At 44.8% G+C, this 258,673-nt stretch overlaps 1 protein-coding gene across 1 annotated transcript; it reads left to right on the top strand.

Moving 5' to 3' along the window:
* Positions 1-91,171: 91,171 nt before the first annotated feature.
* LOC122923801 (semaphorin-6B-like) lies at positions 91,172-251,997 on the top strand (the record flags this gene model as incomplete). Its single annotated transcript, XM_044274647.1, has 4 exons — positions 91,172-91,303; positions 189,069-189,218; positions 251,578-251,766; positions 251,860-251,997. Coding segments are annotated over 4 exons (609 nt in total), but the record flags the coding sequence as incomplete, so codon positions are not given.
* Between the last annotated feature and the right edge of the window lie 6,676 nt (positions 251,998-258,673).

The raw sequence follows: 258,673 nt of genomic DNA, 5'->3' as shown, positions 1-258,673 counted from the left end.
TTTTTGTTCTGGGTTGAAATACAATTCCCAATTTAGCAATTTCATAATTTAGTGGTTTCTGCTATATCAGAGCTATTTGAAATCTATCCCTAAAAGGGATATTATTCAAGGTGCACATAGGGTCATTCAGAATAACTTCACACACACGCTACTGTGCATTTCCAAGTCTAATTCTGTAGTAAATCCATACCGGTCACCCAGCGCCTAAATACTAGGCCTCAAATTTATATCCCGCTAAATCTCTCGTTACCGCTGTACTGTTGTGGCTGGGAAAGTTATTTAGTGTCCGTCAAAGCACATTTTTTGTTCTGGGTTGAAATACAATTCCCAATTTAGCAATTTCATAATTTAGTGGTTTCTGCTATATCAGAGCTATTTGAAATCTATCCCTAAAAGGGTATATATATTCAAGGTGCACATAGGGTCATTCAGAATAACTTCACACACACGCTACTGTGCATTTCCAAGTCTAATTCTGTAGTAAATCCATACCGGTCACCCAGCGCCTAAATACTAGGCCTCAAATTTATATCCCGCTAAATCTCTCGTTACCGCTGTACTGTTGTGGCTGGGAAAGTTATTTAGTGTCCGTCAAAGCACATTTTTTGTTCTGGGTTGAAATACAATTCCCAATTTAGCAATTTCATAATTTAGTGGTTTCTGCTATATCAGAGCTATTTGAAATCTATCCCTAAAAGGGTATATAATATTCAAGGTGCACATAGGGTCATTCAGAATAACTTCACACACACGCTACTGTGCATTTCCAAGTCTAATTCTGTAAATCCATACCGGTCACCCAGCGCCTAAATACTAGGCCTCAAATTTATATCCCGCTAAATCTCTCGTTACCGCTGTACTGTTGTGGTGGGAAAGTTATTTAGTGTCCGTCAAAGCACATTTTTTGTTCTGGGTTGAAATACAATTCCCAATTTAGCAATTTCATAATTTAGTGGTTTCTGCTATATCAGAGCTATTTGAAATCTATCCCTAAAAGGGTATAATATTCAAGGTGCACATAGGGTCATTCAGAATAACTTCACACACACGCTACTGTGCATTTCCAAGTCTAATTCTGTTAGTAAATCCATACCGGTCACCCAGCGCCTAAATACTAGGCCTCAAATTTATATCCCGCTAAATCTCTCGTTACCGCTGTCCTGTTGTGGATGGGAAGTTATTAGTGTCCGTCAAAGCACATTTTTTGTTCTGGGTTGAAATACAATTCCCAATTTAGCAATTTCATAATTTAGTGGTTTCTGCTATATCAGAGCTATTTGAAATCTATCCCTAAAAGGGTATATAATATTCAAGGTGCACATAGGGTCATTCAGAATAACTTCACACACACGCTACTCTGTGCATTTCCAAGTCTAATTCTGTTAGTAAATCCATACCGGTCACCCAGCGCCTAAATACTAGGCCTCAAATTTATATCCCGCTAAATCTCTCGTTACCGCTGTACTGTTGTGGCTGGGAAAGTTATTTAGTGTCCGTCAAAGCACATTTTTGTTCTGGGTTGAAATACAATTCCCAATTTAGCAATTTCATAATTTAGTGGTTTCTGCTATATCAGAAGCTATTTGAAATCTATCCCTAAAAGGGATATAATATTCAAGGTGCACATAGGGTCATTCAGAATAACTTCACACCACACGCTTCTGTGCATTTCCAAGTCTAATTCTGTCACTAAATCCATACCGGTCACCCAGCGCCTAAATCCTAGGCCTCAAATTTAAATCCCTCTAAATCTCTCGTTACCCACCGCTGTACTGTTGTGGCTGGGAAAGTTATTTAGTGTCCGTCAAAGCACATTTTTTGTTCCTGGGTTGAAATACAATTCCCAATTTAGCAATTTCATAATTTAGTGGTTTCTGCTATATCAGAGCTATTTGAAATCTATCCCTAAAAGGGTATATAATATTCAAGGTGCACATAGGGTCATTCAGAATAACTTCACACACACGCTACTGTGCATTTCCAAGTCTAATTCTGTTAGTAAATCCATACCGGTCACCCAGCGCCTAAATACTAGGCCTCAAATTTATATCCCGCTAAATCTCTCGTTACCGCTGTCCTGTTGTGGATGAGAAAGTTATTTAGTGTCCGTCAAAGCACATTTTTGTTCTGGGTTGAAATACAAATTCCCAATTTAGCAATTTCATAATTTAGTGGTTTCTGCTATATCAGAGCTATTTGAAATCTATCCCTAAAAAGGGTATATAATATTCAAGGTGCACATAGGGTCATTCAGAATAACTCACACACACGCTACTGTGCATTTCCAAGTCTAATTCTGTAGTAAATCCATACCGGTCACCCAGCGCCTAAATACTAGGCCTCAAATTTATATCCCGCTAAATCTCTCGTTACCGCTGTACTGTTGTGGCTGGGAAAGTTATTTAGTGTCCGTCAAAGCACATTTTTTGTTCTGGGTTGAATACAATTCCCAATTTAGCAATTTCATAATTTAGTGGTTTCTGCTATATCAGAGCTATTTGAAATCTATCCCTAAAAGGGTATATAATATTCAAGGTGCACATAGGGTCATTCAGAATAACTTCACACACACGCTACTGTGGCATTTCCAAGTCTAATTCTGTCACTAAATCCATACCGGTCACCCAGCGCCTAAATACTAGGCCTCAAATTTATATCCCGCTAAATCTCTCGTTACCCGCTGTACTGTTGTGGCTGAGAAGTTATTTAGTGTCCGTCAAAGCACATTTTTTGTTCTGGGTTGAAATACAATTCCCAATTTAGCAATTTCATAATTTAGTGGTTTCTGCTATATCAGAGCTATTTGAAATCTATCCCTAAAAGGGTATATAATATTCAAGGTGCACATAGGGTCATTCAGAATAACTTCACACACACGCTACTGTGCATTTCCAAGTCTAATTCTGTTAGTAAATCCATACCGGTCACCCAGCGCCTAAATACTAGGCCTCAAATTTATATCCCGCTAAATCTCTCGTTTACCGCTGTCCTGTTGTGGCTGGGAAAGTTATTTAGTGTCCGTCAAAGCACATTTTTTGTTCTGGGTGAAATACAATTCCCAATTTAGCAATTTCATAATTTAGTGGTTTCTGCTATATCAGAGCTATTTGAAATCTATCCCTAAAAGGGTATATAATATTCAAGGTGCACATAGGGTCATTCAGAATAACTTCACACACACGCTACTGTGCATTTCCAAGTCTAATTCTGTTAGTAAATCCTACCGGTCACCCAGCGCCTAAATACTAGGCCTCAAATTTATATCCCGCTAAATCTCTCGTTACCGCTGTCCTGTTGTGGATGGGAAAGTTATTTAGTGTCCGTTCAAAGCACATTTTTTGTTCTGGGTTGAAATACAATTCCCAATTAGCAATTTCATAATTTAGTGGTTCTGCTATATCAGAGCTATTTGAAATCTATCCCTAAAAGGGTATATAATATCAAGGTGCACTAGGGTCATTCAGAATAACTTCACAACACACGCTACTGTGCATTTCCAAGTCTAATTCTGTTAGTAAATCCATACCGGTCACCCAGCGCCTAAATACTAGGCCTCAAATTTATATCCCGCTAAATCTCTCGTTACCGCTGTCCTGTTGTGGATGGGAAAGTTATTTAGTGTCCGTCAAAGCACATTTTTTTGTTCATGGGTTGAAATACAATTCCCAATTTAGCAATTTCATAATTAGTGGTTTCTGCTATATCAGAGCTATTTGAAATCTATCCCTAAAAGGGTATATAATATTCAAGGTGCACATAGGGTCATTCAGAATAACTTCACACACACGCTACTGTGCATTTCCAAGTCTAATTCTGTTAGTAAATCCATACCGGTCACCAGCGGCCCTAAATACTAGGCCTCAAATTTATATCCCGCTAAATCTCTCGTTACCGCTGTCCTGTTGTGGATGGGAAAGTTATTTAGTGTCCGTCAAAGCACATTTTTTGTTCTGGGTTTGAAATACAATTCCCAATTTAGCAATTTCATAATTTAGTGGTTTCTGCTATATCAGAGCTATTTGAAATCTATCCCTAAAAGGGTATATAATATTCAAGGTGCACATAGGGTCATTCAGAATAACTTCACACACACGCTACTGTGCATTTCCAAGTCTAATTCTGTTAGTAAATCCATACCGGTCACCCAGCGCCTAAATACTAGGCCTCAAATTTATATCCCGCTAAATCTCTCGTTACCGCTGTCCTGTGTGGATGGGAAAAGTTATTTAGTGTCCGTCAAAGCACATTTTTTGTTCTGGGTTGAAATACAATTCCCAATTTAGCAATTTCATAATTAGTGGTTTCTGCTATATCAGAGCTATTTGAAATCTATCCCTAAAAGGGTATATATATTCAAGGTGCACATAGGGTCATTCAGAATAACTTCACACACACGCTACTGTGCATTTCCAAGTCTAATTCTGTTAGCTAAATCCATACCGGTCACCCAGCGCCTAAATACTAGGCCTCAAATTATATCCCGCTAAATCTCTCGTTACCGCTGTACTGTTGTGGCTGGGAAAGTTATTTAGTGTCCGTCAAAGCACATTTTTTGTTCTGGGTTGAAATACAATTCCCAATTTAGCAATTTCATAATTTAGTGGTTTCTGCTATATCAGAGCTATTTGAAATCTATCCCTAAAGGGTATAATATTCAAGGTGCACATAGGGTCATTCAGAATAACTTCACACACACGCTACTGTGCATTTCCAAGTCTAATTCTGTTAGTAAATCCATACGGTCACCCCAGCGCCTAAATACTAGGCCTCAAATTTATATCCCGCTAAATCTCTCGTTACCGCTGTACTGTTGTGGCTGGGAAAGTTATTTAGTGTCCGTCAAAGCACATTTTTGTTCTGGGTTGAAATACAATTCCCAATTTAGCAATTTCATAATTTAGTGGTTTCTGCTATATCAGAGCTATTTGAAATCTATCCCTAAAAGGGTAATATAATATTCAAGGTGCACATAGGGTCATTCAGAATAACTTCACACACACGCTACTGTGCATTTCCAAGTCTAATTCTGTTCACTAAATCCATACCGGTCACCCAGCGCCTAAATACTAGGCCTCAAATTTATATCCCGCTAAATCTCTCGTTACCGCTGTACTGTTGTGGCTGGGAAAGTTATTTAGTGTCCGTCAAAGCACATTTTTTGTTCTGGGTTGAAATACAATTCCCAATTTAGCAATTTCATAATTTAGTGGTTTCTGCTATATCAGAGCTATTTGAAATCTATCCCTAAAAGGGTATATAATATTCAAGGTGCACATAGGGTCATTCAGAATAACTTCACACACACGCTACTGTGCATTTCCAAGTCTAATTCTGTTAGTAAATCCATACCGGTCACCCAGCGCCTAAATACTAGGCCTCAAATTTATATCCCGCTAAATCTCTCGTTACCGCTGTACTGTTGTGGCTGGGAAAGTTATTTAGTGTCCGTCAAAGCACATTTTTTGTTCTGGGTTGAAATACAATTCCCAATTTAGCAATTTCATAATTTAGTGGTTTCTGCTATATCAGAGCTATTTGAAATCTATCCCTAAAAGGGTATATAATATTCAAGGTGCACATAGGGTCATTCAGAATAACTTCACACACACGCTACTGTGCATTTCCAAGTCTAATTCTGTTAGTAAATCCATACCGGTCACCCAGCGCCTAAATACTAGGCCTCAAATTTATATCCCGCTAAATCTCTCGTTACCGCTGTACTGTTGTGGCTGGGAAAGTTATTTAGTGTCCGTCAAAGCACATTTTTTGTTCTGGGTTGAAATACAATTCCCAATTTAGCAATTTCATAATTTAGTGGTTTCTGCTATATCAGAAGCTATTTGAAATCTATCCCTAAAAGGGTATATAATATTCAAGGTGCACATAGGGTCATTCAGAATAACTTCACACACACGCTACTGTGCATTTCCAAGTCTAATTCTGTTAGTAAATCCATACCGGTCACCCAGCGCCTAAATACTAGGCCTCAAATTTATATCCCGCTAAATCTCTCGTTACCGCTGTCCTGTTGTGGCTGGGAAAGTTATTTAGTGTCCGTCAAAGCACATTTTTTGTTCTGGGTTGAAATACAATCCCAATTTAGCAATTTCATAATTAGTGGTTTCTGCTATATCAGAAGCTATTTGAAATCTATCCCTAAAAGGGTATATAATATTCAAGGTGCACATAGGGTCATTCAGAATAACTTCACACACACGCTACTGTGCATTTCCAAGTCTAATTCTGTCACTAAATCCATACCGGTCACCCAGCGCCTAAATACTAGGCCTCAAATTTATATCCCGCTAAATCTCTCGTTACCGCTGTCCTGTTGTGGCTGGGAAAGTTATTTAGTGTCCGTCAAAGCACATTTTTTGTTCTGGGTTGAAATACAATTCCCAATTTAGCAATTTCATAATTTAGTGGTTTCTGCTATATCAGAGCTATTTGAAATCTATCCCTAAAAGGGTATATAATATTCAAGGTGCACATAGGGTCATTCAGAATAACTTCACACACACGCTACTGTGCATTTCCAAGTCTAATTCTGTTCAGCTAAATCCATACCGGTCACCCAGCGCCTAAATACTAGGCCTCAAATTTATATCCCGCTAAATCTCTCGTTACCGCTGTACTGTTGTGGCTGGGAAAGTTATTTAGTGTCCGTCAAAGCACATTTTTTGTTCTGGGTTGAAATACAATTCCCAATTTAGCAATTTCATAATTTAGTGGTTTCTGCTATATCAGAGCTATTTGAAATCTATCCCTAAAAGGGTATATAATATTCAAGGTGCACATAGGGTCATTCAGAATAACTTCACACACACGCTACTGTGCATTTCCAAGTCTAATTCTGTTAGTAAATCCATACCGGTCACCCAGCGCCTAAATACTAGGCCTCAAATTTATATCCCGCTAAATCTCTCGTTACCGCTGTACTGTTGTGGATGGGAAAGTTATTTAGTGTCCGTCAAAGCACATTTTTTGTTCTGGGTTGAAATACAATTCCCAATTTAGCAATTTCATAATTTAGTGGTTTCTGCTATATCAGAGCTATTTGAAATCTATCCCTAAAAGGGTATATAATATTCAAGGTGCACATAGGGTCATTCAGAATAACTTCACACACACGCTACTGTGCATTTCCAAGTCTAATTCTGTTAGTAAATCCATACCGGTCACCCAGCGCCTAAATACTAGGCCTCAAATTTATATCCCGCTAAATCTCTCGTTACCGCTGTCCTGTTGTGGATGGGAAAGTTATTTAGTGTCCGTCAAAGCACATTTTTTGTTCTGGGTTGAAATACAATTCCCAATTTAACAATTTCATAATTTAGTGGTTTCTGCTATATCAGAGCTATTTGAAATCTATCCCTAAAAGGGTATATAATATTCAAGGTGCACATAGGGTCATTCAGAATAACTTCACACACACGCTACTGTGCATTTCCAAGTCTAATTCTGTTAGTAAATCCATACCGGTCACCCAGCGCCTAAATACTAGGCCTCAAATTTATATCCCGCTAAATCTCTCGTTACCGCTGTCCTGTTGTGGATGGGAAAGTTATTTAGTGTCCGTCAAAGCACATTTTTTGTTCTGGGTTGAAATACAATTCCCAATTTAGCAATTTCATAATTTAGTGGTTTCTGCTATATCAGAGCTATTTGAAATCTATCCCTAAAAGGGTAATATAATATTCAAGGTGCACATAGGGTCATTCAGAATAACTTCACACACACGCTACTGTGCATTTCCAAGTCTAATTCTGTTCACTAAATCCATACCGGTCACCCAGCGCCTAAATACTAGGCCTCAAATTTATATCCCGCTAAATCTCTCGTTACCGCTGTACTGTTGTGGCTGGGAAAGTTATTTAGTGTCCGTCAAAGCACATTTTTTGTTCTGGGTTGAAATACAATTCCCAATTTAGCAATTTCATAATTTAGTGGTTTCTGCTATATCAGAGCTATTTGAAATCTATCCCTAAAAGGGTATATAATATTCAAGGTGCACATAGGGTCATTCAGAATAACTTCACACACACGCTACTGTGCATTTCCAAGTCTAATTCTGTTAGTAAATCCATACCGGTCACCCAGCGCCTAAATACTAGGCCTCAAATTTATATCCCGCTAAATCTCTCGTTACCGCTGTACTGTTGTGGCTGGGAAAGTTATTTAGTGTCCGTCAAAGCACATTTTTTGTTCTGGGTTGAAATACAATTCCCAATTTAGCAATTTCATAATTTAGTGGTTTCTGCTATATCAGAGCTATTTGAAATCTATCCCTAAAAGGGTATATAATATTCAAGGTGCACATAGGGTCATTCAGAATAACTTCACACACACGCTACTGTGCATTTCCAAGTCTAATTCTGTTAGTAAATCCATACCGGTCACCCAGCGCCTAAATACTAGGCCTCAATTTATATCCCGCTAAATCTCTCGTTACCGCTGTCCTGTTGTGGATGAGGAAAGTTATTTAGTGTCCGTCAAAGCACATTTTTTGTTCTGGGTTGAAATACAATTCCCAATTTAGCAATTTCATAATTTAGTGGTTTCTGCTATATCAGAGCTATTTGAAATCTATCCCTAAAAGGGTATATAATATTCAAGGTGCACATAGGGTCATTCAGAATAACTTCACACACACGCTACTGTGCATTTCCAAGTCTAATTCTGTCACTAAATCCATACCGGTCACCCAGCGCCTAAATACTAGGCCTCAAATTTATATCCCGCTAAATCTCTCGTTACCGCTGTACTGTTGTGGCTGGGAAAGTTATTTAGTGTCCGTCAAAGCACATTTTTTGTTCTGGGTTGAAATACAATTCCCAATTTAGCAATTTCATAATTTAGTGGTTTCTGCTATATCAGAGCTATTTGAAATCTATCCCTAAAAGGGTATATAATATTCAAGGTGCACATAGGGTCATTCAGAATAACTTCACACACACGCTACTGTGCATTTCCAAGTCTAATTCTGTTAGTAAATCCATACCGGTCACCCAGCGCCTAAATACTAGGCCTCAAATTTATATCCCGCTAAATCTCTCGTTACCGCTGTACTGTTGTGGCTGGGAAAGTTATTTAGTGTCCGTCAAAGCACATTTTTTGTTCTGGGTTGAAATACAATTCCCAATTTAGCAATTTCATAATTTAGTGGTTTCTGCTATATCAGAGCTATTTGAAATCTATCCCTAAAAGGGTATATAATATTCAAGGTGCACATAGGGTCATTCAGAATAACTTCACACACACGCTACTGTGCATTTCCAAGTCTAATTCTGTTAGTAAATCCATACCGGTCACCCAGCGCCTAAATACTAGGCCTCAAATTTATATCCCGCTAAATCTCTCGTTACCGCTGTCCTGTTGTGGCTGGGAAAGTTATTTAGTGTCCGTCAAAGCACATTTTTTGTTCTGGGTTGAAATACAATTCCCAATTTAGCAATTTCATAATTTAGTGGTTTCTGCTATATCAGAGCTATTTGAAATCTATCCCTAAAAGGGTATATAATATTCAAGGTGCACATAGGGTCATTCAGAATAACTTCACACACACGCTACTGTGCATTTCCAAGTCTAATTCTGTTAGTAAATCCATACCGGTCACCCAGCGCCTAAATACTAGGCCTCAAATTTATATCCCGCTAAATCTCTCGTTACCGCTGTACTGTTGTGGCTGGGAAAGTTATTTAGTGTCCGTCAAAGCACATTTTTTGTTCTGGGTTGAAATACAATTCCCAATTTAGCAATTTCATAATTTAGTGGTTTCTGCTATATCAGAGCTATTTGAAATCTATCCCTAAAAGGGTATATAATATTCAAGGTGCACATAGGGTCATTCAGAATAACTTCACACACACGCTACTGTGCATTTCCAAGTCTAATTCTGTTAGTAAATCCATACCGGTCACCCAGCGCCTAAATACTAGGCCTCAAATTTATATCCCGCTAAATCTCTCGTTACTGCTGTACTGTTGTGGCTGGGAAAGTTATTTAGTGTCCGTCAAAGCACATTTTTTGTTCTGGGTTGAAATACAATTCCCAATTTAGCAATTTCATAATTTAGTGGTTTCTGCTATATCAGAGCTATTTGAAATCTATCCCTAAAAGGGAATATAATATTCAAGGTGCACATAGGGTCATTCAGAATAACTTCACACACACGCTACTGTGCATTTCCAAGTCTAATTCTGTTAGTAAATCCATACCGGTCACCCAGCGCCTAAATACTAGGCCTCAAATTTATATCCCGCTAAATCTCTCGTTACCGCTGTACTGTTGTGGCTGGGAAAGTTATTTAGTGTCCGTCAAAGCACATTTTTTGTTCTGGGTTGAAATACAATTCCCAATTTAGCAATTTCATAATTTAGTGGTTTCTGCTATATCAGAGCTATTTGAAATCTATCCCTAAAAGGGTATATAATATTCAAGGTGCACATAGGGTCATTCAGAATAACTTCACACACACGCTACTGTGCATTTCCAAGTCTAATTCTGTTAGTAAATCCATACCGGTCACCCAGCGCCTAAATACTAGGCCTCAAATTTATATCCCGCTAAATCTCTCGTTACCGCTGTCCTGTTGTGGATGGGAAAGTTATTTAGTGTCCGTCAAAGCACATTTTTTGTTCTGGGTTGAAATACAATTCCCAATTTAGCAATTTCATAATTTAGTGGTTTCTGCTATATCAGAAGCTATTTGAAATCTATCCCTAAAAGGGTATATAATATTCAAGGTGCACATAGGGTCATTCAGAATAACTTCACACACACGCTACTGTGCATTTCCAAGTCTAATTCTGTTAGTAAATCCATACCGGTCACCCAGCGCCTAAATACTAGGCCTCAAATTTATATCCCGCTAAATCTCTCGTTACCGCTGTACTGTTGTGGCTGGGAAAGTTATTTAGTGTCCGTCAAAGCACATTTTTTGTTCTGGGTTGAAATACAATTCCCAATTTAGCAATTTCATAATTTAGTGGTTTCTGCTATATCAGAGCTATTTGAAATCTATCCCTAAAAGGGTATATAATATTCAAGGTGCACATAGGGTCATTCAGAATAACTTCACACACACGCTACTGTGCATTTCCAAGTCTAATTCTGTTAGTAAATCCATACCGGTCACCCAGCGCCTAAATACTAGGCCTCAAATTTATATCCCGCTAAATCTCTCGTTACCGCTGTACTGTTGTGGCTGGGAAAGTTATTTAGTGTCCGTCAAAGCACATTTTTTGTTCTGGGTTGAAATACAATTCCCAATTTAGCAATTTCATAATTTAGTGGTTTCTGCTATATCAGAGCTATTTGAAATCTATCCCTAAAAGGGTAATATAATATTCAAGGTGCACATAGGGTCATTCAGAATAACTTCACACACACGCTACTGTGCATTTCCAAGTCTAATTCTGTCACTAAATCCATACCGGTCACCCAGCGCCTAAATACTAGGCCTCAAATTTATATCCCGCTAAATCTCTCGTTACCGCTGTACTGTTGTGGCTGGGAAAGTTATTTAGTGTCCGTCAAAGCACATTTTTTGTTCTGGGTTGAAATACAATTCCCAATTTAGCAATTTCATAATTTAGTGGTTTCTGCTATATCAGAGCTATTTGAAATCTATCCCTAAAAGGGTATATAATATTCAAGGTGCACATAGGGTCATTCAGAATAACTTCACACACACGCTACTGTGCATTTCCAAGTCTAATTCTGTTAGTAAATCCATACCGGTCACCCAGTGCCTAAATACTAGGCCTCAAATTTATATCCCGCTAAATCTCTCGTTACCGCTGTCCTGTTGTGGATGAGAAAGTTATTTAGTGTCCGTCAAAGCACATTTTTTGTTCTGGGTTGAAATACAAATCCCAATTTAGCAATTTCATAATTTAGTGGTTTCTGCTATATCAGAGCTATTTGAAATCTATCCCTAAAAGGGAATATAATATTCAAGGTGCACATAGGGTCATTCAGAATAACTTCACACACACGCTACTGTGCATTTCCAAGTCTAATTCTGTCACTAAATCCATACCGGTCACCCAGCGCCTAAATACTAGGCCTCAAATTTATATCCCGCTAAATCTCTCGTTACCGCTGTACTGTTGTGGCTGGGAAAGTTATTTAGTGTCCGTCAAAGCACATTTTTTGTTCTGGGTTGAAATACAATTCCCAATTTAGCAATTTCATAATTTAGTGGTTTCTGCTATATCAGAGCTATTTGAAATCTATCCCTAAAAGGGTATATGATATTCAAGGTGCACATAGGGTCATTCAGAATAACTTCACACACACGCTACTGTGCATTTCCAAGTCTAATTCTGTTAGTAAATCCATACCGGTCACCCAGTGCCTAAATACTAGGCCTCAAATTTATATCCCGCTAAATCTCTCGTTACCGCTGTCCTGTTGTGGATGAGAAAGTTATTTAGTGTCCGTCAAAGCACATTTTTTGTTCTGGGTTGAAATACAAATCCCAATTTAGCAATTTCATAATTTAGTGGTTTCTGCTATATCAGAACTATTTGAAATCTATCCCTAAAAGGGTATATAATATTCAAGGTGCACATAGGGTCATTCAGAATAACTTCACACACACGCTACTGTGCATTTCCAAGTCTAATTCTGTCACTAAATCCATACCGGTCACCCAGCGCCTAAATACTAGGCCTCAAATTTATATCCCGCTAAATCTCTTGTTACCGCTGTCCTGTTGTGGCTGGGAAAGTTATTTAGTGTCCATCAAAGCACATTTTTTGTTCTGGGTTGAAATACAATTCCCAATTTAGCAATTTCATAATTTAGTGGTTTCTGCTATATCAGAGCTATTTGAAATCTATCCCTAAAAGGGTATATAATATTCAAGGTGCACATAGGGTCATTCAGAATAACTTCACACACACGCTACTGTGCATTTCCAAGTCTAATTCTGTTAGTAAATCCATACCGGTCACCCAGCGCCTAAATACTAGGCCTCAAATTTATATCCCGCTAAATCTCTCGTTACCGCTGTCCTGTTGTGGATGGGAAAGTTATTTAGTGTCCGTCAAAGCACATTTTTTGTTCTGGGTTGAAATACAATTCCCAATTTAGCAATTTCATAATTTAGTGGTTTCTGCTATATCAGAGCTATTTGAAATCTATCCCTAAAAGGGTATATAATATTCAAGGTGCACATAGGGTCATTCAGAATAACTTCACACACACGCTACTGTGCATTTCCAAGTCTAATTCTGTTAGTAAATCCATACCGGTCACCCAGCGCCTAAATACTAGGCCTCAAATTTATATCCCGCTAAATCTCTCGTTACCGCTGTCCTGTTGTGGATGGGAAAGTTATTTAGTGTCCGTCAAAGCACATTTTTTGTTCAGGGTTGAAATACAATTCCCAATTTAGCAATTTCATAATTTAGTGGTTTCTGCTATATCAGAGCTATTTGAAATCTATCCCTAAAAGGTTATATAATATTCAAGGTGCACATAGGGTCATTCAGAATAACTTCACACACACGCTACTGTGCATTTCCAAGTCTAATTCTGTTAGTAAATCCATACCGGTCACCCAGCGCCTAAATACTAGGCCTCAAATTTATATCCCGCTAAATCTCTCGTTACCGCTGTCCTGTTGTGGATGGGAAAGTTATTTAGTGTCCGTCAAAGCACATTTTTTGTTCAGGGTTGAAATACAATTCCCAATTTAGCAATTTCATAATTTAGTGGTTTCTGCTATATCAGAGCTATTTGAAATCTATCCCTAAAAGGGTATATAATATTCAAGGTGCACATAGGGTCATTCAGAATAACTTCACACACACGCTACTGTGCATTTCCAAGTCTAATTCTGTTAGTAAATCCATACCGGTCACCCAGCGCCTAAATACTAGGCCTCAAATTTATATCCCGCTAAATCTCTCGTTACCGCTGTCCTGTTGTGGATGGGAAAGTTATTTAGTGTCCGTCAAAGCACATTTTTTGTTCTGGGTTGAAATACAATTCCCAATTTAGCAATTTCATAATTTAGTGGTTTCTGCTATATCAGAGCTATTTGAAATCTATCCCTAAAAGGGTATATAATATTCAAGGTGCACATAGGGTCATTCAGAATAACTTCACACACACGCTACTGTGCATTTCCAAGTCTAATTCTGTTAGTAAATCCATACCGGTCACCCAGCGCCTAAATACTAGGCCTCAAATTTATATCCCGCTAAATCTCTCGTTACCGCTGTCCTGTTGTGGATGGGAAAGTTATTTAGTGTCCGTCAAAGCACATTTTTTGTTCTGGGTTGAAATACAATTCCCAATTTAGCAATTTCATAATTTAGTGGTTTCTGCTATATCAGAGCTATTTGAAATCTATCCCTAAAAGGGAATATAATATTCAAGGTGCACATAGGGTCATTCAGAATAACTTCACACACACGCTACTGTGCATTTCCAAGTCTAATTCTGTTAGTAAATCCATACCGGTCACCCAGCGCCTAAATACTAGGCCTCAAATTTATATCACGCTAAATCTCTCGTTACCGCTGTCCTGTTGTGGATGGGAAAGTTATTTAGTGTCCGTCAAAGCACATTTTTTGTTCTGGGTTGAAATACAATTCCCAATTTAGCAATTTCATAATTTAGTGGTTTCTGCTATATCAGAGCTATTTGAAATCTATCCCTAAAAGGGTATATAATATTCAAGGTGCACATAGGGTCATTCAGAATAACTTCACACACACGCTACTGTGCATTTCCAAGTCTAATTCTGTTAGTAAATCCATACCGGTCACCCGCGCCTAAATACTAGGCCTCAAATTTATATCCCGCTAAATCTCTCGTTACCGCTGTCCTGTTGTGGATGGGAAAGTTATTTAGTGTCCGTCAAAGCACATTTTTTGTTCTGGGTTGAAATACAATTCCCAATTTAGCAATTTCATAATTTAGTGGTTTCTGCTATATCAGAGCTATTTGAAATCTATCCCTAAAAGGGTATATAATATTCAAGGTGCACATAGGGTCATTCAGAATAACTTCACACACACGCTACTGTGCATTTCCAAGTCTAATTCTGTTAGTAAATCCATACCGGTCACCCAGCGCCTAAATACTAGGCCTCAAATTTATATCCCGCTGAATTTGAATACAATACATTGGGCCAAATAATATTTTTGTTGTTGTGGTGAACCATAACAATGAGGAAAACATCTAGTAAGGGACGTGGACGTGGACTTGGTCGTGGTGGTGTTAGTGGACCCTCTGGTGCTGGGAGAGGACGTGGCCGTTCTGCCACATCCACACGTCCTAGTGTACCAACTACCTCAGGTCCCAGTAGCCGCCAGAATTTACAGCGATATATGGTGGGGCCCAATGCCGTTCTAAGGATGGTAAGGCCTGAGCAGGTACAGGCATTAGTCAATTGGGTGGCCGACAGTGGATCCAGCACGTTCACATTATCTCCCACCCAGTCTTCTGCAGAAAGCGCACAGATGGCGCCTGAAAACCAACCCCATCAGTCTGTCACATCACCCCCATGCATACCAGGGAAACTGTCTCAGCCTCAAGTTATGCAGCAGTCTCTTATGCTGTTTGAAGACTCCGCTGGCAGGGTTTCCCAAGGGCATCCACCTAGCCCTTCCCCAGCGGTGAAAGACATAGAATGCACTGACGCACAACCACTTATGTTTCCTGATGATGAGGACATGGGAATACCACCTCAGCATGTCTCTGATGATGACGAAACACAGGTGCCAACTGCTGCGTCTTTCTGCAGTGTGCAGACTGAACAGGAGGTCAGGGATCAAGACTGGGTGGAAGACGATGCAGGGGACGATGAGGTCCTAGACCCCACATGGAATGAAGGTCGTGCCACTGACTTTCACTGTTCGGAGGAAGAGGCAGTGGTGAGACCGAGCCAACAGCGTAGCAAAAGAGGGAGCAGTGGGCAAAAGCAGAACACCCGCCGCCAAGAGACTCCGCCTGCTACTGACCGCCGCCATCTGGGACCGAGCACCCCAAAGGCAGCTTCAAGGAGTTCCCTGGCATGGCACTTCTTCAAACAATGTGCTGACGACAAGACCCGAGTGGTTTGCACGCTGTGCCATCAGAGCCTGAAGCGAGGCATTAACGTTCTGAAACTGAGCACAACCTGCATGACCAGGCACCTGCATGCAAAGCATGAACTGCAGTGGATTAAACACCTTAAAACCAAGGAAGTCACTCAGGCTCCCCCTGCTACCTCTTCTGCTGCTGCCGCCTCGGCCTCTTCCTCCGCCTCTGGAGGAACGTTGGCACCTTCCGCCCAGCAAACAGGGGATGTACCACCAACACCACCACCACCACCTCCGTCACAAAGCGTCTCAACCATGTCACGCGGCAGCGTTCAGCTCTCCATCTCACAAACATTTGAGAGAAAGCGTAAATTCCCACCTAGCCACCCTCGATTCATTGCCCTGAATGCCAGCATTTCTAAACTACTGGCCTATGAAATGCTGTCATTTAGGCTGGTGGACACAGACAGCTTCAAACAGCTCATGTCGCTTGCTGTCCCACAGTATGTTGTTCCCAGCCGCCACTACTTCTCCAAGAGAGCCGTGCCTTCCCTGCACAACCAAGTATCCGATAAAATCAAGTGTGCACTGCGCAACGCCATCTGTAGCAAGGTCCACCTAACCACAGATACGTGGACCAGTAAGCACGGCCAGGGACGCTATATCTCCCTAACTGCACACTGGGTAAATGTAGTGGCAGCTGGGCCCCAGGCGGAGAGCTGTTTGGCGCACGTCCTTCCGCCGCCAAGGATCACAGGGCAACATTCTTTGCCTCCTGTTGCCACCTCCTCCTTCTCGGCTTCCTCCTCCTCTTCTTCCACCTGCTCATCCAGTCAGCCACACACCTTCACCACCAACTTCAGCACAGCCCGGGGTAAACGTCAGCAGGCCATTCTGAAACTCATATGTTTGGGGGACAGGCCCCACACCGCACAGGAGTTGTGGCGGGGTATAGAACAACAGACCGACGAGTGGTTGCTGCCGGTGAGCCTCAAGCCCGGTCTGGTGGTGTGTGATAATGGGCGAAATCTCGTTGCAGCTCTGGGACTAGCCAATTTGACGCACATCCCTTGCTTGGCGCATGTGCTGAATTTGGTGGTGCAGAGGATCATATGCGACGTGCCCACCAGGTGGAACTCCACCTTGCACATGCTGGACAGACTGTGCGAGCAGCAGCAGGCCATAGTGGAGTTTCAGCTGCAGCACGCACGGGTCAGTCGCACTACAGAACAGCACCACTTCACCACCAATGACTGGGCCTCCATGCGAGACCTGTGTGCCCTGTTGCGCTGTTTCGAGTACTCCACCAACATGGCCAGTGGCGATGACGCCGTTATCAGCGTTACAATACCACTTCTATGTCTCCTTGAGAAAACACTTAGGGCGATGATGGAAGAGGAGGTGGCCCAGGAGGAGGAGGAGGAGGAGGAGGAAGAGGGGTCATTTTTAGCACTTTCAGACCAGTCTCTTCGAAGTGACTCAGAGGGAGGTTTTTGGCAGGCCAGGTACAAATGTGGCCAGCCAGGGCCCACTACTGGAGGACGAGGAGGACGAGGATGAGGAGGAGGTGGAGGAGGATGAGGATGAAGCATGGTCACAGCGGGGTGGCACCCAACGCAGCTCGGGTCCATCACTGGTGCGTGGCTGGGGGAAAGGCAGGACGATGACGATACGCCTCCCACAGAGGACAGCTTGTCCTTACCCCTGGGCAGCCTGGCACACATGAGCGACTACATGCTGCAGTGCCTGCGCAACGACAGCAGAGTTGCCCACATTTTAACGTGTGCGGACTACTGGGTTGCCACCCTGCTGGATCCACGCTACAAAGACAATGTGCCCACCTTACTTCCTGCACTGGAGCGTGATAGGAAGATGCGCGAGTACAAGCGCACGTTGGTAGACGCGCTACTGAGAGCATTCCCAAATGTCACAAGGGAACAAGTGGAAGCCCAAGGCCAAGGCAGAGGAGGAGCAAGAGGTCGCCAAGGCAGCTGTGTCACGGCCAGCTCCTCTGAGGGCAGGGTTAGCATGGCAGAGATGTGGAAAACTTTTGTCAACACGCCACAGCTAACTGCACCACCACCTGATACGCAACGTGTTAGCAGGAGGCAACATTTCACTAACATGGTGGAACAGTACGTGTGCACACCCCTCCACGTACTGACTGATGGTTCGGCCCCATTCAACTTCTGGGTCTCTAAATTGTCCACGTGGCCAGAGCTAGCCTTTTATGCCTTGGAGGTGCTGGCCTGCCCGGCGGCCAGCGTTTTGTCTGAACGTGTATTCAGCACAGCAGGGGGCGTCATTACAGACAAACGCAGCCGCCTGTCTACAGCCAATGTGGACAAGCTGACGTTCATAAAAATGAACATGGCATGGATCCCACAGGACCTGTCCGTCCCTTGTCCAGATTAGACATTAACTACCTCCCCTTAACCATATATTATTGGACTCCAGGGCACTTCCTCATTCAATCCTATTTTTATTTTCATTTTACCATTATATTGCGAGGCTACCCAAAGTTGAATGAACCTCTCCTCTGTCTGGGTGCCAGGGCCTAAATATATGCCAATGGACTGTTCCAATGTTGGGTGACGTGAAGCCTGATTCTCTGCTATGACATGCAGACTAATTCTCTGCTGGCATGAAGCCAGATCCTCTGTTACGGGACCTCTCTCCTCTGCCTGGGTGCTGGGCCTAAATATCTGACAATGGACTGTTGCAGTGGTGGCTGACATGAAGCCTGATTTTCTGCTATGACATGCAGACTGATTCTCTGCTGACATGAAGCCAGATTGTCTGTTACGGGACCTCTCTCCTCTGCCTGGGTGCTGGGCCTAAATATCTGACAATGGACTGTTGCATTGGTGGCTGACGTGAAGCCTGATTCTCTGCTATGACATGCAGACTAATTCTCTGCTGACATGAAGCCAGATTGTCTGTTACGGGACCTCTCTCCTCTGCCTGGGTGCTGGGCCTAAATTTATGAAAATGGACTGTTGCAGTGGTGGGTGACGTGAAGCCTGATTCTCTGCTATGACATGAAGACTGATTCTCTGCTGACATGAAGCCAGATTGTCTGTTACGGGACCTCTCTCCTCTGCCTGGGTGCTGGGCCTAAATTTATGAAAATGGACTGTTGCAGTGGTGGGTGACGTGAAGCCTGATTCTCTGCTATGATATGAAGACTGATTCTCTGCTGACATGAAGCCAGATCCTCTGTTACGGGACCTCTCTCCTCTGCCTGGGTGCTGGGCCTAAATATCTGACAATGGACTGTTGCATTGGTGGCTGACGTGAAGCCTGATTCTCTGCTATGACATGCAGACTAATTCTCTGCTGACATGAAGCCAGATTGTCTGTTACGGGACCTCTCTCCTCTGCCTGGGTGCTGGGCCTAAATATATGCCAATGGACTGTTGCAGTGGTGGCTGACGTGAAGCCTCATTCTCTGCTATGACATGCAGACTAATTCTCTGCTGACATGAAGCCAGATCCTCTGTTACGGGACCTCTCTCCTCTGCCTGGGTGCTGGGCCTAAATATATGCCAATGGACTGTTGCAGTGGTGGCTGACGTGAAGCCTCATTCTCTGCTATGACATGCAGACTGATTCTCTGCTGACATGAAGCCAGATTGTCTGTTACGGGACCTCTCTCCTCTGCCTGGGTGCTGGGCCTAAATTTATGACAATGGACTGTTGCAGTGGTGGGTGACGTAAAGCCTGATTCTCTGCTATGACATGCAGACTGATTCTCTGCTGACATGAAGCCAGATCCTCTGTTACGGGACCTCTCTCCTCTGCCTGGGTGCTGGGCCTAAATTTATGAAAATGCACTCTTACAGTGGTGGGTGACGTGAAGCCTGATTCTCTGCTATGACATGAAGACTGATTCTCTGCTGACATGAAGCCAGATTGTCTGTTACGGGACCTCTCTCCTCTGCCTGGGTGCTGGGCCTAAATATATGCCAATGGACTGTTGCAGTGGTGGCTGACGTGAAGCCTCATTCTCTGCTATGACATGCAGACTAATTCTCTGCTGACATGAAGCCAGATCCTCTGTTACGGGACCTCTCTCCTCTGCCTGTGTGCTGGGCCTAAATATATGCCAATGGACTGTTGCACTGGTGGCTGACGTGAAGCCTGATTCTCTGCTATGATATGAAGACTGATTCTCTGCTGACATGAAGCCAGATTGTCTGTTACGGGACCTCTCTCCTCTGCCTGGGTGCTGGGCCTAAATTTATGAAAATGGACTGTTGCATTGGTGGGTGACGGGAAGCCAGATTCTCTGCTATGATATGAAGACTGATTCTCTGCTGACATGAAGCCAGATCCTCTGTTACGGGACCTCTCTCCTCTGCCTGGGTGCTGGGCCTAAATATCTGACAATGGACTGTTGCATTGGTGGCTGACGTGAAGCCTGATTCTCTGCTATGACATGCAGACTAATTCTCTGCTGACATGAAGCCAGATTGTCTGTTACGGGACCTCTCTCCTCTGCCTGGGTGCTGGGCCTAAATATATGCCAATGGACTGTTGCAGTGGTGGCTGACGTGAAGCCTCATTCTCTGCTATGACATGCAGACTAATTCTCTGCTGACATGAAGCCAGATCCTCTGTTACGGGACCTCTCTCCTCTGCCTGGGTGCTGGGCCTAAATATATGCCAATGGACTGTTGCAGTGGTGGCTGACGTGAAGCCTCATTCTCTGCTATGACATGCAGACTGATTCTCTGCTGACATGAAGCCAGATTGTCTGTTACGGGACCTCTCTCCTCTGCCTGGGTGCTGGGCCTAAATTTATGACAATGGACTGTTGCAGTGGTGGGTGACGTAAAGCCTGATTCTCTGCTATGACATGCAGACTGATTCTCTGCTGACATGAAGCCAGATCCTCTGTTACGGGACCTCTCTCCTCTGCCTGGGTGCTGGGCCTAAATTTATGAAAATGGACTCTTACAGTGGTGGGTGACGTGAAGCCTGATTCTCTGCTATGACATGAAGACTGATTCTCTGCTGACATGAAGCCAGATTGTCTGTTACGGGACCTCTCTCCTCTGCCTGGGTGCTGGGCCTAAATATATGCCAATGGACTGTTGCAGTGGTGGCTGACGTGAAGCCTCATTCTCTGCTATGACATGCAGACTAATTCTCTGCTGACATGAAGCCAGATCCTCTGTTACGGGACCTCTCTCCTCTGCCTGTGTGCTGGGCCTAAATATATGCCAATGGACTGTTGCACTGGTGGCTGACGTGAAGCCTGATTCTCTGCTATGATATGAAGACTGATTCTCTGCTGACATGAAGCCAGATTGTCTGTTACGGGACCTCTCTCCTCTGCCTGGGTGCTGGGCCTAAATTTATGAAAATGGACTGTTGCATTGGTGGGTGACGGGAAGCCAGATTCTCTGCTATGGGACCTCTCTCTAATTGATTTTGGTTAATTTTTATTTATTTAATTTTTATTTTTATTCATTTCCCTATTCACATTTGTTTGCAGGGGATTTACCTACATGTTGCTGCCTTTTGCAGCCCTCTAGCCCTTTCCTGGGCTGTTTTACAGCCGTTTTAGTGCCGAAAAGTTCGGGTCCCCATTGACTTCAATGGGGTTCGGGTTCGGGACGAAGTTCGGATCGGGTTCGGATCCCGAACCCGAACATTTCCGGGAAGTTCGGCCGAACTTCTCGAACCCGAACATCCAGGTGTTCGCTCAACTCTACTCACTAGTGCTCTGTAGAGCGGCATGAGCACCTCCCTCTTTCTACTGGTAATGCCTCTCCCTATACACCCAAGCATTCTGCTAGCATTTCCTGCTGCTCTATGACATTGTCTGCCTACCTTTTAAGTCTACTGAAATAATGGCACCTAAATCCCTTTCCTCAACAACTAAAGCCTAATTCGGCCAATAACCTCACTTGTCCCGGATGATAAAATTTAACTTTTAATAAAGTGTTTAAGAAATACTTAAATAACAGTCAGCTAAAGAGGATTAAAACTATCTGATGCCTAGTCTGTAGTGAGCTTGATGTGCTATAGTTGCTATGACCAATGGGGGTGTACTCCACAAGTCACACACTTGCTACCTATATAGCACCCAGTGCTTAACCTCTTCAGGACACATGACGTACCGATACAGCATGTGGTCCTGGTACTTAAGGACACATGACGTACTGGTACGTCATGTATAGTTCCGATCACCTCCGCCCGGCGGGCGGTGAGTGGAACCCGGTGCCTGCTCAAATAATTGAGCAGGCACCTTGGCTAAATGCGCCGGGGGGTCCTGTGACCCCCCCCCCACCCATGTCGGCGATCGCAGCAAACCGCAGGTCAGTTCAGACCTGCGGTTTGCTGCGGTTTCAGGAGTTTCTGATCCCCGCAGTCTGTGACCGCGGGGATCAGAAACTTCAAATAACCTTTATTTTAATGTTTCACCCCCCCTGCTGCCCTCTTTGTTATCTGCCGGCGGGCGCAGCGGGGACGGGGTGCGGGGAGTGTGGCAGGGAGGGCGGTGCGGGCAGTGCTTGGAGGGGTGGGCAGGCATGCAATCATCCGCCCGCCCCCTCTATCAGGATAGCCGAGCTGTTTGCAGAGTGTCAGCACATTGTGCTGGCACAGATGCCATGCGTTTAACCCCTTCTATGCCGCGGTCCATAGGGACCGCGGTATGGAAAAGGTTAAGAGGGAGGAGCTCCAAGAACCAAGTGGTTCTGGGTAAAAAAAAAAAGTAAAAAATAAGTTAATATAAAAAAACACATTTATCACTGATTAAAAATGAAAGAAAAGAAAAAATTCCCTACATGATATCACCGCGTCCGTAATGACCTGATCTATAAAACGGTCATGTTACTTTACCCACACGGTGAACGCCATAAAAAATAAAAATAAAAAACTTTGATGAAATTCAAATTTTGCCTACCTTACTTCCCAAAAAAGGTAAAAAAAAGTGACAAAAAAAGTCGTACAAAAATAGGACCAATCAAACCATCACCTCATCCTGCAAAAAATTAGACCCTACCTAAGATAATCGCCCAAAAAATGAAAAAACTATGGAGACACTAAAACATGATTTATTTATTTTTATTTTAAAAATGAAATAATTGTGTAAAACTTACATAAATAAAAAAAAAGTATACATATTAGGTATCACCCCTCAGGTGAATACCGTAAAAAAAAATGCTGTGAAAAAAGCAACTTTTTGTCACCTTACATCACAAAAAGTGTAATAACAAGCGATCAAAAAGTCATACGCACCCCAAAATAGTGCCAATCAAACCGTCATCTCATCCCGCAAAAATCTCATCCCGCAAAAATCATACCCTACCCAAGATATTTGCCCAAAAACTGAAAAAAATATGGCTCTCAGACTATGGAGACAATAAAACATGATTTTTTTCAGTTTTAAAAATGAAATCATTGTACATACTTAAAATTGTATACATATTAGGTATCGCCGCGTCCGTGACAACCTGCTGTATAAAAATATTACATGATCTAAGCTGTCAAATGAATGTTGGGGAAAAAAAACGGTGCCAAAACAGCTATTTCTTGTTACCTTGCCTCACAAAAAGTATAATGTACCCTAAACTAGTACCAACAATACTGCCACCCTATCCCATAGTTTCTAAAATGGGGTAACTTTTGGCGAGTTTCTACTCTAGGGGTGCATCAGGGGGGCTTCAAATGGGACATGGTGTCACAAAACCGGTCCAGCAAAATCTGCATTCCAAAACCGTATGGCATTCCTTTCCTTCTGCACCCTGCCGTGTGCCCGTACAGCAGTTTACGACCACATATGGGGTGTTTATGTAAACTACAGAATGAGAGCCATAAATATTAAGTTTTGTTTGGCTGTTAACCCTTGCTTTGTAACTGGAAAAAAATGATTAAAATGGAAAATATGCCAAAAAAGTGAAATTTTGAAATTGTATCTCTATTTTCCATTAAATCTTGTGGAACACCTAACAAAGTTTGTAGTATCAGTTTTAAATACCTTGAGGGGTGTAGTTTCTACTCTAGGGGTGCATCGGGGGCTTCAAATGGAACATGGTGTCAAAAAAATAAAACAGTCCAGCAAAATCTGCCTTCCAAAAACCATACCGCACACCTTTCCCTCTATGCCCTACTGTGTGCCCGTACAGAAGTTTACGGTCACATATGGGGTGTTTCTGCAAACTAGAGATTCGGGGAAATAAATATAGCATTTTGTTTGGCTGTTAACCCTTGCTTTGTTACTGGAAAAAATATATTTTATTTTTTTATAAATAAAAATGTTTTTTTTTTTTTTACTTCATTTTACCAGTGTCATGAAGTACAATATGTGACAAAAAACAATCTCATAATGGCCTGGATAAGTCCAATTGTTTTAAAGTTATCACCACTTAAAGTGACACTGGTCAGATTTGCAAAAAATGGCCTGGTCCTTAAGGTGAAAAAAGGCTGTGTCCTTAAGGGGTTAAACAACCTATGTATGTTAGTATTCACTTGTGGAACTGTACTGACGCTAGACTGCACTTTTCACTTGGGACAGGCAGGTTTCAGAAGCTAAAAAACACTAATCTCTGTCCCCCAACATGTTTCGCCAGCTAATTTGGCTTCATCAGGGGTTCCGGACAGCATTGAATAGAGACGCTGCTGCTGGACTTTATAAAGGGTATCTCCACCTTAACCACCTGTTAGAGAGCCAATGGGTATGCAGGGCGGAACAGGGTGGTAACAACAATTAGCAATCTGCCAATTGGGAGTCCAAACAACACTATGACATCCACCAACATCATCTAGGTGGGTGTATTATGGGTGTGCTAGTATGCAACCCTTAGGCCTCTTTCACACGACAGTATGTCCATTTCAGTGTTTTGCGGTCCGTTTTTCACGGATCCGTTGTTCCGTTTTTTGCTTCCGTTGTGGTTCCGTTTCCGTTCCGTTGTTCCGTTCCGTTTTTCCGTATGGCAAATACAGTATACAGTAATTTCATATAAAAAATTGGGCTGGGCATAACTTTTTCAATAGATGGTTCCGCAAAAAACGGAACGGATACGGAAGACATACGGATGCATTTCCGTATGCATTCCGTTTTTTTGCGGACCCATAGACTTTAATGGAGCCACGGAACGTGATTTGCGGCCAAATATAGGACATGTTCTATCTTTAAACGGAACGGAAAAACGGAAATACGGAAACGGAATGCACACGGAGTACATTCCGTTTTTTTTGCGGAACCATTGAAATGAATGGTTCCGTATACGGACCGTATACGGACCGCAAAAAACGGCCCGCAAAACGGAAAAAAAAAACGGTCGTGTGAAAGAGGCCTTAGGCTGAGTTCACACGAGCGTGACAGATTTGGTCCGGATGCGTTCAGGGTGCGTTCAGTTAAACTCGCACCATTTTGCAAGCAAGTTCAGTCAGTTTTGGCTGCAATTGCGTTTAGTTGTTCAGTTTTTTCCGCGCGGGTGCAATGCGTTTTGATGCGTTTTTCACGCGCGTGATAAAAAACTGAAAGTTTACAAACAACATCTCCTAGCAACCATCAGTGAAAAACGCATTGCATCCGCACTTGCTTGCAGATGCAATGCGTTATTAACGCAGCCCCATTCACGTCTATGGAGCCAGGGCTGCGTGAAAAACGCAGAATATAGAACATGCTGCGATTTTAAAGCATTGCAGAAGTGATGCATGAAAAAAAATGCTCATGTGCACAGCCCCATTGAAATGAATGGGTCAGGATTCAGTGCAGGTGCAATGCGTTCACCTACTGCATTGCACCCGCGCGGAAATCTCGCCCGTGTGAACGCAGCCTTATACGGCTAAACTTACCTATTCCACAAGTCAAAATGTACACATGCGGCTGCGCAGGATCTTTAAGTTGCCATTGAAGTGGAAATTCACAGTGCGCCTGCGTGAGCACTCAGTGAGGAAGCCTGGCTGCGACCGGACTTACCTATTACAAGCGCCGATCTATTGGCTGCACAGGGACTTGGAAATATTTACGCGTTGCTGATCTAAATTCGCCTGCATGCGCACTCAGTCTGAAAATGCACTATTTCATACCAGTGCGGCCACCATATCGAATGGTCAAGCGCTGTCATTTGTTGATGCCACACTGCTTATAATGAAAAAATAAAATAAAAACCTTCATTTAATTTTTTATTTTATTTTTCCTTCCCCTTTCCATTTTTCCTCTCTATTCACTTTTCTTTTCTTTTTTTTTTTCCTTCCCTCTTTTCCTCTCCTTCCCCTCTACCCTTATATCACCATCAGCATATTGCTGGTGTAATCCTTTGTACTAGATATCAATTGCCAATACCTCCTTAGGTTTAATATCTTTAATGCATGTGGTATAGGAGTGATGGATTACTAAGGTGTCCCCAGACTATCCATATCTAGGATAAAAATATTTTTTTATTGCAATCATATAGCATAGGGTTCCCAACATTGAGAACCTAGTAGCAGCGTCTCATTTACTGCTCACAAATCACCATAATAGAGTTTCTGTCTACATAGAAGACTAAAATGTGCAGAAAAGTTATTCTAGAAAAGAGGAAAATGTAAAGCCTTAATTTAGGCCTTTTGGGCTGAGACTATCCAGGCAGTAAATCCACCTAGACTCCTCTTGCAGGAGAATCCTATCCAGATTCGTTCTACGTGCACCTAACGTCTTTTTACAAAGGCCCCAAAATTTCAAACAGCCAGGATTGTCCCCATGAAACGTTCTGACATGCCGGGCTACGGTAGTATCGGATTTGGTGTTGATACTACTTATATGTTGGCAAATACGTTGTCTGAGTTCTTGGGACGTCTTGCCAACATACAGTTTTGAACATGGACATTGAGCCACATACAGTGGGATGCGAAAGTTTGGGCAACCTTGTTAATCGTCATAATTTTCCTGTATAAATCGTTGGTTGTTACGATAAAACATGTCAGTTAAATAAATTATATAGGAGACACACACAGTGATATTTGAGAAGTGAAATAAAGTTTATTGGATTTACAGAAAGTGTGCTATAATTGTTTAAACAACATTAGGCAGGTGCATAGATTTGGGCACTGTTGTCATTTTATTGATTCCAAAACCTTTAGAACTAGTTATTGGAACCCAAATTGGCTTGGTAAGCTCATTGACCCCTGACCTACATACACAGGTGAATCCAATTATGAGAAAGATCATTTAAGGGGGTCAATTGTAAGTTTCCTTCCTCTTTTAATTTTCTCTGAAGAGTAGCAACATGGGGGTCTCAAAACAACTCTCAAATGACCTGAAGACAAAGATTGTTCACCATCATGGTTTAGGGGAAGGATACAGAAAGTTGTCTCAGAGATTTCAGCAGTCTGTTTCCACAGTTATGAACATATTGAGGAAATGGAAGACCACAGGCTCAGTTCAAGTTAATGTTCGAAGTGGCAGACCAAGAAAAATCTCGGATAGACAGAAGCGACGAATGGTGAGAACAGTCAGAGTCAACCCACAGACCAGCACCAAAGACCTACATCATCTTGCTGCAGATGGAGTCACTGTGCATCGTTCAACCATTCGGCGCACTTTACAGAAGGAGATGCTGTATGCGAGAATGATGCAGAGGTAGCCTTTTCTCCGCCCACAGCACAAAAAGTGCCTCTTGAGGTGGGATAAAGCACATTTGGACAGGCCAGCTTAATTTTGGAATAAGGTGCTGTGGACTGATGAAACTAAAATTGAGTTATTTGGCCATAACACGGGGCGTTATGCATGGAGGAAAAAGAACACAGCATTCCAAGAAAAACACCTGCTACCTACAGTAAAATATGGTGGTGGTTCCATCATGCTGTGGGGCTGTGTGGCCAGTGCAGGGACTAGGAATCTTGTCAAAGTGGAGGGACGCATGGATTCCACTCAGTATCAGCAGATTCTGGAGACCAATGTCCAGGAATCACTGACAAAGCTGAAGCTGCGCCGGGGCTGGATCTTTCAACAAGACAACGACCCTAAACACTGCTCAAAATCCACTAAGGCATTTATGCAGAGGAACAAGTACAACGTTCTGGAATGGCCATCTCAGTCCCCAGACCTGAATATAATTGAAAATCTGTGGTGTGACTTAAAGAGAGCTGTCCATGCTCGGAAGCCATCAAACCTGAATGAACTAAGGATGTTTTGTAAAGAGGATTGGTCCAAAATACCTTCAACCAGAATCCAGACTCTCATTGGAACCTACAGGAAGCGTTTAGAGGCTGTAATTTCTGCAAAAGGAGGATCTACTAAATATTGATTTCATTTATTTTCTGTGGTGCCCAAATGTATGCACCTGCCTAATTTTGTTTAAACAATTATAGCACACTTTCTGTAAATCCAATAAACTTCATTTCACTTCTCAAATAACTGACATTTTTTATCGTAACAACCAACGATTTATACAGGAAAATCATGACGATTAACAGGGTTGCCCAAACTTTCGCATCCCACTGTAAATTATCCCCATTGTTTGGCAGTTAATAAATTGCCTGAACTCATATTTTTTTCCCCATCCACAGGGTTAGTAAAATCTTTGATCTTTTTAATATAAGGGCAGAAGCTACATCTACCACATGGATTTACTACCCACTGTGTTAGTTCTAAGCCACGTTATTTTTGGGGGGGTCTTTACTGTAAAAACTCTGGACTAAATGGTCCTTGAGATTTTTACCCCTACGGTAGGTGACACTAGGTCTATTTAATATCACCTCTCTCAAATCATTGTCTGTCTGGAGTATTTGCCAATGTTTTGTAATATTTGAAAAACTCTATGATGTTGTATATCAAAGGTACCAATGCATCTGATGGTGGCAGAAGTGTCACTTTTCTCTCTTGTACTCAGAAGATCAGAACGCTGCGTACTCTTTGCTCTGTGAAACGCTTTGTGTAGGGTCTTCTTAGGATATCCTCTTTGGTGGAACCTTTCAAACAATGTGTTACACTCCCAAAGGAACATAGGGTCATCTGAGCAATTGCGACACGCCCTTATATATTGCCCAGTGGGTATTCCCCTTCTGAGGGGCAAAGGGTGATGACTCTGCCAATGTAACAGATTGTATGAGGATGTGGGTTTGTGATAGACTTCTGTATTGATGCGTAGAGATGTCGCGAACATAAAATTTTCAGTTCGCAAGCAGCGAACGCGAATTTCTGCAAATGTTCGCGAACGAGCGAACTGGGCGAACCGCCATTGACTTCAATAGGCAGGCGAATTTTAAACCCCACATGGACTCTTTCTAGCCACAGTAGTAATGGAAAAGTTGTTTCAAGGGGACTAACACCTGGATTGTGGCATGCCGGAGGGGGATCCATGGCAAAACTCCCAAGGAAAATTACATAGTTGACGCAGAGTTGGATTTTAATCCATAAAGGGCATAAATCACCTAACAATCCAAATTTTTTTTTTGAACAACGTGGTTTAAAACATCCAGTGTGTGTATACGACCAGGTATGATGTTGTATCGATCAGGTACTGTAAGGGTTACGCCCGCTTCACAGACATTGACAGACCAAACTCCCCTTTTAATGCACCGCAAACAACCGCAAACAGTCCATTTGCCCAACAGCAAACTTCCCATTTGCACAAGGTTGGATACCAAGCTAGACATTTCCCGTTGATGTCATTGAAGGTTTCTTCCTCCACCCAGCCACGTACAAAACCAAGGGTCCCCGAAAGGTGAATTGAATTGATTTTTCAAATGGGGAGATGGTTAAAAAACCGCTGGCTCCCTCCCCTTTGTTTGAATCCACGCTACGGTCACTGCGTCTGCGCCGTGCAATTTACTGTCACACCCGATATGAGTGGTATTTTCTGTAGTACTATTCTCATCAGTTTAATCCCTGTTACGCGACATCCCCAATCTGGGGTCCATTTATTAAATTGATTTTTCGAACGGGGAGATGGTTAAAAAAACGCTGGCTCCCTCCCCTTTGTTTGAAACCACGCCACTGTCACTGCGTCTGCGCCGTGCAATTTACTGTCACACCCGATATGAGTGGTATTTTCTGTAGTACTATTCTCATCAGTTTAATTCCTGTTATGTCCCCTATCTGGGGACGTGTGTCGAATTGATTAATCATTGTCGAATTAACGACATCCTGAAATAATTTTGTTCTGAGCTCTGTACTTGCTTTGTATTGGAATTAATGGGGATTTTTTAAATTGTCTGCATTATTTCGAATAAAAAAATCATAATAAAGTCTCTTAATAGTTTATTTTATGTATTAAAAACCCATACAACTTAAAAAAAAATGAAAAATAATGTTTTTCTATGAAAAATTATCCAGCCGATCGCTTTTAGTCTGATCATAATGAAGCAACGGCCTTATCTGGGGTGTGGCAACATTGCCAACACACTCATAGAGGTGATGATCGCTTCACCACAACAAGGTACCGATCACGGGGAATCGACACATGTATGTGCCTTTTTTTGTTTTTGTTTTTGCAGCCACAGTGCAGCACTAGAGGCCAGAAAAATTAGGCATGTACACAGGTATTGTAGCAGCGGCCGGAAAAATTTATGTTTTCCAGGCAGAAAGGTGACTAAAACATTGCGGCTTGAACCCTAGTTGGTGGCGGAGAATTCACAAAAGTCATCCGGTATGCAGACATTAAATACAGCAGCGTGGGGACCATTTTGAGGCCAAGGCATGTCATCAGGCCTTTTGTTAGTCAAACGTATACCCCACTGTCAGTCCCTTCGGGATCCATGCCTCATTCATCTTAATGAAGGTGAGGTAATCAACACTTTTTTGACTGAAGCGACTTCTCTTCTCAGTGACAATACCTCCTGCTGCACTGAAGGTCCTTTCTGAAAGGACACTTAAAGCGGGGCAGGCCAGAAGTTCTATCGCAAATTGGGATAGCTCAGGCCACAGGTCAAGCCTGCACACCCAGTAGTCAAGGGGTTCATTGCTCCTCAGAGTGTCAATATCTGCAGTTAAGGCGAGGTAGTCTGCTACCTGTCGGTCGAGTCATTCTCTAAGGCTGGATCCCGAAGGGCTGTGGCGATGTGTAGGACTGAAAAAGCTCTGCATGTCCTCCATCAACAACACATCTGTAAAGCGTCCCGTCCTTGCCGCCATGGTCATGGTAGGAGGAGGATTACTTTCTCCTCTTCCCCTGTTAAATTCCCGTTGTGCTGTGACATCCCCTTATAAGCTGTGTAAAGCATATTTTTTAGTTCGGTTTTAAACTCCTGCATCCTTTCTAACTTCTGGTAATTTGGTAACATTTCTGCCACTTTCTGCTTATACCGGGGGTCTAGTAGCGTGGCAACCCAGTACAGGTCGTTCTCCTTCATCCTTTTTATACGAGGGTCCCTCAACAGACATGACAGCATGAAAGACCCCATTTGCACAAGGTTGGATGCCGAGCTACTCATTTCCCGTTCCTCCTCCTCACTGATGTCATTGATGGTCTGTTCTTCCCCCCAGCCACATACAACACTGTCCCAGATAGGTGACAACAACGAGCACCCTGGGATGCCTGCTGTGGTTGGTCTTCCTCCTCCTCAAAGCCACATTCCTCCTCTGACTCCTCTTCCTCATACTCCTCTTGCAGCGTTGCTGCAGGTCCGGCAAGCGATGATGACAAGGCTGTTTCTGGTGGTGATGGTGACCACAACTCTTCCTCTCCCTCTTCACACTCATCTACAGCCTGATCCAGCACTCTTCGCAGGGCACTCTCCAGGAAGAAAACAAATGGGATGAGGTCGCTGATGGTGCCTACGGTGCGACTGACTAGGTTTGTCACCTCCTCAAAAGGATGCATGAGCCTACAGGCATTGCGCATGAGCGTCCAGTAATGTGGCAAAAAAATTCCCAGCTCCACAGAGGCTGTCCTAGCACCCCGGTCATACAAATACTCCTTGACAGCTTTTTCTTGTTGGAGCAGGTGGTCGAACATTAGGAATGTTGAATTCCAACGTGTCGGACTGTCGCAAATCAAGCGCCTCACTGGCATGTTGTTTCGGAGCTGAATGTCTGAAAAGTGCGCCATGGCCATGTAGGAACGCCAGAAATGGCCACACACCTTGGCCTGCTTGAGGACGTCCTGTAAGTCTGGGTACTTAGACACAAAGTGTTGTACGATGAGATTCAACACATGTGCAATGCACGGCACATGTGACAACTTGCCCAAATTCAATGCCGCCAACAAATTGCTTCCATTGTCACACACCACTTTGCCGATCTCCAGTTGGTACGGGGTCAGCCACTGATCCACCTGTGCGTTCAGGACGGACAGGAGTGCAGGTCCGTCGTGGCTTTCTGCTTTCAGGCAAGTCAACCCCAAGACAGCGTGACACTGTCGTATCCGGGATGTGGAATAGCCCCTGGGGAGCTGGGGGGATTCCGTTTATGTGCAGCCAGACGCCGCAGCAGAAGAGGACTCAGCCGAGGAGGTTATGAAAGAGGATGGAGTAGGAGGAGTAGAGGAGGTGGCAGTAGGCCTGCCTGCAAGTCGTGGCGGTGTCACCAACTCCTCTGCAGAGCCTTGCATAACATGCTTGGCAGCCGTCATCAGGTTGACCCAATGCGCAGTGTAGGTGATATACCTGCCCTGTCCGTGCTTTGCAGACCAGGTATCAGTGGTCAGATGTACCCTTGCCCCAACACTGTATGCCAGAGATGCCATGACTTCCTTTTCAATCACTGAGTAGAGGTTTGGGATTGCCTTATTTGAAAAAAAAATTCGTCCGGGTACCTTCCACTGTGGTGTCCCAATAGCGACAAATTCTTTGAAGGCCTCAGACTCCACCAGCTGGTATGGTAAAAGCTGGCGGGCTAAGAGTTCCGTCAAGCCAGCTGTCAGACGCCGGGCAAGGGGGTGACTCTGTGACATTGGCTTCTTACACTCAAACATTTCCTTTACAGACACCTGACTGTGGGCAGATGAGATGGAACTGCTGAAGGTGAGAGGCAAAGTGGTGGGTGGTTGAGAGGGGGCAAGGAGGACAGCAGTGGTTGACGTGGCTGAAGATGCTGGACCAGGAGGAGGATGGTGGCTTTGAGCTTGTGTGCTGCTTCTACTCGTCATCATGTGTTGATCCCATAGGCGTTTGTGATGTGCGATCATGTGCCTTCGCAAAGCAGTTGTACCTAGGTGGGTGTTGTATTTCCCACAGGTTGCAAATGGCATCGCTGTTGTCAGAGGCAGACACAAACAAAAAATGCCACACTGCTGAGCTTTGCAATGATGGCATTCTGGTAGTGGCAACAGCATGCGTTGATTGGCGTGCTGTCTGGCTGACCCCGGGTGCCGATACATGCTGTCTGACTGTGCCACTAGCTCCTTGCGACGACCCCCCCCCTGCTTCCAACTTGTCTCCTCCTTCTCTCTGTCTCCCCTTCTGAACTTTCCCCCTCTTCTTCTTCTCTTCGAGCAGGCACCCACGTGGCACCCACGGACACATCGTCATCATCAACCACTTCACTTGTATCTGACACCTCAGCAAAGGAAGCAGCAGTGGGTACAACATCATCATCATCATCACACTGTACGTCTGCATCACTAATTTCATCCAACTGATGTGTAAATAACTCCTCTGAGGGATGAAGTGAAGTGGCTGTGGTGGCTGTGGTGGTAGTGGTGGTGGTGCCGGCGGGCGGGAGAGTGGTGACAAAAGCTGAGCTGGAGGAGGATGGTGCGTCAAGGTTCTTAGCGGAAGCTGTTGAAGATTGGGTGTCCTGTGTAAGCCGGTCAACTATTTTCTCTGAATTTTTTGGGTTCTGGGCACGTGTACACTGGGCATTATTCCAGGGCCAGTGGAAATCACAGCACCACGACCATGACGGCCCCTGCGGGGTGGCCTGCCTCTGCCTGACAATTTATTTTTAGATAAGTGGTTTATGCGTGCAAGGTACTGTGCCACCCTATATAAGTTGTGGGCAGTGGGCACAATACAGTCTGTGTGGGCCTGACACACACGGGCTTGCAATTTGCAAATGTGATTATATCAAAGAAAATGTTTTAATATAATTTTTTTATCTGCAAGGTATTTGCGTGAATGACACCCTGTAACGGTATAAGTGGAGGCCTAGCCACTAGCCAGTGGGCACAATACAGTATGTGTGGGCCTGACACACACGGGCTTGCAAATGTGATTATGTCACAGAAAAATATTAAATAGAATTTTTTTTTATCTGCGAGGTATTTTCTGTCGCACCCTGTATGAATGGTGTGCATGTGCTGTCTGTGACTGAGCCTGCAACCTCTCACACACGGGCAGCCAGGCAACTGCAATATATATATATATATATATATATATATATTTATTTAAAAAAGACACACTGATGTACCAGCCCTGAAAAGGGCATTTTGGGGTGCTGTCAGGACGCTGTCCTTACAGCAGATGAGTCTGTGGACACAGAACACTGCCCTAGCTAACACTTTCCCTATTGAATCAGCAGCAGCAGCACTGTCCCTCCTCTCACTGTCAATGCAGCTTCCGAATGAATCTAAAATGGATGCTGTCCAGGAGGTGGGAGGGTCTGGGACGGAGGGTCTGCTGCTGATTGGCTGGAATGTGTCTGCTGACTGTGAGGTACAGGGTCAAAGTTTACTCAATAATGATGTATAGGGGGTGGACCGAACATCGCATATGTTTGCCCGCAGCGGCGAACGCGAACAAGCAATGTTCGCCGGGAACTATTCGCCGGCGAACTATTCGGGACATCACTATTGATGCGGCCACCAGAACCTATGGAAATTCTAAGGTCAAGAAAAGTAATGGTTTCCTGGTGTATCTCGGAAGTGAATTTCATGCGTATATTGTTACTGTTGAGATAAGACACAAATTCGTGAAAGAGTGTCATTGTGCCAGTCCATAAAATCAAATCATCGTCAGTGTATTTTTGAAATTGTTCAGTTGAAACTATAGTGTTCTCCCACCAGCCTATACAAAATAAATAAGCATAATTTGGTGCACACTTTTTTCCCATTGCTGTAGCAATGTGCTGTAAATAAAAATTCTCATTGAATAGAAAAGAATTGTGAGTAAGGGCTCCTTCACACTTGCGGCAGGACGGATCCGGCAGGCTGGTCTCCCTGTCGGATCCGTCCTTCCGCTGTTTCACTGAGCCACCGGACCGCCGCTCCGTCCCCATTGACTATAATGGGGATGGGGGCTGAGCTCCGGCGCAGCGCTGCGGTGCACGGCGAAAGCCGCCGGACGAAAAAGTCCTGCATGTCCGACTTTTTAGTCCGGCGGCTTTCGCCGTGCACCGCCGTGCTGCGCCGGAGCTCAGCCCCCGTCCCCATTATAGTGAATGGGGACGGAGCGGTGGAACGGCGGCTCGGCGAAACAGAGGAAGGACGGATCCGACAGGGAGACCAGCCTGCCGGATCCGTCCTGCCGCAAGTGTGAAGGAGCCCTGAGAAGGAAACTTAACAATGTGAGTTTCAGCTCATTGTGAGCGTGAAATTGTGTGCCCTTTGTGAATGAGAAGGAACCTACTGCGTTAATTCCTAACTCGTGTTTAATATTTGTGTACAATGCATCAATGTCCAGGCTAGCAAGGTAAGTGTGATCTTCCGACCTGATGTTCTTGTAGTCTGGTGACCGCATCCTTAGTGTCTCTGATATAGGATGGCAAGGAGGGAACAAAGGGTGAGATGAATACATCTACATATTGGCTGATGTTTTCAGTCAAGCTATTATTGCCAGACACTATCAGTCTCCCGGGTATCGGCCATCTCTGTTTGTGTATTTTTGGAATTGCATATAGTGTTGCCATAGTTGGACATGGATTGTATAGAAATTTGTATTAATCTTTTGAGATCAAGTTGTCCCTCTTCGCTGCTGTCAAGATTACTCTGAGCTCTTCTAGAAATTTCACTGTGGGGTTTAGATCTAATTTCTTGTATGTCTGTGTATCCTTTAATAGTGACATTACCATGTCCTCATACATTTGTCTCTCCATAATGACTGTATGTATCTTGTAAACTAAAGCCAGAGAGATTAATAACTTGGGAGTTATCTGATGAGGTTATGTTCTGGTGCTGTATACCCACTTGTCCCTATCCCTTAGTGTCGTGTCCCACTAGGTAAAGGTGGGCACTGCACAGGTTAATGTGTTTCATTGCATTGAATGTCATGTGCATGTTTTCCCCTGTATTATCTGGGTGTCAGGCCTGTCAGGGTGTAGTTTAGCCTCCCAGACGTTAGAGGGAGCCAGAGAGCCCTAGATACATATAGGTAGGCCCAGACAGGGGAGAGTTAGTTCATTCCAGGGGACTAGAGGAGTTACTTCGTCCACCTGAAGCTCCTGAGGCTAGGATTAGCTCAGTAGAGACACCCCAGTTGCAGGACAGAACCTCCTGGGAGAAACCCACAGTCATTCACCGGACAAGTAAGGAAATCGCAGGGAAAGATAAGTAACCCTGATGGGCAGATGCAATAGAAAGTAAAGCAAGGATTTAATTAATACCATAGGAAGAGATATTTACCAAGGATTTAAGCCACCATTTAGGCATCCGGGCCTTGGGATAGAAAGCCAGACAGGAGTTCTTGAAAGAACAGTGTACGCTATTTCTGAGGAAAGGTACAACCTGTTTCTGAGTGCATTGTGAATTTACCCTCTGCGTATCTTGCATAATTAATACCTGCCATTTTGTGGCGAAAGCCTACTTGTGAAGCTGTGGACTAAGAGACTGTGTACCACCTGCATGTACAAAGTTGGACTGTTTAGTAAAGCAACGTTTGGTTCACTATACTACCTGTGTACCTCACTTATTCCAACTATCAACCGGTGTGCCACCGTCAAAGGCACTGGCGTCACGAATCCAAAAGGGACCTTGCCCCAGGCACTCAAAATACCCGTAACATCCAGGGCACCTCATCCACCATCAGGCCTGGTCCCTACATCCAAAGTGTGCCCCAGAGGAACCATGTCTACCTCTCCTTCACTGCCACATGCCTGCCCAGGGTTCTCCAATACAGTGAGCAACCCTCTATTGCCCATAACCGTGATCTCACTTCGCTATACCCTGCAGGTCTGGCGTGTTGCACTTAGTTGTACTCCTTGCCTAAAAAAGAGGGAGTGGTTGAAACTGAGGTGTTGGTGGGAATAGTTCCAATTCCAGAGGCATAAGGTATGGAGGCAAAGGAGGATAAACCAGAAGAAAGGTTTGTCGGCACAAGGGGCAATCCCCCCCCCCGTCTGACTTACAGTAACTGCCTCCACATTCCTTAGTGTAATGTCCCATATTACATTCGTATTGGTAGTCTGGATGGATGCTTGTGGTATGGGGGTTTTCTTTGGTGCCATAGTTACTCTAAATTTGTTTTTACGTTTGATGCCTGCTTGATTGAGTACTGTCTAGCAGACAAGTCTTCAGAACCTGAGATATCGGATTCTGAGATATCAGTGTTAGATACAGGTGTATTAGCGTAGTTATTCCTCCTTTTATTGATTTGAAAGTTATTTTTGATGGTATAGACCTGACCTGTATCAAAGTCACGCCTATCTCTAATATACTTTCTGTGTTTCCTTTCTTTAATTTCTATCTGTAGACGTTCAATGTTTTTTTGAAGATTCTGCTCAAGAGTGAGGAAATCTGGTAATGTTTTGAAACACTGTATTTTCACGATCTCCTTCTCCAGCTGAGTACTAACTCTGCTGAAGACAGTTTTTTCATACTCTAATAGGTACTGCTGCATCCGTAATGAGTTTTCTGTCAGAAGTTTTTGCCACCCCTTAATAAAATCTGCATCCTCTTGATGTGAATTAGGGACAATACTAATTCTCATGCCCCAAAAGACTAGGCCTTGCTCGTGATTTCCCACAGTGACCTCACATACTGCTTGTAAGTTTTATTGAGTTCTTTGAATCCTGTGCTAATGTCACATAGGTTGATCGTTAGGTTCTCTTTTGAGAACCTAACAAGTTTGTGAGATAGAAAGCCAGCCATCAGCTAGTAACTTAGGCACTAAATGTGGGTACGTTTAAAGGGGCTGGTAAACCCTAAATTATTGTCTATAAAGGACAATTACGACCCTAGCTGGGAAGGGTTTCATAAATCAACAACTAAAGCCTCATTCGGCCAATAACCTCTCTTGCCCCAGATGATAAAACTTAACTTTTAATAAAGTGTTTAAGAAATACTTAAATAACTGTGAGCTAAAGAGGATTAAAACTATCTGATGCCTAGTCTGTAGTGAGCTTGATGTGCTACACTTGCTATGACCAATGGAGGTGCACTCCCTAGATCACACACTTGCTACCTATATACAGTCCTGATCAAAAGTTTAAGCCCACTTGAAAAATGGCAAAAATTCATATTTAGCATGGTTGGATCTTAACCCCTTAGGGCAGTGGTCGGCAAAGTGCAGCTTGCAAGCCACAAGCGGCTCTTTAGACCCTTCAATGCTGTCTATTTCCCACGGCAACCTATCCTGCACTACAGAGGAATCAGTGGCGTAACTATCAAGGAAGCAGCTGCTTCAGGGCCCGAGCTCAGAAGGGGCCCGGGAGCAGTCACTGTACTTCGTCACCCCGGGCCCCTGTCAGAGCAGCTGACTTCTCCTGCATCGGGTCCAGAGTCCTGCACTTGCACATCTTGCTCCGCCTCTCCCCTCCTTAGTTCTTATGATGGACAGTGACCAGCAACAGGACGGCCCGACGTGGGTGGAGCTATAATAGCCCCGTCCCCTTTTCTGCCCGCGATTCCTGCTGCCTGAAGTTGAACCTTCCCTGCCCAGCATGCTGAACATCAGTTGGATTGCCACAACTGCGCCAGTGATGTGAGTGTCATGGGAACTGCGGTTATATTCAGCTTTCCCAGACTGTGCACATGTGACATGCAGTACAGTAGGAAAGCTGGGTGATTTATATCATGAAATGTCATCCAGCTTCCCTGCTATCCTGCATGGCACAAGTGCAGAGGCATTAGAGTGTGAGGGAGAGTCACAGCAGGAAAGCTGGGTGTTTACATATGTGTATTGTATATGTGTGCGTCCATGTATGTGGTGACTGTGTGCATGAATGCATCCATGTATGTGAAGAGTGTGTGCATGAGTGCATCTATATACAGATCCTTCTCAAATAATTAGCATATTGTGATAAAGTTCATTATTTTCTGTAATGTACTGATAAACATTAGACTTTCATATATTTTAGATTCATTACACACCAACTGAAGTAGTTCAAGCCTTTTATTGTTTTGATATTGATGATTTTGGCATACAGCTCATGAAAACCCAAAATTCCTTTCTCAAAAAATTAGCATATCATGAAAAGGTTCTCTAAACGAGCTATTAACCTAATCATCTGAATCAACTAATTAACTCTAAACACCTGCAAAAGATTCCTGAGGCTTTTAAAAACTCCCAGCCTGGTTCAATACTCAAAACCGCAATCATGGGTAAGATTGCCGACCTGACTGCTGTCCAGAATGCCATCATTGACACCCTCAAGCAAGAGGGTAAGACACAGAAAGAAATTTCTGAACGCATAGGCTGTTCCCAGAGTGCTGTATCAAGGCACCTCTGTGGGAAGGAAAAAGTGTGGCAGAAAACGCTGCACAACAAGAAGAGGTGACCGGACCCTGAGGAAGATTGTGGAGAAGGAACGATTCCAGACCTTGGGGGACCTGCGGAAGCAGTGGACTGAGTCTGGAGTAGAAACATCCAGAGCCACCGTGTACAGGCATGTGCAGGAAATGGGCTACAGGTGCTGCATTCCACAGGTCAAGCCACTTTTGAAACAGAAACAGCGTCAGAAGCGCCTGACTTGGGCTACAGAGAAGCAGCACTGGACTGTTGCTCAGTGGTCCAAAGTACTTTTTTCTGATGAAAGCAAATTTTGCATGTCATTCGGAAATCAAGGTGCCAGAGTCTGGAGGAAGACTGGGGAGAGGGAAATGCCAAAATGCCTGAAGTCCAGTGTCAAGTACCCACAGTCAGTGATGGTCTGGGGTGCCATGTCAGCTGCTGGTGTTGGTCCACTGTGTTTTATCAAGGGCAGGGTCAATGCAGCTAGCTATCAGAAAATTTTGGAGCACTTCATGCTTCCATCTGCTGAAAAGCTTTATGGAGATGAAGATTTCATTTTTCAGCACGACCTGGCACCTGCTCACAGTGCCAAAACCACTGGTAAATGGTTTACTGACCATGGTATTACTGTGCTCAATTGGCCTGCCAACTCTCCTAACCTGAACCCCATAGAGAATCTGTGGGATATTGGGAAGAGAAAGTTGAGAGACGCAAGACCCAACACTCTGGATGAGCTTAATCCCGCTATCGAAGCATCCTGGGCCTCCATAACACCTCAGCAGTGCCACAGGCTGATTGCCTCCATGCCACGCCGCATTGAAGCAGTCATTTCTGCAAAAGGATTCCCGACCAAGTATTGAGTGCATAACTGAACATAATTATTTGAAGGTTGACTTTTTTTGTATTAAAAACACTTTTCTTTTATTGGTCGGATGAAATATGCTAATTTTTTTAGATAGGAAATTTGGGTTTTCAAGAGCTGTATGCCAAAATCATCAATATTAAAACAATAAAAGGCTTGAACTACTTCAGTTGGTGTGTAAGGAATCTAAAATATATGAAAGTCTAATGTTTATCAGTACATTACAGAAAATAATGAACTTTATCACAATATGCAAAATTTTTTAGAAGGACCTGTACACTACGTGCAGAATTATTAGGCAAATGAGTATTTTGACCACATCATCCTCTTTATGCATGTTGTTTTACTCCAAGCTGTATAGGCTTGAAAGCCTACTACCAATTAAGCATATTAGGTGATGTGCATCTCTGTAATGAGAAGGGGTGTGGTCTAATGACATCAACACCCTATATCAGGTGTGCATAATTATTAGGCAACTTCCTTTCCTTTGGCAAAATGGGTCAAAAGAAGGACTTGACAGGCTCAGAAAAGTCAAAAATAGTGAGATATCTTGCAGAGGGATACAGCACTCTTAAAATTGCAAAGTTTTGAAGCGTGATCTTCGAACAATCAAGCGTTTCATTCAAAATAGTCAACAGGGTCGCAAGAAGCGTGTGGAAAAACCAAGGCGCAAAATAACTGCCCATGAACTGAGAAAAGTCAAGCGTGCGGCTGCCAAGATGCCACTTGCCACCAGTTTGGCCATATTTCAGAGCTGCAACATCACTGGAGTGCCCAAAAGCACAAGGTGTGCAATACTCAGAGACATGGCCAAGGTAAGAAAGGCTGAAAGACGACCACCACTGAACAAGACACACAAGCTGAAACGTCAAGACTGGGCCAAGAAATATCTCAAGACTGATTTTTCTAAGGTTTTATGGACTGATGAAATGAGAGTGAGTCTTGATGGGCCAGATGGCTGGATTGGTAAAGGGCAGAGAGCTCCAGTCCGACTCAGATGCCAGCAAGGTGGAGGTGGAGTACTGGTTTGGGCTGGTATCATCAAAGATGAGCTTGTGGGGCCTTTTTGGGTTGAGGATGGAGTCAAGTTCGACTCCCAGTCCTACTGCCAGTTTCTGGAAGACACCTTCTTCAAGCAGTGGTACAGGAAGAAGTCTGCAAGGTAAGAAAAACATGATTTTCATGCAGGACAATGCTCCATCACACGCGTCCAAGTACTCCACAGCGTGGCTGGCAAGAAAGGGTATAAAAGAAGAAAATCTAATGACATGGCCTCCTTGTTCACCTGATCTGAACCCCATTGAGAACCTGTGGTCCATCATCAAATGTGAGATTTACAAGGAGGGAAAACAGTACACCTCTCTGAACAGTGTCTGGGAGGCTGTGGTTGCTGCTGCACGCAATGTTGATGGTGAACAGATCAAAACACTGACAGAATCCATGGATGGCAGGCTTTTGAGTGTCCTTGCAAAGAAAGGTGGCTATATTGGTCACAGATTTGTTTTTGTTTTGTTTTTGAATGTCAGAAATGTATATTTGTGAATGTTGAGATGTTATATTGGTTTCACTGGTAAAAATAAATAATTGAAATGGGTATATATTAGTTTTTTGTTAAGTTGCCTAATAATTATGTACAGTAATAGTCACCTGCACACACAGATATCCCCCTAAAATAGCTAAAACTAAAAACTACTTCCAAAAATATTCAGCTTTGATATTAATGAGTTTTTTGGGTTCATTGAGAACATGGTTGTTGTTCAATAATAAAATTAATCCTCAAAAATACAACTTGCCTAATAATTCTGCACTCCCAATTCTGTTTTTTTTTACACCATGTCCCATTTGAAGCCCCCCTGATGCACTCCTAGAGTAGAAACTCTAAAAAAGTGACCCCATTTTAGAAACTACGGGATAGGGTGGCAGTTTTGTTGGTACTAGTTTAGGGTACATATGATTTTTGGTTGCTCTATATTACACTTTTTGTGCGGCAGGGTAACAAGAAATAGCTTTTTTGGCACCGTTTTTTTGTGTTGTTATTTACAACATTCGTCTGACAGGTTAGATCACGTGGTAATTTTATAGAGCAGGTTGTAACGGACGCGGTGATACCTAATATGTATACAATTTTTTTATTTATGTAAGTTTTACACAATGATTTCATTTTTAAAACAAAAAAAAGTTTTAGTGTCTCCATAGTCTAAGAGCCATAGTTTTTTTCAGTTTTTGGGAGATTATCTTAAGTAGGGTCTAATTTTTTGTGGGATGAGATGACGGTTTGATTGGCACTATTCTGGGGTGCATATGACTTTTTGATCGCTTGCTATTACACTTTTTGTGACGTAAGATGACAAAAAATAGCTTTTTTTACATCGTTTTTATTTATATTTTTTTACGGTGGTCACCTGAGGGGTTAGGTCATGTGATATTTTATTGAGCCGGTCGATCCGGACGCGGCGATACCTAAAATGTATACTTTTTTAAAATTTATGTAAGTTTTACACAATGATTTCATTTTTGAAACAAAAAAAATCATGTTTTAATGTTTCCATAGTCTAAGAGCCATAGTTTTTTCAGTTTTTGGGCGATTATCTTGGGTAGGGTGTGATTTTTGCGGGATGAGATGATGGTTTGATTGTTACAGTTTTGACGTACATGCGACTTTTTTGAGCACTTTTATTACCTTTTTTGGGGAAGTAAGGTGGGCAAAATTTCAATTTCATCATAGTTTTTTATTTTTTATTTTTATGGCATTCACCGTTCGGGCAAAGTAACATGACCGTTTTATAGATCCGGTCGTTACAGACGCGGCGATACCAAACATGTGTAGGGATTTTTTTTTTTTTCATTTTTAATCAGTGATAAATGTATTTTTTATTTTTACTTTTTTTCATTTTTTTGACCCAGACCCACTTGGTTTTTGAAGATCCAGTGGGTCTGATGTCCAGTAGGACCACACCTCCAAAAACAAAACTAAACCCCCCCCCAAAACAGAAATCCAACTTCCAAACATGAACTCAGTAATGAGTAGCTCCGCCGTTATTGTTTATCACTTCCAAAATTCATTGCGGCATGCTTGATGCAAGCGTTTCCATGAGGTGAGTGGGAACATTTCTCCAAGTTGTGAAGACGGCCGCACGAAGGCCATCTACTGTCTGGAACTGTTGTCCATTTTTGTAAACTTCTCTTGCCATCCATCCCCAAAGGTTCTCAATTGGATTTAGATCAGGGTAACACACAGGATGGGCCAAAAGAGTGATGTTATTCTCCTGGAAGAAGTCCCTTGTCCTGTGGGCATTGTGTACTGTAGCGTTGTCCTGTTGAAAAACCCAATCGTTACCATACAGACGAGGGCCCTTAGTCATGAGGAATGCTCTCTGCAACATCTGGACATAGCCAGCGGCCGTTTGACGCCCCTGCACTTCCTGAAGCTCCATTGTCTCACTGAAGGAAAAAGTACCCCAGACCATTATGGCGCCCCCTCCACTGTGGTGCGTAGAAAACATCTCAGTTGGGATCTGCTTGTCATGCCAGTAACGTTGGAAACCATCAGGACCATCAAGGTAAAAAAATTCTCATCAGAGAATAAAACTGGTTATAGGGCTGCAGTCAGCACCAGTAAGGGCCTTAATTTGTGTCGAGGATCGTCCAGTGTCTTGACGGACAGCACATTTGATCCTCCGGCTCAGTGCTGATGAAATTTTTGGGGGTCTTCCACTTGACTTTTTTGTTCCATAACCCTCAGGATCATTTAAGAAATTCCAAATTACTGTCTTACAGCGTCCCACCTCAGCAGCGATGGCGCGCTGTGAGAGACCCTGCTTATGCAGTTCAACAACCCGACCACGTTAAAAAAGGGAGAGTTTTTTTGCCTTTGCCATCACAACGTGTGACTACCTGACAGAAAATGACAATGAATTCACATCTTTGCACAGATTTGGCCTTTTAAAGGCATGTGGTCCTAAAATTTTGATCAGCTGGAAAACAGCCTGTTTCAGTTTATTCATTGTTTTCATTAAATCGAATGCTCAAAAAATATTTTGTCTCTCTCCCATTTCTTCTTGTTGCATGTTGAAGTTCTACTTGGAACCTTGTTAAGATCCAGTCATGCTAAATATGATTTTTTTGCCATTTTTCAAGTGGTCTTAAACTTTTTATCAGGACTGTAGCACTCAGTGCTTAAACATCCTGTGTATGTTAGTATAATTCAGCCATTATTCACCTATGGAACTGTACTGACGCTAGACTGCACTTTTCACTTGGAACAGACAGGTTTCAGAAGCTAAGAAACACTAATCTCTGTCCCCCAACATGTTTCGCCAGCTAATCTGGCTTCATCAGGGGTTCCGGACAGCATTGAATAGAGACGCTGCTGCTGGACTTTATAAAGGGTATCTCCACCTTAACCACCAGTTAGAGAGCCAATGAGTATGCGGGGCGGAGCAGGGTGGTAACAACAAATAGCAATCTGCCAATAGGGAGTCCAAACAACACTATGACATCCACCAACATCATCTAGGTGGGTGTATTATGGGTGTGCTAGTACGCAACCATTGCATACGCCTTAACTTACCTATTCGACGTGTCAATATGTACACATGCGGCTACGCAGGATCTTTAAGTTGTCATCGAAGTGGGAATTCACAGTGCCCCTACGTGACCACTCAGTACGGAAGCCTGGCTGCGACTGGACTTACCTATTACAAGCGCCGATCTATTGGCTGCACAAGGACTTGGAAATATTAAGCGCTGATCTAAATGCGCCTGCGTGAGCACTCTTTCTGAAAATGCATTATTCTGTACCAGTGCGGTCACCATATGGAAAGGTCAAGCGCTGTCACTTGTTGATGCCACACTGCTTATAATTTAAAAAAAAAAAAAAAAAAAAAAAAAAACTTCATTTTTAAAAAAATATAGTTTTTTCTTTTTTTTTCCTTTTTTCCTTCCCTCTTTTCCTCTCTTTCCCCTCTCCCGTTATATCACCATCAGCATATTGCTGGTGTAATCCTTTGCACTAGATATCAATTGCCAATACCTCCTTAGGTTTGATATCCTTAATGCATGTGGTATAGGAGTGATGGAAATTCCGATGACGTATTTGCTAACATATAAGTAGTATCAACACCAAATCCGGTACTACCATAGCCCGGCATGTCAGAACATTTCATGGGGCGACCCTGGCTGTTTGAAATTTTGGGGCCTTTGTAAAAAGACGTTAGGTGCATGTAGAGGGAATCTGGATAGGATTCTCCTGCAAGAGGAGACTAGATGGATTTATCCCAACAGGCCTAAATTAAGGCTTTACATTTTCTTCTTTTCTTGAATAACTTTTCTGCACATTTTAGTCATCAATGTAGACAGAAACCCTATTTTGACGATTAGTGAGCAGTAAATGAGAAGCTGCTACTAGGTTCTCAATGTTTGGAACCCTATGCTATATAATCACAATAAAAGATCATTTTTATCCTAGATATGAATAGTCTGGGGACACCTTAGTAATCCATCACTCCTATACCACATGCATTAAGGATATCAAACCTAAGGAGGTATTGGCAATTGCTATCTAGTACAAAGGATTACACCAGCAATATACTGATAGTGATATAAGGGAAGAGGGGAAGGAGAGGAAAAGAGGGAAGGGAAAAAAAGCAAAGAAAAGCGAAGAGAGGAAAAAAGGAAAGGTTAAGGAAAAAAGAAAAGAAAAATATATTTTTTTTAAATGAAGGTTTTTATTATCTTTTTTCTTTTTATTATAAGCAGTGTGACAGCGCTTGACCTTTCGATATGGTGGCCGCACTGGTACGAAATAGTGCATTTTCAGACTGAGTGCGCACTCGGGCGCATTTAGATCAGCAACGCGTAAATATTTCCAAGTCCCCCAATAGATCGGCGCTTGCAATAGGGAAGCCAGATTAGCTGGCGAAACATGTTGGGGGACAGTGAAAAGTGCAGTCTAGCGTCAGTACAGTTCCACAAGTGAATAGTGGCTGAATTATACTAACATACACAAGACGTTTAACCTCTTCCGGACCCATGACGTACCAATACGGCATGTTGTCCTGGTACATAAGGAAACATGACATACCGGTACGTCATGTATAGTTCTGATCACCACCGCCCGGCGGGGCGGTGATCGGAACCTGGTGCCTGCTCAAATCATTGAGCAGGCACCTTGGCTAAATGCGCGAGGGGGTCCCGTCACCCCCCCCCCCCCCATCGACAGTCACCTCATCCTGCAAAAAATGAGCTCCTAGCTGAGACAATCGCCCAAAAAAAAAAAAAAAACTATGGCTCAGAATATGGAGACACTAAAACAAAACTTTTTTTTTTTTGTTTTAATAAAGCTTTTACTGTGTAAAACTTACATAAATAAATAAAAAAGTATACATATTAGGTATCTCCGCGTCCGTATCGACTGGCTCTATAAAAATATTACATGAGCTAACCCCTCAGATGAACACCGTAAAAAATTTAAAATTAAACTGGGCTAAATAAACCATTTATTGTCACCTTACATCACAAAAAGTGTAATAGCAAGAGATCAAAAATTCACACGCACCCCAAAATAGTGCCAATAAAACCGGCATCTCATCCCGCAAAAATCATACCCTACCCAAGGTAATCGCCCAAAAACTGAAAAAATTATGGCTCTCAGACTATGGAAACACTAAAACATGATTTTTTTTTTCTTCAAAAAAGAAATCATTGTGTAAAACTTACATAAATAAAAAAATATATACATATTAGGTATCGCCGCATCCATGAGAACCTAGTCTATAAAAATACCACATGATCTAACCTGTCAGATTAATGTTGTAAATAACAAAAAATAAAAACGGTGCCAAAACAGCTATTTCTTGTTACCTTGCCTCACAAAAAGTGTAATATAGAGCAACCAAAAATCGTATGTACCCTAAACTAGTACTAACAAAACTTCCACCCTATACCGTAGTTTCTAAAATAGGGTCACTTCTTTTGGAGTTTCTACTCTAGGGGTGCATCAGGGGTGCTTCAAATGGGACATGGTGTAAAAAAAAACAGTCCAGCAAAATCTACCTTCCAAAAACCGTATGGCATTCCTTTCCTTCTGCGCCCTGCCGTGTGCCCGTACAGCAGTTTACGACCACATATGGGGTGTTTATGTAAACTAAAGAATCCGGGCAATAAATATTGAGTTTTGTTTGGCTGTTAACTCTTGCTTTTTTACTGAAAAAAATGGATAAAAATGGAAAATTTGGCCAAAAATTTAATTTCTGAAATTTCATCTCCATTTGCCAATAACTCGTGTGGATCACCTAAAGGGTTAACAACGTTTGTAAAATCAGTTTTGAATACCTTGAGGGGTGTAGTTTCTTAGATGGAGTCACTTTTATGGAGTTTCTACTCTAGGGGTGCATCAGGGGGGCTTCAAATGAGACATGGTGTCAAAAAAAACAGTCCAGCAAAATCTGCCTTCCAAAAACCATATGGCATTCCTTTCCTTCTGCGCCCTGCCGTGTGCCCGTACAGCAGTGTATGAGCACATATGAGGTGTTTCTGTAAACTACCTAAAGGGTTAACAAAGTCTGTAAAATCAGTTTTGAATACCTTGAGGGGTGTAGTTTCTTAGATGGGGTCACTTTTATGGAGTTTCTACTCTAGGGGTGCATAAGGGGGGCTTCAAATGGAACATGGTGTCAAGAAATCCAGCAAAACCTGCCTTCCAAAAACCGTATGGCATTCCTTTCCTTCTGCGCCTTTCCTTACGACCACATATGGGGTGTTTCTGTAAACTACAGAATCAGGGCCATAAATATTGAGTTTTGTTTGGCTGTTAACCCTTGCTTTGTAACTGGAAAAAAAATATTAAAATGGAAAATCTGCAAGAAAAATGAAAATTTAAAATTACATCTCTATTTTCCATTAATGCTTGTGGAACACCTAAAGGGTTAACGACGTTTGTAAAATCAGTTTTGAATACCTTGAGGGGTGTAGATTCTAAAATAGGGTCATTTTTGAGTGGTTTCTATTATGTAAGCCTCACAAAGTGACTTCATACCTGAACTGGTCTCTAAAAATTGGGTTTTTGAAAATTTCTGAAAAATGTATAAATGAAAATGTGTTTTTTTTTTTACTTCATTTTACCAGTGTCAAGGTCTATCTCAGAATGTCCTGGATAAGTCAAAGCGTTTTAAAGTTATCACCACTTAAAGTGATACTGGTCAGATTTGCAAAAAATGGCCTGGTCCTTAAGGTGAATTAAGGCTGTGTCCTTAAGGAGTTAAGCACTGAGTGCTATATAGGTAGCAAGTGTGTGACCTGGAGAGTGCAACCCCATTGGTCATAGCAACTATAGCACATCAAGCTCACTACACACTAGGCATCAGATAGTTTTAATCCTCTTTAGCTCACAGTTATTTAAGTATTTCTTAAACACTTTATTAAAAGTTACGTTTTATCATCTAGGACAAGTAAGGTTATTGGCCGAATTAGGCTTTAGTTGTTGATGATTTATGAAACCCTTCCCAGGTAGGGTCGTAATTGTTCATTATAGACAATAATTTAGGGTTTACAAGCCCGTTTAAACGTACCCACATTTAGTGCATAAGTTACTAGCTGATGGCTGGTTTCTATCTCACAAACTCATTCCCAGCCAATTCACTGTAGAGACTGAGCATGACTTCTCAAAAGAGAACTTACCGATCAACCTATGTGACATTAGCACAGGATTCAAAGAACTCAATAAAACTTACAAGCAGTATGTGAGGTCACTGTGGGAAATAACGAGTCTAGAGACCTATGTCCAGCAAGGCCTAGTCTTTTGGGGCATGAGAATTAGTATTGTCCCTAATTCACATCAAGAGGATGCAGATTTTATTAAGGGGTGGCAAAAACTTCTGGCAGAAAACTCATAGGATGCAGCAATACCTATTAGAGTATGAAAAAACTGTCTTCAGCAGAGTTAGTACTCAGCTGGAGAAGGAGATCATGAAAATACAGTGTTTCAAAACATTACCAGATTTCCTCACTCTTGAGCAGAATCTTCAAAAAAAAAAACATTGAACGTCTAAAGATAGAAATTAAAGAAAGGAAACATAGAAAGTATATTAGAGATAGGCGTGACTTTGATACAGGTCAGGTCTATACTATCAAAAATAACTTTCAAATCAATAAAAGGAGGAATAATTACGCTAATACACCTGTATCTAACACTGATATCTCAGAATCAGATATCTCAGGTTCTGAAGACTTGTCTGCTAGACAGTACTCTGGCAATCAAGCAGGCATCAAACGTAAAAACAAATTTAGAGTAACTGCGGCACCAAAGAAAACCCCCGTACCACAAGCATCCATCCAGACTACCAATACGAATGTTATACAGTCATGTGAAAAAATTAGGACACCCTTTGAAAGCATGTGGTTTTTTGTAACATTTTTAATAAAAGGTTATTTCATCTCCGTTTCAACAATACAGAGAGATTCAAGTAATCCAACTAAACAAAGAAAACTGAAGAAAAGTCTTTTCAAGATCTTCTGTAAATGTCATTCTACAAAAATGCCTATTGTAACTGAGGAAAAAGATAGGACACCCTTGCCCCTAATAGCGAGTGTTACCTCCTTTGGCTGAAATAACTGCAGTGAGACGGTTCTTGTAGCCATCTACCAGTCTTCGACATCGGTCTGAGGAAATTTTACCCCACTCCTCAATGCAGAACTTTTTCAGCTGTGAGATGTTTGAGGGGTTTCTTGCACGTACAGCCCTTTTCAAGTCACCCCACAGCATCTCAATGGGATTCAAATCTGGACTTTGACTTGGCCATTCCAAGACTCTCCATTTCTTCTTTTTCAGCCAATCTTTGGTTGATTTACTAGTATGTTTTGGGTCATTGTCATGTTGCATGGTCCAGTTCCGCTTCAGCTTTAATTTTCTAACTGATGGTCTCACATGTTCTTCAAGCACCTTCTGATACACAGTAGAATTCATCGTGGATTCTATGATGGTGAGCTGACCAGGTCCTGCTGCAGCAAAGCAGCCCCAAACCATGACACTTCCACCTCCATGCTTCACAGTTGGTATGAGGTTCTTTTCTTGGAATGCTGTGTTTGGTTTACGCCAAACATGTCCTCTGCTGTTGTGTCCAAATAATTCAATTTTGGACTCATCTGTCCAAAGAACATTATTCCAGAAGTCCTGGTCTTTGTCAACTTTATCTCTGGCAAATGTCAGTCTGGCCTCGATGTTTCTCTTGGAAAGCAAAGGTTTCCTCCTTGCACACCTCCCATGCAAGTTAAACTTGTACAGTCTCTTTCTGATTGTAGAGGCATGTACTTCTACATCAACAGTAGCCAGAGCCTGCTGTAGTTCTCGAGATGACACTTTAGGGTTTTTGGAGACCTCTTTTAGCATCTTGCGGTCTGCTCTTGGGGTGAACTTGCTGGGGCGACCAGTCCTGGGCATGTTGGCAGTTGTTTTGAAAGCCCTCCACTTGTAGACTATCTTCCGGACAGTGGAATGGCTGATTTCAAAATCTTTTGAGATCTTTTTAAATCCCTTCCCAGACTCATAGGCTGCTACAATCTTTTTTCTGAAGTCCTCTGACAGCTCTTTTGCTCTCACCATGGTGCTCACTCTCACTTCAACAGTCAGGAGCACACCAAACTAAATGTCTGAGGTTTAAATAGGGCAAGCCTCATTCAACATGCAGAGTAACGATCTACTAATTATGTGCACCTGGTGTGATATACCTGTGTGAGATCTGAGCCAATTTAAGAGGGAATACATGTGAGGGTGTCCTATCTTTTTCCTCAGTTAGAATAGGCATTTTTGTAGAATGACATTTACAGAAGATCTTGAAAAGACTTTTCTTCAGTTTTCTTTGTTTAGTTGGATTACTTTAATCTCTCTGTATTGTTGAAACGGAGATGAAATAACCTTTTATTAAAAATGTTACAAAAAACCACATGCTTTCAAAGGGTGTCCTAATTTTTTCACATGACTGTATGGGACAATACACTAAGAAATGTTGAGGCAGTTACTGTAAGTCAGACGAGGGGGGATTGCCCCTTGTGCCGACAAACCTTTCTTCTGGTTTATCCTCCTTTGCCTCCATGCCTTATGCCTCTAGAATTGGAACTATTCCCACCAACAGCTCAGTTACAACCACTCCCTCTTTTTTAGGCCAAGGAGTTCAACTAAGGGACAGGGACAAGTGGGTGTACAACACCAGAACATAACCTTATCAGATAACTCCTAAATTATTAATCTCTCTGGCTTTTATAAGACAAAAAAGAACTAAAAGAGGTCTCTCATTCACCCCAACACCCAAATTTGAGTGTTTTACTTGGGTGAAGGATGTGAACCTCTTTGCAAGGAAACTAGCCTTACACAAAGTCCACAAACAAAAAGAAAGGGACTGTAGAGTGTTGAGAGATAGGGAAGATGCGGCCCTAGCAATCCTGGAATCCCTGGATGATGACAATCAGGTCCCTGAATATATTGAGCCACCATTATCATCACTCAAACCCAGGTCCAAATTCACACCCCCGTTCTCTCAGTATGGGAGACGTTTGTGAACCTAGTGACGAATGACCTCAAAGCCATCCAAACACCCAGGTCTGCTGTGAACAGCAACTTGGACCAAGATGAAATATCAGCCTTGACTGAACTAAGTGGTAACCGTGAATTGATTATAAAACCATCTGATAAAGGCGGCAATACAGTCATTATGGAGAGACAAATGTATGAGGACATGGTAATGTCACTATTAAAGGAAACCCAGACATACAAGAAATTAGATCTAAACCACACAGTAAAATTTCTAGAAGAGCTCAGAGTAATCTTGACAGCAGCGAAGAGGGACAACTTGATCTCAAAAGATGAATACAAATTTCTATACAATCCATGTCCAACTATGGCAACACTATATGCAATTCCAAAAATACACAAACAGAGATGGCCGATACCCGGGAGATCGATAGTGTCTGGCAATAATAGCTTGACTGAAAACATCAGCCAATATGTAGAGGTATTCATCTCACCCTTTGTTCCCTCCTTGCCATCCTATATCAGAGACACTAAGGATGCGGTCACCAGACTACAAGAACATCAGGTCGGAGATCACACTTACCTTGCTAGCCTGGATATTGAGGCATTGTACACAAATATTAAACACGAGTTAGGAATTAAGGCTGTAGGTTAGTTCTTGTTCACAAAGGGCACACACTTTCACTCTCCCAATGAGCTGATACTCACATTGTTAAGTTTCCTCACTCACAATTCTTTTCTATTCAATGGGAATTTTTATTTACAGCAAATTGGTACAGCAATGGGAAGTAAGTGTGCACCAAAGTATGCTAATTTATTTTTAGGGTGGTGGGAAAACGCTATAGTTTTCACTGAACACTTTAAAAAATACACTGAGCACATTTATTTTGGGGGCGTTTTATAGACGATGTTTTGATTTTATGGGATGGCACAATGACACTCTTTCACAAATTTGTTTCTTATCTCAACAGTAACAATATAGGCATGATATTCACTTCCGAGATACACCAGGAAACCATTACTTTTCTTGACCTTAGAATTTTCATAGGGTCTGGTGGCCGCATCAATACAGAAGTCTACCGCAAACCCACATCCACAAACAATCTGTTACCTTGGCAGAGTCATCACCCTTTGCCCCTCAGAAGGGGAATACTTACTGGGCAATATATAAGGGTGCGTCGCAATTGCTCAGATGACCCTACGTTCCTTCGGGAGTGTAACACATTGTTTGAAAGGTTCCACCAAAGAGGGTATCCTAAGAAGACCCTACACAAAGCGTTTCACAAAGCAAAGAGTACGTAGCGTTCTGATCTTCTGAGTACAAGAGATAAAAGTGACACTTCTGCCACCATCAGATGCATTGGTACCTTTGATATACAACATTGTAGAGTTTTTCAAATATTACAAAAACATTGGCACATACTCCAGACAGACAATGATTTGAGAGAGGTGATATTAAATAGACCTAGTATCACCTACCGTAGTGGTAAAAATCTCAAGGAACATCTAGTCCAGAGTTTTTACAGTAAAGACCCCCCAAAAATAACGTGGCTTAGAACTAACACAGCGGGTAGTCATCCATGTGGTAGATGTAGCTTCTGCCCTTATATTAAAAAGATCAAAGATTTTACTAACTGTAATGACCGGTGTCACGCACAGGGAGGAAAACAGGGAAAGCCCTGCCCAAGGGAGAGGGAAAGGTGGTGACCCCTAACTCACCTTGCGGCTGGCACCTGACTGCCCTGACGTCCCTAGACGGGTTCCTCACCCGTGCGGCGATCACTTGCCTAAACCCTGGCTTTCCCTGAAATGAGCCCTAGATAGTGAACGGGCCGGTGGGATCGCTAGTCCGCACCACTGCACTAAGAGGGAAACACCAGGGAGAGGACAGACAAATACAGACAAACACAAACACCCAGGTGGACGACCACAGCAGTCCACAAAGGTCCAACAGGGATCCGGAGGGTAGCGTTCTGAATCAACAGTCAGAGAACGCAGCAACACAGCTCCAGTGGGTCAGGATAGATGTCCAGGCAGGAAGCTCTATCTCTGGCAACCAGAGAAGTGTGAGAGGGGAATATAAGGAGGTTTGGGAGTGCTGGACAAGGAACAGCTGAGGAGAAGGAGCTACGGATCCCTGAGTGAGCCAAAAGGGTTTGCAAAGCAAACTCAGAAAGCTACCATAAGGAAAACAGCCCTATCTTAAATAGAGCGTGCAGCCAACCGCTGCGACTTCCTGACCCCGGGTATAACGGAGTCAGGCGTGGTTCTCGATACCCTCGTGACAGTACCCCCCTCTCTACGAGGGGCCTCCGGACACTCAGGACCAGGTCTCTCAGGATGAGAGGCATGAAAAACCCGAACTAACCTGTCGGCGTTTACCTCAGACGCAGGAACCCACATTCTTTCCTCGGGACCGTAACCTCTCCAATGCACCAGATATTGAAGAGAGCGGCGGACCCGATGAGAATTAACAATTTTGGATATCTGAAATTCTAGATTACCATCCACGACAACAGGAGGGGGTGGCAGCGGTGATGGTTCTAGTGGTGGAACATATTTTTTGAGTAACGACTTATGAAAAACATTATGAATTTTAAAAGTCTGAGGTAACTCCAGGCGAAAAGCCACGGGGTTGATGATGGCTACAATTTTGTAAGGGCCAATAAACCTAGGACCCAGTTTCCAAGAGGGAACCTTCAATTTAATATTCCTAGTAGACAACCACACATAGTCATTCACTCCTAGGTCCGGACCTGGCGACCGTCTCTTATCAGCCATGCATTTGTATTTACCTCCCATATTTTTCAAGTTAGCTTGCACCTTCTGCCATACCGATGAAAGAGATGATGAAAAACGTTCCTCTTCGGGAACCCCAGAAGACCCCCCCTCTTGCCAGTGGATTCCTGACGACGATTATTTATGGCAAACTCAGCTAACGGTAAATATGATGACCACAACTCTTGGTTTTCAGACACAAAACATCTTAGATATGTCTCAAGGTTTTGGTTGGTACGCTCAGTCTGTCCATTCGACTGAGGATGGAAAGCTGAGGAAAAGGACAAGTGTACCCCCAAACGGGAACAAAAAGCTTTCCAAAATTTAGAAATAAACTGGGTACCCCGATCCGAAACAACATCGGAGGGGACCCCGTGAAGCTTCACGATTTCACTGACGAATACCTGAGCAAGAGTCTTAGCATTAGGTAGTGCGGGTAACGCAATGAAGTGTACCATTTTGCTAAACCTGTCCACTACTACCAAAATAACTGTTTTACCTGCAGACAAAGGTAAGTCAGTGATAAAATCCATTGACAGATGTGTCCACGGTCTATTGGGAATGACGAGTGGTAATAGAGACCCTGCAGGACGTGTATGTGAAACTTTTGCGCGCGCACAGGTAGAACAAGAAGACACAAAATCCAATACATCCTGACGCAACCTTGGCCACCAAAAACGACGAGACAATAGCTCCAAGGTTGCTTTACTACCCGGGTGCCCAGCAAGTGCCGAATTATGATGTTCCTTTAATAATTCGAAACGTAGGTTCAACGGTACAAACAATTTCTCTGAGGGGCAAGAGACCGGGGCGTCCCCCTGGGCCTCTAACACCTTCCCCTCCAAAACACAGTGTACCGCAGAGACAACCACTCCTCTTTGTAGAATGGGCACCGGATCACTCACATTACCCCCTCCAGGGAAACAACGAGATAGTGCATCAGCCTTGGTGTTCTTTGCCCCAGGACGATAGGTAATAACAAAGTTAAACCTGGTAAAAAATAGCGACCACCTAGTCTGTCTAGGGGTGAGACGCTTAGCTGATTCGAGGTACAGGAGATTTTTGTGGTCCGTAATCACAGTGACGGGGTGGACTGCCCCCTCTAAGAAGTGACGCCACTCCTCAAACGCAAGTTTAATAGCTAATAGTTCCCTATTGCCAATATCGTAGTTCTTTTCTGCTGCAGATAGTTTTTTCGAAAAGAAAGCACAAGGACGCCATTTGCCAGGAGACGGACCCTGAGACAGCACCGCCCCCACTCCCACCTCTGACGCATCGACTTCAACAATAAAAGGCTGAGAGACATCAGGTTGGACTAGTACAGGTGCTGAGGTAAACCTCTCTTTTAGAGAGGAAAAAGCAACTTTAGCGGCGTCAGACCATTTAGAAAAATCAGTCCCCTTCCTAGTCATATCAGTAAGTGGTTTTACAATAAGTGAATAATTTTTAATGAATTTCCTATAGAAATTCGCGAAGCCCAAGAACCGTTGTAGTGCTTTGAGGTTCTCAGGAAGATCCCAATCTAAAATTGCCTGGACCTTCCTAGGATCCATACGGAAACCTGAAGCAGATAAAAAATAACCCAGGAATTGTATTTCCTGAACGGCGAAGACACATTTTTCAATCTTAGCATATAATTCATTCGTCCGTAGGACCTGCAGTACTTGTCTGACATGCACCTCATGTGTTTTCAGATCAGACGAATAAATTAAAATATCATCTAGGTATATTACCACAAACCTGCCGATTAGATGACTAAAAATGTCATTAACGAAATGTTGAAAGACGGCAGGAGCATTGGTCAGACCGAAAGGCATAACTAGATTTTCATAATGCCCCTCAGGGGTGTTAAACGCTGTCTTCCACTCATCCCCCTCCTTAATACGAATCAGATTGTAGGCCCCCCTAAGATCAAGTTTGGAGAACCACCTAGCACCCGCAATCTGATTAAACAGGTCAGGAATGAGAGGAAGAGGGTATGGGTCTCGGATGGTTATCCGATTTAATTCGCGAAAATCCAAGCAAGGACGCAGGCCCCCATCTTTCTTTTTAACAAAGAAAAACCCTGCAGCCACGGGTGAAGAAGAGGGCCTGATGTGTCCCTTAGCCAAGCTCTCGGAGATATAATCTTTCATGGCTTGTCTCTCTGGACCCGAAAGATTATATAACCTGGTCTTGGGTAATTTTGCGCCGGGAATAAGGTTAACCGGGCAATCATAAGGACGATGAGGTGGTAACTTCTGACAACCCTTTTCAGAAAAAACATCCTCAAAATCAGAAATAAATGTAGGTAGGGTAGTTATGGAGGCGACTAAGCAATTGCTATTTAAGCAATTTTCTCTGCACTGCTCACTCCACTCCAATATCTCCCTGGCCTGCCAATCCACTACTGGATTGTGCGCTACCAACCAGGGAAGACCCAGCACCACCGGAGTGGGAAGCCCCTCCAGAACATAACCTGAAAGCATCTCGTTATGGTGGTCCCCTACCCGAAGGTGTAAATTATGAACAATGTGGGTGAGGTTTCTCTGAGACAGGGGAGCAGAATCAATAGCGAATATGGGAATGGGTCTCTGTAACGTACAGAGAGACAAACCCAAAGTGCGGGCAAAATGGGCATCTATCAAATTTACCCCTGCTCCACTGTCTAAAAAGAAAGAAATAGTCTCCGTCTTATCACCAAAAATAATAACCGCTGGCAACACAAATTGCGATGTACGTATGGAGGAGACGTATACCCCCCGGCTGACATCCTCCACACAGCCTGGGGTTAGTAGTTTTTCCGACGGTCTTTTGTTTCTGAGGAAAGAAGGACAGACATTAATGAAATGACCCCTCTCCCCACAAAAAAAACAAACACCACGCCTACGGCGAGCCTCAGGAGGACGGACCTGACGAGTAGTTCCTCCTAGCTGCATAGGCTCGTCTAAGTCCGTACAGACTAACTGCTGCTTGGGAGGAGTTACCAATTTCTCCGGTTCTTTCAACCTGTCCCTAAGGCGTCTCTCTATACGGATAGAAAGGGACATAACCGCATCAAGGGAAAAGGGGGTCTCATATAATGCAAGCGCATCCTTAACCCTTTCGGATAACCCAGAGCAGAACTGACTCCTGAGAGCCGGGTCGTTCCATTGGGTATCCGTAGCCCACCTACGGAATTCAGAGCAATACTCCTCTACCGGCCATTCTCCTTGTAAGAGTCTCCGTAATCTTGATTCAGCCAGTGCTACTCGGTCAGGGTCGTCATATATGAGACCCAAGGCCCCGAAAAACTCATCCACTGACCGAAGAGCCTGGGAATCAGTAGGTAAAGAGAACGCCCAGGACTGCGGGTCCCCCTGCAGCAGGGAAATAACAACCCCCACCCGCTGATCTTAATTACCAGAGGAGTAAGGGCGCAGTTTAAAATATAACTTACAGGCCTCACGGAATGTCAAAAACGTGTCCCTTCCCCCAGAAAATCTGTCAGGGAGAGGGACCTTGGGTTCCGCAACAACCTGGTTACCAGTAGCAACCGCTGGGCTTGCGGTCAGTTGTAATAGCTGCTGTTGCTGGAGGACCGACGCCTTCAATCCTACCACCTCCAAAGACAGGCCATGAAATTGTTTGGACAGAGCAGCAATTTGATCCATACTGGATTTTTCTTTTTTTTTTAACCTACACAAAATAAGGGCCAGAGATAATGTAATGACCGGTGTCACGCACAGGGAGGAAAACAGGGAAAGCCCTGCCCAAGGGAGAGGGAAAGGTGGTGACCCCTAACTCACCTTGCGGCTGGCACCTGACTGCCCTGACGTCCCTAGACGGGTTCCTCACCCGTGCGGCGATCACGTGCCTAAACCTTGGCTTTCCCTGAAATGAGCCCTAGATAGTGAACGGGCCGGTGGGATCGCTAGTCCGCACCACTGCACTAAGAGGGAAACACCAGGGAGAGGACAGACAAATACAGACAAACACAAACACCCAGGTGGACGACCACAGCAGTCCACAAAGGTCCAACAGGGATCCGGAGGGTAGCGTTCTGAATCAACAGTCAGAGAACGCAGCAACACAGCTCCAGTGGGTCAGGATAGATGTCCAGGCAGGAAGCTCTATCTCTGGCAACCAGAGAAGTGTGAGAGGGGAATATAAGGAGGTTTGGGAGTGCTGGACAAGGAACAGCTGAGGAGAAGGAGCTACGGATCCCTGAGTGAGCCAAAAGGGTTTGCAAAGCAAACTCAGAAAGCTACCATAAGGAAAACAGCCCTATCTTAAATATAGCGTGCAGCCAACCGCTGCGACTTCCTGACCCCGGGTATAACGGAGTCAGGCGTGGGTCTCGATACCCTCGTGACACTAACCCTGTGGATGGGAAAAAATATGAGATCAGGCAATTTATTAACTGCCAAACAATGGGGATAATTTATGTGGCTCAATGTCCATGTTCAAAACTGTATGTTGGCAAGACGTCCCAAGAATTCCGATGACGTATTTGCCAACATATTAGTATCTACAGTGCAGTTTCTAGGTAAAATTACTCTCGGGCGAGTGTCAAAAAAACTCCTCCCCCCTTCCCGTCAAAACTGCTTGATGAAATCATATCAGAAGAATACTTGCAACCGTCTCACCATATTTTTTTTTATTTTTTATGCACAAGATTTATTGAGAGCAAAGGAAAATGCTGTACAATAAACAGTATAACCTCTTCACAGTGTAGAGGTATACTGTATATTGTGTGGCACAGTGTAGGCTATATGTGTATAACATAAACATATTCCACATGAAAACTTACAATTACTTGGCTTGGCCGTTGGGGATCTCTGACACCACTTCAACACTTTGGCAGCGGGCTCGGCGGAGCTGATGTGTTTTATCCTAATGAGAAAGATTTTATAATAAGGATTTGGAGAAAGGGCAGAGGGATAGCAGAGCAGGGAGAGGCTGGTGCTGCTACTAGGGGGTCATACCATGGGGGAGTACTAAAGCCCACCATAATGCCCCCCCAGTAGAAATAATTATCCTTATAATGTTCAAAACATACTCCCTTGTAATGCCCCCAGTTGAGCTAATGTTCCCATAATGTGCCAATATAAAATACCCCTTCTTAGTGCCCCCGTAGATGACCCCATAGTGCTCCTCTCCCCCTTCCCCATAGTACCCACCATAATGTGTCCCAGTATAAAATACCATAGATGCCCCCAATCATGTGCCAGTTATAAGAGCCCCCATAGATGCCCACCACCATCATGTGCCAGTAGCCAGAGTGCCCCCCTATCATGCGCCAGTAGACCCCTTATGTGCCAGTTGCCACCCCTATCAAGTTCCAGTAGCCCCCTTATGTGCCATCAGCCCCCCTTATGTGCCAGTAGTCCCCTTATGTGCCAGTAGCCCCCCTATCATGTGCCAGTAGCCCCCCTATCATGTGCCAGCAGCCCCCCTTATGTGCCAGCAGCCCCCCTTATGTGCCAGTAGTCCCCCTATCATGTGCCAGTAGCCCCACTTATGTGCCAGTAGTCCTCCTTATGTGCCAGTAGCCTCCCGATCATGTGCCAGTAGCCCCCCCTTATGTACCAGTAGACTCCCCTTATGTGCCAGTAGTCCCTGTAATGTGCCAGCAGCCCCCATTATGTGCCAGTAGTCCCCCTTATGTGCCAGTAGCCCCCCTATCATGTGCCAGTAGCTCCCCTTATGTGCCAGTAATTCCCCTTATGTCTGTGCCAGTAGCCCCCCTTATGTCCTGAGGATGGCGATACAGATGACTATAGAGATGAGTGAGCGCTTCCATAATGGAAGCGCAGCGCTCATCTCCTGCTGTGCCCTGCCGGGGCCCCTCTTCTGACAGCGCCCCGGGCGGCGGGTCCAAGAGACGGCCCTGAGTATCAACACCAAATCCGATACTACCATAGCCCTGCATGTCAGAACGTTTCATGGGGCGACCTTGGCTGTTTGAAATTGTGGGGCCTTTGTAAAAAGACGTTAGGTGCTCTTAGGCCTCGTTCACACGTCAGTGTTTAGTCAGTGATTTCCATCAGTGATTTGTGAGCCAAAACCAGGTGCGGCTCTAAACACAGAACAGGAGCAGATCTTTCCCTTCTACCTCATGTCTGTGGAGGCTCCACTTCTGGTTTTGGCTCACAAATCACTGATGGAAATCACTGACCAAACACTGAAGTGTGAACGAGGCCTTAGAGGGAATCTGGATAGGATTTCCCTGCAAGAGGAGACTAGGTGGATTTACCGCCTGGATAGTCTCAGCCCAAAAGGCCTAAATGAAGGCTTTACATTTTCTTCTTTTCTTGAATAACTTTTCTGCACATTTTAGTCATCTATGTAGACAGAAACCCTATTATGGCGATTTTTGAGCAGTAAATGAGACGCTGCTACTAGGTTCTTAATGTTTGGAACCCTATGCTATATGATCACAACAAAAGATAATTTTTATCCTAGATATGGATGGTCTGGGGACACCTTAGTAATCCATCACTCCTATACCACATGCATTAAGGATGACAAACCTAAGGAGGTATTGGCAATTGATATCTAGTACAAAGGATTACACCAGCAATATGGTGATGGTGATATAAGGGGAGAGGGGAAGGAGAGGAAAAGAGGGAAGGAAAAAAGAAAAGAAAAGTGAAAAGAGAGGAAAAAAGGAACGTTTTTTTCTTATTTTTTTTTCTTTTTATTATAAGCAGTGTGGCATCAACAAGCGACAGCGCTTGACCTTTCGATATGGTGGCCGCACTGGTACGGAATAGTGCATTTTCAGACTGAGTGCGCATGCAGGCGCATTTAGATCAGCAACGTGTAAATTTTTCCAAGTCCTTGTGCAGCAAATAGATCGGCGCTTGTAATAGGTAAGTCCGGTCGCAGCCAGGCTTCCGCACTGAGTGCTCACACAGGCGCACTGTCAATTTCCACTTCGATGGCAACTTAAAGATCCTGCGTAGCCGCATATGTACATATTGACACGTGGAATAGGTAAGTTCAGGCTTATAGAAGGGTTGCATACTAGCACACCCATAATACATACATCTAGATGATGTTGGTGGATGTCATAGTGTTGTTTGGACTCCCTATTGGCAGATTGATATTTGTTGTTACCACCCTGACCGCCCCGCATACCCATTGGCTCTCTAACAGGTGGTTGAGGTGTAGATACCCTTTATAAAGTCCAGCAGCAGCGTCTCTATTCAATGCTGTCCGGAACCCCTGATGAAGCCAGATTAGCTGGCAAAACATGTTGGGGGACAGAGATTAGTGTTTTTTAGCTTCTGAAACCTGTCTGTTCCAAGTGAAAAGTGCAGTCTAGCGTCAGTACAGTTCCACAAGTTAATAGTGGCTGAATTAAACTAACATTCACAGGACGTTTAAGCTCTGAGTGCTATATAGGTAGCAAGTGTGTGACCTGGGGAGTGCACCCCCATTGGTCATAGCAAATATAGCACATCAAGCTCACTACAGACTCGGCATCAGATAGTTTTAATCCTCTTTAGCTCACAGTTATTTAAGTATTCCTTTAACACTTTATTAAAAGTTACGTTTTATCAGTGCTTTAAAACATTCGGTATGATGTTGTATCGATCAGGTAGTGTAACGGTTACGCCCGCTTCACAGTGACAGAAAACTAACTCCCTGTTTAACGCAACGCAAACAACCGCAAACAGTCCATTTGCACAACCGCAAACTCCCCATTTGCACAAGGTTGGATACCAAGCTAGCCATGTCCCGTTCCTTGTCCTCACTGATGCCACGTACAACACCAAGGGTGACAACAAGCCCCCTGGGATGCCTGCTGTGTTTGGTATTCCACCTCCACAAAGCCACCTTCCTCCTCTGACTCCTCTTCTTCAGACTCCTCTCTCTGCATTACCTCTCTCTGCGTTATTATAAGGTGTGTTAAGTAGTACTATTCCTATCAGTTTAATCCCTGTTACGTCCCCTATCAGGGGACGTGTATATGGCATCGATTTTAGGAACAGGGAGATGGAAAAAGATGCTTGGTCGGTCCTCCTACTTCAAATTTGGGGCACTGAGCGTGCAATCGAATGTGCCACCAGATATGAGCTGCGTGTTAAGTAGGTACTGTTCTTATCAGTTTAATCCCTGTAATGTCCCCTAAAAGGGGATGTGTATATGGCATCGATTTTAGGAACCGGGAGATGGAAAAAGATGCTTGGTCGGTCCTCCTACTTCAAATTTGGGGCACTGCGCGTGCAATCGAATGTGCCACCAGATATGAGCGGCATGTTAAGTAGTACTATTCTTATCAGTTTAATCCCTGTTATGTCCCCTATCAGGGGACGTGTATATGGCATCAATTTTAGGAACCGGGAGATGGAAAAAGATGCTTGGTCCATCCTCTTAATTCCAATTTGGGGCACTGCGCGTGCGCTGTGTAATGTACTGTGCAATCCCAATATGTGTGGTGTGTTAAGTAATACTATTCCTATCAGTTTAATCCCTGTTACGTCCCCTATCAGGGGACGTGTATGGAATAGATTTTAGACAACCGCAAAGAGTTGTCAATAGTTGACACACTCATGACATAAATTGTATTCCTCTATGTGTCAATCTTGGTGTAGTGATGACTGTGCTCGTGCGCACGTTTGAAGCCACAGTCAGTCAGTCAGTCAGTCAGACTTTTTTGACCTAGGCGACTTCTCTTCTCAGTGACAATACCTCCTGCTGCACTGAAGGTCCTTTCTGACAGGACACCTGAAGCGGGGCAGGCCAGAAGTTCTATTGCAAATTGGGATAGCTCAGGCCACAGGTCAAGCCTGCACACCCAGTAGTCAAGGGGTTCATCGCTCCTCAGAGTGTCGATATCTGCAGTTAAGGCGAGGTAGTCTGCCACCTGTCGGTCAAGTCGTTCTCTGAGGGTCGACCCCGAAGGGCTGTGACGATGCGTAGGACTTAAAAAGCTCTGCATGTCCTCCATCAACAACACGTCTGTAAAGCGTCCTGTCCTTTCCGGCGTGGTCGTGGTAGGAGGAGGATTACTTTCACCTCTTCCCCTGTTAGATTCCCGTTGTGCTGTGACATCACCCTTATACGCTGTGTAAAGCATACTTTTTAATTTATTTTGGAACTGCTTCCAAAATAATTTGTAATTTGGTAACATTTCAGGCACTTTCTGCTTATACCGGGGGTCTAGTAGCGTGGCCACCCAGTACAGGTCGCTGTCCTTCAGCCTTTTTATACGAGGGTCCTTCAACAGGCACGACAGCATGAAAGACCCCATTTGCACAAGGTTGGGTGCCGAGCTCCTCATGTCCCGTTCCTCGTACTCACTGATCTCACTGAAGGTCTGTTCTTCCCCCCAGCCACGTACAACACCATGGGTACCAGATAGGTGACAACGAGCACCCTGGGATGCCTGCTGTGGTTGGTCTTCCTCCTCCTCAGACTCCCCTTCCAGCGTTGCCGCAGGTCCAGCAAGCAATGCTGATAAGGCTGTTTCTGGTGGTGATGCTGGTGACCACAACTCTTCCTCTTCACGCTCATCTACGGCCTGATCCAGCACTCTTCGCAGGGCACGCTCCAGGAAGAAAACAAATGGGATGATGTCGCTGATGGTGCCTTCGGTGTGACTGACTAGGTTTGTCACCTCCTCAAAAGGACGCATGAGCCTACAGGCATTGCATATGAGCGTCCAGTAACGTGGCAAAAAAATTCCCAGCTCCGCAGTGGCTGTCCTAGCACCCCATGTCATACAAATACTCGTTGACGTATTTTTCTTGTTGGAGCAGGCGGTCGAACATTAGGAGTGTTGAATTCCAATGTGCCGGGCTGTCGCAAATCAATCGCCTCACTGGCATGTTGTTTCGGCACTGAATGTCTGAAAAGTGCGCCATGGCCGTGTAGGAATGCCTGAAATGGCCACACACCTTCCTGGCCTGCTTGAGGACGTCCTGTAAGCCTGGGTACTTAGGCACAAAGCGCTGTACGATCAGATTACACACATGTGCCATGCACGGCACATGTGTCAACTTGCCCAAATTCAAGGCCGCCAACAAATTGCTTCCGTTGTCACACACCACTTTGCCAATCTCCAGTTGGTGCAGAGTCAGCCACTGATCCACCTGTGCGTTCAGGGCGGACAGGAGTGGTGGTCCGGTGTGACTATCTGCTTTCAGGCAAGTCAACCCCAAGACGGCGTGACACTGTCGTATCCGGGATGTGGAATAGCCCCTGGGGAGCTGGGGGGGGTGCAGTTAATGTGGAGCAAGACGCAGCAGCAGAAGCTCTGCAGAGCCACGCATTCCATGCTTGGCAGCCGTCAGCAGGTTGACCCAATGCACAGTGTAGGTGATATACCTGCCCTGCTTTGCAGACCAGGTATCAGTGGTCAGATGGACCCTTGCCCCAACACTGTGTGCCAGACATGCCATGACTTCCTTTTGCAGAATCGAGTACAGGTTGTGGATTGCCTTTTGTGCAAGGAAATTTCGGCCGGGTACCTTCCACTGCGGTGTCCCAATAGCTACAAATTTTTTGAGGGCCTCAGACTCCACCAGCTTGTGTGGTAAAAGCTAACGGGCTAAGAGTTCCGATAAGCCAGCTGTCAGACGCCGGGCAAGGGGGTGACTTTGTGATATTGGCTTCTTACGCTCAAACATGTCCTTGACAGACACCTGACTGTGGGCAGATGATCAGGAACTGCTCAAGGCGAGAGGCGGAGTGGTGGGTGGTTCAGAGGGGGCAAGGAGGACAGCAGTGGTTGACGTGGCTGAAGATGTTGGACCAGGAGGAGGATGGTGGCTTTGAGTTTGTGTGCTGCTTTTACTCATGTGTTGAGCCCATAGGCGTTTGGGATGTGAGATCATGTGCCTTCGCAAAGCATTAGTACCTAGGTGGGTGTTGGACTACCCACGACTCAGTTTCTTTTGGCACAGGTTGCAAATGGCATCGCTGTTATCAGAGGCAGACACACAAAAAAAATGCCACACTGCTGAGTTTTGCAATGACGGCATTCTGGTGGTGGCACTGGCAACAGCATGCGTTGATTGGCGTGCTGTCTGGCTGACCACGGGTGCCGATACACCCTGGCGTGCTGTCTGACTGTGCCACTAGCTCCTTGTGACGACCTCCCCCTGCTTCCAACTCGTCTCCTCCTCCTCTTTGTCTCTCCATCTGAACTTTCCCCCTGTTCTTCGAGCAGGCACCCATGTGACATCCACGGACACATCGTCATCATCAACCGCTTCACTTGTATCTGACAACTCAGCAAAGGAAGCAGCAGCGGGTACAACATCATCATCATCACACCGTACGTCCATGTGTGTAATGCTGCCTGCCTGAGACATATTCCTGTTATCTACATCCTCTTGCAATAATGGTTGCTCATCACTCGTTTCTTCCAACTGATGTGTAAATAACTCCTCTGACAGATCAAGTGAAGCGGCTGTGGTGCTAGTGTTGGTGGTGGCGGCAGGCGGGCGAGTGGTAACTTGAGAGGTGCCTGAAGCTGAGCTGGAGGAGGATGGTGCGTCAAGGTTCCGAGCGGAAGCTGTAGAAAATTGGGTGTCCTGTGTTAGCCAGTCAACTATGTCCTCAGAACTTTTAGAGTTCAGGGTACGTGGCCTCTGAACACTGGGCATTAGTCTAGTACCAAAGGGAATCACAGCACCACGACCACGACGGCCCCTGCGGGGTGGCCTGCCTCTGCCTGTCATTTTTTTTAGATTAGTTAAGTTGTACTATGCGTGCAAGCTACTGTGACACAAGCTATGAGTTGCGCTGAAGTGACACTATGGACTTACAGCTGGACCTTAAACGCACAAATACGTGTGTGCAACTGACTGCTATTTATTCAGTCAAAATTATTTTTTTTCTTTAAATGGAATCGAATGTGACAACAGATATGAATGGCGCTGAAGTGACACTATGCGCTGCACTGGGCCTTAAACACACAAACACGTATGTAACTGACTGCTATTTATTCAGTCAAAATATTTTTTTTTCTTTAAATGGAATCGAATGTGACACCAGATATGAATGGCGCTGAAGTGACACTATGCGCTGCACTGGGCCTTAAACACACGTGTGTAACTGACTGCTAGTTATTTACAGTCAAAATTGTTTTTTTTCTTTAACCGCCTCCGGACCGCCTAACGCAGATGTGCGGTCCGGAGCCGGCAGCGCTGCGCAGACTGACGCATATACGCGTCATCTCGCGAGACGCGAGATGACGCGCTTTGCCGGCCCGCGCATGCGCAGTTCGGGCCGGCATTTCGTCAAGCCAGTGATCGCGGCTGGCAAGCTGATGATTTTAAAAAAAAACAATCAGAGTGCCAGATAACAGATCATATTAGTAAATATGATCTGTTATATGGCTGGCCTGCTCCTCTGCTGGTTCTTTTCGTCGGTTGGATCCAGCAAAGGAGCAGGCTACACAGTGAGTACACCAACACTACATACTAGCCCCAGATCACCCCGCTGAACCCCAATTAACCCTTTGATCACCCCTTTGATCACCCCTGTCAATCACTAGTGAAAGGAAAAAAGTGATCAGTGCAAACTGTCACTTTTTTTTTTCACTGGTATTGACCGTTAGGTTTTAGGTATAGTTTAGGCCCCTTGGTTAGGTAGTTTAGGGATCGGTTAGCGCCCAGCCCACCGCACCGCAGTCACTGATTCGCTGATTCGCGTATCGCTAATCAGCATTTGTACTTTTATAGTATCTGGAAGTGATCAAAACTGATCACGGTCAGATCTATAATTGTATTAGTGTCACTTTAGTTCTCCCTCCATCCAAAACACAGTGTTTGCCCGATCAGGCCTGATCGGTTGCCCACACGTGCGTTCGCCCACACCCGCCCCACCGCAGTGACCCCAAATTTTTTTTTTTTTATCACTGCACATTCACTTTACACGCGCTGCGGCGATAAAAAAAATCGGTTTTGATATTTTTTATCAACCGCAGCGGCCTCCGGTACTTCGCTAGCCTCCCCTTTGTAAGACAGGCTTGCTTTTTTTTCTTGGGTAGTCTCAGGGAATACCCCTAAATTTAGTTGCCCAAATGTCAAACAGGGGGTATTCTTCTGAAGAGGCCTACAGGCTTCTGACCCAGTCGGATGAGGAATGGGAACCCTCATCTGATGAATCTAGCGGGTCAGAATACGAACCTGTAGAAAGCAGTGGCTCTCTGACCCAAAGTTCGGACGAGGAGGCTGAGGTCCCTGATAGCACCAGGCGTACCCGGCCCCGTGTCGCTAGACCACAGGTTGTGCAGGATCCGCTTCAAGAGCAGCAGAGTGGGGCTGCTGCTGTCGGATTACGTGGTGAGGCATACACCAGCAGCGCAGCCCTCCCTGGACCTAGTACCAGCACTGCCGTACAACCTGGTGAAGTGGCGAGCACCAGAAGGGCAGTTGAAGCTGGTACGGTGGCACGAGCAGTAGTGACCCCGTCGCAGCCACCGCAAAGACGTGCCCGTAGAGCCCCTAGAATCCCTGAGGTGCTGGCAAACCCTGATTGGCAGTCCCCAACTTCAGCCGCACCTGTAGTTTTCCCTTTCACTGCCCAGTCTGGAGTTCGGGTTGAGACAGCTCAGATCGGTTCGGCCCTATGTCCAGCCTTTCCGGTGGAAACCAGTCCAAGTTTCCGAAATTAAAACTTTTCTGGGCCTCCTCCTCAACATGGGTCTAGCTAAAAAGCATGAATTGCGGTCATATTGGTCCACGAACCCAATTCATCACATGCCCATGTTCTCTGCTGCTATGTCCAGGGCACGTTTTGAGGCCATCCTGCGTTTCCTGCACTTTAGCAACAACACCGCCTCCCGTCCCAGAGGCCACCCTGCTTTTGACCGGCTCCACAAAATTCGGCCCCTCATAGACCATTTCAACCTGAAATTTGCAGATTTGTATACCCCAGAGCAAAACATCTGCGTAGACGAGTCCCTGATGCATTTTACCGGGCGCCTTGGCTTCAAACAATACATCCCAAGCAAGCGCGCCCAGTATGGGGTCAAATTGTATAAGCTCTGTGAAAGGGCCACAGGCTATACCCACAAATTTCGGATCTATGAGGGAAAAGATCAGACCTTGGAGCCGGTCGGTTGCCCTGACTAGCAGTGGGAAGACAGTCTGGGACTTGGTGTCACCCTTATTCGGCAAGGGGTACCATCTTTATGTGGACAATTTTTACACAAGTGTGGCCCTCTTTAGGCATTTGTTTCTAGAACGGATTGGCGCCTGTGGCACCGCGCGAACTAGTCGCGCGGGCTTCCCCCAACGGCTCGTTAGCACCCGTCTTGCAAGGGGGCAGAGGGCCGCACTGTGTAACGAAGAACTGCTCGCGGTGAAATGGAGAGACAAGCGTGACGTTTACATGCTCTCCTCCATTCACACAGACACGACAATACAAATTGAGAGAGCAACCCGTGTCATTGAAAAGCACCTTTCAGTCCTTGACTATAACCTTCACATGGGAAGGGTGGACTTCAATGACCAGATGTTGTCTCCGTATTTAGTTTCCCGCAGAACCAGACGCTGGTATAAGAAGGTGTCTGTATATTTGATTCAATTGGCTCTGTATAATAGTTTTCTTCTCTACAGTAAGGCTGGGAGAACTGGATCCTTCCTCAAATTTCAGGAAGAGATCATTGAGAACCTCCTGTACCCAGGAGGTTCCGTGGCCCCATCCACCAGTGTAGTTAGCCGTCTACACGAGCGACATTTCCCCAATGTCGTTCCTGGTACCTCAACCCAACCGTCACCCCGAAAAAGATGTCGTGTCTGTAGCAGGAGTGGAATAAGGCGTGACACCCGCTATTTCTCTCCTGACCACCCTCCCCTATGTTTTGGAGAGTGTTTCCGGAAGTACCACTCACAGGTACACTATTAGCATAGGGATCACATCTCACCAGGACAGGCACACAGGGCAATTAGGGCCCATTCACACACAGCTGCTGCAAACCTCTCCTTTCACCTGGGACAAAGTGCATAACGCACTTCGCCACATCTTTGGGCGATTTGCGCTTTGCACATTGACCCATGGGGAAGGAGAGGTTTGTTCTATAAAGGTAAAAAAAAACAAAAAAAAAAACACCAGTAAGCAAAAAAGTTAATGTTCAGTTAAAAAAGTTAAAGTTTATATGTTCTGTTGCAAAGTTAATAAAATTATTGCGTTGCGGCCTGGTTTTTTCTTTTTCTTTTTTTTTTTTTTTAGCTTCCAGGTGGACCAACCGATCGATTAGCTGCAGCACTGATGTGCATTCTGACAGAAGCATTGCGCTGCTGTCAGATTACACGCAAGTCAGTGTATGCGGCGCTGCAAGACGAGATTTCTACTCTGCAGTAACAGATACGTTTGCCGATGCATACGAGCTGAGGAGGAGGCGGCGTTCCTATGCTTTGGCAAACACTTTGTATATAAAAAAAATAAAAAATCCCGGCAATGATTGATGTGAATGGAGAAATCTGGTTTGCCAGGGCATACGAGCTAAGTGTGTATGGATGTTGGGCGGAGCTCCTATGTCCTGGCAGACGCCTTTCCCCTCCTTTTTTTTTTTTTTGGCAGAGATTTTTTCATCCACATTGATCGATGCGAATGAAGAAATCTGTGCCGTTCACTTTTTTTCTTTCAGCCCAGAGGCTGAACGGAAAAAAAAATCTCATTACCTGTATGCTCAATATAAGGAGAATAGCAGAAACTCCTAATGCTGGCCATACATGTAATGATTGCGGAGACCCTCAAATGCCAGGGCAGTACAAACACCCCACAACTGACCCCATTTTGGAAAGAAGACACCCCAAGGTATTTGCTGAGGGGCATATTGAGTCCATGAAAGATTTAAATTTTTGTCCTAAGTTAGCGGAAACTGAGACTTTGTGAGAAAAAACAAAAAACAAAAATCAATTTCCGCTAACTTATGCCAAAACAAAAAATTCTATGAACTTGCCAGGCCCCTCATTGAATACCTTGGGGTGTCTTCTTTCCAAATTGGGGTCACATGTGGGGTATTTATACTGCCCTGGCTTTTTAGGGGCCCTAAAGCGTGAGAAGAAGTCTGGGATCCAAATGTCTAAAAATGCCCTGCTAAAAGGAATTTGGGCACCTTTGCGCATCTAGGCTTCAAAAAAGTGTCACACATGTGGTATCGCCGTACTCAGGAGAAGTTGGGGAATGTGTTTTGGGGTGTCATTTTACATATACCCATGCTGGGTGAGAGAAATATCTTGGCAAAAGACAACTTTTCCCATTTTTATATACAAAGTTGGCATTTGACCAAGATATTTTTCTCACCCAGCATGGGTATATGTAAAATGACACCCCAAAACACATTCCCCAACTTCTCCTGAGTACGGCGATACCAGATGTGTGACACTTTTTTGCAGCCTAGGTGGGCAAAGGGGCACACATTCCAAAGTGCACCTTTCGGATTTCACCGGTCATTTTTTACAGATTTTGATTGCAAACTACTTCTCACACATTTGGGCCCCTAAATTGCCAGGGCAGTATAACTACGCCACAAGTGACCCCATTTTGGAAATAAGACACCCCAAGGTATTCCGTGAGGGGCATGGCGAGTTCCTAGAATTTTTTATTTTTTGTCGCAAGTTAGTGGAATATGAGACTTTGTAAGAAAAAAAAAAGGAAAAAAAAAATCATCATATTCCGCTAACTTGTGACAAAAAATAAAAAATTCTAGGAACTCGCCGTGCCCCTCACGGAATACCTTGGGGTGTATTCTTTCCAAAATGGGGTCACTTGTGGGGTAGTTATACTGCCCTGGCAATTTAGGGGCCCAAATGTGTGAGAAGTAGTTTGCAATCAAAATCTGTAAAAAATGACCGGTGAAATCCGAAAGGTGCACTTTGGAATGTGTGCCCCTTTGCCCACCTAGGCTGCAAAAAAGTGTCACACATCTGGTATCGCCGTACTCAGGAGAAGTTGGGGAATGTGTTTTGGGGTGTCATTTTACATATACCCATGCTGGGTGAGAGAAATATCTTGGCAAAAGACAACTTTTCCCATTTTTATATACAAAGTTGGCATTTGACCAAGATATTTTTCTCACCCAGCATGGGTATATGTAAAATGACACCCCAAAACACATTCCCCCACTTGTCCTAAGTATGGCGATACCAGATGTGTGACACTTTTTTGCTGCCAAGGTGGGCAAAGGGGCACATATTCCAAAGTGCACCTTTCGGATTTCGCAGGCCATTTTTTACACATTTTGATTGCAAAGTACTTCTCACACATTTGGGCCCCTAAATTGCCAGGGCAGTATAACTACGCCACAAGTGACCCCATTTTGGAAAGAAGACACCCCAAGGTATTCTGTGAGGGGCATGGCGAGTTCCTAGAATTTTTTTGTCGCAAGTTAGTGGAATATGAGACTTTGTAAGGAAAAAAAATAAAAAATCATCATTTTCCGCTAACTTGTGACAAAAAATAAAAAGTTCTATGAACTCACTATGCCCATCAGCGAATACCTTAGGGTGTCTACTTTTCGAAATGGGGTCATTTGTGGGGTTTTTCTACTGTTTGGGCATTGTAGAACCTCAGGAAACATGACAGGTAAATGCTATAACTTTTACCCAAACCATTTTTTTTTGCCCAAACATTTTTTTTTTATCAAAGACATGTAGAACTATAAATTTAGCGAAAAATTCATATATGGATGTCGTTTATTTTGCAAAATTTTACAGCTGAAAGTGAAAAATGTCATTTTTTTGCAAAAAAAACGTTACATTTTGATTAATAACAAAAAAAGTAAAAACGTCAGCAGCAATGAAATACCACCAAATGAAAGCTCTATTAGTGAGAAGAAAAGGAGGTAAAATTCATTTGGGTGGTAAGTTGCATGACCGAGCGATAAACGGTGAAAGTAGTGTAGTGCAGAAGTGTAAAAAGTGGCCTGGTCATGAAGGGGGTTTTAGCTAGCGGGGTTGAAGTGGTTAAATGGAATCAAATGTGACACCAGATATGAATGGCGCTGAAATGACACTATGCGCTGCACTGGGCCTTAAACACACAAACACGTGTGTAACTGACTGCTAGTTATTTACAGTCAAAATTGTTTTTTTCTTTAAATGGAATCAAATGTGACACCAGATATGAATGGCGCTAAAATGACACTATGCGCTGCACTGGGCCTTAAACACACAAACAAGTGTGTAACTGACTGCTAGTTATTTACAGTCAAAATTGTTTTTTTTTCTTTAAATGGAATCAAATGTGACACCAGATATGAATGGCGCTGAAATGACACTATGCGCTGCACTGGGCCTTAAACACACAAACACGTGTGTAACTGACTGCTATTTTTTCAGTTAAAATAGTTTTTTTTTCTTTAAATGGAATCGAATGTGACACCAGATATGAATGGCGCTGAAATGACACTATGCACTGCACTGGACCTTAAACACAAAAACACGTATGTGCAACTGACTGCTAGTTATTCACAGTCAAAATTGTTTTTTTTCTTTAAATGAAATCGAATGTCACACCAGATATAAATGGTGCTGAAGTGACACTATGCACTGGCACTGGGCCTTAACCACTTCAACCCCGCTAGCTAAAGCCCCCTTCATGACCAGGCCACTTTTTACACTTCTGCACTACACTACTTTCACCGTTTATCGCTCGGTTATGCAACTTACCACCCAAATGAGTTTTACCTCCTTTTCTTCTCACTAATAGAGCTTTCATTTGGTGGTATTTTATTGCTGCTGACATTTTTACTTTTTTTGTTATTAATCAAAATGTAACGATTTTTCGGCAAAAAAATGACATTTTTCACTTTCAGCTGTAAAAGTTTGCAAAAAAAACGACATCCATATATCAATTTTTCGCTAAATTTATTGTTCTACATGTCTTTGATAAAAAAAAAATGTTTGGGCAAAAATAAAAGGGTTTGGGTAAAAGTTATAGCGTTTACAAACTATGGTACAAAAATGTGAATTTCCGCTTTTTGAAGCAGCTCTGACTTTCTGAGCACCTGTCATGTTTCCTGAGGTTCTACAATGCCCAAACAGTAGAAAACCCCAACAAATGACCCCATTTCGGAAAGTAGACACCCTAAGGTATTCGCTGATGGGCATAGTGAGTTCATAGAACTTTTTATTTTTTGTGACAAGTTAGCGGAAAATGATGATTATTTTTTTCTTTATTTTTTTCTTACAAAGTCTCATATTCCACTAACTTGCGACAAAAAATTAAAAATTCTAGGAACTCGCCATGCCCCTCACAGAATACCTTGGGGTGTCTTCTTTCCAAAATGGGGTCACTTGTGGCGTAGTTATACTGCCCTGGCAATTTAGGGGCCCATATGTGTGAGAAGTACTTTGCAATCAAAATCTGTAAAAAATGACCGGTGAAATCCGAAAGGTGCACTTTGGAATGTGGGTCCCTTTGCCCACCTTGGCTGCAAAAAAGTGTGACACATCTGGTATCGCCGTACTCAGGAGAAGTTGGGGAATGTGTTTTGGGGTGTCATTTTACAAAGGGGCACATATTCCAAAGTGCACCTTTCGGATTTCGCAGGCCATTTTTTACACATTTTGATTGCAAAGTACTTCTCACACATTTGGGCCCCTAAATTGCCAGGGCAGTATAACTACCCCACAAGTGACCCCATTTTGGAAAGAAGACACCCCAAGGTATTCCGTGAGGGGCACGGCGAGTTCCTAGAATTGTTTATTTTTTGTCACAAGTTAGCGGAAAATGATGATTTTTTTTTTTTTTGTTGGCATTTGAACAAAATATTTCTCTCACCCAGCATGAGTATATGTAAAATGACACCCCAAAACAAATCCCCCAACTTCTCCTGAGTACGACGATACCAGATGTGTGACACTTTTTTGCAGCCTAGATGCGCAAAGGTGCCCAAATTCCTTTTAGGAGGGCATTTTTAGACATTTGGATCCCAGACTTCTTCTCACGCTTTAGGGCCCCTAAAAAGCCAGGGCAGTATAAATACCCCACATGTGACCCCACTTTGGAAAGAAGACACCCCAAAGTATTCAATGAGGGGCCTGGCAAGTTCATAGAATTTTTTTTTTTGGGCATAAGTTAGCGGAAATTGATATTTTTTTTTTCTCACAAAGTCTCACTTTCCGCTAACTTAGGACAAAAATTTTAATCTTTCATGGACTCAATATGCCCCTCAGCAAATACCTTGGGGTGTCTTCTTTCCAAAATGGGGTCAGTTGTGGGGTGTTTGTACTGCCCTGGCATTTGAGGGTCTCCGCAATCATATATGGCCAGCATTAGGAGTTTCTGCTATTCTCCTTATATTGAGCATACAGGTAATGAGATTTTTTTTTCCGTTCAGCCTCTGGGCTGAAAGAAAAAAGTAAACGGCACAGATTTCTTCATTCGCATCAATCAATGTGGATGAAAAAATCTCTGCCCAAAAAAAAAAAGGAGGGGAAAGGCGTCTGCCAGGACATAGGAGCTCCGCCCAACATCCATACCCACTTAGCTCGTATGCCCTGGCAAACCAGATTTCTCCATTCACATCAATCGATGTGGATGAATAAATCATTGCCGGGATTTCTTTTAGATTTTTTTTTACATACAAAGTGTTTGCCAAAGCATAGGAACGCCTCCTCCTCCTCAGCTCGTATGCCTCGGCAAACGTATTTGTTACTGCAGAGGAGAAATCTCGTCTTGCAGCGCTGCATACACCGACTTGCGTGTAATCTGACAGCGGCGCAATGCTTCTGTCAGAATGCACATCAGTGCTGCAGCTAGTCAATCGGTTGGTCCACCTGGAAGGTAAAAAAAAAAGAAAAAACCAGGCCGCAACGCAAAAATTTTATTAACTTTGAAACAGAATATATAAACTTTAACTTTTTTAACTGAACATTAACCTTTTTGCTTACTGGTGCTTTTTTTTTTTTTTTTTTTTTTTTTTTTTTTTTTTACCTTTATAGAACAAACCTCTCCTTCCCCATAGGTCAATGTGCAAAGCGCAAATCGCCCAAAGATGTGGCGAAGTGCGTTATGCACTTTGTCCCAGGTGAAAGGAGAGGTTTGCAGCAGCTGTGTGACTGAATGGGCCCTAATAGCCCTGTGTGCCTGTCCTGGTGAGATGATCCCTATGCTAATAGTGTACCTGTGAGTGGTACTTCCGGAAACACTCTCCAAAGCATAGGGCAGGGTGGTCAGGACAGTCAGGACAGAAATAGCGGGTGTCACGCCTTATTCCACTCCTGCTACAGACACGACATCTTTTTCGGGGTGACGGTTGGGTTGAGGTACCAGGAACGACATTGGGGAAATGTCGCTCGTGTAGACGGCTAACTACACTGGTGGATGGGGCCACGGAACCTCCTGGGTACAGGAGGTTCTCGATGATCTCTTCCTGAAATTTGAGGAAGGATCCAGTTCTCCCAGCCTTACTGTAGAGAACAAAACTATTATACAGAGCCAATTGAATTAAATATACAGACACCTTCTTATACCAGCGTCTGGTTCTGCGGGAAACTAAATACGGAGACAACATCTGGTCATTGAAGTCCACCCCTCCCATGTGAAGGTTATAGTCGTGAACTGAGAGGGTCTTTTCAATGGCACGGGTTGCTCGCTCAATTTGCATTGTCGTGTCTGCGTGAATGGAGGAGAGCATGTAAACATCACGCTTGTCTCTCCATTTCACCACGAGCAGTTCTTCGTTACACAGTGCGGCCCTCTGCCCCCTTGCAAGACGGGTGCTAACGAGCCGTTGGGGGAAGCCCGCAGGACTAGTTCACGCGGTGCCACAGGCGCCAATCCGTTCTAGAAACAAATGCCTAAAGAGGGCCACACTTGTGTAAAAATTGTCCACATAAAGATGGTACCCCTTGCCGAATAATGGTGACACCAGTCCCAAACTGTCTTCCCACTGCTCCCCAGGTAGTCAGGGCAACCGACCGGCTCCAGGGTCTGATCTTTTCCCTCATAGATCCGAAATTCGTGGGTATAGCCTGTGGCCCTTTCACAGAGCTTATACAATTTGACCCCATACTGGGCGTGCTTGCTTGGGATGTATTGTTTGAAGCCAAGGCGCCCGGTAAAATGTATCAGGGACTCGTCTACGCAGATGTTTTGCTCTGGGGTATACAAATCTGCAAATTTCAGGTTGAAATGGTCTATGAGGGGCCGAATTTTGTGGAGCCGGTCAAAAGCAGGGTGGCCTCTGGGACGGGAGGTGCTGTTATCACTAAAGTGCAGGAAACGCAGGATGGCCTCAAAATGTGCCCTGGACATAGCAGCAGAGAACATGGGCATGTGATGAATTGGGTTCGTGGACCAATATGACCGCAATTCATGCTTTTTAGTTAGACCCATGTTGAGGAGGAGGCCCAGAAAAGTTTTAATTTCGGAAACTTGGACTGGTTTCCACCGGAAAGGCTGGGCATAATAGCTTCCCGGGTTGGCGGTTATAAATTGTGTGGCATACCTGTTTTTTTCGGCCACAACTATGTCTAAGAGCTCCGCAGTCAAGAACAGCTCAAAAAATCCCAGGGCCGAACCGATCTGAGCTGTCTCAACCCGAACTCCAGACTGGGCAGTGAAAGGGAAAACTACAGGTGCGGCTGAAGTTGGGGACTGCCAATCAGGGTTTGCCAGCACATCAGGGATTCTAGGGGCTCTACGGGCACGTCTTTGCGGTGGCTGCGACGGGGTCACTACTGCTCGTGCCACCGTACCAGCTTCAACTGCCCTTCTGGTGCTCGCCACTTCACCAGGTTGTACGGCAGTGCTGGTACTAGGTCCAGGGAGGGCTGCGCTGCTGGTGTATGCCGACAGCAGCAGCCCCACTCTGCTGCTCTTGAAGCGGATCCTGCGCAACCTGCGGTCTAAACTCGTCTGAACTTTGGGTCAGAGAGCCACTACTTTCTACAGGTTCGTATTCTGACCCGCTGGATTCATCAGATGAGGGTTCCCATTCCTCATCCGACTGGGTCAGAAGCCTGTAGGCCTCTTCAGAAGAATACCCCCTGTTTGACATTTGGGCAATTAAATTTAGGGGTATTCCCTGAGACTACCCAAGAAAAAAAAGCAAGCCTGTCTTACAAAGGGGAGGCTAGCGAAGTACCGGAGGCCGCTGCAGTTGATAGAAAATATCAAAACTGATTTTTTTATCGCCGCAGTGCGTGTAAAGTGAATGTGCAGCGATAAAAAAAAAAAAAATTTTTGTCACTGCGGTGGGGCGGGTGTGGGCGAACGCACGTGTGGGCGACCGATCAGGCCTGATCGGGCAAACACTGCGTTTTGGGTGGAGGGAGAACTAAAGTGACACTAATACAATTATAGATCTGACCGTGATCAGTTTTGATCACTTCCAGATACTAAAAAAGTACAAATGCTGATTAGCGATACGCTAACTGATCCCTAAACTACCTAACCAAGGGGCCTAAACTATACCTAAAACCTAACGGTCAATACCCGTGAAAAAAAAAAGTGACAGTTTGTCACAGTTTGCACTGATCACTTTTTTCCTTTCACTAGTGATTGACAGGGGCGATCAAAGGGGTGACCAAAGGGTTAATTGGGGTTCAGGGGGGTGATCTGGGGCTAAGTGTGTAGTGTTGGTGTACTCACTGTGAAGCCTGCTCCTCTGCTGGATCCAACCGACGAAAAGAACCAGCAGAGGAGCAGGCAGCCATATAACAGATCATATTTACTAATATGATCTGCTATCTGGCACTCTGATTGGATTTTTTAAAAATCATCAGCTTGCCAGCCGCGATCATTGGCTGGCAAGCTGATGACGAATTACTCCTCGACGAAATGCCGACCCGAACTGCGCATGCGCGGGCCGGCAAAGCGCGTCACATCTGCGTTAGGCGGTCCGGAGGCGGTTAAACACACAAACGCGTGTGTAACTGACTGCTATTTATTCAGTCAAAATAGTTTTTTTTCTTTAAATGGAATCGAATGTGACACCAGATATGAGTTGCGCTGGTGACACTATGCACTTGCAGGGCTATGAGCCTGACACACACGATGGCAGGCAGGCAACTGACTGCTATTATATTACAGTCCAAAAAGTTTCTTTTTTTTTTTTATTCAAGCTATTGTGACACCAGATATGAGTGGTGGCACTGGGCAAATGGGCACAGTATACGCTGTGAGCCTGACACACACGCTGGCAGGCAACTGCAATTTGATTACACAGGGGTGCTGTCCTTACAGCAGAGATCAGATGAGTCCTTCAGGACTGCAGTGGACACTGAATACGCTAGCCTAGCTATCAATTTCCCTATTAAATCAGCAGCAGCTACACTGTCCCTTCTCTCACTAAGAATGCAGCTTCCGAATGAATCTAAAATGGACGCTGTCCAGGAGGTGGGAGGGTCTGGGAGGGAGGGTATGCTGCTGATTGGCATGGAATGTGTCTTCTGACTGTGAGGTACAAAGTCAAAGTTTATTCAATGATGATGTATATGGGGGAGACCGAATTTCGCTTATGTTCGCCCGCTGCGGCGAACACGAACAAGCTATGTTCGCCGGTGAATAGATCGGGACATCTCTAATGTTCGCATGTTCGGCAAATTGCGAACACTAGAACCGACCTCCGAACAAACCGCAAGGCCATCACTACCTATCAGTACACACAAAACCTGTCCTAATCACACAGGAGGACAAGTTACTTCACCACAATGAGCCATAGTGTTGCCTCATCCTCCCCTCTGCTCTGCCTGTGAGGAATCATGATCCTGAATACAGATGAATCTCTGTGGGAATGGAGATGATGAGGAGACATGAGAGGAGGGCGAGGTGTGGATAATGAGCAGCAGCGCTTGTTTACAGTCTCCATTAACACAGCAACACATTACCACAGCCTTTCCTGTCCTTCATGTCTCCTCATGAACAAAATTTCCCAGAGATTCAGGTAAAGTTCTGTCACAACCAGACAGCTGAGAAGCTCTGACAGAGGCCTTTCAGAACCTCCTCCTTGAGTTTCTGTGTTGTGGTATTCAGCTCCTCCTCTCGTCAGCCTCTCTCAGCTGTCATGTGTTGGACTAATTGCTTCCCTTTTAAATTCTTCCCCAGAAGGCTTTTCTGGGCAGCTTATACTACTTCCTGGAGTCTGTGTGCACGCTGACTCTGTCCTCCTGTTTGCTTCAAAGCTAAGTGTTGTACCTTTATCTGTTATTATCTGTTTGCTGGATCCCAGGTGACCCTGACTCCCTCCGTATCTTGTGTAGGGAGCCGGTGGTCGTGTCCCCTCACTATTGTAGGGTGCTCAGGGCTTTATAGTCAAGGTTCGTGGATATGCAAACCTCCACCATTCGGATCTTTGCATAGGCTGAGCAGCCAGGGAAAGTGCCAGGTCTTCTGCAGGGGTCTCCCTTGGTTCCTTAGTTTTTGGATCCAGCGAGTCGTTTATACATGTTGCTTTGCCTTGTTTCCTGTACACCGTCCGTGACAAGTTCTTATCACCTGTATTCAGGATCATAATCCCTGACAAGTAGAGAGGAGGAGGAGGAGGAGGCAGCTCTTTATCTCTGTGTTGTGAAGTTACTTGTCCTCCTGTGTGATTAGGACAGGTTTTGTGTGAACTAATGGGACAGCAACCATTTTGTTTCCCCTGATGATTGCTTCCCAGACAAAACGAGTCATTATAAATAATGAAAGACATTTGAGAATATATTTATAATAAAGTAATAGTTAAGTATTTTCATTTTCTTAATTCCCGGAGAACCCCTTTAATCAAATGACAGTTACACTTTAAAAAGTAGGTTGGACAGTTTTATAGCAAAAATTAGTACACAAGGGCATTATATCATGTGCTTAATTCTAAACATTTTGTAAATCAAACATACAGTACCAGAAGCACATATAAACAACAGCATATGGTGAAAAGGGAAATGTATCCATCAGTATTGTTTCTGATCAGATAATGATGACCTATCGTGAGAATAGGTTATCAAAATAAAACCTCTGCACAACCATGTTCCTTGGCTTCTCATCTGTATATGTGCAATGGCTCCTGTGCAGAGAATCAGGAGGCACTTCAGCACAGGCTCTGAAACAACTACGTACACTGCAAACATTAGAAATATTATGCTGACTATTCACTTGTCACGGATTAGGGCTCTTTCACACTTGCGTTCTTTTCTTCCGGCATAGAGTTCCGTCGTCGGGGCTCTATGCCGGAAGAATCCTGATCAGTTTTATCCTAATGCATTCTGAATGGAGTGAAATCAGTTCAGGATGCATCAGGATGTCTTCAGTTCCGGAACGGAACGTTTTTTGGCTGGAGAAAATACCGCAGCATGCTGCGCTTTTTGCTCTGGCCAAAATTCCTGAAGACTTGCCGCAAGGCCGGATCCGGAATGAATGCCCATTGAAAGGCATTGATCCGGATCCGGCCTTAAGCTAAACATCGTTTCGGCGCATTGCCGGATGCGACATTTAGCTTTTTCTGAATGGTTACCATGGCTGCCGGGACGCTAAAGTCCATGGTAAGTGGCAGCCATGGTAAAGTGTAGTGGGGAGCGGGGGAGCAGCATACTTACCATCCGTGCGGCTCCCGGGGCGCTCCAGAGTGACGTCAGGGCGCCCCAAGCGCATGGATCACCTGATCGCATGGCACGTCATCCATGCGCATGGGGCGCTCTGACGTCATTCTGGAGCGCCCCGGGAGCCGCACGGACTGTAAGTATACCGCTCCCCCGCTCCCCGCTCCTACTATGGCAACCAGGACTTTAATAGCGTCCTGGCTGCCACAGTAACACTGAAAGCATTTTGAAGACGGATCCGTCTTCAAATGCTTTCAGTTCACTTGCGTTTTTCCGGATCCGGCATGTTATTCCGGCAAGTGGAGTACACACTGGATCCGGACAACGCAAGTGTGAAAGAGGCCTTACATGATAATGACTAGAGATGAGCGAATTTCTAAAAAATTTGATTCGGTTGTTTCACCAAATTTACCAAAAAGATTTGATTCCACCATTATTTGTAGCGAACCGCGTTAAAAAAACTGCTGTTTCCTGGCTGCAGAGAGCCTGTATAGTGGTGTAGAACACTGTGCCTTGCAGTAAGGCATAGGGAGTCTGCAGTCATAGTGAAACAATACTGTGAGTCAGTATGACACGCAGACGACAGGCGTTGCTATTAGAATCACTCCACACTTCACTTATTTGGGCAGTCATGGGGTCAAAACTGAACAAATAATTCAAGTGTGAACTCAGCCTTACAGGTCAATGTTAGCGTCAAGAAGAAGCACACTTCTTTTACACCGTCGTCAGCTGATTCCACGTAGATGTCTACAGAACCTGTGTTATTTAACGCTTATACAAGTAGAGCCCCCCAGCAGTAAGTGGGTGTCAGCAGTAAGTTTCTGTTGATGTCACAGATTATTTTGCCCTTTCTCTGATTTGTCAGAACAATAACCCCCAAAAAACAGATCCTGTCTATTGAGCATTTGCCTTCACTCGATCAGCATTTGGTCAGTAATCAATCAGTATTGCTAAAGCAAAAAAAAACTGGAGTGGATCCAAAACAGAGATGACACGTGAATGGAATATTAGCATGTCTTCTGTGTTTTGTACCCACTCCTGTTTTTGGCTACTAAATCATAAGCCAATTTTGATGCAAAATAGGGACCATGTCATACAGGCCTTACAGCTGCTACATAGACAGGATCCATTGTGCGTCTCATTTTTCCTTCCACAGATCAGAAGAAGGGTGAAATAAATGATGATGTCAACCAGGCCAAAAAGGCAAAATAGTGGCCCAGTCATGGAATGGAGAGGGTGGGAACAGCATGTAAAGTCCACAGAGTGGCCCAGTGACATAGTGGTGAGGTGGCAGCAGCATGAGGAGACAACAGAGTAGTGATGTTGCAGCATCATGAGGAGACCACAGAGTGGTAAAGTGGCAGCAGCATGAGGAGACCACAAAGTGGCCCATTGACATGGTGTTAAGGTAGCAGCAGCACGAGAAGACCACAGACTGGTGAAGTGGCAGCAGCATGAGGAGACCACAGAGTGGCAAAATGACAGAGTGTGTAGGTGGCAGCATCAGCATGAGGAGGCCACAGACTGCCTAGGTGACATAGTGTGGAGTTAGCAGCAGCAGTAGCATGAGGAGACCACAGAGTGGCACAATGACAGAGTGTGAAGGTGGCAGCAGCAGCATGAGGAGACCACAGAATGGCCCAGTGAAATAGTGTTGAGGTAGCAGTGGCGTGAGGAGACCACAGACTGGTGAAGTGGCAGCAGCATGAGGAGACCACAGAGTGGCACAATGACAGAATGTGGAGGGGGCAGCAGCAGCATGAGGAGGCCACAGACTGGCAAGGTGACATAGTGTGGAGGTGGCAGCAACATGAGGAGGCCACAGAGTAGACCAGAGACAGAGTTGTGAGTTGGCAGCAGCATGAGGAGACCACAGAGTGGCAAAATGACATAGTGTGGAGGTGGCAGCAGCATAAGGAGGCCACAGAGTGGCACAATGACAGAGTGTGAAGGTGGCAGCAGCAACATGAGGAGACCTGAGTGGTGAGGTGGCAGCAGTATCAGGAGACCACAGAGTGACCTGGTGACAGAGTCGGGAGGTGGGTGCCAATACCAGTACCCGCTGATGATGATGGGTGTAAGAAGGAGCACTTAGCATCAGATGTGTGGCATCAGGCAGGTAGCAGCATCAGAATAGTAGTGTCACATTCGGGTCTGGGAGGGAAACACCACACCGAACATAGGAGGGAAAGGGGAGAGGGAATAAGGACTGGAAACTAGGGAAAGGAGATGGACACCTCCTAGTAAAACCCTAATCAAAGTCCTGACTAACTACCAGTATGAACAGACCCCAGAGGTAGGTGAGTTCATACACTGGAATACCTAATGTCCTAACTCACCCTATAGGACTCTTCAAAGGAGCAATGGAAGCATCAGGAACTCAGCCGAGATCCACACACCAGCTTTCCAAAACTGAAACTGAAGCTATAAACCGCACTGCATAGTGGGAGAAGCAACTATAAATAAGAAAGGTTAAATGACCACATTAGCAACACCTGAGGCAAGGGGTGTGGTCATTACCAGAAACGACACAGACGCCTATTGATCCACAACAAACCACGTGTTGCCAGTCTCCCCAATCTCCCACCACCTGTCACGTGAACGTCCACAACAGTACCCCCCCCCCCTTCTACGGGTGACCTCTGGGCACCCAGGACCGACCATATCCGGATGAGACCTGTGAAAAGCTTTCAGAAAACGACTGTCTTTCACGTCAGATGCCGGTACCCACATCTTCTCCTCTGGTCCATAACTCTTCCAGTGAACAAGATAATGACGAGATCTACGGAAAACTTGAGAGTCAATTATCTTGGCAGTCTGAAATTACAAACTACCGACCACCATGACAGTAGCAGGTGGCAAGGAAGACGGCTCCAAAGGTTTAGCATATCTCTTCAACAAAGATTTATGGAAAACAATATGAATTTTCAGGGCCCGGGGAAGTTCAGGATGAAAAGCTACAGGATTAATAATGGCAGTGATCTTATATGGACCAATAAACCTTGGACCCAACTTCCAAGAAGGTGCCTTGAACTTAATGTTTCTTGTGGACATCCACACAGAATCACCCACTCATAGGTCCGGACCATTAATATGTTTCCTGTCAGCCACACATTTATACTTGTTGCCCATATTCATCAAGTTACTTAGAATTTTCCACCATATAGATGACAATGATCACGAAAAACGTTCCTCCTCAGGGATACCAGAAGTATCAAAACCAGAAAATTTGCCACACTGCGGGTGAAACCCATATGCCCCGAAAAATGGCGACTTACCAGTGGACTGCTGTCTACGATTGTGTATGGCAAACTCTGCCGAAGACAAAAATATAGACCACTCCTCCTGGTTCTCAGAGACAAAACATCTCAAGTAAGTCTCCAGACTCTGATTAGTGCGCTTCGACTGAGGATGAAAAGCCGAATAAAAGAACAGTTGTATCCCTAGTCAAGTACAGAACGCCTTACAGAATCTAGAAACAAACTGAGTACCACGATCCGAGACCACGTCAGAGGGAATGCCATGGAGTTTCACAATGTTGTCAACAAACACTTGTGCGACAGTTTTAGCATTAGGTATGAGTAAATAATAGAGATCTCCTCCACTGGTCAGGTGTGAGGGAACATCCCAAATCATTCTCCCAGGATTGTATAATTTTCTTAACCGGAGCAGGGAACTCCTCCGTGCCGTCCCCGATCTCTCCCGAATTCAGTATGGCATATATGAGAGATATAGGATGTCTAGGCGCAGAGTAGCTAACATATTTTCTTCAATTCGGATATGGGGGATTGGAGTTGCGAACCGTGTGCCAGAGACCTAGTGAAATTGAGTAATTGGAGATAATGAAACCAACGTCCGGGTGAATCGGGAATGAGGTGCCCTAAGTCTTTAAGATCCTCTATCCCCCTGGAATGTATGTCCTTGACCCTGACTTTGGGCTTGGTTTGTGACCCGAAAGATGGTAGGGCCGAAAGCGGGGAAGGTAGTGATGGATGTCCAGATAGGTTTGTGAGTGGGCCAGGAATCGTGGCTAGCTGAACCTTAGAAGCGAACCCAATCCAGATATCCACTATAGAGGATAGAGAAGGTGAGAGACGTTGAATGGGCAATTGGATCAAGGTGGTTTTCAGGAACCAGAAGACACCTGGAATTAGGCCCGGGGCCAGGGCATGTTCTAATTCGACCCATAGTTTCCTGTCAAGATTGTGTGTGATAGAAAGTTGGGTAAACCCGTGCCTCCTTGGGTCTTTGATCTAGTCATTAGGTTGTAGTTCAGTCTGGCCCTGGACCTACCCCATACAAAATGAGAAGCTAGTTTCCCGAGTCGAGTGAAATAAGAAAGGAACCCAACAAGGGATCGTCTGAAATAGATAGAGGAGCCTGGGCAGGACGTCCATTTTCAAGGTATTTATTCTACCAAACCAGGAGACATTTAAGTTCAACCAGGATCGAAGGTTATTTTCGATGGTATGGAGTAAGGGTAAATAGTTGAGCTTGAACAAGTGGGAAGGATCTGGTGATATATATGTTCCCAGGTGTTTAAGTGTAACCATTTAAACGAGAATGAATCCTTGAGGGTGGCGACATCTCTGGGAGGGAGGGTGATATTTAGAAGTTCAGATTTTTGAATGTTAACTTTAAAGTTGGACAATCATGCAAAAATCTGAAATTCCTTCAGCACCGAAGGGAGTCCAATTCGAGGTGATGTTAGGCATAACAAGAGGTCATCGGCAAACAATGAGAGTTCTCCGTCCTTTTTTTTAACAAAAAAAAACCTTGCTGCCACTTGAGACTTGGAAGGTCTTATGTGTCCTTTAGCCAAACTCTTGGTAATACACTCTCTCATGGCCAGTCTTTTAGGTTCAGAAAAGTTATACAACCTAGATTGTATCCAACCTAGATCCTGGCATCCAATCTTAGAAAACCTGTCTGCAAAATCACATATAAAAGAGGGTAATGTCAAGGTAGTTAAAACAGAAACAGATGTATTCAGACAATTGTCAATGCAATAGTCACCCCAATCCAGAATCTGTCTTGCCAATCGATTGTGCTATCTTAACCATGGTAAACCCAGAACCACTGGTGCAGGTAGACCCTTTAGTACAAAACACAAGAAATTCTTGATGAAAGTCTCCCACTCTTAATCTGATATCATGCACCACTTGAGATAAACACTTCTGCGCTAGAGGTGCAGAATCAATAGGAAACACGGGAATGTTTTTTCTAATGCACTCGGTGACAACCCGTGCATACGGACTAACTGATTATCAATCAGGTTCACCTCGGCCGGGCTGTCGATAAACATCTCAATCCCCACAGTTTTTGACTCTAGCGCCAGCTCAGCAGCAAGGAGAAATCGGGCACTACCAGTAAAAGAGAAATGCACATTTTATGACTCTCCTCTCACACCTCCAAGAGTCACTTGGGAATTAAATGTCTAATTTTTTTCTTTTTGCCGTTGAATGCATGGACATACTCTGATAAAATGTCCCTTTTGTCCACAGAAAAAACATACTCTCTTCCTATTACCAGTATGTTTAATAGCGGATCCAGGAGTAGCTCCCCCTAATTGCATGGGTTCGTCCCCAGACATAAACCCAGGAGTATCTTCACCCAAAGTGTCAGAGCAAGACGATACGTTATGTGATAGTACATCCTGAGAGTGGGGCCCCTAGATCTCTCTCTCAGGCGTCTATCAATGCGTACAACAAGAGACATAGCGGCTTCCAGAGACACTCCAAAGATTCCTTTAGCCTCTCTGATAATTCCTGACAAAACTGACTATGGAGAGCCGAATCGTTCCACTCAGTAGCCGTAGCCCACCTCCTAAACTTGGAGCAATAGATCTCAACAGAACACTCTCCCTGACGAAGGTCACATAGATTGGTCTCAGCCAGGGAGGTCCGATCCGGGTCATCATAGATGAGACCCAGAGCTTTGAAAAATTCATCCACCAACCGGAGAGACTACAATCCGGCCGGCAGACAAAAGGCCTATGACCGATCGTCCTCTTTAAGCAACAAAATAACCACACCAACTCTCTGAATCTCATCCCCAGATGAGTGTGGACGTAGCCTAAAATACAATTTGCATGCCTCCCTAAACAAAATGAAATTATCACTTCCCACATAAAATCTGTCCGGGGGGCAACGTTAGGCTTGAGACAGGCCTCGTAACCACCACTAGGACCAGCAGCCTGTGGTCTCTGGATCTGCGAGACGGTTGTGCAGAGGTCAGCTACCTCCAAAGACAGCCCCTGCAGCTCCCTTCGGCTGAGGTGGTGGAGCAATGACTGCCTGAAATCAGTTGTGTGCCACTGGGTGATGCAGCGGTTGCTGCGGCAGGCTGGACCACCACATCGAGCCACGGTTCTCCCAGGCCACTTTATGGTGACACTGCATATGTTGACGCAGGGCCGTGGTGCCACATTCTGCCCACAGAGTCGGCAAATGGCCATGTTCACCTCCTCCGGCGGCATAACAAAAAACTGCCACTCGGTGAACCCCTGCACAATTACTTTCCGGGCAGGTAGGCTCCTGCAAAGCGGATGGTCTACCCTGGGCATGTTTCGCTCCTGACCTCCCACTGCTACCACCCTGCTGACTCCCAGCCACGCTACCAACTTGCTGGCTCCGCCGCTGCCTCACGCGCAAGCTGCCACCCTCTTCTCCCGATGATGATGAAGCCCCTTCTGCATCCGGCTCCCAATTGCAATCGGCCACATCATCAATGAGTACTGTCTGCACATCACTGATGTCCTCCTGTCACCACCAGACATCTGAGAAGCTCTGACAGATGCCTTTCAGAACCTCCTCCTTGAGGTTCCTTGTTTTGCTTTCATTTTCTCATCTCGTTAGCCTCTCTCAGCTGTCATGTAGTTGCACTGATTGCATTCCTTTAAATCCCTCCCCATAGTGCATCAGTTTGCGGTTTATATTACTTACTGGAGTGTGTGCATGTTGATCCTACTTCTGAGTCTTCTACAAGATAAGTTTTGTTCATTCATTTGTGTTTTTCTGTTTGCTGGATCCCAGGTGACCCTGACTCCCTCCGTATCTAGTGTAGGGAGCCGGTGGTCGTGTCCCCTCACTATTATAGGGTGTTCAGGTGTTATACAGTCGAGGTACGAGGATATGCAATCATCTACCATTGGGATTTTCGCATAGGCTGAGCAGTAAGGGAGAGAGCCAGGTCTGATGCAGGGCTCTCCCTTTTTGTTCCTTAGTTTTGGATCCAGTCAGTCGTATATTCATTTTGTGTTTTCTTGTTTCCTGTACACCTTCCGTGACACCTCCTTAACAGTCTCTGAGCCAGAAGCCTGAGCGCTTGCAATACCAGCTTCCACTCCACTCTCGTCATCACTACTTGCCAGCCTACCAGAGGAAGCAGCAGAGGAAGCGCTGGTGCAGCCTCATCTGGAATACGCAGTCCAGTTCTGGGCACCAGTACATAGAAAGGATGCACTGCAGCTGGAAAAAGTACAGAGGAGAGCGACTAAAATGATAAGGGGCATGGAGGGGCTTAGTTATGAAGAAAGATTAAAATAATTAAATGTATTTAGTCTTGAGAAGAGACGTCTAAGGGGGGACATGATTAACCTGTACAAGTATATAAATGGGCCATACAAAAAGTACGGCAAAAAGGTGTAAAATGTGCTCCAAAGACAAGAGGGCACTGCCTCCGACTGAAGAAGAAAAAGTTCAGTCTCCAGAAGCGTCAAAGCTTCTTTACTTTAAGAACTGTGAATCTGTGGAATAGACTTACTCAGGATGTGGTCACACCAGGAACAGTGGACAGTTTCAAAAAGGGTTTAGAGGAATTCTTAAAAATAAAAAACATAAATGCTTATGAAAACGTGTAGAAATCTCTCACTTCCTACTGGGATTCGCGTCCACTTATCCCTTGGTTGAACTTGTCTTTTTTCAACCGTATTACCTATGTAACTATGTCTCCTCCAGATCTTGGCTGGGCAGTAGCTGCTGACTGTGCTCTAGTAGCTTTTCCTCGCTGTATAGTGGAACTGAGCCCACAGCATATAATACTTGTCTAGCTGAGGGAACAGAAAAGGGCAGAGGCAGGTTGATGATAGGTCAGGACACAAGGCCTGCTCCCGGGCCATGCCAACTAAAGGTTGTGTCTGACGAACCCACCGACTCTTGGCTGAGGATGTCTGAGTCAAACATTCAATCACCGCTGGGTTGCTGGTCAACACAAGAACGCTAGATGACACCAGGAACTCAGACCTCTCAAAGTGATCCCTGCTGCCATGCCCCCTTAATCTTCTGCAACCTGCGCCTGCACCAAAAACATTTAGGACTCTGCCCCTCCCCTGTGCAGGTTCTGCCACTTCTGTCTGACATACTGTTACATCAAATAAATAAATAAAAAGGAAATTAATACACCCCCAAAAAAAGCTGTAATTTTGTCACTTCACCGCACAACGGAAAATAAGCCCTTTTCCCCCACTAATACACCCCAAGAAATGCTTTAGAACATATAATTGCACGGTTGAACTGCAAATAAGCCCTTTTTTTCCACTAATAGGCCCCAAAAAAGGATTTAGAATATATAACTGCACCGCTGAACGGCTAATAAGACTTTGTTTTCCACTAATACACCCCAAAAAAGTCTATCATTTTGTTACTTCACCGCACAACGGTTAGCAAGCCTTTATTTCCCACTAATACACTACAAAAAAAGGCTTTAGAACATATAACTGCACCACTGAATGGCAAATAAGCCCTTTTATTCCAATAATAAACCCCAAGAAAGGCTATAATTTTGTTACTTCATTGCACAACAGTTAATGAGCCTTTTTTCCCCCCACTAATACACCACAAAAAAAGACTTTAGAACATATAACTGCACCGCTGAATGGCAAATAAGCCATTTTTTCCACTAATACACCCAAAAAAAGCTATAATTTTTTTACTTCACCGCACAACTGTTAACAAGCTTTTTTTCCCCCACTAATACACCACAAAAAAAAGGCTTTAGAACATATAACTGCACCATTGAATGGCAAATAAGCCCTTTTTTTCACCAATACACCCCAAAAAAAGCTTCAGAACATATAACTGCACCGCACAAAGGCTAATAATACTTTTTTCCCCACTAATACAGCCCAAAAAAGGCTTCAGAACATATAACTGCACTGCACAAAGGCTAATAATACATTTTTTTCCCCCACTAATACACCCCAAAAAAGGCTGTAATTTAGTAACTTTACTGCACAACAACAAAAAAGCCCTTTTTTCCCACTAATACATCACTAAAAAGGCTTTAAAACATATAACTGCACCACTGAACAGCTAATAAGCCCTTTTTTCCACTAATTCACCCCAAAAAAGTTTTTGAACATATAACTGCACCGCACAACGCCTAATAAGACGTACACATATTTCATAGTAATAATCACCCTGTTAATCGCTGTATCGCACAGCACTTGCACCCCAATAACAAGCAAGGTTTGCTGGAATTATCATGTATCATGTATTGCAAACATAAAAGCAGCAGTATAATGGCAATTTGGATCCCCAGTCAGTGCAGCAAGGTGTAATAGGATTGCTCCTATTACCCAGGCTGTGCACTCCCCTATTGGACCCTGTTGTCCTTTTATAGTGTGGAATAATTCCTCCCTATCCTTTCCCTTTCACTTCTAATGATCTTTCTTTTCTATTCAGTTTTAAAGCCTTTTCTACCACTTTTCCTAGTGGCTGATAATGTCTCTCCCTGCACTGGAAAATGGCTGAATCCAAGATAGCTGAAGCTATTTATAGGGAGGGCTGTGACATCACACGGGCTGGCTGCATGTATTGCATTGTGGATGATCCCTCATTCCCAGAGTTCTTTGCTCCATGTCCTAACACGTGCAGCAGTCATTTTAGGAAAAAATGTGATTCGTTACTATGAAGTGTGAGGAAATTCGGATTCGGTGCGAGTCAAATTTTTCCTGAAAAATTCGGATCGAATTCCACTATGTCAACTTCGATTCACTCATCTCTAATAATTACCTTTTTTTCAGTATACAGGGCTCTGCCGTCTGTGCATTTGACATGGAACAGGTGGCCTTGATATTCTCTGGTCGGTTTAAAGAGCAGCGCAATCCAGAGTCTGTATGGACGCCTGTTCAAGAGGATCTAATCCCAAAGCCTCGGTGAGTGAATTATATGAAAGAACAATATTATAATGCAAATGTTGAGAAGTCTTTTTCCTTCACTAAACCATTCAAATATGTGTTGTTAGCATTTGAAATTCAGTAAGTATTCTTCCTTGGTTTAAAGTTCATAAAACTTGGAATTTATTATTTTGTTAAAATTATTATATTTGTCTTGCACACTTATCACTCGAACACAGTTTGAGCTTTCAGCAAACATAAGACAGTGGGAGGAATGTATTAAGACTGGTAATTCTTACTCTAGTCTTATTAACAAACTCCACTGACATATCATGGTCCAGAATTATTAAGAGTTAGGCTGAAGTCGCCGTGTCACCTGAAGTCCGCTCCGGACCCATTGAATGGGGGAAAGCTGGAGGTTCGGCCGCAGCACGGCAAGCATACCAAGAGGTGGCTGGACAAAAAACGCAGCGTGCTGTAGTTTTATTCCGGCCTCCTCTCGGCATGTATGCCGGGCTGCAGCCGTACCTCTGGTCCGCCCCCATTATAGTGGGACTTCCGGCGGCACTGTGGACTTGCTGTAGCATGATCCGGCAGGCTGTTCCGCCGCCGGAACAGACTGCCGGAAGAGGATACTGCAAGTGTGAAAGTAGCCTTAATTAGTCTGGTGCATCTTTACAGTTCTGTGTGCCAGAAAATGTAATCTAGTAATCAGCAAGGGATCTGGCATTGTCACGGTAGGTAAGATAAGGGAAGGAAACAGGAAACGGCAAAGCAAACAAAACAACTGACTAGGTCCCAAAAGCTAGGGAACAAAGGGGTCACCTGCTAGCAATCCCTAAAAGACTTTCCCTACGCTGCTATGCCCATGTGCATATCTCGATAGTAGATATGCACATGCCCACGTACCTAAGCTAAAACACACTGGCCTAGACCCTTAGCAGTAGGGAAAAGAGACTACCAGCTCCTTCAACCACTGAAGGAGCTAACGTCACTCTAGGGGCCTAGTAAAAACAGACACAGAAGGGAAAAGGGAAAATGACTTATCTTTAGATGAGTTGGAGCAGACAATCCACCAAAACTTCCAGCACACAAACAAGGAAGAAGTATAACCCGCAAAAGCTATAGGGAGAGGGAGGAATAAATAGCCTCCCCAATGACCAAACGAACCACACCTGATAGGAGGTGGGATTCTCAAACCCAAAACAAAACACACTGTCAGATCAAGTCACGTGCAGCAACTCTAACAGATCATCTCAGAACACCCACAGGGCAGGGCGTGACAGTACCCCCCCTCTACAGGTGACCTCCGGACACCCAGACCCAACTTTATCCGGGTGTGCCCTGTGAAAGGAATTAACAAGGCAGCTAGCGTTAACATCGGTAGCTGGAACCCACATTCTTTCCTCAGGACCGTATCCCCTCCAATGCACCAGGTACTGAAGGGAACCCCAAAGAACACGTGAATTGAGAATTCTGAAAATCTGAAACTCCAGATTACCATCAGCCAAAACAGGAGGAGGAGGCAAAGGAGATGGTTCCGCAGGTTCCATATATTTCTTCAACAAGGACCTGTGAAACTCATTATGGATCTTCCAGGCCTGCGGAAGTTCCATACAAAACGCCACCGGATTGACAAAGGCCGAGATTTTGTAAGGGCCAATAAATCTTGAACCCAATTTCCAAGAGGGTACCTTTTAGCTTAATGTTTTTAGTGGACAACCACACCAAATCACCCACACACAGGTCCGGAACAGTCATATGGCTCTTGTCAGCCATCCGTTTATATCTTTCACCCATTTTTTTTCAAATTAACTTGAATCTTCCACCAGATAGATGACAAAGTGGAAGAGAATCTCTCCTCTTATGGTATCCCAGAAGATTCGTTCCCAGAAAAAGTACCAAACTGAGGGTGAAAACCATATGCGCCAAAAAATGGTGACTTATCAGTTGACTCCTGCCTATGGTTGTTCAAGGCAAACTCAGCTAAAGATAAGAACGAGGACCACTCATCCTGATTCTCAGCGACAAAACACCTCAAATAGGTCTCCAGGTTTTGGTTAGTGCGCTCAGTTTGACCATTCGACTGAGGATGAAAGCCGTAGAGAAAGACAACTGAATACCCAGACAAGAACAAAACTCCCTCCAAAACCTGGAAACAAATTGCGTCCCCCTATCAGACACCACATCAGAGGGAATGCCATGTAATTTCACAATGTTATCAATGAAAACCTGCGTGAGAGTTTTCGCATTGGGCAAACCTGATAATAGTACAAAGTGAGCCATCTTGCTGAAGTGGTCCACTACCACTAAAATCACTGTTTTCCCAGAGGAACTCAGCAAATCAGTAATGAAGTCCATGGACAAATGCGTCCAAGGATGCAATGTATGAGATGGGATAGACAAAGTAAGATGGGATCCTGATGGCCGAGTGTGCGCCACCTTCGCGCGTGCACAGGTCTCACAAGTTGCTACATAACTCTCAACACTTTTACACAACCCAGGCCACCAGAATCTCTGGGAAATAAGATCTACAGTGGATCTACTTCTAGGATGTCCCGCAAGGACAGTATCATGATGCTCCTTGAACACTTTGTATCGCAGTTCAGAAGGAACAAACAACTTCCCTGGAGGACAAGAATCAGGAGCCTCCTCTTGCACCCCCAACACTTACGTCTACAGCTCGGGGTAAAGAGCGGAAACCACCACCCCATCAGCCAAAGTCGGAGCGGGATCCTCCGAATCCCCTTCCCAGAAAGCTATGTGACAACGCATCCGCTTTGACGTTTTTAATCCCAGGGCGATAGGTGATCACAAAATTGAACCTGGTAAAAAAAACAATGACCATCTAGCCTGCCTAGGATTTAAACGTTTTGCAGATTGCAGGTAGGCAAGATTCTTATGGTCAGTAAATACCGTAATCAGATAGGTAGCCCCTTCTAGCCAATGGCGCCACTCTTCAAAGGCCAATTTGATGACCAACAACTCTATTCCCAACATCATAATGTCTCTCGGCGGCAAGAGTTTCTTGGAGAAAAAAGCACACGGGCGCCATTTGCTAGGAGAGGGACCCTGCAACAAGACTGCTCCGACTCCCACTTCTGACGCATCAACCTCCACAATGAAGGGTTGATACACATCAGGTTGCATCAGAATGGGGGCAGAAGAAAAACATTTCTTAATAGCAGAAAAAGCCTGTAATGCCTCATCCGACCAGACAGAGAAGTCAGCGCCCTTGCTAGTCATATCTGTCAAAGGTTGACTAATTTAGGATGAACTTTCTGTAGTAATTAGTAAATCCTAAAAAACACATCAGGGCTTTCTGATTCTCCGGCCGATCCCATTCCAGTACCGCACGGACCTTTTCGGGATCCATACGAAATCCAGAGGCAGAAAGCAAGTACCCCAAAAATGGCAGCTCCTGAACAGCAAACACACATTTTTCCAACTTGGCATACAATTTATTCTCCCGAAGGATCAATAACACTTGTCTCAAATGATCCTGGTGAGTCTTCATATCGGGACAGTAAATTAGTATGTCATCGAGGTAAATAACCACGAACCTCCCCACCAAATGATGAAAAATGTCATTGATAAAGCGCTGAAAGACTGCTGGAGCATTCGTTAAACCAAAGGGCATGACTAGGTTCTCAAAGTGACCCTTGGGGGTATAGAAGGCCATTTTCCACTCATCTCCTTCCCTGATTCTGATCAGATTATAAGCTCCTCTTAAATCCAACTCAAAAAACACGTTAGCACCAACAATCTGATCAAAAAGATCCTGACTCAAGGGAAGGGGATAAGGATCGCAGACTGTAATGAGATTCAGTTCCCGGAAATCTAGGCACGGTCTAAGGGATCTGTCCTTCTTCTTTACGAAAAAGAAGCCAGCGGCCATAGGAGACTCAGATGGTCTAATATGTGCCTTTGCCAAACTCTTGGCAATGTACTCCTTCATAGCTACTCTTTCGGGTTGAGAAAGATTATATAACCAAGATTTTGGCAATTTTGCTCCGGGGATAAGATTGACTGGACAATCATACTCCCGGTGAAGGGGCAACTCCTGAGCTCCGCCCTCCGAGAATACATTCGAAAAATCTGAAAGAAACTGAGGGAACACCTTAGTGACCCCCCCCCCCCGCCCCCCCGAAATAGAGGCACTAAGACAGTTGTCCATACAAAATTCACTCCAATTCTTGATTTGTCTTGTTTTCCAGTCAATGGTAGGGTTATGTTTTATCAACCATGGTAAACCCAGAACTATCGGAGCAGGTAAACCTTTCATAGAAAAACAAGAAATGAACTCAACATGAAAATCACCCACCTTCAAATGAATATCCTGAACAACATGAGCTAGACATCTTTGCGAGAGGGGGGGGGGGTGGAATTTATAGCAAACACAGGTATCTCTTTGCTTAATGCGGAAGTTTTAAAGCCATGACTCTGAACAAACTTAAAATCAATAATATTAACCCCTGCGGCACTGTCAACAAATACCTTTAACTCAAAATTTCCAAAGTCTAGCGCCACCATGGCTGGCAGGAGTAATTGGGTACTGCAGGTAGCATACAAATATGCCTTCTCTGACTCCCCATTCACACTACCAAAAGTAAGGGGGTTATTTTTTTTCTTTGAAGGGATCCCCTATTTGTTTTTCATTACCACTTCGAGGTTTAATATAAGGGCACACATTAACAAAATTACCTTCTTAACCACAGAATAAACACAGTCTATTCAGCTTCCAAAAATTCCTATTACCAGAGCAAGAAGTAACCTGACCCAATTGCATAGGCTCCTCTCCAGCCCCTAATTCAGGTGTCAGAGTACCCGGAGGGCCAGGAGGGACTGATTCCCCACCAGGCAGTACCTGCTGCCCGAAGGGAATATTACATCTCTCCCTAAGACGCCTATCAATGCATAAGGCCAAAGACATGGCTGTCTCCAAGGAATCAGGTTTTTCATGAAATGCATGGACAACTTTTAATCTCTCAGATAGCCCCTGACAGAACTGACTACGGAGTGCAGGATCATTCCACTCCAAGTCAGTCACCCATCTTCTAAATTCAGCACAATACGACTCCCTGGCACAAGCTGCACAACTTAGATTCAGTCATGGAGACCCGGTCAGTGTCATCATAAATCGGACGCAGACAAAAATATAATTTACAGGACTCCCTGAACCGGACAAAGTTATCACTTCCCCCGGAAAACCTATCAGGGAGAGCGACCTTAGGTTCCAGGCAGACCTGGTTTCCTCCGACAGCACCAGACGCCAAGGTACTCAAGGTGCACCCGAATTGCCGAGGTCAGCTACCTCCAAAAACAATCACTGCATGCAATCAACCAAAGCATCAATAGTCTCCATTTTGCAAAAAATGACGGTAGGGCGGGTTATAAATGTCATGGTAGGTAAGATAAAGGAAGGAAACAAGAAACGGCAAAGCAAACAAAACAACTGACTAGGCCCCAAAAACTAGGGAACAAAGGGGTCACCTCCTAGCAATACCTAAAAGACTTTTCCTACGCTGCTATGCCCATGTGCATATCTCGATGGTAGATATGCACATGCCCACGTAGCTAAGCTAAAACACACTGGACCAGACCCTGAGTAGAAGGGAAAAGGGAAAGAGACTACCAGCTCTTTCAACCACCAAAGGAGCTAACGTCACTCTAGGGGCCTAGTAAAAACAGACATAGAAAGGAAAAGAGAACAGGACATATCTTTAGATGAGTTGGAGCAGCCAATCCACCAAAACTTCCAGCACACAAACAAGGAAGAAGTATAACCCGCAAAGGCTATAGGGAGAGGGAGGAATAAATAGCCTCCCCAATGACCAAGCGAATCACACCTGAGTTCAGACCCAAAACAAAACACACTGTCAGATCGAGTCACATGCAGCAACTTTGACAGATCATCTCAGAACACCCACAGGGCAGGGCGTGACAGGCATAGATTTTAGTTGTAATGTGTGGGAGTTTTCTGGAGCATATATTTTTATAAATGTGTTGGGCAGCAGGGGAACTTGCCTGTGACTTGCCTTCTTCCACCTATGCCCACCCATTGCTTTTGTAATACAGTATTGGCAATGGTTTGGGGAAAATGCAAAAAAAGTTGCAAAGTTTTCTGCAAAATGGCAGAATGTGGGCATTTTATGCACAGGAGTGCAAGATTGAGAAATTCTTTCTAGTGCCCCTATTCTCACTCTGTTCAAAAGCTTAAATGGTGCTATAAGGAATGCAGGTCTCCATGATTTTGATTTATATCATCAGGCCACCCTCTGTTTGTTCTAGTGGATTAGTTTCACATTGAGCCCAACACACAATTGGAGGAAGTAGAGTAATCCATCCCTGCCATGGGTTAAGCAATATGACAGGTTAGCCTCTTCTGATTTACCCCTCAAACTTTAATTTAATTCATTTTTTTTTTAAATTAGATTCTTATAAAATGGGGAGTTCTCAGACAGCTTGATGAATCCACTACTTTAGCTCCAAGTTTTCTGTACTGCAAAGGGTAGAGATTATAGTCTAGAGATAGGTTTGAGGACAGGACTGAAATGTAAACTGGAGCATGGTCAGATGGAGCCAGTTGTCAGGGGCAAAAGTGTAAATGCTCAGTAGAAATACAAGTTCCAGGCAAGTTACCTAGAGATAAGGCAGGAGCTTAGTCAAGATAAGGGCAAGGTCAGGATGTAGGTGTAGAATCCAGGCACATCACGGTGCATGTACACATTGTGCACAGTGAGATGCCTGGATTTGGTGCCTTACCACTGCAGCCAATCACTGTCCTAATTTGTAGACTGAGAACAGTGATTGCAACAGTCATATGCCGTATTCAGGCACAACATCACTGCTGTTTGAAAACTAACTGTGATGCAAGTCACCAGCTAGCGAGGCAGAGTAAGGCACTGGACAAACGGGTGAGCATATCATTTTTTTCATTATTTAGAGAAATTGTAGGGATTATCCAAGATTTGTAATTATCTCGAACAACCTCGTTAAGACCCAGCTTTAACCACACACGAATAGACCATATCCTATATACCTGCTCTGAACCTCAATAGCTCCTTTCCTTCCTTCTTCCTTGTACTCCTCTCCCTACGTTGCATACAGTGGATATAAAAAGTCTACACATCCCTGTTAAAATGTCAGGTTTCTGTGATGTAAAAAAATTAGACAAAGATAAATAATTTCAGAACTTTTTCCACCTTTAATATGACCTATAAACTGTACAACTCAATTGAAAAACAAACTGAAATCTTTAACGTGGATGGAAGAAAACAAAAAAAAAACTAAAATAATGTGGTTGTTATAACTGGGGAGGTAGCTGTGTTCAGAATTAAGCAATCACATTCAAAATCATGTTAAATAGGAGTCAACATACACCTGCCATCATTTAAAGTGCCTCTGATTAACCCCAAATAAAGTTCAGCTGCTCTAGTGGTCTTTCCTGAAATTTTCTTAGTCGCATCCCACAGCAAAACCATGGTCCACAGAGAGCTTCCAAATCAGAGGGATCTCATTGTTAAAAGGTATCAGTCAGGAGAAGGGTACAAAAGAATTTTCAAGGCATTAAATATACCATGGAACACAGTGAAGACAGTCGTCATCAAGTGGAGAAAATATGGCACAACAGTGACATTACCAAGCACTGGACGTCCCTCCAAATTTGATGAAAAGACGAGAAGAAAACTGGTCCGGTAGGCTACCAAGAAGCCTACAGCAACATTAAAGGAGCTGCAGGAATATCTGGCAAGTACTGACTGTGTGGTACGTGACAACAATCTCCTGTATTCTTCATATGTCTGGGCTATGGGGTAGAGTGGCAAGACAAAATCCTTTTCTTATGAAGAAAAACATCTGAACCAGGCTACATTTAGCAAAAACACATCTGAAGTCATCCAAAAGCATGTGGGAAAAGGTGTTATGGTCTGATGAAACCAAGGTTGAACTTTTTGGCTATAATTCCAAAAGATATGTTTGGTGCAAAAACAACACTGCACATCACCAAAAGAACACCATACCCACAGTGAAGCATGGTGGTGGCAGCATCATGCTTTAGGGCTGTTTTTCTTCAGCTGGAACTGGGGCCTTAGTTAAGCTAATATTGGCACAAAACCTTCACGCTTCTGCTAGAAAGCTGAACATGAAGAGGAACTTCATCTTTGAGCATGACAACGACCCAAATCATACATTCAAATCAACAAAGGAATGGCTTCACCAGAAGAAGATTAAAGTTTTGGAATGGCCCAGCCAGAGCCCAAACCTGAATCCGATTGAAAATTTGTGGGGTCATCTGAAGAGGGCTATGCACAAGAGATGCCCTCACAATCTGACAGATTTGCAAAGAAGAGTGGGCAAATCTTGCCAACTCATCCTTACAGGTCGATGTTAGCATCATGAAGAAGCACAGTCCTTTAACACCCTTGTCAGCTGATTCCACATAGATGTCTACAGAACCTATTAAACGCTTATACAAATAGAGCCCCCCTGACAGAGTGGAAAGGGTGTCAGTAGTAAGTTTGTGTTGACGTCACTGATTATTTTGCCCGTCCTCTGATCCGTCAAAACAATAAACCACAAAAAACTGATCCTGTCTGTGAAGCATACACCTTCACTCGGTCAGCATTTGCAAAATAATCCATCAGTATTGCTAAAGCCCCCCAAAAAACAGGAATGGATGTAAAACAGAGATGACACATGAATGGAATATTTGCATGTCTTCTGTGTTTTGTACCCACTCCTGCTTTTGGCTACCAAATCATAAGCCAATTCTGATGGGACCATACAGGCCTTACAGCTGCTACATAGACAGGATCTGTTGTGCGTCTCATTTTTCCTTCCTTCTGAAAGATCAGAAGAAAGGCCAAATAAATGATGATGTCAGCCAGGCTGAAAGCCAAAATAGTGGACAAGTCATGAAGTGGGGAGGGTGGGAACAGCATGAAAAGTCCACAGAGTGGACCTATGGCATAGTGGTGAGGTGGAAGCAGCATGAGGAGACCACAGAGTGGCCCAATGACAGTGTCTGGAGGTGGAAGCAGTATGAGGAGGCCACCGAGTGACACAATGGCACAGTCTGAAATTGGCAGCATCAGGAGAAGGCCACCGAGTGGCACAATGACAGAGTCTGGAGGTGGCGGCAGTATGAGAAGTCCACCGAGTGGCACAATGACAGAGTCTTGAGGTGGCAGCAGTATGAGGAGGCCACCGAGTGGCACAATGACTGAGTCTGGAAGTGGCAGCAGCATGAGGAGACCACAGAATGGACCAATGACAGAGTGTGGAGGTGGCAGTAGCAGCATCAGGAGGAGGCCACAGAGTGCCACAATGACCAAGTCTACAAGTGGCGACAGCAGCATCAGAAGGATACCATAGAGTGGCAAGGTGACATAGTGTGGAGATGGCAGCAGCAGCATCAGGATACCAAAGAGTGGCAAGCTGACATAGTGTGGATATGGCAACAGCAGCATCAGGATACCACAGAGTGGCAAGGTGACATAGTGTGGAGATGGCAGCAGCAGCATCAGGATATCACAGAGTGGCAAGGTGACATAGAGTGGAGATGGCATCTTCAGCATCATCAGGATGCCACAGAGTGGCAAGGTGACATAGTGTGGAGATGGCAGCAGCAGCATCAGGATACCACAGAGTGGCAAGGTGACATAGTGTGGAGATGGAAGCAGCAGCACCAGGAGACCACAAAGTGACCCAGTGAAAGAGTGGGTCAGTGGGTGGTAATACCAGTAGTGTTGATCAAGCATGTCCTTGAGCACAATGCTCGAGTCTCCTCCCCGCACGTTTGTTGGCTGCTATGCTGCCAATAAACGTGCAGGTAAATACTACCCTTCACTGTAATGACATAGCCATGTTGGTTACTGGCATTACAGTGATTGGCTGGCTGGCTGGAAAAAAAACGCGTCATCGGGTGCTATATAGCACCCGATGACACGTGTTCGGCTCAGTGTTAGTCAGGAAGAGCTGTGCTGAAGAAGTGAAAGATGGTGTAGGGAGTGAATTTATTTTTTTGTAAGTTGAAAGACTTGTTAGAGACCCAAAAGTCCTTTTAAGGACTATTGTTTTGTTTTGTGTGGCAGCAGCAATATATATTTTTTGTGCAACTTGCGCTAAATTGCTAAAACTTTACAGATCCTTTGAAGGACTATTGTGTGTGGCAGCAATATCTATTTGTAGCGTATCCTGCGCTAAATAGCGTGCAATAGTTAGGCCGCTGCAGACAGCGACATTATCTGCTCTACGGTGTCCGCTGCAGACAGTGACATTACCTGGGGTAAATCTCCTGTGTAACCACATCCTGTTTCCACATCCCAAATACCTGTGACATTCCCTGTATTTTTTTTATTAGCCGCTGGTGACATCAGCAACATTATCTGCGGTATTTCTCCTGTGTAATCTTTCCACATCCCAAATTCCTGTTACATTCTCTGTAATTTTTTTATCTGCGGTATTTCTCATGTGTAACGTGTGCGCCCCCAAAAATATCAGTGACATCCAGTGTACTTTTTCCGTAGACGGTGTCCGCTGCAGACAGTGAAATTACCTGGGGTACATCTCCTGTGTAATGTTTCCACATCCGAAATACCTGTGACATTCCCTGTAATTTTTTATTAGCCGCTGGTGACATCAGCGACATTATCTGCGGTATTTCTTTTGTGTAATCTTTCAACATCCCAAATTCCTGTTACATTCCCTGTAATTTTATATTAGCTGCTGCTGACATCAGGGTCATTATGTGCGGTATTTCTCCTGTGTAATGTTTCCACAGCTGCTAGTAGTGAAGCTTCTATATTATTCGTCAAAAAGTGACAGGTACCACGCCCCTTTTCATTGTCTACCAAAACCCCTTTCGTCAACACGCCCCTTTCGTCCTCTTGACAGGAAACGGAATTTGTCCTTTTAGGATGTTTAAGGCGATCTCCCCTATGGCGGATATTAAATCATTGCTCGCATGGCGCAAAATAGATTTTCTGACAGATGGTTGCGCTTTTACAAGCGTTTTTAAGAGATCCCAATTACGGCGTAATCTCTCCGACATCTTGTCGCTGCTGTGTAAACGTCCTAGAATGCGCGTAACCTCCTAAACCTCACTTTTTAAAACTATTTCTCTTCTGGATATACACAGCCGGCAATGCTGGCGGTAAGAACCCTGACCTTAAACGAAGTTGCTCTGGTGTAGTAGCCCTTAAATCTACTAGCAGGTGTCCATAAGGATCCCGCGTAGCATCCTCAAAAGCATCCAAGAAGAAGTGTGTTTTCCCAGGATACATTTGTCTCGCTAATGTTAGAATTTGCAATATCACACGGATTATGACAGAGAACCATGTACTTGGTGTTTAAATTTATCGTTCTACTCTTTTTACTCTGACAAAATATGTTCTGCACCAGATACAATATACTTAGATTTCTATGATGCACGTACTTGGTGAATGCCTTTTCAAGCTCGCAGTTTTCACTAGCGGAATCCATAAGATCATCAACAATAGTCAAGAAAGTTCGTCATAAAGTTTTTGCCAACAAGCATAAAACCAAACAATATTATCGGGCTTGCGTGATAAATTCGTGTCAGTATTTTCTAACAGTTTTCTTACAAAATAACTCTTTCCAGAGTTGGACGGTCCTGCTAAAATGCATGAAAAAGGGTGTGTCCATGGTATTAAAAACCGATGGCTCTCGTTGTAAAATCGCGTGATGGCTGCCTTTCAAAAACAGGATCCAGGACCTTCTTAAAAAGAGCAACTAATTCACCTGAAAAAAGAATGGTGTAACTGTGTCATAACGTTATTAGAACCCGAAAGGCAGTGTGGTAAAATCGTCTTGCAGACGCCTTTTTGTGTATACGCACCGCTGCGTTTTGCGCAATGGTCTTGTCTCAATCTGCCACAACTGCTTATTTCTAACAAAACCTGGTTGCACCACAGATCTAAATTTCTGACATTCAAGATCACTGTTTAGGATGTAATCCAGAACTAAATCTTTTAGCAACGTTTAGTGTGATCCCCTTAACCTTTAAAACAGTCTTACCTGTATTCAGTTTGTACCCGTACGATTTTGGACCCATAGATATAAATTCTGTGATGTATGTGTTATCTGGTATTTCACTGGTTAGTTCGCCCAAATAATCGCCTAAAGGGGGCAGCCAGTCACCTTTACGATGAACAAAAATGACAGAATCCATGTCGTGATAAAGACACCTTTCCTGCAGTCTGTCCAGAAGGGAGTAGAGTTCTAGTCTGGCGTAGGCTGTTGTAAAACATGCTATAAAAATGTTTGTGTTTTTGTTGATTGTGTGGTGTTTTTTTGCATATTTCCAATTGATCCATGCGGTTTCATCATCAATAAAATTTTACTCAGAAACCTCGTAGTATAGCAGAAAGACATAGCGAAAGAGCTCATCAGGGTTATTCACGATGCTGGTACAGGGTAAATTAGAAGCGCGGATAGCCCGATGCCTCCTGCTTGTCCCTGAGATGAAGCTCGATGTAAGGTGCAAACAGTTCGTCCGTCGTGTCGGGAAAATGCCATACCTCATAGACCTCTGCGATCCTGTACCCCTTTTCCAAAGCTAGCTCTAACTCTATCGTACATCATGTACCTGTCAGAGAACGTTGTTCATCGCTATGCATACAAACGCCCGTCCAGGAGTTTGCGGCACATGTGTTGCACAAGGGGAACATTAATTTATTGTTCATTTTCACCGGTAGGACTGGAAAAAACAAGTCTCTCGGCGGATAAACCGTAACCCTGGCAATGCCAAAGTAATTTTTTATGTAGCCAAAATTGTCATAAATGATGTTGGGGTGTCCTACCGGATATGTTTTTGTTTTGTTGACAAAGGGATACAGACTCGTGAAATCGTAGTAGTGTATCGTCTCTCCTTCAGCCTGTTTGTGATAGAGCTTTATGGCGTTAGTCCTACCGCCATAAAGAGCATCACGAGGATCTAGCGGTGTTGGGAACCGCATGTTAAGGAGGTATGCTTGAAGTTTAGAATCTTTCTCTACCATTTCACGCCACTCATGTTCCCACAGCACACGTACTACATAGCCACAGGTCGGTAGAAAACATTTTTTAATGAAGAATGTGTGGTACAACTGCCCATAGCTGGTGTTTGTAACACTATTGGTGTCATTTTTCTTATAGCAGACGGGGCAGCAGTGGTAAAAGCACCCCTGAAATTCATACGCTATGTGCACCCCATTAACGCTGGCATACCCATCTAGAAAATATCTGCCTACTTGTTTTTCACCTCCTCTCAAAGCATGCTGAATGTCAACGTGATGGCCGGTGATGAGTAACGCTTTTTAGTTTTGTGGTAGTTGTCGGCTGGTAAAATGGCTATGGTGTTTTTGGGGAGGAACTTAAACCTGTACATAGCCATACATACAGATGCCAGGGTGATAAGCTGAAAAGGATCGATGCACTGGGTAGTTACAACATCTCTCTTTTGGCGTTCACAGTATTTTGTAATCTTTTTTCTAGTCATCTCCATCACACGCTCTCTGTAATGCTCACATCACTCTCTCAAAACATTGACATCCTGCATACAGTATGATTTTAACTCTGCCTTAAAATCAAAAGTAGTGCGTTTCTGCGTCTCATACCACTCCAAGAAATCCTTTTTATCACTAGGCATCATATATTCAACCCTGTAATACTCAACAGACGGTAAGGGTCCCACATAGTTTTGATTTTCCTCAGTGTTGAAGAAATGGGGAAAATGACCCTTTGAACCCGAGAATCCTAACGTGTCTGGTAAGCAACTTAATCTCATTGGTAGGAAGTTAAGGGAATCTATGAACCTTAATTTTAAGTCAGGCAGCGTCACACACAACAGTCGCCCGCCTTGAGTAATCATCTTTATGCGCAGCTTTTCCTTAATAAACTCCTTAACAATAAAGTACCCGTCGTACCTGCCGGCATTATGAGCTATCAAAGTGTACCCTGCAAATTTACCACTGGTAAAGAAGCTAAAAAACTCCTGCGTACAAGTTTTACCCACAAACTCCCAGGATTTAGCACCGTACAATGACGTGGCATAAATGTAATTGGGCACGTGCGTCCCCGTCTCCTGCATGCATTCAAAGTCATAGAAAACATATAGATCCGACTCTTTCTTTACTTTGTATGGTTGCATATAGCAAAGATGATCATCGAATTTATACATCAGACCCCCACAAATGCTGCATCGCAAACCGATACACTTGTGCTCTTCCTCTTTATTGTACACAAAACGACAACAGCGATCACAAAACATTTTAAGCCTACAAAACTCAAGCGTATCTCTGGCCAGCAGTTTGTGGCGTTCTAAACACGCGATCGAACGACAAAAAGTACGACAAGTGGGACATCGCGGTTGCTGGTCAACACACTCAACACAATCGTCTCTTTGACAAGCCCTACAGAAATATTGACACGAGTGGTTGTCTTTGTGGTGATACACTGAACTACACTTTTCACAGAAGTACGCCTCACCGATAAACCCCTTCACATTTTTGATAGACTTTTTCCCAGTTTCAAAATAGCGCCAATCACCACTACTGTGGTACAAGACCTTAAAGGGACTCTGTCACCAGTTTCTAACCCCCCCTTTTATAACTATGGTTCTCTCCATGGTCCCCTTCTCATTACAAAGATGTTGTTAGAAGTTAAATCCGCCCTGTAGTTTTCATAAAAATCGCTTTTATCTAACCTGTCAATCTTCAGTATAAGGTGCCCAGGGCGTTTCTGATGGTCTGAATGTCCCGCTTTTCGCCGCCGCCGTTGGTGCCCAGCTCCTCCCATGTTCTTTTCTGCGCCACCTCGATGTTATGCAATCCGCCTCCGGCTCTCGTCAGTGCCCCCTCCTCCTTTGCAAAGATCTCGCGCGTGCGCACAGGCCTGTGCCTGATGCGCCCGTGCGGACATTTAGTTTCTGCCTCGTGGAGCGAAGTGCGCATGCGCGCGATCGCGCGCGAATGCGCGCTCGCTTAGTTCAGCCTCCTCATAAGTGCATGCGCACTTCGCTCCACGAGGCAGAAACTAAACGTCCGCACGGGCGCATCAGGCACAGGCCTGTGCGCACGCGCGAGATCTTTGCAAAGGAGGAGGGGGCACTGACGAGAGCCGGAGGCGGATTGCATAACATCGAGGTGGCGCAGAAAAGAACATGGGAGGAGCTGGGCACCAACGGCGGCGGCGAAAAGCGGGACATTCAGACCATCAGAAACGCCCTGGGCACCTTATACTGAAGATTGACAGGTTAGATAAAAGCGATTTTTATGAAAACTACAGGGCGGATTTAACTTCTAACAACATCTTTGTAATGAGAAGGGGACCATGGAGAGAACCATAGTTATAAAAGGGGGGGTTAGAAACTGGTGACAGAGTCCCTTTAATGACAATGTCAAGGTGGTTCTCAAAAGCATCTATACCGCTGAAACTGACCAACTCATTATCAGGGATTCCCAAGACAGCATGTATCTGTCTAGCCTGTGTCAATAAACTAGCGTCGTCGTCAGCACCATCACCTATCAGAGCGCATAAGCTGGCCGCAAGACACAAATTAGAGTCGGTATTATTAAAGTCATACAACCACCGCTTTTTCTGCTGAATAATCTTACTGTATACTATGGATTTCAAACGGCGTTTCATCCCACCACGTCGATTTCTAATAACAACAACCACAAGTTTGAGCTGTTGTGAAGAAAGGATTTCAGCGTTACTCTGGAGCGCAGCCGCAACCGCATTGAGAAACGTCTCTGCGTTAAAGACCTCTCTCAACTGCTTTGTAGAATAAACTGCGTCTAAGGCGTAACCACCTTCAAGTCTTAACTGAACAAAATCACCAGGGTTAATATCTCTGAGGACTCTGTCCAGTAAAGACTCGATGGCAGCATGCACAGCCTCCAGAGCATCTACAAATGAATGTATGTGATCTAAATTCTTAAACCTAAAGTGATCGATATACTCAACACGGTTAAAGCTTGTTACACGTCTATCGTTGTGAAACTGATGGTCTAGTATTACAGAGATGTCTACCGGCTGAAGAACATTGTCTGCTAATCGTAATATTGGGTCTGTTGCAGGGTGTACAGATCTGTCAGGCGGCGCCCTCTGTGTACGGGGTTGTGTGGAACATGAGGCAGTATCGACAGCTTCTAGAGGAGCATCATAACCGTGTGTACCAATCTCGTGTGTGTGTACTCTGTCATTCAAATCAGCACCACTAGGCCCTTCTAAGGGATCGTCATAGCGGCCTTCGTGTTGTTGCGTTGTTGATTGTTGCGCAGTGTCTGGTGCTTTTGCTCTGTTAACCCTTCTGCGCTTCCTGATTGCTAAAGATCTCTTAGAGACCGACAACATTTTTAAAGCCCTTTTCACAGACTTTGGCCTTTTAAAAAGGGGGTCTTTACGTTTAGACATTTCATTCAAACCGCCACCGACCATATGTAGTCATAATGCACTACCAGGTCTTGCCGGCTCAGGCTGGAAAGGAAACGGCGTCTCTGGGGTTCTCAGGAACGGACTCTCAGGCCTTCTCAGAGATGTCTCGAACAGAGAAGCGATGTTCTGCCTCAACTCAGACATTTGATTCATTTTATTCATATCTGGTCTGGATAAAATTATTTCTGAGTGAGTATTTACAATATAACTCAATTGGTTGCGCAAATTGGTTAAGTAGAGACATACACCAGACAGTTCGCTTAATGCGTACAGCACCTCTCGCGGTCACTGTCCGTGGCTATGAGATGGTGACCACTCACTACAAGGTGTAGTTGTTGTGTGTGAATGAGTGTTTGGCAAAACTTGATTGTGGCATCCCCGATTGCAGTCTGAATTTATGACTTGTTGCTTACCAATGCTGTCTCCATTGACTATGCTTTAATCTACTTCAGGTATCGTCGCTAGCGCAGTATGGTTAAAACCTGTGTTGAGAATAACATGCGTTCAGCACTACCGAGGGCACGTCTGCGCTAGATAAATCACTCTCTGTAATAAAGCAGCAAACAGTGTTTTTTGCATGGGTTTTGTTAGCTGCTTATGTATATTTATGAAAATTATTTACGGTTGAGGAACGGTTCCAAAATAGCATCGGCGATACTGGTCTGACCCTGCTGTACGCCGCAATGATCCCATGGCCGGTTTTCTTCATCAAGGGGGATTTCAAAAGCCTCAACTTAAAAAGAATACAGATTACGCGCCGTGTATAGTGGGCGTGTGGGGGTGTGTGTGTGTGTGTGTAAAAGCATAAACTGTAAATAAACTCTATTTACCTAGTTGAGAATCGGTCATTCCAGGAAACAAATCTTCAAAACCACAGTGATTCAGTTGCGACATCTAAATATAGAATAACAATGCTAAATGCTATGCTTCAATACATTTCTAGTGTCGAAAAAAAAAGACCGCTATGTCTTATACTATACAAATCTCGAGCTCTACTCAAAAAAGTGAGTAGGCTGTATAGTATTGGGACACAGACCGTCTCGCAAAATATAAATAACAAGATAATAAAATACGCTTTTACAAATTAGCTACCAAATTTTGTATACACAAAACACTGAAAAACAAATATAAAACAATAGCTGTAAAATGATTCATAAAAATGCATGATAAAAACTACTTACATTTATGGATGGCCCGCCGTGAGGATGTGTGTAAAATTGACAAGTATCTTGTGTGTCTGAAACAGAATGCTGTTGGCTGGTCTGTGCTGATCATAGACTGAGAGAGAGAGGACACGCATACACGCCCCACACCGCCCTCCAGAGCTCTACACATGGTATTAATTTATCAATAGATTATGCCGCTATAGTGTAAAACTGTATATAAAGTTATGTTAGTATATACTCTGTGATAGCCACGCTGATTTAGCACACGCGTATGAAATAAACACGCATAAGGTGGTTTCTTCATGACACTCGGTACAATAATGACGGCCCCGCAGCCTGAAAAATATTTACAAAAGGCATATTTTAATCCTAAAGCACACGGATCTTTTGCTGGTTTAGAGAGTTTATACAGATCTGTTAAAAAACATGGTATAAAGAGAACGACTATAGCAGCGTGGTTAAATAACCAAGACGCGTACACGCTGCATAAACCCATAAGAATTTTTTTTGTGAGAAATAATAGTGGCGACCATCGACGCGCAATGGCAGAGCGACCTGTGTGATATGTCAAGCTAGGCCAAAGAAAATGACGGCATAAAATATTTTAACTGTGATTGATGTATTATCAAAATATGCGTGGTGTGTTCCCCTGAAAGATAAGACAGCCTCCTCTGTAGCAAAAGCCTTTGAATTGATTTTCAAGAATGATCACCGTGTACCTAAAAAGCTACAGACGGATCGCGGTCGGGAATTTATGAAAAGCGCTATGACGCGGCTTTGCAAAGAGCGCAATATCCACCATTTCTTTACTACAAACACAGTGAAAGCCGCTTTAGTGGAACGATTTAACAGAACGTTAAAAACAAAAATGTGGAAATTTTTAAATAGATGCAATACATTTCGCTATATAGATAAGCTAAATAATTTTTTATACAGCTATAATCATACATACCACAATACAATCCTGTGCAGACCTGTTGACGTAACAAAAAACAATTCTTTAAGAATATGGAGAAACATTTATGGCAAATGCATGAGTCTTAAACCAGCGAGACCTACTTTAAAAATTGGAGACCATGTAAGAATTAGTCAGTATAATGGGGCTTTTGCTAAAGGGTATGAACAGTCTTACACGGAGGAGATTTTCATTGTCTCGGGTGTTAACACAAGATTTCAAAAACCTATGTATAAACTCTTTGATTTGGGTAATGATCTAATAGAAGGCTAATTTACAAAGAAGAATTACAGAAAGTCCCTGCGGCTGCTGGACGTGTGTACGGAATAGAAAAGATACTGCGAAAAAGACGTGTGAGGGGTGAAACTCATTTTTTCGTAAAGTGGCGTGGTTACCCCACAAAATTCAATAGCTGGATCGGTGAAGCGCAACTGACTACTCTATAAACCATGGAATCTGGGTCCTTTTATATAACGCTGCCTTGTAATGCATCTTCCAAAATCTACCCTGAAAATTCAATAGCTGTTTATACAACAAAATTAGCAAAACCCGTTCATTTGTCGGGTCCTTATGATGTCGCTATGACAGAGATCCAGTATCCATATAGCTGGTATACAGTCGGATCGCAAGAAGGCATCTTCTTCTTTGGGAAAAAAGGTGTAGCTTTAACTGAATACCGCATCAAATCTGGATTTTATTCTACCGTCGCGGATGTTGTAAAAGCTATTAATGAGGTTCTTGAAAACTAAAAAATTTAGAGCGATCCCTTTAGATTGAGATATGACCCCATGAAAAGGTCTGTTTATACACAGGAATCACGGACACACATTTTTATGCCTGGTGAAAAGCTTGGGCCTATTTTAGGACTACACTGCTATGTTGAAGGATCTATCGAAAACAATCAGATCGAGCGGGGCGGCATGTTCGCCGACATACACTCGGGATTTTATACGCTATTTGTTTATTCAGACATTGTTCAGCATTCCCTCGTTGGAAATTCATACGCTCAACTTTTAAAAACCGTTGAAATTACTGGTAGAAACAACGAGATTGTGACCCTAAAGTATATGCGGCCCGACTATATTCCTGTATCCAATCATAATTTCGATACAATTTCAATAGCCATTTTAACGGACCAGTCTCGCCCTGTTAAATTCAGGTACGGTAAAACCATTGTGAGATTACATTTCAGACCATGCAAGGAGGTGACACGCTAAAAATGCTGTCCCAGAGACTGTACGGCGACCCTAGTGTGTATGCCCAGTACTACGTTAATCAGGCAGGTAACGGGTTAGAGGGATTCCGTGGTGATGAATACATGTACGGGGCTGCCCTTGCAGGCTTGTTTAGAGGACGTTTTAGGAGAGCAGTCCCGCTTTTCAGGAGGGGTATTGAGCTTGTGAAACCGCATATAAAAACAGCTGCCAGAAATATCACTAAAGACACCGTCACGAGTATATCAACTGCAGTGCTGGATAAATTAAGCCACCCCCCAAAAGAACAGAAAGGCTCGGGCCTTGTTTATGTTGTGAAAAAAACAGCTAAAAGAAAAGCACGCTCGGGTTCATCGTTTCCTCCTGGGCTCAAGAGTAAAACGCCACCGCGTAAAAGACGTAGACGATCTGGAGATGACATCTTTTAGTGAAATACCATGGCTTTCATACATGACGGGTCTGTGGAATGTACTAAATCGGAGCTAGATATTTTTGATTTACCCCCGACGCAGACGAGTATTGAAAAAGTATTGTCCGACAATGCCCCGTTGGAGTTCTTTATTTCAGGCAGTGGCGAATATTATTACGACCTGAACAACACACTCTTGTATATCAATTGCCGTATTGTGAAGTCGGATAATACCACTATTCCCGCTGATGCCTGTGTTGGATTGATTAATTACCCAATCGCCACGCTTTTTTGTCAGATGGACGTGACACTCGGGGACAGACTTATTTCACGCTCAGATAATTTGTATAGTTACAGAGCGTACATAGAGACTATTTTAAATTACAGCCCTCAAGCGCTGTCGTCGCAGTTTACGGCAGGCCTGTTCTATAAAGACACAGCTGGTCATCATCATGAAAGAACTCTTGGTGGTAACAATTCGGGGTTTAACAAAAGGGTTAGGGCTACAGCCCGGTCTAGGCCTGTAGAACTTTTGGGACCCCTTTTTGGTGATATATTTAATCAACCAAAACTCGTACTGAATGGATTGGACCTGAAAATGAAACTGACCAGAAATAAAGATGCTTTCTGCCTGATGTCTGCAGATGCAGAGCATTTTAAAGTACAGATATTACAAGCAGCTCTGTATGTAAAGAGAGTTCAGGTATCCCCGGCTGTCAGAATAGGCCACAGTCAGGCCCTTCTATCAGCTACCGCGAAATACACCATAGATATAGCCTGTCTCAAGGTGTACAGCATACCTCCTGGCAAAAGAATTACGAATCAGGAGAATCTGTTTCTGGGGCAGCTTCCTAAAACAGTAATAATAGACTTTGTTGAAAATGAAGCCTTTAGCGGTTCATACAATCGTAATCTGCTATGCTTCCACCACTATGATGTGAATCAGGCATCGCTGTACCTGGACGGCCAGCAGATACCCGCAAGGCCCTTTCAACCGAATTTTGAGACGGAATCGGCAGTCAGGGAGTACGCGTCGCTTCTCCATATCTCGGGAAAACAGAGAAATGATAGTGGATTAGCTATAGACAGAGATAAATTTATGAACGGCTACACATTTTTTGCATTTGATTTGTCACCAGATCAAGAACCAGGTGGTCATTTATCGCTCATTAAAACTGGAAATCTTAGAGCAGAGGTGCGGTTTGCAGTGCCAACACCCCACACAGTAAATATGATAGTTTACTCTATAAATACAAATATAGTGGAAATTAATAATAGAAGGGAGATAGTGTTTGACTTTTAACTAAGCATCCCTGCAGCTTTGAGGAATGAATAATCTACAGCTTACGATTCTGGCTAAATCTGATCCGTATATGAGCAACCTATTCGCGGGTGTATTTCCGTGTGACTTTCTACCGGACGAGCCTGTGGTACAGAGGCCTGCTGCATACATCGTGAATACAGATGATTCCCGTAAACAGGGCAGTCACTGGGTCTTAATTATACTGTATGATAAGGACGCTATATTCTTTGACTCTTATGGGCTATCACCGACTTTTGAAATGTACCCTCTTAGCTTTATTCAATTTATAAAAAGGAATTGTGGGAGCTATATCTATCAAAATAACCAGTTACAAGACATGAACAGTCGTGCTTGCGGTGAATACTGTATCTTTTTTTTATATCATCTGGCACGTGGCGTCTCTTATAAGAATGTTTTATATTTCTTTACTAAAAAATTTGATCATAATGATAAAATAGCTGAAATATTTATAAAAAATAAGTTAAGAGTCGACCTATGCAATTCTTTACCATGGTGTGTTTATCACCAGGTTTGCACTGCGTATTGTTAAATCCCTTTATTACTGCATGTACTTTGTTTATCTGGCCAATAAAGCTGTTGAAGCCATTATCTGTGTGGGATGTTTTTATTTGTTTATCTGGCCAGAAATGCTGTTGAAACCAATATGTGTGTGGAAATGTATGATCACAGAGACCCCTGAGGCTTGTCCAGACACGCATCTAGCATAATAATATCAAATACATGAGACCCCTGCCAGTTGAAACCAATATGTGTGTGGAAATATATGATCACAGAGACCCACTGCCATGAGATGGCAGCTGGCCAATAAAGCTGTTGAAGCCATTATCTGTGTGGAATGTTTTTATTTGTTTATTAATAATATCAATTACATGAGACCCATGCCAGTTGAAACCAATATGTGTGTGGAAATGTATGATCACAGAGACCCCCCGTGGGGACCTGTCAAGAGGACGAAAGGGGTGTGTTGACGAAAGGGGTTTTGGTAGACAATGAAAAGGGGCGTGGTACCTGTCACTTTTTGACAAATAATATAGAAGCTTCACTACTGCTGCTGACTAGTGATGGACGAACATCGGCCGGGAGAATTCGCGAACGCGTTTGCGCGAAAGCGATAAAATGTTTGCGAACCGCAAGTTCGCGGCGGGCCCCATTCACTTTTATGGCAGACGAACCTGAAAAACCTTTAGGTCATTATTGCTGCCACCAAATACTTACAAGAAGTGCATAAATCGTCCCACAACATGGACAGCTACATACCAGAAGGGGATCAATGGGAAAAAATCCCACAAAAAAGATGTATTTTAATCAGGGGCCATTTTTATGCATCTTAAAGGGAAACTGTCAAAAATGTCCCCTGCTGGAACCTAGAATTTTTTTATTTTAGGCCACGGGAGTACAGGCCCCAAACATTAGGCATTCAATGTACAGAAAAGTGATTATGTGGCTAGAGGTATATTAGACGGTCATTGGATACCAATTTTACTACTGCCGGATCAGTACGAATAAATGTCAAATACATATGTTTAAAAGAACTATAAATATAAAATTTTATTAAAAACATGGCTAACGAAATCTCCCCTCTTGAATAAACCCCAAGTGATAATAGGTGAAATTCGATAACACGTGGTCATCACAGGTGTTGGATTCCTCCAAGGCCCCAACAATCAGACATTCACCGTACAGAAAAGATCAAGTGATTATGTGGCTGGAGGTATATTAGACGGTCAGTGGATATCAATTTTACAGCAGGCCAGTGCACTACAGGCCCAAAAAATTATTCATTCACCGTATAGAAAAGAACAAGTGATAATGTGGCTGGAGGTACATTAGGCGGTCACCATATAACAATTTTACTGCAGGCCAGTTAGATTACAGGCCCAAAAAATGGTGCATTCATCGTACATAAAAGATCAAGTGATTATGTGGCTGGAGGTATATTAGTCGGTCATTGGATATCAATTTTACTGACGGCCAGTAGACTACAGGCCCCAAAAATTATTCATTCACCGTACAGAAAAGAACAATTGATAATGTGGCTGGAGGTACATTAGGCGGTCACCATATAACAATTTTACTGCAGGCCAGTGGACTACAGGCCCCAAAAATTATCCATTCGACATACAGAAAAGAACAATTGATAATGTGGATGGAGGTACATTAGGCGGTCACCGTCTAACAATTTTACTGTTGGCCAGTTAGATTATAGGCGCCAAAAATTTGGGATTCACCGTACATAAAAGATTAAATGATTATATGGCTGGAGGTATATTAGATGGTCATTGTATATCAATTTTACTGCAGGCCAGTAGACTACAGGCCCTAAAAGTAATTCATTCACCATGCATAAAAGATCAAGTGATTATGTGGCTGGAGGTATATTAGACGGTCAATGGATATCAATTTTACTGCAGACCAGTGGACTACAGGCCCCAAAAATTATGCATTCACCGGACAGAAAACATCAAGTGATTATGTGGCTGGAGGTATATTAGACAGCCATTGGATATCAAATTTACTGTAGGCCAGTACAACTACATGTCAAATACATATGTTTAACCCTTTCATGACCAAGGGTCATTGATGCCCCAGTGTCCAGGTCAAAATTTACAAATCTGACATGCGTCACTTTATGGGGTAATAGCTTTGGAACACTTTTATTTATCCATGCCATTCTGAGATTGTTTTTTCGTGACACATTGTACTTCATGATAGTCATATATTTGAGTCAATATATTTCACCTTTATTTATGAAAAAATCCCAAATTTACCAAAAATTTGGAAAAATGCACAATTTTCCAAATTTCTATTTCTCTGCTTCTAAAACAGAAAGTCATACCTAATAAAATATTTATTACTTAACATTCCCCATATGTCTACTTTATGTTGGCATCATTTTGGAAATGTCATTTTATTTTTTTAGGATGTTAGAAGGCTTAGAAGTTTAGAAGCAATTCTTATACTTTTTAAGAAAATTTCCAAAACCCACTTTTTAAGGACCAGTTCAAGTCTGAAGTCACTTTGTGGGGCTTACATAGTGGAAACCCCCATAAATGACCCCATTGTAGAAACTACACCCCTCAAGTTACTCAAAACTGATTTTACAAACTTTGTTAACCCTTTAGGCGTTCCACAAGAATTAAAGGAAAATGGAGATTAAATTTCAACATTTCACATTTTTGGCAGATTTTCCATTTTATAATTTTTTTTTCTTTAACACATTGTGGGTTAACAGCCAAACAAAACTCAATATTTATTACCCTGATTCCGCGGTTTACATAAACACCCCACATGTGGTCGTAAACTGCTGTACGGGCACACGGCAGGGCGCAGAAGGAAAGGAATGCCATACGGATTTTGGAAGGCAGATTGTGCTGGATTGGTTTTCTGAACGCCATGTTTGTTTTTTCATTTATTTATTTTTACAGCGTTCATCTGAGGAGTTAGGTCATGTGATAGTTTTATAGAGAAGATCGTTACGGACAAGGCAATACCTAATATGTATACTTTTTCTTATTTATTTAAGTTTTACACAATAATAGCATTTCTGAAACAAAAAAATGATGTTTTAGTGTCTCTATAGTCTGAGAGCCATAGCTTTTAATTTTTTTGGGCGATTGTCTTAAATAGGGTATCATTTTTTGCGGGACAAGGTGATGGTTTGAGTGGTACTATTTTGGGGGTCATACGCCTTTTTGATCGCTTGCTGTTTCACTTTTTGTGATGTAAGGTGACAAAAATGGCTTTTTTTTACAGTTATTATTTTTTTTTTATGGTGTTTATCGGACGGGGTCTATCATGTGATATCTTTATAGAGACGGTCGTTACGGACGCGGTGATACCTAATATGTGTATTTTTTTTATTTTTTTTATAGGAAATGGCAATTTATTTTTTATTTTTTACATTTTTATTTATTTATTTTTACTTTTATATTTTTTTCTCATTTTTTTTATCAAGTCCCTCTTGGATCATGAAGATCCAGTGGGGCTGATGGCTGTACTATACTTTGCAATGCTCTTGCATTGCAAAGTGTAATACATTCAGATGCCCTGTAGGTGGCAACAGCGGACACTTTTGCAAAGCAGCAGCCCCGATGGTGGAGAGAGGGAGCCCCCTCCCTCTATTAACCCCATGGATGCCGCTCTAGCGGCATCTATGGGGTTACAGAACTTACAGCAGAGTGTCAGCATAGAGCTGACACTCTGATGATGGCGGCGGCTCAGGAATGGAGCCACCGCCATCAAACACAGCAGGGGTGCAGACGGGGGGGCAGCGCTGGAAGGGGGGGAGGGAGGGTGTCACGCCAGCAGGGGGCGGACTCAAGGAGGGGGCAGCACTGTGAAAGATGGGGAACAGATGGAGGGGGCACAGATGGGCTGCACAGATCGGGGGGGTGTCTGCACAGATCAGGGACGGGGGGGCGCTGCACAGATGGGGGGCTGCATGGATTGGAAGGGGGGGCACGAGGACACTGATTTCAGGCTCTGATCTGCAGAGCGCAGATCAGAGCCTGAAACCGGCATTTTAACACTGCGGCGATCCGATTGGTTAGTCTGCACAGACTAACCAATCGGATCGATTGCCGGCAAGGGAACACTCTGATTGGTCCCTTGCCGGCATTACTGCTCTGTATGCTGTCCGTGACAGCATACAGGGCAGGGGCAGAAGCTTTAATCCAAGTGCTTTGCAGCGCTTGGATTAAAGAGCTGCCAGAACGTATATATACGTGGTAGCTGCACGGGGTATGTGCAGCTATCACGTATATATACAGATTGCGGTCGGGAAGGGGTTAAAAGAACAAAAAATATAAAATTGGATGAAAAACATGGCTAACTAAATAGTTGAAATTCGATAACACATGGTCGTCACAGGTGTTGAATTTCTTTGAGGTCCCAAACATTAGTCATTCACCGGACAGAAAAGGCCTTTTATGCCACTGTATTTATATAAGACAGGGACCATTATTTATTCTGGGTGGTGGCGGATATATGTGTGCTGGCATGAGGAAATTCAATTAAACGTGGTCATCACAGATGTTGAATTCCTCAGAGATCCATTCCTCATTCATTTTTAGAAATGTGAGGTAGTCCACACTGTTGAAAGCTAGGTTTGCGCTTATCGGTTACAATCCCCCCTGCTGCGCTGAACATCCTTTCGGACAGCACACTCGACAAGGGGCAAGAGTTCCATGGCAAATTGTGCCAGCTCTGGCCACAGGTCATATCAAACCCCTTAATCAGTTTATTTTGGGGCAAAAGGTATATCACACCAGTTGCAATTAGTTGTTCCAATAACGTTTTTCCCTTTGTATAGCTGAGGTATCTCAGCAGAACCGCACACAAATGCTGCACAATACAAATGCACTATATAGAAATTATAGGTATATCACACCCCTGCCTCAATCAGTTTTTTGGGGGGGCAACTGGTATATCACACCAGTTGCAATTAGTTGTTCCAATGGCATAATAGTATTTGTCCCTCTGTATAGCTGCAGTATCTCAGCAGAACCGCACACAAATGCTGCACAGCTGCACAATACAAATGCACTATATAGAAATTATATTAAAGGTATATCACACCCCTCCCTCAATCAGTTTTTTTTGGGGGTAACTGGTATATCACACCAGTTGCAATTAGTTGTTCCAATAGCATAATAGCATTTGTCCCTCTGTATAGCTGCAGTATCTCAGCAGAACCTCACACAAATGCTGCACAATACAAATACACTATCTAGAAATTATATTATAGGTATATCACACCCCTGCCTCAATCAGTTTTTTTGGGGGGCAACTGGTATATCACACCAGTTGAAATTAGTTGTTCCAATAGAATAATAGCATTTGTCCCTCTGTATAGCTGCAGTATCTCAGCAGAACCGCACACAAATGCTGCACAATACAAATGCACTATAATATAATTTCTATGTTAGAAAGTATATTATAAGTATATCACACTCCTTAGTATGTCACACCTATCGATAGCACACCTATACCAGTCCTTAAAAGGACTTTTGTGGCCCTATTAGCTAGCGTTTAGTGTCTCTAACAGTTTGTCCCTGCTCCACACAGCAACCTTTCCCTATACTAGCAAAAGACTGAACGTAAAATGGCCGCCAGATCGGGTTTATTTTGCTGAAATGTCTCAATTGGCTGTCCCGTCCCACCTGATGGATGTGTCATGGACAGGGGCGGACTGGGCCGGGGGGCAGGGGGGCAATTGCCCCCCGGGCCTCCCTGGCTTGCTGTCCCGGCCGGGCCGGAATAAACAGCCGCTTTATGCCAGGGACGCTTTATGCCAGGGACGAGACGGGGAGCAGGGGAGCAGTGCGCCGGAGCGGCGCAGGCGGCGCGATGAAGTCATCGGCGCGATGACGTCATCGCGCCACCTGCGCCGGTCCTGCGGCCTAACTGAGCCGCTGCCGTAAAGTGATTGCATCTCTGTGCTGGCTGGAGGCGGGAGTCCAGAGAAGCAGGGAGGTAAGTATGTCTGACTGACTTTTTTTTTTTTTAGGGGGGCTATGGCTACTGGCAGATTATAGGGGACCTATGGCTACTGGCACATTATGGGGGGGCATATGGCTACAGGCACATTATAGGGGGGCCCTATGTGGCTACTGGCACATTATAGGGGGGCCCTATGTGGCTACTGGCACATTATAGGGGGGCCCTATGTGGCTACTGGCACATTATGGGGGGCCTATGGCTACTGGCAGATTATAGGGGGGCTAATGGCTACTGGCACATTATAGGGGGGGGCTATGGCTAGTTGCACATTATATGGGGGGCTATGGCTACTGGCACATTATATGGGAGGCCTATGGCTACTGGCAGATTATAGGGGGGCCTATGGCTACTGGCAGATTATAGGGGGGGCTATGGCTACTAGCAGATTATAGGGGGGGCTATGGCTACTGGCAGATTATAGGGGGGGGCTATGGCTACTGGCAGATTATAGGGGGGCTATGGCTACTGGCAGATTATAGGGGACCTATGGCTACTGGCACATTATGGGGGGGCATATGGCTACAGGCACATTATAGGGGGGCCCTATGTGGCTACTGGCACATTATAGGGGGGCCCTATGTGGCTACTGGCACATTATAGGGGGGCCCTATGTGGCTACTGGCACATTATAGGGGGGCCCTATGTGGCTACTGGCACATTATGGGGGGCCTATGGCTACTGGCAGATTATAGGGGGGCTAATGGCTACTGGCACATTATAGGGGGCACTATGGGGACATTGGCTCAACTGGGGACATTACAAGGGGGTATTTTTTGCACTGTCTATTATAAGGAGAATTATTACTACTGGGGAGGGGGCATTATGGTGGGCTTTATTACTCCCCCATGGTATGACCCACCTAGTAGCAGCACCGGCCTCTCCCTGCTCTGCTATCCCTCTGCCTCTTCTCCAAATCCTCATTATGAAATTTTTCTCATTAGGATAAAACACATCAGCTCCGCCGAGCCGCGGCCAAAGTGTCGAGGTGTCCAAGATCCCCAAGGGTCAAGCCAAGTAATTGTAAGTTTTCATGCATATACCGTGCAACACAATATACTGTTTCTTCTGCAAAAGTCAAGTGTCATGTGGGGGCCCCCTTATTGTTTTTTACCCCACGGCCCCAGTTAACCTAGAACCGGCCCTGGTGATAGTCACTTCTTTATACTATGCGATCTTTATACCATGCGATCTCCGAATCAGATCGGCATCGCATAGTACTGTCCTGTGTGTGGCTCCTCCCCTGCCTTGCGTGACCGTGCACTTGTGAAAATAAGTGTCCCTGAATGGCAGTTAGGAAATGTGCTCACCCTACTGTTGCCTCTATAAATGGCCCCCGTCGGTGCAAACACTAGTGTCACCCAGCTCCTCTCGGCCGCTCTGCTACTTCAGCGGCTGGCGAGAACATGCTGCCTTCCCAAATGCGCGTGTCTCTGATCGGGCTCCTTTGCGGCTACGGCAGCTCCCTCCGCCCACTTCTGCTACTATTGGCTGGGAGGAAGACTGCCCACATTGGCAGGCTTTGAAGTGATACAGGGACCTGAAGGGAGGAGACAGTGACACCACAGGAAGCTGCAGGAGCATTTATCTCGGCGGCTAGAGGCTGCTGAAGCATTCATCTGACCCCCAGGCCACAACTATCAGGAGAGAAAGACAAGAGGGAACAACACCTGAATGAAGAAAGAAAAGGAGTAACAGTAACTCCATGTTCTTTTTGTATGACCTTTGGACTTTCTTACTGATCTCTACATCACACCTCTGTTCGGTTTTGAAATTTTTATTTCGGTGCACCTCTAGTTAAAACTCTGACATGCCATTACCTAGGGGTGGGCGATTTGGCCTAAAATCTATATTGCGATTTTAATTTTAAGCATGTGCGATATATATCGCGATATATTGTTTTCTATATTTGGGGGGCGTGTTTAAACTTTTTTTTTTTTTTTTTTTGCTTTTTATTTAATAACTATTAGCCTTCTTAAGGGCTAGAACCCTTGTCATATTCACCCGAATAGAGCTCTATTAGGGTGAATATGACTTTACACTCTCCCTGCTGCCCTGTGCTTTGTGTACGCAACAGCAGGGAGATGAGTCCCCTCCCCTAAACAGTGCCATCCACAGATCCCCCTCCCCTAAACGGTGCCATCCACAGATCCCCCCCCCTAAACGGTGCCATCCACAGATTCCCCCCCCCCTAAACGGTGCCATCCACAGATTCCCCCCCCCCCCCTTCCCCCGACGTTTATACATTTATAAACTAATCAGTAACTTTATTAATTGGTGATGTATTTACTGACGATGTATCGTCTATATCGCCCACCCCTACCATTACCCCTTCTTCCGGTCAACACTGACAGAGAGGTATTTTTAAAATGTAGAAAAACAAAATCAAATAAAGTAGATTACTATACAAATTAACCCTTTATGGTGATTATCTGCAACTGAGGTGCAGATTTGTTTTGCACCCTAAGGAGTTAATTTTTTGTTTTATCCCCACATGACTTACATCATACTCCTTGATCACTGAGGGTGTTATTTAATAAGCTGCAAAATAAATACCTGTCCCGAAATGAAGGGAGCTGAAGCTTCTTCGACTATTCACTTCAGACCTGTACGGCTAATTTTATCGCTTTGTCTCCCTTCACTTCCCCTTTAGTTAAGCTGAACAGCCTCAGGACTTTTGGCTGAACCAAAGGGAGTATTCTGGTTAGCTCAGCCGATCCAACATCTGGGTCTGCTGAGGCAAACATTCGTCAGTTTATTCACTTTTGTACGGGCTATTCTCTCAGGGGCCAAACAGCAGAAAGTGAACAGCCGAATGTTCAGCTTAATCCTTTGGCTCCTTAGTGAACCCCCTATGTTTTTTAGTGACATCGCACATTGTATGCCACATTAGTTTGCAAACTTTGTTGTTAGTAGATCTAAAGGAAATTGTACAATCAGATTGTAAGGTGTGTGTTGAGCTTTAGGGTTCCATTGCAAAGGCCTGCTCTGGATGCCCAACGCTCCAGTAAGTAATGCTTGTGCGGTGGTGCCCTTACACCTGTGGGAGCACACTGGCATGGCATGCCCTCACCTTCGGGTCACCTTAGATGATTGGCATATATGAAGCTTTAATTTGTATTTTGGATATGTACTATAAAGCCCTTATTCCTGTCCTAATTGTTACTCCCTTTTATTTGTTTGATGTCCAGCAAACAGTTTAGTTCATTCCTTATTTATAAATATGGAGAGCATACCATCAAAAAGCAAGGAAAAAAGTGGAGCTCAAAAAATACGCGAGAAAAGGGCTAAAGAGCTTGACATAGCAGGAAAGGATCCTAAGCAAATGAAATTATCATTTGCAGTGGTGAGTTGAAAGTTTAGAAGTTGTAAATCAGGGGTAGGCAGCCTTCTGCACTGCTCATAATGTTCATAATTTTTATATGACTTTTTGTAGGGTCATGGTGCAACAGTACCCAAAGAAAGACCAACAGAGGTTTGCACAGACCAAGATAGGCTTCCAGTGAGGCAAGATGTGCTAGTTGAAGAGGAGTTGAGAACACAAAGTCCAAGTAGCTTAATAGAGAAGGAGTTGGACTTTGAAAGCAGTTCTGAAATGACTATTATAGAACAATCACCCATTCCTTGCTCTGAAGCTACAAGCTTTCATGATTTAGAAAGCGGTAGAACAGAAGAAGAGTCTGCATCTTCTGATGTTCAGTTTGACACCACCAAAACTCTCTTTAGTCTTCCTTCTACATGTTCCATGGCAGAAAAAATTACATTTGTGCAAATGCATCCAGTGCAACCAAGCACTACCGATTGTGAAGGCCTTCCCTTTAAAGAAATCGATTTTTATTTCCGTAGAAATCCAAATGGAGATCTTATTAGGCGTTCATGGTTCACTTGCAGAGTAAACAATAGAAAGCTTGAAGCTTTTTTTTGCAGTATCTGCATAGCATTTTCAAATTCCACTTCATCGTTCACTAGTGGGTGTACAAATTTTAGGCATTGTTATCAGGTTACTAACAAACATGAGATATCAAAAACTCACCGTGAAGCTGTGAACACATATTTTACTATAACAAAGAGCAAAGGCATTGATACATTGATAAACCAGGCACATGCTTCAAAAAGAAAGAAGGAGATACTTCAAAACATAGAAGTAATGAAACGAATCTTTGATATTGTTAAACTGCTAGCAAAACAAGGATTACCTTTTCGTGCCCATGGAACTAATGAATCATTATATAATTTGAATAATGCTGAAATTAACCATGGAAACTTTCTAGAAATGGTTTTATTTCTCTCGAATTATGACGTTCCGCTTAAAAATCACATTCGGAAATGCATTTCTGAAAGTGAAAAGAGTAAAAAACAGAGAAGACTCCTGGGAAAACAGACAGCTGGCCGTGGATCACTTGTGACATTTTTGTCATATAACACAGTAAAAAAAGTTATTATGGCAATCGTTCAGACCATGAAGTCATCAATAGTGTCTGAAATTGGTGAAAAGAGATTTAGCATCCAAGTAGATTCTACACAAGATGTTGGAGTAGTTGACCAAGCTACTGTGGTTGTTAGATATGTAAAAGAGGAATCTGTTAAGGAACGTCTCATCTCTGTTTTACCGGTAAAAGATACATCTGGAAGAGGACTCAATGAACTTTTAATGTCAAGTTTTAAAATTCTTGGACTGGATTACAAAAAAATAGCAGGAGAGTCTTTTGATGGAGCAGCAAACATGAAAAGTGCTTATGTGGGGTTGCGTGCTCAGATTGCAAAGGAAGTGCCTAATGCTGTCTACATTTGGTGCTATAGTCACATTTTAAACCTGTGCATATCTGACTGCTGTGATGTTTTAGAGGCAAAAACTTTTTTTGGTCTTATACATCGCCTAGCAACATTTATTGGGGACTCTCACAAGAGAATGAATGTCTGGAGGGATCAGCTTGATAAGAGATGTGGGCATGAGAAACTTCTCAGGTTGCAAAAAATTGGGGAGACAAGATGGTGGGCCAAAGATAAAGCCCTCCACTGGCTATTTGGAGAAAAACACTCACTATTTTTGGACACTTTAGAAGTGTTATTGTTGATTTCACAGTTCAAACAGTCTGATTCAAAGACTACTTCAGAGGCTTCTTCTCTGTCAGAAAACCTATGTTTGTTTAAGACCATTTTAACTGCACATCTATTTTTGGCTATTTTTGATGTTATTGGCCCTGTTTCAAGATATCTTCAAACAAGTGGTCTTGACTATATGGTTGCATGGAGAATGGTGGAAAGTACAGTTGACCAACTAAAAAAAATTGAGTTTTCTTATATAAAAGAGAAAGCAAAGCAGTTTGCAAAAAAAATAAATGACCTAATCATAGAAAGAGAGGGCCTTGATTCCCTGGAAGTTGAGTCAGAGCTACAAGAGAGAAGAATTGGGCGAAAAAAGCGTATGCCTGGCGAATCCTCAATTGATGAACGTCCTATTAGTGAAACCCAACGTTTTCGAGTTGAAGTTTTTAGACCAATTCTGGATCAGATTATTGGAAGCCTGGATGAGCGATTTTCTGAAAATAAACAATTAGTTCAGGACTCCCAATACTTGGATCCTCGTTTCTTTGACAAAATCAGAAAAGATCCAAATGTGTTAGAGGCAGGAGCACTACAAAGAATTTCTCAATTGGCAAACGTGGATGAATCGGGTCTGAAAACTGAGCTACAGAGTTTTGCCTACTTGTTCCCACATCTTAGAGAACATGAGAGCGGGAAGGTAAACATAGTTCCTATTAGCTCTCAGCAAGAAGATGATGATGATGATGATTATCCGGATAATAATCCTGTTAATACTGATGCTGATGATGAGGACTGGGGCTCCTGTAAAGTTGATACCATGGAACAAGAAACAAAATGCAAGTCCTGTAACAAATGTTTTCTTTGCTGTCACCGATTTCTTGTAAAATATAATCTTTTTTCAACTGCTTATGAAAATCTCTCAGTAGTTTATGAATACCTGCTAACACTATCATATACTCAAGTGGCATGTGAAAGAGCATTTAGTAAGTTAAAACTTATAAAGACTCGCCTAAGAGCCACCATGGGGCAAGAACTTCTTGATGCACTTATGATAATGTCAGTTGAAAGAGATCTTTTGGAACTTGTTCAATTTCCAGATGTTCTTGAAAAAATTCGGAAGACCTCTCCTCAGGGCCGGTGCAAGGATTTTTGCCAACACAAGCGAAGCTACATTTTGGCGCCCCCCCCCCCCATCCATGATCACATTACCCCCCCGCCCGGACGGCCCTGGACCCATCCATGATCACATCATTACCCCCCTAATGTGTCACATTTTACCCCCCCCAGGCACATCATGTGACACCCCCCTTCCCCCCCAATATTAATGATTGTTGTTTTGTTATAAATTTAACGCTCATCTCATCATTTTGAATTAATTTTAAAGGGAGTCTGTCACCACATTTTAGCATGTTAGACCGTTAAAATAGGGTTATGTGATCCAGCCAGAACATATAAACGGTACCTTTGTGGTAGAAAACGGACTTTTCAATTTGCAGAAAACGAACTTATAAGATTATGTTCTGAGCCCTCTCAAGTGCCCAGGGCGGTCTCTCAATCCTCGGAGCTCCAGGCAGCACCTCCTAAACGGCTGATAACTCCGCCCTCCGTGCGCCTCTGCCCGCCCGTTTACTCCCCTCCCCTGTCCCTTTCCACTGTGGCTGTGCGGTACAAATCGTAGCGGGCGCATGCGCAATGCGATGCCCACTCCTGGCAGGGCATCGCAATACCTATTGCGCATGCGCCCGCTACGATTTGTACCGCACAGCCACAGTGGAAAGGAACAGGGGAGGGGAGTAAACGGGCGGGCAGAGGCGCACGGAGGGCGAAGTTATCAGCCGTTTAGGAGGTGCTGCCTGGAGCTCCGAGGATTGAGAGACCGCCCTGGGCACTTGAGAGGGCTCAGAAGATAATCTTATAAGTTCGTTTTCTGCAAATTGAAAAGTCCGTTTTCTACCACAAAGGTACCGTTTATATGTTCTGGCTGGATCACATAACCCTATTTTAACGGTCTAACATGCTAAAATGTGGTGACAGACTCCCTTTAAATCAAATGATCATATTAATTATTATAAAATAACATTCAAAATTCAATTGGGACCTACCCTAACAAGTCCTGACCCCTGTTTAGTCCTGAAAGCCTGCCGAGTGCCAGTGTGCGTCTTCTGTCTGAAGGTCTGACTGACTCTGCTGAAGCCTGAATATATATGACTGACTGAAGAATCATGATCTGATCTAAGGGTACTTTCACACTTGCGTTGTTTGATTCTGGCAGGCAGTTCCGTTGCCTGAACTGACTGCCTGATCAGGCAAACTGTATGCAAACAGATGTAATTTTTTTCTGACTGATCAGGCATTTTTCAGTCAGAAAAATGCCTGATCAGTCAGAAAAATGCATTGCAATACCGGATCCGTTTTTCTGGTGTCATCAGGCAAAACGGATCCGTTTTTTTTTTTTTCATTTTTAAAGGTCTGCGCATGCGCAGATCGGAAGGACGGATCCGGCATTTTGAATGCCGGATCCGGCACTAATACATTCCTATGGAAAAAAATGCATTCAGGCAAGTCTTCAGTTTTTTTCGCCGGAGATAAAACCGTAGCATGCTACGGTTTTCTCTTTTGCCTGATCAGTCAAAACGACTGAACTGAAGACATCCTGATGCAAACTGAACGGATTGCTCTCCATTCAGAATGCATGGGGATATGACTGATCAGTTATTTTCCGGTATAGAGCCCCTGTGACGGAACTCTATGCCGGAAAAGAAAAACGCAAGTGTGAAAGTACCCTAATCTGATGATAATTCTGATTCTGATTCAATTTCTTGGCGGGCGCAGGCCATGGCTGCCGTCTGACTCTGCTGAATATATTATGTCTGAGTGACTGAATTAGATCAGAATTCGGTCACTCAGACATAATATATTCAGCAGAGTCAGACCTCAGACGGCAGCCGCGGCCCGCGCCCGCCAAGAAATTGAATCAGACTTATCAGATTATGAAATACAACACTTTCATTGTAGCTACTATTATCTGACCTAGAAGAATTTTGCTCATTTCAATATACTGTATGGTACAGAGCAGCCTTTCAGTATAATACAGTACATATTACATATTGTGTATTAACAGCACATACATAGTTCCTTTCACTTGGCTAATGCTGTTAGCTGTACTCACTCTTCATCTCTAAGCCTGTAACATCTTTCAATTTCTTGGCGGGCGCGGGCTGCAGCTGCCTGTGTCTACTCACGCCCCCCTGTGCACTGCAGGTCAGGTGACTTGAGTTGTCAGTCACTAGTAGTGGCAGCCAGAGCGGCGCGCTGCTGAGTCAATGAATGAATATCTATCATTCATCTGTGCTCATCTATCTCTGCCTGCCAGTGCCTAGCTGCTGCTATGTTGCCCTGACTAGCACTACGAGTCCGGCCGGGCGGCCCAGCCAGCACACAGCCGCACTCGCACACTGTCCACACAGGGGGAGGGGGGCGGGGCAAGTGATATCTGTTGCCCTGAGTGAGTCCCTGTCCCTGACTACTGTCTCTAGACTAGTCGAGCGCCGCGGCCGCCGGCCGGCACACGCAGGGTGGACGCGGCAGGTTCAAGTCAGTCAAGTCATAATAAAAAAAAAAAAAAAAAAAAAAAAAACATTCATCCATTCTTCCGCCCTGCGCAGGGCGCGCCCTAAGGCGACCGCTTGGTCTGCCTTATGGTAGCGCCGGCCCTGCCTCTCCTTTGATGAGGTCTTTGCTAACGGTTTGAAATTTTTGAGAAAAACGTACCTCTCCAAATGTTAGTATGGTGTATGCAATACATCATAATATGTTCTGCACTAAGCAGTTGTAATATGCACTTAACTATTTGAAAAAAAATATGTTCTCATGTTTGTTTGCTAGTGTGAAAAAAAAAAAAACTATTCAAGAAATGCATGTCCTTTTAATTTATGTTTTGCTTCTGTATATCGGATTAAAGTTCTCTATTTATTTTAAAGTCTTACAGTGTGACTTGTTTAGAAGTGCACCAAAAAGCAAATTTCAAAACGAAACAAAAAAAATCAAGCCGAAACAGAACATTTTTTTAAATTTACATTTTTCATCATAAACTTTTAATTTCATTCATTTTTTATTAAATAATTAGATTTTTTTACTTTACTTTTAGGGGCTTCGGGGAAATATTAGGGGTCTAAACAGACGCCTGATATTTCCCTTTTAAAATAGAAAAAGCAATTGAGGACACAAAGTCCTCAATCTCTATTTCTGTATCCCCTGTTACAAATGAACAGGAACCCTCTATATTGAGTTTCTGTTCATTCAGAACATGAGGACAGAGTGTGTTTACTATAATTACAACTATGAATGAACACACCTGTATATCACTTTCTTTTTATTCATAATTGGGAACACAGTAAACATGTTAGGTTCTCAATTATTTACAAACACTCAGTGATCGCTGATCACTGCGTGTTTGTGCCTCACTCTGCTTCCTGACACAATGTCACAGGAGGCTGAGCAGGCGGTGCAGAGAGGAGAGCTCAACCTCCTGGGACAGCACTGCAAGCTGTCTCTGCCCACACACCACTCTGCCAATCTGAGACAGGAGGCTGAGCATTGTGGAGAGGAGATGTCGGCCACTCACTGCGCTCTCCTCCCGTAGCGCTCGGACGGCTGACACAGTCTCTCCCCCCCCCCCCCGCTCGGACACAGAGCAGCGCCCAGGGGGGAGGAGAGAATACACGGATGCAACACTGTATCAGCCATAAAATGACACTTTCGGCATTTTACCAAAAATGCCATTTTCGGCTGATATGTTTCGGCGGCTGATATATCGGAGCATCCCTAGTTTATTTAGTTTTCCTGTGTTGTAATTTACATGGCTGACGAAAGTGGCAAGGGGGGGGGGGGGTCAGTGGGCCTCTGGGTGTTACTTGCCCCCTGGGCCAAAAGTTGCCAGTCAGCCCCTGGTCATGGGTCAAAGTTTGGCACAATGCAAAAGAATATGTCGCCGGCATCGATATATGTTCGCCTGTTTGGCGAATGATGCAAAGTTCGCCGCAAAACAAATCGCTGGGTGAACCGCAAGGCCATCTCTACTGGTGACATCAGCGACATTATCTGATGTATTTCTCCTGTGTAACATTTCCACATCCCAAATACCTGTGACATTCCCTGTAATTTTATATTAGCCGCTGCTGACTTCAGCGACATTATCTACGGTATATCTCCTGTGTGACATTTCCACATCCCAAATACCTTTTTGCGCATACGCTTACAAATCCTACGCTACTGTGCGTGTGACATACTTTCAAGCATATATAACATTTAATTTGAAGAAGGCGAACAGTAAGGGACAGGGAAGTGGCCGTGATGGTGCACGCAGAGGCCGTGGCCCTGGGCTCGTTGAAACTGTGCCTGCTGCCAGAGCACAAGAAAAACAATCATCCACGATACCTAGCTTCATGTCCCAGTTTGCAGGGCGGCACAGGACATCGCTCTCAAAGTCAGACCAGTGCGACTAGATGGTCGGTTGGATGGCAGCATATAATGCTTCCAGTCATTTAAGCACCACCCTGTCTTCAACCAAGTCCAGTCTCAGTAGCCAAGAGTCTGGTGAACACAATCCTCACCCTGATCGTCCTTCCTCCCACCGAGTCTTGCCAAACAAGTGATGCCACACTCGGATATTCTGAGGAGCTCTTTTCAGCGTCATTCCTTCATTTGGGACTCTCGACAAGCCCGCTTGAAAAGGGACATGAGATCTTGTGCCCTGATTACCAAACTCTTGAGCATCTATAGTCACAGGAAGATGATGGTGGGGAACAGCAATTAGTTTTTCACGAATTGGATGATGATGATGAGACACAGTTGCCAATAAGTCAACAGCAATTAGTGTCTCAAGAGGTTGATGATGAGGATGAGACACAGTTGTCAATAACTGAGGTTGTTGTTAGGTCAACAAGTCAGAAGGATGAGCAGAGTGAGGAAGTGGAAGAGGAGGTGGTGGACGATAAAGTCACTGACCCAACCTGGGAAGGTGGCTGTCACGGCCATGGCTATGACCGTGACTCTTCAACAGCATGCGATTGTCAGCGGTTTGGTTTTGTTGTCAATCACAGGTGAGGGAAGTAGTATTTGCCTCACCTGTGGTTGCCGCTGACAACGCTAGGTATGTGGCAGCTTTCCTGCTGTGCATGCGGTTGCACCTAGCAACCTCTATGTTAGGTGTGTGTGTGTATTGTGTTCACTGTGTTGTATGTCTGTGTGCACTCTGTGTAGTATGTGTGGTGTGCACTGACACTCATCCTGCACTGTGGTTGCCTGTGGCAACGTTTGGCTGTCTGTACATGTGGTGGCAGTGTCCCGGCCTCTGGGCTATCTCCCAGGACACGGTTGCCACCCATGTCGTTGCCAGCGGCAACAACCACAGTGTGTTGCTACTGTGGACACTTTTTCTTTTATGTGTGTTTCCCTTCTGTGGTGCTGGAAGGGTTAACTCCCTTCCCAGTGTGTGTGTGTCACTGGGTGTGTTCGACTGTGGGGTGTGGCTTCTTGGTCTATAAAGCCTCACTGTTTGCTCAGGTCTGTGGGTTGTTTCAGCCATGCTTGCTGGAGCAGCCGCTTGTGTTTCTATCTGCCAGTGAGAGCCACCCCTGTGGTCATAAAGAGAATGTCACTTTATGTTTTATGTCATGTTGTATGTGATGTCCATGTGATGTACTGTTGGGACCTTTGTTCATTTGGTTTGTGCAGCTAATGGTTCTGGATTCTGTGTGTGCTCAGGGATCCAGTCAGCAAGGCTGTGGCAGGTTGGTGGAACTCCTTAGTTCACCTGCCATTTCCATTAGTCTGTTTTGGTTCCCCTTTTTCCCAGCAGCTTGGCCATTGAGACTCCTGCTCCTCCGTACCTTGGAGGAGTAGGTCGTCTTACCCAGCTCCTAGCTCAGGGATCAGCGGAGGGTAAGTCAGGGCTCCGAGGTTCCTGCGCATGGGTCCTCCTACCTTAAAGGTCGGCCCATGCAGGTAGGAGTTAGGGTCAGGTTAGGGATGCTTGAGGAGGTGACCTGCTCCCTATCCTGTTCTCCTGGCCGAGCAGCCACAACATCATCGGGCATCGCACGGCTGAGGGTTTTCCCCATCCTCAGCTGTGACAGTGGCAAGCCGAGCGATGATAGCAGTACAGAGGGGGAGGGATCCGCAGCACAGCAACAGGCTGGAAGAGGCAGTGGGGTGGCAAAAGGGAGAACGCGGGCCACACCGAACAGGCCCACAACTGTTCCCCAGAGCACACTGTTGCGGAAATCTCCCTTGCCAAGGGGTAGGTGTTCCGCAGTCTGGAGCTGTTTTGAGAAAAGTGCGGATGACAAAAGAATTATAATTTGCAACCTGTGCCATACAAAAATTAGCAGGGGCGTGAACACTAGCAATCTCACCACCACCAGCATAAACCGCAACATGGCATCAAAGCACCGTAGTAGGTGGGCCAAACACCTGGGTCCACAATCTGTGTCTGCGGGTCAGACCACTGCCTCCTCTTCCCCTGTGTTACGTGCTGGCCAATCCCCTGTCGAAGGCGTTGCCATTTAGGCTTGTGGACACTGAGGCCTTCTGCAGCCTAATGTCGGCGGCCGTCCTTCGTTACGCAGTCCTCAGCCGTCTCTATTTTTCACTGTGTGCCGTGCCCGCCTTACACCAGCATGTGTCCCATAACATCACTCGTGCCCTAACCAATGCAGTTACTGGGAAGGTCCATTTAACCACTGACACATGGACAAGTGATTTCGGCCAGGGACACTAAATTTCCCTGACGGCACACTGGGTGCACTTTGTGAAGGCCGGGAGCGAGTCGTACCCTGGGATGGCACTTTTCCACCTCTTCCACATGCCGCTTTGTATGTGAAAGAGGTGGAAATGGGGGAAGACATTGCACAAGGTGATAGCCAGACCACCCTCAGTTCATCTTCTCAGTGCAAATTGGATGATGACGAGTAGGAGGATGAGGAGAAGGAGACGGTACCCATGGAAGTTTAATTCCATCTGTTCAGCTTGGATGGGCAGAAGAGGAGGAAGAGGATGAGGAGATTGAGAGTAATCCTCCTGATGACGACAGCGAAGTCTTGCCTGTTGGGACTCTGGCACACATGGCTGACTTTATGTTAGGCTGCTTTTCCTGTGACCCATGTGTTTTAGGCATTTTGGACAACACCGATAACTGGTTGTTCACCCTTCTCGATCGCCCGCTACAAAGAGAACTTCTCATCTCTCATTCCTGTGATGGAGTGGATGAGCAAAATGGTGCAATACCAGAAGGTCCTTATGGAAAAATTGCTTCAAAAATTTCCAGCTGACAACGCTGGCGGCAAAGTACGGAGTTACTGAACAAGGAGCTAAAATAGAACTGCTCAAATAATATTTTGAAGACATATATAGTAGCAAGATAAATAAGATATTGGCTCAAATACAACAGTTTTTGGAAGAAATCACTATTTCTAGGCTAACAACAGATCAATGTGAAACCCTGGAAGCCCCCTTAAACATCTCAGAAGTGGATAAAGCTCTATTCAGGATCACAAAGAATAAGGCCCCAGAAATAGATGGTATTCTGTTTGAAGTCTATGTCCAATATAAACAAATATTAACCCCGAAATTATTGGTAATGTGGGATGAGTTGAGGGCGGTAGGCAAACTGTGATGACTAGCTGATATGATTAGGCAAGATGAAGAAACTGTGGGTTTCAGGTTTGGGGAACACAAAGAAAAAATTGCTTTATATGCAGATGATATTATGTTGTTTGTAGGCTCACATAGTTCACTCTTGAAGATTTCCCAGGTATTTGACCAATATGGCAAATATGCTGGGCTCAATATAAACTGGCTAAATCAGCCTGTGTCCCGCTTAATCCTCTGAACAACTTTATACCTAGACCACTGGAAATTAAGAAAATTAATTAACCCGTTAAATATCTGGGCATTCAAATAACTCCAAACCCCTATATTTAAAATAATAGCTAGCCTTTTAATGGATTTGATATGGCGAGGGAAAAAAAAACAAGGATAAAAACACAAATATTGTATATCCAAGAGAGGGAAGGCGGATTATCCGTCCTAGTTTTAGAACTTTATTTCATCGCCGGCCATATAAAAAACATGATAATGTGGAGTAATACGCAAAGATATAAGTCCATGACTGCAGGGATAAATTATAGGTTAGACAATTGTACTATTTTTCAATTATTAGAAGCGGGAATTTTGGCACAACAGGGAAGTAGTAAGATACCGCTATTGATGTATAGGGTTTGGAAGGAGGCAAGAGCACTGTGGGCCCAGTTTGGACCCCATGCTGACACCTTATTGAGGGACAATACCCACTTTATAGAATTAAAGTCAATTGAGCAGAAAATTTGGTGGAAACATGACGTCTACAGACTGGGCCAGGTATGGAGACGGGGATATAATATTATATGAAGATCTTAAAAATGAGTATGGTTCGAGCAATATAGACCTGAGGTTTTTCTATTTGCAATTAAAACAAGCATTCCGAACCTTGTTAGGAAAAGGTACACAAATTGATACCCTCCCGCAGCCGTTAATGAATATCTCCAGCATAACAGCAGGGGGGAAATTAATTTCTAAAATATATGAATGTCTGTTACATCAAAAGACTAAGAAAAAAGCAGCCAATAGCTTAATGTATAAAAGAAAAGATTACATAATTCCCTAGCGAGAAGAGTTTGGGGAATTGGCCATAAAGGGAAAAAATAGGGTCTCTAAGAACTTTTCCCATAGGATTACTCAATTTAATATATTATACAGTCTGTATTACTCCCCTAAAATATTAATGAAGTGTTATAAAGCTAAAATGTTTAGTTGTTTAAAATGTGGAGAGGTAGTGGTGGACTATGTCCATATACTCTGGACATGTATAAAGACTCAAGAGTTTTGGGGAAAGATCAATGACAGAATAGAGCAATACCACCGGTTTAAAGTCCCTAGCCAATTTGAGACATGTATACTGGGTGTGATGGATAAAATTGATGCCCCACAACATCGGGAAATTGCATCCAAACTCCTTTTCCAAGCTCGGAAGTGTATTATTGGACATTGGGGAGGCAGTGCGGCTCCCGCGGTCAGGGAAGAGGAATTTCACCTGGCAAATAATAAGAAAAAACAAAGATTTGTTAGAATATGGCAGAAATGGCTAATACAGTTAACCCCCAGGACCCCTAGGAGACGACGGGTGTTGTTGGTTGGGGCCAGGGGGGGTGTAGGGGTGAGAGAGGGGCAAAAGGTGTGAGGATTTTTAATTGTTTTCTTTTTTTTTCTCTCCTCTCTTCAAGAGGGAGTAGACAATAAATGGAGGAGGGTGGGGAGGGTATATAATACTATGTAACTAAAAGATTGTTATAACTTTTTTTGTATGATGTAAAAAACTATAAAAATTTAAATTAAAAATAAAAAAAATCTAAAAAGTACATAGTTTCTTGGGCAACCGAGGAGGGGAGATGAGGGGAACACACAGCAGTTCCAACAGAGGCAGGGCAACACTCTCCAAAGCCTGGGACAGTTTCATGATACCCCACCAGCACCCTCACCCAGTGTCACAAGGAGGGAAAACTTTTGGAAGATGGTAAGGGAGTTGGTAGCAGACCGTGTCAGCATCCTCAATGATCCCTCTGTGCCTTACAACTACTGCATGTCCAAGTTGGACATGTGGCACGAACTGGTGCTCTACGCCTACTGGTGCTCTACGGGTATTTAGTGCTGCTGGGGGTATAATAACTGATAAGCGCATCCACCTGTCAACTGAACTCTTATAAAGATGAACAAGGCCTAGATTGCCCCTGACTTCTCTACTCCACCAGAGGAAACTTGCTGAACATAAAGGCACTTTAAATGTGTTTTTTTATAATGTACTGAATACACTGTATTCCTATGCACCCCTTCCATCACAAAAAAGGTATATGGTTCAATCTTCCTTTTCTCATCCTCCTCCTCTTCCATCATGCTTATTATTCTGCCCTCGCTCCTAATGTTGTAGAAGGTCAGCTCACCTGCAGGCCCTCACATGTAATGTTTTAGAGGGACAGATCACCAGCAGGCCCTCACCAACAATGTTTTAGAGGGTCAGCCCATTTGCAGGCCTTCGCATATAATGTTTTAGAGGGTCAGCTCACCAGCATGCCCTCAACTACAATTTTTTAGAGGGTCAGATCACCAGCAGCAACAGAAGGCAAACTGAAGCACCCTGCAATCCTCGGTGGTGGAAGGACATGCGACAAACTGCTATCCGCCTCAGGCCCAGCCACCACTACATTTAACCAGTGTGCTGTTATGGAGATATAACGTCACTGACCATGCTTACTGGTCCACGTATCCGTAGTGAGGTGCACCTTGCCACAGATGGCGTTGCGCAGTGCACACCTGATTTTGTCCCCCCACTTGGTTGTGCAGGGAAGGGATGGCTCGCCTGGAAAAGTAGTGGCGGCTGGTCATGACGTACTGTGGGACAGCCACCGCCATAAGGCCTTTAAAACTGTCCGTCTCCACCAGACGGAATTGCAGCATTTTGAAGGCCAGTAATTTAGAAATGCTGGCATTCAGGGCTATGGGGGGGGGGGGGTACTTCCTCTTCCGCTCCAGTGTTTGGGAGATGGAGAGCTGAACGCTTCCGTGGGACATTGTGGAGATGCTTCGTGAGCCAGGTGGTGGTGTTGCTGGCAGATTCTCTGTTTGTGGTGGGGCAGGTGGCACTGTCACTCTAGAGGTGGATGAAGAGGCCGAGACTGCAGCAGAAGAGGAAGGAGGAGGAGCCAGAGACCTTTCTTGGTTTTTGAGGTGTCTACTCCACTGCAGCTCATGCTTTGCATTTAAATGCCTGGTCATGCAGGTTGTGCTCAGGTTGAGAACGTTTATGCCTCGCTTCAGGCTCTGATTGCACAGCGTGCAAACCACTCGTGTCTTGTGATCAGCACATTGTCTGAAGAACTGCCACACCAGAGAACTCCTTGGAGCTGGCTTTGGTGTGCTCGGTCCCTTGCTGCGGTGGGCAGAAGCAGGCGTACTGTCTAGGGGACGGCCGCTCTGCTTTTGCACCCTGCTCCCTCCTATGTACTCCTATGTACTCATCTTGAAACATAAGTAGTTGGGCATCGGTGCACTTCTGGGGCAGAGCTAGGTGGATGGCCCTGGGAAACCCTGCTAACAGAGTCATCAAAAAGCAGAAGAGGCTGCTTCATGATTTGGGGCTCCGACTGCTTGGCTGATTTGCAAGATGGACATCGGCTGCAGGTGCCAACTCTGATCTTTCAGCAGGAGACTGGGTGGGAGACAATGTGAAGGAACTGGAAGCACTATCAGCAACCTAATCTACTATCACCTGTACTTGTTCTGGCCTTACCATTTGTAGAGCCGCATTAGGCCCGACCAAATACCGTTGCAGTTTCTGTCACCTACTCGCACCTGAGGAAGGGGTTTCACTTGTGCGTGTAGCTGGCACAGATCGACCACGGCCTCTCCCTGCAACAGGAGCTCCACCAGCAGCACCACGACTTGGGCCACGTCCCTTATTTGACGATCTCCTCCTATTTCTCAAATTTAGGATCTTGCCCTAAATGGGTGTTCAATTAATAGCAGAATAGAACGACAGTATAAAATCAAAAGATAACCACAGTATCTAAAGTGTGTGTCTCACGTACTGATCCAGACTAGGCCTCAATTAAAGTTTTTTCCTAAAATGGCTGTTTTTCAAATAACTGAATAGAACCACAGTATCTAACTGGTGTATCTCACACGTACAGATCCAGACTAGGCCGTAATTTAAGGTTTTTGTCCAAAATGGTTGTTTCCAAATAACTGAATAGAACCACTGTATATAAAGTGTGTATCTCACAATGACATATGTAGCAAAGGCTGCACAATTAAGTTTATGGCCCAAAATGGGTGTTTGTTTATTAACTGAATATGGCAGCAGTATATAACCCTTGAATTTCACATGTGCTGATGCAGCGAGGGCTGTAAAATTGTGTATTTTACCCAAAAAGGGTGTTTTATTAATAGAAAAATATAACCACAGTATATAAAGTGTGTATCTCACAATGACATATGCAGCAAAGGCTGCAGAATTAAGTTTAGGGCCCAAAATGGGTGTTTGTTTAATAACTCAATATGACAGCAGTATATAACCCTCGATTTTCACATGTGCTGATGCAGCAAGGGCTGTAAAATTTTGTATTTTGGCCAAAAAGGGTGTTTTATTAATAGAAGAATATAACCACAGTATCCAAAGTGTGTATCTCACACATACAGATCCAGACTAGGCCGCAATTTAAGTTTTTTGCCCAAAATGGTTGTTTTTCAAATAACCGAATAGAACCAAAGTATCTAAAGTGTGAATCTCCCACGTACTGATCCAAACTAAGCCACAATTAAAGTTTTTTGCCAAAATGGCTGTTTTTCTAATAACTGAATAGAACTACAGTATCTAAAGTGTGTATCTCACAATGACATAAAATTGTGTATTTTGCCCAAAAAGTGTATTTTATTAATAGAATATAACAACAGTATCTAAAGTGTGCATCTCACATGCACAGATCCAGACTAGGCCGCAATTGAAGTTTTTTGCCCAAAATGGCTGTTTTTCAAATAACTGAATAGAACCACAGTAAAGAGTGTATCTTACAATGATATATGGCCCAAAATGGGTATTTGTTTAATAACTGAATATGACAACAGTATATAACCCTTGAATTTCACACGTGCTGATGCAGCAAGAGCTGTAAAATTGTGTATTTTGCACCAAAACAGTGTTTTTAATAACCCAGAAAATTATGGCTGTATTTCTAGCTTAAATTGCACACTGACTAATCCTGCAAAGGCACCAGATGTATATTGCCAAAAATGTTTTTTTTTTTTAAACCATATTATTAGTGCAGTATTTCAAGCTTGGATTTGAATATCACAAAAGCTCAGATGCAGTGCTGGTGCACTGAGCTTGCATAAAATGGCCGCCGCTGCCCACCTAACTAACAGACGGATAAAAGTATTTTTTTCTGTCACTGGGCTCAGGGCAGGGTGAAAAGATTGTGCACTGCACCCACACAACTAAATATATGTAGATTGCTGAGTTCAATTGGAGTTCTGATAACAGATTCTGTCCTATTCTCTCCCTCAAAGCAGAAACAGCATCCTCTCCCTACACTAAGCACAGCAGAGTGATGTGCAGTGCTACGTGACTCCAGTCCGTGCTGTGTTGGACTGGGATCGACCCAAAAATCTGAAAGCGCTTATGTGGTTTTTGGGGTTTACCAACTTCTACTGTAAATTTATCTTGAACTATTCATTGGTGGTTAAACCTTTAACAGACATGACTAGGAATGGTGCAGATATTTCTGTCTGGTCTGATGCGGCATTACAGGCCTTTTTTTGCTGTGAAAGAATGTTTTGCTTCGGACCCTATTCTGATGCAACCCGAAGTGACTCAGCTATTTATTGTTAAGGTTGACGCGTCCGAGGTAGGGGTAGGAGCAATCTTGTCGCAAGGTCCTTCACCTAGTAAATGGCGCCCATGTCCATTTTTCTCTAAAAAACTCTCTACTGCTTAAAGGAATTATGATGTGAGGAATAGGGAGTTGCTGGCCATTAATTTGGCGTTCAAGGAATGGCGGCATTGGTTGAAAGGAGCAATTCACCCTATTACGGTAATTACGGATCACAAGAATCTGGCCTACCTGGAGTCGGTTATGCGACTGAACCCAAGGCAGGCCAGATAGTCATTGTTTTTCACCAGATTTAACTTCATCGTCACTCACCGCTCTGGGTTAAGAACGTCAAGGTGGATGCTTTGTCGGGTAACTTTCCTGGGGAACGGGGGTGAGTCTAATGACCCTAGTCTCATTTTATCTGAAGGGGTAGTCATATCCGCTCTTTATCCTGATCTTGAGGCCAGGGTGTTGGAGGCAAAGGAGGATCCTCCGGACTTGTCTTCCAGGGAAGTTGTTTGTTCCCTCCGAATTACGTCACAAGGTGTTTGAGGAACATCACTGTACGGTGCTTGCTGGGCACCCTGGGAGCAGATCGACTGTCGATCCCATCTCTCGCAGATTTTGGTGGCCGGCGTTGCGTAAGTGTGTTGAGGACTATGTGTCTGTGGTACCTATGCACGTGCTAAGGTGACACATACTCGGCCTTCCGGATCTCTGCTTCCATTGCCCATCCCGTCCAGACCTTGGACCCAGTTGTCTATCGATTTTATCACGGATTTACTGAATTCTTCGGGAAAAACTGTGATTCTGGTGGTTGTAGATCGTTTTAGTAAAATTACATACTTTATTGCATTACCTAGTTTACCCAATGCTAAAATTCTTGCACAGGTGTTTGTCGACAACATTGTGAAACTACATGGCATTCCCTCTGATGTGGTATCCGATAGAGGGATTCAGTTTGTTTCCAGATTCTGGAAGGCGTTCTGTACTCGTCTGGGTGTATAATTCCTTTTCATCCTCAGTCGAACGGACAGACGGAGCGCACTAATCAGAATCTGGAGACTTACTTGAGATGTTTTGTTTCAGAGGATCAGGAAGAGTGGTCTTCATTTTTGTCGTTAGCTGAGTTTGCTATAAATAACCGTAGACAGGAATCCACTGATAAGTCGCCGTTTTTTGGGGCATATGGGTTCCATCCACAGTTTGGTACATTTTCTGCTGCTCAAAATTCCGGCATTCCTGAGGAGGAACAATTTTCCTCTTTGTCTTCTATTTGGCGGGAAATAGAAAATAACCTGAAAAAGATGGGCAACAGGTATAAGCGTGTGGCTGACAGGAGACGTATGAGTGGTCCGGACCTGAGAGGGGGTGATTCTGTGTGGTTGTCTACAAGAAACATTAAACTTAAGGTACTTTCTTGGAAGTTGGGCCCAAGATTTATTGGTCCATATAAGATCACTGCCATTGTTAACCCTATAGCCTTCTGTCTTGAACTTCCTCAGGCATTGAAAATCCATAACGTATTTCATAAATCGTTGCTAAAGAAATGTGTCGAACCTGAGGAGCCGTCCTCCTTGCCTCCTGCTCCTGTCATGGTGGACGGAAATTTAGAATTTAAAATCAGCAGGATTGTGGACTCCCAAGTTCTCCAGAGATCCCTCCAGTATCTCGTTCATTGGAGAGGGTACGGACCAGAGGAGAGGATGTGGGTTCCAGCGACCAATGTTAATGCTAGTCGTCTGGTGAGAGCATTCCACAGAGTTCATCCTGATAAGGTCGGTCCTGGGTGCCCGGAGGTAACCCGTAGAAGGGGGGGTACTGTCACTTCTGTGACAGGTCCCAAAAGGTCTGAAAGATTATCTACGCATTAGTGATCTGACAGCCTCTTTTGGTTTCACTTTGTCTGTGTGTTGCTGGTATGTCCACACCTCCTGTTCAGGTGTGGATCATGTGACCTTTATCTCGCCCTATTTAGTCTGACTTTTCCCATCACTCCTTGCTTAGGATAGCTTCATTTGGACTTGGAAGAGCTGCAGTGTGGTTCGTGTTGAAGTCCTGTTCATCCTTCATCCTCTGAAGTTAAGTGTTCAGCTTGTCGTGTTTGGTATCCCCCCCCCCCCCTCCGGTTGTTTACTAGGCCTCAGTGAGACGCTAGTTCCTTCACCAGGGAAGGAACAGGTGGTCTATGCCCTGTCATTATCTTTAGGGCATCTGAGGGTCACCAGGGTTTTCTAGGTTCCTGTGTATGGGTATCTCTACCATCAAGAGGAGCCCATACGGATAGGAATTAGGGCCAGGAGCAGGGTTTAATAGGTGGTGACCCTTTTACTCCCCTAGTGGTGAGGCATAGTGTCTTTCCCCTTCCTTCTTGATTGTCTTTTGGTGTTCTCCCCTACTACATCCGTAACATAAGCTCAGCAGCAGGCACTCACCCATAATTTTTTCGATGCTCAAATCAGCAGCAGACCCTCATCCCTAATGTTTTAGAGGGTCAGTTCAGCAGCAGGACCTCACCCATAATGTTTTAGAGGGTCACCAGCCGGCCCTTGCTCCTAATGTTTTTGAGGGTCACCAGCAGGCCATTAATCATAATTTTTCAAAAGTGTATGATGCCCTCCTTTATGTGTAATAAAGGGTGTATTGTAGTGCCGGTTCCTTGTAATTTTTGGCAGCCCTTTCACTTAGTGCATAGGCTTTATGAGTGTAGGAGTCCCACTACCTGAACAATTGTACAACAATGTGAATGAGGCCCTCCTTTATGTGACATACAGGTTGTATTGGAGTGCTTCTTTGTAATTTTTGGCAGAACTTTATATACAAGTAAATATACAGGAAAGAATGTTTCCTAACAATTTTTCCTCTAAAATCTACTGACGTACTACTCGGACAACATTGTTCCCAGCAGCGACTTGGGAGTCCAAGATGCATCTAGACATCCTCCCCATGCTGTTCCCTGTGGTGTTTCCATCAATTTCTGACCTTTTCCTATGAACCATATGAACCAGACACCCTCCCCTCTTCAGAGAAGGGGGTGTCTGGTTTAACGCTGGGGATTCTCCCATTGACTTCCATTGTGCGCGGGTGCTCGGTAGAGCACCCGAGCATCCCGAGGTGTTCGACCCGAGCACCTGAACACCCGAGCACTTTGGTGCTCGATCAACAGTAAATACCAGTGCACGCAGATGAAGGTGAGTGAAAGAAGGAGCACTTGGCATCAGATGTGTGGCATCAGGCAGTTGGCAGCATCAGAGTAGTATCTGAGGCAGGTAGCCAGAAGAAACCTGTCTATTTTTTAAAGGTTTGGCTGAGGCGGCATTGAAAATCTAATCAGATGCATCAGGCATTGGTGGGTGAAAATCCTGGCTGATCCATGCCTGATTCATCTTGACAAAGGTCAGTCTCTCCACATTTTGGGTGAACAGGCGAGTTCTCCTTGGGGTAACTATGGCCCCCGCCGCACTAAACACCCGCTCTGATGCCACACTACTGGCCAGGCAGGACAGCTTTTCCAGGGCAAACTCTGCTAGTTGCGGCCACAAATGCAGTTTGGCTGCCCAGTAGTCCAGCAGTTCTTTAATGTTGGTTGGCAGGGTGCTGTCCAAGTATGCCACCACCTGCTGGTACAGGTCCTGCTCCAGGTCTACCTGCTGCTGCTGGTGAGTAGTTTCTTTACTATGCGGGTGAAGAAAGCTACTTCTAAGCAACTGTAGACTCAGGCTGCTTCTGATGGAGCTGGTACTGCTCCTGCCACTCCACCCCTCCCCAGCAGCCATGGCAGTGGAACGTGAGCGAAGATGGCCCCCCGGTCAGACCTGCAAGGAAATGGACAATGGCGCAGATAGGCAGCAGCCAACTGACTACATAGGATGTCTCTGTAGTAGTTCAGTTTGTCCTCCCTCTCAGTGGGTGTAAAAAAGGCCCCCATTTTGGACTGGTAGTGAGGGTCAAACAAGGTGGAGAGCCATAAGTCATCCCTCTGCCGAATGGTGACAATTTGGCTCTCACTACGCAAGCAAATGAGCATCCATCGGGCCATTTGTGCAAGTGACTTGGAGGGACTCCCTGCCTCCATCTCCACTGCATACTGCCAGGGTGTGCCTGGGTCCTCTGTCTCATCTTCCTCATCGCCCTGTAGCTCCTCTGGCTTCTCCTGCTCCTCCTCTCCTGTCAGTTGAGTAGAAAAAACACCCATTTCGCTACACATGCCAGTGCATGCCATGTGGCCGTGAGATCTAGGCGCCACATCTCCTGTCCCCTGACCAGCCATTGTTAACACCATCTGTTCCAGGACATGAAGCAGTGGATTGACGTCGTTTATCCCATTCTCCTGGCAACTGACAAATAACGTGGCGTCCACAAAGAGCCTTAGCAAACAGCCAGTGTCAAGCATGAGCTGCCACTGGCTGAAATTGAAGTTACACGGGGGAGTATTCCTATCTGCTTGGATCATCAAGAAATTGTTGATGGCCTTTATCTGTTCGTAATGTCGGTCTAAAATATGGAGGGTGGAATTCCAACGGTTGGAAACGTCGCATATCAGCCTATGTTGGGGGATGTCGTTCTGCCGCTGCAGCTCAAGGAGAGTGTGCTTTGCGGTGTACGAGTGGCTGAAGTGCATGCAAAGTTTCCTGGCCATTTTTAGGATGTCTTGCAGATGGGTGGAAGACTTCACGAACCGCTTGACAACCAGATTGAACACAGCCCTCCTTGATGCAGCGCTGACACAATGTTCTTCTCATTGTCGGTCACCATGGTTCCGATTTTGAGTTGTCAGGGAGAAATCCAGGATTTGATTTCTTGCTGAAGGACACAGAGCAGTTCTTCCCTTGTGTGACTCCGTTCACCAAGGCAAACCAGCTTCAGAACAGCGTGACACCGCCGAGCCCTGCACATGTGGTATGCTGGAGGGGAACTGTGACTTGTCCCTGCAGTGGAGGCTGAGGACATGGTGAAGGATGAGGAGGCAGAGGTGGACATTGTCGCCAGACCAACGGCGTGATGGTGTGGCTGTGCAGGAACCACATTCACCCAGTGGGCCATAAAGGACATGTATTGTCCCTGACCATAGATACAGCTCCACACATCGGCGCTGCCGTGCACTTTGGCAGACACCGACAAGCTCAAGGACTGGCCCACCTTCTGTTCTACATGTGTGTGCAGGGCTGGTACTGCCTTTGTTGCAAAGAAATGATGGCTTGGGACTTTCCACCTCAGCTCGGCACAAGCCATTGGTTCTCAGAAAGGTGTAGAGTCCACCACTTGGAAAGGGACCGCAGCACCAGCAACTTGGCCAGGAGCACATTCAGCTTCTGCGCCGTTGGATGAGTGCACGCATGCTGCTGTCTCTTGCCAATCGCTTCGGTGATCGATTGCTGATGGAATGACTGACGAAGAGTAGGAGTAGGAAGAGCAGGAGCATCTGGGCCAGCAGAAGATGGGAATGACAGACCGCTTCCTTCGACTGAGGTAGTGGAGCCTTGACTGCCTGAAACCGGGTGCGTGCCACTGGGTGATGCAGCGGTTTCTGCGGCAGGCTGGACCACCACATCGGAGCCACGGTTCTCCAAGGCCACTTTATGTTGACGATGCATATGTTGATGCAGGGCCGTGGTGCCAACATTGGCACCCTGGCCACGCTTTACCTTCTGCCCACATATTCTACATATGGCCATGTTAACTTCCTCTAGGGGCTTAACAAAAAACTGCCACACCGCCAGGTAGGTGATTTTCCCTCCAACAGTCCGCACTGACTGACTACTACCACCGCTGCCATGAACCCCTGCCCCCTACTTCCCGGGCAGGTAGGCTGCTGCGAAGGAGGTGGTCTACCCCAGGCACTTTTGGCTCCCGACCTCCCACTGCTGCCACCCTGCTGACTCCCAGCCATGCTACCATCTTGCTGGCTCAGCTGCTGCCTCACGGTCAATCTCCTGATGATGATGAAGCTCCTTCTGCAGCCGGCTCCCAAGTGCGATCGGCTTCATCATCATCGAGTAGTGTCTGCACGTCACTGATGTCCTCCTCAACAGTCTCTGGGTCAGGAGTCTGACTGCTCGCAACATCACCTCCCACGCCACTCTCCTAATCACTACTTGCCCGCCTAGCGGAGGGAGCGGTGGATGTTGGCTGGGCAGTAGCTGCTGTCTGTCCTCTAGTAGTTCGTCCTCGCTGTATAGTGGAACTGAGCCCACAGCATACAATACTTTTGTGGCTGAGGGAACAGCAAAGGACAGAGGCAGGTTAAGGATAGGTGAGGGCACAAGGCCTGCTCCCGGGTTGTGTCTGACGAACCCACCGACTGTTGGCTGGGGGTGTCTGATGTCACTTGGGATGAAGTGGATGACTGAGTTAACTAATCAAGAACCGCTGGGTTGCTGGTCAAGACACGACTGCTACATGACACCGGAAGCTCAGGACTCTTGCTGCGACTCCTGCTGCCACGGTTCTCCAAGGCCACTTTATGTTGACGATGCATATGTTGATGCAGGGCCGTGGTGCCAACATTGGCACCCTGGCCACGCTTTACCTTCTGCCCACATATTCTACATATGGCCATGTTAACTTCCTCTAGGGGCTTAACAAAAAACTGCCACACCGCCAGGTAGGTGATTTTCCCTCCAACAGTCCGCACTGACTGACTACTACCACCGCTGCCATGAACCCCTGCCCCCTACTTCCCGGGCAGGTAGGCTGCTGCGAAGGAGGTGGTCTACCCCAGGCACTTTTGGCTCCCGACCTCCCACTGCTGCCACCCTGCTGACTCCCAGCCATGCTACCATCTTGCTGGCTCAGCTGCTGCCTCACGGTCAATCTCCTGATGATGATGAAGCTCCTTCTGCAGCCGGCTCCCAAGTGCGATCGGCTTCATCATCATCGAGTAGTGTCTGCACGTCACTGATGTCCTCCTCAACAGTCTCTGGGTCAGGAGTCTGACTGCTCGCAACATCACCTCCCACGCCACTCTCCTAATCACTACTTGCCCGCCTAGCGGAGGGAGCGGTGGATGTTGGCTGGGCAGTAGCTGCTGTCTGTCCTCTAGTAGTTCGTCCTCGCTGTATAGTGGAACTGAGCCCACAGCATACAATACTTTTGTGGCTGAGGGAACAGCAAAGGACAGAGGCAGGTTAAGGATAGGTGAGGGCACAAGGCCTGCTCCCGGGTTGTGTCTGACGAACCCACCGACTGTTGGCTGGGGGTGTCTGATGTCACTTGGGATGAAGTGGATGACTGAGTTAACTAATCAAGAACCGCTGGGTTGCTGGTCAAGACACGACTGCTACATGACACCGGAAGCTCAGGACTCTTGCTGCGACTCCTGCTGCCACGCCCCTTACTCTGCTGCAACCTCTGCCTGCGCCAGAAACATTTATGCTTCTGCCACTTCTGTGCATGGCCTGGCACTTCTGTGTCTGACATACTTTTAGCTGAACTAAATAAATTAAAACAAACCCTTAAAAGTGACAAATATATTTTTCTTTTTGTACTGAAATAGACCACTAAACGCTTTTACCACAAATATCTGCAACAGTGAAGTGCGTATATATTTTTGTTTCTGTACTGAAATAAGCCACTAAACCAGGGGCATCTTTATATGCGGCTTACAGGGGAGCGGTCCAGCCAGCTTTTACTCTCCTCTGTCTACATTTGCGGCTCGCAGGGGAGAGGGCCAGCTATTCCTCTACTTTGCGCTTGTCTCAGCAGCGCTTTCCAGTGGCGTGCTAGGGAAGGGGGGGCCTGGGGGCAGTCCTCACTGGGTGCCGCTCTCATTAGGTGCCCAAACACAGAAGCAATGAGCACTTCCATCAATACAGATGGAAGCGCTCATTGCTGGAGCGCAGGGAGCTGGGTCCTGTCACTCACCTCTCAGCTCCCCGCACTCCTCCCCTCCTTCAGGCCAGCGGCGCTGTGAAAGGTGGAGCAGGAAGACTTCTCCCCGCTCCACCATTCAGCCTGCAGACACGGATCGTGATGCCGTCATGTGTGGGAGGAGCCTGCAGCTCAGTAATCTTCATAAGCTCCGCCCACATATTGCTGCAGCGCGATCTTTGCCTGCAGGGGAGAGAGGATTGTGAGCTTCAGGAACGGGACAAGGTGAGTAATTACTGTGTTTTTTGGTTTTTAATACAGAGGGGGCACAGAGGGCTTTGTTACTATGGAGGGGGCACAGAGAGCTTTATTACAATGGAGGGGGCACAAAGGACTTTATTACTATGGAGGGGGCACAGAGGGCATTACTAATGTGAAGGGGGCACATAGGACATGTGAGAGGGCACAATGTGGCATAATTACTGTGAGTGGGCACACATCTGTACAAAACTACTGTGAAGGTTGTTCAATAAGGGCAATAATACTGTGAGGGAGTACAATTTTTTTCAGGGGGGGGGGGTGCCAGCTCAGATAAGACCCCCAAATCCTCATGCCCCCACAGTGCCCACATAGGACACATGTTTAAAAACTCAATTGCAGTAATACTGTCGTGTGCTCGCATTTTTTTGTAAATGTATAGCTTGTAATTATTTACAAGTGGTCACAAGGACCAATAGTTGTCTCTTGGGTTGCATGTGTTAGTTTTTACCTAGATATATAAAACATAACATTTATTTCTTTTTATAGTAAAATATTTCTACCTATGACTAACATATTAAAATTATCAGCTGTTTGGGTTCCAAGGACCTATTCTGTCAGCTATTTTAAACCTATACTCCCTTCCATCTGCTCGGGTATTGGCATCCGGCTTTTACTACAAAAGTTTTGATATAACGAACGGTACCAGACAAGGTTGCCTTTTATCACCATTGGTGTTTGCGCTGGTGATGGAGCCCCTGGCAGAAAGAATCTGCACAGACCCAGGTATTTTAGGTATACAAGTAGGGAACACATCACACAAAATTGGGCTATATGCAGATAATGTTATGCTATCACTCACTTGCCCGGAAAGATCTCTTCCAAATGTCATAGCAATTTTAAAGGAGTATGCACAAGCCTCTTTATATAAACTTAATGTTATGAAATCGCATGTTCTTCCGTTTGCGATCCAAGACCCTCTCAAAAGGGAGCTCCTAGAGAAAGCTCCATTTCAATGGGCAGAGGATAGCATAACATACTTGGGCATTAAACTAACATCTCAAATACTAAATTTAGTGAGAAGTAACTTTAACTCCCTGAGAACAGAATTATCAGCAGACTATGCTGAATACTCTAAGCTTTTTATGTCATGGGTGGCCAGAATTAATGTGGTCAAAATTATGATATTACCTAAAATTCTCTATAAACTTTATAATACCGCATAAAACAATAAAGTCATTGCAATCGGACCTTCTAAGATTTATATGGAGTAACAAACTGCCTAGAGTAGACTGATGTGCTTTATACCCAAAACTAAAGGAGGGGAAATTGGGTGTTCCAGACCTTGCTCATTATTATAAAGCGAACCTATTGAACAAACAAAAGAGTGGTGGGCGCCTTCCTCGCAGCAGAGATGGCACGAATTAGAATCCACTTATACAAAAAAGGGATCTCTCCCAGGCTTTCTTGCTGCACATTCTTTAGAGGTGCCTAAACTTTCGCCCTCTCTCTTGACTATGCGGTCTGCAGCATGGACCTGGGAAGCTTTTCTCTCCTACGAGATCCGAGATCCCACTGGTTGTACTCACGTATGGAGTTCCAGGTCTCTCGCTAGATAAATGGGAGAAAGCGGGTATTCTGTGTCTGGAACAGTTGTACGAGGGTTCTAACATAAATCCATTTGAGACCTTACATCAAACTTACGGTATCCCTAACTCTTGTTTTTATCAATACCTCCAAGTTAGACATATGCTGCACAGGGTGAGACCTTCCCTTGGTCGGTTGTCTAGGAGTACTCCTTTTAGTAGGTATTTTATCAGTAGGGAGGGTCAAGGGAAAGGACTCTCGACTGCATACCAAGCAATTGGCCCTACTTTAGGAAACAAAGCAAAGCTTTATGGAGAAGTGGGAAGAAGAGTTTGGGAGCTCTTGGGCGGTTGATGAATAGAAGGATGCTTTCCATTGGATGATAGTTAATGCCAAGTGCATTAACCACATAGAACAAAATAGGAAAATACAGCTTAGATGGTATTTAACTCCGGCCCATATAGCCCATATGTACCCTAACTATAGCTCAAACTGCTGGAGGACCTGTGGGGAAAAGGGAAGTTTATTCCATGTGTGGTGGTCATGCACTGTTATTCTTCCATTTTGGGAGAAGGTTTTCAACCTTCTCTCAACAGTATCAAATTTCCTGATTCCCCTCAACCCTTCATTGGCTGTATTATCCATACTTGCATAGGCCGGTCATAATGGGCATCTTATCAGCTGCAAGGAAGCTTATTGCGACCTCCTGGAAATTGCCGATTACACCTAAGCTAGCTGATGTGATCTCTCTAGTAAATCAATATATGCAGCATGAATATATATATATATATATATATATATATATGCAAGCTCTTACTCTGACTGCTTACAAACTCTCAAAAGATGGGAAATGTGGAACTCTTCCTTGTTTGCAGCTAACATTTCTTCTTTGGCTCTGTAGTGATTGATGTCATAGTATTAATAGAGGGAGAGAGCAGTGGATAAACAACTATATAATGACACGTTTTAATGATATATCTAGAGTATACTACTACTCACACCTGGATTTTAAGATATTGAAATACACTATATCTCACAGAAGTGTTATTGTATTGACTATGTAAAAATACAATATATGTCATGGGTGTACTTTACATATGTTATTATTAATATTGGCTTATACAAGTGGCATATTTACTACCTAATATATTCTCTATACTTATGTTGGAAAATCAATAAAACGTGAAAGTAAAAAAAAAAAAATTGTCAGCTGTGTCTGTGAATGGAATTGTTCCCTCGTAGTCGCTTGAATCTGCCTAACACGCTCCCCTGTTCCATACGGTTGCTGCCGTTATAACATATGCTCGCACTGTTTGTCTCACAGTGCGCTGAGGCTAGGAGTCTGTGAGTTTCCTCTTATCAAGCCCTATTGGCTCATTCAGGCTGCATGATCATTACTTTTCCAGACACTCTCTGTCTAAAAGTACATATATAATTCACACTCTGCCCCCCGACATGTTTTGCCAAATACTTGTCGTCCTCAGGGGCTTTGGGCAGTGACAGGGACAACTATTGTCCCACTTGTAAATAATTATTTTCGCCGTGTCTCAACATGTGTTAATGGGTCAGCCTTGAAAATCTAACAATGTATAGCTTGTGGCTCCTGGCAGTCATATGTTTCTTTTTCAGTTTTTTTGTGTCTGTAAGGTTGGCCACCAATGCACTAAACGCTTTCACCACAAATAACTGCAACAGTGAAATGCGTATATATTTTATTTTTGTACTGAAATAGGCCACTAAACGCTTTTACCACATATAAATGCAACAGTAAAGTGCATATATATTTTTCTTTTTGTACTGAAATAGGCCACTAAATGCTTTCACCACAAATAACTGCAACAGTGAAGTGAGTATATATTTTTCTTTCTGTACTGAAATAGGCCACTAAACGCTTTCACCACAAACAACTACAACAGTGAAATGCGTATATATTTTTCTTTTTGTACTGAAATAGGCCACTAAACACTTTAACCACAAATAACTGCAACAGTGAAGTGCGTATAAAATTTTATTTTTGTACTGAAATAGGCCACTAAATGTTTTCACCACAAATAACTGCAACAGGGAAATGCGTATATATTTTTCTTTCTGTACTGAAATAGGCTGCTAAACGCTTTCACCACAAATAACTGCAACAGTCAAATGCATATATATTTTTCTTTTTGTACTGAAATAGGCTACTAAACGCTTTCACCACAAATAACTGCAACAGTGAAATGCGTATATATTTTTCTTTTTGTACTGAAATAGGCCACTAAAGGCTTTTCAACATAGCGCTTGCACCCCAATAACCAGAACAAATTGCTAGAATGACAGAGGTGTATAATGGCTATTTGGATCCCCAAATAATCTTTCCCTGCACTTGTAAATCGCTTTTCTAGCACTGTCCATAGTGCCTTCTGACGTCTCTCCCTGCACTAAGATGCTGTGAAATGATTCCTCCCTATCCTTTCCCTGCACTTATACATTGTTTTTTCTGGGGGGGGGGTTTCACAATGAGGTTTTTCCTATTGCTGTCCCTAGTACCTTCTTACGTCTGTCCCACAATTTCAGTTAATTTAATCTTTGCTCATAACTAAGATCTTACAGGCCCTTTATGAGTTTAATTGCTCTCTTCTGTACTTTTTCTAACTCCAGGGCATATTAAAGGGATTCTGTCACCTCTTTTTACCCTATAGAGATGCGGACATGCACGGCTAGATTGCCGCTAGCATGTCGGTAATATACCTGTCCCATACCTCTGTGTGGTTTTATTTAGGGGAAAAAATTATTTTATATATATGTAAATGAGCCTGGTAAGGAGCCCAGGGGGCTGTACTAACCGTTCTGGAGCCCAGCCACGCCCCCCGTGAAGGAGCCCAGCACCGCCTGTAACCAGCAATCTCCTCCTTGCTCACAAAGTCAGATCTGCGAGATTACGGCGATCTGACATCGTGAGCAAGGAGGAGATTCGTGGATACAGGCGGTGCTGGGCTCCTTCACAGGGGGCGTGGCTGGGCTCCCGAACAGTTAGTACAGCCCCTTGAGCTCCGTACCAGGCTGATTTACATATATAAAAAATAATTTTTCCCCCCCAAATAAAACCAGACAGAGATATGGGGCAAGTATATTGCGAGCGGCGAACTAGCCGTGCATGTCGGCATCTCTATAGGGTAAAAAGAGGTGACAGAATCCCTTTAAGGACCATATCTACTAGGAATGTAGTTAACAATATTCTTATCCAAAGTAGATTTAAAGCACTCCCATTCATTAGTGTCATTATGTGACTATAGTTGCTTGCAGTCTTTGTCCTGGAGTGCAACACTCAACCCTGTGAAATTTGCCTTTTTGAAATGAAGTGTTTTTGCTCTACCGACCCGAGTTAGTTTTTTACAGTTTAGTTTGAATATAATTCTATTGTGGTCACTGTTACCAAGATTTTCATGGACAATGACATTTCTAACAAGCTTCCCTCTGAAATTCCACCCACAAGGTTTCACCATCCTCACAACCTTCATCTACAATTGTTTCTTTCACACTAACTTTTATATCACTCCTGGCATACAAACATACACCACCATCCTTGCGTTTAGCCCTATTGTTTCTAAAGAGTGTAAAACCTTGAAGATTTACAGCCCAATCATGAGACGAGTTCAGACATGTCTCAGCAACACCAACTACATCAATCTGTTTCTCCAGTACCAAAGCCTCAAGCTCTTCCATTTTGCTTGCTAAACTTTTGGCATTTGTGAACATCCATTTCAAGTTTTACAATTTAAGGAAATGTATTTTTTTTATTTTTTATGATCATTTTTATCCTCCTTCAGAGTTGGTTTGCGACTGACAGATCTCCCTATCCATTTTTCTATGCTCCCCCCACTATCTATTCCCCCCACCAAAATATTCTGACCTCTAACTAACCTGTCTATCTCCATATTTATAACCATTCGGTTGAGGCGGTCTTGGCGACAAATGATTCTATCCATCTTCCTAAATATAGAATCCCCTGAAACCACTAACTGTCTAGGCCTACCTGCGCTACCATATCCCAGACTACTAGCTGGGCTGTTCTCCCTGGCTGTTAGGGACAACAGTATCCGCTAGGGCTGCCACTTCTGAAACTGACACCCTTTCTTCATTGTCCAACTTTCTCTATTCTTTTTTCTTTTCTATCTACTCGTTCTTGTTCTTTGTGTGGCCTATGCACTCTATCCTACAAAAACACTTTTAGATGGCTCCTGGGCATAGTGGTCCTCAGCGGTCACCAAAACAGTGATCTGTTTTGGTGACCGTGTCTAATGAATATACATACTCCCCCTAATATTCTTAGTACCACAGTAGAAACGACTGACTAATACATGCAAATGTTTAAAAAGGCTTTCTGAGATTTTACAACTGATGACCTATCATCTGGATGTCCCGGGTGTCGGACCTCCACCAATCAGCTCTTTAAGAAGGCACCGACACTCGTGTGTGCGCTGCAGCCTTCTCTGGGCTGTGCTTCATATCACAGTTCAGCCCCATTCACCTCTATGGGGCTGAGCTGAGCTTAGGTCATGTGACCATTGAAAGTATCGCCAAGTTGCCTAAGAGAAGCTGCGAGAAGGCCGCAGCGCTACTGCAGGCACTGCTGCCTTCTCAAACAGTAACAAGTATCAAACAGTATCTAGTTTATCATGCCTTTTGGAAAATACAACTGACCAGCATTCCCAAACAGAATAAGTCTGTACTCATTCTCCTGTGCTCTTTGTGGCAGCCAACCTGCATCCCCAAGCAATACAGTGTCCTTGTCATCAGCTTCTTTTCGTGCTAAGACACCTTTTCCTCCTCGTCCTTTGCTCCATCGTGAGATATAAATAACGGAATGTGTGGCCATGAAAAAACTATTCTTGACCACCAGTTAGCTTGTCTACAAGCTGACCCTCCACCTGTTGATTGCTGGCGGTGTCTTTTATGGCCACTTGGAACCGAAACTAAGTTCTGTAAAAAGGTTTTTAACTGGAGAAATTAATTTCTGAAGTTATTACCTGAAGTCTCGCGAGACCTCGTGAAGTAATAACTTCGGCTTATAGGAGCTAATACATTCTAATATTGTAAGGAGCGCTCGCTCCGTACAGTATTCTAACAAAGTTTTATGCAAATTGACTTTGGATGTTTCATCCGAAGTCGATTCGCTCATCCCTAGTCACAATCCTATAAAAGCTTCATCCCACTCGTCTCTGCCATTTCACTATGAGCTGAGCATAGGAAGTAACGCTAAGGACAGTGTTGCTGAAAACTGTTTAAAAAAGGATATTGAATAGGGTACAGTGCATGGACAGTGCAGGAAGATCATAGGGAGAGTTTATTGAGACTGTAGAGAGAGCATAGGGAGACAGCAGGTTGAGAGTAATCACCTCTTGCATCTTGTTCAACTGCTTCAACATTTATAGTTCATCTGTTATTTTATACCTAGATTTATGGGGTAATTTATCAAACTGGTGTAAAATAGAACTTGCTTAGTTGCCCATTGCAACCAATCAGATTTCACGTTTCATTTTCCAAAGGAGATGTCCAGTTTGACAAATGACCCCATTACTATCTATGTACGGCTAAAAAATTATCGTTATACTGTGGAGATGGAATTTTAATAAATCCCACTATAAAGCTCAAGATATTATTCCGGTGCTTGACATTCTTTTCTTCAAAATACGCTTATTGTGCCTCAGTATTAAAGGGCACAATAACGCCGCGTGCATCTTGTTCTACTGCTGCGAAATTCATGTTAATCTGTTTTTTTATACATAAGACTCAGTGCCTCAGTATTAAAGGGTTGTCTAATATATCCATGCATACATCTTGTTCAACTGCTGCGACATTCATAGTTAATCTGTTATTTTACACATAGACTTACTGTGCCTCAATATTAAAGGGTGGTCTAATATATTGCCGTGTGCAGGCTCATGTTTCCTGGTGCAAGAGTTCAGCTTGGGTCCCTCTTCCCTCAGTGCTGTGTGGCCAGGGACAGGTAAGCACATAGCCCTCATGCTGCCTGAGGCCAAAATTTTAACCGCCCCCCCATGCCAGATCCTTGATCCTACTCCTTCCCTCCAGCCAGTGGTCTGACTTGACCTGCATGCAATATCTATAAAACCATTGTCTTTTATGTGGCACAAGGGTCTTTTGGCCCCCTTAGGCTCCTGGGCAGGGGTAGCGACTGCTACCTCTGCACCCCCTATAGCTATGCCCCTGGCCGCGTGCATCTTGTTCAACTGCTGCAGCATTCATAGTTAATGGTTGTTTTTTTTTTACATAGACTTACTGTGCCTCAGATTCAGTATTAAAGAGCAGTCATATATTACTGCATGCATCTTGTTCAACTGCTGCAACATTCATAATTAATTTGTAATCTTATACATAGACTTACTGTGCCTTAGAATGAGTATTAAAGGGCAGTCTAATATATCGCCACGTGCATCTTGTTCAACTGCTGCGACATACATAGTTAATCTGTTATTTTACACATAGACTTACTGTGCCTCAGTATTAAAGGGTGGTCTAATATATCGCTGCATGCATCTTGTTCAACCGTCAGACTAATCAGACTACTTTCACACTAGCATTTTAGTTTTCCGGTATTGAGATTCGTCATGGGGCTCAATACTGGAAAAAAAACGCTTCAGTTTTGTCCCCATTCATTGTCAGTGGGGACAAAACTGAACTAAACAGAACGGAATGCTCCAAAATGCATTCCGTTCCGATTAGTTGCGTTCCCATATCGGAGAGCAAATCACAACATTTTATAGTGTGCTTTCCGTCCTGGGATGCAGGGTGCCACAATCTGCCACAATAGAAAACTGATCCGTCCTCTATTGACTTTCAATTAAGTTCATGACGGATCCATCATGGCAATGTTAAAGATAATTCAACTGTATCTATTCATAATGGATGCAGGCGGTTGTATTATCAATAACGGAAGCGTTTTTACTGAATCCTGCCAGATCCAGTAAAAATGCTAATGTGAAAGTAGCCTTAATCTGTTATTTTACCAATAGACTTACTGTGCTTCAGTATTAAAGGGTGGTCTAATGTATTGCTACGTGCATCTTGTTCAACTGCTGCAGCATTCATAGCTAATTTGTTATTTTACACATAGATATACTGTGCCTTAGTATTAAAGGGTGGTCTAATATATCACTGCATGCATCTTGTTCAACTTCTGCGACATTCATAGTTAATCTGTTATTTTATACATAGACTTAGACTTAGACTGAGTATTACATAGACTTAGACTGAGTATTACATAGACTTAGACTGAGTATTAAAGAGCTGTCTTATATATCATCACTTGCATCTTGTTCAACTGTTGCAAGATACATAATTAAGTTGCTATTTTAGACATAGACTAAATGTCTAAAATAGCCATTTAAACATAGACTAAATTGCCTCAGTATTAAATGGTGGTCTAATATATCGCCGTGTATATCTGTACAAAAATAAGGCCCCTCTGGGCACCTTACTAGCTCATTTGCATAAGGAATAAAGTGAATTATTTTGAGATAGAAACCAAGCAACAAGGAAAGAAAAGCACATCTGGAAAGGAGGTAGTAAGTGCTGCAAGACAATAGTTTTAGTTTAATGGTGGTTATTTCTGGTGACAGATTCCCTTTTAAGGGCAGTCTAATATATCTCTGCATGCATATTGTTCAACTGCTGCAACATTCATAGTTAATCTGTTATTTAATACATAGACTTACTTTGCCTCAGACTCAGTATTCAAAGGCATTCCAATATATCGCTGCTTGCATCTTGTTCAACTGTTGCAACATTCATAGATAATCTGTTACTTTACTGATACATTTACTGTACACTATGGCCAACAGACCATTGTCTAGGCCAGGGGCGTTGCTAGGGTCTCAAAAGATCCAGAACCCAAGCCCCAATGCATATGGCCCAATTCGACTAACCGACCCCTAAGCCCACTATAGCTATACAGCAGCACGTACCTCTCACTTCCAGTTCCTCCCAGGTGACGTCTCCTCTGATGTAGATCTTCTCTTTCATCATCTTCTCCACTCCGTTCGGACAACTTCTCTCAGCCGCCCCTCGTCTCTACAGAATGTGACACACAGACATCTTAGCTCCCCCTTTTTTCTGTACCCCCAAATACTATCCTGAAGAAAAACGAGTGCCCCCATAGAATAGTGATCCTCATAGTACCACCAATAGTAATTCCCTTCTAGAATGCCCTCTAATTAATAATATTGCCCCATACATTACCCCCAACTGTGATAATGCTCTCCAAGAGTGCCCCCATTAGTTGAAGAGCCCTCCAGTATTAATAATGCCCCTACAGAGCCCCTAGTAGAAATAAGGCCCCCCTATTGTTTCCCCAGTGGTAATAAAGCTATATACTGTTAGTAGAAATAATGTGGATCTATAATTCCCTCATATAGAGCTATCTCTCCTGGATTTAAAATGCACCCACAGTGCCCCTAGTATTTAGAATGCTCACCTTTAAGTACCTCAGTATTTATATTGCCCCCTACTGTTATAATGCTCGCCCTGAAGCCCTCCCAGTATTTATCATGCCCCCCTGCAGTGCCCCCTGTAGTTATATTCCTCCGTTTACATAAATAACATTATTTCACTTCTCTTCCCTAGAGTTCCATGTAAATACCATTACACCATCTCTACAGCCCCTCCAATATATTGTCATGGTCTTACCTTCTTGCTGTTCTCCTTCGTTTGACATGTGCTGGCGGCCATCTTGGTTTCTGGGTTTCTTGTAGCCTCCCACCCTGCGGCTTCTCCTTCCCACTGGGAGGAGCTGGATGCCTAGCTCATATATATAGGAGGTCTGTGGCTTCAGTTCCTTGCTTGGTCCTCCTGTGTTCACATGCTTCTAAGACTGCTGCTGCTTCTGGTTCCTGATCCTGGCTTCGTCTGACTACCCTGCTGGTTCCTGATCCAGGCTTCGTCTGACTACCCTGCTGGTTCCTGATCCAGGCTTCGTCTGACTACCCTTCTGGTTCCTGACCTCTGGCTTCGCAAGACCCTGCTTCGGTTTAGCCATCCGTTTGGACTTTTGCCTTACAGCTTGATTTTCAATAAAGCCTTCTTATTTCCACTTATCTCTTGTTGTACGTCTGGTTCATGGTTCCATGACATTAGGACCAAGCCATGAATTCTGACGGTACAGGGCCATCCTTGCTACCTACGCTGGTTGCCAGACTTGATCAGCAGGATCACCTGTTGGGTCGGTTCGCTGTGGCGTTGCAAACCCTGCTTGAACGCACGGCTCATTTAGCTTCCGTTGCCGATGGGTCGGTTGTCGCTCCTGGGCCCGCTCCTACTGCCGCTCCGGTTGTTGCGCCAGAGTCTACCCCGACACCTGTTGCTGCGCCTGCGGTGTTTCGGGGTATGACCGGTTCTGCCCCCCTTCCACAGCGCTTTGGGGGAGAGCCAAATCAGTGCCGAGGTTTCCTTAACCAGGTGGGCATTTATTTCGAGTTGCTGCCACATGCCTTTCCTACTGAGAGATCAAAGGTGGGCTTCTTGATCTCGCTGCTCTCGGACAAGGCCTTGGCCTGGGCCAGCCCTTTATGGGAGAACAACAATCCGGTGGTTGCCGAGTTTTCCGGTTTTGTTGCTTCTCTTCGGAAGGTATTCGATGTGTCGGCTCGTGCTGCCTCTGCTGCGAAGCTCCTTATGTCCATCAGACAGGGTTCACGATCCGTAGCTGAATACGCCATTGAGTTTCGTACCCTGGCAGCAGAGGTGGGCTGGAATAATGAGGCTCTGGTCGCTGCTTTCTCTCATGGTCTCTCGGATGCCTTGAAGGATGAGGTTGCAGCTAAGGTCCTACCAGTGGAGCTCGAGTCTCTTATTTCTTTCCTGATTTTGATTGACACCAGACTCAGGGAGAGACCTTCCTTTAAGGAGAACCTGTGGAGGTCTTCTAACAGATTGGCGCCTACGTTTGCTGTCCCACCCGTGCCTCCCTCTCCTCCCACGCCTCCTGGGGATGACTTGTCTGGGGGTGAACCCATGCAGCTGGGGTTTGCTCGCCTGTCCGAGGGGGAGAGGGCACTCCGGAGACGCGAGGGCCGATGCATGTACTGTGGTCTCGGTGGGCATTTTCGGTTGGCATGCCCGAACCGTCCGGGAAACGCTTGCACCTGAGATCCTGTCGGGGGCAGATCTTGGGTGGAGTCTCCTCGTCCCCGGTTTCCCGTGTTGACAAACCACTGATTACTGTTGTCCTCTCCTGGGTCGGGGGCTCGGTGACGACCCAGGCGTTGGTGGACTCTGGTGCTGGTGGTTTGTTCATTGATAGTGTGTTCGCTGCCGCCAATTCCATTCCTCTGCAGCCTCGAGGTTCCCCACTGGCTCTTGAGGCGATAGACGGCAGACCCCTTCTGCCGCTACACGTGACTCATGAGACCCTTCCAGTGCGGATGGCCATTGGTGCCGTTCACAGAGAGTCGGTCTGTCTCCAGGTTATTTCGTCTCCACACTACTCGGTGGTCTTGGGGTACCCCTGGCTCCAGAAGCACATAATCCGACTTTCGATTGGAGATCGGCCGAGATCCTCTCGTGGTCACCGCAGTGTGGGGCTAGTTGCATCCATGGGTCTGTCAAGTTGCTGTGTACTTCCTCGGGCTCTCTGTTGCCTCCTGAATACGAGGAGTACCGGGATGTATTCGATAAGGTGCGTGCGGTTGCCCTACCTCCGCACCGCCCATACGATTGTGCCATAGAGTTACAATCTGGTGCTGTTCCTCCTCGTGGCAAAGTCTATCCACTGTCGGTAGCGGAGAATGAGGCCATGGAGGAGTACGTGAGGGAGGCGCTTTCACGCGGACACATTCGCAAATCCTCGTCCCCGGCAGGGGCTGGATTTTTCTTTGTGAAAAAGAAGGGCGGTGAGTTGAGGCCTTGCATCGATTACAGGGGTCTCAATCGCATCACGATCAAGAACGCTTACCCGATACCCTTGATTTCCGAGCTGTTCGATCGCCTCAAAGGGGCCACAGTCTTTACCAAACTCGACCTGAGGGCGGCATATAACCAAATCCTTGATCCTTAGATCAAGGCGGGCGATGAGTGGAAGACCGCGTTTAACACCAGGACCGGTCATTATGAATCCTTGGTTATGCCCTTTGGGTTGTGCAATGCGCCCGCAGTCTTCCAGGAATTCATCAACGATGTTTTCCGTGACCTGTTGCAGCAGTGTGTGGTGGTCTATTTGGATGACATCTTGGTATATTCTGAATCCATGGAGGCCCACATTCTGGATGTCAGACGAGTGTTGCAACGGTTACGAGAGAACAAGCTGTTCGGTAAGCTTGAGAAATGCGAATTTCACCGATCCCAGGTAACCTTCTTAGGTTACATCATTTCCGCTGAGGGGTTCTCCATGGATCCTGAGAAGGTTTCGGCTGTCTTACAGTGGCCCCAGCCCAGTGGTCTTCGTGCCCTGCAGCGCTTTTTGGGCTTCGCCAATTATTATCGGAAGTTCATCAGGGACTTTTCCATGCTAGCCAAGCCTCTCACGGATCTGACCAGGAAGGGCAGTAATCCCCAGGTCTGGCCGCTCGAGGCCATCCGAGCTTTTGAGGCTCTAAAGTCCGCCTTTGTGTCGGCTCCGATTCTGTCGCATCCCAACCCTGGGTTGCCTTTTGTCCTCGAGGTGGACACGTCTGAGACGGGAGTAGGCGCCCTTCTGTCTCAGCGTAGAACACCAGAGGGTCCTTTGCTTCCTTGTGGGTTTTACTCCCGGAAACTGTCTTCCGCGGAGTGCAACTATCAGATTGGTGACAGGGAGTTATTGGCCATCGTGCAGGCCCTTAAAGAATGGAGGCACTTGCTTGAGGGCTCGGTGGTTCCGGTTCTCATCCTGACGGACCACAAGAATCTGACCTACCTCTCTGAGGCCAAGAGATTGACACCACGTCAGGCCAGATGGGCTCTGTTCTTGTCACGTTTTAATTACGTGGTCTCCTACCTACCCGGTTCCAAGAACATCAGAGCGGATGCCTTATCACGGCAGTACTCCGAGCTGTCCGGGGAGGAGTCGATTCCGACTTCGGTCATACCTCCGAATCAGATCCTGGCCGCCATTCGCACCAGCCTGACCTCTCCCCTGGGTGAGCAGATTTTGGCGGCTCAATCTGGTGCTCCCGCTGGGAGACCCAACGGCAGATGTTTTGTGCCTGAGGAGTTGCGCACTCGGTTGTTGCGAACCTACCATAACTCCAAGGCCGCGGGGCATCCTGGAAAGAATCAGCTGTCCTGGGCTGTTTCACGTCTGTTCTGGTGGCCTTCTCTACGTTCCGACATCGCCGCATATGTAGCGGCATGCTCCGTTTGTGCCCAGAGTAAATCCCCTCGGCACCGTCCGTTGGGCCTTTTGCAACCCATAGCCACCGGGGAGCGTCCATGGTCACACCTGGGGATGGATTTCATTGTGGACCTCCCTGCATCCCGAGGCCATACGGTCATTCTCATGATTGTGGATCGGTTTTCCAAAATGTGCCACTGTGTTCCTCTCAAGAAGTTACCCTCTGCACGAGAGTTGGCCACGATTTTTGCCAGGGAGGTCTTCCGGTTGCACGGTTTGCCCAAGGAGATTGTGTCGGATCGGGGGAGTCAGTTTGTGTCCAGGTTCTGGCGCTCCTTTTGCTCCCAGTTGGGGATTCATCTCTCTTTCTCCTCGGCCTACCACCCTCAGTCCAATGGGGCCGCAGAACGATCCAATCAGGCCTTGGAGCAATTCCTTTGTTGCTATGTCTCCGATCACCAAGACAATTGGGTTGACCTCCTGCCTTGGGCTGAGTTTGCCAGGAACACGGCGGTGAACTCTTCCTCTGGGACGTCTCCCTTCATGGCCAATTATGGGTTCCAACCTGCCGTGTTACCGGAGGTATTCTCTCCCCAGGATATTCCGGCTGTGGAGGATCACCTTTCCGTCCTACGTGCTTCTTGGGTACAGATCCAGAGGTCCCTTGAGGTCTCTGCGCAGCGCCAGAGACTCCAGGCTGATCGCAGACGAGTGCCCGCTCCTTCCTACCAGGTCGGAGACCGCGTATGGTTGTCCACCCGCAACCTCAACCTTCGAGTGCCCACTCCCAAGCTGGCGCCTCGCTTTGTTGGTCCCTTCCGAGTGCTTCGCAGGGTAAACCCGGTAGCCTATGCCCTTGCGCTTCCTCCTGGCATGCGGATCTCCAACGTGTTTCATGTCTCCCTGTTGAAGCCACTGGTGTGTAATCGTTTCACTTCCTCGGTTCCTCGGCCTCGTCCGGTCCAAGTGGGAAATCGTGAGGAGTATGAGGTGAGCAATATCCTGGACTCACGCCTGGTCCGCGGTCGGGTGCAGTTTTTGGTCCATTGGCGTGGTTATGGTCCAGAGGAGCGTTCCTGGGTTCCCTCCGCAGATGTCCATGCTCCTGCCTTGCTCCGAGCCTTCCACGCACGCTTCCCTCAGAAACCGTTCTTTACTCCGCGGAGGAGGGGCCCTTGAGGGGGAGGTACTGTCATGGTCTTACCTTCTTGCTGCTCTCCTTCGTTTGACATGTGCTGGCGGCCATCTTGGTTTCTGGGTTTCTTGTAGCCTCCCACCCTGCGGCTTCTCCTTCCCACTGGGAGGAGCTGGATGCCTAGCTCATATATATAGGAGGTCTGTGGCTTCAGTTCCTTGCTTGGTCCTCCTGTGTTCGCATGCTTCTAATACTGCTGCTGCTTCTGGTTCCTGATCCTGGCTTCGTCTGACTACCCTGCTGGTTCCTGATCCAGGCTTCGTCTGACTACCCTGCTGGTTCCTGATCCAGGCTTCGTCTGACTACCCTTCTGGTTCCTGACCTCTGGCTTCGCAAGACCCTGCTTCGGTTTAGCCATCCGTTTGGACTTTTGCCTCACAGCTTGATTTTCAATAAAGCCTTCTTATTTCCACTTATCTCTTGTTGTACGTCTGGTTCATGGTTCCATGACACCCCTCCAACAATCTGGAGGCGAGAGCACCTTTTCATTGGTTGTTTCACTGTGGTGAACACCCATCTTCCACACTGCTAATCACAGTATCATTCACATTGTGCTGAAACTCCCAAGCCCATTAACCCCTAGTGGGCTGTGCCTAGTTGAATTGAGCTAGACTGAGGAAAGGAGAAAAGCCGCACAATGTGAATGGTGTCTTACATATAAAAACATATAAACACATATAATGACATTACTAGAATGGCCACATTCATGCCCATGGATTCTCAGCATAGGGGGTCTGTTAATCACCTCTAGAAGGAGGATATATATATACATACAAATAATGATACATATAAACATATGAACATTACTTCCTTTCAGCAATTTTGTAAATAAATGTACATTAACTCCCTTTTTAAATTTAATCCAGCCGGGACTCGAGTATTTAGTGTAAATATCCAGAATGCCTCACGCAGAAGCAGTTTTTTGCGGTGGTCTCCACCTCTTGGGGGTGCAATTACCTTTTCAATTGCATATGCATTAAAGCTTTTAACCCTGCGTGAGTGCATCTGTACAAAGTGTCTCGCTGCATTGGAGACATTTAGTGCGTTTGGATTGCTGATATAATTCAGATGTTCCAACAGCCGTTTTTTTAATTTTCGCACCGTACTCCCAACATACAGCAAGTCACATTCAGTGCAGCAGATGATATAAACTACCCCTGTAGTGTTACAATTAATATAACTCTTAATTGGAAAACTACAGGAGTGATCAGAATTCTCAAAGGATTGTGAAGGAGTCACATAGTTGCAGGTTTTGCATGGATTGCCCCCGCACCTAGTGAACCCCTTATAGCTGAGCCAGTTTTGCTTTCTATTTATATGTGGACTATTAGAGGTGAAGAGAGATGGGGAGAGAGAGCAGGACAGGGTCGCAGCCCTCCTAGGAACTATTCTGAAGCCATATTTCAGTGCATTATAAAGGATGTCATCATCATACAGTATCGGCAAGCATCCTTTGACTACAGAACAGATTTTACTAAATTCCTTACTATATTTAATGGATTAAGTCGGAACCCCGTCCCGGTCTCCGTCCCCATGTGTCCTCACCTTCTTTCCTGGATTATCAAATTTGGTCCCTGCCTTTCTCGGTGCAAAGAGCATGTCACACCTGTTTTTTTTTGCAGCGGAATTTTCCTACCCCTCAACAACATCCAGTCAGGGTAGTTTCTCGCTTTTAACCTCCTATCTACTATACTGAATTCCTCTTCTAGATACATTGATGAACTGCAATTTCTCACAGCCCGGATATATGCTCCTACCGGGATCGCTTTTATAGTATGTAAAGGATGATGACTTCTGGCGTTCAGGATTGAATTCCCCGCCACTTGTTTCCTGTATGTCCGAGTATGCACAGTCTCATTAGGGTAGCCATGGAGTGTCAAATCCAAGAAGTCAATGCTGGATTCACCCACCACGCACGTGAAGCGCAAATTATAATCATTGGTATTCAGATAAGTCTGGAGGTCTGGGACGGCAGACACATCGCCCACCCAAATCATGAGCAGGTCATCGATGTATCTGCCGTACCAGACCAATCCAGACAAAAACGGATTGTTCGCACTGTAGACAAATTTGTCTTCCCAGTATGCCATAGTAAGATTTGCCCATGAGGGCGAGAATCTCGCCCCCATTGACACTCCACATATTTGTAGGTAGTAGGCATTATCGAACATAAAATTATTATGGGTTAATAAAAAATTTGCAACCTCACATGCATAATCTATAAACCCAGAACTGAGTCCCGTATGTCTATGGAGATGACACTCCATGGCTAACAGAGCAACTCCATGAGGAATAAAGGGATATAAAGCTATTACATCTGCCGCAATCCATTTATAGCTGGATTCCCATTTGAGACTGAACATGGCTCTTAATACATCCCCTGTATCCTTCAAGAAACCTGGTGTGCGCCTGACCAACGGCTGCAAAAGATTGTCCAACCAGTTGCCCAGGCGCTCAGTAAGGTACCCCATTCCTGACACTATGGGGCGCAAGGGGGGGGGGGGTGGACACCCTTATGTATCTTAGGCAGGGCATGCATTATGGGAGTCACAGGCGCATCAACACACAAATATCTGTACTCGGTTTGATTAAATATACCCGAGTCCCGGCCTTTATCTAACAATGTCATATACTTGATTTCATACTCCTTGAGTGGATTTCTGGCTAATCTTCTGTATGTTTATGCGTCTGATAACATGTCCTGCATTTGATTGTTGTATGTCTTGCTATCCAGGACAACCAATGCCCCCCCCTTTTCAGCCATTTTTATTACAATTTCATCACATTTTTGCAATTTCGTGAGGGCCTGGATCTGAGAGCGGGTTAAATTGTCACCACATCTCATATCATTTCTCTCTAATTCTAATCTTCCCAGCTCTTTTTCCAGTACCTCTTGAAATATATTCATGCTATCCGTACGTGACATGACTGGGTAAAATTGGGGGTTACGGGTATGCAATTTCTTGCCCGATTTAACCACTTCCATGATTCCTTGCTCCTGCTGGAGCCCCGCAAGGCAACACAGTGACACCTGCTCTTTGAACAGTAAGTCTTTATATATATTTTCATCTTGAATAAATGGCTGTGTCGGCGGGGGTTCAGCAGAGACGGGGATATCATGGAAGTGTCGAGAGACGGTTAAATTGCGCACAAACTTATTAATATCTAGTATTGTAGAAAACATATCAAAATGCGTAGATGGCGCAAAATTCAGCCCCAATGACAAAACATGTTCCTGTTCCTTGCTTAGTACAATACTAGATAAATTCAAAACATTTAAACAATCATGGGTTATTTGTGTTTTCTTTGAAGTCGAGTTGTTCTCAGATGTTGCTGCCTGGTGTTTCCGTCCGGCTCTGGTTCTGCGTTTTTTGTAACACACACCGGATTTCTTTTATCCTTATCCAATTTATATTTCTTATAATATGATGCTTTATTCTCTCCGGTGTCAAATGATGTAAGAGGGACGGACGCTTCAGACTCAACGTCCAATGTCCTGGTTGTATTTGAAAAGTCTGATTTGTCAGTGTCCGAAGAAAAGCTAACTCGGGATACTCTTTTTTGCAATTTTCCTTTTTTCCGATTTTTCAGGATCGATTTGGGCGTGGAATGTAGATTATCCCGCCTCCCCCATTCATAGACCTGATTGGACATATAATCATGAAGATCCCGTTGGTACTTATTATGCTTGTATTCCATAATGGAATCCTCTAGCTGGTTTATGGATGCTTTCATTTGTTCTTCCATGGTAATAAAGTCAGCATTTGTATTGTATTCTGACAAGGATTCCTTACAGGAAAGTATATCCGATTGCAAGCCCACTAACTTTTCATTTTCATACTCGATGATCAATTTCATTAATTTAAGTGAGCACTCCGACAGGATAACATTCCATTTAGACACACCTGTCTAAAATTGCCTTTTCTGCCATGCCTGACCGACAGTCTAAAGCAGATTCAGTCTTCTCTGCAAGGGATTTGATCGGCTCCAAAGAATTGGATTTAAAGAGCAAGTTGAATGACCTGGAAAAACTCCTGTCACAGGAAACTCGTGTTTGGTGGGACTGTACGACTCTCACAAAATACACAGAAAAGTGCATGATCCCACGTGGGTTAAGAATGAAAAAAATTCCCACCACCATTTTTTCTGAGGACTTTGTGTCTAAATGGAATGTTATCCTGTCGGAGTGCTCACTTAAATTAATGAAATTGATCATCGAGTATGAAAATGAAAAGTTAGTGGGCTTGCAATCGGATATACTTTCCTGTAAGGAATCCTTGTCAGAATACAATACAAATGCTGACTTTATTACCATGGAAGAACAAATGAAAGCATCCATAAACCAGCTAGAGGATTCCATTATGGAATACAAGCATAATAAGTACCAACGGGATCTTCATGATTATATGTCCAATCAGGTCTATGAATGGGGGAGGCGGGATAATCTACATTCCACGCCCAAATCGATCCTGAAAAATCGGAAAAAAGGAAAATTGCAAAAAAGAGTATCCCGAGTTAGCTTTTCTTCGGACACTGACATATCAGACTTTTCAAATACAACCAGGACATTGGACGTTGAGTCTGAAGCGTCCGTCCCTCTTACATCATTTGACACCGGAGAGAATAAAGCATCATATTATAAGAAATATAAATTGGATAAGGATAAAAGAAATCCGGTGTGTGTTACAAAAAACGCAGAACCAGAGCCGGACGGAAACACCAGGCAGCAACATCTGAGAATAACTCGACTTCAAAGAAAACACAAATAACCCATGATTGTTTAAATGTTTTGAATTTATCTAGTATTGTACTAAGCAAGGAACAGGAACATGTTTTGTCATTGGGGCTGAATTTTGCGCAATCTACGCATTTTGATATGTTTTCTACAATACTAGATATTAATAAGTTTGTGCGCAATTTAACCGTCTCTCGACACTTCCATGATATCCCCGTCACTGCTGAACCCCCGCCGACACAGCCATTTATTCAAGATGAAAATATATATAAAGACTTACTGTTCAAAGAGCAGGTGTCACTGTGTTGCCTTGCGGGGCTCCAGCAGGAGCAAGAAATCATGGAAGTGGTTAAATCGGGCAAGAAATTGCATACCCGTAACCCCCAATTTTACCCAGTCATGTCACGTACGGATAGCATGAATATATTTCAAGAGGTACTGGAAAAAGAGCTGGGAAGATTAGAATTAGAGAGAAATGATATGAGATGTGGTGACAATTTAACCCGCTCTCAGATCCAGGCCCTCACGAAATTGCAAAAATGTGATGAAATTGTAATAAAAATGGCTGACAAGGGGGGGGCATTGGTTGTCCTGGATAGCAAGACATACAACAATCAAATGCAGGACATGTTATCAGACGCATCAACATACAGAAGATTAGCCAGAAATCCACTCAAGGAGTATGAAATCAAGTATATGACATTGTTAGATAAAGGCCGGGACTCGGGTATATTTAATCAAACCGAGTACAGATATTTGTGTGTTGATGCGCCTGTGACTCCCATAATGCATGCCCTGACTAAGATATATAAGGGCGTCCAGCTATAAATGGATTGCGGCAGATGTAATAGCTTTGTATCCCTTTATTCCTCATGGAGTTGCTCTGTTAGCCATGGAGTGTCATCTCCATAGACATACGGGACTCAGTTCTGGGTTTATAGATTATGCATGTGAGGTTGCAAATTTTTTATTAACCCATAATAATTTTATGTTCGATAATGCCTACTACCTACAAATACGTGGAGTGTCAATGGGGGCGAGATTCTCGCCCTCATTGGCAAATCTTACTATGGCATACTGGGAAGACAAATTTGTCTACAGTGCGAACAATCCGTTTTTGTCTGGATCGGTCTGGTACGGCAGATACATCGATGACCTGCTCATGATTTGGGTGGGCGATGTGTCTGCCGTCCCAGACCTCCAGACTTATCTGAATACCAATGATTATAATTTGCGCTTCACGTGCGTGGTGGGTGAATCCAGCATTGACTTCTTGGATTTGACACTCCATGGCTACCCTAATGAGACTGTGCATACTCGGACATACAGGAAACAAGTGGCGGGGAATTCAATCCTGAACGCCAGAAGTCATCATCCTTTACATACTATAAAAGCGATCCCGGTAGGAGCATATATCCGGGCTGTGAGAAATTGCAGTTCATCAATGTATCTAGAAGAGGAATTCAGTATAGTAGATAGGAGGTTAAAAGCGAGAAACTACCCTGACTGGATGTTGTTGAGGGGTAGGAAAATTGCGCTGCAAAAAAACAGGTGTGACATGCTCTTTGCACCGAGAAAGGCAGGGACCAAATTTGATAATCCAGGAAAGAAGGTGAGGACACATGGGGACGGAGACCGGGACGGGGTTCCGACTTAATCCATTAAATATAGTAAGGAATTTAGTAAAATCTGTTCTGTAGTCAAAGGATGCTTGCCGATACTGTATGATGATGACATCCTTTATAATGCACTGAAATATGGCTGCAGAATAGTTCCTAGGAGGGCTGCGACCCTGTCCTGCTCTCTCTCCCCATCTCTCTTCACCTCTAATAGTCCACATATAAATAGAAAGCAAAACTGGCTCAGCTATAAGGGGTTCACTAGGTGCGGGGGCAATCCATGCAAAACCTGCAACTATGTGACTCCTTCACAATCCTTTGAGAATTCTGATCACTCCTGTAGTTTTCCAATTAAGAGTTATATTAATTGTAACACTACAGGGGTAGTTTATATCATCTGCTGCACTGAATGTGACTTGCTGTATGTTGAGAGTACGGTGCGAAAATTAAAAAAACGGCTGTTGGAACATCTGAATTATATCAGCAATCCAAACGCACTAAGGCTAGGTCTACACGACGACATTTGTTGCGCGACAGAAAGTCGCGCGACAGATAGGGCGCAACAGTTGTCGCGCGACATTTTGTTGCACCAATGTCGCGCGACAATTTTTATAATGGCAGTCTATGGTGTCGCACTGCAACATGCGACATGTTGCGACTGCGACGCGACAGTCGCAGAAAAATCCATCTTGAATGGATTTTCTGCGACTGTCGCGTCGCAGTCGCAGCATGTCGCATGTTGCAGTGCGACACCATAGACTGCCATTATAAAAATTGTCGCGCGACATTGGTGCAACAAAATGTCGCGGGACATCTGTCGTCGTGTAGACCTAGCCTAAATGTCTCCAATGCAGCGAGACACTTTGTACAGATGCACTCACGCAGGGTTAAAAGCCTTAATGCATATGCAATCAAAAAGGTAATTGCACCCCCAAGAGGTGGAGACCACCGCAAAAAACTGCTTCTGCGTGAGGCATTCTGGATATTTACACTAAATACTCGAGTCCCGGCTGGATTAAATTTAAAAAGGGAGTTAATGTACATTTATTAACAAAATTGCTGAAAGGAAGTAATGTTCATATGTTTATATGTATCATTATTTGTATGTATATATATATATATCCTCCTTCTAGAGGTGATTAACAGACCCCCTATGCTGAGAATCCATGGGCATGAATGTGGCCATTCTAGTAATGTCATTATATGTGTTTATATGTTTTTATATGTAAGACACCATTCACATTGTGCGGCTTTTCTCCTTTCCTCAGTCTAGCTCAATTCAACTAGGCACAGCCCACTAGGGGTTAATGGGCTTGGGAGTTTCAGCACAATGTGAATGATACTGTGATTAGCAGTGTGGAAGATGGGTGTTCACCACAGTGAAACAACCAATGAAAAGGTGCTCTCGCCTCCAGATTGTTGGAGGGGTGGGCTCAATATCTAGTTAAATTCTTGTGTTTCACTGTGCTGTACTGTTACGACTAAGGGTCTTGTACCCGAAACGCGTCAACTTGTTTTGTGTGCCAAGTGACAGTCTGCTGTAAATGGAATATTAAATAAAAAGGATGTTTTAAAGAGGATCTCCATTTATATATCCGGAACCATTTCTTTCCAAGTTTCTGCTGATTGCAAAGAGGACACACCTCACAGGTTCCAGGAGTCGGGTGAATACAATTGACCAGGAAGGTGAGCTGGATAAAGTATTTTAGTAGCTGTCCTTTTAAGTCAGAAAACTAATGATTGCTGTAGTCTTGTCCTGCGGAAATATCCGGTTCACTGAGCAAGCCTTTCTGAGCTCTGGTTCTACTGGAAGCTTACTGCATCAGACATCCGTGATCCAGTACCACATAATAACTATACACCTGGAGAAGTCCTTGGCTGTGGCTTCTGTATATGGAGTACCTCTCTCAGAACTGTGTTCAAATGGATCTCCAGGTGGGGGGTCCTACCCTCGGAGGAAGAGTTCCTTTTATATCCTCCCAGAATCCATCAGTTCTTTATTGCTATGGTTACCATGGCTCTGCCTCCATTCAACAGTGATCGATTGGGATAATGGGCATATCCTGCCTTGGGCTGCTCGATGTCACTCAAGTGCAGACTGTCCTGAAGCTTCAAGCATCCAGGGACTACATCGTATTTTAGCTATGCACATGTCTTTGACAAGAAGGAAGCAATGACTCTGTCACTTTATTGGCCATATGACTGCCCTGGTAATCTATTGCCTGAAACTGCTCCCCCAAGTTGCTGTGTATACAGGTCCTTCTAAAAAAATGAGCATATTGTCATAAAGTTCATTATTTTCTGTAATGTACTGATAAACATTAGACTTTCATATATTTTAGATTCATTACACACAACTGAAGTAGTTCAAGCCTTTTATTGTTTTAATATTGAGGATTTTGGCATACAGCTCATGAAAACCCAAAATTCCTATCTAAAAAAATTAGCATATTTCATCCGACCAATAAAAGAAAAGTGTTTTTAATACAAAAAAAGTCAACTTTCAAATAATTATGTTCAGTTATGCACTCAATACTTGGTCGGGAATCCTTTTGCAGAAATGACTGCTTCAATGCAGCGTGGCATGGAGGCAATCAGCCTGTGGCACTTCTGAGGTGTTATGGAGGCCCAGGATGCTTCGATAAAGGCCTTAAGCTCATCCAGAGTGTTGGGTCTTGCGTCTCTCAACTTTCTCTTCCCAATATCCCACAGATTCTCTATGGGGTTCAGGTCAGGAGAGTTGGCAGGCCAATTGAGCACAGTAATACCATGGTCAGTAAACCATTTACCAGTGGTTTTGGCACTGTGAGCAGGTGCCAGGTTGTGCTGAAAAATGAAATCTTCATGTCCATAAAGCTTTTCAGCAGATGGAAGCATGAAGTGCTCCAAAATCTCCTGATAGCTAGCTGCATTGACCCTGCCCTTTATAAAACACAGTGGACCAACACCAGCAGCTGACATGGACCCCAGACCATCACTGACTGTGGGTACTTGACACTGGACTTCAGGCATTTTGGCATTTCCCTCTCCCCAGTCTTCCTCCAGTCTCTGGCACCTTGATTTCCAAATGACATGCAAAATTTGCCTTCATCCGAAAAAAGTACTTTGGACCACTGAGCAACAGTCCAGTGCTGCTTCTCTGTAGCCCAGGTCAGGCGCTTCTGCCGCTGTTTCTGGTTCAAAAGTGGCTTGACCTGGGGAAAGCGGCACCTGTAGCCCATTTCCTGCACACGCCTTTACACGGTGGCTCTGGAGGTTTCTACTCCAGACTCAGTCCACTGCTTCCGCAGGTCCCCCAAGGTCTGGTCACCTCTTCTCGTTTTTTCTTCTTTCTTCTTCACTTTTTCCTTCCCACAGACTTCCCACTGAGGTGCCTTGATACAGCACTCTGGGAACAGCCTATTCGTTCAGAAATTTCTTTCTGTGTCTTACCCTCTTGCTTGAGGGTGTCAATGATGGCCTTCTGGACAGCAGTCAGGTCGGCAGTCTTACCCATGATTGCGGTTTGGAGTAATGAACCAGGCTGGGAGTTTTTAAAAGCCTAAGGAATCTTTTGCAGGTGTTTAGAGTTAATTAGTTGATTCAGATGATTAGGTTAATAGCTCGTTTAGAGAACCTTTTCATGATATGCAAATTTTTTAAGATATCAATTTTGGGTTTTCATGAGCTGTATGCCAAAATCATCAATATTAAAACAATAAAAGGCTTTAACTACTTCAGTTGTGTGTAATGAATCTAAAATATATGAAAGTCTAATGTTTATCAGTACATTACAGAAAAGAATAAACTTTATCACAATATGCAAATTTTTTTTAGAAGGACCTGTATCTGTTGTTGCTTCCCGAGACTCAAGTCATGACAGGATACATTAAGGAGAGCCTGGAGAGAGGATAAATTTGCAAGTCTTTCTTCCCCTGCAATTTCTTCTTTACCAAAAAGAATGGTGGTTCACTTTGACCCTGCATTGACTATTGAGGTCTGAACAATGTAAATACTTTTTTATAGGGTCCACTTAGGCTAGGATTGGATTTACAGGGAGCCTATTGTAGTGCCCTGGAACAAGGACACTTTGAAGTCTGAACATTTTGTACATTTTCTCTGTTTCCCCCATGCAAAGTTATAAATTTCTTATATATATATATATATATATATATTTATTTTTTTTCACTTTAAAGGGTTAACTAACGTTTAATACCGTGTAACTGCATTTTATATGTTGTGGTATATATATACTGTTCATTTGCACTGTATTTGCAAAGCTCGGTGGAAAGGGTTAATGATTATTGTGAGACTTTTGAAACTTTGAATGAAAAACTGGTAATTTTACACAACTGCCATAGGTTCAAATAACAGTATGTTTTGGAGGGAAAAAGCCAGACTTGTTTACCACCAAAACCAGACAGTCTAACCTTTTGAAGGTCTGGTTTAGCTTGGTTGTTATGTCTGGAAACTTGTTTTTGTGTGGAAAAATTGCTGTTTTATTGGGCATCATTAAAGCTCTAATGTAAGTCTATGAGAGACAGAAAGCATAAGAATGTATCTGTTTAGGCTAAGTTTCTCCACTCCACCACTCCCAATAGAAGGTTATAGTTCAGCTAGAAATGGTATATAAGGAGAGCAGTCAGAGCCCTGAGTGTTCTACAGTTAGGGATCAGTGCTTGGGGGGATACACTTTAGCAGTCTGCATGAGTGACCAGAAGAAGATGGCTGAGATGGGGAGGCTGAGCCACAGACCATGGGTCACCAGCCCTGTGACCAAGGAGCCACCCAGACTACTGAGCTACAGACCGTGGGTCTCCATCCTTTGGCCAGGGTACTAGCCTTCTGAGAGAGAGTGGGACAGCTAGCTCAGGCCTTTCCTGAGTAACCCTTGTTCTGCCAGAGAGGAGACTGGAATAGCCAGCCCTATGTCTTGCCTGTATTGTTTTGTACCTGAATTCCTCCAGTAAAGAAGCACACTGGCTTACTGCAAACCCTGACTCTCTGGACTTATTTCTTATTGGGGTGCACCACGCCTTATCATCCCTTCCGGAGAGCAGCAACACGTGGTGGGACCTCAACAATGTCCGGGGTCCTTCAGCTCATCAAAATTACTCCATCAGAGCCTACTAGCTGCTCATACTGGCTTTGGAGGAGTAGAGACATATTCTGGAGGGTGCCAGTCAACCAGTGGTTATGTACACCGACCACAAGAATATGACCTATCTCCAGACTGCCCAGTGACTTAATCCTCATCAAGCCAAGTGATCTGAGAAAAACATGACGGTGGAGAAGAACATCAAGGTGGTCCTTTGACTCAACAGACCACATAGTGAAACCTCAGCACAGGCTCTCTCTGCCCTAAAATATATCTGTAGCTTCTTTTTAATATAGGAAATTCCCTCAGATGATTTTTTTTTTTCCTGTGACCAATAGGAGGCAGAGCCTTGGGGAAATAAGCCTTAACTGGCTTGGCACCCAAGTCTCCACAAACAGTTAACCTTATTTCTCAACTCTATTGGCATTCTACACTTTCCTAGGACATCCTTGACCATGTTGCATCCTGTGCTACGTGCACAAAAAAGTCCTCTCTGCAGAAGTCTGCAGGCATGTTCCATAGTAACACATGTCAATGGACTTTATTATGGAGCTGTCTCCATCCTGTAGTTGTAATGCGATCTGGGTCGTTGTGAACCTTTTAAAAAATAAAAAATAATGATGTCCCTCAGACTGGCCTTCCTGTTGCTGTTCATCTTGCTAACTTGTTTATCAAGCACTTCTTCTGACTGCCTCAACACATCGTGTCTGATCTGGGGAGATTCTTTCATGTCCAAGTTGGACTTCTCCTTAGCATAACATCCTCAGTACAGTGGGCAGGTGGAGCACATTGTTCAGTTTCTGAGTCACTTTATTTCCATGATTATTGCGCATCTTTGCATCCCTGAAACAAGTTGTCATATAACCACCACCAAGGCAAGGCAACAACCATATTTCCATTTTTCTTTCTATATGGTCTACCTTTGCAGATTCCACTTCCAATTCCAGTATTCTCTGAGGTACCATCTGCCAAATATACCCTAACTGTTTTTCCCCTGATCTGGCAAGAGACAAAATCTTCCCTGATCCAGGCAACTGTTTTCATGAGGAGATATGCAGTCTAGAAATGGACACCACCAGCACCAGTGATAAGCGGCAGGGGCAATATTCAAATTTGCGATATTTCGTGAATATTTTGGCGAATATTCATCATATATTCGTAAGTTCGAGAATTCTTGATCTCGTCATTACTTTCTTGATTGCGAAAATCGGCAATTGGAAAATCTGCAATAAAAATTTTCAATACGAAAATTTGAGATCAACACTACTCCTAAAGTCAAAGATATTGCAGCCTTCTGATTGGCCCATAAGCAAGAAGCAGTGAGGGACCATGGATACTGATGGAGAAAAATCTAGAATATTCGTGATTACGAAGATATAGCACTATATTCTAGATATTTGCGAATTCTCGAAGTGCTAATATTCGCGATAAAAATTTGTGATTAGAACATTCATGATCAATACTAACCAGCCCCACAGTCTTTTCCTGGGGACTGGTTATCCTCTAGGAACATCCAGTTAAAGATATCCTAGTACAAGTTCATACAATGATTCTTTGGTAATTTTGAAGTTTTGAAACAGATCAACTCTGCTTGTTACAAATTATGACTTCTACCCTTTCTACATACATGTATTCACAGTTCCAAATCATTGGTGCTCAACCATTACTCCAGGTCTTCAGTCTCTTCGTCTACTCCATTTGGCCATAAAGAAGAGTTTGAGCAAAGAAGAGGAGGTGTAGGAAGGAGGGGGGTGTAACACCTGTGGTCCATGCCCACCGTTAACTCCCTCATCTTCAAGAGCATGGCAGCCAGCATGCTCATCTGTCCTGTTGTCCGCTTGCATCTCTCTACTCCCTCTTGGTGGGCACACTTGTCAGAGTATTATTAGATCTGTCCACTCCACACTATGGTGTGTGTGGCCTCCTTACTCTCTGTGACTAGGGAGCATTCTCTCTCTTTCATCAGCCTATGGCTAGCCTTCCTTGGATATTTGTCACCTTTCTCTATTGGAGGGTGACTGAGCAAAAAGGGTCCTAGTTTGCCTAGTCACTGCAAAGGTGTGTTTAGTGCTGCCCGATCCTCTGTGTCTGACATCTGCCCATTTCCAGTATTGTACCTGTTGTGCTTGACCTGCCTTCCGCCTACATATTGAACTAATTCTGTCTGCTCTTACCTCTGTTTGTCGACTGATGTGCCACGCATCGCTCTCTCTTGACCTGCCTGGACCATCTTTTACTGAACGGAGACTGGTGGCCCCCCTGCACCAAAGATCAGATTGCAGTATAGTGCTGAAAGAGTGAAAACCAGAGTGCCATTTAGATCACACCCTTAGGGCTCATTCACACGACCGTATGTATTTTGCGGTCCGCAAAAAACTAATCTGCAAAAAATGCGGATGACGTCCGTGTGTATTCCGTATTTTGTGGAACAGAACAGCTGGCCCCTAATAGAACAGTACTATCCTTGTCCATAATGTGGACAATAATAGGACATGTTCTATTTTTTTAAGGAATGGAAATACGGACATATGGAAATGGAATGCACACAAAGTACCTTCCATTTTATTTTTTGCAGACCCATTAAAATGAATGGTTCTGCATACAGTCCGCAAAAAAAAAAACAACGAACGGACACAGAAAGAAAATACGTTTGTATGCATGAGCCCTTAGAAGAAGCCTTAAGCCAAATTAATTCAGTGACACAGTGATCCACATTGCACGTGTACATGCATGTCAAATGTAAGGAAAATGTTAAGGGCAATTTAAAAAAGTTAGTAGGCAGTCTCTATACATTTCCCATGCACATTCCGGGTATCTACAAAGTTGGTTGCACTGAGTTGAAAACAATATTTGACTACACAGAGAACATTAAAGTTAGGCTGTGCTCACATAGGAGGTTATTTACTATACTGAAATATGCCTAAATTAGGCATATTTCAGGCACAGATGGTGGCACAATGGTTAGTTGGGCCTCCATCTGCGACTTCACTCTAGTCACGTGAGGTCTAAAATTGTGAGCGTGGTGATGTGGGCGGGAAGGAGATGGTCCGGCATTCACCATTTTCAACGCCTGTTTAAGGCTACTTTCACACTAGCGTTTTAGTTTTCTGGTATTGATATCTGTCATAGGGGCTCAATATCGGAAAAAAACAAAAAAACGCTTCAGTTTTGTCGGCATTCATTGTCAATGGGGACAAAACTGAACAGAACAGAACGGGATGCTCCAAAATGCATTCCGTTTCATTTACTTGCGTTCCCATATCGGAGAGCAAACGCAGCATGTTGTAGTTTGCTTTCCTTCCTGGGATGCGGCGCAAGACACAATCTGACACAATAGAAAACAAATCTGTCCTTCATTGACTTTCAATGGAGTTCATGACGCATCCGTCTTGGCAATGTTAAAGATAATACAACCGGATCCGTTCATAACGGATGCAGACGGTTGTATAATCAGTAACAGAAGCGTTTTTGCTGAACCCTGCCTGATCCAGTAAAGACGCTAGTTTGAAAGTAGCCTTAGATGTAGAAAATGGTCTCAATGTAAGGCCTCGTGCACACTGTACATAACGTTTTTTGCGGTCCGTAAATTGCCGATCTTCAAAACACGGAAGCAGCCCGTGTGTCTTCTGCAATTTGCTGAACATAACAGGCGGCCCATTGTAGAAATGCCTATTCTTGCCCACAGAACGGACAAGAATAGGACATGTTATATTTTTTTCGGGGCTACGTAACGGAGCAACGGATGTGGACAGTGAATGTGTCCGCACCCAAGCCACAAAAACTCCGACTCGGATGCGGACCAGAACAACGGTCATGTACATGAGGCCTAAGACAGCTCGGAAGCGGTCTTACATTTAGAACTGGCTCTGGATGCGCCTAAGTTGAGCCTCATGCACACGTCCGTGGAACACAGAGCGTGTGATACCGGAGTGCAGGAGCCCACGGCGTCATTGGTTGCTATGACGCCATGCGCTTAATGCTGCCGCCGACGGTACTACACTGGTATAGATCATATGAGTGTATTAGCAGGAAGCGCCTGGCGTCATAGCAACCAATGATGCTGTGCTCTCCTGAACTCAGAAGAAATCCAGGCCGGTATAACACGGTCCGTGTTCCACGGACTGTGTCTCTTCATAACTTAGGCGGATCCACCGCCAGCACAGGGCCTTTATTAAGACTGTTTGGATTCTGTACAACTAAAATACAAAGGGCCAGATTTATCATTAGCTCAGGACAGAATAATGGAGTGAAAAAGTTGGGACTATTACTATTGGGACTATTTAAAAAGTTGCAAAAAAGTCGCAATTTCACTCCAGTGAGGACCATGCTTATCTTATGAGACTTTTTAATAGAACATGCAACTTTTTCATAAAGATGTGCGACTTTTGTAAAGCTGCTTACTGACGGATAAACAGCTACCGCCAAACCACATTTACTACAGTCTTAAAGGGCCGATCATAAATCTGACTTGGCTAAATCTGACTTTATGTTAAAGTAGAGTGAGCTGTCAGAGTCATGATAAATCTGGCCCAAAGAGTTTTAAAAAATGTTCTAATTCCTTTCTACAGAATACACTCAAGAAGTCAATGCTTTTGAGAATTGACTTTGTGAAAAAAGTTGAAACTTGGCACCTGTGACAGATTTTTAGCTAATCTGACGTATATGTGCATTCAAATGCAAAGAATCAGAAAAAAAATTGCTAAAGAAAATTGTTCAACCAGACACTTTAAATGCATGGATTATTTACTACATTGTGGCATTTACTGCGCTCACTTGGTTATAATTAACAGACGTGCTGCACCCACCCTCCAAATAATGGTTAAACTTTCATAATGAAAAAAAAAAGAAGAAAAAAGATCTGATACAGTGTCAGGTGTAACTACCTACTTTATTGTTGCCGCTGCAAACTGCGGTTATTGCTTGGCCGCAACTGACTGCAATGTTCTCCTGCCTGGTGTTGACCGAACACTATCGATTGCTTATGTGCGCTTACTTATATAAACTGTGGCTAGGATAGGTTGCACTGCAAGGGCCAGCCAGCCCTAACTCTTCACTGCGCAGCTAGGCACCTCTTGTCCCTAAATTATTCCTAAACTTTTAGAATTTTCTCTCCCTGCTAAAATACCCACTACCCAATTCTTCTCCTTACTACTACTAGCCCTAATCTCTCCCTAATATATTCCCTAGCACTAGATAATTGCCCTCCTGCAGAGATGGTTCTCTCTGGTCAAAGACTAAGCACACAATGACTCGTAGAGGCTGTTTGTCATGCTCTGAGCCAATCAGAGCAAGCCCTCCTCCAGTTCCTGTCTGAGTCATGTGTAGGGTGGCCAGACGTCTAGTTATATGGCTCCCTGTCCTCTATCCGGCGCAGTGCCAGGAACAGACACAGGGATCTCCACCCTTTCAGTAGCTCACGCTCAGACAGTAGCATTGCGCTGTCTGAGCGTGAGCTGCAGCAACTGACTGAAGCTTCTCTCACCACCAGTCAGTCACTAGAGCCGCAGACATGGCTCCCTGTGGCTGACTGAGGGGGAAAGAAGTGCCCCGGTTGCCCCCAGCTCACCTTCCCCTCGTCTGAAAATTCTACCCTCTCCACCCCTGTGTTTTTCCAGCTGGCGGTGAGGCCGTGGCTTCACATGGTTTGGAGGCATGGTTTTGTGCATTGTGGGTGTGGTTTGGGGTGTGGCCGGTGAGGTCTGACTTTCTAGTGTGAAGCCAGTGGCCAACCTAGTCATGCGACAGGGCTTCTTCTTCCTCCCTGGTGATTTTGCTCACTGTCAAAACCTCAGAAAAATGGCACTGGGCACTGTTTTACAAGATTCGTCTGAATCAAACCAGAAGAGATCTGGGTTCGATTTTGTGCCTAAAAAATCTGAGATTCATAACGAATCTCCGATTTTGCGAATAGATTTACTCATCTCTACAGACCAGTTCTTTCTATATACAGTACTTGCTGTTCCTCACACTGTCCTCTTTAGCTGCTTTTTCCAAGGGCTGATTGGGATTATGTAATATACTATGAAGACTCCACAGAACCAGGAAGTGCTTACTTTTCAGCCCTACTGTAGGGCACTTTGCATGGTTGGTTAATGGATGAAACTACACCCACTAGTATAATTTTCTTAATGTAAAATATTAATTTCAATAGGTGTATTATAGTAATAGATGCATTTTAACCCCTTCACGCATTTTCATGTACATGTACATGAGGGAATGCGGCTTTGTGCCGCATCCTCACGTGCATGTATGTGATGTGAACGGGCAGTGCAGGAGCTGCACCTGTCTGATCTGCAGCACAGGCCTGGCTGATAGCCGGACCCCTGCTGCATCCGCCGGCGGATTAACCCTTTCACATGCCGTGGTCAGTGCTGACTGTGGCACGTACGGGGTTTACAAAGGGAAGGGGGCTCCCTTTGATTCTATCGGCCCCCAGCGCTGCGCGGACAGGGGGACGATGGTTGCCATGGCAGCCCCGATGCCTTCCACAGGCTGGGTCTCCTAGGCAACTGTCCGCGTCTTAGGCCTCATGCACACGACAGTATTTTTTCACGGTCCGCAAAACGGGGTTCCGTTGGTCCGTGATCTGTGACCGTTTTTTTCATCCGTGGGTCTTCCTTGATTTTTGGAGGATCCACGGACATGAAAAAAAAGTCATTTTGGTGTCCGCCTGGCCGTGCGGAGCCAAACGGATCCGTCCTGAATTACAATGCAAGTCAATGGGGATGGATCCGTTTGACGTTGACACAATATGGTGCAATTGCAAACGGATCTGTCCCCATTGACTTTCAATGTAAAGTCAGGAGTCCCTTTTATACCATCGGATCAGAGTTTTCTCCAATCCGATGGTATATTTTAACTTGAAGCGTCCCCATCACCATGGGAACGCCTCTATGTTAGAATATACCATCGGATTTGAGTTACATCGTGAAAAATCATATCCGACAGTATATTCTAACACAGAGGCGTTCCCATGGTGATGGGGACGCTTCTAGTTAGAATATACTACAAACTGTGTACATGACTGCCCCCTGCTGCCTGGCAGCACCTGATCTCTTACAGGGGGCTGTGATCAGCACAATTAACCCCTCAGGTGCCGTTAGAATATACTGTCGGATCTGAGTTTTCACTAAGTGAAAACTCAGCTCTGAAAAAGCTTTTATGCAGACAGATCTTCGGATCCGTCTGTATGAAAGTAACCTACGGCCATGGATCATGGACACGTATGCCAATCTTGTGTGCATCCTTGTTTTTTCACGGACCCATTGACTTGAATGGGTCCGTGAACCGTTGTCCGTCAAAAAAATAGGACAGGTCCTATTTTTTTGACGGACAGGATACACGGAGGCGGATGACAAACGGTGCATTTTCCAAGTTTTCAACGGACCCATTGAAAGTCAATGGATCCACAGAAAATCACGGAAAACGGAACAACGGCCACGGGTGCACACAACGGTCGTGTGCATGAGGCCTTACTGTGTAAGACGCTGACAGTTGAATTCAGTACAATACATAATGTATTGTACTGAATTGAAACAGGGATCAAACCCTGAAAAGGTAAAAAAATAAATTCAAGTAAAAGTAAAAAAAGTGAAAAAAGTGTTTTTTCGTAATAAAAAAAATAACGTTTCAAGTAAAAAAAGCCCACTCACCATAAAAATAAATAAATAAAAAACAGACATGTTAGGTATTGCCATGTCCGTAACGAATGTCGCATACTCTTCCACCTCAGATGAATGCTGTAAAAAAATAAAAATAAAAACTGCCATTTTTTGGTCACCTTACATCACAAAAAGTGTCAATCAAAGAGATCAAAAAGACATATGTACCCCAAAATAGTACCAATCAAACAGTCATCTCTTCCCACAAAAAAATTAGACCCTACCTAAGACAATTGCCCAAAAGATAAAAAAATATGGCGACTTCCGGTTCTGGCGCTGGGATGCCAGCAGCGGAGTGAAGGAGCTCCGGCACCCGCCCGACTGAAAACCGATTCCCTGCCTTGTTCACTGGGGTGGGAAAGTTACCTGCCTGATAACCACAGTCTCTAGCCGGCCACAGAGCCCCTTACATGGATCGATATCTCCTGAGAAGCGGCAGCCTGAAGATTACCATGTCGGGTAGCGCGGGAGACACTGAGGGCAAGATGGCGGAGTCGCGCCCTCCCTCACCGGAATCAGTGCCACAGGTGCAGGACAGGGGTGAGTCTCCTGTACAACATTCAATCACCACTGTGACACAAGGGATCGACTATAAGTCGCTTGCTATTGAAGTGGTCACTTATCTAGCTCTGGATATCAGGGATACCCTGACAAAGACTCTGTCAGCGTCCCTGCAACAGCTGCATGAAACCATCCATCAACATGATGCTAAGCTGGAGGAGCTGGAGCAGAGAACCCAATCTCTGGAGCGTGAGAATACCAAGTGAATTTTCAAGCAAAATACGATTTTGTTGGACAGGGTGGAAGACCTGGAAAATAGGTCACGACAAAACAATTTACGTCTTATTGGCTTGCCTGAATCCATAAAACCACAGGATTTAAAGGAACTCTGCGAATTAGATCTCCCCCGGGTTTTGGGGGTGGAAGGGCACCATAAGGTGGAAAGAGTGCATAGAATTGGCCCCCCCAGAGGAATCACAACTTAAGAGACCCGGCGGGTCACGCCGTGCTCCTCTTAGGCCGCGCCAAGTGATAATGAAGGACCTAGATTACTGTGATAAAGAAGCCATACTTAAAGCATACAGAACCAGAAAAGGTCCCCTTAAGCTCCTAGGCCACAATATTCTACTATTTGCTGACTATTCAGCAGCAGTGGCGAAGAGAAGGAGAGAGTTTGCTCCATACTGCATGTGAGGCAAATCAAACTCCAACTTATATACCCGGCAAAATTGCAAGTTACTCATGCGGATGGTTCTACTATCATATTCCACGAACCTTCAGCGGCAGAAGAAATGATGGACACTTTACAGAACCGTCGGCAGGAGAGAGATACAGAGCACAGAAAGAGATCCGATTCGCCGCATCAAGGAAGATCAGTCGGGGGAACGGCGAAGGAACAACTCTCAAGAACCAGGCCAGGAACGCCGTGACAGAGACCGGCGAACCGGAACAGATGTCCAGTGCTCTCCCAGGAGAGATGAGCGTTCGTATCCGAGAAGGTGACTGATTACCTGATAGCATGTGCCATGGTGAAGCACGTACATCCCTTAATACTTTGGGGGACCTTGATGTTACGGTTGCACCTCTAGTTAAAGTGAGGTTTTGCCCTTTAACGCCAAAGATATGGAGTGGGCGATATTGTTAAATGTCAATGTTGGGGGTTATATACTCCTGTTAATGCCAGTTCATTAATATGTGTTGTTATCAGTATTCACATTGTCCCTCGGTATGAGAGGCTGTGGGCTTAGCAGTTTCCTGGGTCAGGAAGGAGGACGGGGGCCGCAACCCAGAAAAAAGGATGTTTCAGTAGCACAACTAAAGTTAGTGGCTGCTCTAACTGTTAGGTAGTGGGAATTGGGGGGGTAGGGAGGGAGAAGTTGAACAGGGGTTTGGAATTTGCTAATTCATACCTTTTGTCCTCACTGAACGTCTTTTTTTTATCTCGGCTATTAGGGACAGTTTAAGCAAAGCTAAAGATGAAGATTATTTCATGGAATATAAAGGGTCTGCAGTCGCCGCACAAAAGATGGATGATTCTTCGACATCTAAAGAAACTCAAACCTGACATTGTTCTCCTCCAGGAAACTCACCTGGATGAGAATGATTTCGACAGGATGAAGAGGTTATGGGTGGGTACGGTACTAGGTTCCCCCTCATATAACAGGAAAGCGGGTGTACTAATTCTAATTAATAAACAACTTAGGCTACTTTCACACTAGCGTTCGATCGGATCCGTTCTGAACGGATCCGATCATAATAATGCAGACGGAGGCTCCGTTCAGAACGGATCCGTCTGCATTATTTTAGCATATAAAAGCTAAGTGTGAAAATAGCCTCGTACGGATCCGTCCAGACTTTCAATGTAAAGTCCATGGGGGACGGATCCGCCTGAAGATTGAGCCATATTGTGGCATCTTCAAACGGATCCGTCCCCATTGACTTACATTGTAAGTCTGGACGGATCCGCACGGATCCGCACGCCTCCGCACGGCCAGGCGGACACCCGAACGCTGCAAGCAGCGTTCAGCTGTCCGCCTGTCCATGCGGAGGCGAGCGGAGCGGAGGCTGAACGCCGCCAGACTGGTGCAGTCTGAGCGGATCCGCTCCATTCAGACTGCATCAGGGCTGGACGGCTGCGTTCGGGTCCGCTCGTGAGCCCCTTCAAACGGAGCTCACGAGCGGACCGACGAACGCTAGTGTGAAAGTAGCCTTAATTGTACCGTCATAGGACATTCTGCGTATAAAATGGGCAGATGGGCGCAAGTGCTTATTTAGGTCCAGGACACACAGTATGGTATTTACAATGTTTATGGCCCAAATACGAATAATGGTACGTTATTTAGAGAACTAGAAACGAGGGTGTTGGGGGATGCATGTCAGCATAAGATCATAGGAGGTGACTTTAATTCAGTTGTCAGAGGGGAGGAGGACAGAAGACGAGAAGGGGACAGGGTAGGAATTGATGGCCCGCAAGATAACATGCTCCAGCCAATGATGGGGGGAGCTGGTTTGATAGATCCATGGCGCCAACTCCATCCGTATGACCGTAGTTATACATTCTACTCGAACACATAATCATCTTGGTCACGGATTGATTACATACTACTATATCACTCATTATCGCATAGGGTGGTGGAAGCGGAGATTGGCGATATTGTTATATCAGACCACGCAACGATATCTGTAGATTTGTTAGAGACCTACCCAAGGGGGGCATATTACAACTGGCGATTTCCTTCTCATTTGTGTGCAAGAGAGGAGTTTCTAGAAAAACTAGTTATATGGTGGGAGGAATTCAAGTCCGATAATGAGACGCATTTAGACAATCCAAAACTATTTTGGAATGCTTCAAAAGCAGTAATGAGGGGAAAAATTAAGCCAGAGGGTGCGGGAAGCTTACTCCATTTTTTTGAGTAACCCGTCTGAAAAAAATAAACAGAGGTGGGTGGTAGAGCGTCAGGCTTTTGAAAATTGTGTGAGAGAAAAAGAATCTCTAAAACAGTCAGAAATAGAAACAAAGCTGTACAAGTACGGTAATAAGTCGGGGAGGATATTAGCAAATCTTGCCAAAGGGATGAGAACCCCCCCAATATATTGCCTGTTTGAAAGATGCTGAAGGCAACTTGTGTCATGATCCGGCGGGAATCAATTCTATAGTAGGATCTTATTACGAGGCATTATATAAAGATGAGGCACAATGCGACTTGACAGACGCTATTTTAAATAGGGTTAAATTGCCCAGTTTAACTGAAGAACAACTCCATTTTTAAATGCAAACATTTCCTTACAGGAATTACGGGGGCCATTAAACACCTAGGTAGTTCTAAGGCCCCAGGCCCCGATGGATACACTGGGAAATACTTTAAGGCTCTTAAAGACCAAATATCCCCTGTTTTGCTGGAACTGTTTAATCGTGTCCTCCAGGGCTGTATGCCATTAGACAATGAGAATATGTCATATATTAAGCTGTTGCCCAAGCCGGGGAAAGACCCCTTGACATCGGGTTCATATAGGCCCTTTTCTTTAATAAATGTCGAAGCGAAATTGATGGCCAAGATTGTTGCTGATCGCTTGGCTACGTTTTTGCCTCAGCTAATAGGACAAGAACAGGTAGGATTCATACAAGGTAGGTCTGCAGTGATTAATATAAGGACTGTTTTGACTGTTCTGGACAGGGTGCAACATCTTGCAGTAAAGGGGGAGTTCCCATCCATGCTCACCCTAGACGCTGAGAAGGCATTTGATAACGTACGGTGGGCATGGATGGGAGCTTTACTAGATAAGATGGGCTTTACTGGAGCTTTTAGGACATATTTGTCCCAGATGTACTGTACCCCGAAAGCGTGGGTCTATACTCAGGGCTTCCTCTCTAAACTCTTCAATCTTCAGAAGGGCACTCGCCAGGGATGCCCCCTATCTCCCCTTTTATTTAATCTAGCCCTGGAACCACTAGCTAGAGAATTGTGTGAATCCAATGTATTTGAAGGTATTAAGGTGGGAGGGTCTCAGGCAAAAGCGGCATTGTTTGCAGATGATATAATCTTATTTTTGGCCCGATCAAAACAACACCTAGGGAGAGTGATGGAGCTACTGAGCGATTTCGGAAGATATTCAGGGTACTCAGTAAACAGGTCCAAATGTGAATTACTTCCTTTGGCACAGGGTGATGATGGGGTTTATATCGGCTCCTTGGGATATGGTATTGATAAACCGTCGACACAACTTACATACCTGGGGATTAAAATAGGAAAATCACCACATCCATATATAGATTGAATTACCTACCCTTGTTCTCTAAAATTAAAAGTGATCTAAACAGATGGAAAAATTTACCCCTTTCCCTGATGGGGCGTTGCCATCTGATCAAAATGATGAGGGCGGCGAAGCTGATGTACCCTCTTTAAACTATACCCTTGCTTCTACGACACACAGATATTACAGACCTTGAGAAAAGTTTTATACATTTTCTCTGGGGAGGGAAAAAGGCGAGAATCACTTTAAAGAAGCTGAAGTTGAAGAAGAAGCAGGGAGGACTCAATTTCCCAGACCTAAGAGGTTACAATTTAGCGTGCCTTAGCAGACATATATTAGATTGGGCTAACTTGACATCGTTTTATTCTAATTTACGTATAGAACGCCAGCTGACGTCTCCATGGAACTTGATGGCCCTCTTGCACACGAAGATATCAAATCTCCCGCAGATAGCAAGGAGTTCGCTGATACTCCGAGACACAATTATTGCGTGGAAAAATGTGAGAAAGCTTTTCGGCCTCTCTTACCAGTTTTCAAAACACCTACCATTAAAGGGTAATCCGAACTTCCCTCCAGGACACAGTGCAAAATCATTTCAATCCTGGGCGACCAGTGGAGTTACTAGGATATAATACATGAAAGAGAAGCTAGATGGGCATCGCCAGGTGAATTGGAGGAGAAATGGAACCTACAGGTACCAGTTGTGTTTCCCTATTTACAGGTGCAAAGCTATGTTAAGGGCTTAATAAGGGACTTATCTACTGAATGGCAGCGGAACAAGTTTGACTTATTTCTGGGCATAAGAATAAGATGTCTATCTCAGGGATATAACATACTTAGGGCTACCTGGGAGGATTCCTTTGCTGCGACTTTGTACAAAAAATAGGAAACTCAACTGGGTGTGACGGAGATCGAGACAGTTGCTCGGTCAGGTATTCAGGCAGTATATAAAGCTGTCCCTAATGAGCAGATGAGGGAAACCCAGTTCAAGATTCTTCATAGGGCAATATATGGGTTTGACTTATCATTTTCGTCAGCTAGACCAGATAGAATTACCGCTTGTCCTAAATATGGCACTCCAGGGACAGATTTATACCACGGGCTTTGGGCATGCCCCAGATTGCGCAGATTCTGGTCTCAAGTATTTTCAATCCTGAAACGGCTCGGTAATCACCGGTCGGAACTATCGCCATTATTAGTAATATTTCAAGCAGAAACAAAAGAGACAACGGAAAGTGAGGGGGTAGGGAGGAGAAGGGTTTGTCTATACTTGAACATAAGATAATGCTGGAAGCAAAAAGATGCATCCTGACATTGTGGTTGTCAGCAGACATCCCCAGTTCAGAAATGTTGTTAGGTCGAATCAAGCATTTATTTAAATTAGAATGGCGTGATGCTACCACCAGAAAATAAATACTGGGGAAAAAACTATACAAAACATGGAGGGTATTCGTTTTACATTATGTTCCTAAATCAGAATATTCCACACTGATGGATCCCTTTAAACTCACAGCATGGTACCTACAAGAAGATTTGAAGGGCCAGTTGGGGGATCTAAAAGTCTGAATATGAGGTCTTACAAGGGAATAAGAGTTGAAGGGGTTATGCCCGGAGAAAGGAAAGAGATAGTCTAGAGGGTGGGGGTATGGAAGGGAAAGGGGATAGGTAGGAAGGGGTGTAAAAAAAAAATTTTGATGTTTGGCTATGACAAGAATGAATCCAATGCAAATTGTGAAATGAACAAGTATTTGTCTGATTGAGCAATGCTGATGTATTGATACTTTGTCTTTTGTCATGGCAATAAAAAATTTTGGTAAAAAATAAATAAAAATATATGGCTTTTTAGAAAATAGAGACACTAAAACATGATTTATTTTTCTTTAAAAATGCTTTTAATGTGTAAAACTGAAATACATGTAAAAAAGTAGACATGTAAGGTATCAGCGCATCCATAATCATCTGCTTTATAAAACTATAACATGATCTATGAGGTATCACAATCTGCTTTAAAAGCAGATACATTCAAATTTCAAAAATGTAGAATTTTTTCAAATATTCTGTAAATTTGGGATTTGTTTTATAAATAAAGGTGAAACATATTGACTCAAATTTACCACTAACATGAAGTAAAATATGTCACAAGAAAACAATCTCAGAATCGCTTATATAAGTAAAAACGTTCCAGAGTTATTACCGCATAAACTGAAACATGTCAGATTTGCAAAATGTGACTTGGTCCTTATGGTGAAAACTGGCTTGGTCTTGAAGGGGTTAAATGGATTCTGTCACCATTTACTGGTGCCCTAACACCTAAGTCCCAAGAGCTGTAGAACATGCTGTTGAGCTCCCGGATCTCCCCAACCTCTTACTGTTAATTGTTATTTTTCATACTGCAATCTGCAGCATGTGGGAGGGGCCAAAACCTCATGAATATGAGGAACAATTGGCATGTACTGGAGTTGTAAGTACAGGTTTCAACCTCTTAGCTCATGAAGTTCAGTAGAATAAACAAGCCACTTGTTTCAGATACCATACAAGCTTTGGTCCTGGAGGAATTGCTTATCATTAGAGCAAAGTTTATAAGGTGTTAAGGAACAGTAAAATAAAAATTAGCACTGTACAAACAATGTACATTGTACATAATTCTGTGCCAGAATTAGCCAGTCTGTAGGATTGTCTATCAACAGGGACCTAAGCTAATAAAGATATATACTGACTGTTCTGCTGAATTTTGAATGCAACCTTCCTTAAACTGTATATGATATACAACACCAACACCACTCTTGGACCTTCACTGCATATTGGATTTGTATAGTGGATTTAGTTGGAACTCGTCCCGACCTGAATATACTATAGCTATTTAAATACACCATCAGCTTATTTTACATAGATCAGTATTACATCGAGTCTATTAAATTCTTTGTGTTAAATTAAATTATAATGTTATAAAAATTATCATTTTACCTGTATAATCAGTGTCTATGAGGATATTAGTTTTTTTTGTCAAAATGTTTGTGTAGTTTTTTTTTAAAACAGCACCCCAATTAATGAACAAAATAATCTTTTTATAGTTTATTTACTTATTTTTCAGCAAAGTAACAAATGATGATGCAACAAGATGACACTTTTAATCCCTTTACTGAGTCTTATTATGGGTTATAAAGTATACTGTACTATATCAAATATTACTTATTACATATGTATGTTATTCATTTGTTTTAATTTGAATATATTTAATTACAAAGCTAATTTATTTTCACTACAATGTTTTATTTGTTTCACGGATTGCTGTGCAGCCCAGGTTGCTGTATTGGCCCTTCCATGCCCTATAATTCTTCTCGAAGTCTTCCTGATGACGTGCTCAATTTCGTAAAGTCGCATTCCTTGATGGAAGAGTCTGTTCCCTCTGTTGGAGGTTTTCCATGGATAACACGTACACTGTCAAGGTAAGAAAAATATATGATTGTTTTTTGTCAAACATTATTAAGCTGAATAAATTAAACTTGCCATTTCCCATTACCAGTGGCGTACATAGAGAAGGAAGCGCCCCATAGCAAGGATCAAACCAGATCCCCCACACAGGACAGAAGGGTTTCCACCTAAACCCCTTTTAATGACCCTTGGGCCATTTTTTTCCACTGCTTCGTTTGCTAAAAGTTTTTTCTTTGAGGGTACTTTCACACTTACGGCAAAGGATTCCAGCAAGCAGTTCCATTGCCGCAATCTGGACGCAAACTGATGCATTTGTGAGACGGATCCGGATGCGGATCTGTCTCACAAATGCGTCGAAATACCGGATCCATCTTTCTGGTTGTCAACCGGAAAAACGGATTCTGTATTTATTTTTTTCACATATTTAATGGTTTGCGAATGCGTAGATGGAAAGAACGGATCCGTTTTGCCGGAACACTTGGGGCCGGATCCAGCATCAATGCATTTCAATGGAAATTAATGCCGGATCCAGCATTCCGGCAAGTGTTCAGGATTTTTGGCCGGAGAGAAAACTGCAGCATGCTGAGGTATTTTTTCTGGCCAAAAAACATAAGAGGGACTGAACTGATGCATCCTGATGCATACTGAATGGAATGCTTTCCATTCAGAATGCATTAGGATAAAACTAATCAGTTTTTTTTCCGGTTTTTAGGATGGAACTCAATACCGGAAAACAAAAACGCTGAAGGGTAGATTCCTCACCAAGTTTTCACCCCCAGTAGAAGAGGGGATGATCCCAACTGGGCCCCCTCATGCCCTGGGCCCCATAGCCCCTGCCTATTACTTATACAATGCATACATAGTCCACAGAGTTGAACACGGGTAATCTCTTAGGGTGGATCAGCGTTATGTATTCCGTTATGGCTTGTCGACAGGACTTTGTTTTCCGTATTGTATAACGGAAACCAGACAGAACCGTTATGATTCCCATAGACTTCTTTTATGACAGATCAAAACGGAATGCCTCTTAAAGGCTTCCATTTTGACTTCCCTCTTATGGATTCCGTTATTTTCCGTTATGACCATGTTATAACGGAAAGCCATAACGGAATACATAACTCTGATGTGAACCCACCTTTACTAACACAGATTAGTGAACTGACCCAAAACTAATCCAATTTGTTTATAATTTCCCCAAAATGTAAACTTTCAAATGAAGCCAACATTTTTGAGATTTGATTAGTGTGTCTTAGGCTGATCCCAAGCAGCAAAGCAATTTGCATGCTGAGCTTTTACAGGATATCTCTGCCACAGACAAAGCACATACAGTCTATTATACAGTGTATTTAGATGCGCAAACAATACAGCAAGTTCAGGTTCTTATAGGGAAAGATTTGGGGATTTAGTTCGATAGATTGATTTCATTAATTGATAGAGAGGTTTAGCTATGAACAGGACAAGGGTCAATTTAGTTGTTGTACTGTGTGTTCGCTGCAGCCAGCTAATTACATACATTGATTGCCTGCTTGCATTGCATATCAATATTTAAAGCTACAGTGCTCCTTTTTTCTAATGTCAGCCTGAGCCTGCTAGCAGCCCAATCATCTAAAAAATATGTACTGGCTGATGATTTTTAAACATAGTTCCACAGGACACTGTCCAACTGTGCATTTTTATGTTTAAAAAAAAAAAAAAGCTGTTAAAAAGTTTCTTTTGTTAAGTCTACCAAACCATACAGGGATGTATTTTGAAGCATAATGGTCAGTGTATATTTTTGATGAAGTCACTATCCAATTGTGCTTTAAAAAAACCTGTTTAAAAGTTTCTTCAATTAATAAGTTAATCAGATGTATATTATAGCATTTATTGAATTGTAATAAGTAGACTACAGTACTTAGGGTTAATTAGCTTAGAAAAAAGGCAATTGAGAGGAAATGTAATAACGATATATAAATAGATCAATACAGAGATCTCTCCCTTTATCAATTTATTCCCAAGACTCTGTAACTGCACAGCTGCCCCTACATATGGGCACGGGTGCCATGCTCGCTCACTCCCCCTTGCTGCCATGCGTCGTAATTGTACCGAACATTAGGTTTTTCGGCACCCTGACATTTACGTAAAAGTTCGGGTTCGATGTTCGGCGATTTTTAGGGCGCTTTTTGAAAGGCTGCAAGGCAGCTAATCAGCAAGCGTCGTACTACTTGGCCCAAAAAGACATCACAGCCATGCCTACTATTGGCATGGCTGTGATTGGCCAACTGCAGCATGTGGCCCAGCCTCTATTTAAGCTGGAGTCACGTAGCGCCACCCGTCACTCTGCTCGGATTAGTGTAGGGATAGGCTGCAGCTGCTGTGAGGGAGAGATCAGGGAGGAATCTTATGAAGAACTGCTTTTTTACCCAGCGATCTACAGCAAATGTGTTTTGTGAGTGCAGTGCACAATTGTTTTAAGCCTGCCCTGAGCCAACTACTGCTGAAAACGAAGTTTTTTTCCTTCAGTTAGTCAATACATAATCGCCAGCCATTTTATGCAACAATAGTGCACCAGCACAGGATATCTGCATGTCTGCAAGTCCAAAAATACTGCTTTGAGACACTGGAGTAGAAAAAAACTCTGTTTCATATAGTGCACATCTAGAATTATAGCAGGGATCTCAAGTCTCCCAGACGTTCAGGGAGTCTCCCGCTATTAGATAGCGGCTCCCTGATACCCGCATGTGAAACAATATATCCCGGAAAGGTTTACTCGCAGTAAACCTTTCCGCCAACCGGTAGCAGTGTCCCCTTCCCGGCGCGTGCGCACAGTGCAAGAAGAAGCTGATGGCAGCAGTCCGCAATGGCGCATCAGGCTGAGCCTGTGCGCAGGATCTCAAAGCGGGAGGGGGGAGAGGGAGGGAGAGGGAGGGAGAGGGAGAGGCGGCACTGAGGAGTAGAAGGCGGCGCTGGGCACGAACGGCAATGCGTGCGGCCGGGCACCATGCATCCACAGACCTCCCCTGCTTAGGCACCTTAATTCAATGATTGACAGGTTAATAAAACCTGTTTTTCCGCAGAATAAAGCCACAAATAGCTTTTATAAGGCCACCTTAGAAATCAGAATGCTACCCTGGACATGAGCATATGTTTAGCTCACAGGGCTTATAGGTGGTGACAGAATCCCTTTAATCATATACATAAATATGATAATTTGGGGCAGGGTAATGAGCCCAGTCCTCCACACCATAGAGCAAAGTGTGCAGATACTGCATATGTTTGGAAAATGTAATAAAAAGTTTGTGAAAGAAAAAAAAAAGAAAACCTCCCGGAAATGAGAAGTGCAACTCCCTGAAATGAGTTTTTGCAGGTTGGGGTGTCTGTTATAGGTGCATAAGTGATTGTTCAATTTAGGCCAGAAATACAGCATTCTCATACTGGGGTGAAAAAAAAAACTCTGTTTCATATAGTGCACATCTAGAATTATTGCTGCATAAGTGACTGTTCAATTAAGGCCAGAAATACGGCTTTCTCATACTGGGGCATACTGGGTGAAAAAAAAAAAAATGTTTCATATAGTGCACATCTAGGATTATAGGTGCATAAGGGACTGTTCATTTTAGGCCAGAAATACAGCTTTTGCATACTGGGGTGGAAAAAACAGTGTTTTAAAAAGCCGTATTTGTGGCCTAAATTTCACCTATAATCACAGATGTGCAGTATGCACATCTGTGATTATAGGTGAAATTTAGGCCACAAATACGGCTTTTGCTTACTGGGGTTAAAAAAAACTCTGATATACTGCAGATCTGGGATTAGAGGTGCATAAGTTACTGTGAAATTTAGGCCACAAATACCGCTGTCATATCGAGTAAAAAAAATTTTTTTGGTATAATACCCTATATTAGGGTTTTTATTGGCGGATAATTATTTTTAACAGACTCAACCACTTTTTACTTTGCTTGGTGAACGCTAACTATGAGGGAAACATCTAATAAGGGACGCTGTCATGGTCGTGGTGGTGGTGTTGAAGGAGCCTCTGATGCAGGGAGAGGACGTGGCCGTTCTGCCACAGCTACACGTCCTACTGAACCTACTACCTCAGGTCCCAGTAGCTGCCAGAATCTACAGTGATATTTGGTCGGGCCTAATGCCGTTCTAAGGATGGTAAGGCCTGAGCAAGTACAGGCGCAAGTCGATTGGGTGGCCGAGAGGGGATCCAGCACGCTCATATTATCTCCCATCCAGTCTTCTGCAGAAAGCACACAGGTGGCGCCTGAAAACCATGCCCATCAGTCTGTCACATCACCCCCATGCATATCGGGGAACCTGTTTGAGCCTCAAGTAATGCAGCAGTCTCTTATGCTGTTTGGAGACTCTGCTGGCAGGGTTTACCAAGGGCATCCACCTAGCCCTTCCCCAGGGGTGGAAGACATAGAATGAACTGAACTGATGCACAACCACTTATGTTTCCTGATGAGGATATGGGAATACCACCTCAGCACGTCTCTGATGATGACGAAACACAGGTGCCAACTGCTGCGTCTTTCTGTAGTGTGCAGACCGAAAAGGAGGTCAGGAAGGAAGACTGGGTGGAAGACTATGCAGGGGATGATGAGGTCCTAGACCCCACATGGAATCAAGGTTGTGCCACTGACTTTCAGAGTTCGGAGGAAGAGGCAGTGGTGAGACCGAGCCAACAGCATAGCAAAAGAGGGAGCAGGGTGCAAAAGCAGAGCAGCCGTCGCCAAAACAGTTCGCCTGCTACTGGCCACCGTCACCAGGGACCGAGCACACACCAAAGGCAGCTTCAAGGAGTTCCCTGGCATGGCACTTCTTCACACAATGTGCTGACGACAAGACCTGAATGGTTTGCACGCTGTGCCATCAGAGCCTGAAGCAAGGCACTAACGTTCTGAACCTTAGCACAACCTTCATGACCAGGCATCTACATGCGAGACACGGGCTGCAGTGAAGTAAGCACCTTCAAAACCAAGAAAGGGCTCAGGCCCCTCCTGCTCCCTCTTCTGCTGCTGCCTCGGCTTCTTCCTCCGCCTCTGGAGGAACATTGGCACCTGCCACCCCGAAAACAGAGGATGTGCCACCAACACCACCACCTCCGTCACCAAGCATCTCCACCATGTCACACGGAAGCGTTCAGCTCTCCATCTCACAAACCTTGGAGAGAAAGCAGAAATTCCCACCTAGCCACCCTCGATCCCTGGCCCTGAATGACAGCATTGAAATGCTGTCATTCAGGCTGGTGGAGACGGACAGCTTTAAACAGCTCATGTCGCTTGCTGTCCCACAGTACGTCGTTCCCAGCCGCCACTACTTCTCCAGGAGAGCTGTGCCCTCCCTGCACAACCAAGTATCGGATAAAATCAAGTGTGCATTGCACAACGCCATCTGTGGCAAGGTCCACCTAACCGGGTCCCGAACCCGAACTTTTTTTTTCAAGTTCGGCCGAACATCCTGGTGTCCGCTCAACTCTAGTCGTGATGACAAGCGTGGGCAGCAGGTAGCTTAAACTGTTTTATCTGCGCCCCATGCCGGAGCTTCCTTCCTTCCCGCTTAGAGTACTGTATTGTTTGTTAGGGCATGCGTGGGCGTGTCTCTCCTCCTTTTGTGAGGCAGCATGGGCATGCCCTCTATCTCTTCAGCCTATGACTGGGTTGCAGGAGGTATTTAAAGGCACTTCCTGCCTCAGGAAGGCGTCTGAGCAATCTTGGTCACTAGCCAGTCTAGTTCCTTGTGTGAAGGTGTTTGGAAGTTTCTACTTTACTATGTACCGGACCCTGCTTCTCGACTTTGCTTGATTGCCGCCTTCTCCTGACTCTGGAATTAAACCCTGGATTATGCTTGATTGCTGTCTGCCCTGACTCCAGACTTCCTGACCGTGTCTTTCCCTTCGATGATTTGCACCGGTATCTATGACCCCTTGGTCAGCTGCCACTGGCCCTGGGACTGCTCTGGTCTGGTGCCTACCCTAATGGCCCACACCTATCCTCACCGTCAAAGGCTCTAATAAAGAACAGGTAGTTACTTAGTCACTCCAGGGTATAGCTGGTCAGTGGCGCAGTGGGTCCACACCCGCTTGCATAACAGTTTGCTCAGGCTATGGACCCTGCTGATCAGAACTCGTCAAGCCTCACCAAACTGTATTGAGAGATGGCTCAGCAGAGAGAACATCAGGATCAGATTCTGTCCTAAGTAAGCAATGTGAATGTGTGCCTTAATAGCCTGATGTACACCAACCCTGCACCTCCAGCTCCTGCTCTGCTGACTCCATATGTTCCAGGATCAAGCCCCCATCTGTCAGCTCCACCATGTTTGGAGGAAGATCCTAAACAGTGCAGGGGGTCCATTAATCAGTGCACTCTGCACTTTGAACTGTTGCCGCATCAGTTCATCTCCGAGCCAAGGTGGCTTTTTTAATGTCACAGCTTACAGGATCAACCCACTCTGGGAGAGGAGTTATTATGGATCTACAGGTCTTCCTAGAGGCTTTCCGTACAGTGTTTGACAAGCCAGGATGCAACACTTCTTCTATACTGCCGCTACAACAATGAAGTCAGTCGGTGGGCCAGTACACAGTCCAGTTCTGGACCCTTGCCTCTAAATTGGGCTGAAATAATGAGGCTTTAGTGGCCACCTTCTGGGAGGGTCTCTGGGAAAATTAAGGATGAACTGGCTGGTCAGGATGTCCCCTCTACCCTGGATGATCTTATTTCCCTGGCCACCCGGATTAATCTGCGCTTCCAGGAATGTGCTAAGGAGGTAATAAGTGAGAGAAGAACGTATCATCCAGTGTCCTCTTTCCAGCGGTCTTCAGTCACACAGCCTTCCACGGCTGCTGCTGCGCCAGAACCCATGCAGGTTGACCAAGTCGGGCTGACTGAACAAGAACATGATCACCGTTGTACAAGGGGACTTAACTTCTACTGTGGCAGTGCTAGACATCTTTTCCATTCTTACCCTCTGAAGCCAGCAAACTCTCAAGCTTAGGATCTGTTGGAGAGGTGACCCTAGGTGAACACAATTCCTCTTCCCCTCTCTCTGACTCTGACGGTAACCCTGTCATTGTGAGATGCTAAATTCATGGAGACAGCACTTCTGGATTCCAGATCAGTAGGGAACTTCCTGCAACAAGGCCTAGTAGATCATCATTAGATTCCTGTTCAATGCCTGCAGAGTCCTCTTACTTGTCCAACTATGGAAGGGTTCTTTCTGAGTCCATACAGTTCATCACTGAACCTGTAAAATTACAGGTAGGAGCGCTTCATACTGAAGAGATTTCGTTCCTGATCCTCTGAAGTCTGTCTCCTCCTCTCCTCCTGGGACTTCCGTGGCTTTGTGTTCATGAACCTGCTCTTGAGTGGAGGTCTAAATAGGTGCTTTGTATCCTCTTCCCCTTATTCTGTAGTTCCTGTCATTCGCCAACTAATATCGCCAGTAGAGATGAGCGAATATCTTAAAAGTTTGATTCGGCTGATTCGCCGAATTTTACCCAAAAATTCTTTGTGACTAATTACTTCGTCACAAAGTGCATTTTTTTTGTAAGTAGGGGGTGCAATGACAGGGAGCTGCAATAGCGCTGCCCCCGTTACTGTACCCCTCAGATGCTGCATTCAGACAATAAAAAAATAAAATAAAACTTACTGCCTCTATTTGCTCACGACGGGCCGGCCGCCACCATCTTGCTTGAAGATCTCGGCCGAAATCCTGTGCGGCGCGAGATTACATCATCACGCCGGCTGGCGTGGTGGCGTATGACGTCATCACACCGGCCGGCGTGATAATGTAATCTCGCGCTGCACAGGATTTCGGCCAAGATCTTCAAGCAAGATGGAGGCTGGCTCCCTTTCGTGAGCAAATGGAGGAGGTAAGTTTGAATTTTTTAGTTTTTTTATACTATTTCAGGTTAAATTGATTCTCTGACACAAAGCACAAGAAAATTCGGCTTCTAGGCGAATCAAATTTATCCTGAAATTCGGATCGGATTCCACTTTGTGGGATTCGATTCACTCATCTCTAATCGCCAGTTTGTGCTTGACAGCTCCCATTTCATCCTTGACAGTAGGGATGAGCGAACTCGAACTGTATAGTTCGGGTTCGTACCGAATTTTGGGGTGTCCGTGACACGGACCCGAACCCGGACATTTTCGTAAAAGTCCGGGTTCGGGTTCGGTGTTCGTCGCTTTCTTGGCGCTTTTGTGACGCTTTCTTGGCGCTTTTTGAAAGGCTGCAAAGCAGCCAATCAACAAGCGTCATACTACTTGCCCCAAGAGGCCGTCACAGCCATGCCTACTATTGGCATGGCTGTGATTGGCCAGAGCACCATGTGACCCAGCCTCTATTTAAGCTGGAGTCACATAGCGCCGCCCGTCACTCTGCTCTGATTAGCGTAGGGAGAGGTTGCGGCTGCGACAGTAGGGCGAGATTAGGCAGATTAACTCCTCCAAAGGACTTGATTAACTGATCGATCTGCAGCTGTGGATCATTGAGCTGCTGATCCTCAATTGCTCACTGTTTTTAGGCTGCCCAGACCGTTTGTCAGTCACATTTTTCTGGGGTGATCGGCGGCCATTTTGTGTCTTGTGGTGCGCCAGCACAAGCTGCGACCAAGTGCATTTAACCCTCAATGGTGTGGTTGTTTTTTGGCTAAAGCCTACATCAGGGTGAAGCTGTCACACCAAGTGCATTTAACCAGCAATAGTCTGTTCATTTTTTGGCCATATACAAAATCAGGGGCAAGCTGCGCCTGTCACCAAGTGCATTTAACCCTCAATGGTGTGGTTGTTTTTTGGCTAAAGCCTACATCAGGGTGAAGCTGTCACACCAAGTGCATTTAACCAGCAATAGTCTGTTCATTTTTTGGCCATATACAAAATCAGGGGCAAGCTGCGCCTGTCACCAAGTGCATTTAACCCTCAATGGTGTGGTTGTTTTCTGGCTAAAGCCTACATCAGGGTGAAGCTGTCACACCAAGTGCATTTAACCAGCAATAGTCTGTTTATTTTTTGGCCATATACTACATCAGGGGCAAGCTGCGCCCGTCACCAAGTGCATTTAACCCTCAGTAGTGTGGTTGGTCAAGCTGTGACACCAAGTGCATTTAACCAGCAATAGTCTGTTCATTTTTTGGCCATATACTACATCAGGGGCAAGCTGCGCCCGTCACCAAGTGCATTTAACCAGCAATAGTGTGGTTATTTTTTGGCCATATCCCAGTCTAATTCTGTCACTAAATCCATACCGGTCACCCAGCGCCTAAATACTAGGCCTCAAATTTATATCCCGCTAAATCTCTCGTTACCGCTGTCCTGTTGTAGCTGGGAAAGTTATTTAGTGTCCGTCAAAGCACATTTTTTGTTCTGGGTTGAAGTACAATTCCCAATTTAGCAATTTCATAATTTAGTGGTTTCTGCTATATCAGAGCTATTTGAAATCTATCCCTAAAAGGGTATATAATATTCAAGGTGCACATTGGGTCATTCAGAATAACTTCACACACACCCGCTACTGTGTATTTTCAAGTCTAATTCTGTCACTAAACCCATACCTGTCACCCAGCGCCTAAATACTAGGCCTCAAATTTATATCCTGCTAAATCTCTCGTTACCGCTGTCCTGTTGTAGCTGGGAAAGTTATTTAGTGTCCGTCAAAGCACATTTTTTGTTCTGGGTTGAAGTACAATTCCCAATTTAGCAATTTCATAATTTAGTGGTTTCTGCTATATCAGAGCTATTTGAAATCTATCCCTAAAAGGGTATATAATATTCAAGGTGCACATTGGGTCATTCAGAATAACTTCACACACACCCGCTACTGTGTATTTTCAAGTCTAATTCTGTCACTAAACCCATACCTGTCACCCAGCGCCTAAATACTAGGCCTCAAATTTATATCCTGCTAAATCTCTCGTTACCGCTGTCCTGTTGTAGCTGGGAAAGTTATTTAGTGTCCGTCAAAGCACATTTTTTGTTCTGGGTTGAAATACAATTCCCAATTTAGCAATTTCATAATTTAGTGGTTTCTGCTATATCAGAGCTATTTGAAATCTATCCCTAAAAGGGTAGATCATATTGAAGGTGCACATAGGGTCATTCAGAATAACTTCACACACACCCGCTACTGTGTATTTCCAAGTCTAATTCTGTCACTAAACCCATACCTGTCACCCAGCGCCTAAATACTAGGCCTCAAATTTATATCCCGCTAAATCTCTCGTTACCGCTGTCCTGTTGTAGCTGGGAAAGTTATTTAGTGTCCGTCAAAGCACATTTTTTGTTCTGGGTTGAAGTACAATTCCCAATTTAGCAATTTCATAATTTAGTGGTTTCTGCTATATCAGAGCTATTTGAAATCTATCCCTAAAAGGGTATATAATATTCAAGGTGCACATTGGGTCATTCAGAATAACTTCACACACACCCGCTACTGTGTATTTCCAAGTCTAATTCTGTCACTAAACCCATACCTGTCACCCAGCGCCTAAATACTAGGCCTCAAATTTATATCCTGCTAAATCTCTCGTTACCGCTGTACTGTTGTTGCTTGGAAAGATATTTAGTGTCCGTCAAAGCACATTTTTTGTTCTGGGTTGAAGTACAATTCCCAATTTAGCAATTTCATAATTTAGTGGTTTCTGCTATATCAGAGCTATTTGAAATCTATCCCTAAAAGGGTATATAATATTCAAGGTGCACATTGGGTCATTCAGAATAACTTCACACACACCCGCTACTGTGTATTTTCAAGTCTAATTCTGTCACTAAACCCATACCTGTCACCCAGCGCCTAAATACTAGGCCTCAAATTTATATCCTGCTAAATCTCTCGTTACCGCTGTCCTGTTGTAGCTGGGAAAGTTATTTAGTGTCCGTCAAAGCACATTTTTTGTTCTGGGTTGAAATACAATTCCCAATTTAGCAATTTCATAATTTAGTGGTTTCTGCTATATCAGAGCTATTTGAAATCTATCCCTAAAAGGGTAGATCATATTGAAGGTGCACATAGGGTCATTCAGAATAACTTCACACACACCCGCTACTGTGTATTTCCAAGTCTAATTCTGTCACTAAACCCATACCTGTCACCCAGCGCCTAAATACTAGGCCTCAAATTTATATCCCGCTAAATCTCTCGTTACCGCTGTCCTGTTGTAGCTGGGAAAGTTATTTAGTGTCCGTCAAAGCACATTTTTTGTTCTGGGTTGAAGTACAATTCCCAATTTAGCAATTTCATAATTTAGTGGTTTCTGCTATATCAGAGCTATTTGAAATCTATCCCTAAAAGGGTATATAATATTCAAGGTGCACATTGGGTCATTCAGAATAACTTCACACACACCCGCTACTGTGTATTTCCAAGTCTAATTCTGTCACTAAACCCATACCTGTCACCCAGCGCCTAAATACTAGGCCTCAAATTTATATCCTGCTAAATCTCTCGTTACCGCTGTACTGTTGTTGCTTGGAAAGATATTTAGTGTCCGTCAAAGCACATTTTTTGTTCTGGGTTGAAGTACAATTCCCAATTTAGCAATTTCATAATTTAGTGGTTTCTGCTATATCAGAGCTATTTGAAATCTATCCCTAAAAGGGTATATAATATTCAAGGTGCACATTGGGTCATTCAGAATAACTTCACACACACCCGCTACTGTGTATTTTCAAGTCTAATTCTGTCACTAAACCCATACCTGTCACCCAGCGCCTAAATACTAGGCCTCAAATTTATATCCTGCTAAATCTCTCGTTACCGCTGTACTGTTGTTGCTGGGCAAGATATTTAGTGTCCGTCAAAGCACATTTTTTGTTCTGGGTTGAAATACAATTCCCAATTTAGCAATTTCATAATTTAGTGGTTTCTGCTATATCAGAGCTATTTGAAATCTATCCCTAAAAGGGTATATAATATTCAAGGTGCACATTGGGTCATTCAGAATAACTTCACACACACCCGCTACTGTGTATTTCCAAGTCTAATTCTGTCACTAAACCCATACCTGTCACCCAGCGCCTAAATACTAGGCCTCAAATTTATATCCTGCTAAATCTCTCGTTACCGCTGTACTGTTGTTGCTGGGCAAGATATTTAGTGTCCGTCAAAGCACATTTTTTGTTCTGGGTTGAAATACAATTCCCAATTTAGCAATTTCATAATTTAGTGGTTTCTGCTATATCAGAGCTATTTGAAATCTATCCCTAAAAGGGTATATAATATTCAAGGTGCACATTGGGTCATTCAGAATAACTTCACACACACCCGCTACTGTGTATTTCCAAGTCTAATTCTGTCACTAAACCCATACCTGTCACCCAGCGCCTAAATACTAGGCCTCAAATTTATATCCTGCTAAATCTCTCGTTACCGCTGTACTGTTGTTGCTGGGCAAGATATTTAGTGTCCGTCAAAGCACATTTTTTGTTCTGGGTTGAAATACAATTCCCAATTTAGCAATTTCATAATTTAGTGGTTTCTGCTATATCAGAGCTATTTGAAATCTATCCCTAAAAGGGTATATAATATTCAAGGTGCACATTGGGTCATTCAGAATAACTTCACACACACCCGCTACTGTGTATTTCCAAGTCTAATTCTGTCACTAAACCCATACCTGTCACCCAGCGCCTAAATACTAGGCCTCAAATTTATATCCTGCTAAATCTCTCGTTACCGCTGTACTGTTGTTGCTGGGCAAGATATTTAGTGTCCGTCAAAGCACATTTTTTGTTCTGGGTTGAAATACAATTCCCAATTTAGCAATTTCATAATTTAGTGGTTCCTGCTATATCAGAGCTATTTGAAATCTATCCCTAAAAGGGTATATAATATTCAAGGTGCACATAGGGTCATTCAGAATAACTTCACACACACGCTTCTGTGCATTTCCAAGTCTAATTCTGTCACTAAATCCATACCGGTCACCCAGCGCCTAAATACTAGGCCTCAAATTTATATCCCGCTGAATTTGAATACAATACATTGGGCCAAATAATATATTTGTTGTTGTGGTGAACCATAACAATGAGAAAAACATCTAGTAAGGGACGCGGACGTGGACATGGTCGTGGTGGTGTTAGTGGACCCTCTGGTGCTGGGAGAGGACGTGGCCGTTCTGCCACATCCACACGTCCTAGTGTACCAACTACCTCAGGTCCCAGTAGCCGCCAGAATTTACAGCGATATATGGTGGGGCCCAATGCCGTTCTAAGGATGGTAAGGCCTGAGCAGGTACAGGCATTAGTCAATTGGGTGGCCGACAGTGGATCCAGCACGTTCACATTATCTCCCACCCAGTCTTCTGCAGAAAGCGCACAGATGGCGCCTGAAAACCAACCCCATCAGTCTGTCACATCACCCCCATGCATACCAGGGAAACTGTCTCAGCCTCAAGTTATGCAGCAGTCTCTTATGCTGTTTGAAGACTCCGCTGGCAGGGTTTCCCAAGGGCATCCACCTAGCCCTTCCCCAGCGGTGAAAGACATAGAATGCACTGACGCACAACCACTTATGTTTCCTGATGATGAGGACATGGGAATACCACCTCAGCATGTCTCTGATGATGACGAAACACAGGTGCCAACTGCTGCGTCTTTCTGCAGTGTGCAGACTGAACAGGAGGTCAGGGATCAAGACTGGGTGGAAGACGATGCAGGGGACGATGAGGTCCTAGACCCCACATGGAATGAAGGTCGTGCCACTGACTTTCACAGTTCGGAGGAAGAGGCAGTGGTGAGACCGAGCCAACAGCGTAGCAAAAGAGGGAGCAGTGGGCAAAAGCAGAACACCCGCCGCCAAGAGACTCCGCCTGCTACTGACCGCCGCCATCTGGGACCGAGCACCCCAAAGGCAGCTTCAAGGAGTTCCCTGGCATGGCACTTCTTCAAACAATGTGCTGACGACAAGACCCGAGTGGTTTGCACGCTGTGCCATCAGAGCCTGAAGCGAGGCATTAACGTTCTGAACCTGAGCACAACCTGCATGACCAGGCACCTGCATGCAAAGCATGAACTGCAGTGGAGTAAACACCTTAAAACCAAGGAAGTCACTCAGGCTCCCCCTGCTACCTCTTCTGCTGCTGCCGCCTCGGCCTATTCTGCTGCTGCCGCCTCGGCCTCTTCCTCCGCCTCTGGAGGAACGTTGGCACCTGCCGCCCAGCAAACAGGGGATGTACCACCAACACCACCACCACCACCTCCGTCACCAAGCGTCTCAACCATGTCACACGCCAGCGTTCAGCTCTCCATCTCACAAACATTTGATAGAAAGCGTAAATTCCCACCTAGCCACCCTCGATCCCTGGCCCTGAATGCCAGCATTTCTAAACTACTGGCCTATGAAATGCTGTCATTTAGGCTGGTGGACACAGACAGCTTCAAACAGCTCATGTCGCTTGCTGTCCCACAGTATGTTGTTCCCAGCCGGCACTACTTCTCCAAGAGAGCCGTGCCTTCCCTGCACAACCAAGTATCCGATAAAATCAAGTGTGCACTGCGCAACGCCATCTGTAGCAAGGTCCACCTAACCACAGATACGTGGACCAGTAAGCACGGCCAGGGACGCTATATCTCCCTAACTGCACACTGGGTAAATGTAGTGGCAGCTGGGCCCCAGGCGGAGAGCTGTTTGGCGCACGTCCTTCCGCCGCCAAGGATCGCAGGGCAACATTCTTTGCCTCCTGTTGCCACCTCCTCCTTCTCGGCTTCCTCCTCCTCTTCTTCCACCTGCTCATCCAGTCAGCCACACACCTTCACCACCAACTTCAGCACAGCCCGGGGTAAACGTCAGCAGGCCATTCTGAAACTCATATGTTTGGGGGACAGGCCCCACACCGCACAGGAGTTGTGGCGGGGTATTGAACAACAGACCGACGAGTGGTTGCTGCCGGTGAGCCTCAAGCCCGGCCTGGTGGTGTGTGATAATGGGCGAAATCTCGTTGCAGCTCTGGGACTAGCCAATTTGACGCACATCCCTTGCTTGGCGCATGTGCTGAATTTGGTGGTGCAGAAGTTCATTCACAACTACCCCGACATGTCAGAGCTGCTGCATAAAGTGCGGGCCGTCTGTTCGCGCTTCCGGCGTTCACATCCTGCCGCTGCTCGCCTGTCTGCGCTACAGCGTAACTTCGGCCTTCCCGCTCACCGCCTCATATGCGACGTGCCCACCAGGTGGAACTCCACCTTGCACATGCTGGACAGACTGTGCGAGCAGCAGCAGGCCATAGTGGAGTTTCAGCTGCAGCACGCACGGGTCAGTCGCACTACAGAACAGCACCACTTCACCACCAATGACTGGGCCTCCATGCGAGACCTGTGTGCCCTGTTGCGCTGTTTCGAGTACTCCACCAACATGGCCAGTGGCGATGACACCGTTATCAGCGTTACAATACCACTTCTATGTCTCCTTGAGAAAACACTTAGGGCGATGATGGAAGAGGAGGTGGCCCAGGAGGAGGAGGAGGAGGAGGAGGAAGAGGGGTCATTTTTAGCACTTTCAGGCCAGTCTCTTCGAAGTGACTCAGAGGGAGGTTTTTGGCAACAGCAGAGGCCAGGTACAAATGTGGCCAGCCAGGGCCCACTACTGGAGGACGAGGAGGACGAGGATGAGGAGGAGGTGGAGGAGGATGAGGATGAAGCATGGTCACAGCGGGGTGGCACCCAACGCAGCTCGGGTCCATCACTGGTGCGTGGCTGGGGGGAAAGGCAGGACGATGACGATACGCCTCCCACAGAGGACAGCTTGTCCTTACCCCTGGGCAGCCTGGCACACATGAGCGACTACATGCTGCAGTGCCTGCGCAACGACAGCAGAGTTGCCCACATTTTAACCTGTGCGGACTACTGGGTTGCCACCCTGCTGGATCCACGCTACAAAGACAATGTGCCCACCTTACTTCCTGCACTGGAGCGTGATAGGAAGATGCGCGAGTACAAGCGCACGTTGGTAGACGCGCTACTGAGAGCATTCCCAAATGTCACAGGGGAACAAGTGGAAGCCCAAGGCCAAGGCAGAGGAGGAGCAAGAGGTCGCCAAGGCAGCTGTGTCACGGCCAGCTCCTCTGAGGGCAGGGTTAGCATGGCAGAGATGTGGAAAACTTTTGTCAACACGCCACAGCTAACTGCACCACCACCTGATACGCAACGTGTTAGCAGGAGGCAACATTTCACTAACATGGTGGAACAGTACGTGTGCACACCCCTCCACGTACTGACTGATGGTTCGGCCCCATTCAACTTCTGGGTCTCTAAATTGTCCACGTGGCCAGAGCTAGCCTTTTATGCCTTGGAGGTGCTGGCCTGCCCGGCAGCCAGCGTTTTGTCTGAACGTGTATTCAGCACGGCAGGGGGCGTCATTACAGACAAACGCAGCCGCCTGTCTACAGCCAATGTGGACAAGCTGACGTTCATAAAAATGAACCAGGCATGGATCCCACAGGACCTGTCCGTCCCTTGTCCAGATTAGACATTAACTACCTCCCCATAACCATATATTATTGGACTCCAGGGCACTTCCTCATTCAATCCTATTTTTATTTTCATTTTACCATTATATTGCAAGGCTACCCAAAGTTGAATGAACCTCTCCTCTGCCTGTGTGCTAGGCCTAAATATATGCCAATGGATTGTTGCAGTGGTGGCTGACGTGAAGCCTCATTCTCTGCTATGACATGCAGACTGATTCTCTGGTGACATGAAGCCAGATTGTCTGTTACGGGACCTCTCTCCTCTGCCTGGGTGCTGGGCCTGAATTTATGACAATGGACTGTTGCAGTGGTGGGTGACGTGAAGCCTGATTCTCTGCTATGACATGCAGACTGATTCTCTGGTGACATGAAGCCAGATCCTCTGTTACGGGACCTCTCTCCTCTGCCTGGGTGCTGGGCCTAAATTTATGAAAATGGACTGTTGCAGTGGTGGGTGACGTGAAGCCTCATTCTCTGCTATGACATGCAGACTGATTCTCTGCTGACATGAAGCCAGATTGTCTGTTACGGGACCTCTCTCCTCTGCCTGGGTGCTGGGCCTAAATATCTGACAATGGACTGTTGCATTGGTGGCTGACGTGAAGCCTGATTCTCTGCTATGATATGAAGACTGATTCTCTGCTGACATGAAGCCAGATTGTCTGTTACGGGACCTCTCTCCTCTGCCTGTGTGCTAGGCCTAAATATATGCCAATGGATTGTTGCAGTGGTGGCTGACGTGAAGCCTGATTCTCTGCTATGACATGCAGACTAATTCTCTGCTGACATGAAGCCAGATTGTCTGTTACGGGACCTCTCTCCTCTGCCTGGGTGCTGGGCCTAAATTTATGACAATGGACTGTTGCAGTGGTGGCTGACGTGAAGCCTGATTCTCTGCTATGACATGCAGACTGATTCTCTGCTGACATGAAGCCAGATCCTCTGTTACGGGACCTCTCTCCTCTGCCTGGGTGCTGGGCCTAAATTTATGAAAATGGACTGTTGCAGTGGTGGGTGACGTGAAGCCTCATTCTCTGCTATGACATGCAGACTGATTCTCTGCTGACATGAAGCCAGATTGTCTGTTACGGGACCTCTCTCCTCTGCCTGGGTGCTGGGCCTGAATTTATGACAATGGACTGTTGCAGTGGTGGCTGACGTGAAGCCTGATTCTCTGCTATGACATGCAGACTAATTCTCTGCTGACATGAAGCCAGATTGTCTGTTACGGGACCTCTCTCCTCTGCCTGGGTGCTGGGCCTAAATTTATGAAAATGGACTCTTACAGTGGTGGGTGACGTGAAGCCTGATTCTCTGCTATGACATGAAGACTGATTCTCTGCTGACATGAAGCCAGATCCTCTGTTACGGGACCTCTCTCCTCTGCCTGGGTGCTGGGCCTGAATTTATGACAATGGACTGTTGCAGTGGTGGCTGACGTGAAGCCTGATTCTCTGCTATGACATGCAGACTAATTCTCTGCTGACATGAAGCCAGATTGTCTGTTACGGGACCTCTCTCCTCTGCCTGGGTGCTGGGCCTAAATTTATGAAAATGGACTCTTACAGTGGTGGGTGACGTGAAGCCTGATTCTCTGCTATGACATGAAGACTGATTCTCTGCTGACATGAAGCCAGATCCTCTGTTACGGGACCTCTCTCCTCTGCCTGGGTGCTGGGCCTAAATATCTGACAATGGACTGTTGCATTGGTGGCTGACGTGAAGCCTGATTCTCTGCTATGATATGAAGACTGATTCTCTGCTGACATGAAGCCAGATTGTCTGTTACGGGACCTCTCTCCTCTGCCTGTGTGCTAGGCCTAAATATATGCCAATGGATTGTTGCAGTGGTGGCTGACGTGAAGCCTGATTCTCTGCTATGACATGCAGACTGATTCTCTGGTGACATGAAGCCAGATCCTCTGTTACGGGACCTCTCTCCTCTGCCTGGGTGCTGGGCCTAAATTTATGAAAATGGACTGTTGCAGTGGTGGGTGACGTGAAGCCTGATTCTCTGCTATGACATGCAGACTGATTCTCTGGTGACATGAAGCCAGATCCTCTGTTACGGGACCTCTCTCCTCTGCCTGGGTGCTGGGCCTAAATTTATGAAAATGGACTGTTGCAGTGGTGGGTGACGTGAAGCCTGATTCTCTGCTATGACATGCAGACTGATTCTCTGGTGACATGAAGCCAGATCCTCTGTTACGGGACCTCTCTCCTCTGCCTGGGTGCTGGGCCTAAATTTATGAAAATGGACTGTTGCAGTGGTGGGTGACGTGAAGCCTCATTCTCTGCTATGACATGCAGACTGATTCTCTGCTGACATGAAGCCAGATCGTCTGTTACGGGACCTCTCTCCTCTGCCTGGGTGCTGGGCCTAAATTTATGAAAATGGACTCTTACAGTGGTGGGTGACGTGAAGCCTGATTCTCTGCTATGACATGAAGACTGATTCTCTGCTGACATGAAGCCAGATCCTCTGTTACGGGACCTCTCTCCTCTGCCTGGGTGCTGGGCCTAAATATCTGACAATGGACTGTTGCATTGGTGGCTGACGTGAAGCCTGATTCTCTGCTATGATATGAAGACTGATTCTCTGCTGACATGAAGCCAGATTGTCTGTTACGGGACCTCTCTCCTCTGCCTGTGTGCTAGGCCTAAATATATGCCAATGGATTGTTGCAGTGGTGGCTGACGTGAAGCCTGATTCTCTGCTATGACATGCAGACTGATTCTCTGGTGACATGAAGCCAGATCCTCTGTTACGGGACCTCTCTCCTCTGCCTGGGTGCTGGGCCTAAATTTATGAAAATGGACTGTTGCAGTGGTGGGTGACGTGAAGCCTGATTCTCTGCTATGACATGCAGACTGATTCTCTGGTGACATGAAGCCAGATCCTCTGTTACGGGACCTCTCTCCTCTGCCTGGGTGCTGGGCCTAAATATCTGACAATGGACTGTTGCATTGGTGGCTGACGTGAAGCCTGATTCTCTGCTATGACATGCAGACTAATTCTCTGCTGACATGAAGCCAGATTGTCTGTTACGGGACCTCTCTCCTCTGCCTGGGTGCTGGGCCTAAATTTATGAAAATGGACTGTTGCAGTGGTGGGTGACGTGAAGCCTGATTCTCTGCTATGACATGAAGACTGATTCTCTCCTGACATGAAGCCAGATTGTCTGTTACGGGACCTCTCTCCTCTGCCTGGGTGCTGGGCCTAAATTTATGAAAATGGACTGTTACAGTGGTGGGTGACGTGAAGCCTGATTCTCTGCTATGATATGAAGACTGATTCTCTGCTGACATGAAGCCAGATTGTCTGTTACGGGACCTCTCTCCTCTGCCTGGGTGCTGGGCCTAAATTTATGAAAATGGACTCTTACAGTGGTGGGTGACGTGAAGCCTGATTCTCTGCTATGACATGAAGACTGATTCTCTGCTGACATGAAGCCAGATTGTCTGTTACGGGACCTCTCTCCTCTGCCTGGGTGCCGGGGCCTAAATATCTGAGAATGGACTGTTCCAGTGGTGGGTGACGGGAAGCCAGATTCTCTGCTATGGAACCTCTCTCCAATTGATTTTGGTTAATTTTTATTTATTTAATTTTTATTTTAATTAATTTCCCTATCCACATTTGTTTGCAGGGGATTTACCTACATGTTGCTGCCTTTTGCAGCCCTCTAGCCCTTTCCTGGGCTGTTTTACAGCCGTTTTAGTGCCGAAAAGTTCGGGTCCCCATTGACTTCAATGGGGTTCGGGTTCGGGACGAAGTTCGGATCGGGTTCGGATCCCGAACCCGAACATTTCCGGGATGTTCGGCCGAACTTCTCGAACCCGAACATCCAGGTGTTCGCTCAACTCTACTTGACAGCTCCCATTTCTGCTTTGACCAGCAAAGCAGCAAATCCCAAGAATTGGACAGCTGAGGTTGAATTGGCTTTCCAAGCCTCAAAGCAGGCCTTCTCTGCGGCGGATGCATTGTCTCTTGGAGCTGGAGCGTGCTTTCACAAAAAGTTTCCTCTGGTAAGATGGTAACTTGTGGTTTCTTCTCCAGGGTCTTCTCTGCTACTGAGTACAACTACTCAATTAGGGACAGGGAACTGTAGGAATGGCATTACCTTCTGGAGGGAGCATCTCATCCTGTGGTGATCTACATCGACCACAAGAATCTGACTTATCTGCAGTCTGCACAAAGACTGAATCCTTGTGAAGCCAGGTGGTCCTTATTCTTTGCCTGTTTTGATTTCGTTATTCATTTCTGTGCTGCAGAGAAGAGTATCAAAGAGGATGTTCTGTTGAAGTCCTTTGATGCTACCGTTTGGGAGCAGGAGCCTTAACACATTATTTATCCTGCAAAAATCGCTGTTTGTCCTGTCAAGTTGTCTGAGGCTCCGAATGGAAAGACTTTTGCTGCGCAGGAAGCAAGTTATACTCTGGGGTCATTGCTCAAAAATTGCAGGTCACACTGGACAACGAAAGACTTTCAAGTTCATTGCTTAAAGGTACTGGTGGGCATCCATGCAGCAAGACATCATTTGTCACTGCCTGTCTGTCATGTGCAGAGAATAAAACCTCTGAGTAACGTCCAGCGGGACTCTTACTTCTTCCTGTTCCTGAGGCTCCTTGGCAAAAGATAGCCATGGATTTTATTACTGATCTACCCTTGTCCTCTGGTTGTTCCGTCATTTGGAAAAAAACAAAACTTTATTGAACATTCTTCACCCCCATGGCTTTCCCTACCGTATTGTGTCAGATAGAGGTGTGCAGTTCATGTCTAAGTTCTGAAGTGCTCTCTCCCAGCTACTGAATTTCTTCAGCTTATGATCTGCAGTCTAATGGTCAAGTGGAACTTGCCAATCAAATCCTGACCAATTTTTTGCAACACATCACCAACAACCTAACATTCCATTCCTGGGGTCTTCTACTTCTGGTATCCCTGCAGCAGATGCAATTTCAAGATTTCTTCTGTGCGCATGAAGGAGGCTTCTGATAAAAGACGTAGAGATTCTGTTAAGTTCCATTCTGGTAATAAAGTGTGGTTTGCCTCCAAATACATTAGACTCAAAATACCCTCTTACAAATTGGGTCCATGCCTCCTCAGTCCATTTGAGATAATCAAGCAAATATTTTCTACAAGCTGAAGCTGCCAGCCTCTCTCTGGGTACCGAGTGGAGTCTCCCTGACTAAACCTTTTTGGAACCTAGAGAAAACAGCAATGCCCCTCTTCTTCAGAATTTTTTATTTTGTCTACAGCCAGGACTGAGGAGCAGGGGTATAAGGTGGGTGCTGTGGGTACTGCTCCGTGCCTTCGCTGCTGCGCCTACACACAGCCACAGGTCCGGGCTCCCTCACTCCCCCCTGCTGCCATGCGCCGTGCTGACAAGCTTTTTCTTCTAAATTTTTATTTTTATTTTCCAGGATTAGTTGTAGGTTTTTTAGGAACCGTTTTGGGGTATATATTGCGTATTAAATAACTATTATTATTCTATTTTTAGGGGGAACTAGAAAAAACAGCAATTATTACATTTTATGGAATTTATTTCACCGTGTGGTATATGATATTGACAGATTTCTATATATTTTTACTATTTTTTTCTCTCCTTCTGCAGTCTGTCAGCTCTGCAGTTGCTCCCTCATTCTCCTCTAAATTGACAGGGATGAGGGGGCTGCTTTAACTGCTTATATCTCTGGTTTGGTATCAGCTAGATATGGGCTTTGTATTGTTTAAAAGCTGACATTCCAAGCTTTCAGACAACACCAGAATGACAGCAATCTGTTCAGTACAGGGGAAGATATCACTGATAAAAATCGGGATGCAACAATACTGCTGAAAGTGAAAGTAAAAACAGATTTTACCCGCGATTTCTAACACTAATACGGTATCTCTTCTGTTGATTGGACTTTAGCTGTCATTGTGGTCTTGAAGTGAAAGCCTGAAATGTCAGCTTGCATGGTTCTAGCTGCTACCATTCAGGAGATAGCAGCATCTAAAGCAGCCCTCCCCACTCCACTTCCTGCCCGAGCCCAGCTCGGGCAGAACAGTTAGCTACTTTTCCCACTACCAGATATGGACTCAGGCAAAAAAGTGTTTTATCTGCGCCCCGTACTGGAGCTTCCTTCCTTCCTGTTTAGAGTCCTATACTGTTTGTTAGTGCGTGCACAGGCATATGTCTTCTCCATTTGTGAGGCAGTACGGGCACTCTTTCTATCTCCCCACCCTCTGGCTGGGTTGCAGGATGCATTTAAAGGCGCTTCCTGCCTCAGGAGAGCAGTCTTTGTCACTAGCCAGTCTAGTTCCTTGTGTGAAGGTGTTTGGAAGTTTCTGCTTTACTGTGTACTGGACCCTGCTTCTTGATTAAACAGACTTTGCTTGATTTCTGCCTTCCCCTGACTTTGGATTTTGATTATGTACTTTGCTTGATCACTTCCTGCTCTGACTCCGGTCATCATGACTGTATCTTTACCCTTGGTGCTTTGCAGAAGCAAGGGTGAATGGAAGTAGTTCCTGCTAAATATCAACTAAATACACCCCAAAGCTAGTTGTATCAAACCAGACTTTCAACCCAATAACAGATGCTAGGATTACTGGAATTACTGATGTTAAAGAATGCAAACAACCTAAATCTGTAGTAATATATTACTTTTCATAACCACAATTAGTGCAGCAAGGTGTAATAGCATAGTTCCTATTACCCAGGCATTACACTTTCCTATTGGTCCCCACTCTTCCTACAGTTTGAATAATGCCTCTCTATCCTTTCCCTACACTATGAATAATCTGTCCTTGAACTGCTCAATAGTTTTTTTTATGAATAAAGTCTTTCCTGAACACTGTCACTAGTGCCTTTAATGTCTCTCCCAGCATTAAGTTCATTGTAAAATGGGGAGACCAAGCAGGCTGAGACTTTTTATAGGGCTGTGACATCGTGGAGGCTGGCTAGCTGCTCATTGGCTGGCTGACTGCATGCATGTCATTGTGGGTGATCCCTTATTCCCAGGCTTGTTACTTCCTCGTTCTAACATGTGCAGTAGCCATTTTAGAAAAAATGTGATTTGTTACTACGAAGCGTGAGGAAATTTAAATTTTTCCAGAAATTCTGATCGAATTCCAGTTTGTCAACTTTGATTCGCTCATCTCTAGTTGAAATGCTGTCTTACAACTGATAAACCTGGGCAAGAGAAGCCACATCAGTTCCGAATGTGAATCAAGCAACAGACCCTGAAACAACTGGGTCCTTGGGCATTCTGGTGAGCATGGCAAGCTGGATGCTTGCTTACATGCTGACAAGTCTATCGTTAGCATCTAGCAAAGTGATGACTACTGGATAGTCATGCATTTAGACACTCACCATGAAAGCAAAATAGGGAAATGTTTTCCTGATGCCAAAAGGAAAGAAAAATAGCTGAATTACCAAGATATGCTCTGTGCGTGCCATCTATGTATAGGACCAGGAGTTTCCTCTCTGCTTGCCACTGCGTCACTGCCCTCCTGCCATCTCTGCCAGCACAACTTGTAGCAGAAGCCACAGCATCACCAGCAGCCAATAAAGTTTGCTGAACATGATGGAACAGTTTTTTCAAGTGTCACACCAACTTTATGCCCAACAGCAACCCTAATATCTAGACTGTACCCTTCTCCCTGATCCCATGAGTCAACAGACTGGAACCGTAGCTGTAACCTGCCCAGTTTGCAATCTTTGTAGTGTCTTGTCCAGCCTCCAGTGTAATAACAGAGAGGGTATTCAGTATGGTAGGTGGTTTATCACATCAGAGCAGACAAAATCATCTAACTCAAGTGTAGAAAACATAATATTTGTGAAAATTAATCAGGCATGGATCTATGAGGATTTTCATGCACTTACAGCTGATGCCAATGAATAGATCTGCCCTTGCTGACAGTTGTTATTTTTCACTGGACTAATGATGTCATTGCTGTTTTGTGTTCATCCATCTTGTTCCTTAGGGCTCATTCACACCACCTTATGGTCTCTATGCTTGTGTTGCGGACCACAAATAGCGGTCCACAATACACCGGCACCGGCCTTGTGAATCCAGTATTGCGGTGCGGACCCACTGTCTTAAATGGGTCCGAGATCTGCAAACTATTACAAAATATAGGACACGAACCTGGGCTTCCGATCTGTGCTTCCACTCCACAAAAGATAGGACATGTCTAATATTTTGTAGATCACGGACGAATTCAAGTCAATGGGTCCACATCTGCAGCAACGGAGTTCACACAGCTGGTGCCTGTGTATTGCGGACTGCAATTTGAGGTCTGCAATATGGGCACCACGGCCATCCGGTTTTGTGACTGAGCTCTTAGACTAATTTCACACTTGTGGCAGCAGGGTCCGGCAGACTGTTCAGGCGAGGGAACAGCCTCCGGCCCCATACACCTTAATGGGGAGGTCCAGCCGCAGCACGGTAAATGTGCCGAGAGGCAGCCAGACAAAAACTACAGCTAATATTACACCTACCTGTACACATCCACACATCTTATACTACTGCCACTAATAAAATGTTGCCTTAGCCCTAGATTTTTCATTTTCACAAGGGGTAACAGAAGAAAAAGGAGCCTACAATTTGTCACACTTTTTCTCCTGAATACAGCAACACCCCATATGTGTTCGTAAACTGCCGTATAGGCACACCTTAGGGCTCAGAGGAGAATGGGCATTATTTGCATTTGATGCCTTGTTTGGAAGTGACACTAAGAAATTACCCTCTTTTAGAAACCAGACCTACACAGAATTAGTGAGTAATGAAATTTGGGGAATTCACAATGGTGCAAAGTAAAAACTGAACATTGTACACACATTTTCCATTTCAGTGCTCAATGTTGTACCCAGGTGTGCCAATGTGAAGAGTATGTCCGCTTATTATGCAGTGCTCCCTGTTTTTTTTAAATACCCTAAATGTGGCCCTAATCTTTTGCATGGACATACTACTGAGCTCAGGAGTAAAAGAGCACCATGCGCTTGCGCCTAATGTGGTGATTTACCTAATTTGGGCTAACAACTGTGGAGGCTCTGGGGTGAAATAATAAATGCCTGTCATGGTCTTACCTTCTTGCTGTCCTCCTTCGTTTGACATGTGCTGGCGGCCATCTTGGTTTCTGGGTTTCTTGTAGCCTCCCACCCTGCGGCTTCTCCTTCCCACTGGGAGGAGCTCGATGCCTAGCTCATATATATAGGAAGTCTGTGGCTTCAGTTCCTTGCTTGGTCCTCCTGTGTTCACATGCTTCCAAGACATGCTGCTGCTTCTGGTTCCTGATCCTGGCTTCGTCTGACTACCCTGCTGGTTCCTGATCCAGGCTTCGTCTGACTACCCTTCTGGTTCCTGACCTCTGGCTTCGCAAGACCCTGCTTCGGTTTAGCCATCCGTTTGGACTTTTGCCTTACAGCTTGATTTTCAATAAAGCCTTCTTATTTCCACTTATCTCTTGTTGTACGTCTGGTTCATGGTTCCATGACATTAGGACCAAGCCATGAATTCTGACGGTACAGGGCCATCCTCACTACCTACGCTGGTTGCCAGACTTGATCAGCAGGATCACCTGTTGGGTCGGTTCGCTGTGGCGTTGCAAACCCTGCTTGAACGCACGGCTCATTTAGCTTCCGTTGCCGATGGGTCGGTTGTCGCTCCTGGGCCCGCTCCTACTGCCGCTCCGGTTGTTGCGCCAGAGTCTACCCCGACACCTGTTGCTGCGCCTGCGGTGTTTCGGGGTATGACCGGTTCTGCCCCCCTTCCACAGCGCTTTGGGGGAGAGCCAACTCAGTGCCGAGGTTTCCTTAACCAGGTGGGCATTTATTTCGAGTTGCTGCCACATGCCTTTCCTACTGAGAGATCAAAGGTGGGCTTCTTGATCTCGCTGCTCTCGGACAAGGCCTTGGCCTGGGCCAGCCCTTTATGGGAGAACAACAATCCGGTGGTTGCCGAGTTTTCCGGTTTTGTTGCTTCTCTTCGGAAGGTATTCGATGTGCCGGCTCGTGCTGCCTCTGCTGCGAAGCTCCTTATGTCCATCAGACAGGGTTCACGATCAGTAGCTGAATACGCCATTGAGTTTCGTACCCTGGCAGCAGAGGTGGGCTGGAATAATGAGGCTCTGGTTGCTGCTTTCTCTCATGGTCTCTCGGATGCCTTGAAGGATGAGGTTGCAGCTAAGGACCTACCAGTGGAGCTCGAGTCTCTTATTTCTTTCCTGATTTTGATTGACACCAGACTCAGGGAGAGACCTTTCTTTAAGGAGAGCCTGCGGAGGTCTTCTAACAGATTGGCGCCTACGTTTGCTGTCCCACCCGTGCCTCCCTCTCCTCCCACGCCTCCTGGGGATGATTTGTCTGGGGGTGAACCCATGCAGCTGGGGTTTGCTCGCCTGTCCGAGGGGGAGAGGGTACTCCGGAGACGCGAGGGCTGATGCATGTACTGTGGTCTCGGTGGGCATTTTCGGTTGGCATGCCCGAACCGTCCGGGAAACGCTCGCACCTGAGATCCTGTCGGGGGCAGATCTTGGGTGGAGTCTCCTCGTCCCCGGTTTCCCGTGTTGACAAACCACTGATTACTGTTGTCCTCTCCTGGGTCGGGGGCTCGGTGACGACCCAGGCGTTGGTGGACTCTGGTGCTGGTGGTTTGTTCATTGATAGTGTGTTCGCTGCCGCCAATTCCATTCCTCTGCAGCCTCGAGGTTCCCCACTGGCTCTTGAGGCGATAGACGGCAGACCCCTTCTGCCGCCACACGTGACTCATGAGACCCTTCCAGTGGGGATGGCCATTGGTGCCGTTCACAGAGAGTCGGTCTGTCTCCAGGTTATTTCGTCTCCACACTACTCGGTGGTCTTGGGGTACCCCTGGCTCCAGAAGCATAATCCGACTTTCGATTGGAGATCGGCCGAGATCCTCTCGTGGTCACCGCAGTGTGGGGCTAGTTGCATCCATGGGTCTGTCAAGTTGCTGTGTACTTCCTCGGACTCTCTGTTGCCTCCTGAATACGAGGAGTACGGGGATGTATTCGATAAGGTGCGTGCGGTTGCCCTACCTCCTCACCGCCCATACGATTGTGCCATAGAGTTACAATCTGGTGCCGTTCCTCCTCGTGGCAAAGTTTATCCACTGTCGGTAGCGGAGAATGAGGCCATGGAGGAGTACGTGAGGGAGGCGCTTTCACGCGGACACATTCGCAAATCCTAGTCCCTGGCAGGGGCTGGATTTTTCTTTGTGAAAAAGAAGGGCGGTGAGTTGAGGCCTTGCATCGATTACAGGGGTCTCAATCGCATCACGATCAAGAACGCTTACCCGATACCCTTGATTTCCGAGCTGTTCGATCGCCTCAAAGGGGCCACGGTCTTTACCAAACTCGACCTGAGGGCGGCATATAACCTGGTAAGGATCAAGGCGGGCGATGAGTGGAAGACCGCGTTTAACACCAGGACCGGTCATTATGAATCCTTGGTTATGCCCTTTGGGTTGTGCAATGCGCCCGCAGTCTTCCAGGAATTCATCAACGATGTTTTCCGTGACCTGTTGCAGCAGTGTGTGGTGGTCTATTTGGATGACATCTTGGTATATTCTGAATCCATGGAGGCTCACATTCTGGATGTCAGACGAGTGTTGCAACGGTTACGAGAGAACAAGCTGTTCGGTAAGCTTGAGAAATGCAAATTTCACCGATCCCAGGTAACCTTCTTAGGTTACATCATTTCCGCTGAGGGGTTCTCCATGGATCCTGAGAAGGTTTCGGCTGTCTTACAGTGGCCCCAGCCCAGTGGTCTTCGTGCCCTGCAGCGCTTTTTGGGCTTCGCCAATTATTATCGGAAGTTCATCAGGGACTTTTCCATGCTAGCCAAGCCTCTCACGGATCTGACCAGGAAGGGCAGTAATCCCCAGGTCTGGCCGCTCGAGGCCATCCGAGCTTTTGAGGCTCTAAAGTCCGCCTTTGTGTCGGCTCCGATTCTGTCGCATCCCAACCCTGGGTTGCCTTTTGTCCTCGAGGTGGACGCGTCTGAGACGGGAGTAGGCGCCCTTCTGTCTCAGCGTAGAACACCAGAGGGTCCTCTGCTTCCTTGTGGGTTTTACTCCCGGAAACTGTCTTCCGCGGAGTGCAACTATCAGATTGGTGACAGGGAGTTATTGGCCATCGTGCAGGCCCTTAAAGAATGGAGGCACTTGCTCGAGGGCTCGGTGGTTCCGGTTCTCATCCTGACGGACCACAAGAATCTGACCTACCTCTCTGAGGCCAAGAGATTGACACCACGTCAGGCCAGATGGGCTCTGTTCTTGTCACGTTTTAATTACGTGGTCTCCTACCTACCCGGTTCCAAGAACATCAGAGCGGATGCCTTATCACGGCAGTACTCCGAGCTGTCCGGGGAGGAGTCGATTCCGACTTCGGTCATACCTCCGAATCAGATCCTGGCCGCCATTCGCACCAGCCTTACCTCTCCCCTGGGTGAGCAGATTTTTGCGGCTCAATCTGGTGCTCCCTCTGGGAGACCCAACGGCAGATGTTTTGTGCCTGAGGAGTTGCGCACTCGGTTGTTGCGAACCTACCATAACTCCAAGGCCGCGGGGCATCCTGGAAAGAATCAGCTGTCCTGGGCTGTTTCACGTCTGTTCTGGTGGCCTTCTCTACGTTCCGACATTGCCGCATATGTAGCGGCATGCTCCGTTTGTGCCCAGAGTAAGTCCCCTCGGCACCTTCCGTTGGGCCTTTTGCAACCCATAGCCACCGGGGAGCGTCCATGGTCACACCTGGGGATGGATTTCATTGTGGACCTCCCTGCATCCCGGGGCCATACGGTCATTCTCATGATTGTGGATCGGTTTTTCAAAATGTGCCACTGTGTTCCTCTCAAGAAGTTACCCTCTGCACAAGAGTTGGCCACGATTTTTGCCAGGGAGGTCTTCCGGTTGCACGGTTTGCCCAAGGAGATTGTGTCGGATCGGGGGAGTCAGTTTGTGTCCAGGTTCTGGCGCTCCTTTTGCTCCCAGTTGGGGATTCAATTCTCTTTCTCCTCGGCCTACCACCCTCAGTCCAATGGGGCCACAGAACGATCCAATCAGGCCTTGGAGCAATTCCTTCATTGCTATGTCTCCGATCACCAAGACAATTGGGTTGACCTCCTGCCTTGGGCTGAGTTTGCCAGGAACACGGCGGTGAACTCTTCCTCTGGGACGTCTCCCTTCATGGCCAATTATGGGTTCCAACCTGCCGTGTTACCGGAGGTATTCTCTCCCCAGGATATTCCGGCTGTGGAGGATCACCTTTCCGTCCTACGTGCTTCTTGGGTACAGATCCAGAGGTCCCTTGAGGTCTCTGCGCAGCGCCAGAGACTCCAGGCTGATCGCAGACGAGCGGCCGCTCCTTCCTACCAGGTCGGAGACCGCGTATGGTTGTCCACCCGCAACCTCAACCTTCGAGTGCCCACTCCCAAGCTGGCGCCTCGCTTTGTTGGTCCCTTCCGAGTGCTTTGCAGGGTAAACCCGGTAGCCTATGCCCTTGCGCTTCCTCCTGGCATGCGGATCTCCAACGTGTTTCATGTCTCCCTGTTGAAGCCACTGGTGTGTAATCGTTTCACTTCCTCGGTTCCTCGGCCTCGTCCGGTCCAAGTGGGCAATCGTGAGGAGTATGAGGTGAGCAATATCCTGGACTCACGCCTGGTCCGCGGTCGGGTGCAGTTTTTGGTCCATTGGCGTGGTTATGGTCCAGAGGAGCGTTCCTGGGTTCCCTCCGCAGATGTCCATGCTCCTGCCTTGCTCCGAGCCTTCCACGCACGCTTCCCTCAGAAACCGTTCTTTACTCCGCGGAGGAGGGGCCCTTGAGGGGGAGGTACTGTCATGGTCTTACCTTCTTGCTGTTCTCCTTCGTTTGACATGTGCTGGCGGCCATCTTGGTTTCTGGGTTTCTTGTAGCCTCCCACCCTGCGGCTTCTCCTTCCCACTGGGAGGAGCTGGATGCCTAGCTCATATATATAGGAGGTCTGTGGCTTCAGTTCCTTGCTTGGTCCTCCTGTGTTCACATGCTTCCAAGACTGCTGCTGCTTCTGGTTCCTGATCCTGGCTTCGTCTGACTACCCTGCTGGTTCCTGATCCAGGCTTCGTCTGACTACCCTTCTGGTTCCTGACCTCTGGCTTCGCAAGACCCTGCTTCGGTTTAGCCATCCGTTTGGACTTTTGCCTTACAGCTTGATTTTCAATAAAGCCTTCTTATTTCCACTTATCTCTTGTTGTACGTCTGGTTCATGGTTCCATGACATTGCCGCCCTGATTTTTTGAAACTCGACCCACCAAGGGTTTAGTGAGCATTTTCACGCCACAAGTTTTTTGTAAAAATTAATGTGCAGAGAAAGTTTTCCATAAATATGGCATTTCAGTGCCCAACATGATGTACCCAGCTAGTGCCATCTGAGACTCACACCACACTTCTTGAATTCATAAGCAGGTTCTGCTAGATACAGAAAGGCCATAAATGTGCACTTGAACTGCTGTATGGCACACGGCAAGGTTCAGAAGGGAAGAGCGCCATTTGGCTTTTGGAACACAAATCATGCTGGAATGGTTTTCAGGCTCTACATCACATTTGCAGAGGTCCTGCTGTACCAGAAAAGTTAAAACTCCTATATGTAAACCCATTTTGGAAGCTACTCCTGTAAAGTTATTTATCAAGGGGTGAAGTGAGCATTTTGACAACGCAGGTGTTTTGCTGAAATTGATGAGCTAGGGACTGCAAAATTAAAGTTTTCCACAGATATGGAATTTTATTTCCCAATATGCTATGCATTCATATGTTTATCTTTCTCTCGACAGAGCTCTGTGAGGGTTTTTTTTTTTTTTTTTCAGAATGACCTGCCATTATCATTGGTTCTATTTTTGGGGTATATACAACTTTTTTTCCACTTATTGGGAAGCAGAATTAAAAAAAACAGCAACTCTGCTCAATGGCTTTTTGGGTTTGCTATTGTGACAACACCGTGTGGGGAAAATATTATCTTTTTTCTACTCAGTATGATTGCAGAAATACAATTTTATGTAGTTGTTTATTTTATTTTTGCCACTTTTACACAAAAGCATTTTTGGGGGAAACATTTCTGTTGCAAAATGTCATTTTGTTTTAAATTTTTTCTGGTTATGGTCTTGTGTGGGCTTGTTTTTTGCAGGATGAGGTGATATTTTCATTGGTGCCATTTTGGGATACATATGACTTTTGATCACTTTTTGGGAGGCGAGGTGACCAAAAAATGTCTGTTCTGACTTTCTTTTGTTTTTACTTTTTACAGTGTTTACAAGATGGGGTAGATCATGTGATATTTTGTATAGATCCAGTTTTTATGGATGCGGAAATACCTCATTTTTATATATATTTTTTTATTTTGGTCAGTTTAACACAATTTTTTTTTTGAAAAGATAAAATTATGTTTGTGTCACCATTTTCTGAAAGCCATATTTAAAAAAAAAATTCTGGTAATGGTCTTGTGTGAAGGCTCATTTTGTGGGATAAGTTGGTATTTTCATTGGTTCCATTTTGGAGTACATAGTACTTTTTTTTTAGGGGAGTGGCTAGCACGTGACAAAACAGGACGCAGGACTCAGAAGTTCCATCTGCTCGGGCACCATCCTGCATCATATAGGTGGATCAAAACCATTTGCCACTTGGGGTGATACATTGCCTTTATCAGTCAGATCGTCTTGATGCCTTCTTTGCTGAAAGGCGGCCCACCTCCACATTGCAACTGCCTCCTTGCTGCAGAACTGCTTGTTTCACATCCTCCTGCCTTTTGCCGAAACCTGGGAGCTCCAAAAGTCGGGCAACAACAGGTCACAACCTTCTGCCATAAGCTATAACACCATCGGAAGTCCCGTTCTGTGCACTTGTGTCTTTAGTAACAGCATCTCAGACCTCTTATCTCTGTCTGGACATTAGAAAAGGCCCTAAACAGACCTGCCTGATCCTGACAACTGAATGCTGGAGTGCAGTTCTTGACTCATCTAAGTAGTGCGTAGTGGACATCACCCGCCACCCCCTACTCCAATCTGAGGCCTGCATTCTTGTTCTCTGCTGTCTTTGTTCTTAGAAGCCTCAAAGGCTATATAAGTACTCTTTTCTTTTACAACTATCTTGCCACAAATCTCTGTTACCATACCAGCTACAGCATCACTGCCTAATTACCTGACTAAGCCCCAAGATAAGTTATTATTAAGACTTACCTTGTGAAGTATTCTACTTCCTCCTGAAACATACTCTCTTTACTTTGTTCTTTTAGGTCTCCGTACCAGTCTTTGTGCCTTCAATTAGAAAAGATCAATGCAGTGTCTTCTGTATTTTTAAAAGATTAGCCAACTGATTTACCACTTCTGCAACCATCTGGCATAATGGTCAAATATGGGAGAGATGCAGAATAAAGGAAACTGGCAATAGCCAGAAAATTACAGAGGTGAAGGGCGACTTGGACAAATTTATACAATCCCAATCTTTCTCCTTCACTTCTCCTTAGCTGCTGCCACTGAAAGAACAGTGATAGGATCTTCTGTTTCACTTAAACAAAAGTTCCTACTTGTGGCAACAAACTGCCTGTATCTCATTAGTTCTTGCAAAAAAGCATTAGAGCCTATTGCTAAAGAGTGACATTATACAGGATGTTCATCACATTGGTTCCTGGTTTGAAGCAGTCAAAAGTGCACAAACTGCAATTAGCAATCACGCTGAAGTAGCTATACAAAATTTTAAGTCATGTCAGAAGTACATTATTAAAGGGGTTGTCCGAGTTATAAAAAAAAAAATATGGCACTGTAAATCTGATGATCAGCAATATATAACTAAGCTAAACAAGTTTTATACAAAAAAAATCAGTTTCCTCATTTCTCTAGTTCTTTTCTGCCCCTTTGTTTACCTGCCATAACAACAATCTCAGGTTTTCCTCATATTTGTGAATATTTGTGGGCGTAAAAAAAGACTGCCCATCCTCCTGCTCTGCAAAGGGAGTGAATAAAAGTGTTGCCCAGAGTGCAATGTGTGACTGGTGGAATACTCAGCAGCATGTTGTATGTATCGAGCTACAAGTACCAGTTGTAAAATTACACTGCTGATACACACAGCATCTTCCCCCTATCTGTTCTTGTGCAATTCTCTGCAGAATTCCTCCAGTCTGTCAGCTATGTGTCTACAGGAGGGAAGATCTTGTGCCCAGCATTTGTCTCTTCACTGCCTGCAGCTGCTCAGCAAAGCCTCCAGACCTGGGTCTGTGCTGCTGGATGGTGTTAATCTTTCCTGAAGAATCCAGTGGGAGGGAGAAACAGAGCACACATGAGCAGCTCGGCTTTACATTTGGTTAGTTAGAAACATAAAAAAAAAACACAAAAATTAACACTGAAAACCCCTTTAACATTTTCAACTAGTTTGAGAATCAAGAAAACAGAAGCCACATAAACAACCTTCGCACACAGGGCATCTCAGAAACTGTCTTCCCGGAATCTATATCAGATGCAGTTAAACGTCTTTTCATGTACTGTATCTACTTGGCAAAGATTACCCTGAACAGATTACAATAGAGCGAGCACACAGAGCCCTCAGGGCTAAACCAAAACTTTCAGAACCTCTGAGAGATATAGTTTGCAGACTATTAGATTTCAGAGTAAAAGAAGTACTTTGCAGCTCAAGAGTAAAAAACACCGTGCAATTTGAAAGGGGTGCAGAATTTGTCTTTCAAGATCTTGCCCCTGGCTTCCTGGCCCCCTTTGAATCCAGAGTGCACTGGAATAGCAGCTTTATAAGCAGACTCAAACGTGCAAGTGTGTTTTGGTCCCAATTGCGCGTTTGGTCTAAATTGTGTGACTTTAGAAGAGGAGTGCATTTTATTCATTTGTTTATCAGTTTAATTCTATTGTATAATTTACCTTGTTTTTTTTCCTGGTGTAATCCCCATATGTGCTTCATGATTGACAATGCAGTCCAGTGTACATCTTGTGCAACATAGCAGTCCTGGAACAGTCGTTTGAAGGTGTATATTGCTGTGCATAAAATGTAAGCAATTTGCACATTTGGGAACACAGATCTAAATGAGCAAATTGTAATACTGAGATACCTTGACAATATGGAAAGCAGTTTACTGCCCACTGTGCAGACACTCAATGGGGTATATGAGGGTGGGAGTGGCAATATGGGGGAGCAGAAAAAGGGAGGTAGCTAGCTGGGTAACAGACAAAGGGCAGCGCAGAAGGAAGAGTGCAAGAGAAGCTAGCCCTGATCTGACACACCCCAACAAGTTTGCAAGTGCAGATGAGGGGATGTCAGTTTAGGAATGGCACTGCTGCAGCAAGACCTTTCCTCTTCCAGTCATGGGAATGTCAGCTCCAGCAAGGTGGGGACCAGGAGTGCAAGACATGCCAGACAGGTGCTGGTAGTGGAAGACTCAGTCATTAGGGCTACAGATAGGGTAATCTGTCACAAATCGAACGGTGTGTTGTCTTCCTGGCACTCGAGTTCAACATATCCTGGATCGGGTTGATAGATTACTGGGAGGGGATAATAAATACCCAGTGATCATGGTGCACATTGGCACCAATGACAAAGTTAGAGGTAGGTGTAGGGTTCTTAAAATGATTTCAGAAACTTGGGTTGTAAGCTCAGGGCAAGGACCTCAAAGGTAGTATTTTCTGAAATGTTACTTTTACCAGAAAAGCAGAAGGCGAATAGGGAGGTAAACAAGTGGCTAAAGAACTGGTGTAGGAAGGTTTGGTTTCCTGGACAACTGGGCTGACTTCTCTGTTGGCTACAGGCTCTGTCGTAGGAATGGGCTGCACCTCATTGGGGAAGGTGCAGCTGTTTTGGGTGGAGGGTGGCTAGAAGGTTGGAGGAGTGTTTAAACTAGGGACTGGGGGAGAGCAAAATTAGTGCTGATTGTGACCTGGGGCTAAGTAATGGAATTGGGGTGGAATGGAGAGAGAAACCACAATAGTTCATAAGGAAAGGTGTAGGGTAAAAAAACATCCATAAACCTCTTAATTGTATGTATACAAATGCTGGAATCTTGACTAATAAAGTTGGTGAATTGGAATCAGTAATGTCTGTGAAGGACTATGACATAGTGGGAATAACTGACACATGACTGAATAATAGTTATGACTGGGCAGTTAACTTACAGGGTTGCAGACTGTTTAGAAAGGATTGTGAAAACTGAAAAAGAGAGGGGTTCGACTTAATGTAAAGTCCTGTCTATAGCCCACATTCTGAGAATATATAACTGATGGAAATAAACACGTGGAGTCACTGTGGGTATAAATACATGGTAGGAAAACCAATAATATACTGATAGGAGTTTGTTATAAGCCACCCAATATAGAGTGCACAGAAAATCTACTACTAAGGGAACTAAACTTCCAATAGTCATTCAAAAAGGCAGTTTTTCAGGGAGGCACAAAAATGCTGAACGTCCGAAAAGCAATATTAGTGCAGCTTAGAGACTCCATCAGCCCCATTAACTGGGACAATGTCCTCAAAAATAAAAATATAGACACAAAATGGGATATTTTTAAAAGTATCCTAAACTGGCATTGTGAGAGATACATACCCTATGGAATTAAAAGGGCCAGAAACAAAACAAAACAAAAAACAATGTGGATAAATAGAAATGTAAAAGGGGCAATAAATGACAAAAAATAAAGAAATAAATTACTAAGGAATGTAGTGAAGAAACACAAAAAAATACAAGGAGAAAAATAGAATGCGTAAAAGACAGCAAAGCTGTACATAGAGAGGCTCTCACTGCCAAAGAGAGTAAAACTAACCCTAAAATGTTCCTCAATAATATAAATGATTAAAATTTTAAACCTAACAGTTTTGCTCCATCTCCAGCTTTAGAAAAAGCACTTATCGGGCAGCAGAGGAAAGAGGGGAGGGCTGCTTTAGCTGCTCAGATCTCTGGAATGGTAGTGTCATGGTCTTACCTCCTTGCTGTTCCCTTCGTTTGACATGTGCTGGCGGCCATCTTGGTTTCTGGGTTTTCTTGTAGCCTCCCACCCTGCGGCTCCTCCTTCCCACTGGGAGGAGCTGGATGCCTAGCTCATATATATAGGAGGTCTGTGGCTTCAGTTCCTTGCTTGGTCCTCCTGTGTTCACATGCTTCCAAGACTGCTGCTGCTTCTGGTTCCTGATCCTGGCCTCGTCTGACTACCCCGTTGGTTCCTGATTCCGGCTTCGTCTGACTACCCCGTTGGTTCCTGATTCCGGCTTCGTCTGACTACCCCGTTGGTTCCTGTTCCTGGCTTCGTCTGACTACCCTTCTGGTTCCTGACCTCTGTCTCCGCAAGACCCTGCTTCGGTTTAGCCATCCGTTCGGACTTTGCTACGGCTTGCTCTTCAATAAAACCTTCTTATTTTCCACTTATCTCTTGTTGTACGTCTGGTTCATGGTTCCATGACATTAGGACCAAGCCATGAATTCTGACGGTACAGGGCCACCCTCGCTACCTACGCTGGTTGCCAGACTTGATCAGCAGGATCACCTGTTGGGTCGGTTCGCTGTGGCGTTGCAAACCCTGCTTGAACGCACGGCTCATTTAGCTTCCGTTGCCGATGGGTCGGTTGTCGCTCCTGGGCCCGCTCCTACTGCCGCTCCGGTTGTTGCGCCAGAGTCTACCCTGACACCTGTTGCTGCGCCTGTGGTGTTTCAGGGTATGACCGGTTCTGCCCCCCTTCCACAGCGCTTTGGGGGAGAGCCAACTCAGTGCCGAGGTTTCCTTAACCAGGTGGGCATTTACTTCGAGTTGCTGCCACATGCCTTTCCTACTGAGAGATCAAGGGTGGGCTTCTTGATCTCGCTGCTCTCGGACAAGGCCTTGGCCTGGGCCAGCCCTTTATGGGAGAACAACAATCCGGTGGTTGCCGAGTTTTCCGATTTTGTTGCTTCTCTTCGGAAGGTATTCGATGTGCCGGCTCGTGCTGCCTCTGCTGCGAAGCTCCTTATGTCCATCAGACAGGGTTCATGATCCGTAGCTGAATACGCCATTGAGTTTCGTACCCTGGCAGCAGAGGTGGGCTGGAATAATGAGGCTCTGGTCGCTGCTTTCTCTCATGGTCTCTCGGATGCCTTGAAGGATGAGGTTGCAGCTAAGGACCTACCAGTGGAGCTCGAGTCTCTTATTTCTTTCCTGATTTTGATTGACACCAGACTCAGGGAGAGACCTTCCTTTAAGGAGAGCCTGCGGAAGTCTCCTAACAGATTGGCGCCTACGTTTGCTGTCCCACCCGTGCCTCCCTCTCCTCCCACGCCTCCTGGGGATGACTTGTCTGGGGGTGAACCCATGCAGCGGGGGTTTGCTCGCCTGTCTGAGGGGGAGAGGGTACTCCGGAGACGCGAGGGCCGATGCATGTACTGTGGTCTCGGTGGGCATTTTCGGTTGGCATGTCCGAACCGTCCGGGAGAACGCTCGCACCTGAGGTCCTGTCGGGGGCAGATCTTGGGTGGAGTCTCCTCGTCCCCGGTTTCCCGTGTTGACAAACCACTGATCACGGTTGTCCTCTCCTGGGTCGGGGGCTCGGTGACGACCCAGGCGTTGGTGGACTCTGGTGCTGGTGGTTTGTTCATTGATAGAGTGTTCGTTGCCGCCAATTCCATTCCTCTGCAGCCTCGAGGTTCCCCACTGGCTCTTGAGGCGATAGACGGCAGACCCCTTCTGCCGCCACACGTGACTCATGAGACCCTTCCAGTGGGGATGGCCATTGGTGCCGTTCACAGAGAGTCGGTCTGTCTCCAGGTTATTTCGTCTCCACACTACTCGGTGGTCTTGGGGTACCCCTGGCTCCAGAAGCATAATCCGACTTTCGATTGGAGATCGGTCGAGATCCTCTCGTGGTCACCGCAGTGTGGGGCTAGTTGCATCCATGGGCCTGTCAAGTTGCTGTGTACTTCCTCGGACTCTCTGTTGCCTCCTGAATACGAAGAGTACCGGGATGTATTCGATAAGGTGCGCGCGGTTGCCCTACCTCCGCACCGCCCATACGATTGTGCCATAGAGTTACAATCCGGTGCCGTTCCTCCTCGTGGCAAAGTCTATCCACTGTCGGTAGCGGAGAATGAGGCCATGGAGGAGTACGTGAGGGAGGCGCTTTCACGCGGACACATTCGCAAATCCTCGTCCCCGGCAGGGGCTGGATTTTTCTTTGTGAAAAAGAAGGGCGGCGAGTTGAGGCCTTGCATCGATTACAGGGGTCTCAATCGCATCACGATCAAGAACGCTTACCCGATACCCTTGATTTCCGAGCTGTTCGATCGCCTCAAAGGGGCCACGGTCTTTACCAAACTCGACCTGAGGGCGGCATATAACCTGGTAAGGATCAAGGCGGGCGATGAGTGGAAGACCGCGTTTAACACCAGGACCGGTCATTATGAATCCTTGGTTATGCCCTTTGGGTTGTGCAATGCGCCCGCAGTCTTCCAGGAATTCATCAACGATGTTTTCCGTGACCTGTTGCAGCAGTGTGTGGTGGTCTATTTGGATGACATCTTGGTATATTCTGCATCCATGGAGGCCCACATTCTGGATGTCAGACGAGTGTTGCAACGCTTACGAGAGAACAAGCTGTTCGGTAAGCTTGAGAAATGCGAATTTCACCGATCCCAGGTAATCCTTCTTAGGTTACATCATTTCCGCTGAGGGGTTCTCCATGGATCCTGAGAAGGTTTCGGCTGTCTTACAGTGGCCCCAGCCCAGTGGGCTTCGTGCCCTGCAGCGCTTTTTGGGCTTCGCCAATTATTATCGGAAGTTCATCAGGGACTTTTCCATGCTAGCCAAGCCTCTCACGGATCTGACCAGGAAGGGCAGTAATCCTCAGGTCTGGCCTGCTCGAGGCCATCCGAGCTTTTGAGGCTCTAAAGTCCGCCTTTGTGTGGTCCTCCTGTGTTCACATGCTTCCAAGACTGCTGCTGCTTCTGGTTCCTGATCCTGGCCTCGTCTGACTACCCCGTTGGTTCCTGATTCCGGCTTCGTCTGACTACCCCGTTGGTTCCTGATTCCGGCTTCGTCTGACTACCCCGTTGGTTCCTGTTCCTGGCTTCGTCTGACTACCCTTCTGGTTCCTGACCTCTGTCTCCGCAAGACCCTGCTTCGGTTTAGCCATCCGTTCGGACTTTGCTACGGCTTGCTCTTCAATAAAACCTTCTTATTTTCCACTTATCTCTTGTTGTACGTCTGGTTCATGGTTCCATGACAGGTAGCAGATGAAGATATGGGCCTGGTCTTGTTTGAAAGCTGACCAAACCAGAATCACAACATTAGGCCTCATGCACACGACTGTGCCATTTTTTGCGGTCTGCACACCGCGGATAAGCAAAAATCGGAAGCCGCCTGTGTTGCCTTCCGCAATTTGCGCAACGGAACGGGTGCTGGCAATATAAATGCCTATTCTTGTCCGCAAAGCGTGGACAAGAATAGGACATGTTATATTTTTTTAACGGGGCCGCGGAACGGAGCCTCGGATGCGGACCCAAACAACAGTCGTGTGCATGAGGCCTTAGCACAACATAAGCAGAATAAACTCTGTAAAGCCTGCTTTTACTTTTACTTTCAGCTGCATTCACTGCCATCTTGATTTCTAACCGCAATATATTCCAATATGGCGCAGATAATACTGTTATTCTGGGATTGTTTGAAAGCTTGAAATGCCAGGTTTCAAATAAGACAAAGCTACTACCTATCAACAGATATGGTCCGCTAAAGAAGCCTCTCGCTTCAGTATGGAGGAGGGGGGCAGTTGGAGAGCTGACAGCCTGTAGGAGGAAAGAAAAAAAATGATAAAAAAATATATAGATTTGGCATTATCATCACTGTACTGACCCACATTTATACCACATAGTTAACACCGTAAATAAATTCCACAAAATAATGTTAAAATGGCTTGTTTTTTTTATCTCTCCCTCTAAAAATAAAATAATAAAAGTTATTTAATGCACTATAAATACCCAAAAATGGTTCCTAAAAAACTACAACTATTCACCAAAAAATATAAAAACAAAAATTTTGAATTTTTTTTTTAAAGTAATGACTGCAGGAACACAAAGGGGGAAATATTTCTGGTCCTTAAAGTGGTTGTCTCACCTCAGTAATTAACCTTTAATCTGTTCCCTGGACCATTAGCATTTTTTCTTAAATGTAGTAAAAATTTTCTGTAGTGCCTCTGTCACCTCACAAACAGCCCCAAATATTAAGCTCGTTTCTAGAGGTTATGGCCACCACTGTAATGTTCTCATCGGCGGCGCACACAACTTTCAATTTTTTCACAGGAGAGAGTGCGCACATATTCTAGTGCATGTGCATTCACACCTGGCCACTTTGTCAGTGCTGAACAGTGTCTGACAAGCACTTAACCACTTCAACCCCGCTAGCTAAAACCCCCTTCATGACCAGGCCACTTTTTACACTTAGGCACTACACTACTTTCACCGTTTATCGCTCGGTCATACAACTTACCACCCAAATGAATTTTACCTCCTTTTCTTCTCACTAATAGAGCTTTCATTTGGTGGTATTTTATTGCTGCTGACATTTTTACTTTTTTTTGTTATTAATCGAAATTTAACGATTTTTTTGCAAAAAAATGACATTTTTCACTTTCAGCTGTAAAATTTTGCAAAAAAAACGACATCCATATATAAATTTTTCGCAAAATTTATTGTTCTACATGTCTTTGATAAAAAAAAAAATGTTTGGGCAAAAAAAAATGGTTTGGGTAAAAGTTATAGCGTTTACAAACTAAGATACAAAAATGTGAATTTCCGCTTTTTGAAGCAGCTCTGACTTTATGAGCACCTGTCATGTTTCCTGAGGTTCTACAATGCCCAAACAGTAGAAAAATCCCACAAATGACCCCATTTCGGAAAGTAGACACCCTAAGGTATTCGCTGATGGGCATAGTGAGTTCATAGAACTTTTTATTTTTTGTCACAAGTTAGCGGAAAATGATGATTTTTATTTTAATTTTTTTTTTCTTACAAAGTCTCATATTCCACTAACTTGCGACAAAAAATAAAAAATTCTAGGAACTCGCCATGCCCCTCACGGAATACCTTGGGGTATCTTCTTTCCAAAATGGGGTCACTTGTGGGGTAGTTATACTGCCCTGGCAATTTAGGGGCCCAAATGTGTGAGAAGTACTTTGCAATCAAAATGTGTAAAAAATGCCCTGCGAAATCCGAAAGGTGCACTTTGGAATATGTGCCCCTTTGCCCACCTTGGCTGCAAAAAAGTGTCACACATCTGGTATCGCCGTACTCAGAAGAAGTTGGGGAATGTGTTTTGGGGTGTCATTTTACATATACCCATGCTGGGTGAGAGAAATATCTTGGCAAAAGACAACTTTTCCAATTTTTTTATACAAAGTTGGCATTTAACCAAGATATTTTTCTCACCCAGCATGGGTATATGTAAAATGACACCCCAAAACACATTCCCCAACTTCTCCTGAGTACGGCGATACCAGATGTGTGACACTTTTTTGCTGCCAAGGTGGGCAAAGGGGCACATATTCCAAAGTGCACCTTTCGGATTTCGCAGGCCATTTTTTACACATTTTGATTGCAAGGTACTTCTCACACATTTGGGCCCCTAAATTGCCAGGGCAGTATAACTACCCCACAAGTGACCCCATTTTGGAAAGAAGACACCCCAAGGTATTCCGTGAGGGGCATGGCGAGTTCCTAGAATTTGTAATTTTCTGTCGCAAGTTAGTGGAATATGAGACTTTGTAAGGAAAAAAGAAAAAAAAAGAAAAATCATCATTTTCCGCTAACTTGTGACAAAAAATAAAAAATTCTAGGAACTCGCCGTGCCCCTCACGGAATACCTTGGGGTGTCTTCTTTCCCAAATGGGGTCACTTGTGGCGTAGTTATACTGCCCTGGCAATTTAGGGGCCCAAATGTGTGAGAAGTACCTTGCAATCAAAATGTGTAAAAAATGGCCTGCGAAATCTGAAAGGTGCACTTTGGAATGTGTGCCCCTTTGCCCACCTAGGCTGCAAAAAAGTGTCACACATCTGGTATTGCCGTACTCAGGAGAAGTTGGGGAATGTGTTTTGGGGTGTCATTTTACATATACCCATGCTGGGTGAGAGAAATATCTTGGCAAAAGACAACTTTTCCCATTTTTTTTATACAAAGTTGGCATTTGACCAAGATATTTTTCTCACCCAGCATGGGTATATGTAAAATGACACCCCAAAACACATTCCCCAACTTCTCCTGAGTACGGCGATACCAGATGTGTGACACTTTTTTGCAGCCTAGATGCGCAAAGGTGCCCAAATTCCTTTTAGGAGGGCATTTTTAGACATTTGGATCCCAGACTTCTTCTCACACTTTCGGGCCCCTAAAAAGCCAGGGCAGTATAAATACCCCACATGTGACCCCACTTTGGAAAGAAGACACCCCAAAGTATTCAATGAGGGGCCTGGCGAGTTCATAGAATTTTTTTTTTTTTGCATAAGTTAGCGGAAATTGATTTTTTTTTGTTTTTTTCTCACAAAGTCTCACTTTCCGCTAACTTAGGACAAAAATTTCAATCTTTCATGGACTCAATATGCCCCTCACGGAATACCTTGGGGTGTCTTCTTTCCGAAATGGGGTCACATGTGGGGTATTTATACTGCCCTGGCTTTTTAGGGGCCCTAAAGCGTGAGAAGAAGTCTGGAATATAAATATCTAAAAATGTTACGCATTTGGATTCCGTGAGGGGTATGGTGAGTTCATGTGAGATTTTATTTTTTGACACAAGTTAGTGGAATATGAGACTTAGTAAGAAAAAACAAACAAAAAAAATATATATATTTCCGCTAACTTGGGCCAAAAAAATGTCTGAATGGAGCCTTACAGGGGGGGGGGTGATCAATGACAGGGGGGTGATCACCCATATAGACTCCCTGATCACCCCCTGTCATTGATCACCCCCCTGGTAAGGCTCCAATCAGACGTCCGTATGATTTTTACGGATCCATGGATCGGATCCATGGATACATGGATCGGATCCGCAAAACACATGCGGACGTCTGAATGGAGCCTTACAGGGGGGTGATCAATGACAGGGGGTGATCAGGGAGTGTATATGGGTGATCACCCCCCTGTCATTGATCACCCCACTGTAAGGCTCCATTCAGACGTCCGTATGATTTTTACGGATCCATGGATCGGATACATGGATACATGGATCGGATCCGCAAAACACATGCGGACGTCTGAATGGAGTCTTACAGGGGGGTGATCAATGACAGGGGGTGATCAGGGAGTGTATATGGGTGATCACCCCCCTGTCATTGATCACCCCACTGTAAGGCTCCATTCAGACGTCCGTATGATTTTTACGGATCCATGGATACATGGATCGGATCCGCAAAACACATGCGGACGTCTGAATGGAGCCTTACAGGGGGGTGATCAATGACAGGGGGTAATCAGGGAGTGTATATGGGTGATCACCCCCTGTCATTGATCACCCCCCTGTAAGGCTCCATTCAGACGTCTGTATGATTTTTACTGATCCATGGATACATGGATCGGATCCACAAAACACATGCGGACGTCTGAATGGAGCCTTACAGGGGGTTGATTAATGACAGGGGGTGATCAGGGAGTGTATATGGGTGATCACCCCCCTGTCATTGATCACCCCCCTGTAAGGCTCCATTCAGACGTCCGTATGATTTTTACGGATCCATAGATCGGATCCGCAAAACACATGCGGACGTCTGAATGGAGCCTTACAGGGGGGTGATCAATGACAGGGGGTGATCAGGGAGTGTATATGGGTGATCACCCCCCTGTCATTGAGCACCCCCCTGTAAGGCTCCATTCAGACGTCTGTATGATTTTTACTGATCCATGGATACATGAATCGGATCCGCAAAACACATGCGGACGTCTGAATGGAGCCTTACAGGGGGGTGATTAATGACAGGGGGTGATCAGGGAGTGTATATGGGTGATCACCCCCCTGTCATTGATCACCCCCCTGTAAGGCTCCATTCAGACGTCCGTATGATTTTTACGGATCCATGGATCGGATCCGCAAAACACATGCGGACGTCTGAATGGAGCCTTACAGGGGGGTGATTAATGACAGGGGGTGATCAGGGAGTGTATATGGGTGATCACCCCTCTGTCATTGATCACCCCCCTGTAAGGCTCCATTCAGACGTCCGCATGTGTTTTGCGGATCCGATCCATGTATCCATGGATCCGTAAAAATCATACGGACGTCTGAATGGAGCCTTACAGGGGGGTGATCAATGACAGGGGGGTGATCAATGACAGGGGGGTGATCAGGGAATCTATATGGGTGATCACCCTCCTGTAAGGCTCCATTCAGACGTCCGTATGTGTTTTGCGGATCCGATCCATGTATCCGTGGAGCTGTAAAAATCATACGGACGTCTGAACGGAGCCTGACAGGGGGGTGATCAATGACAGGGGGGTGATCAATGACAGGGGGGTGATCAATGACAGGGGGGTGATCAGGGAGTTTATATGGGGTGATCATGGGTGATCAGGGGTTCATAAGGGGTTAATAAGTGACGGGGGGGGGGGGTGTAGTGTAGTGTGGTGTTTGGTGCGACTTTACTGAGCTACCTGTGTCCTCTGGTGGTCGATCCTAACAAAAGGGACCACCAGAGGACCAGGTAGCAGGTATATTAGACGCTGTTATCAAAACAGCGTCTAATATACCTGTTAGGGGTTAAAAAAATCAGATCTCCAGCCTGCCAGCGAACGATCGCCGCTGGCAGGCTGGAGATCCACTCTCTTACCTTCCGTTCCTGTGAGCGCGCGCGTTCACAGGAAATCTCGGGTATCGCGGGAGGACGCGTATATGCGTCCACCCAGAAGAGCAGGGCCGCCGGCAGGACGCAATCCTGCGTACGGCGGTCCTGTAGCGGTTAAAGGGGTTGTCCGGGATTAGGGACCATTGTTTAATAGCATTGCACATACACACACGTTACATACAGGTCCTTCTCAAAACATTAGCATATTGTGATAAAGTTCATTATTTTCTGTATTGTACTGATAAACATTAGACTTTCATATATTTTAGATTCATTACACACCAACTGAAGTAGTTCAAGCCTTTTATTGTTTTAATATTGATGATTTTGGCATACAGCTCATGAAAACCCAAAATTCCTATCTAAAAAAATTAGCATATTTAATCCGACCAATAAAAGAAAAGTGTTTTTAATACAAAAAAAGTCAACCTTCAAATAATTATGTTCAGTTATGCACTCAATACTTGGTCGGGAATCCTTTTGCAGAAATGACTGCTTCAATGCGGCGTGGCATGGAGGCAATCAGCCTGTGGCACTGCTGAGGTGTTATGGAGGCCCAGGATGCTTCGATAGCGGCCTTAAGCTCATCCAGAGTGTTGGGTCTTGCGTCTCTCAACTTTCTCTTCCCAATATCCCACAGATTCCCTATGGGGTTCAGGTCAGGAGAGTTGGCAGGCCAATTGAGCACAATAATACCATGGTCAGTAACCTATTTACCAGTGGTTTTGGCACTGTGAGCAGGTGCCAGGTCGTGCTGAAAAATGAAATCTTCATCTCCATAAAGCTTTTCAGCAGATGGAAGCATGAAGTGCTCCAAAATCTCCTGATAGCTAGCTGCATTGACCCTGCCCTTGATAAAACACAGTGGACCAACACCAGCAGCTGACATGGCACCCCAGACCATCACTGACTGTGGGTACTTAACACTGGACTTCAGGCATTTTGGCATTTCCCTCTCCCCAGTCTTCCTCCAGTCTCTGGCACCTTGATTTCCGAATGACATGCAAAATTTGCTTTCATCCGAAAAAAGTACTTTGGACCACTGAGCAACAGTCCAGTGCTGCTTCTCTGTAGCCCAGGTCAGGTGCTTCTGCCTCTGTTTCTGGTTCAAAAGTGGCTTGACCTGGGGAATGCGGCACCTGTAGCCCATTTCCTGCACACGCCTGTACACGGTGGCTCTGGATGTTTCTACTCCAGACTCAGTCCACTGCTTCCGCAGGTCCCCCAAGGTCTGGAATCGGTCCTTCTCCACAATCTTCCTCAGGGTCCGGTCACCTCTTCTCATTGTGCAGCGTTTTCTGCCACACTTTTTCCTTCCCACAGACTTCCCACTGAGGTGCCTTGATGCAGCACTCTGGGAACAGCCTATTCGTTCAGAAATTTCTTTCTGTGTCTTATCCTCTTGCTTGAGGGTGTCAATGATGGCCTTCTGGACAGCAGTCAGGTCGGCAGTCTTACCCATGATTGCGGTTTTGAGTAATGAACCAGGCTGGGAGTTTTTAAAAGCCTTAGGAATCTTTTGCAGGTGTTTAGAGTTAATTAGTTGATTTAGATGATTAGGTTAATAGCTCGTTTAGAGAACCTTTTCATGATATGCTAATTTTTTTAGATAGGAATTTTGGGTTTTCATGAGCTGTATGCCAAAATCATCAATATTAAAACAATAAAAGGCTTGAACTACTTCAGTTGGTGTGTAATGAATCTAAAATATATGAAAGTCTAATGTTTATCAGTACATTACAGAAAATAATGAACTTTATCACAATATGCTAATTTTTTTAGAAGGACCTGTACACCCATGTCCTACCTTTTCAGCATGTTTCAAAGTACCCTTTTTACCCAAAACCTTTATGGCAGGAAGTAACTGATTCCTTTCAGTCAAGGACGTACCGGGTCCCTTGCAGAGGAGGAAAGCTTCCTCTTCCGCTGCTTAGTGAGCCCGGTGACGTCACTGACAGCCTATGTAATTATGCAAAAGTCTAGGAGGGGCAGTAACTCTCCTGGCCAAGATTGCGATAAGCTCCGCCCCTCCAGTCCGCAAGTAAGTGCCCCCATAAAAGTGAAATAAAGGGCCTCCCCTAAAATGCTCCACTCCTTTCTGCCCCCATTGCCCGATATATAACAAATGGCCCCCCCCCCTTCGATGCGTCCGCTCCTTGTGGTGCCGATATTGATGGCAGCGGCTCAGGAACGGAGCCGCTGCCATCAGGAGAGAGCGTTAGCTGTAACTGTAACAGCTAACACTCTGTAACAGCTAACACCCTGCTGGTGTCGCATCCATGTGGTTGCGACATGTGTAAAATGCTCCACTCCTTTCTGCCCCCATTGCCCGATATATAACAAATGCCCCCCCCCCTCGATGCGTCCGCTCCTTGTGGTGCCGATATTGATGGTGCCGATATTGATGGCAGCAGAGAGCGTTAGCTGTAACTGTAACAGCTAACACTCTGTAACAGCTAACACCCTGCTGGTGTCGCATCCATGTGGTTGAGAAGGAGGGAGCTCCCTCTCTCTATCATCGCGCCCCTGCAGCGGCGCGATCGTTGCCATGGCAACCGGACGCCTAACAAAGGCGTCCTGATTGCTATGGACCTAAGGCTAATCAGATTAGCCTTAGTGCAAAAGTAGCACTGACAATACAGTACATTGAAATAGATGACTATTGCAATGCACTGTATGAAAGTATTAAAAAAGGTAATGAAAAAAAAGTAAAAGTGAAAAAAAGTGACAGTAAAAAAAAGTGAAACTGCAAAAAAGGTAACGTGCAAACAAGTGAACGTGCATACAAATTCAAAGTGTAAAAAATAAATTTGAATTAAAAATAAAATAAAAATTGTCTTTTATTCGTTCATTTATTCCATAAAAATAAATAAATGAATTAAAAAAAATACACATATTTGGTATTGCCTTCTCTGTAACAACCGGCTCCATAAATATATCACATTACACACCATGTCCGAAAAACACCTTAAAAAATATCATAAAAGCCTTTTTTTTTACCTAACATCACATAAAGTGCAACAACAAGCGTTCAAAAAGGCGCATGTCCCCCAAAATAGTACTAATCAAACCGTCACCTCAACCCGCAAAAAATGAATCCCTAACTAAGACAATCGGTCAAAAAATAAAAAAACGGTGGCTCTCAGACTATGGACACACTAAAACAATATTTTTTTGTTTCAAAGCCTCTATAATTGTGTAAAGCTCTCAGTCATGTTTAGGGATCTATATGGGAGCGTGGCCCTTATAGTGTGACGCTGTCAGCGATGTTTATGGATAGATGTGGGAGCGTGGCCCTTATAGTGTGACGCTGTCAGCGATGTTTATGGATAGATGTGGGAGCGTGGCCCTTATAGTGTGACGCTGTCAGCGATGTTTATGGATAGATGTGGGAGCGTGGCCCTTATAGTGTGACGCTGTCAGCGATGTTTATGGATAGATGTGGGAGCGTGGCCCTTATAGTGTGAAGCTGTCAGCGATGTTTATGGATAGATGTGGGAGCGTGGCCCTTATAGTGTGACCCTGTCAGCGATGATTATGGATAGATGTGGGAGCGTGGCCCTTATAGTGTGATGCTGACAGCGATGTTTATGGATAGATGTGGGAGCGTGGCCTTATAGTTTGTTGCAGTCTGCTATCCCTAAGGTTGTATACCTACCATGAGTAACTAGCACAAGTAAAATAAAAAAAAGTATTTATCAAATAATCTGACACTTAGGATGTTTCTAAATATGGTGCGTTAATGTAATTGTAATTAAAAAATTGGCTAAGTAGTGAAGGTTTTTAAAATACATTTTTGGAATATTTATTGACAATGATATAATTTTTTTTCTATCAGAATGCCGTCTTGCATTGTACGTGGATGCAAGACGACTCAAAAAAAAGGGACCGTTCCATCATCCTCAATTATTTTCCTTGTGATGTGGAACGAATCCGCAAATGGCTCAGACAAACAAGTCAGTACCCTCATAATCTGGAAGTAATGGTTGTAAAAGTGAAGGAGGGGACACTGACAATTATAGAATGTGTTCATTACATTTTACAAATGATGTGTACACTCATCATGAAGACCGTAGAAGATTAACACCAAATGCTATTCCTACTAAATTTTCATGTCAATCATCTATTTTTGAACCATTGGCAGAATTGTAGGAACATCCAAGTAGTAGCCAGCAAACAGTAACTCACTCTGTGTCCCTTGCCACAAGCATAATTCCTTGTGTTAGTGCTAGCACTGGATCAACTTCTACAATGACAGTTACCTGTACAAACACAGCTACAACGACTACTTCATCAGTTTCTTATCACCAACTCGTGGAACAAAATTTATCTATGAGAAGCATAAACTTGTATACTGCTTCAGGAAAACAGTGTCATGGTCTTACCTTCTTGCTGTTCTCCTTCGTTTGAAATGTGCTGGCGGCCATCTTGGTTTCTGGGTTTCTTGTAGCCTCCCACCCTGCGGCTTCTCCTTCCCACTGGGAGGAGCTGGATGCCTAGCTCATATATATAGGAGGTCTGTGGCTTCAGTTCCTTGCTTGGTCCTCCTGTGTTCACATGCTTCTAAGACTGCTGCTGCTTCTGGTTCCTGATCCTGGCTTCGTCTGACTACCCTGCTGGTTCCTGATCCTGGCTTCGTCTGACTACCCTGCTGGTTCCTGATCCAGGCTTCGTCTGACTACCCTTCTGGTTCCTGACCTCTGGCTTCGCAAGACCCTTCTTCGGTTTAGCCATCCATTTGGACTTTTGCCTTACAGCTTGATTTTCAATAAAGCCTTCTTATTTCCACTTATCTCTTGTTGTACGTCTGGTTCATGGTTCCATGACATTAGGACCAAGCCATGAATTCTGACGGTACAGGGCCATCCTCGCTACCTACGCTGGTTGCCAGACTTGATCAGCAGGATCACCTGTTGGGTCGGTTCGCTGTGGCGTTGCAAACCCTGCTTGAACGCACGGCTCATTTAGCTTCCGTTGCCGATGGGTCGGTTGTCGCTCCTGGGCCCGCTCCTACTGCCGCTCTGGTTGTTGCGCCAGGGTCTACCCCGACACCTGTTGCTGCGCCTGCGGTGTTTCGGGGTATGACCGGTTCTGCCCCCCTTCCACAGCGCTTTGGGGGAGAGCCAACTCAGTGCCGAGGTTTCCTTAACCAGGTGGGCATTTATTTCGAGTTGCTGCCACATGCCTTTCCTACTGAGAGATCAAAGGTGGGCTTCTTGATCTCGCTGCTCTTGGACAAGGCCTTGGCCTGGGCCAGCCCTTTATGGGAGAACAACAATCCGGTGGTTGCCGAGTTTTCCGGTTTTGTTGCTTCTCTTCAGAAGGTATTCGATGTGCCGGCTCGTGCTGCCTCTGCTGCAAAGCTCCTTATGTCCATCAGACAGGGTTCACGATCCGTAGCTGAATACGCCATTGAGTTTCGTACCCTGGCAGCAAAGGTGGGCTGGAATAATGAGGCTCTGGTCGCTGCTTTCTCTCATGGTCTCTCGGATGCCTTGAAGGATGAGGTTGCAGCTAAGGACCTACCAGTGGAGCTCGAGTCTCTTATTTCTTTCCTGATTTTGATTGACACCAGACTCAGGGAGAGACCTTCCTTTAAGGAAAGCCTGCGGAGGCCTTCTAACAGATTGGCGCCTACGTTTGCTGTCCCACCCGTGCCTCCCTCTCCTCCCACGCCTCCTGGGGATGACTTGTCTGGGGGTGAACCCATGCAGCTGGGGTTTGCTCGCCTGTCCGAGGGGGAGAGGGCACTCCGGAGACGCGAGGGCCGATGCATGTACTGTGGTCTCGGTGGGCATTTTCGGTTGGCATGCCCGAACCGTCCGGGAAACGCTCGCACCTGAGATCCTGTCGGGGGCAGATCTTGGGTGGAGTCTCCTCGTCCCCGGTTTCCCGTGTTGACAAACCACTGATTACAGTTGTCCTCTCCTGGGTCGGGGGCTCGGTGACGACCCAGGCGTTGGTGGACTCTGGTGCTGGTGGTTTGTTCATTGATAGTGTGTTCGCTGCCGCCAATTCCATTCCTCTGCAGCCTCGAGGTTCCCCACTGGCTCTTGAGGCGATAGACGGCAGACCCCTTCTGCCGCCACACGTGACTCATGAGACCCTTCCAGTGGGGATGGCCATTGGTGCCGTTCACAGAGAGTCGGTCTGTCTCCAGGTTATTTTGTCTCCACACTACTCGGTGGTCTTGGGGTACCCCTGGCTCCAGAAGCATAATCCGACTTTCGATTGGAGATCGGCCGAGATCCTCTCGTGGTCACCGCAGTGTGGGGCTAGTTGCATCCATGGGCCTGTCAAGTTGCTGTGTACTTCCTCGGACTCTCTGTTGCCTCCTGAATACGAGGAGTACCGGGATGTATTCGATAAGGTGCGTGCGGTTGCCCTACCTCCGCACCGCCCATACGATTGTGCCATAGAGTTACAATCTGGTGCCGTTCCTCCTCATGGCAAAGTCTATCCACTGTCGGTAGCGGAGAATGAGGCCATGGAGGAGTACGTGAGGGAGGCGCTTTCACGCGGACACATTCGCAAATCCTCGTCCCCGGCAGGGGCTGGATTTTTCTTTGTGAAAAAGAAGGGCGGTGAGTTGAGGCCTTGCATCGATTACAGGGGTCTCAATCGCATCACGATCAAGAACGCTTACCCGATACCCTTGATTTCCGAGCTGTTCGATCGCCTCAAAGGGGCCACGGTCTTTACCAAACTCGACCTGAGGGCGGCATATAACCTGGTAAGGATCAAGGCGGGCGATGAGTGGAAGACCGCGTTTAACACCAGGACCGGTCATTATGAATCCTTGGTTATGCCCTTTGGGTTGTGCAATGCGCCCGCAGTCTTCCAGGAATTCATCAACGATGTTTTCCGTGACCTGTTGCAGCAGTGTGTGGTGGTCTATTTGGATGACATCTTGGTATATTCTGAATCCATGGAGGCCCACATTCTGGATGTCAGACGAGTGTTGCAACGGTTACGAGAGAACAAGCTGTTCGGTAAGCTTGAGAAATGCAAATTTCACCGATCCCAGGTAACCTTCTTAGGTTACATCATTTCCGCTGAGGGGTTCTCCATGGATCCTGAGAAGGTTTCGGCTGTCTTACAGTGGCCCCAGCCCAGTGGTCTTCGTGCCCTGCAGCGCTTTTTGGGCTTCGCCAATTATTATCGGAAGTTCATCAGGGACTTTTCCAGGCTAGCCAAGCCTCTCACGGATCTGACCAGGAAGGGCAGTAATCCCCAGGTCTGGCCGCTCGAGGCCATCCGAGCTTTTGAGGCTCTAAAGTCCGCCTTTATGTCGGCTCCGATTCTGTCGCATCCCAACCCTGGGTTGCCTTTTGTCCTCGAGGTGGACGCGTCTGAGACGGGAGTAGGCGCCCTTCTGTCTCAGCGTAGAACACCAGAGGGTCCTCTGCTTCCTTGTGGGTTTTACTCCCGGAAACTGTCTTCCGCGGAGAGCAACTATCAGATTGGTGACAGGGAGTTATTGGCCATCGTGCAGGCCCTTAAAGAATGGAGGCACTTGCTCGAGGGCTCGGTGGTTCCGGTTCTCATCCTGACGGACCACAAGAATCTGACCTACCTCTCTGAGGCCAAGAGATTGACACCACGTCAGGCCAGATGGGCTCTGTTCTTGTCACGTTTTAATTACGTGGTCTCCTACCTACCCGGTTCCAAGAACATCAGAGCGGATGCCTTATCACGGCAGTACTCCGAGCTGTCCGGGGAGGAGTCGATTCCGACTTCGGTCATACCTCCGAATCAGATCCTGGCCGCCATTCGCACCAGCCTGACCTCTCCCCTGGGTGAGCAGATTTTGGCGGCTCAATCTGGTGCTCCCTCTGGGAGACCCAACGGCAGATGTTTTGTGCCTGAGGAGTTGCGCACTCGGTTGTTGCGAACCTACCATAACTCCAAGGCCGCGGGGCATCCTGGAAAGAATCAGCTGTCCTGGGCTGTTTCACGTCTGTTCTGGTGGCCTTCTCTACGTTCCGACATCGCCGCATATGTAGCGGCATGCTCCGTTTGTGCCCAGAGTAAGTCCCCTCGGCACCGTCCGTTGGGCCTTTTGCAACCCATAGCCACCGGGGAGCGTCCATGGTCACACCTGGGGATGGATTTCATTGTGGACCTCCCTGCATCCCGAGGCCATACAGTCATTCTCATGATTGTGGATCGGTTGTGCCACTGTGTTCCTCTCAAGAAGTTACCCTCTGCACAAGAGTTGGCCACGATTTTTGCCAGGGAGGTCTTCCGGTTGCACGGTTTGCCCAAGGAGATTGTGTCGGATCGGGGGAGTCAGTTTGTGTCCAGGTTCTGGCGCTCCTTTTGCTCCCAGTTGGGGATTCATCTCTCTTTCTCCTCGGCCTACCACCCTCAGTCCAATGGGGCCGCAGAACGATCCAATCAGGCCTTGGAGCAATTCCTTCGTTGCTATGTCTCCGATCACCAAGACAATTGGGTTGACCTCCAGCCTTGGGCTGAGTTTGCCAGGAACACGGCGGTGAACTCTTCCTCTGGGACGTCTCCCTTCATGGCCAATTATGGGTTCCAACCTGCCGTGTTACCGGAGGTATTCTCTCCCCAGGATATTCCGGCTGTGGAGGATCACCTTTCCGTCCTACGTGCTTCTTGGGTACAGATCCAGAGGTCCCTTGAGGTCTCTGCGCAGCGCCAGAGAATCCAGTCTGATCGCAGACGAGCGGCCGCTCCTTCCTACCAGGTCGGAGACCGCGTATGGTTGTCCACCCGCAACCTCAACCTTCGAGTGCCCACTCCCAAGCTGGCGCCTCGCTTTGTTGGTCCCTTCCGAGTGCTTCGCAGGGTAAACCCGGTAGCCTATGCCCTTGCGCTTCCTCCTGGCATGCGGATCTCCAACGTGTTTCATGTCTCCCTGTTGAAGCCACTGGTGTGTAATCGTTTCACTTCCTCGGTTCCTCGGCCTCGTCCGGTCCAAGTGGGCAATCGTGAGGAGTATGAGGTGAGCAATATCCTGGACTCACGCCTGGTCCGCGGTCGGGTGCAGTTTTTGGTCCATTGGCGTGGTTATGGTCCAGAGGAGCGTTCCTAGGTTCCCTCCGCAAATGTCCATGCTCCTGACTTGCTCCGAGCCTTCCACGCACGCTTCCCTCAGAAACCGTTCTTTACTCCGCGGAGGAGGGGCCCTTGAGGGGGAGGTACTGTCATGGTCTTACCTTCTTGCTGCTCTCCTTCATTTGACATGTGCTGGCGGCCATCTTGGTTTCTGGGTTTCTTGTAGCCTTCCACCCTGCGGCTCCTCCTTCCCACTGGGAGGAGCTGGATGCCTAGCTCATATATATAGGAGGTCTGTAGCTTCAGTTCCTTGCTTGGTCCTCCTGTGTTCACATGCTTCTAAGACTGCTGCTGCTTCTGGTTCCTGATCCTGGCTTCGTCTGACTACCCTGCTGGTTCCTGATCCAGGCTTCGTCTGACTACCCTGCTGGTTCCTGATCCAGGCTTCGTCTGACTACCCTTCTGGTTCCTGACCTCTGGCTTCGCAAGACCCTGCTTCGGTTTAGCCATCCGTTTGGACTTTTGCCTTACAGCTTGATTTTCAATAAAGCCTTCTTATTTCCACTTATCTCTTGTTGTACGTCTGGTTCATGGTTCCATGACAGTAATGCTTAATGCACTCGGCTGCTCGGCTGTTCTGTGCATTGAGGACCGCAATTTGCGGATTCTGGAGACGGATCCAGACCCATTCAACTTAAATGGGTCCGTGATCTGTCTGCAACACAAAAAAATAGAGCATGTTTTTTTTTGGGGGGGGGCGGTGCAGAAGCACGGAGAAAAACCCCAATGGAAGCACTCCGTAGTGAATGTAGCCGATCCCCACACATTACGGACCTGTTGTTTGCAGGCTGCAATACAGGCACAGCCAAGCAACAGCCATGTGCGGAGAGAAACCCCAATGGAAGCACTCCGTAGTGAATGTGGCCGATGCCCACACATTACGGACCCGTTGTTTGCAGGCTGCAATACAGGCACAGCCAAGCAAAAGCCATGTGCATGAGGCCTAAGCCTGGTTTCACATCATATTTTGTCTTATGTCTAACATATACAAATAACTTATATGTTATTTAACGTATGCCTCCGACGGATGCCATACAGTGGCATCCGTCAACATACGTAGAGTTCCATACAATCAAAGTAATAGTTAACATAAGCATTTTTTTTAACGGACCCTGCAGGATGGAAAAGCTTAGTGTACTACACATTTCTATCCTTTTTTTCAAACTGTATACTTTAAATGTAATATGTTAAGGAGCAAAAACATGATGTAAACCCAGCCTACTTGAAGTATCTATTGTCACATATCAGTACAGAGGATAAAAGGGAGAACTTTAAAGGGAACCTGTCACCAGTTTTATGGTGTTCTAACTAAGGGCAACATAAATAAGTAACTGATTCGCTTAGCAAAATGCTGGGTCACTTTCTTTAATTGACCCAGTCAATCTGCCAACATCTAGTATTGAAAAGCTACAGCTGATAATGATGAGTCATGAATATTTATGAGCTCCAGACTCTCCCCGCCCACCTGCTGCTGAATAACAGTTATTTTCCATATGAATCAGCAGCAGGTGGGCAGGGAAGTGGCTATAGCTCTGAATTAAATATACGCTGGACTCAATGACATCACGCCGGACTCCAATCAGCTCATTAGCATGTGGCATGCGGCATCTTTGTGTGTATATTATGAGGTAACCATCTGTCACACCAGTAAGTGAATACATCTAAGGTACTTTTTAGTAGTTAATGATTGTATATAATTAGTTAGATTATAATCAAATATCCACATGACAGGTTCCCTTTAAGTCTACACTGGGTAATTATACTGCAAAATATATTCCTGTAGATAACAAGTATAAACTGCTAAAACTAAACCCCAAATGGCTTACAGCTACTGTAAAAAGGGACATAAATGACAAAAAAAATTAATTTACGTAGGCTTAATAAAATCTGTAAAAAAAAAGAGATAAAATGCAAAGATACAAAATTAATGACAGATGGCAAAAGAGAGCAAAACAAATCTCAGAAAATTCTTTAAATATATAAATGCAAAAAAAAACAGGGTCAGAGCAGTAAGCTTAAAGGGGTTCTGCAGTTTTTTTAAACTGATGATCTATCCTCCGCTGTTTGAGAAGGCAGCGGCACCGCGGCCTTCTTGCTGTTTACCGCAGGCCCAGTGACGTCACGACTAGTATCAATAGCCTTGGTGGAGCTAAGCTCCATTCAAGTGAACAGAGCTTAGCCCCGCCCAGGCCATTGATACTAGTTGTGATATCACTGGGCCTGCGGTAAACAGCGAGAAGGCTGCGGCACTTCTGCCAGCGCCGCTGCCTTCTCAAACTGCTGATCGGCAGGGGTCCAGGGTGTCAGACCCCCGCCGATCAGGTCCTGATGCTCTATCCAAAGGATAGATCATCAGTTTAAAAAGACTGCAGAACCCCTTTAACTTTTGTTTGAAAAAAAATATTTGAAGGACTCTTAAGGGACTATATACAGGAGTTTATGACTGTTAATAATATCATAAGTGATAACCAGCATGGGTTTACCAAGAACAGAAGTTTTCAGACTAATTTTACACTTATAAAGTTTAGTTTGTAATTGGATTGAAAACTGATGGAACTACCGTGTCCAGAGAGTTGTGGTCAATGATTCGTATTCTGAATGGTTCTAGGTGATGCAAACTGACATGCAGGGAAAGTGACACGGAACGCCATACGTGTTTTTACTGAAGGGTATTACACATTCAGGATCCCCCAGCATAACTATAGCACAATATGTGCTTATGCAGGTTGTAGAATCCTCTTCTGACCACTTATATTTAGCATATTTTTCGCTTTAAGACACACCTGACGATAAAACGCACCACTGGTTTTATAGCGGGGCAAGACAAAAAAAATATATTTTTCATCAGACTTTACATCAGATCCTCATATCAGACCCCCATATCAGATCCTTAGATCAGACCCCCAAATCAGGAACTCAGTTCAGACCCCCATATCAGGAACTCACATCAGATCCCAATCAGACCTTCTTGTCAGACCCCCAATCAAACCTCCATGCCATACCCCCATCAGACCTCCACATTAGACTCCCATCAGACATCAGATCAGACTCCCATGGCAGACCCCTATCAGACCTCCATGTCAGTCCCCGTTTAGATCTCAGATCAGACTTCCACGCCAGACCCCCATCAGACCTCAGATCAGAGATAAAATAAAGAACTTCACTTACTTCTCCTGCTCAGCCGCTTCTCTACAGGTCCAGCGATCGCTCTTCCAGTCACGCTCCCTTGTCTTCTTCGGCCCTCGCTGCAATGTCACCTGACTGCGAACAGCGTGCGCACAATTACATCCTGACACTGTACGTGGTCAGGACCTGCAGTGCAGAGCTGCCCCAGAGAAGAAGACAAGGGAGGGTGAGTATCAGCAGCTTCACTCGCTTCCTGCACCTAATGCATACTAGTGACTAGTCACTAGTGTTCACTTTATAAGACGCACAGCCATTTTTCCCGACTTTTGTGGGAAGAAACTGTGTCTTATAAAGTGAAAAATACGATACTCGTATTAGGTGGTGGATATTAACAGTGTCCACCCTTTTTTTGTGGAACTTAATTTAACCCCTGATTGGTCCACAATATTTTATTCCCCGTCCCCTGATGAGCCCTGGGTTATATTAGACGAAAGGTGCTGAGACTCGTTTCTTTATCTTCTCCCTACTTTTAGGACTTATTATCATTTCCCCACTGGTAGGGACAGGGACATCCAGAGCAGGGGCGTATCTATAGGTGGTGCAGAAGTAGCAGTCGCTACCGGGCCCAGGAGCCTGAGGGGGCCCAAAGACCCTTGTGCTGCATAAGAAGACACACAAAGCACTGAGGAAAGGGGGGCCCCAAGCCTAACTTTTGCACCAGGGCCCATTAGCCTTTAGCTACGCCCCTGATCCAGAGCCTTGATAACAGGGAAAGGTTCTGGACAGGGTGGCTCTTGTCAAGGCGATTACTCAATATTTAAGAGATTACCTGGATAAAAATCAACCTGACAGAGCATTCCAGGGCAAGAAACCACTGGCGTGACCCCTATACATGCTACCATTTTCAATATATCCTGCAACCTAAGAAACATGAGCAATCTATGGATACTGGTAAGCTCATTCCATTACTGCTAGTCTGATGTGGCATTGCTGTTTCAGGTTGTGGACATATTTGTTCCATTTAATTTTGGTTATTGAGTTTACGCATGAATATGCATTTTTTAAATTGGTGCCTGTTTTTTTTTTTTTTTTATAAGTGGTGTACCCCAAGGTTCTGTGCTAGGTCCCTTATTATTATACTGTGCTATGTGAGGATAGCATAAACGGGTTCCCGAGACCCTGATAAAATGCTGAGTCACGTACTTGAAATGACCCAGTTGTTGTGCTAAATCTGTATTAAACAGTTTCAGTGTGAACTGAGCACTGCAGTGAACTCAATACAGATCATGAGCTCAGGAGTATTCATATTCATGATCTCCCAACTCTCTCTAATCCCTCGATCTGTTTGCCCTTGACACTAATTAGCAGCTTTTCTTCTATACACAGTAATAGTAATAAAAAACTCACAGAAAAAACCCACACCCGCACCCACAACAGACCATGTGACACAGAAGCTACAAGGTGCAAAAGAACGTTACCAACACAATGAAGTAGCACATTCCATACACATAGAGACAAAAAAATCACTGAAAAAAGTGGCCTAAACGGGTGGAAATGCTCCAAACCCAGACACTGTTAGCGTGTCTATAACTGGGGGAGCAATTCCTCCGCATGCGGTCCGCAGATAGCGGCAATCCCCAGCAAAACAAATTGTACAGTGGAGAATGCTGGGGCGAACCGCATGCACCACAAGTACATCTTACACAAAATGATACATTGTGCAGATGAAAAAATATATGCATACACAAATCACTGCAAAAAATGCACCAAAATGATACGCAACTGACAATACTAGCTAATTCCTCAAGCCGATGTTAAAAGCAGAGAACTTTGCCAATATCTTCCAGTCAGGAACATATCGGAGCCCCTCATGCACCACGTCACAGTGTCTCAGCAAGCATGGGGTTCTACCACTCAACTATCCATGGTGTGTGAACAGGGTAGAAACCAACTCACAGCCAGACTCTCACATGCCTCCATAGTGGTATCACAAATGTACTGTGAGGTAGAATAAAGCTTTTTTGTAATGACAGTAATTCTAAAACAACTGGGTTAATTAAAGTGACCCAGGGCTGTCCTCTGATGGGGCAGCATAAAACTGTTAACAGATTCCCTGTAACACTGTTGAGCATAAAACTTATCAAGTGTAAGGGATATCGTATGTCTTGTGTCTGTAGTGTCATCCGACACCAGACACTCTATAATTTATACAGCGCTCTATTAACTAATTACCCTGCCTGAAGTGCTATTAGCGTGGTATCTAGCATCTTGGCAGATGCTAGATACCACGCTAATAGCACTTCAGGCAGGGTAATTAGTTAATAGAGTGCAGTATAGATTATAGAGTGTCTGGTGTCGGATGACACTACAGACACAAGGCATACGATACTACTTGCACCCTATTATCAGAGAGATATGCATTAATATCATCTGATCTATTAATCAAGTAGAGACACCATACCTTCAGCCCCAAATATATTCAGCCCTCCATATGTATTTTTAAATTTTCACTTTATGTGTTTTGTGGCAATGTTTGTTTAATAAAGTAAAAATAAAAGTTATATTTTAAAACATGACCAGAAACAAGAATTATAGTCGCCGACTATTGGATTTGTATATTTGGCTTCCTGGGTCTAGTGGGTCATTTTAAACGTTAAAAGTGTAAGGGATCGCGCTCTCTCAGGGGGTCGCAATTACAGACTTCTCTGACAACAGGGTTCAAGTCCAAAAGGTGCTTTATTTTGGCACTTCAGCACCATCACACACACAAACATCGAAAATACAAACCTGCCCATCTGGGCTCTACCTAATACACGTGTTGTCTCTACCTCACCTATAGAGCGCCGTTCACACACAAGATTAGATCCGGCTTCCTCAGCCATGTACGGTCCAGCAGCCTCCAGGCTGTGTCCACACCAGCACCCTTGGGGTGAGATGGTCCAGAAGTCCTCCCAACTCTGACCATGTGACCCTCTTTCCATAGGCGTCGCTGGGCCCCCCATACTTCAGGCTTTACAAAGCCTCATGGCCCTTCAGACACAGAGGGTTGTTTTATCCCTCCTTGATTACAGCAGCAGGCCTCACCTGCGATCACCTGTGGCAAAAGACAATACATGTAGTTGTGTGGACTGTTAGATCCCACTACCAAACCTATCCCCCAGTCCACATGAAATCCAGCCCAGAACAACATCTAGACAAAACTGTCTCAGCAAACTACACTTTGCTGAAACCACTGCAGCTTTCTGGCTTTCAATTATCTCAACCAGCTGAGGTGGGATATACACGCCTCCCCGCACTTATACTGTACACATCACCACACAAGGAAAACTTAAAGGTGTTGTCCCATCTCAACCTGTCATGACCGAGAAGGGTATAAGCACCGTGTGATATTTTTTTTGCCTTCATTATTGCATGTTTCTATTGTGTGCTCTATTGCATAACCTCTTCTAACGAATGCAAAAAATCAGGCATCAGAAGAAGCACTTTTCCAATTGAGAAAAGTTTTGCATTCTTGCCCCAAGAGCTGATCTAAAGGCTTGGCAACCTTGCTCAGCATTTTACAGTCCTCCCTGAATTTTTTTTTTTTTTCGTAAAGGAGGCTGACAGACTGTGACTGACCATCACTTAAAGGGCACTTGATATAAATGCAGCTGCCGTGGGAGATGTGCACTGAGCAGATGAATATAACTCTATTTGTTCTGGCTTGATATGTTGTGGCAGTACAGATATATGAACATATTGACAAATTGGGGCAAATTGAGGTATACTTAGCTGCTCAGTGCACATCTCTACTGGAAGTTGCATTTATATTAAGGTATATGCTAACAGATGCCTTTTAATCCATAACGCCACTTATGATGGTAGGGGAAGAAAATGACTTAACACTGAAACAATCAGAAAAGATTCTCTGGATTCTTTTATACACACCTTGATGGTGGATGATCTCCTTGTTGCAAGCAGAGTAACAATTACTTTATTGGATATGCCAGATTGCCAGAGCCCAGGCTTAATTACCAATTTACAGTACATCCAAAATGAATTCAGACCCCAAAATAAATTCACAGCCCAAATTGCACCACCCTAGACAAGATTTCTAAATAAATTCAGTTACAGACAAGACCTCAAAATTAAAAGTTAAGATCCAAGTTTTAGATTCCAAAATGAGTTCAAACCCTTGTCCCCATAGTTAGCTCACACGCAAATCAGACCACCAGAAACAAGGCTCCAATATCAATTTAGACCACAAGACCAGACACCTACATTAACTTATTGCTCCTGGTCCTCTTTAGTTTTCAGAGTATTGGACAGGTTGCAAGGTGGCACAATAGACTGTTGTCTAATCCTACCCCTCTCTTTGCGCTGAGACAGGTAAAGAAACATTTTCACAACTTTGTATATGTATCACAGTTGAGTTTATCTCTCGGGGTAGGTATATCTCTGAGACTTATTTACCTAAGCTCATGGTACTATCTTGGCTTACATTACATTCTTTTACATTTTAAACTATGTTATAACAATAATATAATTGGCTTAATGACTAAAACAATCCTTTTAAGGCCTTATGCACATGACCACAAGCATTTTGTGGGCCTCAAAATGCAGATCCGCAAAATATTGAAGGCCCATGTGACGGCTTCATTTTTTTGTGGAACCTGGCAAGGGCAGGGTAAAAATGGCAATTGCATCTAAAAACATCACAATGACATTAAAAAATTTGAAAAACCGGCTTTTGCAACTTTTTAATGCCAGAAAACTAGCATAGGGGAATAATAAATTTGCCCATTTCAGAATTTTGAATGCCATATGGCAAAATTAATTAAAAGTGGATTAGCCATTGAATTTTTGTGATTGCCTAACATTTCTGGTGATAAGAAAAGAATCCAAATACATTTTTGTTGTGCAACTTTCCAGGGACCAGCTAACACACATTGCTGTTGATACATCTTGCGGTATATTTGGCAATGAAACAGTTATTTTTCTTGGCTCCAACTCTGGAATTGTCCTGAAGTATCTTCTTACTCCTAAACTGGGTATATTTGAAATAGATATCTGCAAACACAGCATCTTGCTTGAAGAGATCCAGACATACCCTGCAGACAGGTAGATATGCTAGATTTCTGTATTAATATTAAGTTGTATTAAATTGTTTGCACATTGCTGCAATATTGTGCAATTTTTTCTTCCTACTTGCAGATGTGGTCAGGAGGAGGAAGACCAGAGAATCATAGGTCTGGAAGTGGACAAGGGTTCAGGATCTCTCATCGTGGTGTATTCCAAATGTGTGGTGAAAGTGCCGCTTGCACGTTGTGATAGACATAATGGATGCATGAAGTAAGAGTTTATAAAAATAAAATACTTACAAAAAATGAATGCTTTAAAATAATAAAATGCATCATACTGAAATTCTGACAGTAGTGTACCTGGGAAGCAGCAAGGCAGGAGTAGTATGGGATATTTTAAAGCATTTTGCGCTGTTTTTTATTGCTAAGATGTTATCATCTTATCAGATCTTGTCAAGACATATAACTATTAGGGCTCGTTCACACGACCGTATGGCTTTTTCAGTGTTTTGCGGGCCGTTTTTAACGGATCAGTTTTTCCGTTTTTTTGTTTCAGTAGTGCTTCCGGTTCCGGAAACGTTCATGTGAATGAGCCCTTAGTGACGATTGAAGTTTTCAAAAAGTTTATTCTATTAGCTATGAATTACTTTATAATAATTCGCATTCCATTTTATGGAAAGGGTGCAATGATGAAGAAGAGCGATTAAAACAGAAAATACATACCTCATCCATTTGATTGCAGAGAGGACGTTGCGGCCATCTTAATTAAAGAAAAGGCTGATGTGATAACATTTTCCTCAGTCAAGATGGTCGCGAGGGTTCTCTGCGATCAAATGGATGAGGTGAGAATGTATTTTTCTTTTAACGTCATTTCAGGAAAGATAGATTTGTTGCATACAAAGCACCAAGAAGTACCAAGAAATTCAGATTCATGGCAAATCAAATTTTCCAGAAATTCGGATCGAATTCTACTTCATTAACTTCGATTAGCCCAACACTAATAACTATACCATATAAAATTGTTAGTAATTAGCATTTACGTCTTTGTGTTGCCATCATTGTGTTACACATCCTTTGTATTTTTTAGAACATTTTAAGACCTGTTTAGCAACATTTTAGCAAATTTCAAAAAAGTCATAAAACCCATTTTAGATATCAGTTGTATTTTTGAAGTGCCTTTGAGGGGCATATACAAAACCCGAGGATATCACTCCATTCTAAAAAAAATTATCACGCCTTATGACGGTATGCGAGGCGAGGTGGTGGATGATAGGTATGTTTCACCTCGCATGCGCTCTGTTGTCAGGGACTGAACCGGAATCCGGACCGGGTTTTTCCAGCCTCTGTGGTAGGCTTGGTTCCGGTCCAGAGATTATGGTCCACTGGAGTTCACCTCATGGTGGACTTTAAATAAACAGGAACAGAGCACAACAGGTCTCTCATGTGCTGAGTCTCAGGACTGTAACCTGTGTTGCTGAAGAGAGAGCTATGTTTGGATGTGAGAAAAACAAAAGGTTTGCTTTACCATTTGTGTTGTGGATGTTGGGGAGCAGCCCCATACCGTAGAGTCAGGACGCGACTGTATAGCTTAGCGCCGGACGGCAAGGATTTACTTTATGTTTTGTTTGTTTTCTGCTGTGCAAACCTTTGTGCCTAAATTAACCTGGCAACCAGACAGATTTTCAAGGAAACTGCCTGCTTACGGACTGTCTGTTCAGAAGAAGGTGATCCCCACGAGCTAATCTCCCACAGCCTTTAATTATTTACTACAGCATTTAAAAGATCATGGCTATTCATTAAAAAATATTGCCTAATAGCACATAGTACCTCATTTCCAGATGTACCTTTCTTTATGCAATGCTTGTTTTCCATCTTCAGAAAATCCACTTTGTTTGGTATGCAAATCAGCCAGTAAGGTGCCCAGAGGGGCGTTATTTTCTCTTAAAGGAGAAACATAGAAACATAGAATGTGTCGGCAGATAAGAACCATTTGGCCCATCTAGTCTGCCCAATATATCTGAATCCCATGAATAGTCCCTGGCCCTATCTTATATGAAGGATAGCCTTATGCCTATCCCATGCATGCTTAAACTCCTTCACTGTATTTGCAGCTACCACTTCTGCAGGAAGGCTATTCCATGCATCCACTACTCTCTCAGTAAAGTAATACTTCCTTATATTACTTTTAAACCTTTGCCCCTCTAATTTAAAACTGTGTCCTCTTGTGGTAGTTTTTCTTCTTTTAAATATGCTCTCCTCCTTTACCGAGTTGATTCCCTTTATGTATTTAAAAGTTTCTATCATATCCCCTCTGTCTCGTCTTTCTTCCAAGCTATACATATTAAGGTCTTTTAACCTTTCCTGGTAAGTTTTATCCTGCAATCCATGGACTAGTTTAGTAGCTCTTCTCTGAACTCTCTCTAGAGTATCTATATCCTTCTGGAGATATGGCCTCCAGTACTGCGCACAATACTCCAAGTGAGGTCTCACCAGTGTTCTGTACAGCGGCATAAGCACTTCACTCTTTCTACTGCTTATACCTCTCCCTATACATCCAAGCATTCTGCTGGCATTTCGTGCTGCTTTATTACATTGTCTTCCCACCTTTAAGTCTTCTGAAATAATTACTCCTAAATCCCTTTCCTCAGATACTGAGGTCAGGACTGTGTCAAATATTCTATATTCTGCCCTTGGGTTTTTACGCCCCAGATGCATTATCTTGCACTTATCCACATTAAATTTCAGTTGCCAGAGTTCTGACCATAACAGTTCTGCCTCCATCTAGTGCCCAAGCCTGCTCTTATGCAGAGCCCAAGCATGCCTCCTCTTCACTCAGACATAACACCCCTGTTGCACCGTGTCTGCCCACCCTGCCGCTCAGTCATAATCTGATTAGGGCTGCAACTATAGATTATTTTAGTAATCAAGTATGCTACCAATTAATCCAACAATTAATCGAGTACTCTAAAAAGAAAAAACAAATTAAATGAACTTTTTCTATAAAAACTCATCAGTCCCCCCTGCCATAAGTCTCCCCCAGTGGGATCTGCTCCCTCCAGTTCCACCAGCTGCCCCCAGTACCATGAACTCTTCCAGTGCCATCAGCTCCCCCCAGTGCCATCAGTTTCCCCTCCCTTGTGCAATCAGTTCCCCTTCCAGTGCCAGCAGCTCCCACAGTGGCATAAGCTCCCACATGCAATCAGTTGTTCCCCCTAGTGCCATCAGTTCCCCCTGCAATGCCATTAGTTCCTCCAGCAGTGAACTAAAATACTTACCTTTCCTGTAGGGGCACTGCTGACACTCCAGAGATCTTCCGTCCTCTTCTTCACGTGCTGAGTAATTGTTTGAGCCCTGAATCAGACCATAACCCCTCTGCAACCCCTTTGCATCATCGCTTCCAAATCTTGCGCATATGCAGTGGTGAACACTGTCTCCATCTGTACTCTTTGTCTCCTACTGACAACATCTGCCTCAACTATGGAACTGGGCATGCGTCGATCAAGGAGGTGGTAGGCGAGGTTATGGACTGAGCAGCGGGGTGGGTGGACACGGTGGAGCAGGGACGTCATGTCGGAGCAAGGAGGAGGCATGCTTGGGATCTGCATGAGGACGGGCTTGGGCACTAGATGGAGACATTCCTGTGCTGTTTCAAGAGAAAATAATGCCCTTCTGGCCACCTTACTGGCTGATTTGCATACCAAACAAAGTGGATTTTCTGAAGATTGTAGAAAGAAAGGTAAATCTGGAAATGAGGTACTATGTGCTATTTGGCAATATTTTTACATAAATAGCAATGATCAAGGGGACAGATTGCCTTTAAGAAGTTTGTTAATCCATTAGATGTTTCACAGGAATTAAAGAAAAGTGAAGTTGAAATGTAAAAACAGTTTTTTTTTTTTTTTTTTTGCACGTTCAACTTGAGTTATTTTTTTCTGTTACACAGCACATGCTAAAAGAAAAAAAATGTTTTTACAGTTTTGGGTCTTTGAGGTGCCAAAACACAAGAAACGCCACCTGAAAGACACTGTTATTATCCTTTTAAAAAAATATATCTTTACACTAGCTTTTAAATAAAGAAACATTCACAAAACTTTTTAAACATCAGGAAAGTAAAAGAAATAGAAAACAAAAAACACACATTTAGTGCATGTACTTGTAAGGGCGGTTTCTCACTTGCATTAAGGTATTCCATTATAGGTTCCGTTTATAACGGAAAATAACAGAATTATTTTATGGAATTCCAGTATATTCCGTTCTAAACTCGCCATAATGAAAAACAAAAATCCACAAACATAGGGCCTGTAAATTATTAGCCAAAAGGTAACTAGTTGTAGGCTCAGACCACACATAATCAAATAAGGTATCAGAAATGTATACCAAGGGTTCAAGATCTGTCTGAATTTGGGATATATGCAAGCTCAAGATATTGAATCAGGGGCTTAGTGGATGCCTGTAGAGAGGAATGAGATATTTTGCCTGTCAGTATTGGGTTTATGACCTCACCACAGTGTGGCAGACTGCCATGGGTCCTGCCAGCATACCGCCGCATTCGCCCTCACTGCCAGGTCTCGACTTGTGCTTTATAGTGAATGCGCGTGCACCTCTCCCTTTGTTATAGGAGAGGAGAGCACTCTTCCTGATAACTATCTCAGCCTGGAGGTGGGGCTACTAGTATTTAGGGCAGCTTCACTGACCATGAAGTGCCCAAGTGTGGTTGTTATACCTGATAACCTCTGCTGAAGCTTCCTGCTGCTCTGCCCTGCTGTGTACTGGACTTTGTGCCAATTAACCCTGACCTTCCCTGCCTGTCTGCCTCCTGCATTGCCTGACTACGATTCAGCCTGCCGTCTGCTACTTGGATTACCTGGACTATTGACCCCTGCATTGCCTGACTACAAATCTGCCTGTCGTCATCTGTAAGTTCATCTGGACCTCTGATCTTGCACTGCCTGATTATGAGTCCTCCTTGACACAGTATATTATATTACTCTGAACTTTGTTTTGCTTCAAGTGACTTTTGTCTACGTTCTGCAAGTAAAGATCATCTGTTCCATTACTCTGCCTTTGTTGGACTCTACAAATTGCTGAAGTTAGCTGCTTTCTGGGTGACTGATATAAACACCATGGTTCTGACTCTAATTCCTAGTCCAACTAAATTAACTAATGCCAACCAAGACAATGAGACCTATCTTGACCCAGGTATTACTTAAAACTTCACTTTTATTTCTCGATCTACTAAAACCTGAATGTCAGTAGGTGAGTGATTAAATTACTTATCTTTATTAGTTTTCTACAAAAACAAAAACCTAACAGTTAAAATTACAGTCTCCACTTCACAGAAAAAGACTTAGTGAGTGACACTGAGGAGGATAGGGAGAGTGCACTATCTCCCTCCTTCTCACTAATATATCACAGTGTCGCCGTCTGCAAGACTAGTAGTCGCTATATACTGCTGGCCGTGGTAGTGTAAGGCAGAGGGGACTTATGCGACGTCAACCCTCTATAAAGGGAGAACAATTGGCTCCCATACACACAGCTAGTAAGCTAAAAGACTGAGCGACCAGATACACCACAATTCAGGCAGACACTAGTGGATATGTATCAAAATTGGTTGATTGATAACTGTGCTAGTTGCTAGTCCGTCCGGACAAGCACAGTTAAACACTATGAACCAGGAAACCACACATTAAAAAAAAAATTGCCCCCCCCCCCCCGACATGTTTCGCCAGATAACTGGCTTCTTTATGGGAAATGGGCAGCAATGGGTGTGGCGCTAGAAGGGGATGCACAGACACTTCACATATACTAATGAGACTGCTATAATACATCTAAGTGTCGGGAAAGCCAGCTGCTCTAGTGCAATTTGCATTTAATCTAAGTAGATATACCAATTGCAAACTAAATAATGGAATTAAATAAAAGCCTATTGTATTTGTCTATCCTACTTGCCTATTATTATTATAAATAGTCAAAGCTATTACGAGGGTCCGAAAAGACCCATAGGAAAAAAAAGGGGGGGGGGGGATATATCCCATAAATACCAGAAGGTGTATAAAGATGTACATCTGAATTACTGACATATCAATTATTCAGACCCCCAAAGACGGTGGTAATTAAACAATACCCTAAGGTTTCAGAAATTGTAGAATAAACAGTCCAAGAGATTGAAACATGTGTCAAAATAGACCTATAGTACGATACTAAACAAATTAGTAAAGGGATACAAAAATTGAAAGGACCTTTTAAAGAAAGGCTGTGAAGGCGAAACCTTCATTGAGACCTTTGGGGCTAAGGCTGTCAAGCCTATAAATCCACCTGGTCTCTCCCTGCAAATGGATGGCATCTAGGTCTCCTCTCCGGGCGCCTAAGGTTTTCTTACAGATACCCCAAAATTTTAAAGCCTTATGATCACCCGCATGGTGGGACCTCACGTGTCTGGAGATGGAAGTGTCAGCTCCAGTGTTTATGCTGCTGAGATGTTGTGAGATTCTCCTCCTAAACTCCTGGGACGTCTTACCAACATAGATTTTGGGGCACGAACATTGGATGGCATAAACGATGCCTCTGGTTTTACAATTAATTTATTGTCTAATATTATATTCTTTGTCATTCACAGGGTTAACGAATGATTGACATCTCTTCACAAGGGGGCAAAAGACACAATCTCCACACGGGTAAGTGCCCACAACTTTTGACGAAAGTGTCTATATTCCCATACTGGGAAAAAGATATAGAATATAGACACTTTCGTCCAACTAGTGACGAGAGATCTAAAAACCCTAAATACTAGGGTACCACAAGTTAATCTGGAGGCCGATGAACAACAGGCCCTTACAGAACTGAGGAAAAATTACGAGCTAATAATAAAACCTTCGGACAAAGGTGGAAATGTTGTCCTTACGGACAGATCTGATTATAAGAAGATGGTTGAAGATCTAGTGAAACAA

This window comes from Bufo gargarizans, unplaced genomic scaffold, assembly GCF_014858855.1.
Source record: "Bufo gargarizans isolate SCDJY-AF-19 unplaced genomic scaffold, ASM1485885v1 original_scaffold_1942_pilon, whole genome shotgun sequence".
In the NCBI taxonomy this organism is placed as follows: Eukaryota; Metazoa; Chordata; class Amphibia; order Anura; family Bufonidae; genus Bufo; species Bufo gargarizans.
Note: the sequence above shows the minus strand (reverse complement) of the source record. Positions and strands in the feature narration are given on the sequence as shown.